We start from the raw sequence: 255,419 nt of genomic DNA on the forward strand, positions 1-255,419 counted from the left end.
TTGTATCCATCTGAGTGAAGTTGCACAAGTGCAGTATCTTGTAATGATTTTTCATGTGCGATTCATGGTAAGAGCTGCTGCTGAGTGAAATGAACTAAACCTTTGATGTTAAATGACCTCTTCATCCCCAATTACTCTTTCCTTTTGTACAGCTCTTCTGCTCTGTTTTTGTGACATTTGAACAAGTAAATGTTATTTAAGTTCACCTTTATGAAGTTTGTGTGGTCAATCAATTATGCACATCAATTATGCACATCAACTACACTAAACGAACTACATCAGGGTTGTCCAAACTCGGTCCTGCAGAATTTAGCTCTAAGATGCCCTTAAACACCTCCCTGGAAGTTTAGTATGCCTTGATTTGCTGAATCATGTGTTTAATTGGGGTTGGAGCTCAACTGTATAATTAAAAGCTCAATTTTTAATATTAAAAATCTGATTCTTGTTAGATGTTTAGCAATAAATGTTAAAACGGGTCAGGTTTTTGAACCACTAATCAAGTTCTGGAAAATTCCTGTTAAAAGTTTGGAACTGACACAACTGGACACAAGCATTTGATATCAATTGTCACAACTTATCCTTTAAGTTCACACAAACACAATAAGGCTAAAGACCAATAAAGGAAATCTGGCCTATCTTCCTGTTTTCTTAACTCCTCTAACAAGTTTTTACAGATTAAAAAAAAAAGACACATCCAACCTCTTGGACTACGGATCAAACTACATTTACAAAATGTCAAAGTGAATCGAAGCATACTGGAACAAACACACTTCTGTAAAGTGCCCACTTGGAAATTCTAAAAAAATTATTTCTGAAAAACACCCAAATGACTTTCAACAACAGCTCTACATCAGAGAAATGTTTCCATCACACATCCCTATATATATATATATATATATATATATATATATATATACTGATGGATCAAAATATGAGGACCATATATCATCTGCATTTTTGATCAACCATCAAAAAAAGAAACATCCATCACTAAACGGCTACATTTTTACAGCAGCAGCAAATGCTACCAATTTGGCATTGGACTACATAAAGATTATGCAACAGAGAAATTTGAATCTAATTCTAAGAGAATTTCTCTGTAAAAGTTGAGCTGTCATGTCTCTAAGCAATGTCAGCCTGTAAAAATGATCACCCAGCACTTGTAATGATTATTTATAAACTACTTGAACTAGAGGGGCGTCAATTTAATATCTGGGTTTGCTGGGTACCTGGACTCTGTGGAATCAAAGGAAATGAAGTAGTCTCTGCTGCTAAAGAGGCATTATCAGCAGACCTCAAAATTTGCACAGTATCTCCTATGGATCTAAAACCAATAATTAATTTCTATATTAAACACAATGGGATTTTTATGCTATGAACAAACTTCATGAAATCAGCCCCAATGTTGGAATAAGTTTCAGTTCCAGGATGACACACAAGTTTTTAATACTAGGAGAAGATCCACCAAAATGTTCTTTCTGTCATTTTGGGTTGCTGCTTTCTGTTTTATTAGATTGTGCTGGTTTTAACCCTGTGAGAAACCTTTTCTTATTCATCTTAACTCTTTTGAATAAGTTTTTAACAAAGTTAACCAAAATAAGAGTTTTTAGTAAAAAATAAATTGTAAACATTGTTTTACCATAAATTTTTCTCGACATGTAAATAGCCACAGAAGCTGGTATGGCGTTAAATACAAATCAAACAAGCATCAATGATTTTCAACCAGCTTTGTTTTGTTACAGTGCTGGTAGTGGCACAATTTAAATATTTATAAAGTAATATATTTGTGTTTTTCCCAGTCAAAAATGTCCGGCTTACAAAAAATACCGGTAGCTTATAAATCTCTTGTTATGCTGTATTATCACCAAATATTGGATTAAATATTTTTGTAAATTTTCAATTAGGACAGGCTTTCTTTTTCAGAGATGAACTTTATCCTCAGATAAATGAGGCCTCCAAAAAGAAATACAAAACCTGTCCTAGGAAAGACAAGAAGTTGACAAAAAGATTGAATCTAATATTTGGTGATAATATAGCAAGATTTACAAGCAATTTTTTAAAATTTAAATTGGAAAGCATTTTTTACCACCAAAGGCGTTACAGGGTTTTCATCACAGCGTAAGGGTTAAAACTACAGATCGAACCTCTGCATTTTTTGTATTCCTGCCCATTGACAAGTGGTTAAATAGTTTTTGGCAAAGGGGAACGCAACAGCATTTTTCTTTTAGTCATGTAGCACAGATTTCTTTTTGCATTGCCAAGTTTTAAAAGTCATTCTTGCTAGCAAATTCCACTTTTAATGTGACCTCACATTGATTCTTGAGTGAAAATCAGGGCTTAAAGAATATCATGGCTTTCCCACAGATAATTATGACATTGTGAAATGAAATGAAGGCTGCATAAACATCAGCTTTATGATGTGCATCTGTGCTAGAGTAAGCAAAAGCTTTGTCATAAAGAGACAATAGAGTATTGTCGCTATTTTGAGGATGGATGACTATCCACTATTATACGTCTGCATCAAGAGCTAACCACTGCTAAAGATACCTGTCAAACTTCATCTATCTTCTAACGCTTTTATTTATCTCTCCTGGAGGCCTTTGGTGCTGCTGATAGTCCGCTGTGAGTAATGTCGTATTGTTCTATGCCAAAACAATGTCTCTTCATGGGTCCGCTTTGAGTTGAATAAGCCCTAAAGACCACAATCTGTAACACTTCATCTGCAGACACTTTCTCTGATGACATCTTGGCTCAAACTGAAGTGATGCATTGTAATTTGTGGCCTTTTTTCTGCTTTTTTATTGACAAGGATAGTCAAGAAAAGAGCAAAGGAACGGGACTGGAAGATCATGCAAGACACTTAAAGTCCTTTTCTTCCGAATTTCTTCCATATATATTCTTCCTCAGTTGTCAAGCTAAAAAAAACACAAAAAAAACACACATATCATATGGACTACTTTCAAAGTCCTCTAATACCAAACAAGAGCTTTGCTGAAGGAACAGATCAAACTTGAATTTGCCTTGTGTCATCCATTTTCTGTTGCATTCGTTTTACATTTACAAGATGAATCTTGTTCATTTCAAACCTGTTGATACCACAAGAATCCATGAAGCCTGTGTGCAGTTTCTCCTCCTCCTTGTGTCAAGTAGCTGGAGTCAAGATCCAGTCAAAGAGCCAGACAGAGAAAATGCTGAATTTGTTGCAACATCTTTTCAAATGCTGAGCTGGACAAATACAACAGACATACAACATTTTTACAATACGCTTATGCAGCCAAAATGCCTAGCTACATAAATACACTGAACTAAATGGCTGGAGATGCTGACATAGCATTGGAAACTGGCTAAGTAGCCATGACTGTCCATCACAGCTGTATCCATGTTCTGAATTATGAAATGCTTTCTTGTTTTACTGTAGTTCATGGACGTAATTCAGTTCTTCAGAGTCGTGTTGTTCTCTGCGGTCCATAAGACGAGATTCAGTCCGAGGCTTGAAGTTTTGAGACTCAGGAAGGCAACATTTATGTTGTCTCCAGATTAAGACTGGTACTAAGCTATGCTGTTTCTGTCTGAACTATCCTTCAACCGTGTCAGAACATGAGCTCTAACCGCTAGACCGTGGATCTGTTCTTCTTATGCTACCGTAATGGAAATTCCCGAATTCCCCCCTTCCTGATCTCACCATTCAGTCTTTTGAAAGTCTGAGAATAGCTCACAATCATTTGGGCAAATATTCTGGATGCATTTTGTCTTGGTGATTGGAGTCATAGCTCCCAGCAGACCTTACATGTGTCCATTGACCTCCCTCTGGATGTTATAAAAACAACTTTATCCTGTCTTCAAGAAACCGAAATACACTACACCTGCCCCACTTCCAAATGTCTGGCGATTTATGTTATTCCTTTTTTCATTCCTCCTAGCCACCACCTCCTTTGCATTCAAGAGGACTCAACTGCTGAATCCAACTTGTGCGTTTTTCTGTGTGAGTGTTGTCCTCTGACCCAACAGGCGGATCCTCACCACGGGGCTTCTCAGGGATGAGTGCTTAGAGTCCGACTCTTCGACATCTAGAAGGGTCTGATCACATCTATTCTTCCGTCACATCTCACACTCATTTGGACATTTATTTGTTCAATGCACCTCTCTGACATTTCAAACTAGATGCTTACTTACCCTCAAGCTTAATCATGACTAGACTGAACTCCTCTTTCTCCCAGCCAAGACTTCTCTCACCAAATCTCTGCGTTGAAGGTCAAACCACTGTGGCCTCCAGCTTTGTCAAAGCACTCGGTGTCAAGTAGTCTCAGGCTCAGATGGACTCACAGACATGTTGTTTGCAGAGTTAGTAGAATGCAAGCATGTTAATTATCCCAAAGTTAGTATGCCTTTTCAATAATTTATTACAGTCACACTGCCAAAATTTATGTTCCTAAGATATAATTTTATGTATAACACATTTTGTGCCATTTTCAGTAAAACATTGGAGGGAACTGGCAATGCCAAAAGCGCTATTATCGCAAAGATTTGAAGAATTTGTTTTACACCTCATTTTAAACCTTCATCTTTTTCTTAATGTTAACACACACACTTTTAATTGTTCTCTTGGATCTCAACACATTTATTGAATAGTAATGCTCTTAATCATACGCTCATAATCATAAACAGATGTACAACTTTTAAATTTTCATTATAATTCATAGGCTTGTTGAGTGAAATCAATATGAATCAGTTACAGTATATTACTATTATGGCATTGCTTCAAATACAAAATGTAGGACTACAGTATCATTTATAGAATAAGTTTACCATTCAGGTGGATCTCTTTGGCTAGAGTTCTGTTATTGTATTTGTCTCTCATTAATTAACTAAATTGTCAAAATGCATAAATTTACTTGGAATATTTGTTTTTCTGTTTCTAAAACACTGTGATTAATTCAGTTGGCACAGTTTTCTAAACCATTCATTCAGTTCTCAAAACAAAGACACATTTCTCAAAACGTTTAACACATCTTACCTGTTTTCACACTCAAAACTATAGAAAAATGTCCTCGTTTTACACAGGTTTAACCATGTTCTCATTCATAAAATACAAACGCATAATATAATTAAGTCGCAAACTCAAATAGCACCAACAGTCTCCTCGACCAACAGTCCTGTGCTCTATAGCATTTGCCCTTGAGCACATCCTTGCTGCTGCACAACTTGTTTTTTTAACCTTCTCTTGTTACACCTCTGCTCAGATCTCTACACTGCCACTGTAATATCTGCTTAAATTCAATTCAAGTCACACATCAAGGGCTTGCGACTGTGCGTGCTCTTGTGGTGCCTCGTTTAAATTCTAGTGTCCCTGATAGACAATTGACAAAAGGCAGAACCTACTGGATTACAGAAAGTGTTTTCTGTGCTAATTTACCGTGTCTAAGCATTCAGGAATGAAAACGAAATACACTTTTTGTCCTGAAATATTTCTGTCCTCTACCAAATCTAGTAGAAAAATACATCCAGAAAGAAAACGGAAATGTATATTTGATTATACGTCATTATTTTTGCACGCGCAGGGCAAGTGTGTCTGAATTATAGTGTTGTTTTTCACTAATGCATGAGGGGAACGAATGTAGAGTTAATAATTTAATGCTACGCATGTTGATATGGAATGTTATGTTGCGTGCTTCGCAGAATTCCTCCACTGACGTGAGTGAAAGCCCCATGGAGTTATACAGTCGGATTTGGCTGCCGAAAAAGGCCGTCCCTGTTGGACCTGGCTGCCTGAAAAAGTCACTCTGCACCCACTCTGTCAGCCCCAAAGGTTAAGATTTGAAGATTAGGATTACTCATCAATAAACACAAACAATCTGTGAGTTATATCTCCATAGAGTACAGAAATGTCAATACAGGCCTCACACTGCTTTACCGGGAGACATTAAATTGACTTTTCGGAGGTGGAGATACTCATAGGGTGGCTTGGCATTATCATTTAGAAATAAGAAAATGAAAATGTCAACATTTTCCACTCCCTTTTGTCGGGGGTTAATGTCAAGGTTCCTATCTCAAATTCTGTTTAGGTTTGGAATGTTCGGCACAATGACTTTTGCGTTGAGGAGGTGATGGGAAGATATTTCGGTAACACTTTACAATAAGGTTCATTAGTTAACTACCTTTGTTAACGTGAACTAAGAATGAACAATACTTCTACATCATTTATAAATCTTAGTTAATATTAATTTCAACATTTACTAATACATTATTCAAATCAAAGGTTGTATTTGTTAACATTAATTAATGCACTGTGAACTAACATGAACAAACAATGAACAGCTGTGTTTTCATTAACTAACATTAACAAAGATTAACAAATACAGTAACAAATGTGTTGCTCATGCTTAGTTCATGTTAGTTAATACATTAGCTAATGAACCTTATTGTAAAGTGTTACCGATATTTCCTTCTTCATTGCACACTGCTTTGAGCCACATTTACCTGTCTCTCCATTTTCAAAAGACCTGTTTGTACGTTCATTCTTTGTTTCTGTGCCCTTCAACCCCTAAGATCACTGCAGAAGGACAAGAGCCTCTCCCAGAGACTCAGCCTGTCCCAGTAATTAGGTTAAAAGGCTGCTGTGATTGGCTGACCAGTGCTAAGCCTATTTGTCCCTGCCCACTTGGTACTAAGCTGAAGATTGGGAGATGCCAAACCTAACTAAATAAACAGAATACACTCAAGAAACCAAAGGGCATCCAAATTATACACTGCAAACCCTAATAAGAAAGCAGAACTCAAAACTTGAGGTAATCAGCTTATAAATGTACCAGCTTACCAGTGTTGGGTGTAACGCATTACTAAATATTTAATTACTGAAACTTAATTACTTTTCCCTTGAAAAAGTAAAGTAAGGGATTACACTTATTTTTCTGTAATTTAATTACAGTTGCTTTTGATGTAATTTCATTATAGACTATAGAAAACTTCTATATAAAACAGTGGATTTAACATCAAACGTTTAATGTTAAAATGCATGTTTTAATGCAGCCTTCTCCCTTTAAATACTTCGGTCAGTTCAAGAATAATTGGAAAGAATTAAAAAGAGCAGTTTCATGTCTATCCTTGTATTGTTCAACTGGCCGAGGTTGATATGGGATTTAGAAAGTAATATGTAATGCAATTCCTTTTAGAGAGAGTAATTGGTACAGTAATCTAATTACACTGTTGAAGATGTAATTAGTTAAAATCCAGACCTAAATCTGAAAGATTAATGGTCTGGCATCGACTAATGAAAATCGGCTCGAGGGGCGGCACCAGGCATGCATTTGAAAATCTCACTACATGCAATTATGATAACACTATGACCAATCACAACAAGTTATCGCTTACCTACCAGCAGAGCTAACTGGTAGATTAGACTCTAACCGTATCTGGTCAGCAAAACAGCAAAAACGCCCCTCTTGCAAAGGAACGATTTGAGTGCCGTCTTCTTCTCCTCTTTTAGATAAAAAGCCAAGTCTAACTCGTTCATTGTTGCGGCCAAAGCCGTTTCAAACAACTGGTGTTCATCCATAGCCATCTTGCAATGTTTACTAATGACTTCGACGTCACAGCGCTGTCATCATTTGTTTAGCTCGACTCTGGCCCGCCTATATCAGATAACCCGATGTGATTGGTGCAGCTCGGATACAAGGGCATATTTTAATGAGCATCATTACTCGACACCAGAGTAACTCGCTGAGTAAATTCAACTTGTGCTCTCGCGAGAACTCTGGATTTCCAGGGTAGTAATTAGTAGCTAGTAATACCTACTTTTTAGAGTAACTTACCCAACACTGAACTACAACGTGTTAGTTACAATTAAATTGAAATATTGGCTAAGTGACCTCATACAATTTTATTTCAAATATTAACTAAAATCTTTTGCATTGAACTGCTGCCAGCTAGCAATAGTACACTTCCATGTTAATGTAACTAGCAAAGAGACTGTTTCTTTATACTTGTATGGACACAGATATACAACATGGTAATCACAATGGTAACCTTATCCATCCATCCATCTTCTTCCGCTTATCCGGGGCCGGGTTGTGGGGGCAGCAGTCTAAGCAGAGATGCCCAGACTTCCCTCTCCCTAGACACTTCCTCCAGCTTTTCCGGGGGGATACCGAGGCGTTCCCAGGCCAGCCCGGAGACATAATCCCTCCAACGAGTCTTAGGTCTTCCCCAGCTGGCCCCTCTCGATGTGGAGGAGCAGCGGCTCTACTCTGAGCTCCTCCCGAGTGACCGAGCTCCTCAACCTATCTCTAAGGGAGTGCCCAGCCACCCTGCGGAGAAAGCTAATTTCGGCCGCCTGTATCAAGGATCTTATCCTTTCGGTCATGACCCAAAGCTCATGACCATAGGTGAGAGTAGGAATGTAGATTGACCGGTAAATCGAGAGCTTCACCTTGCAGCTCAGCTCCTTCTTCACCACGACAGACCGGTACATCGACCACGTTACTGCAGAAGCTGCACCGATCCATCTGTCCGTTCCAGCCTTCCCTCACTCGTGAACAAGACCCCAAGATACTTGAACTCCTCCACTTGAGGCAGGAACTCTCCACCAACCTGACAGAACCATGGCCTCGGACTTGGAGGTGCTGATTCTCATCCCAGCCGCTTCACACTCGGCTGCAAACCGTCCCAGTGCATGCTGAAGGTCCTGGTCTGATGGGGCCAACATGACAACATCATCCGCAAAAAGCAGGTAACCCCTATAAATCCCAACATAACAGAACATTTAACGCCAACACATCTCTACCTTGTGCAGAAACAGAAAGTAACTCTTAATTTTAACATCCATACACTCAGACACAAAGCATCTGCTGTGAAATAGAAATCTGCTCCAACTCATTCAGTTTAAGTCTGGCTTAATATAAGTTATTGAGTTCACATTTTTTTCTCATTTGAACTCTCATTTGAATTGATTTCATTTAGTTAATTTCGCTGCTGGGTTTTGCAGTCTATCTATAATGGTGAATCTAAAGCAAACAATGACATGCTGTTATGGAACATGTGCAGATCAAAAAGAAAAATGGACCGCTGAGTGTTCTAATAAGCTCGGTCTAACTGGATGTCTTTGAATGCCGCCGCAGATGTTAATAGAGAACGGCACTACAACTGATCCCTGTTATTATGTTCTGACGTACATGCACTCGTGCTCTGATTTCCATTTTCTATAAAGGTCTGTAATTCTTTCTGGACGGACAAGCTCTGCTTGTTACCTTCGAGCGCTCTAAAGGGAAGCATAGCGGCGGAGTGGACGATATGTCAGACGCATTTAGAATTCTGCCTTTCATTTTTCCACCCACACAGTCCCCCTGCACTGTTGGTGTTGACTCTGCTGTAGAAACCTGTGATTTCCCAAAATGCTGAACAGAAGAAAGGCGAGGATAATAAAACATGCAGGAGGTGATTTAGCATTAACTCTCACTGCGCCAGAATATTCTGGAACATCTCGGTTCTCGGGGGGGTAAGCAGTGTCTGGTTCATGTATGAATCATCGTCTAGTGGGGCTTGACATGTCATCGTCTTCCTCCAACAGCTGGAATGGAAATCACATCTTGCGGGTAACGGAAATGCTGCCGATATTGCTGGCATCTGAGATAATGGGTGCTTGGAAATGAGAGAGGATGGTAATGGTGCATGGTGAACTACAAGCGTGAGGTCACCCTGGCCGGCCGTGTGCTCTAAATGACACTCAACCCTGTCTCCGGGCCCATCTTGACACTCCCCATCCTCTGCTTTCACAAGTTATGCAACTCACTTAAAGTGCAATTATGCGGTTGGAGAGTACTTAGTTGATTCTTCCAGAAAACCACATTGTTCTCATGTGTTCGCCTTTTCCAGAAACTAATCATTAATGTCTTTGAATTATCAGCGGCTGAGTGCTTAGACTTCTCAATAATTTCTTTATGTCAGTGTTATTTTTACACAGTTGGTAAAAAGTGATCAGTTGACTTAACTTAAATTTTTTTAGGAAGCCTGTTGCCTTAAAATTATAAAGTAAAATTATTAAGTAAATAAACGTCATGCTTAATCGAAAAAATTATGTGGAATTGTCAAGTTCACATAGGCCTAATTGTTTTTTTGTTTTTTTTAATTAAGCATTAAGTTTATTTACAATTTTAAGCCAATGGGTTTACTAAAAAAACAATTAAGTAAGTGAACTGAACACTTTTTACAGTGTGCAGTCATAGTTTTTGTCTTTAAGAAAAAAATATCTGTAACATATGTATTACATAATGTATTAACTAACATGAACTAACAATGAGCAGTAAATTTGTTACTTTTTTAACATTTTGTTAGTTAATGTTAGTTAATAAAAATATAGGGTAACACTTTATTTTGATGGTCCCTTTTGAACATTCTGTTGACTATAAGTAGCTTTGCAACTACATGTCAACTAACTTTCATTAGAGTATTAGTAGAGTGTCTGCTTAATATCTGCTAACTCTTTATTGTGATGGTCCTCCAACCGACATTCTGCTGACTATAAGTAACTTTGCAACTACATGTCAACTTAATCTAACCCTAACCCTACCAGTCTACTAATACTCTACTAACACTCTAATGAGAGTTAGTAGACATGTAGGTGCAACACTACTTATAGTCAACTGAATGTGTTAAAGGGACCATCAAAATAAAGTGAAACCAAATATAGCTATTCATTGTTTGTTGTTAGTTCACAGTGCATTAACTAATGTTAACAAATACAACCTTTGATTTTAATAATGCATTAGTAAATGTTGAAATTAACATTAAGATTAATAAATGCTGTAGAAGTATTGTACATTCTTAGTTCATGTTAACTAAGGTAGTAACGATTTTTTTACAAAATAAATGCAGCATAAGAGACTTTTAAAAAACATCTTACCAACCCCAAACTTCTGAATGGTAGTGCATCTTCTCAAAAACTGTTAACAACTTGTGGTAATTTGTTTCGAAAAAAATTTCGACAACTTTAATTATCATCAAGATACACATCATTTATTGTTGTCAAAACGTGGACATTTTGTTAATGACCGTGTTCAGCACTAATTTTGCCGATGAGATTAACACTGTTCTCTGCCCCTCACACCATGCACAAGCAGTCGATCTATTAGTGTTTAAGGAAGTGGACAGTACAAGGTAATAGACTAGTAAACAAGATGAACAAATTGCTCCTTCCAATTGGGCAGAGCTGCAGAAGAGCTGAAAATAGGCATGCCTCGTTCTAGACTAATATTCGGATTCTTCAGTAGCCAAGCGACAAAACATACCACATATCCTAGTGTAGGAGGCGGATACACATCATTTAAGCCCAAGTGCTTTTCATATTTTCTGTTCTGTGATACAGGTGCTGGATGCATGACCGCACTTACAGAACTGCACTTACATTGCCTTCATTAGTCCATTCCTCAGAGGATCAAATTAATATTTAATGGCCTTCTCCCAAAAGCAACGAGGTTCCTATATACCCTCATGCTAAGACTATGTTTGGGACATCGGCCAGACGAAAAGCTTCTCTTGGCATTACATTGAGAAATCGCCTTTCATGTTTCAGCGCTCGTCTATACATGTGTTCTTCTGAGTGGGCTGAGAAGTAGCATGCGCTCATAAAGTGAAAAGTGAAAATAGGAGCAGACAAACTGCTCGCTGAAAAGCTCCATAGTGGATGCACTCTGCACACTGGCCTTATTATTTTAACTAAGATACATTTCTGCCCCTGTATCAGAGTGTGAGCCGTGATATTTCAGTCTAACTTATGGGGTGAAAGGGATAAGATGAGAAAGTGAGCTGTGAATTTGTCTAGTCTGATCCAGAATATGCAGCATAAATTGAAAGTGCTTGACATTTCCATTAAGGTGCACACTGGGAATGTAAATGCCTGGAGCCTTTTGTTTAAGCTATCCGGAGTCATTCAGTTTTCAGCAGTGTTTATCATCAATGGTGAAGTCAGTGTGATGAAAACCAATATTCTGTCCATTTAAAAGTCCAACAGACACTCTCACACACTCACTTGCATATTTCGCCGTCTGGATACGCTAACATATACATACAACTAATGCTGTGCTTCGTGTACCCATGCGGTGCGGAGATACGTGACCTTTAAAGAAGCCCAACTGAAAGAAACCTCCATTATCACAGCAGTGAGTTAATGTAAATGGGATCAATGCAGACAAACGCAAAAGGCTTTCGTCACAGCGATACATGAGTGAGTGCAATCTAATTATGAGTGAAGTATCAATATCGCCGCTGTCAAGTATAGGCCTACAGCGGAAATGGGAGACAGATGAGACAGGCGCATGAGATATCTAGAAGAGCGACATATATTTAAGAGCATTTGATTATTGTGTGAATACAGTCAAAGGGTGCTCAGTAAAATAACTTGAGATTAACTCAACCCAACCCTGTTCCTGTACGTTTTATGCCTGCTACAGACTGTGCGATTTCAGCAATCCTATAAGATCATTATAAATCACACTGTATCTAATATAAACTTGGGTACGACATGTATGTAGACTGTACGATGATGAAACCTATTGAATCAGACGCTACGACACAAGTTAGGATAGAAGAATAAAACATCATCCAACCGCATGCGCTAGTGGTAAACGAGCATTTTGCCAATTATGGTTTTTATGTGTGCTGAAAAAAAGAGGAGGAAGCGAATAAGGAGAATATGGATGTGGTCATTGCTAGGGAAAAGAGGCCAAATTGGCATGCCAATTTTACAAATGGAGCTTGAGATAAGTAGTTTTAAGTTTTAGCGTATTGTCGCGTTGATCAACACGCCATTTCATGCTGCATTTTTATTGGCTAGTCAGACGTAGGTCGTAGCAGCAAAAACACAGTGAGATGATCATGCTAAATTTCTGACACTGTCAGAAAATGATCACTGCTATCTTTGGTCGCAAGACCGCAACAATGGCCGTCTTTGAACCTCTCTCACTGTACAATGTATGACCACCGTTTAGGAGCCACAATAGTCTTTTTGTTTTTTGTGTGGGACAGCCCAAAATCATACAAAGTGTACCAGGCATTAGATGTTTCCCTAAACCTGATTCAACTAATTCATTTATACTCACTTCTGACTCATCTGAATGTGTTTTGTAGGGTGGCCTCCAGGACTCGGGATAGGAATCACTGGATTAACTAAATATTAACTAGAGATTCTGTCTTTAGGCCAGAAAATGTGACTTTGATTTGAAACCCAAAGGGTGGGCATGAAAGCGAAGGTTAAATATATAATCACGAAAAATTGCCCTGCAACAAGAGGATTAAAGAGGATGCAACATGTTGCAACAATCCTGGTATTATAATTTGCAATTTTAAAAAACAACAACTCCTTCCTCCTAAATATTGCTATGCCATTAGCCTGATGTTTTAACAAACTGAAAATATGAATTCAGTCATTTAATTGCGCTAATGAGGAAGCTGAGCATTTGTGGTTTCATGAGAATGTGAATGCTGATAGATAGATTTCTACAGGTATGTAGTCCTCTTAGGGGTTTTAGCAGACATCCTTTGAGAACAATGTGCTCTGCAGGATTTGACCAATGTTGATGAAAACATCAAAAGAAATATTGCCACAAGTAACTGATACAAAAATGCTCATATAAATGGTTGTCACTTTGCATAAGACTTCAGTCCTATTATACCAATCCTACTCTGTTCAATGCTGTTCTAATCATTAGCCAACCACAGCATTATACATTTATTTCATGTAAAATGGATGAGCATAATTATGGTGATTTGTCCTTTCCAAATGCAGTGCACATTGCTGGTAAATCGATATGTTTACTTAATGGAATTACACGCAAAATCAATTCATAGGGGAAAACTAGTGACGACTGGAGCGGTTTGGGTCCATCTCGCCTAATTGAACGAGAAAACTGCATCGAGGCGCGGGCTCTTAAATGGAGAGAGAGAGAGAGAGAGAGAGAGAGAGAGAGAGAGAGAGAGTATAGCGGTAGTGTTCCTCAAATGCCATTTAACATCTGTCGACAACTGAATGACACGAGCGAGATAAGACGGCAAAACTAACTAAAGTACAGCACGAATATCGGTGAACTTTGATTTACAATCATGATTTCGCAGAATTGAACGAATGCTTCAAGAAAGAAAAAAGCGGGGACGAGAAAAAGCCGCGTGCATGGATCTCACATAGGCTACATCCATCATCCCACGCGCGCTGTTCTCCAGGCAAAATCCAACATGATTCGCGTAATGAAACTGTTCGCGGCGAGGTTTTAATGGAGGTGGAAGGTGAATCTCCTGACAGCGAGCTTGAGTTTTAGTCGCCGTTAGTTACAGATGTACAACATTGCTCCTCATCGCAGAGTTCGCATGGCTCCAGTTGGAGACACCAGAGCTTGGAGAGACATGTGCGGTCTTTAGCAGCAATAATCGCGGGCAGGAAACCAGTCTGGAGGGCTGATAAAAGCAATAAATCCACACTGAACATAAGTGACCCGTCGCGCTATGAGAAACTTCAGGGAAAGCGCTTCACCGGCGACCGCGCGGATAATACGACGTCTCGTAATGTTTTAAAGTGGAGCCTTTCTGATAAACAGGAACTTTTTTGGGATTTAACATCGACACAGTCGCGGAGATGACAAGAAAACAGGACGACACTGCGCCATCACCTGTTATCTGAACACTGTGATTAGTTCTCACAAAAGCACTGAATCTTTATTGCCTTTGGACCTGCTTTCAATACATTCCGGCGTTGGACATGGAGACTAGTCAGTTACGGACAGTAGAGGGGTTGATTTCTTAATGTGCAAGAATACATAGCCATATCGTTTTTATTCCTCTTAACACATTGCGTTCGGTACATCTATTAATTTTGCACTATGATGGAACCGCCACCGTGCTCTAAAAAGAGCCTGTCTCTTTCGCTGCCGGTTCCCCGGGAGGGACAGGCGACCCTCAAGCCTCCCCAGCATCTGTGGAGACAGCCACGGACCCCCATCAAAATCAAACATCGCGGTTACTCTGACACCGACCGACATCACCACCGACAGATAGAGCGCTCGAATGCCATGGACACGAGTGACCGGCCGGGGCTCAAGAAGTCCCGCATGTCCTGGCCATCGTCGTTCCACGGAACCACCAGCGCGTCCATAAGCAACTGCGCTGGGAGTAAGCGGTAAGAAAGCCGAGTGACTAATTACGTGTGAACAAACGAGCTATTTCTGTGTGATGGACGCCCAAAACTGATAATAATGATGCTGGAAGGGTTAATAGTGCTTTGTGTGGAGACTGGAGAGGCGGGACGCGTGGGCATCCTTGATGATGCGTTGTGCGTAACGGCTCCAGCAGCTCTCAGAGAGCGTGAGTTTGAAATGCCTCGAACGTGACCCCCAGAAGTAACCTCAAACCAGTTATGAGCAGCTGATGGCATACTTACTAATAATGCTAATGAGCTGGATAAAAAACTGTGGAAGACGAGCATATAATGGGGTTTTGGAGAGCCCTAGCCCCCCATGATGTGGATGCCACAAGTCTAGAGGGACTGATCTTAAAGTATTACAATCATTTAGGATCATGGCATATGCTCTTTCACTCTTGGCACATGCAGACACCATATGCACACGCCAAAAACAATTAGCATGATCTTATCAAGCTCTCAGTATCATGTTAGTGACATAATTGGGTTTTAAGACGCATAACATGTTCATTTGTGTACAGGTTTGTGATACAGTCTCTTCTGGCTTTTATGATAATAGATTTTTATTACATAATACAATACAATTAAAATTATTATTGGCATCCACTGTTTCTATGAAGAAACTTTAACATCTATCAGACCGTTTCCTTTCCAAGGTTCTTTATAGAGGATAAAGGATTAAAATGTTCGCCACATCAAGGAAAAAATAGTTATTTTAAGAACTGTTCAAGGTTCTATGAGGAAACAAAAGTGGTTCTTCTATGTCATCATAGAAATGGAAACGGTTATAGTGGAAAAAGGTGCTTTAGCCCAGCAAACATTTGGACGTTTAATGACCATTGAAAAGACGTCCCTCCGACACATCCCGTGATGGTTGAAAAACAGTTCCAAAATGAAATTTGAACTGGCCATCTATTTGTCGTTATTCGATTTATGCCGTCCTACGTGACTATTTTTGCCGTTACTGCAGTCGGACCAATGTTTGCTCGGAGATTATTACAATGTTCTTCACACTAAGAAAAAAAAATGGTTCTTTTCAGAACTGTTAACTGAATCCCTGCGAAACCCCCCTTTTGGAGCCTTTATTTTTAAGAGTAAATAGAGTTCAACTTTTATTTATATAGCACAATAAAAGCAACAGTAGTTGGCCATTGTGCTATACAACAGGATAAATACCCCCCCCCCCCCCCCCCAAAAAAAAACAACAACAACAACAACAACAACAACAAGAAAGACCGCAAAACATACAATAAAGGGAGTTTACATCAAAAACACCAATCAGAAAAATCCAACATTAAAAATCAAGGACAGTTGTAAAACCTGTGAAAAGAGGTAGGTTTTTTTAACTTAGATTTAAAAACAGAATCTGTGGATGCTAGTTTTAGGGATAGAGGAAGACTATTCCACAATTTTGGACCAACAATAGAAAAAGCATGGTCACCCTTAGTCTTAAGTCTAGATCTCAGAGTTGAATATAGTGTTTGCCAAAATGCCAACGCATGCACACAGAAGCACTGTAGAATTTTGACTTGCACTGCCACAGCACTGACTGTGTAGCGCTGTTGTAAATAATCAACTTGAATCAGTTTTATACAGAGAAACACATTTGTCAGCCTGAAATTCATGTCGATTTTGTGGGTTTGCATGATTCGGTGTAGCATACAATACACTGCTTTTACCCTCAAGGATGAGTGTGGGTGTTGCTTGCTGTGCTTGTACGTGGATGCACATACAGACTGATGTTAGTGCTGGAAGAGGTGAAATGTGGTGTCCCTTTGAGTGGTGCCTTACCAAATTGGGTGATTATTACAGTAATAATCTGCTTCTTTGAGGGCTGTGAGCCCCAGGGGAGGCCGAGAACCGAAGGCCTGGTTTCCTTCCTGTCAACGTTTTTGCCTAGGCCACAGACGGTCTGCACGGTAGGCTCCTGGGAGACAGGCCAGCTCGGCCTGACTGTATAGTAAAGCCTGATTTGTATTCCCTTCCCCAGGACACGCTCACAGCCAGTCCATGAATTAGTGCAGCAGCACTGGCTCGGACTGTCCTGTTTCTACTGTGGGCGGGCGGTACAGTGCAAGAAATAGAGAGCGAGAGACAGAGAAAGCTGCCTGTGTGTACGTGTGGCTCTGGTGATGTCACAAGATGCAGAGTGAGATGTCCATGCCTATCTGGTCACTTTCTCCTCCTACTCATCACAGTTTGTAACATGATCTGCTATGCAAAGGCATAAGTCTTAATAGGTCTTCCAGTATGTGTTGTGGAAATGAGTGTTTAAATGGATTATGCTTAAAGGGATGGTTCGGAGTAATTTCAACCTAGGGTCCTTTGCACCATGACCTCGAGCCAAACATATTAGTGCATTCCTGAAACTGGGCATCATTACACTACATCCTTATGCATCGCTTTCTGCCAGGACTTTTACGTGCTTTTCCCAAATAACGGAAGTGACCTTGAAGTCCGGGTTAGCGGTAGCATAAGCCATCAGGCAAGTGTTATTTAAATAAACTCCTGATGTACTTACACATTTTCCAATGCCTCGTTTTATGAGTACAGAACCTATTTGTACTACTGTAGAAGTTTGGTACCATTCTGGGCATTATTAGTGGGGTAATTTACGAGATAAAACCTTGGATCCATTAGCGCCTGCACTAAGCCATTCGGCTGATATCTCTAAATAAGATCTAACTTATAATGTTCGACCAAGGGAAAAAAAATCTTCTGGGAGGGTGTTTGGCTCGAGGTCATGGTGCAAAGGACCCTAGGTTGATTTTACTCCGAACCTTAAAAATTTGGAGTAATTTTTTACTCCAAACTTTAATAATTTGACAAAGAACAGTGTTATTTTATTGCGTAAAGGTCATAGTCAGTGTAAACAAAACAGCAATTTTATTTGTATGTAAATACATTTACTGACATTTAGTTGGCTTATTCTTGCCCGCGTTTCTGTTTATGTATTGATGTCAAAACCAATGAAAAACCTGTGGTTTCCAAAATGTCACGTAAACGTGTTTTCTTATGTTGTATGGTTTTTATAATAAGTCCATTTTACCTTTTCACTTGGATGGATACGATAATGTATATGTGCTTGTGCGCGGGTGTGTTGGGGCATGTGTTGCTGCAGGCTTTAGAGAAAAACATGGATGATAATTAGCAATTTGCATGTATGGTCACATCACAGAGGTGGTGGTGGTGGGAGTCATCACATGGACACATTTTTATTTTCATTCTTTTTATTGAGATGTCTCTGGCAGTCCTTTAATGGGAGCTCTAAGTATGGTGTCTTGCCTCCAAAGCACATTTATTGAGCTTAAGTAATATACTGCCCAGAGGACCCCCTCCATGTCATCTGTTCCTCTGAGCCTGCGGCTAAACTCAGATCAACCTCATACACAGCTGCATGCCCAATGATACACTGATGCCTCATGTTTTGCCGTGTGATGCTCTTGAGAAAGATGAAGTTCACTTACAGATTGGCTGCAAAAGACTGCTATTTAAATGTGATGTCTGCGTGTCTCTGTGTGAATGAGCGGTGCAGTTCCGTCTGCTACGCAAAGACAAGAACGCATGATGTTTTTAGCATCTGCCATCTGAACACATGCACTTCACCTCCAGAGCTGCTCTGAGAGTCACTTCACCAGCATTTCACTATTTCATAAAAAAAAAAAAAAAACTATTGTCATATCATATTCACAGGGCTGGACATTAACACCCGCCAACCGATCAACCCGCCCATTGGGCGGGGTGGATTTCAGCGGTGGCGTGTAGCACATATAATATAAATTTTTCAATTGTAGTCTTTTAAAAAGGCATCTGAAATAATAAACTAAGTGCAATTTAGTGTTGTCAAAAATATAGATTTTTCAATACATATCGATTCTGAAATATCTGAAACTCTTCCACTGGATACACAATACCAGCTGTGCATTCTCACTCTCTAATCTCTCCGACAGCGAGTTGACACACAAACCCGCATCCCTTTTACTCACCTGTTTCATTTGCTCTGGATGAATATTGTTGGTGTTACAGGGTTTGAATTTTGGCTAGGGATTGCGCGTATTCAGCAAAATTTTACTCATTCCCGCATATTTTGTGCTCACACCCAAAATGCATGCACATAAAGACAAATATATTGGCTATATAAAACAGTATAATGGGTCCGTGTGTCAGGTCTTAAAGTGACAGCAGCCTAATATACCGGCTGCCAAATTATGAGATATTAAAAATATCTACAGTATATGGCAAATTTTCCCCATGGTATCAATGTCAAAATTGTGGCCAGGGAAAATGCTGAGTGGCTAGTTTCTTTGGAAAACCACTAGCCACAGTGGCTGTTGAGCAAAAAAGTTAATGTCAAGCCCTGCATATACACATAGAAACTCAAAGGTCTTCATGACAACATATGATGTTTTGTTAACAATGTTTGGGAGGAACACAATTGGAACAAATTTACTTATCCAATCAGTACAAGAGGAGGCCTATATATATATACACAGCTGACTCACCTATGTTCCTCAACAGTTTTCTGCATCCCTCCACCACCCCGTCTACTCACACTCGACTGGTTACTATCCTAACCAGAGATAAGGGGGGAGTACTCTGGGTTCAGGCCAAATTCCGAGCCCGGAGCCTTTGGACATTTAATTTTGTATGCATTTGGCAGACGCTTTTATCCAAAGCGACTTACATTTCAAGGTACACATTTTTACAATCTTAAATCTGTTGGACAGCACACCAAATATGCCAAAATCTGATTATTTGAACTTGTGAAGTCAAAATAAAAGTTTGGTTTAACTTGAAGAATTTGTGACAGAAATATATTACTATTGTACAGTTGTCACGGCTTAGCTCACACAGGGAGAGTGGAGGAACTAATTGCAAGCAGTACTTTTATTAAAGGGGTCCTTGATTATGATTTCACTTTTTTAACTTTAGTTAGTGTGTAATGTTAGCCTGGATGCCAGCCGGACTTAGCCCCGCCCACAAAATTTGTAGGTCGGGAAGTTCGGTCTGGACTCGATCCGTTGAGGAGCTATTATGCCCGAACAAAAATTGTTCGGACAAATCAAATTGTCAGGGCGGGCTTTATACGATGATGGACAGATGAGCAACGGTAACGTAATCATCCACGTCACCAACGAGCGCTTGGGTTGAATTCGTTTACAACAAAGATGACTGCCGCTGGAGAATTGAGATTTCACAAGTTCACACTTACAAATAAGTCAGATAGAATAAATGCATATTTGGCGTGCTGTCCGAGGAGAGGCTCCGGGCTTAGTATTCGGCCCGAACCCAAAGTACTCCCCCGTATTCCAGGCTGTGGAAGGACAAGCCGAGAGTGAGTGGAGGGATGCTGAAAACTGTCAAGGAATGTAGGTGAGTTGACGGAGTGAATAAATATATGCTTCCTCTCATGCTGATAGGGTAGACATGGTAATTGTCTGATGACAAGTTGATTGGATTGATTATTTGAACGTGCTCCTCCTGAACTTTGTTTATGAAAATCATGTGTAGATTCCGCCATCAAATAGAATGTTATAGAAGATATCGACAGAACATTAATTTTAAAAGAGGAACAGAGGCACAGAGAACCGCGATCAAGGCATTTGTCAATCAGAAACATGAATGAAGAACATACGTCACTTACTCCGTTGCTCTGGTTGTAGGTCTATCCAATTGAGTGCAGAGGCCTTTTCCTTTCTGGTTCGGTTGAAACACGCCCCATAATCACAGCCCAATGGAGCAGTATCAGACTCACATTCTGACTAGAATCTGAGTATGACGACGTCAGGCTAGTGTAATGTTGCTGTTTGAGCATAAACAACATCTGCAAAGTTACGACGCTCAAAGTTCAATGCAAAGGGAGATATTTTCTTTTACAGAAATCGATTTTTAAGGACTACAACAAACGGCTGGTAGGGACTACAACAAGCTTCTTCCTGGGTTGGTGACATCATGAACCCTAAAGTTCAGTAGCCCCGCCCACTGACTCGAGCACGACAAGTAGTAGTAGGTAAATAACAGACGTGACGCTAACAGTGTGGATCGAGCGACTAATCGATAAACATGCCTTTGAAGAGTGCAAAATGTTGTGCAGTGCCAGGTTTTGGAAAAACACAGTAGATGCATTGAATTTGCAGAGACTATGTTAAGAAGAGACTAATTAAAAAAACTATGCTGTGCTGTGCCTTCTGTATTGGATCCGACAGGAACGGCGCAACACACTTACGTGAGTAAAAAAGTTTTTACTGTGTCACTATTGCTTTGTTACAGATCGTTTGATATGTATGGATTATGTGTACATTTGTCTAACCAAAATAACGTGACCAGTGATTTCTAGGATTCATGTAGGCCTAAAGTCAGATGTTTTTGTCTCAAAATCTTTTATTGTCAGTAAATCAAACCTGTGACTAAGCGGTCAACTTCACATTGCTTCTCTTAGTAGGATGAAAATAATCTGTTGTTTAAACTGTGATTAAATTATATAGAAAGCGATCAAAGAACGCTCCCTTTACAATTGCTGGAACTGTCAATCAAACAGCGCAGAGTGTTCTGGACTCTCGCCAAAACTCCCGTAATAATCAACAAATCCCTTATTTACATCATGTTTGCACTGTTAGTTATGATGAAAGCATTCTTTATTGTGCAGAAATCAAATTACAATGACGTGATCGCTGCATTCATGAGCTCAACATGTCTGTGATCGGCTACATGTGCATCACTGCAACCTTTCATGCCACCATCTAAATATAATGCTATAGATTTAAATATAATCCTATAATCAACACTTTTCACGATTAGTAAACCTTGAGAGCTGTAATAGTAAAAACATGTTAAAAGTTTTCGAGAGAATTCCACACAATGTAATACTTATCTATTTCATATGCAAAGCTGTCAGCCAATCACAGCAGTGGGCGTTTACACTGAAATCTCACAGCAGACACACCCCTTAAAACAGAGCATTCAAATCAGAGGGCTAAAAAGTGTATTTCAGAGGACTCTAATTATGCCACAAGTGCTGTCAACTGAGCTCAAATTATATTAAACCTTGAATTTTCCTGTAAATAAACACTGTTGGAGCATATGGTCCAAACCATTTCCTGGTAGATGTTTGTAGGAACAGTTTTATCTTAAATGAGTTTCCAGGAGACATTAAGTAAAATGGAAAGTAGCCCCATAGGGGCATATCTGCTCTCCGTTCAATCATCAGAGGCGATGTGACTGAGCACACCAACTAGAGAAGTAAGCAGGATCTTCAAGCTCTCAGACCCTTTGGGCCAAAAGAAGCCAATTGTTCTCTGGTGCTGGTATTTTTTAGACCTATATACACTTTTTTTATACACCAGTTTTTAGAGGAAGCATGGTGGGTGATTTATTAGAAACTCCATAACTACAAATAGAGTTTCAAACACACTCTTTGGTGTTGATGATTGATCATTCAGCTTTACTCACGTTTCCTTTTTTGTCGGTGGCAGTATTTTTGATTTACTATCCAGTGTAATCACATCCTTCAATTTACTCCCTCCAAACCGTAGCTTGTTGTACTTTTTTTTACTTTTTTTTTTATTTTTTTAGCCTTTTAACCATAACTCCCACTGAAATATTCAACTGTCACTCGTATTCCCAAATTCACCACCCCTGCTTTCAGTCATTAAAACTTGATAGGACGCCGTGGAGTACCGTTTCTCAGATGACTAGTAGCTTTTATTTCTTTCACATAAAATGAATTTGTGAAACTTACTGCAGCCTTACTTTGGGAGGAAAGTGGCATTATTGAACGTGCCCCCTACCCCAGTGCACTCTGGGAAGTTACCACTGAGGAAAGAATGACCGACACTGAACAGAATAACAGCTTATCCTGCAGTTCTGTTGCCATGGTTACGTTTTGTGCTTGTGTAAAATAGATACATTTTGCCCAAAAAGGCAAAAGAAAGTTTCATTCCCAGATGCACAGTATGTCATTTTAATATTCTAAGGCAAATATGCTGCTAAATGTGTACTTACTTACAGAGGCCCATCGCTCCTCCTGGAGCATAGGCCATCGACAACAGTTCTCCAGCGGGCATGGTCTTGGGCTGTCTTTTCTATTTGAGTCCAGGTGATACCACTCTTCTTCAGTTCTGTCTCAATAGCCGCGTTTCCGATAACACTTTTGCGAAATGACGGCGTTTCCATTAACCGATGTTATGCGACTAAAACGTCCTTTTTTCTCTCGCGATAAGTCATTCCAAAAATCACGGCAACGGACGTTGATTTATATAATATCACAGCCACCGCATTAGACATTATTATTATTAATGGAAGGAGACGTGGCATGTTATCCAAGCATTAATGGCAGGGAAAGACCCCCGAACGACACATATAAGGAGTTTCTGGGTGTTTCGCCCTCATTTCTGCTCCGAGGATTTGATTGTGGCATTTCTTTGAGATTTAGAATCCAGTATTCCTATAGGCTAATTATTGTTTCTTTTATGAATTTAATAAAGAACTCTGTCTCGTATTCTGTCCAAACGATCCATGTAGGCTACTTTTGTGTCCATTTGTTTTTCCTTTTTTAACCCCTAATTGAAAAACGAAAAATGAACGGTTGTTGTCTTTTTAAAACGCAAAGTTGAACACCAAAATTTTAATTTGAACTGGCTACACCAACTGCTGCGCTAAAAAGTAAATATCGACGAATTTTCAGATTTTTGTCGAATTTTATGACTTTTTGCCCCTTTATTAAACATTTAAAATATTCACAAATTAATATGGAAAACATGTCGTTTTGACTGGTTTTCTAAGGCCATATTAGAAACTGGAATTGATGTCTTTCCCACAGTGCTGAATGAGAAGAGCCATTAATATTATTAATAAATGAATATATTGTTTTCTAAGTGTCGGCTAAAATCACATCTCCATCTCCGCTGTTAAGCAGATGCACTTTTAGAGAGAAATGCACCTTTCATACGGATTACATAATCAGAAGATATTATCTTTCGATTCGAATTTGTTCGTTTTAAAGTAGACATTTCAAGCTTTAGCCAACATAGGCTATATTTTGTTTCAGTTCTCGCGCTCCAGTTTACGGAGATCAAGTGCGTCTGATTGTTTCTTTTATTTTACAAAAGCACAACGTTTTCTTGTTATTGTGAGTTTACTCAAATAAAAGTAGTTGAGAATAATGCATTATTATTTTCTGTATGACCAGAAATGATAGAGTATTTTAAGTTGTTTCCACTGTTGATAGGAAAATGCAAGTGTTCGCGCCCGCGCCTCCGTGCCATGCAGTGCGCGCTCCACACTCAGCTTTGTTCCTTTTTTGCATAAAAGCGTCTTCTAAATATAGCCTATTAAATGTTATAATAAAATAATATAAAATTATTATTATTTGTGTAGCTATACATGGACCTCAAACACACCAAGTCAGGTGACTGTAAATGCGCAAAAACTGTTTCCATTGCTGTTTTGCGATAAATGGGAGTTTTTGCGAAATTGACGTGTTTCCATTAAGCGTATTTTCAATTCGCAATTTCAATTTGCGCAATTTGAAGGGTAATGGAAACGCGGCTAGTGTCTTGCCTCCAGCTGTTCTTGGGCCATCCCCTCTTCCGTCTTCCTTGAGGGTTTCAAGTGAGGGACTGGCGTCACATTACTCGTTGGTTTACGTAATGTGTGTCCAATCCAGCCCCACTTTCTCCTCCCTGTCTGCTGGGTGATGGCTTCTTGATTGGCTCTTTGCCAGAGCTCCTCATTGTTGGTACGGTCAGGCCACCAGATCTTGAATATGCACCTTAGGCATGCATTGGTCAAAGTCTGGATCTTCTGCAGTGTGCGCTTGGTCATTCTCCATGTCTCCGACCCATATAGGAGAACAGACTTCACGTTGGAGTTGAAAATCCTCATTTTGGTTGCTTCTCCTATATCTCTTTGGAGGCCCAGATGTTTTTAAGCATGATGAATGTTTTTAAGTTGCTTTGCCAACCCTGGCGACCACATCACTCTCTTTGCCACCCTGTTTGTCCACTACACTCCCAAGGTAGACAAAGGAGTCCACTTACTCAAGAGGCTGTCCATCTAGCATGACATGACTGTTGTTTACTGTGTTGATCTTCATCACCTGCTAAATGTGTAGTGGATACTATATACTATATACTTTCAGTAAGCTGCTATCTCTCAGAACCCACCGGTGATATGTCACAGATTTCCCGTAAGTCACATTGTTCCTAGTTGTTGTTTATTATTTTTAGTCACTGGTTTTTGATTATTCCCTCTTATCTGCCGTTGCCTCTAGTCTGCACTGTTGCACCTAGCATTAAATCTGTAGACAAACTACACAATAGCTGGGTTTTCATCTAAACATGAAGCGAATATTTTCTAAGTTCACAAAAAAACAAACAACTGCGAATTAAGTCCATTTCCATCGAGTTGTTTGAGCGGATGACGGTGATATTGGTAACCTAGTAACCAACAATAAATAAAACACCATCAGCAGAAACAGCCGATTAGACACGTGGGTTTGATGTTCGCTACATCAGAATTTATTCGGCAGATGCATTTACATCTCCCATTATTCGCATGAACTCTTTTTCATCAAAAACCACCTCAAGTGAGCGTAGTTTTTTTTTTGCGAATTAAGGGATAATTTATTTTCGAAATTTGCCGTTTCCATCACTTGTTTATGATGCGATACTTCAAAATGCGCATAAAAACAGGTTGATGGAAACTAAGGCTACTGTTTAATTGACAGTCTGTTTGAGAGCTGCCAAGCTTGTTAAGTGCTTAATTAGATACACCTGCAATTAATTACCTCAACAATTGCATTGGTGTTTCAGATGTTACACATTGTGTAAATTTGTACCAGTCCACAGGTACATACTAAGTGCTGTTATGATTGTTCATCTCAAGGCATGTTCTTTTCCTTCCTTGTCGCAAATTCGTTGTTGAAATTCAGTCTTCCCTCCCATCTATTGCGTACCTAGGCTCCACATTTATTTGTCTTTGCTCTCCTCTTGATTCTCTGAATTTCCATACTTCAAAGCACTCAACATGCTCCGCATCCTGTGTTTGAGTGTTTTCAAATGTCATCTTTGTTGCCCCGACGATCTCTCGCTGATTTATTGAAACCCACCGACACCGTCTCTGATATCGTCTGGTGTCTCTGGCCCCTCCTTCCTCTTTTGACAGATGAGTGTCTCTCACTCATATCTCTGGCTCTGAGCATATGTGTATGATCACCAGCCTGTGTTTCCTCGTTTTTCAATGTCCTCCCTCCACATCACGCAGTCCGTATGATTCTTTGTGCGTGGTAATTACTGACTTCGAACTCAGCCGTTCGCTCGCTCACTGCTTTTCTCTCTCTCTCTCTCTCTCTCCTCCTTATCATCTTATTTGTCTGGTTTTCGCTCTGTATCCCTTGCTTTCTCTTTTCTCCAGTCGCCTTTTGTGCTCCCTATTGTGCTTCTCTCTTCTCAGGGCCTCGTATGCCACTTACGTTGTCTCTCACGCACTTTGCTCATGCTCACCGCTGAGTTAATCACACTGCTGTCCTATCTTTAAATCTATCATTTCTTCCCACTCCCGTGCATGTCCGCAAAGATCATCAACTCATCTAATTCTCCCTCTCTCTCCCATTTCCTCAGTGTCTGAAAGAACTGCTCACCATTAGACTTTCTGCCGTCACTTATTACTTCTCCCATTCCCCGCGGGTACAGCCCCGTAAATGATACTGCTGCCTTTCACAAAGCCCTTGCATTCTCGGTGCCATCCATCACTTCCCTACAACACTTTTACAGTAGAGCACCAGCCTTTTATTTCACACCCAGACATGTCCGCCTGCTCTCAAGATACCAGCGGTTTCCCTCTGCTTCATCTCTGCTCTGTGCAATTAGTGTGGCTGAAATCTGAAACCTGAAATCTACACGATCATTAACAAGTTAAAGCCCCTGAAAATGTGTAATGGCATTATTACATGCCTGCAGCATGAGACCCTCTTCAAATGTCCCTGCTCCACTCCAGATGTGGAGTAATGGGGCAAAACCAAGAAGATAATAAGGCCTATAATACCTGGAGGAAACTATCCATTTGCATTGCTATTTATCTCACATCTGACACTGGTAAAAAGTCTACTATTATAGAATATTGCTTGCAATTTTGGAAAATTTGTTTGAATATGTTGCTACTTTTAAATCCCTCTGTCTGAGAGAAAAAATGCATGTTTGGAAATCTATGTGGAAATCATACTTGAGGGTATGAAGTTAGAGGTTTTTTGTTTTACAAGAAGTTTGCTGCATGTAAACAGTGCTTTATAGATGGTCACATCCCTTTCTGGTGTCCTTGTCTGGATATAATTCGAAAGTTATCTCTGGCTTTACATGATTTATGATTATGGTTATGACTGTATACTGAAGTGTCAAGCTAATGTATAAACTTTCGAAAGGGTGTGACTATTATATAATTTTCATGCTTATTTTGGCACTGTAGAATTTCATCATTTGCATTTTTTCAGGGACAATTCAATATTATTTCCTGTGGAAACCAATTTGATGCCACATATGCTGTAGGTTAATGCTAATAGTTGAGCAAAAATTAAATTTCATTTACTCACCCTCGTGTGGTTCCAAATCCGTATGAATTCCTTCCATGGATGGAACATACAATTTTGAAATCTCCAGTCCACGTTAATTTGAATTATAATCAGCAGAAATGGTTTGGAATGACATGAGGGTGAGTGGCAGGATTTTAATTTTTGGGTGAACTCCCTTCATGTTGCATTCAGCCTGGAGTGTTCCTTTAAGGCTTTTGTTTCCCATATGAGAGACATGACGTGCTCCCAGCTCGTCTAACCTTCACATTACTGTAGCTTAGTCGAGTGCTTCAATGAGCAAGCATTAAGCATCCAGCTTCACGGATAACGTTGGCCCTCATGTTTGGGCACGTGATCTCATGGTTAGCGACATCTGTTTTTCTTTGTGCACCAACAGGCTAAGCTGCACCATGCTCACCCTTTTTTGACCTGCCCATACCTCTCCTCCTAAAGGCTGGAGGAGTGAAACCAGGAGCTTTTCCACAGTACACAGCAGCAACTGTAACAGATATGATTAGAGGATTGAATTCAGCATTATTTAGGTCTGAAGTAAATGTGCTAGATGCTGATGGGGTAAATTCACACAGCTGCTGAACACCTGCTTTTGCATTGAGGCAGATTGACTTTATTTACATACAGTAAGTATACTTATACTTATAAGTATACTACTTATATATATATTTATACATACATTATACATACATACATAATTTATGCTTAAGGATCAGTGCAAAAAAAGCGGCTTTAAATTAATGACACTTGGGTAAAAAAAACGAAAAATATAAAAATAACGCAAATCGTATCGCAAACCTTGGCAAAAGATTAACTGCTATCTCTGATGGAGACAGTGGGTCCTATTTTAATGATCTAAGCGCATGGTCTAAAGCACATGGCGTAAGTGCACTTAGGGCATGTTCGAGACGGGAAAAATAGTCTGCACGCCCAGCACATGGTCTAAAAGGGTTGTCCCTATTCTCTTAATGAATGTGTTTTGGGTATAACGTGCAATAGACCAATCAGAGTGTCATTTCCCATTCCATTTAAAAGCCAGTTGTGGTATCTCCATGGCGGATTGCTATTTACATGGCGAAATTTGCAAGCGGAAAAACTGAACGCTTCTCCAGAGAGGAAACGGATCTGGATCCGGATTCCACCATATCTGTATGTACCAGAGCATGTGAGCGGAGTGGACCGGGAGCGAGCGGGGAGCGGGAGTGGGCGGATCTTGGACAGAGCGCAGAGCGGCATTTTTAAAAGGACGGAGCGTCGCCTTATTTCCGGCTCCAATTTCGCTCTAATTTCGCTCCGCTCACACCACGAGTCTGAAGCATGCTCAGTCAAACCTAAACCAGGATCCATCTGTCTTGCACAGTCATCGACAGTAGACTATTTTCAGTCAAAACTCGGCTCAATAATGGAGTTCAAAAAGTAGGCTACTTCAAAAAGGTAAATGAGAAGTCTTACAGGTCAGGTGTACTATTAATATAACTAACTAACTAACAATGATAATGTGGTACAAGAAAACGAATGTGGAGACATCGTTTCATTCAGCAAAGATTCATTTTGGAATCTCAAAAGACACATCTCTCGAAAACATGAACGTGAGCTACGCGAACACGCTGGGAAGAAATCAAAAGGTTAGCAAATTGAATAAGGTAACTTGTAGCCTAACAAAGTGTAAATTAAATATAGCGTAATATTCAAACAAATTCGTTTTTTCATTCAAGTAGACCTAATGGTTCGTTTTATTTAGCCGAATTTGTGTCGTCCGTAATAATATTTATATTATTAGGCCCATTTATTCGTTTAATTTTACAGCTATTTGTGTGTATGGAAGCCAATTTAAATTTTAATCGTGCGCGTTGCGCAAAAGTTCACTTATCAAAATTCTGGCCTTATAGTTAATTTACTTTTAAAAAATGTATCATATTTTTGTTTATATAATTTTTATTTATATTATTAGGCCCATTTATTCGTTTAATTTTACAGGACTTTTTGTGTAGGCTATATTCCTTCTTACATAGGCCTGTAATTTGAAATAAAACATTTCTATTTGAAAAATGTTGTTGTTACTTGTTAGTTCTTTAGGAGGTAAGGCTGTGGTCTAAGCTAAAAGTGATATACATGTAGATTTTTTTCCTTTTTTGGAGCGAGCGGGGGGCGATTTGAGTGGAGCGCGAAGCAAACCTCGTTGAGCGCTGAGCGATAATGAGCGGAGCGGCCTGATGTAGCTTTGAGCGGGGGAGCGGAGGGGTGAACAGTTCCGTGAGATTCTCACCGCTCCACTCCGCTCACATGCTCTGGTATGTACACAATATTAATCTTGTACTCCTTTATGTAATCCTTTTATTTTTTATATTTGGCTCGTTTGTGTGCTGCTGCGCGTCCCTGTGTGTGTGATATAAGCAGAGTGTACATGCATTGTGCACCCGCCTATAGGCGCATATTACTAAGGCACCCTTTAAATAACAAAAAACATAATTGCGAGACCAGGTTTCAGTTGGTCAATGGCGCAGTCTATTTCAGTTGCCTCAAAATAGCAACGTGCCAACAATGCGCTTGAACACACCTCGTTTTCAGACCAGCACGCCCATGGGCGCACAAATTGGCGCAAATGCATTTGCTATTTAAACAACGTGGCGCAGGACGTGTAAAAGATAACAAAGATTTCTGTCTGAAACTAGCAAAAAACACTTGCCACCACATTGCGTCGGGTGTATGGTATGGCCCAGTGACGTTATTTTGGGCATTTTTGCTCTGTTAAATACTTTTCTCTTTATTTATCCTAGTCTGTGCTGAAATATTTCCCGTTCTTCTTTCTAGATTGCTTAGAAAACAAATCCGGAGGGCTTCAGGAGGTTTACAACGAGTTAGCGCTGGTCAGTAAAATGTTATTGTCATATAAATAAATAAAAAAACAATTGGATCTCTATTCTTCGACTGTGATAGTTGTGCAAATACATTTGCATGTGTGTACATTTTTATATCCTATATTTGCCTCTGTCATACAGCTTCAATGCCAAGTCGTCTAACCATAATATAATTGGCTCAAAAACGCCCCCTCCCCCATCCTCACATTCATATGCTAATATGAACAAAAAACATGATGCCACAATGTTTCTCTGACAGAGTAATTTAAAGAGCCATTTTAGATTCCCATGGTTGTTTGCAATGGGGTCAGTTCTCACATCCCTCTTTGCGTCTGCTGTTTGGCATTATCGCGTCAGTATTCCACGAGGAGCGTGTCGGTGGAGGTGTGAGGAGTCCTGAATTTCGCCTGTTATCAGACAGACAACCTGAACCAACCTGCTCCACAGCGGCAGCCTTCATTCCCATTCTCACATTTTGATGATAAGCTCTGTAGTGACATCCGTCAAGGGATCTTGGACCCTCTCTGAGTATGTGAGCATGTCTGAATGTGTGTGCGTGAGCACTGTGGACTCTCGTCTCAACGGGTGGCAGTTCTGAGAGAGACCGACATACTTGTGTCACTGAGGTGTCAGCCCCACAGATCCTCGCATATGCATTTACACACTCTCTCGTTCGCATGCGCACACACAACTACAGCAGAGACATCAAAAGACAGTTGTCAGAGCAATAGACGAGTGAGATAATGTAGGTTGGGCAGCAGAAAGCACACTGGGGAGAGACTAGTTCAAATTGAGGATAGCAAACAAATCAAAGCCAAGCCGAGTGCATTACCACACCTGGTGTTTGAGAGATATGAAGAGCGTCCCTCGGTTAATATGTATTCAATCCACCTGTTATGTTTGAGGCAGGGTTTCCTGTTGTCCTACCTGATGTACGATGTCACCAGGGATTTGTAACCCATAGATAGTCTGGCTTCAACCCACTGGATAATTATGAGAAAGTGGCAATCCTACTCACTGGGGAAGGACAGATGGCTGCGGTATCAGCAGAATATGGCTCTGACTGTCACACTGAACCATGATCCAAGACAATATTGCGTTCGCTTGTACTAACCTATAATGAATTAGCTTGCAAATACATGCTAAACATTAGTCATTTAGACAACATTATCGCCTGGTCCAACGAATCAACTCACAGATAAACATAATTAATGCTTCCTCCTCTGTGAATTTATTATGCAGTTTTCATGTTTGCTGGTTTGGCATGTCGTGATTGTGAGGATGCACACGGTTTCGCTTACAACATGAATATCCTTTGAGAGAAAGAAAGAGCAGGAGGATGCGTCGGCCTGCTCGGCTGGAGTCGGCTGTGGTCTGGTCATGTGTGAACTGGACTGGAAACTGCTGTTTCTGAGTCACTCGCATTATGTAACCTGCAGACAACCAACATTTTGTTCCAAAAAATATAGATTCAGGGTGGTACCAGGGATCCTAAAAGTGGTACTGGCTGGGATTGTTTAAAATGTCTCTCAGCTTCAGTCAAAACACTTTTGTGCTGTGGAGCATCAGCGCTCAGCTGTGTTTCTTACGGAAACCGCAGCAGGTAATTTACGGCAAACTTAGAACGGGCTCTTGCATTATTGATGCCAGTCCACTGCAGCTATTGACAAATGTCCGACTGATATGGATATTACATCACAGTGCTGAGTTACTGTAATGGACACTGCTTTGGTCCTTTGGGACCATCTTTTGACCTCCGTGAGACTGATTCAGGAATGCAGCTCGTCTGATCAGGAAGCATTTAAAGGCCTGAGATTCCCCATGTGCCCCGGGACTCCCTTCCATGCTGGGCCTGAATCTATTATCCTCAGATCCGAGACCACAGTGTGTCGATTCTGAATGGGCTCTAGGGTTAGAGATTTCCCCCGGCAGCGCCACGCTCTGCTGCTCTGAGATTGGCAGCAGGGGTCTGGACATCTGTAAAGGAGCAGGAATTGAAATGTCCTGTGAGGCAGGGAGCGGGCCAAGAGCCAGTGATAACTCCAACGAGGGTAATTCATTAACATCAACACTGAGCACAGCGAGACCTTGTTTCTCCCTCTTAAATTCAGATTATCGCAGTTGGCTCTTTCACTTGCCCTACTTTTCCAGCTTCTCCTGTCCCCTCTACACTTGTTTACGTGTCTGCCTCTGTGTGTGTGTGATCCGATTGCTAAGATAGGCCTTATGCGGTCTGCAAAGGCTATCGGACAATGTTTTTCAGCTGTATTTTTCTGTATCCCATGTTGTTCTCGCACAAAACACGGAACGCCATGCAAATGGTAAACACTGTAAATGAACGAAACGCAGTGGAATGTGATGTTGACACACACACATCGCTGGCTCACCCCACCCCCTCTCCTTCTGCTCTTGAGATGCTTATCGCCCGTGACAGATTAGGGCACTTGTCGTCGTCTATGTTTAAATCCAGTCGTCGTGATGGGAGTCGACGCTGAAGTCTAGGCATTCTGTGGAGAGAGACAGGTATACCGAGGACATGAAAGAAACAGGGAAAGTGCACAGAGGGAGAGAAAGATGGGGCGAGAATAGAAGAGAGAGACGAGGGAAAGAGTGAAGGGGAAGGATAGATGAGAGGAAGCAGTGGTGCCAGTGATGGCCGCTGTCATAAAGAATTCACGGCAATCTTCCATTTAGCCAAATCAAATTCTTGGCTGGCTCCAGCTGTGATTGGCCCATGTTGTATCACTCATGAGGCCACAGCAGCATGACCTCGTGGGTCCAGCCCGCCTCTTTGTGAGTGCTATAAATAGGATAGGAGGCCTCAGGCTCCCATTTTAATGAGATTAAATCAAACCAGCCTCAACATTGAGTGTGAATTGAGCATAACTTCTGTATCTTGCTTTGGAAAAAAAGAGTAGTTTGCATGGGTAAGTGCAAGTTTTTGCGTTCAGTTCATCTGTTTTTTTAAGGTTAGATTTTAGGTGTTTTGAGTTAACTTAAAATGGCAAATCAGTTACTTAAAAGTTGCAACCATTGTAGCAATTACCTATTTAGATCAAGTTAATTTTAACACAATTTCTTAGGTTTTATCAACTTTAAAAAAAGGAGTTTTCTGAAAATTATTCCAATTATTAATATGGTTTTAAATTATTTCATATTATCTATTAAACTAATCATAAATGCATTAATATAATTATCTGGTACATTGTGTATTTACTGTATTTGTTTGTTTTCCTTAAAAACGGCATGAAAATTCATTTAATTGCATATCGTTTTGAGCTCGTAATTTTCAACAAAATCCTTGCCCTTTTTTTTGTTCGAAAATCCATTTCACTTGAATTAACGCCAAAATACAGAAGGAAAGATCTGTCACTACTTTCTTTACATCGTAACTTTATAGTAAGTTGCTGGAATTTCAGAATAGTAAGTAAACTAAATAAAGCATTTTTTTTCCATTATTTTTTCAGTAATATTTTCGTACAGAGAACACAAGCCACGTGCACTCCACACACCTGCATGCCACCTATATTGTTTTTGTAGTATTGATGTTTATGGATTTGATAAGGTGTTTTACTTCTCCTGCAATCTCACCACACCTCCACTCAGGGTGTGCCGTTTTTTCCTTGTGATCTGTCCGTTATCTGGGCAATGTGCTTTACACCACAGCACCATAAAAATTTATTCAGCAACCTGCATTTTACTCTAATGGCTCCAATTAGCTTGTCAGGCTATGTTTTATGCCAGACGTTGTTTTTTTTGTAGTTAGATGGCTTTCTTCATGTTAAAAGGTCCAACCAAAATGAGCCAGGTCTCATGACATGAGCAAGACGAATTCTGTTGCTGCAAGCATGTGTTAGCGTATGTGTTTGTGAGTATGTGCCTGTATGTGCGAGTGTCATTGACTATTTGCATGTGTCTGGGGACAGAGTGGGAGACGACCAGTCTGTTTGGCCATACTGCTGGTCGGCAGCCCATACATGCTCTCTGCCATACGCTGTAAGAGCCTCCAAGAGCAGACGCTCTTAAACCACGGCTGCAGCTCACTGGGGGTGCTCGCTGTTGGTGCTCTGCAGGCTTTTAACCCTTTTACTGCTTAGGGCTAGGCGATATGAACAAAATCTTATAACATGATTAACAGAAAAGGAATGTATATATATATATATATATATATATATATATATATATATATATATTCTCACTGTATGAGTTTTTGTCTCATGTTTAGGCCTATATGATATGATATAGTTAAGCAACATCACACGAGTGCTGTCTTTATCCTGAATAGCACGAGTGCACATGTGATATTGATTTTATACAACAGTTCAATAAATAAGAAGTTAATATTGTGATATATTTTACACACAATATTGTCTGTTTTTGCTAAGTTTTTCCAACAAAAATATACATACATCAGTGTTTAGTTTCTGAATGAATAAACGTTTTGACAGAATCAATCAGGCGAACCAATGATTCAATGGTCCCTTCATAAGGAGATTCATAAAGAGAGCCATTAAGTGTGTTCGACTTGAAGCTTCGCTGCGCAAAACCGATCAAAGTATAGCATGATTGATTAGACTGCACGGCTCCTTATGCTTTCAAAACGTTCTCGCGGTACGTGCCCCCTCAGATTTTTGAGCTAGGCCTAAATAATATTTTATGCAAAAAGCATTTATAGTTTGTAAAATACGAAAGCTGCAATAATAATCCTTTCAAATATAATTTGACGAAGTGTTTTATTGATATCCGATAGTCTACACATTGAGTAGATGACAAAAAAGTTTACTCTTTATTCTTGCAGGTACAAAATTAATAGTGCCCTAAATTTTTCGTCTTTTGGTGAATTTCTTTGGTTTGGAGCTAAAATATGTCACACAACCTAGTCGATTTGTGCAAAACCATTCAGTTATCGCGTGTGGGTGGTTGGGGGTATCCGTCCAAAATTTTACAGAATATACATTTTTAACCTTCTGTTAAAATGATTTTTACTGATCGACCGAAAGGTAATAGGATTTCAAAGAACAGCCTCTTATTCACAAAATGTGTTGTACAACGCTGAGATAAGGTACAGTTTGCCTTGTGGTGTCAGTGCTTATGCTTTAAATTTGTTTGTTTCTATAATCTACAAAATATGTGATGGACTAAATCAATGCAGGACTTATAGGCCTAATATTCTTAATATGGAATTGGAATAGCAACAGTATTAATATCATATGTTCTCACTTTGATAATTCAATCAGATATGGGATATGATGACATTGCAGTAATTATTACAGTGAAAGCTTAAGTAAAGTTTTATTATAAATATAGTTAGTTACTTTATTTGGGTTGTTTTGTTTGAGCCGCCCAACTGGTGCCCCCTCAGAAATACTAAGTGCATGACGCCCTGCACCCATTTACTTTATTCCTGAATGAATCAGTCATTTGAATGAGTCGAATGAATAAATGACTCAATGACTTACTCATTTACACGTTTACCACCACCTGGCAATTTTAGATTATTATTTAAAGTATCATTTCATTAAAAAATAATTTCATATTTTGGGAATAGTTTGCCCAAAATTTTTTATTCTGTTTATTTACATTTACTCACCCTTGTGTCGTTTCAAACCTGTATGGCTTTCTTTCTTTTTCAGAACAAAAAAGAAGATATTTAGAATGTTGGTAGCCAAACTTTTGTCTGTAAATATAGCTAAATACCAATTCAGCTTCTGAAAAAAAAAATCATGGCCCTTGTAGCATAAAAGTTTGTGTAATAAATTCTATGTTGAATCGAATAAAATATTTATTTCTAAAACTACTTTTTGTAATGTGTATTTGATGCTTTTCTCAGTCAACACAATATTGACTTTAAATTATCTTTTGGGGGTAATTTCTCAGCCAAATTTGATGTGCGATTAAGACTAGATTAAAATTTTTAATCGCTTGACATAATCGCTAACACACACACACACACACACACACACACACACACACACACACACACACACACATATATATATATATATATATATATATATATATATATATATGTCTTAAAATATAAAAATGGCTTAAATTTCAATAATAATTTTTTCTTGGCTGTCTAGTGAATTAAATAATGTATTTAACAAATGATACTTCATCTCATTTCATTATTTTCTCTTTTTATTTGGAACTTGATTGATGCAATCCAAAATCTGGCATCAGTGCCAAAACAGCTTTATGTAACATGAGTTAAAAACAAAAATAAAGTAAAAGTACAAAAGTACAAAAGTACAATGAGCCACTTTCAAAGCCACTTGCACATCAGCTGAATTTTATATGAATGCATTAAGTTATTATGCTAAAAGCAATTAGGCACACTTCTTAATAACACGTTTCTGATTTTGATTAGTTTGGGAATCATTCTGCTTGTTTTTTTTGTGTGTTTTTTTTTGCTTTCAGATTTAAATAGTGTAAAGTGTTTCTTCCATTGCATGTAAAGCTTTTCTACTGGCCTATTTTTCTGCCCTTTTATTATCTCTGTCTACCAATAACAGCTTCCTCTGCCCTATCCACTCAATCCACCGCCAATAACGACTCCCAGTGCGCAGTCAGTAACCACAATGCTTCCTATATGTCTCGCCTCCAATTACTGTCATAAATATCAGTTGAAACATGATGTCTACGTGCATTAATATATCGCTTGAGTGAGTACTGATTGAAGTCCATTCATCAGAGGGTGATCAGATGTGGACAGAGAGAGAGAGAGAGAGATTTACTTTCTGTGTACTGAGGAGTGACAGAATAGATTGTGAAAGATGGAGTGCTAAGAGATACACATGAGAAGAGGCAAGAGAAGCTGAAAGAGAATGATTTTGCTCATGAGTGAGCGATAGAGAGAGGGAGAGAGAGAGAGAGGACCAGATAAGACAAATGCAGCTGCAGAAACAAAGAAGCTGTCTATGAATAGCCCATTTTTTTAGTGCAAAAGTCTAGATGCACAACCTAAATGGATCGTTCAGCATTACCAGCCTTGGACCCAAGTGTCTAAAATAATCCAGGCACTTTTCTTATTGAAGATAAAATGACAAACTCTCACATAAATCTCTTTCTCACAGTGATGCAGGCCATTGCCTTTAAGTAGCCCGATGTCAAGCAAAATCAAATCACATGAACTATAGAAGTGTATGAAAACACTATAAATAAAAGCCAGTGGGATTCGATAAAAAAACATAACGTCTCTGAGCCAGAGTCTGAGTTGTTCTTTCTAGTAAAAGCAAGTCAGTGTCAACCACGGTTGATGCCCGTTTGCTGATATAGGTCAAGGCTGCAAACTTTCAGAGAAAATTGATTTTAGAGGGGCTTCACAGCTGGAGTGACACGGCATATTCATAGACAGACAGATGTCAGACGCCATCTCGGCATTGTGAAAAAGAGCCTGACACTTCATCCAGTCTAACCTAATATATTATTTTTCTGTCTCAAATCTTTTAAACTTTTTAGCTTTGACAGTCTCCAAAAAACGACACAATGCGAGTAGCGTGCAGCCTCAGGGTGAATGCGGTTCATGTGGTTTAAAAAAATGCTCCATGGAATAGATTTCTCCTCTCTCCCACTAATGACTGTTTTTGCCTTTTCTATCAATGAGCATAATTATTATCCTCTCAGGATAACTTAATTAATCCAAAGAAATATAGGTGTAATACCTTTGTTGGAGTGAATGTACCCTCATAAGCTTTTGTTTGAATCTTTTATCGCTTTCCACTGTTGGTAATTCAGTTCCACTCATCTGTCTATCAGGGCTGTTCTGCAAGGTCAACCACTGTAACCTGAAGATTGATTTTAAAAATGCATCAGTGACTAATCAAACACAATTACCAAATGAAAACAATGCTTGCATTCTTATCCTGTTTCGTACAATTAAACTTGTCACTTAATTTTCCCTCATTATACCAGTCAGCATTCATGACATGTTTTTCATACATATCATATCAGTGTGTCTTTATAAATTTTGTGTGACAAATCGATTGTGAAGGTTGCCATATAAAATAAAATCTCATTAATAAATTGCCTGGAAAAAGAGGGAAGAGGTGAACTTTAGATTTACACCTAGGAAAGAACACAAAGCGAAATCAGATGGATGGATGGATGGATGGATGGATGGATGGAAATGAAAATTACCATACTCAGAGTTGTATTTTCTAAAAGTATAAAAGGAAATATGCAAGAAATAAGGTTATGAACTTAAGTAAATGCCACATGTGTCCATCCATTAGTACTCAGCAGTGGTTACAAATGAGTTGAATTTGGTGTGACTGATTAGGGAGGCATCCAAATTGTGCAGTCATTCCTCACCATTTCAATTAGTGCCCATGTGTTGCATGCGAGAAGCAGAGCTTTTAGGCAAGATAAAAATACAGTGATTGAAAGCCCAGTGTCCAATGAAAACTCGTTTTTTCCCCCCAATGCAAACAGCGCTCGTGATGCTCTCGTAGACACCTACAGACGCACGATGTCCTGGAAGGAACCAAAATGACGTGTTTAGAGCCTCTTGTCCAATGAACAGCGATCTTTGCTCCATTAATATCAATATAACAGGTATCTGCCATAGACTCCCAACGAAGCATGGCTTCAATGGGGTTCTCCGAGCCATCTGTTCATGAAATCCTGTGCACAGATTCAATTAGATTAAAGTGGATCGCCAAAAAGGCAAATTATATTATCCCCTTTTATTTAGTACAATGTGATGCGTGATAGATAGATAGCAATGATATGAATCTGAAATGTAACAGATAGATTGGTGCAGATGGAGAGATGAGGGTGGCGTAGAAGACAACTCTACAGTGACACAAAGGTAGCTCTTGATGACTCACTCCCTCCTTCTTTTTCTGTATCTCTCTTTCTCTCTCTCCAGTCTGGATTAAAATAACAGAACCCCAGCAGCCCCAGCCTGCAGAGGGGGAGTTATGCTTTCCATCTCAGAGACAGGGTGATACGCTAAAAATACCCCTCTGTGTGTGGGCTGCACTAGGAGATCAGGGCGGGGGTGCAGCTCTGGAAGCTGGTTTGTACATTACAGTTTTGGTGTATGCAGAAGAGTCTATGTGCCGTCTAAACGCACAGGATAGATGCTCTTACTGGATCCGAGTCAGTGTCAATATCCCTGATTGGCTCGTTACATGGATTAGGGTGTTAATTGTATTCCCAGTTTAGTTGCGATGTCTCTGATGGTGTCTCTCAAGGGCCTTTGTTAGACAGCCAACTGACCACTGGTCTCTTGATTATGGAACTTCTTCCCTCGGTAACTTCTTTGTTTTGATCATTACACCTGGTAATTATGTTGCATTGGTGCTATTAACAAATCAATATGTCGTCATGCAGTGAAATGGAGCATCGCAGGGTCTATTTTTGTTGGCATAAGATGTAAACAAAGCTCAGGACAACATATTTTTCAGATCAGCTGTTGTGTCTCAGAATGAAACCGTTTCGATTGTAAATTGTCGATTGTCCTTCGCATATCTTCCTCCCAGTCCATTCATATATTCAGCCTATGATGTGCTATGAAGCAAGGCATCCTCCACCTGAAACCAGTGAGGATGGAAGTGCTCAAGTATTGAAAGCAGATGCTGATTGGAAGCAACCCTCATTAAACCAAACACTTGTTTGGGGCTTCCCCCTGACATTTCAGCTCACTAAAGCTTGTTAAAAGATGTGCATGATTTTTAATAGTTTCCCATTACTCCACATGGCCCCTAGATTCACAGGGACAATTTCCATATAAAAGGTTATCGAGTTGAGCCGCTCTAGGGAATGAGAGGAGTGAACGTAGCGGGGGGAGAGAGAGCCTTTGGGGTGCTGATGGCTGTACTCAGTAGGAATTAGTCAGAGTTGAGTATTTGAGCAGGTTGCTGGCAGGCTTGGCCAGTGCCAACACCACTGAGTAATGTTGGTCAATGCTGGTTACTGTGGCATGGCAGTGGGGTTCACTGGGTGAATTTTGCTGTTATGAGGTCACAGCTGGGTGACAATTCAGGATGGGATTGAAAGGAGAGTGCTGCAGGGTGGCGAACAGAATAATTTATTGCGCACATGACATGAACGCTGTTCACAACAAGGATTAGGCATAATTTTCGAAAGATTTAAAGATTTAAAGGAAACTTGTATGACTTTCTTTGTTCCTAGAGCACAAATATGAAATTGCGGGACTTCAAAAAAATATGCAAAATCGCCGTAAAAGTAATGAGAAGTTGTGTGAGATACAGTTTTACAATTCAATACAGAGATACAGATACAATTTACATTGTTATTCGCTAATAATCTTCAGTAAAGTAAATAAATAATGCAGACTGTTTTTTTGAACCAGATCAACCGATTCATTTAAAGTCCCCTGTGTTGAAAATCAAGCTTTTACTGTTGTTTATATGTCTATTTGGTGTTTTTAGTGTGCTTTAAGACAAACCATGTGCAAAGTCAACACCATTGCTGAGTATTTTCTCCTTAAAACTGCAGTGAACTCAAAAACGCGGTTTGAAATCACTGGTGTTTCTGACATCACAAACTACATTGTAACCAATCAGGTCAACGTGTGATCATCAACGAGTGGATCTCTGAGCTGGTGTGAGTGAGTGGAGGCTGGTCCAATTTGCGTATTCATAGAAACTGCATATACTAAATGAGGCAAGGGTGTAGAGTGACATTCAAGCTATTTTAAGGCATGAAGAAATTTGTTTTCAAAGATTTTTTTTTTTTTTTAAATATGTAATTTTGGTGATCAAAGATTCATTTTAAGGGATACAATTATTGACTACAGGAGGACTTTAAAAGGTCTGACTCAAACAATTAGTTTATGAATCAGACATCACTTCTTTTCTCATGAACGCACCAAGGTGAGTTGGGGGGATGTCAGGATTTTCAGTGGACCCAATTAAGTAAATTAATACTTTTGTTTATTACACAAAGCTACCTCAGAAGCCTTGGACTATAGTGTACAACTGTTATGATACTTTAATGGTTTTGTGTCCTTTTTAAAGCTTCAAAGCTTCAGTCTTTAAGCACTATCTTCTCTTTTTGTTTTCTGTGGAAGAAAGAAAGTGACACTTGGAATGACATGAGGGTGTGTAAATGTTGACAGATTTTTCTGGGGTGTATTTATAGCAAAGACGGGGTACTATTCTTGAAGCTAGGAGTGTGCTGATATCATTTGGCTAATATGAACTGATAGGTATCCCATGAGGATTTGCATGAAAATAGAGAAATCAAGCAAAAGACAAATAAGAGCATGAATAACTGATGCAGTGTTGCTCAGGGAAATCAGAAATAGACACTGAGCAGGATAGTAGTAAAACTAGTTTTGGCAGCCTATCATGTCTGTACAGGACTCTGACTTAGCGCACCACAGAAGAGTCACTCCATGCGCAAAGCTGAGGTTTATATGGAATTTGGAAAGGCATCCAGGCATAATATAGATAGTAAAAGCAATCTTCTCAATGGCTCTCACAGAAATGACTGTACAGTTGAATCAATGGTATCAAGGCTTTAAAGCCTCTTCCTGAGGGCAGATGCCTGGCTTGTCTGTAATGGTTGAGCTCTCACTGTTGGGACACTTTCAATAGGGTGCTTCTGATCCTGTCTGTCAGATAATCTGCTGTAATCCCCAGCTCTCTTATCTGACTGGAGCACGGTGTCCTGCAAGATGACTTCACGCCAGGAAGCGCAGCGTGGCCAGCCTGCCTCTTTCAGCCCTGCCTGCGTGTTTGTGCGGGACTGTGACACAGGACACAGCCTCCGGTGCAGATCACAGCTGGATTTCAGCTTCCATGTTTACCTGCCGTCAGGGAGACGGTCACTCGCCTGTCTCGAGGGAAGAGGTGGAATGTCGCGCAGGGGAACATCAGGAGCCTTGCAGGTTTCACCAAGACTCTAGCGGCTGGAAGAGAGTGTTCCACACACTCCCTTAAATACCTCTGTGAGTCAGCGTGGGGACTGATGAGACACAGTTTGCTGTAATGCACTGCCAAAGGGACAGAGCGCCACAATAAAAGCTCTATCACACGGCATCAGCTGCTGATTAAAGAGCCAGCGAAGTGACAGCATCATATACAGTCACCACTGATTTTATGATTGCCCCCCACTCCCCAACATCTCACCCCTCCTCTGACCCCCCTCCTGCATGCAGCAATCAACCAGGTGCTAAATGCCCGGGCACGGATAGGGGGAGGCAGTCATCGGGGGTGTTGGTGTGCACATGGTTCGCTTGGCAGCAGAGAAAGTGGAGGCAGGAAATAACTGTCACTCTCCATTCAGGCTGGGAACGGGCGAGTGGTGGTGGTTGGGGGTCGGAGGAGGCGTTAATCATTAACTGAAAGGGAGAGAATTAAGTTTTTTTTTTTTTGGCGAGAAGTCTTTTTTTAAATGGCTCTTCATACTTAAAGAATTCACTCCACTGATGGACTGTAGCGGTGTGTGCTGGGAGCTTGTAGATCAGAGTTTCCAAGGCCCCCAGGTTTTGTGTTTACTGGTAGTAAGGAATCAATAAGAGGGCCATTGGATGGAATGAGCCTGTAAATCCTCCATGATATCCCTTACATATTTTACAGCAAGTTTTAATTAATTCAATCAGCTTCTTAACTCAAACTTCAAAGCCTTTTAAAACCCAGAGTATTAATGGAACATAATCAAATTCCTTTATTATTGCGGCGTAAGTGAGAATGTTCAGAATCAGCTACCGGAACACTTTGTATCAGCAAATGGGGAGTAAGTGCTACAGTTTGTACTCGAGGCAAGCTCTTCAAATGAAGGGTTGATGGTTCACATATGAATTTGTGATTAAGTTACGATTATGCTTACTATTGTGATCTTAGGATGGAAAATGGGGGTAGTTTTAGTGTATGCGTTTATTTTGTAAGTCGTCTTTTAGTCCTTGTGACTCAAAGCTACTTCTTTTAGAGCATTACACACTCCATTACTCATAGGCCCAGATTTATTTTCAATTAATTTCAAATCTGCCACCCTGAAAAGCTGTGAATAGGAAGAATCATGCCTCCACTCATACTATCCTGGACCGCATAGAGGACGGTACAACATTTATCAAATTACTTTAATTGTGCTGTCATGTTCAGGCAGCCTCTTGGACGTTAGTAAGACATCCTCATTGTGTGAAGCCTTCGGGGGGCACACGTGTGAGCTATTATGAATTTTAATTCTTCCCTCTGGACTTTTACAATATAACCATTTCCTTTATTTTTAGACTTTAGGTCCACATCAGTTTGAGCATCTTTGTATCTGAAAGCAGTAATTGCTTTTCTTGTCTCCTGGAATTATTGTCAGGTTGCAGCTTGTTACAGTTACTCCAATGTCATTTAGCAGATACATGAACAGCCCAACCAATGCGCTAGGGTTGGTTTTCAGAAGCACGGGGATGTGCTGACATTAATGTGTTATCTTTTATAGGAAAGACTCACTCAGCTGGCACAAATCCTTTCCTCTGTGCCCCCTATGATCATCATGTTGTCCAGAGTGCTACTCTTCAGGGGTTCTGTTATCACTGAATGAAAGTGAGAGCTGCCAATGGCATTTCCTGCAATGCAAAGAAAAAAAGGAAAAAATTGTGTTGTGTGTGTATTTTGCGAGTGCATTATCTATGATGAAAGTTTAATACATTTCTACCCTTATTGATTACTGAAGCAAGATAATTGCGGCTGCTTCATCCACAATTAATTTATGCACATTAATACACTGCATTTGCACATTTTCACACTTACTTGCGCAGCTCAATGTAAGTGCTATTTATAATAATTATTTAAAAAGACAAATATCTGATTCCTTCAATTCTTGGAGCTCAGTTTTGACGAGGTTTAGCGACGAGGTGTTTGACACAACAGTTCCAGACACACACACACACACACACACACACAAAAACGGCCTTTGATTGTGTGTCTATGAGGGTATAGTGAGTGTGTTTCTTGTGCCTTATAAACAAATGAGAACTCCAATATCCCAGCATGCATTCTGCTTGCTTTTTTATTCTGGGCTGAGTCACAGCCATAGACACAAATTACAGAGAAGGAGGCAGTGAAAGGCAGAGATCTTTGAGAGACAGAAGACAGAGACTGGTAAAAAGCCAGAGAAGCAGAGAAGGAGAGAAGGAGATAGAATGAGGGTGAAGGAGAAATAGAAGGGCTCGAATCACAACACAAGAAAGGGGAGGAGAAGGGGAAACTGGTTGACAAGGCTTCTCATTTTTTATTGTTCACTCCTTTGTGGATAGTCTCTGAGTAGCACAAATGTCACATGACTACAGGAGGCATTAAAGTGAAGCACAGACAGAAAAGCAGGAGCATTCGTGTGCGCCCACACATTCACTCTCTCTCGCACACACACACACACACACACACACACACACACACACACACACACACACACACACACACACACACACACACACACACACACACACACACACTACCTTCTACAGGCATGAATACAGTGCAAGAAAAGCAACACACTCTGAGCGAAAGGCGCCGTGTTAATGCTGAAAAAAAAAGAGAGCTTGTTCTCCATATAAATAGGAAATGGGTTTACAGAGAGCTGCTATTTCTACTGCACAGTAAAGCCAGACTGCTGTAGTTATGCAGATAGTGACAGAACTCTTTAAGGTCAACCGTGTGTTATCAACTGTAAATAGTGTTGCAGTTGTTGCTGGACAAATAAAATGCTTTTGGAAGAAGCTGTACATGCACCTAGGGCAAGTAAATATTTAGATAGGCCATGAGTCACCTCCCTCCCTCTTGCTCTTCCTCTTCTCCTTTATGTTTTTGCTCTCCTCGCTCCCTTTTTCAAGTACTCGTGCACTCCATTTTCTCCAGTCGCTCACGTCGCTTGGTCTTCCCATCACTGCGCGAGAGGAATTCTGTGTGCTGCGAGATAAGGAGTGTGAGAACAGGAAACAACTTAACAAGGAAGGATTTAGATGGAAAGCAGACTGATGGGAGAAAGAGAGAGAGATGTAGAGGAAAGATGAGGTGTAGGTCAAGAGCCCGAGGCGGTGTTTGTCTCGAGGGACATGTAGAGAGGACAGGTAGGGCCTGTTTACTGTGGATTCACATCACTCAGGATCTCTAGAGAGAGGGGACAGCAGCTGCTAGAAAGAAGCGTTTCAAGTGCTGTTGCACTGGACGTCTGTGTGATAAAGAAAAGTAAACAACCGGAACAAAGGACCTAGCCGTAGTCCAGATCCAGCTCACCAACAGCAGCACAGAAACAGGAGCCCTTCATAGCCACAGGCTAAAACTACCTTCAGTTCTGCAGTTAGGGGCAGGAGATGAGCTTGGATGCCTTATGCGCTGTGTGTGGGAAGAGGGGTTTTAGTATTTTGTCTGTGAGAAGCGAGGGAGTGAGGGGGAGGAAGAGTGACTGACAGCGCGCGAGAGAGACTGAAGTCTTGGCAGGCACCGAGTTCTGACGCTTCACTTCTGAAGTGTAGGCTTTGGTTTGAGGTTTCTCTGGTGTGGTGTACCCATAATTCCTGGCATGACTCAGAGGAGGCTGAAACCAGAGGAATTAGGAACCATGCAAAAACCTTCCCTTTTTTCTGCTTGGTTCCTATCGCACCATGCCCATGACCCCTGTTGCTTTTTTAGACGTTTAAGGCTCCATCGCAGAGTACAGGAGCACAGGTGATCCCAGTCAAATGGCTCCTGGCCTCCAGCTCAGGGATGAGCTGTTCTTGGCATTCTCCCTGTGATTTGGTGACATTAGATGTCTCGTTTGCAACTGGTGAATGACCTGCAATAGGTTCCATGCTCACTTTCAGCTCTGCAGTCATTAGGCTCTCCAGATGACTAGTTTTCATTCGTTATCACTGAGCCATGATAACTGAACAAATACAGTACGTATTATAACCCCAGATGGGGTCAGACACCGTATCCGGTACTTTTCCACTAGTCACGTTTAATGCCAAAAACTGCGGATTAGTCCGTCCACAGATGTCGACTTTTAATGATAAGCTTAAAGGAGTGGTTTGCCCAGAATTAAAATGATAGATTTATTTACTCACCCTCATGTTGTTGTTGTTGTTGTTGTTGATTTTTGTGAAACATAAAGGACAAAAAAGCCATTAAAGAAGTCCACATCACCATTTTCATATGAATCGAAACATATGAACTCTCGAATTTCTCAATTTTGCATATTTGAACTGACATATCACAATAAGTTACCAGAACCAACTTATGTATTATCCAATACCACTTATATATTTTTTATCAGTTCATTCACTCCCTGGGAATCAAACCCATGAGCTCGGCGTTGCTCTACTGTTTGAGCGACAGGAATGCAATTTTGGTTTTGTGTCAGTGATATTAAACCTTCTGTGAAGGGGAAGATTAGAATTTAAAAATTTTTGTTCCCAAGATTTGGAATAAACACCCAAGTCCTTTGGGCTATTTTTATGGTGTTTTTGTCCTTTTTGGAGCTTGACAGCTTAACCTTCTCCTTGTATGGAAAAAGATGTGAGTAGGGTGAGCAGGTAATAACAGAACAGTTCCTTTAAACCACAAAGTGCCTATAGAATATAAATTGTAAAGTGGCGGCTGAAGATTCTCCTCTGATTAGGCTGGTGATTTCCTTTAATGGTTCTTCAGGGTGACAGTCTTCATCAGCTTTTTATACATTCAGAGAGCGTTTGCTTTCTCTGGAGTAAGAGGCAATCATGATTGTTTGTGTTCCACATCTCTATTTGTGCTTTGTTGGCTAGAGACTGGAAATCTAATGCAGCCACATGCAAATCATTATTCGAGCTAAATGACAAGACATTTCTTTTTGGTTTCTCTATCTCCACAGCTATGATGGGGAGAATGGGCCCTCTCCTGGCCGCAGCCCTATGGATTCGCAGGCGAGTCCTGGGCTGGTGCTCCATCCCCCCTTCCCTCAAAGTCAGAGAAGGGAATCTTTTCTCTACCGCTCTGACTCTGACTACGACATGTCCCCCAAGACCATGTCACGAAACTCCTCCATCAACAGCGAGGGGTAAGCCGTCTCTCCCTCAACAAATAGCACACTTTCACCGTTTACTGTCTTCACGTTTCATTTCTAAAAGGCCTCAGAGAAAGTTGTTTTATCCCAGAATCACCATGCAGCATTAAGCACATCAACTAAATCCCTCTTTACCTGTCTCACTATAATGCTGTTACACCCTCAGAAATGCTCACGCTCTCTGTGACCACCGTGTCTGGATGGCTTTTTTTAAATCAATTTCCTCACACCTGGGGATGATTCCTTGCCTCATCTCAATACTATAAAAGACCATTTGTAAACATTTACCAAAATGTATAGTATTTTTCCTCCCCATTTACTGGGACTGCTCTTTCCTCTTTCTGCAGTCATGCTGAAGATCTCATAGTCACCCCTTTTGCTCAGGTAAGCCTCTATTGTGTCTGGCAAACAGTATATAATGAGTGCTAATTGCTTGTCATGACTTGCTGAGTTGGAGTTGAGTGATATCCTGCTGTTCACTTGCTCTCTCTCGTTTTTTCTTCTCTCTGCCTCTTTAATGCAGGTGTTGGCTAGTCTACGAACTGTCAGAAGCAACTTCACCATTCTCGCCAACGTCACGACTCCCACTAACAAGTCAGTTTTTAGCTTTGATGCAACAATTTCTATATTTCTGCTCTGCCCCCTTATGGCCACCAGTGTTTCCTTTCCAATACAGAATTTTATTTTATTCATAATGAATAAATAAAAACAATGTACAAAAATAATGCATATTCACACAGCTTAACTCTAAATCTTAACATCATTTTTTTTTAATCTTATTTCATGTGAAAATAAATTTTAAAATTTGACATTTATATAGGCTAAATATGTATTATATAATAAATGTAATTATATATAAATGTATAATATCGTCACCTTCCTAAAATAATTGCTCAAGTAATTTTTTCAGGTTTCTCAGAAAACATAATATATATTGACGGTCGCCTTTCAGAGGTTGAGTAGATCTTCGTTCTTCTTGATGCAGCTGCCATCTTGAAAAGCTTGTAAAATTGCCTAAGTCTCATTGTCTTTTGACTTAGGCAAAATAAAACGGCCTAGTCACTCTTGACATAGGCCATTATACTACAGGGGTAGAATTGCATGATCTGTTCAACTGAGGGCGATTTTACCAGAGGTGGCCAGCATCATGAGGAGATGACTTATGCAAAAAAATTATTTTTGTCAAAAAATTACATAGGCAATTATTTTAGGAAGATGACGATATATATTTTGAATATTTTTTTGTGTGTAATATTTTACTTTATTTGCTCGGTTCATAACAAGTGCAGCTTTCCTCCCAGTGAGCAATTCTAAATTAATTTACACCAGTAGAGGGCGACCTCTACCACTATCACTAATGTAATGATCTTTTTGTCCACAGGAGGTCACCAGTGACCAGCCAACCAACGGTTCCCCCAGCAACGCTCTCAGGTATGTTTATTGTACTGTAACTTAGTCACTGGTGAGCTTTCTATCTCCCACACTAGCACTCTCCCACACAGTGTCTCTCACATTACGCATACACTTCCTCTTGTAGACACTGTTGCCAGTAAAATACATTACGGCATCAGAAATAGTGGAGCCATATGGGAAACAGGGGCTGGAATCTAACCAGATGCTTCAACTAGCCAAATAAGAGCCCTCAGCCGCTAGTTTAAATAAGAAACTCTGAGGCATATAAGATGCTGCACATGTTGAGAAAATTAAATTTGAATTATTTAGAATATAACTTTTATCAGATATTTTAATGTACATTAGATGACTAAAAGTATGTGGACACTCTTCTAAATTGCTCGCTTTGAACTCTTTTTGCAGCAGCAGCAGCAATCAACATCATCCAAATGTCCATAGAAATGGTTTAATAAGTCTGTGTAGAAGTTAAATGCACAAATCCCAGATTTGAATGTTTTTTTAATAATTTGGGGATCAAGTGGAATTGTAATGGCAATCCAGGCCTCATTACCTGGAGCTAGTCACATAAACAAAGCCTATATATGCTAAGAATGTGTCTTAAAGGGATGGTTCGGAGTAAAATCAACCTAGGGTCCTTTGAACCATGACCTCGAGCCAAACACACACACACACACACACACACACACACACACACACACACACACACACACCCCCCAGAAGGTCGAACATTATTAAAGTTAGAGCTTATTTAGAGATATCAGCCGAATGGCTAAGTGCAGGCGCTAATGGATCCAAGGTTTTATCTCGTAAATTACCCCACTAATAATGCCCAGAATGGTACCAAACTTCTACAGTAGTACTAATAGGTTCTGTACTCATAAAACGAGGCATTGGAAAGTTTGTTAGTACATCAGGAGTTTATTTAAATAACACTTGCCTGATGGCTCATGCTACTGCTTCTGTGATTTGGGAAAAGCATGTAAAAGTCCTGGTAGAAAGCGATGCATAAGGATGTAGTGTAATGACGAATTATTATTTTTTATGAAGTGTTGACAACTTAGTGTAAACATATAATTGTTGCAAACTGGTACTACCAACACAATATTAGTGCATTCCTGGAAATGGGCGTCGTTATACTACATCCTTATGCATCGCTTTCTGCCAGGACTTTTACGGGCTTTTCCCAAATAACAGAAGTGACCTCGACGTCCAGGTTAGCGGTAACATGAGCCATCAGGCAAGAGTACAGAACCTATTACTCCGAACCATCCCTTTAAGACCTCGTTTGACCAACTAGCATTTAGATAAGAAATCAGTCTTGCTTTTCCGATTGCAGACCAATGCACCTTTTTATGCAACTGACTTCAAAAAGTTAGGACCAGCAGTGGCCGGTTGCATAAACTGCTAGTCATTTAATTGTTTTCTTCAAGACTTGTATAACTTTTTTAAAGTCAATTACATAAAAAGGTAGATTGGTCTAATTTGAATCCAAAAAGAATGATTACCCCTCGGTGATGCAGATTCATACATCTATAGGCGAACAACTTCTTAGAAGAGCTGATATAGCAGCAAAAGGAGGGGTTAATGCTTTTGAAATTAATGTTCAACAAAAGCATTAATGAGGTCAGACACTGAAGTTGGGTGATGTAGCCTGCCTTGGCTTTGTGCAGGCCAGTCCAGTTCCTCCATGCCAGACTTCATAAAAAAATATTTTTATTTATAAAGGGGTGTCCACATACTTCTTGCCTTATATTTTAGTTATTGGAATTAGACCCATCAGTTTAGTGCGACTTCTGCTTTATTATCTGTCTATGAGCAATGACTATACTTATTTTTCTACACACTGAATACACTTGTTGTATTTGTAGTGTTAAACAACATGGTTCCTCAGTATATAACTGATGTAACTTCATTTGTTGTGCTTTCTTTGATATTTTTATATGTTTATAAATTGGTTTGTCACTTGATTCCAGAAATTTAGCCGCTGTAAAAAAAAAAAAAAAGACTATTCATTCTTACGAGTAAAAAGATTCATTATTTATGAGGCATTTGATCTCTCCATATGAAGCTCTTGAAATATTCATGCTTGGATGCTTTTTTTTTTGAAGACATCACTCAGACAATTCTTTATGTCCTCCTGTCAGGAAAGAACATCCCCACTGTTCACAAACGAAGTTCTCACAGCGAGTGTTAAATGTATGCGACAGTGCTGTTGTGATGTGATGCTGATGGCTGTCTTATGTCCTGTGCAGATGAGACATACCAGCAGCTGGCTCGGGAGACTCTGGAGGAACTTGACTGGTGTTTGGACCAGCTGGAGACCATTCAGACCCACCGCTCTGTTAGCGAGATGGCTTCCAACAAGGTGTTTCTACAATCACTTACTGTTGCATGTGCTGCCTAGTTTGGTTACCGTATTGTCCTACCTTCTCAAAGACCAATTTTGTCTACATACAGTCTACCATAAGTTTGTGGCCTATCACACTAGGTATTTTTTTCCATTTCAAGTATCCATTCATGGTTTATAATTTCCACCCTGTACATTTTACGAAACATGTAACATGATTGCCTCAAGAAGAGGTTTCAAGATCTGCCATTCTGTGAATTATCACACATGAAGGACTACATCTATGCGTATGCGGAGAAATATTCTTGAGCAGGTTGTGTGTGCCGGATCTGATATGGTCCCGTCTGAGTGATGTTCCTTTCTTTAATGTATTTTTAATCATCATCCGTAAACACGGAAGCAAATAGCTTTTGTGTGCAACTCTGCCAGCCTTGTCATACACGCTGCTCTGGTTTGAGAATTGTAGAAGAGAAGGAGAGAGAGGGAGAAAAAAGAGGGTTTGTGGATGGGGAGGACATGAAGGAGGGAGGAGGGGGCTGCAGTTTGGTCCTGATGCCAGTGTTTCTGCTGTAACCTTCGTTGCTATCGAGCTGCAGCAAGGTCTACCCTGCCAGTTTATCCATTGGCTCTTCGCTGTGGCCATGAGACATGTGATTTAGATGCTGGCCAATGAAAAATCGGTTGCTCTCTTCCATACCTTGCCTGTTTAAAGAAACAGTACCATGACTTTGGATGTGCAGCTTTTTGTATGGTTGTTTCCATGTACCATATTACTGGTGCTTCATGTGTTTTGCTATATACCTCATAAGATGAACATCAGTATGAGAAGTAAGCAGTGTTTGTGTGTGTATATTACAACATGTGTGAATTGAAGATCTGTCATATATCTCTCACATTAACACACACACATTCACTCCCATATGCATATTGGCAGAATCATTCATGCAGAGATAAGCGGAAACACTGAAGCCTAGATTCGTTCCCCTTCTCTTTGTCAGACTATTAAATACATCTCACACACATACAGACGTTTGTCCATTTTCTACGCTCTTACATGCCGTCTGCCGCACATGCGCTCTTAGGGTGCGTGTACACGCACACACACCCAAGCACGCGCCTCCTGCCACAGCGGCTGATTAGCTTGCGAGATCTGTCTACAGCATCCAGGGAAACAGAGCGAGAGGCAGAGCATCGGCTGAGCTGCATCGGCGAGGCTGACACAGTGTGTGGATTAAACAGTGGGGCTGCTGAAGAGAGCTGCTTTGTGCTGACAGGACTGGCATTGTGCTTCATGGACTGTGCGCTCTGAACACAACTCGCTGGGAACGCTGGGCCCGGGTCCTGGAGCTCTGCGGTGGGGGAGGGGCGTCGACGCAGGGAGAGAGAAAAAGGATGTTTTTCCAGACCACCGCTCTCTTGTGTAGTTTGGCTTTTGACTGAAGGCCCCGTCTTTTCTTGTGTTTCTGTCTGCTTGTTTCAGTTGTCCTCTCTGTCTCCTCTTAACCGTTTTCTCCGACTGCTACCTGTGTGTTGTTGTTGTTTTCCTTCCTCGTCCTGTCACCCCTCAGTCAGTCTCCATTAGCTATTTGCTCCATCTCCATCTTTCTCCTTACCTCCTATAATTCCTCTGTTCTCCTTCCCTCCGCATCCTCTCTGTGTCCTTCAGACGGTTCCGTCTCTTTGACTCTCCATCTTTGTCCATTCCACCCCTCGTCACTTTCTCCCCCTCCTGTTTGATCATTGGGTCAGCTCTACTCAGCTGCTGGGATGAGATGTAGTTCCTTCGCCCTGTGGATTTGGGCGGCTCCTGGCGGGCCGTTTGCAGGGGACACTCGCCTGCAGATCGCCGTGGGGCCCACTCAGTGGTTTTCAGGAGGGCCTGGTTCTCACACTGCTTGCTGCATGTAGAGAGACAGCCTTAGCGAGCGCTTGCCGCTAGACTTTTACCCCCTTGCTCCCCGCCTCTTGGGGGCAGCCGTCACTCTGGAGCACCCTGGCCGGCTAGGCTGCGGCCTCTCTGCCCACACCCTGACCGCACCCACATGCCGCTGGGGCACCCGCCGCGCTTCGGCCCCCGTGCACTTCCGCGCCTCTTGCCTTTGCCAACGGTCCACGCCATCCGTCACCCTCAGCATGGGCGTGGTGGAGGCCATTGACCCAACGCCCTCTTCCTGCCCCTCACCTGTGCCCGGAGGCTACCGGCTGGCCCACTCCTCCAGCTACAGCCCCCTGCAGGGGAGAAGAGGGTCAGAGCTGGAGCTTGAGGCAGCTGCAGATGGGGTGCTGGATGGGGGTGGTCAGGCCACCGAGCGTAGGGCCCCCTTCATGGATCTGTTCTGCGATACCTGCTCCAAACCCTGGCTGATTGGTTGGTGGGACCAGGTAGGGTCAGCATGAATTGAAAAAGGTTGCTAAATATCTGTTAACAAACTTCAGGTCCAGAAAAGGAGAAAGGATGTTTGCTCAGCAGGATGATAAACAGAAATGTGCGGGGAAATAAAAGTTGCTTAAGTGATTGAACTGTAATGCTTCTGGAACAGACAACATGTGATAAGACCGATGTTCGTTGTATGCTGGTGTATCCACATTTGTATCAGTCTCCAGAACTCAAGTGTGATTTTAAACCTGAGCTCTAACTTAGGCACTTATTTTCAGTGACACTTTTGAGAGCTAGGGAGAAAATGGCTGCCGCCAAAGCACTTGGCTTACGTTGTTTTAGTGCCTTGTTTTAGAGTTGGACAGAACCTGTACGGTTCTCAGGATACCTCAACTGCACTCTTCCCATTTCCTCTATCTTTCCCTCTATCTCTGGTTTGGGAACAGGCTTTATCTGCTCAATATTTGGTAGCTTTTTTCTGCATAGTTCTTTCATCCAAGACTTGTTTACTGTTGAGATGTTTGCCACCGATAACGATGATGTTGAAATGTGGCAGAATCAGTGTTTGTGTTTTAATTCTATCCAGCAACAACACACCTTAAATCTATCACAGGTAAAACTTAAGGTTTGTTCTTGCCAGATAGAATTAAAAACATTGGGACATAATCTGTGACTCTGTGCCACATTTCAACATGGAAAGGGATGCTCTCTGTGGTTTCAGGGAACTTTTTTCTATTTCTTTGTTCTTAATTGTTGAATGACAGATGTGTTTTATCTATGTTGCTGAATAGACCTGTAGAAATTAGCTCATTGAAATGCAGAAGCACAGCATCAAACTCAACTATCAAGCTTAGTCTTAATAAATAATAAAGGCAACAGATAGTATCAGACTCCCCTAGTAACACATATTTGTATTAATTTGGTCTGATTTCCTTTCCACATGATCTGGTATCATCTTGGTCCTCTAGAGGATGCATGCATGCTAAAAACAGTTGGCACTCTGTGAATGTTTAAATAATGACTCAGCACAGTACAAACAGATCTTTGGTACAGTATGTAATATGCACTTGCACAGGGAAGAGAGTTTTGTACATGAAGCTTTATATAAACTCTGTGTGAGATAGACATTGTGCACTGATCCCTAAGAGAACATTCAGGAAGATTCAGGTTTACAGTGAGGGAGTTTATACTGTGATTGTGAAAGGAAAATGACTTGGAATCAATTAAAAATTAGATTTAACATCGATTGTTATTTCCCCTATTGTGTGTTGTTGATTAGATATTGTGAATTATTTTATGGCATTCTCACATTGTCTTCAAACCTGATGTCAGGGACACTGTCATCAAAACACTTTATATTTTGCTAGCTATAGAAGATTTAAAAACAACGATAATGATGCATGTAATATAAATTATACATTTGCATATATCTAATACACACATGTCCATTTCATCTAGGAAGGGAATTAGATGCACACCATGAAAGAGAATGAATAGAAACACAATCAATGGAAAAATATGACTGCAGAGGAAAAAGGATAGAATGTGGAGGACAAAGATGAAAAGAGACAGGAAACAAAAAGGAGGGCTTAAAGAGAGAGATAAAGACAGAATGGAGGAGAGCAGAATAGATAGAGAGTGATACAGAGAGTGTTGACCTTGGAGGAGGTCAGAGACAGACACCTGCCTACTCTCTCAGATTGTCACCCAACCCATCGCCTCACTCCCATCATGCTGCAGGAGGGACTGTGAGGAGGCAGTTGCTAAGGAAACCTGCTGGTTTCCATGGAGATTGTAATGTGTGAAGGACCAGTCAGTGGGACAGACCAGGGGTCTTATCGGAGTCGTGCTGTGCGACTGTGTAGTTGTCTTGTGTTATCTGCTGAAGTTGCACAATTTCAGTCATTTGAGGCACATACGTATTTTGTTTCTTATAAACAACTAATTTTGCTACAAATCTGTTTTCTTTTTTTGTTAAGCAGTGGTTTGCGGAGATGTAAGATCATTCAACAATGTTCTCCCCTCATGGCAATTACTTAATTTGATTTTAATTAAAGACAGGCCCTTCCTCTAACCCCACAATGTTACAGCTAAAACATTAGAAATGCCTTAGGTTTATTTGCATGTATATATCTGCATGCTTTATAAGCACAAGCTCTATATAACCTGGCAGTACCACATACACGGCATGTTTGGGTAACATAATTTAGATATTTTCAACATATGTCTTATGCCTATATGCTTTGCAGTAAAGCAAAAGTAACAATCTGAATAATAGAGAAGAATATAAAGCCGTAATGGGATAGTTCACCCAAATAATTTCAATTCTGTCATCATTTACTCAACCACCTGTCGTTCTAAACCTGTATGACTATTTCTTCCATGTTTTTGTCCATACAATAAAAGTCAGTAATTTGAGTCATGATGTTTGAAACCCCCAACATTCTTGATGATTTTTTTATTCCATTTTGGGATGAATTATGCCTTTTGACATGTATTTGACATGTGATAATAAAGTCCATTTCTTTTCAAATGGACAAAAACTTTCCATTTTCTGTATACTTATAACTCTCCTCTCTTCCCTGTCTATCTATCTCCATATTTCCCTTTTCCTATCTCTAGTTCAAGAGGATGTTAAACAGGGAACTGTCTCATCTGTCTGAGATGAGCCGCTCTGGTAATCAGGTGTCCGAATACATCTCCACTACGTTCCTAGGTAAGCGAGTCCACTCACGCTCTGCTTTGTACATCTCAGCCCTTTGCTTCTATTTTCAAAAGTGCAGAACAAGTTCCAGCATTGCAGTGGGTTATAGTAGAGTACATGCACTACTCTGAAACACTCAATGCTTAATGATTTGAAATGAGCTGTCATCTGTTAAAAGTCCATGCATTTGTTGTGTCCCAGACAAGCAGAATGAGGTGGAGATTCCCTCTCCTACGCTCCGGGAGCGAGAGAAACCAATGTCTCACATCAGCGGAGTCAAGAAGCTTACACATAGCTCGAGCCTCACTAGTGCAGCCCTGCCCCGCTTCGGGGTCAAAACCGAGCAGGAGGACGCACTGGCTAGGGTACAGACACAATGCATACACACAGTACTCTATTTTACCATTATCAGTATTAAAAAGTCTGTTTGTCGAATGGATTTGTTATAATTGAATTTATCTTTACAGGAGCTGAATGATTTAAACAAGTGGGGCCTTAATATTTTCCATGTGGCTGAGTACTCCAATAACAGACCTCTAAGTTGCATGATGTTTGCTATCTTCCAGGTGTGTGGTCCCTGGTTTTTGCTATAAATGCTTCTGTGCTATGCTTATGAAAAATGTCAGATGCAAAGATGTCGGTGTGGTTTTGCATGCTCATTATTAGGAATGGGTAAAAATATTGATTTTCAATTATCTCCATTTGAACAATCGATATAATGATTCCTTAAAATCCCTAAATCAATATTTTACTCAATGCCTATTTTCAGAGGCTATGTGGAAATATGTTTTTACTTCCCGTCTTGCACGTCACAGCATTCTGCTGAACTAACTCGTTACCTAGTCTGTTTTGAATGTGATGCAATAAAAAAATGTGTAATGTGGAAAACACTGCACTGTATAAGCATTAGCATATATGTAAGCATAGTAGACATTACAACTGAAATATACCCAACTGAATTACCCAGTCCTACTAGTAACAATAGCAAACCTCTTCATCCTTTTTATTGACCATTCACTATGTCCTGTCTACGTTCTGCAATGCATTAAAGGAAAGGGATCTACTGAAGACATTTGGGATACCAGTGGATACGTTTATCACCTATGTAATGACACTGGAAGACCACTACCATGCCAACGTGGCCTATCACAACAGCCTGCATGCTGCAGATGTCACACAGTCAACACATGTGCTGCTCTCCACACCGGCACTGGACGTGAGTTAACATGGGAGAGCCAGTGCTCATTCAGAAGCAAAAAGTTTCATAATCTGAAATCAAGATTTCAAAGTCAGCACCGACACTATACATAATGACCATTGTACTCCTGTATCTTCCCACCAGGCTGTTTTCACTGATCTTGAAATCCTGGCTGCATTGTTCGCTGCTGCCATTCATGATGTAGACCACCCTGGAGTTTCCAACCAGTTCCTCATCAACACCAGTAAGTTTACATTGTAAAAAATTATGATGTTGATGAATCATCCATGGCTGCGTTTACCAAAAGCATCTTAAGCCTAGGCAGATTGTAGAACTATTGACACCAATGGTCTCTACGATCAACTTACCTCAAGATGGTTTTAAGAAATGCAGCCCTGATCATTTGACAAGTATTATATGACAAAAACATGCATGTCAAATGAATATGATGTTAATTTTGGTGAGTTGGACATCTAAGAACTGGTTAGGGGCAGCACAGATTTACAGAGCTCAATGATACTTAATGATGCTCTGCTTTTTCAATGGGCTATAAAATAAACATTCATTTTTATTTTAACAATGTATTTTAATATTTGCTAGAAATAATATTAAATAAAATGTAATAAAATGCTTCCAAGACCATCACAAGTCATTTTTGCAATTTTGTCTAAATCTAATCTGTGTTAGTCAGCTACAACCCCATTTCCAGAAAAGTTGGGACATTTTGTAAAATGCAATAAAACCAAGAATCTGTGATTTTTTTTAAATTCTCTTGAACCTTTATTTAACTGAAAAAAGTACAAAGAAAAGATTTCCAATGGTGTCACTGACCAACTTAATTGTATTTTGTAAATATAAACAAATTTTTGATTGTGATGGCTGCAACACACTCCAAAAAATTTGGAACAGTGTACCACTGTGTCATATCTCCTTTCCTTTTAATCACACTTTTTAATAATTCGGGAATCGAGGATACTAATTGTTGCACTTTTGCAAGTGTAATTTTTGCCCAGTCTCGCCTGATACAAGACATCTGCTCAACAGTCCGTGATCATCGATGTATGATTCTCCTTTTCATGATGGGTCACACGTTTCAATAGGAGACAGATCTGGACTGCAGGCGTGGAGTGTCTACGAAACCACTCTGTTGTAGCACATGCAGAATGAGGCTTCCCAAGAAAGATGTCATCTTGATGCCATTAAAGGCACACTTTGCAGTTTCCGTTTTTCTCAAACAGCGACCCCTAGAGTCATATGGAGTACTTGTATTTAACGTTTCTGTCATAAATACGCTCTATGCACGAACGCTGCTGACGCATTTCCGGTAGAATCTCAGTCAGCGTCTTTACTTCCACATAGCGCGTTCTATAGCGAAGTGTAAGAGCGGTAAAACTTTCATAAAATTCATTTTCTCAAAAACGGAGACAACGATTTTAGAAACCGATTCGCTAGTCAGATTTCGCATGATATGAGAGAATACTCACCCTCATAAGTTGTCGATGTAGCTCGAAATATATAATTTAAAGCCCTTCTCTTTCTTACTCTTAGGTGTGACAGCTAACTGCCTCACAATATTGTTAACATCATTCGCGTTAACCGCTGGAAGTTCTTGTAAACAGCGAGTGTAATTTACCATTATCTCAACCGAATGCAAAAACGGCTTCCGACGCAGCACCGGATGTAACTGGGCGGGCTGAGACAAAACGCAGAAGCGATCATGCATAGAGCCTATACCATTCACGCAGAGCCGTCGTTTTCTTTTCCTCGACTCTTCCGACCGCGCTTTCTTCATCGACTCTGCCATGATTCACGTCTGAAATGCATGCTAGTGTCTTCCATAGAGGCTGCTTCATATGTTGTTGATGTATGTGACGCCGTGCCGTAAAGCAAGTCGTGATTCTCGCGCCACCACTCAAACCTGTATTGCTGGTTTTGCCAGCAGCACCCCCCCCCCCCCCCCCCCCCCCCACTCTCTGCTATCGGGATGATTCCCCCTAGTACGAGTTCGTTTACCATCGAAATTATTTCGAAGCTGTTATATTAAGGTGCAAATCTTGCATAGTGTGCCTTTAAATGTCTCTGTACAATCCCACTATACGTCTCCACTTCAGTGGTACCTTCACACACATGCAAGTCACTCGTACTGTTTGCACTGATGCACTCCCATTCCATGGCAGATGTTTGCTTTTGCACCTGTCGCCGTTCAAAGTCTAGATTGTCCCTTTCGACTTTGGGACTAAGAGCTCAAAGTTCGTTTTTTTGTAAAAACAAGCTGAAACTCATCTGACCACAGCACACAAGTGACAACAGTTTTCCCAAGCCAATGTGATTATATTTAACACAGTAAAAGTTTCTCATGCAATGGTCACACACATTTAACAGAGGTTTCCGGCCTTGCCCCACATGGACTGGGATTTCTCTGAATTCCCTGAATCTTCTCACAATATTATGCCCTTATGAAAATTAAGTATACGAGTTCAAGTTCATTTTATTAAGAATACTTTAGTGAAGTTCAAATTTATTTTTATGTAGTAAGTATACTAATATCAATGTAATAGAAGTATACTTGTAAGTAGGGATGGGAACCGAGAACCGGTTCTTCTTCAGAACCGGTGCCCAGTGAATCGATTCCTTGGAACCGTTAGTATGCCTGCTTAACGATTCCGCTTATCGGTTCCGCTCGTTCAAATGTGACACGACGTCACACACGTGCTGCGTTGTTTTGGTTCAGAACGTAGCAAACACTATGAGCAAACATGGCATCGAGGCAGAAGCGCTCTGACCGCGTCCTAACTACATGCGACGCGACGGCGCGACACGCGATAAAAAGTATAATTTTCTATGTTAATCAAAGTTTAACCAGCCGCGACACGCGACGATTCTATTTGAAACGGATCCTATTTTACTGCGACGTCGCGCTGGAACAACAATCTCAAAGTGTGGCAATGATAATATCAGGTACTATTTTTGTGCTTTATTTAATGTTAAAAGCGTGTATAAAGTGACTGAATATCATTTAGTGCTCCCAGCTTTGTAGCTGTAAAAACAACAATGGATAAGTCACATCAGATCTTGAAATTAAACAAATGGAAACAAAAACGTTCAAAATGTGAAGAAAACCCATGTATTATTTGACAAAGATTGTTTTAGTAACTCAATAGCCTAATCCAAATGAGCACTGCTAATATTCCAAAAGACACAAGCTCTTCCTAAACTGTTTTCAGTCTGTGTTTTTAGTTTTTATGGCACATAAATGGCAGTTTTATTTATTTTTTTGTCCGGACCAATGAATGTGAAAATTGTCAATTTCCTAATCCTAAGGCACTCTTCTTGATAAACTTTCAAGGCACACACTAGTGTGCCATGGCATACTGGTTGAGAAACACTGCCCTAGGCTATAGGTCCCTGGACTTTACTTTGAGAAGTAGCTCACCTACTTTTAGGTTTGTTCTGAGGTTGCTACACATAATTTGTGTATACTCTGTGCTGTGTCTTCTGATCAGATATTAAAGCGAGTTAATACAAACAAATTTGTACTTATTCCCTCACCCAATAAGAATCGATAAGAGAATCGATAAGGAATCGGATCGATAAGCAATATCGATAATGGAATCGGAATCGTTAAATTCTTATCAATTCCCATCCCTACTTGTAAGTGTACTGTTTCAATACTACTTGGGACTAAATTGGCCCACTTTTTAGTATATAAAAGTATACTTGTAAGTGTACTATAAGTGTAACAGTACTAGTAAACTTTAAGTACACAACTAGTTTACAACTAAGTTTTTTTTAATGTGATTTTCAAATTGTTTGACAATCCTCTCATGCAATTTGGCACAAAGTGGTGAACCATGACCCATCTTTGCTTGCAAAGAATGAGCCTTTGGTGGATGCTCCTTTTATACCCAATCACAATACCCTCACCCATTACAAATTCACATGCTTATTGTGGACTGTCAAAACAGTTGGATATTCTAGTCTTTTCACTTTTATTTTGCCTCTTTCCCAACTTTTTTGGAGTGTGTTCCAGCCATCAAAATCAAAATTTGTTTATATTTACAAAAATACAATTAAGTTAGTCAGTGAAAACTTTAGAAATATTTTCTTCATACTTTTGTCAGTTAAATAAAGGTTCAAGATAATTAACTAATTAAATCAAATATTTTGGAAATGGGGTTATAGATAATTATATGGATAACTTGGCTTGCCATGGTATACGGGAAGATGCCGGAGAAAAATATCCTGTATCTGAGAACAAAATGAGGAAAATCAGCAACCACACATATTGTATTGCTCTATATGTTTTCTAAAACGCTTGTTTTTTTGAAGTACTGTACCCAACAGAGGACATATGTGCAGTTCCTCAACCTTTCTATACAGGGTCTACTCTGCCACCCCACTTTTCATGTGTCCTTTATTTTAGTCTGAACTAATTAATAAAGCTTGTAAATCAATTCCCATATTTTCCCAAGTTTCATTTAAATGTTTTGTTAAAATAAAATAAAAATTAATTCAGTGTTTAGATTAAAATAATTGAGCAATAAGACAACACCTTGTGTCCAACTAGCGACAACAGCAGAATACATTTCCAGGGCATAAAAATGTATGTAGAAGATCAACAAATCAAAGTATGCTTTTCAGTATTCAGTATTGGCCAGAACAACTCTTTCACACTGGCCATGGGCCCAGTGGGCAATCCTTGCTGGTGAACCATGAAATCCACTGATAGCCTGGTCTGCTCTGTTTCACAGACTCAGAATTGGCATTAATGTACAACGATGAATCTGTACTGGAGAACCACCACCTGGCTGTAGGCTTCAAGCTTCTGCATGAGGAGAACTGTGACATCTTTCAGAACCTTACCAAACGGCAACGGCAGAGTCTGCGCAAGCTGGTCATTGACATGGTTAGATGCTCATTGCACTGCACTAAACATTAGATTATTTTTGAATTTCTGAGGGTCTACACTTTTATTTCTTGTGTAAATGGTGCTGCTCGTCTTCTTAGGTTCTGGCAACAGACATGTCAAAGCATATGAGCTTGCTGGCAGATCTCAAGACAATGGTGGAGACCAAGAAAGTGACCAGTTCAGGAGTGCTGATGCTGGACCATTATAATGACCGAATACAGGTGATTACCAACGAACGTGTTTCTTTATAATGCAACAAAACAGTTTAAAACTAGAATGTCAAAAATGACATGTGTCTGTAAGTGCAGACCAGAAAAGAGAAAAGAGAAACGTCTTAGTCACAAGTGTGTGTGTGTGTGTGTGTGTGTGTGTAGGTCCTGAGGAACATGGTGCACTGTGCTGACCTTAGTAACCCAACGAAGCCCCTGGCAGTGTACAGGCAGTGGACTGAGCGCATTATGGAGGAGTTCTTCCGGCAGGGCGATAAAGAGCGAGAGCGTGGGATGGAAATCAGCCCCATGTGTGACAAACACACTGCGTCTGTGGAGAAGAGTCAGGTACACATATAAACACCCACACAAACATAAATTCTTAACCTTCTCTGGCATAAGCTGCTCCTAAAGAGTCTATATGTTGGGTTTCCTGATTTAGGTGGGCTTTATCGATTATATTGTGCATCCTCTGTGGGAGACCTGGGGGGACCTGGTCCACCCTGATGCTCAGGAAATTTTGGACACCCTTGAGGACAACCGGGACTGGTACCAAAGCACCATTCCCCAGAGCCCGTCACCGCCGCCTGACGGCCCAGATAACGAGCTTGAATCCTGCACGAGCAAATTCCAGTTTCAGCTCACCCTGGAGGGAGAAACAGGACAGGTCGGTTCTCCCAGTCATAACCACATAGGCAACCATGGTCAGGAGGCAAACAAAGAAGACGAGGAGGCGGTGGAAGCTGAGGAGGACGAGGCAGAAGAAAAAATGGAGGACGGGGAGGAGGTGACAGAGGTAGTGGTCGAGAGGTCGGGACGGAGGAGACTGCAGGTTCAGTCAGTAGTCGAGGAGGAGGACGAGAGACAGTCTGATGAGAGCCCTGTGGAGGAGACGGAGGAGGAGAAGTCGTCCTCTCCTACCGATGACACGTAATACGTGCGACTCAAGGAACAGCTGTCTGGCCCAGAGGGCTAAGTAGGGGCCATCCTTCAGAAACTCTGTCCCTACGCTTTACCGTTCACATAGGACTCTTCTGTTTCTGATAGCTAGACCATAAACAGATTAAGTCTTGTGTACAAATCCAATAAGACATTTAATTTTATTTTTCAAAAAGGGAACAAAATAATATTGATATCAGAGAAGTATTTAACACAGCAACTGTAGATTACGAGTGTCAGCTGGAGTCCATCCAGCAGTGAGGGTGAATTTGGATGGAGAAACAGAATTATGGTGGGGTTTGTAAAGGGCCATTACGTCAGTGTAGCACTCTGGAATTTCCACACATACGCATACACACATTCACAGACGTACGTGAATTTCGATCGAAAATAACGATACCACATAGTACATGCAAACACGCGGCTGTGTGTCTGTGTATGTGTTCAGGGGGCCTGGATCTGAAAGGAATCTCTTTGGGAAAAAGCCATCTCAAGAAGGAGCATCGGTGTCAATAATCAGCGTTTAAAGCATTCCAACAGGGACTTAAATCCTCAGATTCACGTGTTGAGAGAAATCTGAGAGACTTTTTTTCTATTTCTGTCATAGCGAGAACACAGTTGCATCTGCTGGGAAAATGAGAGAAAGTCTGCAGTCCAAAAAACTGTGGAGGGATGAGGATGTCGGAAATGATTCGTTACGTTGGTCCCACCCCCTCTTACCCTTTACCCAGGAGTGCTACCAGTGCAAGATGGCTGTGTGCCTTTCTGAACCACCAGCTTCAACTCTGGAGCTGTTGTGAAGCAATGCATCATGGGACAGGAGTGTCTGCTTTTGTCTTCATCTTTGATTGTCTTTTTCTCTTTTTAAGCAATCTATCTCCATCGATTATGGTTTGTGCCCGCACGGAGCGTTCGCATCGTCTCTGTGATAATTCCTGCTTTCATCCGTCAGTCTTCCTCGGTCGCTTTCAAGCCAACCGAGCATTAGGATTTATCACCGTCACTGCTCATGGACTGCCCTCACTTTCCATGCGAATAATAAATGATAGTCACTTTCCGAGAATAAGCCATGTGACGCTTTGAAACATATGTTTTGCCTTCTTTTTGTTTTGTTTTGTTATATCCATTCCTGCCAAATTTGTAAAAGTAACAGTCTCTCAATTGCAGCGCAAATTCGCACAGACTCTCTCTCACCTTCACCCACTCACACTGGTAATACATTCTCTGTCTACACCACAACACACTACATTATGTTTTGCCAAAGGAATGAGTGCTTAGCTGATAAGTTGGAGAAGCATTGATCGAGGATGGTGAGAGAAGGATGAGAGAAAGACGTTGGTGGTTAGATGCTGGAAAGCGATAAACGGAGTCACATGCAGCCATATTGAGTTTGATGCTTTTTGCCTTAATGTCAACTGCAGGGTTTCTACCCGTCACATTGTGGAATAATAAGATGTTGGCATTATATCCCAGACTACTTGTTTCATGTCTATATGCCTTGCTAAATGTCTGTGCGTACACAATAGCTCCATCTGGAGGTGTAGGGTAGTTTTTTTCTGCATGGCAAAGTTACAATAGCAGACGGTTCAGACAGAGGAAGCAGGTCATGCCACTAAAATAAACTGTTGCTCTAATGTATTTCATGTCCGGCATCTTTTCGTGATGTCTATTCGACTTTTCACCATCTTTTAAAGGCAGAAAGAAAGAGAGAGACAGAAAGTAAGAGAATGAGAGAGTTCTCAGGTTGATGTTTGATTTGCAATATTGCCTCTCTCTCATCTCAGAACTTTTTAGGTTTTTTGGTTTTAGTTCAGTTTAATAAACCAATTGTTGCTATATTGAGAGGCAGCGTTTGCAAGCATTCCTCTTGAAATATGATAACAAGCTAGTTTCTGCTGGTCAGTAGCTTAGCTTTCCTCAAGCCTGTGTCTGTCAGAGCAGTGACTTGAGGTCATGCTAGTACATATATGAAAAGTGTACTTGTCTGTGACGGGATTAGAGGATGTCATGGAACTAATACATTTTCATTTGGCGGACCACAGGAGAAAGCCAGAGGTTAGGCTACACGATTGGTTTGTGCAAACTAACGTCATTCCCATTCCATTTGCCTGTCTTACCTTAAAATGCTTTGTTGTGTGGCTTTTCGTTAATGTTGTGAGCACTACGCTAACAAATAATATTTGCCATTTTAACACGACACTGTAGCAATTGTTTCTTATTAAGAAATTATTAAAATTAATTCCTTGCTGCCATTCTTTTTGGATATCAAAAGGAAAAAACAAGTGTTTTCTTTGAACAGTTTGTGTACAGTTTTTATTTTTGTATCATTCTGGTTTGATGGTTTAAAAATCAAAACTACTAATATAAATAGTAGACGAAATCACTGCTTGTTTTGTATATACTGTAATGTTGAATTGTAAATTTGAGATCTCTCAGAATCAGTCACTGTCACAATGAGTCACTTTTAGTTGTAATGAACTGTAGTTGAATTGTGGAATTTCATAAGCGACCCCCGCCTTCCCCTTTCTTTCCCCTGCCATTCATTTGGGGGAATTTAGTCAACCTCCCATCACCTTTAAATGTGAATATTTGAACTGTATTGGAAAACAGACTAATCATCAGTTATTTCTAAAACTTGTCTTTACCAGCACTTTATTTTGTCTGTAGAACGGTGTTGTGAGATGGCTGATATCAAGGGGAATGGTATGGCATGGCACAGGGTGAGCACTTTAAATGGCTTGGCCCAAATGTCGTCTTTTTGGTCCTCAATGCCATTTCCTGCTAAAGCTCTGAGCAACATCAGCTACTCTGTGTCAATAATCTGCACTGTAAAGGCTTTTAATAGGGGTTTTAAATACTTCTGTGAGGTTAATGACCAAGAGACAGTCAGAAAGATGACGTGGCTTAATCAGAGAATAGTTTTTCTTAGTACTTTAAAGTCATGCCTCATGAGACTCTCCAATGAAATTATTCTCTGGGCTTTAAATAATATGTTACTTGTTCACAGGTTATGGTAATAATATAAATGAAAAAGAAAACACAGGAAAATGATTGTAATATTTGTACATTATATTGCTGTAATGTGTATAATGTGTCCAAGTTATTTTATATTATATTATTTTTATGAAAGGTTTTCCTCTGAGAGAACTGAGTTGTCATTTTGTGAATAAAATGCATTTAATAAGCAAACGGCTATATATAAAAACACAAATATATAAATATATACCAGTATATTTTTTTCTTTCACTGTTCAGTACTGTAAAGTGTGTTGAAAATACAAATAAAGGACGATTTTTCTAATAAATGCAATATCTGGATTTTTCTGTTTTCTTTTTTTCCATGTCCAGCCTCATATTACAGTAATGGCAGCATGCAATGAGGCTGATTTGTGTGTATCATCATTATACAACTCATGACAGTGAACACTAAAATATTTAGCAACCATCTGAAATGGTACTCAGCAAAAATGGCAGTTTGATATAAATGCTGCTTTGCTCAACAGTGACACTTTACTGACCCCTACAGACTGCCATTATTTAGAGACAAACATTCTTATTAATACGCAGTTGTCAAATTACTGTAGGCCTATATTATTGTTAAAAATAGACGTAGTAGTTTTATTATTTATATTAGCTTATTATTGTATACACTCTGAACCTGTATATGGCCTGTGACTTTTTTCATTTCAAATAAAACAATATTAGATTTATCTATAGGCTATTATAGAATATTAATGTAAGAGTAATGGCACATTTAATACACGTAATTTCACTATTTATTTATTTAACTATTTTAAAAGATAAGTGTGTGTGTGTGTGTGTGTGTGTGTGTGTGTGTGTGTGTGTGTGTGTGTGTGTGTGAGTAAACCCTAATCGTTATGTAATGGGTATGCTATACTGTAACTTACATATACAATCCAATATTTCCTCTTACCGTAAATATCACTCACCTGCATGTAACTGTTCCTGTTCCATTTTCATGACCTTCTCTTTTCTACCTGTGACTTACTATTATCAGGCCACAGCCAACTGGTCAAATTTAACTAATTAGGCTGTAAGTCCTGAAACTGTGGGAGAAACTTCCACAGATATGAATCACCCAAACATTACAAACTTAAATCTAAACGTTATTCTTCAACGTTAACCGTCTCTGTCTCACTGCGAAAACCGCGCGCCTTTCTCAAGTTTCTCACGTCACGTGAACACACTTGTTTTCAACCACGCTTTTTAATGAATTATAACATTCCTGTTTTATCACACCATATATTTTAGCATGATAATGTTTAAAATTGCGTGATGGGATTAATTCCTGTCAGTATTGGAAGCATAATTTGTCTGTATTTAAATACTGGTGGGACGCTTTTACCTAAATGTATGCATATTGATATATTATACCATATTATCGATGTTTTACACACACACACACACACACACACACACACACACACACACACACACACACACACACACACACACACAAAGAGAAATCTTGGAAATCGGTTGTGTGTGTTTTTCAATGACTGCATTACCCACAATGCTGTACTCCGTCACATGAATCCAGTCCACCAATCATATGAGAACACCGCTTATCTTGGTGACGTAACACACTGGGTGCAGGAGCGCTCTACGGAAGTAAGTAATGAGTTACTGTTGTACAATTATTATTCTTTTTTATTTCTTTGACTAATTCTACAATCGCATATTTAATGTACGCGATGTTTATTAAAACATATCACTTGCTATCGTGATACTGTATTGTTTATCGTTTCAGATAAGTGAGAATTTCAGTATGATCAGTTGGCCGTGTGTGCGGAAGCCATTTCAAATTGAATTAACTAATGTTAACGTTAGGATGATGCGAATAAGACATTTTAAAGACGGACTTATATCATATAAATGTTAATTTGTTTAGTCTTTTTTGCAAACTATTTGTATGAGAATTATATTTATGATGGGATTAGAAGCTCTGTGTTTATTTGAACAATACATTGTGTATTCTTTGCTCCAAGGTCACGCGCCTCTAGTGGGAGTTTGCATTTATCCCTCATTTCCCAAGGCATCATGACCTGCATACACCTGCTGTTGACTTTGGTCTTTGCTGTCAGCTTGGGGACACCTGTAGAGATTCAACGGCCACGAGGAGTACCACTGACAAGTAAAGTCATATCATATATTGCAGATTCTCTATTAAACGTGCACTGGTTTTGGCTTCACTGGCTTAACTTGTTTAACTCTTACTTTCTTTTGTTTAAATACATAAAGAGAAACAGTTTTATGAGGAGAACAAGCCTTTCACCTGTCTCGATGGATCACGGACCATTCCTTTTGACCGCGTGAATGATGACTACTGTGACTGCAAAGATGGTTCAGATGAGCCAGGTACTGACAGCGCTCATTTTTAAAATTTAGTTTATAATTTAAGACACATTGAACTCAAACATGCTTTGCATGACACTCAAAAACAAACCTCATTGGTTAAAAAAAGTGTGCTAAAAAGCATAACCAAAGTATCTGTACATTTATACATTAATAAATACATTTACAACGCTAGTGTATGTGGATAAAGTGTGCAAAGTGATAAGTCGTAGGGTGCACCAAATAATGAAAATTCGGACCCTCTCTTTCTTGCACAGAACACAAACTTTATCAAACAGGATACACAAGCTGTTCTTTTTCATACAATAAAAGTAAATGTAGACCATGGCTGCTTCTGGTCCCCATTCGCTTTCATTGTGTGGGGGAAAAAACAGTTTGGACATTCTGCTAAGTATCTTCTTTCTGTGCAAGCCTATGAGAAAAGAAAGCCTATGGGACATGAGGGCAAGTACATCACAGTTCATCAGATGTGAGAAATGTCTATCCTTCTTAAGTCTATGCCGGTTAGAAAGTGGTGATAAATTATATTTTGATGGTGTCATGGAGATGATGTGCATGACAGTTGTTCATGTCTGTCATCAGGCACTGCTGCTTGTCCGAATGGCAGCTTCCATTGCACCAATGCTGGTTACAGGCCCACCTTTATCCCATCCTCCCGTATTAATGATGGCATCTGTGGTAAGATGACTCTGCATCTAGATATGTCTCCTCAGCAGTCTTTCGCCGAATGGAATTAAATGGCATTGCATTTAACATTTTTGCTCTCCGCAGATTGCTGCGATACTACTGATGAGTACAACAGCGGAGCCAAATGTGAAAATACCTGCAAGTGAGTTTTGATCCAAATGTAATTGTTTTCCAGGCAGAATCACATTAGGAGTGGTTCACACAGGACACGTTCTTGCACTCCAATGCATACTCATGCACCAGACGAATGTCCTTGGCCACTGTGCCGCAATATTAAAATAGTCCAACTTTTCATAGCAGCAGCTCATTTTCAAGTTAAGTGAATATATTAGCAGTATATGGTAAATAACACGCCTTCTAGCAGTTTAAACATGAAAATGTGTCCTATGTGAACAGGCCCTTATAGTTTCCTCTTAAATGGTTAGTTCACCCAAAAATTAAATTTATCCCTACTCACCCTCAAGCCATCCTAGGTGTATATGAGTTTCTTCTTTCAGCCAAACACAATTAGAGTTATATTAAAAAATATCCTGGCTCTTCAATCTTTATAATGGCAGTGAATGATTCCTTAGATTTTGAGGCCCAAAAAAGCACATCCATCCTTCATAAAAGTACTCCATACGACTTCAGAAGGTTAAATAAAGGCCTTCTGAAGCGAAGCGATGCGTTTTTCTAAGAAAAATATCCATATTTATAACTTTATAAACTATAATCACTGGTTTCCGGTAACGGCACGTAGAGTTGAGTGACCTCTGACCTGACACATGACGTAGGAGTAACATAAGCTTATGTGAGAGTTGATGCCTCTCGCAGTTCAAACAAATAGGACTGGGCAACAAACTCAAGCTCTTCTTCTCTTGTATCGATATTTTTGACTTTTAATTTGTGACCGGCATTTTTGTTTTGCTCTACCCTCCCTTCCGCATTCGTCAGTGCGTCGGGTCAGAGGTCACTCTTCGACCGGAACTCGACTCTCATACGGCCATTACTGGAAGCCAGTTATTATTAGTCTATCAAGTTATAAATATGGATATTTTTAATTGACATTTAATATGGACATTATATTTAATTATGGACATCGCTTCGCTTCAGAAGGCCTTTATTAACCCTCTGAAGTCGTATGGTGTACTTTTATGATGAATGGATGTGCTTTTTTGGTCTTCAAAATCTAAGCTACCATTCACTCCCATTATAAGGCTTGGAAGAGCCAGGATATTTGTTTGATATAACTCCCACTGTATTTGCCTGAAAGAAGAAAGTCATATACACCTAGGATGATCATTTACATTTTTGGGTGAACTAACCTTTTAAGAAGGGGTTTTGCAAACAATGTTTTTGACAATAGAAATGTTTTGTATAAATAAATACATAGCACAATTAGTTTTTTTATGAGAACATGGGTTACATAACCACACATTACATTGCTTTACTTTCCCTTTTTTCTTATGATTCAATACAGTGACTATATAAACAAACACATTTAAATATTTGATTGGTTTTCAGGGAACTGGGACGTAAAGAGAGGGAGGTACTGCAGAAGATGGCTGAGATCACCAAAGAGGGCTTTCTCCTGAAACAGCAGCTCATTGAGGAAGCCAAGAAGGGGCAACAAGAAAAGCAGGTAACATTTGCTTTGTATGAACAAAAATATAAGTCCAGGATTTCAAAATGCTTTGCCCACATATTTGCTTTTTTGGCTCTTGCATCCAACAGGAATCATCCAGTTCCAGCATTGAATTATTTCTTGTATATACTGCAGTTTTTTAAAAAGCCGTATTGTGTCAGTGAATTTTGGCCAATGTAAAATGCTGTGTCTCTTCTGTAGGTTAAAGTGACTGATATGCAGGAAAATAAGAAACAGCTTGAGGAGAAAGTTGAAGCGCTGAGGACAGTGAAAGAGACTGCAGAGCAGCCTGAGAAGGAAGCTAAAGAGCGCCACCTTAAGGCCTGGGAAGGTGAGTGCAGCTGTTTAATAGTCAAATCAAATGCATATCTCTTTAAACCAGACAGTGTCTGCCCACTACGAAAAAAGTTCTCGTAGTTTTTACGATATTTAATGACTTTATGGTGTTTTGTTTGCAAGCTCATTTAATCTAAGATTCCTCATTAATGTAAGTCTAATCTGCGTTTTAACTTCATTCCAGAGCAAAAGGCAGCTATTCGCTTGGAGAAGGACAAAGCCAAAATGGCAGAAGCACTTTTGGAGCTGGATGACAATGCAGATGGCTTGTAAGTGCCAATGAGTATGGTTATTCTCTCTGATTGTGTGTATAGAGAATGGATGTAAAATAACATGTTGTCTCTGTGTGTCAGTGTGTCTGTCTCTGAGCTTCAGTCCCACGCTGAATTGGACCCAGATGCTGATGGCACATTTACTGAAACTGAGGCCCAGGTATTTTTGCATTTCTCAGTCAAAATGCACCAGCCATTAAATCTCGGTTCCTACGCAGTTTAGAAAAGTCCAGGTCTGGAGAAGTATGGAAAAAAGAAAACAGAGTATGGAAATACATTTGTGTTTCCAAACTATTGCTCTATTCATTTTTTCTGAAATATAACATTAAGAATTTCTAAAAATAAATGTAGCATACAAGCAGAGTGCTTTCATGGCAAAAGTTTAGTGATTTTAGTAACACGAATTAATTCAAGGCACACATTTTCATTGCGCAAAACTAAATTTGTGTTCCAATTAAATTAAATTTGTGTGTGTAAATTTGTGTGTGTTCCAATCAAACCAGCAACAGATAAAGGAAAAAACTATTATTTAAATTAGACTGTACTTTGATGTTTTCTGACCATGCAACATCCAACCGCATTTACAGTATCAAACTGATGTGCCAGATGTAAATATATGCAGTTTATAATGCATTTTAGGTTTCTTCTCATCATATAAGTGCATGTTATCACTTTGAGAAAACCAATGAAAAAAAGAGAAAATAAAAATATTTACAGATGACTTTACCATGCACCAAAAATAATGCTCTATGAACCATTTATGTTAAATATGATTAATGCATTGTTCTTCTTATGTAAGTCGGTTTGAATTTAAGCATCTGCTAAATTCATAAATGACATGTAAATGAAATATGGTCTGAAAAAGGTTGGGAAATTGGAGTGTGGAAAAGTACAGAATTTTTAATTGGAAAATGTGTAGAAACCCTGTTGAATGCAGTGCGATGGGTTGACTCATTCGCCACTAGTTCTGATTTATGCTTTGTGATTTGTTCAGGGACTGCTGGGAGGAAGTGAGCAGGTGGACACATCAACATTTGAGAGTGTTTGGACCAATATTAAAGAAAAGTACCACTCAGAGGTCAGTAGAGAAGAAGCAGGCATGTCATGTTAAGTGTCTTCTGTTAGATAAAGTAAGCTAGTTATTTACACTACCATTCATAAATTTGTTATCATAAGATTCAAATTTATTATCATCATCAATGTTGAAAACAGTTGTGCTGCTTAATATTTGTGTCGAGATCTTGATAAATGTTTATTTGAAGAATAGAAAATTCAAAAGAACAGCATTTATTTGAAATAGAAATCCTTTGCAACAATGTTTACTGTCACTTTTAATCAATTGAATGTGTCCTTGCTGAATAAAAGTATTGATTTCTTTCCAAACAATATAACCAACCCCAAATGTTTAAACAGTTGTTACTTAGACTAGTTATTTTGTAGTTTTGTCTTTTAATTTGATAAATTGTATTTCTTTTTTGTTTAATTAATTGCTTGATTATAATAAAATCACCCAAATTTGAGTAAAAGAAAAAATCAGTTCTGAAAAAAAACCACTGATCTTGAACATAACGCATTTTGAATGTCTGTTCCTCCATTCTCTCTCAGTCCCAGTCTGAGGAACCTGCTCCAGTCGAAACACCTCCAGAAGAAGTGAGGGAGCCAGTTGTAGACAATGAGCCATACCCGGAAGAAGACGTCTCTGAGGAAGAGGACGAGGATGAGGATGAAGAAGATGATTATCATGAAGAGGATGATAAGGTGAGAGGGTATATCACACAGAAAACCTGTGCAAGCATTAACCTCAGTGATGTTTACATCCGCAGTGACATTTTGAGTTTTCTATTAACACTTCGCTGCCTGACATTTAACGTCCTTAACCTTTAACTCACGTCCTAAGGCACAATGGCAAAGGTCTTACAACATAGCGTGTCATAACTCATGCTCACCGTACTGTGCAGGTGTAAAAATACATGTCTTCATTTGAGCGTGGCTGTGTGTTGTGCAGGCGCCGCCCACCGTTAGGACTCCAGAAAAAAGTCAAGACGACGAGGAAGCCATGCCACCCTATGATGCGGAAACCCAGGTCCTCATCGATGGTTGGTTCCAACGGCCAATCCGGAGGCTATTTGTTGATGCGTTTCGGAGAAATACGACTGTGCTCGATCCATTTTAGTCAGTTGTTCTTTGTTTCCTTCTGTTGACCAACTGTTCTCTGGTTCACAGCTGCTCAGAAGACCAGAGATGACTTTGAGGAGGCTGAGAAAGCTCTTCGGGAGATGGAAGATCAAATCAGGTTTGTTCAATACTACAGTCTTCCAGGAAACGGCTAAAAGAAGTGTGAAATCAAGTGGGAGTGTAGCGAACTGATTTTTCGTATGCACCTGGAATTCTCATTGGTCATTGTATGCGTTTTCTCAACTTGTGGTAGCATCACTTTCGCAAAACCTTGCGTTTGTCTCCTACGTTCCTGTGCCCTTGAATTCGATGCATTTGCAGTGTTCTCTGATGCTGGTGGTTGAATTGTCCTTTGATTGTGTTGCAGAAATATTGAAAAAGAGCTGTCCTTTGATTTCGGACCTAATGCTGAGTTCACTTACATGTACAGCCAGTGCTACGAACTTCCCACAAGCGAGTAAGTGAAACTAGCGTTTGTTGTTTTGTAATCATATTTTTGTGCCTTGATTAGGGCTGCACGATATTGAAAAAAAAAAAATGACATGTTGCAATATTTTGTTTTTCTGCTATATATATTGTTATATGAAAGCTGTTTCACCAGATGATTTGATTAGCTCTATTTGGAAAGAATTAATCATTCTAGAATGATTGAGGTGATTTTAGGGAGTGAATCTGCATAGGAAAAAAAAAAAACAAATTACAAGCATTAGATTAAAAAAAACAATACAGCAAAGATACAAATGAAATAAACAGTACTTTAGCCAATGTTTTTCAAGTAAATCTAACTATTCATGTACAGATATTGAATATAATCAAGTGTAAAACACTGCTTAGTCTTCTTCACTGTATAAATTAAATATAATTAATCTTTGTTAAAGCCACAAAAGTGATATTTTCTTTGTATTTTGTTGTTTGATTAACATTTGATTGATTGAGCAGGTATAATAGGCTGCTGTTACTTTAAGAGCTAAAACACGGATCCAATACAATGATACGCATCTATTTTCTTCGTCTATTGTTTACTGTGTTTACGAGGACACTCTCCAAGATGGGTATTTTAATATCATTTTGTGTGTATGTGTCTGTTCAAGCACAAATAGAGGCGGAAGTGAACGGAATTCAGCGTTCAGAACAGAAAACAAAACAGAAATCAGTTCTCTTTCGCGTCTTATTGCACTCGAATGGCTTAAAATCACTTGAATGTTTAAACTGACAGGACCTAAAACACATGCAAATGCTAAACTTTCACTCTATGATGGTTAAACTTCGCAATTAATCCAAAAATCACATGCGTACGTCCTCCAATGCGATTATCTTGGATGCGCACATCGCAATATCGATGCTAAAATTATTTATTGTGCAGCCCTAGCTGTGATTGATTTTTTTTATTTTTTATGTTGACTTATGTGTTTGGTTTGCCTTCAGGTACATCTACAGACTCTGTCCTTTTAATCGGGTTTCACAGAAACCCAAGTATGGAGGCTCAGAGACCAACCTTGGGTAAGCGACATTGGGGGGAAAAGACGACTAAAAAAAGACGAGGTAGTTTTACAAGGTTTTGGCTGGTATAAAAGAATGAAAAATGAATAGTTTTATAGCAAAGATGCATTAAATTGATCAAAAGTAACAGTAAAGATTTTTTTATAATGTTACAAAAGATTTCAAATAAATGCTGTTCTTTTGAACTTTATATTCATCAAAGAATCCTGAATAAAAAACCTGAAAGTTTCCACAAAAATATTAAGCAGTTTCAACATTGATAGTAATTAAAAATGTTTCTTGAGCAGCAAATGGGTATATTATAATGATTTCTGAAGAGTCATGTGACTAAGTGAAGATTAGAGTAATGATGCTGAAAATTCAGCTTTGATCACTGGAATAAATGACATTTTTAAATATATTAAAATAGAAAACAGGTGTTTTAAATTGTAATAATATTTCACAATATTACTCTTTCTTTTTTTCTTTCTTTTTCACTGTATTTTTGGTCAAATAAATGCATCCTTGGTGAGACTTTTGAGAACATTCTTTCGAGAGCATTAAAAAGTCTTACAGACCCCAAACGGTTGAATGCTAGTAAATGTGCCATATCGGTTATTGGTTGATATTAGCAATGTTTTCTTATTGGTATCGATGGATATTTAAGTGTTCATGCTCTTTTCCTTTACCACTATCTAACACTCATTTAAAATTAATCTAAATGTTAAATCGCAATAATTGAATAACACTGTTAAATGTAATCTGTTAAATCATACTGTATATTATGTTGTGATACATCAGTAGGGGCTTTAGCACCAGGTAGTTGTTATAGGAAGTCAGTTCTGGGAACTAGCCACCAGGAAGGTCCCCTGAGAACAGAATTTTCCCCTAGGGCCATTTCCCTAGTTGCATTCGCACCACCGATAGGAAATCTGAAGTGATGCAAGTCACTCTGCGGCATTCAGCAACTGGATGATGGAGGACGGTGTGACCAGAGCTGTGTTTTTGTTGTGTTTCGTGATGACGGATATGTATGTTATGCGACTGAAAAAGCAAAAAGCAGGGCTAAGAGGCTAAATCTCCTACGACATCTTGCAATGCTACATAGCATTTGCCTGTCGCCTTTGTCTGACGTCCAGAAGACGACAGAAATCTTTTAGACAACAGTATAGAGCTTTTAATATTGCCCATTTTACTGGTGTAAGCTCTAATTTAAAATGTAACATCTTTACTAAGCAGCTAAACACCTGATTGGTAAGGCTTGGAAACCAGCTTGAACCCACTGAGATCAGCAAACCACCTTATAACAGTTTTTGCATGACATGAGCGTTTTTGACCGTCTTTAATGAGCTCATGTTTGCAGGTCATGGGGAAGCTGGTCAGGGCCTGAAAATAATAAGTACTTGGTGATGAAATACGAGCACGGCACGGGGTGCTGGCAAGGTCCAAACAGATCAACTACAGTAAGTACTAGTTCTTTCATTGCTTCCACCGTGCCATTCATACTGGGAGATTTTCTGCTAAGTGTACCTTTGTGTGGTAGGTGAAGCTGACTTGCGGGAAGGAGACGGTGGTGACCTCGACGTCGGAGCCGAGTCGCTGCGAATATCTGATGGAGTTCACCACTCCTGCAGTGTGCCAGGAGCCAACCAACATTAACCTCTCGCCTCATGGCCACGAGGAGCTCTAGACTCTACGCTCTGCTTGTTGATGCATGGTGCGCCTCGTACTTACAGTATGCATACTTTTATTTTAGCTGTTTAAAACTGTGTTTTTAAAAAGGCCTGGTTTTTCAAGAGACCTAAGTTATCAAAGTCGTTTTGATGTATTTTTGAGGTCTTGGTGATGACAGTTTGCTGCCTGCTTTAAAAGATTCAGTTAGCCTTTGTTTGGGCTGAGTGCAACATCTTGGAGTGAATGTATTAAAACAACTGATTTAATTCTGCCGACAATTCAGTATAAAATGTAGTTGTAATATTGCCTTGTTCCACTAAAGATTGCACCAACCCTGTCATCAACAACATTGTTTTTATGAAAACCTCTAACTATCTGGAACAAGTGTGGATGTCTTGGGTATTATATACAAAAGATTATCTTGTTTTGTTCTTAAATGCCTGTGATCTTCTCCAGAATACAATTACCCTAGCTTGCAAATGTCCTGAAGTCAGCCTTTCCATCCACACAGTGCATTATTATCAATTTATGAGCACAAAGTGCCGTGCATTGTATTTTTGTTTGTGTGTTGTCACAAATCAATATTAACTTTTTTTTTTCTCTCTCTTTCCTGTTCTGTAGGTCGTTGCTTTGTGGGAAGTTCTGGGAACTAATGAAGCTTCATTTCCTGTTCAAGCTGTTTAAGAACCTCTTCCATTAGTTTTGGATCAGCTAAAAGAGGCTGGACGTTGGGAGAGCTTTAAGTTTGGTAAACTGTAATGTTTTTTGTTGTCGTATGTAATGGATTAATATCTGATCTCTTCACATTCCATGGATAATGTTGAAATAAATTCAACTTCATATCTGAAAAATTGTTGTGACTTGTTTAGTTGTGTCCCAAATGACTCGCTAAACACTATATTCTATGCAATATGTACTCTACTGTGTAAGGTACGGATTTTTTCAGATTTTGAAGTGCCCATCATTCCACACACATTTTTGTCTGTGAATTAGAGGCCCGTTCACACCAAGATTGATAATTACAGTGCTATGCATAAGTTTAGACACCCATGCTAAAGTTGACTAAAAAAAGGAATAAAAAATCATCTTTTGGAAATTGAACTTAATGCCTTAATTTAAAAAATTAGGAAAAATCCAACCTTTAAGGACACCAATTTTCTTTGTGAATGAATAATGTATCGTAAATAAATAAATGTTCTTCCTTAAAATACAGGGTGCATAAGTGTGTACACCCCTATGTTAAATTCCCATAGAGGCAGGCAGATTTTTATTTTTAAAGGCCAGTTACTTCATGGATCCAGGATACTATGCATCCTGATAAAGTTCCCTTGGCCTTTGGAATTAAAATAGCCCCACATCATCACATAGCCTTCACCATACCTAGAGATTGGCATGGGGTACTTTCCATAAGATCATCTCTCAGTGCAAATCAAACTAGCTTTTAGGCTAATTGAAATAAAACCATGCCAATCTCTAGGTATGGTGAAGGCTATGTGATGATGTGGGGCTATTTTAATAAAGGGAACTTTATCAGGATGCGTAGTATCCTGGATTTTGTGATTGGCTGTCATTGTTTTTATCGTTCAACAGCTGGAAAAAATATTGTTTCTCTGTTCCGTTATCATTATAGCTGTGGTTTTCTTTTATATTTAGAACTATATCTTTATCGTTATAGTTATCATCCTTGGTGTGAACGGGCCTTAAGTGCATCATCCAGGTATTTAAATTACATTTTTCTTGTTGGAATTGTCCGTGTGAACACACTACTCACACTACAAAATGGTATCGAATAGGACAAAAGTACTTGTCTTTACTGTAGGAAATGGACAACCAGTTGACTAACTGGGGTTAATGTTTTACACACTCGACTATGATCTTTAGCATTATCTGTTGCTTATTGAAGTTGTTAAATATCAAGCTGTTTATTAACTTTACAGACAATGAAAAAACTGGATAAAGGAATTTCATTTTGAAAAAAAAAAAAAAGCACGCACAAAGAAAACAGAGATTCATATCGTTTATTTTTTTCTGGCATGTAAAGTACAAATAATTAAACAATTCCATGAAAAAGTCCTCAAGCGTCTTCAGCTGAAATCCCAGTAATAAATATCCTAAACTAAACTGAAAGGTTTATTTATTTATTTTCCCCTTTGTTGTGTGTTTGTTCGTTTGTTCATGTTTGGAAGTATGAGATTTTTATTCGTGACACACAGACACTGAGATCAGGAGTTCTGCTTTTGATCGTTTTTTTTTTTATTATTGTTGTTCGTTTGTTTTATTCTGTTATTCCTGGAAAATGGTTTCAGAAGAACGTTGCTAAGTAACTCTGTGTCCCTCCTAAATCAACTGACACAAAATACAACTGGTTGAGAAACAGAGTGACCACTGACCCCTTTATCTAGCTCAGCGCCAATCGCCCGTCCCATCTCCCCCGCTGCGCCTTCTTAGCCACGTCTGCTAATCTTCGAGCCCCCCCCCCAACCCCCCAACCCCCCAAACGACTCTATTATTTCCTAGACAGCTCTCTTAGTCGCTTCCACGGCTCTGTATGGCAGCGGGGTGAGGGGTGTTTGGCGAGGGACGCTGAGCCTAAGGCCTGGCTGCGGGACCAGAGCGTAGACCCGCCCCGGGCCCCGATTCACTATGGGGTTCTGAACGTGGCTGGAAAAACAAGACTGTGATTAGATTAAATAATCAAAACGTTTTCATTTAACAAGACAAACAAAACACAGGCATTAAAGGCATAACATCTAGCACACAGCATGTATGTTTATACACTTCAATTAGTTTAATATAGCAGTGCATTCTTTGCCTATGGAGAACTTTTCCCAAATTGTAATTCTAAAGCAGTTTTTTTTTGTTTTGTTTTTTTTATTTTTATTTTTTTAATCTATTTGTTCCCTTTAAAGAAAAACAAAAAAAGGTGTAACCACATTTTGGCAAAATGAAAAGTATTTAAACTTGCAAATATAATGAAATAAACCATAAATATACACAAAACATACTTTCATACGAGGCAATAATAATAATCATAATAATGATAATAAATAGTTTTTAAGTTAACAATAAGTTAAAACTACAAGCTTAAAGTCGCCCAAATAATACAAGTTCATTGGCGCTATATTGATTTTTTTTTTTTCAGTTTAAATTATTTATGTTGCAACAAAAGCTACCACAGACTTTTACAAACACAATTAAACACATTTTGATTGAAAAGAAATAATTCTAACTAATTCTAAAACCTGCATACACTGTAAGAACGGCAACTAATTATAAATAATGGAAACAAATATAAGAAATCGTACCCAATAAAAGGAAACAAAACAAAATATTCGACCCACGTGTGTGTCCTCTATGGCAACATCAACAACACAAATACGCTAAGTTAACGTGTGATTCTGATATGTAAAGGAAATCAATAAATTACAGGGAAAATGATATTCTGAAATCAACATGGGCTAAAACCGATGATATTTTAGACGGTATTCCTTTCACGGTCTTTTAGATTTGCTCTTTTCGGTACCATAGACGGCTGTTTGTTTTAGCTTGCATGGTCAGAGCACTAATAAGGGGGCGGAGGAAGGGATAATGGACATTTTTAGAGACCAGAGCTCTTGGTGCTTGTTTGATTCTTCTAATGAATCTGTTAATTAACACTTTTTTTTTTTTGCATTTTGTTGTTGTTCATTACATTTGATCCTTTCACTATTCTGCAAACCATTTCAGTGTGACGTTTAATTTCTTTTTTAAAAAATATATATATCTTTTGTTCTCAGTCAATATAAAAACGAAGCACATTGCACTTACTGTTCCATAGGAAAGTTTTTTTGTCTTTTTTTAAAATGATTATTATTGAAGTTGCTCAAGCGGTGCAGTATGTTTGTTTCCTGCCATTGTCCTTGGCTCTCAGAGGGAATGGGGTAAGTGGTGTAGCTAAAGGGTTTGTTGGGACACTTAGCCAGAAGGACGACGCTAAAGACCCCCCCCCCCACCCCCACCCCAACCCCTTTCGGACACCAGGCACACTAATGGGTTGCGCTGGTCACTGTATCTATCCCGTTGCTCATTTTAGAGGGTGGACGAATCTTTACATTTAGGATTTTTGTCTCCTCTAGGGCACACCACCGATGAGTTCCAGGATGAGTTGCGTTAGCGAAAGAAAAATGTGTTGCGATGTTAATGTGGCGTTGTAAGCTGAGAGAGGTTCAAGGTATATCACAGTTTTTATACAATGGGAATGGAAAGAGTTTAGAGACACTTTGATATGTTATAATATGTGTGTGCGCGTGTAAGTGTGTGTGTGCGTGTGCGGTCACACTCTTGCTAAATGTTTCGGACTGACTTTTTTTTCCCCTTCATCAGTGACAAAGCTAAAATCCCTTGGTTGGTTAGTGCTTGTGCATAGGAGCAAAATCAGGTGTTGACGATATGATGGTGGAATAGGGAAGATATGTGTTGCAGAAATTAAATAAACAAGAAAAAAAGTACAATGGTAGACATTTGCCTTGTGTGGTGACATACTGGCGAATATAATTCACTATGGATTATTGTGTGAGATTTGATTACATTGATAAGTGCAGCTACATTGTATTATGTCAATTTCTTAACTTTATCTGGTGCACTGAAAATGCTGAAGCGTTAAGGTGATTCTTCCTTTTCGTCTTTTTGCCGATACGAGATGAAATGCTCTGGGTGTTCATGGTGTTCGATGTGACGCCATTTTGAGCTTCACTGCACCGTCATTGAAGCAACATTTTTCACTTTAGAGAAACCATAGCGTCTTTTTTTTTCTTGCGTAATGCATACATTTGCCTGTCTGCTGATTCTTTTTTTTGTTTTTGAATGTTTCGTAGTTCTCTTCTTTTTTTTTTTGTATTTTTGTATTTTTGAAAATGAAATGGTTTCACTGCATGTAAGTCTTAGTCCCCAACCCTTCGATCCCCTCCCTTTACACCGCAGACTGGTCCTCTCTCCCCAAAGTTGAAAACTCTGAAAATAAAAGCCATGCGGTGTGTCCAAAGATTTCCACGATTTAAGAATCTGTAAAAATGTCGCACAAGGTCTTGTTTTTTCCGTAGATATAAAAATATATTAATCTCTAATGTAATCCTTTCAAAGAGATCATTGTCCTCTTTGGCTAACACAGCGTTATTTAGAAAAGCAAAATGTCACTTGATTTGAACACATTTACATCTTTCAGTTCTTTTCTTCATATAATGTGAAGTTTTGCTATTTTTTTTTTTTACAGCAATGTCTCTCCCCATGGAACGGTTTAGTTTGTTTTATCACAGGGCTGTGGACAGCTTGGGCATTGTCGTTATTGTATCTAAGGAATTTTCCATTTCTCAAAATACTCAAACTATGAGTATTTTGAGAAAAGATTATCTTTTTTTTTTTTTTAAAAAAGGGCCTTGAGGACACAAAATTAGACATTATGTTTGATATGTAGCTGTTTAGATATGCTGGGGCTGCTAAAACCGGTTTGGGAAAAGCGAATTATAATGGGATTCCTTTTAGTGAATAGAGCTAAATGTATCTGAGAGGTTATGAAGAGCGAGGGCGACCAATCCCAGTGGCCCCTGACCTCCATAACGGCTCACATGTACGTCTCAAAGAGCTGACGCAGAGCCTTTCCTACTCTCAAGCCATTCAAAGCTGTTTAAAATGATCTAATACAGTTCTGGATTTTGCGGCTGGACTTCATAAATGGTTTGAAGGACTTTCAAAAGATTTCCAAATACCATCGCCATGGGAACACTGTCGAAATGCCCCTAGTTACACAGACAACTGCATATGTGGTGCAATCGATTCTAAATTCTAACTATAAAACTCAGAGTGGAAAGAAACGAGGAGATTCTAGGTCGCTATGTTTTGTGAAGTTTCACTATGCCCTCCGGTGGAGCTACGTGTGTGTGTGTGTGTGTGTTGATGTGCGAGTGTCTCTGTGATGAAAGTTGTCTTTCGGCGTGCTGAGGTGATTGTGATGACCCCCGGGTGACCTCTCGATTTGTGATTACCATCCACACAGTTTGTTCAGTTGCTGTTGGGTTTTGAACCTCGAGTAAGGTGTGTGTTTGGTGCCATAAGGCAAGGTTGCAACCTAATGTAGAGCCAGGAAACCGTATTCAAAGTTCTAGAAAATGCTTACATTTTTGGCTATTATAACCACCTTAAATGTTGAATATATAGTTATATCATAATATATATGAGAACACTGTTTTTAATCATTTTTCTCTTTAAAAAAAATCACTGATTCAAAATGCCCAAGTGTAAAAAAGTGACTACATCCTCTGAAGCCAGACAGGAGAGTTACCGGGGCAATATTTTGGGTAAATTGCACATATTTGATTTACTTTTTCTTTTTCTTTGACCAGTTCTTACTTTGCCTGAATTAAATTAAATCTCTGCAGACATTCTCTGTCACATTCATTAGACTGTCCCTCCTCATGGATTTCCCCAGCCTCGCCTCGCACCTCTGCTAATTCAATACAGGCAAACATTGGGAAGGACTAGCATGTTGTGTTAAGAGAAAAGAAAAACAACTCTACTTGTGTATTTTTGTTCGAAACAACTAAACGTGTGTGTGTGTGTGTGTGTATGTGTGTTAGAGAGAGACTCAGTCCAGGCCCATGTAGAGTGAATGTACAGGGAGCTCAGTAGCTCCCCCTACATGTTAAAGAGCAGTAGTGACTAGGCCTTCCTTCAAGCCTTGTGCTGCTTGCTGGTCTTGAAGGAGACCTGCAGGACACGGTCGCCCAAGCGGTAGCCGTTCAGGCTGGCGATAGCCATGGCTGCCTCGTCGTAGTTGGTCATGGTGACAAAGCCAAAGCCCTTACATTTGTTGGTGGTGAAGTCACGGATGACCTTGACGTTTGTGACGGCGCCGAACGGGCCGAAGAGCTGCCACAGGACGCTTTCGTCAGCTTCCGGGGACAGGTTGTAGACGAAGATGCACCAGCCAGCTCCAGTGGGCCCGGTCAGGTTGACGCCGGCTAGACTGGTCATGCTGTCAATGGTTATTGGGGAGAATCTGGGGAGGAAAGAAGGAGAGCTACCATGGGTGTCATTCTGAAGTTCAGCACAGCGTGCTTCTCATTACCACATGCTCCTGCCATTTTTGTCTCTTTGAGAAGCGGACGCTCGATCTCCACAGCCTATGTAAGAAAATGGCCAGCTATCATATTATCTAGTCATATTATCTGGTGACCAAACCAAACTAGTCATATTCCCTGTTAGAAATAGTACACAGAATTCACAATGTTCAACAAAATCACGATACTAAGCAAAACAGAAACCTAGAGAGGGATGAAGGCAAATCAGAAACAAATCAACAGAAAATTGGAACTAACAGAGGAGACGCAAACGGAACCTTGTATGTCCATGCTGGTGGAAAAAAAGAACATTAAAGCAACCAAAACTGAAAAAAAATAATAATGTTAGTTCAATACAGAAATACAGTTTGATCAAGGAATCAACCAAAAGAACAAAAAGGTTCAACAAAGCCATGCCAGAATGTCCTGCTGTGATATCAGCTAAGTCAATCTAGTCTACTGAAATGGTGTTTTCTCAAATCAATCTCTAGTGTTAATCCTAAAGTCAGCAGGTGGTATTCCGGGCACTTTGTTTGAGCTTGTTTAGGCATGGATGCTTTTGAAAGCACACCTTTTGTTTTTAAATTACCTCTTGACTCCGTAGCTGGCGTTTAGTAAATTGTCGAGTCTGCAATGCAAGAGGGAGAGTGACGGAGGTGAAGATATTAGTTGCAAGATCCAACAACCAGAGCAAAGCGTTTTCATGGAGCCACTTCAGCCACCAGGGGGAGCTCTTTACCGGGCACCGCATCCACCAATCAACAGGCGCGAGCGGCTCGCCCATCGCACTGACGCAGTGCTTACAGAGCCCTCAGGCGATGGATCGAGAGTACTGCGCGCATGTTTGTGCTTCTGAATGCATCCGTGCCATGACTGATTCACGCACACTGTTTTATCTCTTAAGCAGGGCAGTTCTTTTAAAAATGTACACACTGCCTCAGTTAGACCCATTGTGATTTGTCAATCCCCCTGATGGCGTGAACGTGCTGCGGTTTAAAGGAAAACCGTCAGAGGGAGAGTAGGCAGCGGTAGGGGTGTGGGCTGAGGGTGGAGGCAGTACCTGAAGCGTTGAGTCTGGTGGTGCAGAGGGCCGGTGTAGCGGCGAGCTGCTGTCTGGTAAAGCTGGGTGAGCAGGGCCTGTCCCGTCTTCTGACTGGGGTTGTTGGCGAACTTCACGGTGATGGGCTCGGCGGCACCCAGCGGCTTTTGACCGTTCAGGCCTTTGATGGCCTCCTCTGCCTCATTTCGTTTATCGAACCGAATGAAACCTACTCCGCGCGATATACCTGCTCCGGACAGAAAGCGACGTAATGTAAGCACCGTGAATTTAAAATGGCAGATAGATGAGTCATGTGGACACAGGGCTAAACCAGACTTTATACTGTAGTGATTTATGATCTACTCTATAAAGCAGACAAAGAAAAATGTTAACATGAAAAAAAAAAAAAACACATTATAGTACCGTATAGTTAAAGAGAAAAAATATGGGCTGGACTTCCATAGGAATTTGGCTTTTGGTTAACATAACATTTATTCAAAATATATAGCCATTTAGAAAAGACAAAAAATGACTACAAAAAATAATTCAAAATATTATTAAAAACTACAATACTATTTCAATGATACTAAATTAACACTGCCAAGAACGTGCATTAAAAATGTAAATGGGGTCAATTCTGAGTTCATGTTGACTGTGAAGCATATAGCCTACCCTATTTATTTATTTTTGCGTCACATCCAGAGCTTTAATTAGACTTGTAATCCTCCCCCAGGGTGCGTACGCTGTTTGTGGAAGTGAGGTAACGTTTACCTGTGACCTGGTCTACCAGGATGCGTGAGGTGATGATCCTTCCATACTGGGAAAACAACTGCTCCATGTCTTTCTGACTCATGGTTTTAGGCAGCCCGCTCACATACAGGTTGGCATCACGTATGGAAGCTGAGCTGGGTCTGGCGTAGGACACCTACACACACACACAAAAAAAAAATTGGAGCTGCAGTTTAGGATTTGTAATATTATTAAGAAGCATGCATCAAGACAGCTGTGACAGTCCTAAAACTCCCAGCAGTGCAAAACTTTCAAGTGTAGTCGAGGCAGATATGTCACAGCAGTGCCACGCTCAAAGGCGAGACATCCGCCCACTCTCTCTCATCCCTCCTTCCGTTAAAATCCACGTCTCTTATCCGCACTTCACTCGAACCAAACCCGGTTCCCTTATTAAACACTACTTCAGCTTCGCAGTGCTCCTGACAGCAGAAACACGAACCCACTCTGACATTCACACTCCCCCACCCCCCAAGACACTTCGACACCCTCTGAGCTGATTTGAGACCAGCTCCCTCTAGGGAGTCGTGAGGAAAATTTGATATCATGGGCTGTTTTTCTAGCCGGTGATTTTCCACAAGACAGCAGCATTTAGAACCTGTTCCACTTGGGGATGTGTCATTTAATATAAACTCCAATTAGGCATTTATTTTGACGTTCAAATATTCATCTCATTTTTATATTCCCCTCTATATTTCCTAAAAATCCCCCACCGAGCCGTCTTAGTCGTATTTGAGATGCGAACAGATTTTTCTCATAAAATATGTATATTTATGAGTTTCTGGTGGAAAGGGGCTGACTTTGATTGATGGTGTCAGTGTGTGCGCATGTGGTTTTTTGAGATAAAGAGATTGGCCCCCTCCTTCTTCTCCATCTCTCCTTTGTCTTCTCTCTCAAGGGGAAACTGCTCCTCTGGCAACCGGCAAACCAAGTAAACAGATTACAAGATGTCCAGCGTCCCTGACAACTCCCTAACACGCCCTCACTAAATACCCAACGAAAAAAAAAAAGCAAATCAAATAAAAAGCTCAATATCAATTCATGCTAATGGAAAAGCACCATCCTCACTTTCCAAAAACTCTCGATTGTTTTTATTCAGCAGTATTACACATACAATTTACACTTATTTACTTATATTATTATACAAAAACTGTACTACCTTTACTCCATTTAAAAAAAATCTTGTTACTCATTATATCTCTTTCTTTCTTTTTTTTCTACTTATTTTTCTATAATATCTCTTTTTACTTATACTTTTTATTATCTTTCAAAATATGTCATAGTCTTATAGTCTTTGTTCCAATGGTATTTTTCATCTAAATTAATTTAACATAACATAATGTAATTTTATATATTTAATATATATATAATATATTTACTTTTTATTATTTTTCTAAACATTTATATTGCCTTAAAGCCTTACACTCTTTTTACTACCCCCCCCCCCCCACACACACTTATTTACTAAATTTTTTTTAAACTAACTTATTTAACTTTATATTGAATATAATTTAATATAAAACGTTTTTTGTCTTAAAATTTATATTGCCTTAAAGCTTTATAAAGCTTAACCCTTTATAACCCTAACCCTATCCTGTTTCCAGTGCTCTTTTTACTTATTTACTAATATAATTTATTTCTGTCTTTAACCATTTTCTTCAATGGCGGGCTCTAGAACAAAGCATTTCATTTCACAGATTTGATTCTGTTGACCTTTTTATGTGTGCGATTACAGCAACAACAAAAAAATGTTAAGCGAGTAAACTTGTTTTTATAATAAATAGGAGTCTATTTTAAACGTGTTCAAGACATTTTACAACGCCCAGTCAAGTTATAGCATGCTTCGCCATCAGACCTTGGCAGAATGATGTGTTTTTCCACCATATGCGTGTTTGAGTCTTGCAGGCCAGTATGACTAAGCAGCGGTATTGTTGAGGTAGGGGTGTAATTGTGCAGTGAGTGGGTGAGTATACAGCAGAGACTGGAGGGGGGGGGGGGATCTATTGGAGGGATGGGATGCTGCCCCATAATTAACCCTCTCCCTCTCTCTCCCACAGTACAGATGGTGCCTGCAGCCCATATGGCTCCTAATCCTGTCATTGGCATTCGGCTCCCTCCTAGCCTTTGCTACTGCGCCCCGTCACCCTCCCTTCCTCCCTCGTTCCCTCCCATCCTCGCTATCGTCTCTACCTTTCTAACAATGGCGTATTGACATGGAAAATATGACATTTGCCTGGCTTAAGGATTTGAGGGCAGTGGGCACACGAACGTTGAATGTCAGAGAACGATGCTGGATGAATGCACTGAACAAACAAGACAATTAGGACAATGGCAATCGGTTTAAACAACTACGCCAATAATGTTCGCCCATGGCCTGCAGTCATTATTCACTGGAATAACAGTGCTTTGCTTAAGACTATAAGGAATGAAACTGCTCTGTATGCATGCCTATATCATACAATTCACATCTATATCTCCAATATGAATGCATGCAAGCACACGCTGAGTCCACAGAAGCTGCTTAACTGCGGATTCTTGCGGATTTGTTGCGATCTTTGATGTGTGGTGATCAGGTGGAGAAGCGGACCGACTGTTTAATCTCTTACTTTCAGAAGCCCAAGCAGACCTTTCCCCACCCCAAAACCCAGCTGAATTGGGGACAAAGAAGGCTCTAATTAGCCAAGATTGGAGGCAGATGGGGCTCTCCTCGCTGACCTCCAAGCCTCACATTGCGTCTCCCTAATTACATTTCCATCACAATCACCCCTGCACACAACCCTTTGCTTTCTGACCTCCACTTTCTCTTTTCTTCTGCTCCTTTTGTCCCCGCCACGATTCCTCCCACCGCCCCTCCCTTTCACCTCCCCTCCTGCTGTCACGTCTGTCTTGGGCTCTGCTTCATTCCCTACTTCCTCCCCATCGAGCGATTTGAGGAGCTTGGGCTCGGCGAGGACGGTTCTCTTACTTTGATTGTTTTGGTCTGCAGTTTGAGACCATTGAGCGTGTTGATGGCCTTGTCGGCATCATTGGGATCCACGTAGTTTACGAAGCCGTAACCCAAACTCTGGCCTGCATTAAGACAAACAAGAATGCACTTGAAAACCACCCTTTAATGCAAAACATTTCCTACCGAATCAAGATATGCCGCATTGTTACCTGTGATCTTGTCTCGGACTAGTTTGCAGGACTCGATTTCTCCGATACTGCCGAACAGGCTCTTGAACTCCTCCTGGGTCATGTTCTGAGGCAGGTAGTTGACAATCAGGTTGGTTTTGCTGTCGTCCGCGGCACCGTTAGTGCTAATGACGGGGCCGTTTGGCAGGCTGGTTCCGCTCGGACCATTGGACACCTGAGTTTCCATGGTGCTAATTATCTGCAGGTGGAAAAATTACAAATTAAGACTAAGACAGTGCAGTTTGGGTGAAAACGCATAATTTCAGGGGCGTCCTCGTTGAGAGGTTAAAAATCAATGTGTTTGAGGGGTAGAGGGCTGGAGGAGAACAATATCCCACCTCCCCTCCTCCTATGACCTCCTCCCTCACTTCAACTCTCTCCATCAGCCCCTGGCCCTGCAGATGTCACAGTCCTTTCGCTCTTTCCCAGCCCCCCTTTATGCTACCCAGGGTCAAACAGCGTTACATCACAAGCCTCTGAGAGGATGACGGTGTGGGCATGAGAATAGTTGTCATTTCAGCTTTGCTAACAGATTTTTTTTTTTATAATTTCTTTCAAAAAGTGGGAGTCTAGACAAATAAAGATGAGATGGCGTTGGCACCTTGTTTATGTGAAAAGCGAGAGTGTGTGTGTGCTGGGTCTTTGGTTCATCCGTGTTGCTGTGGAGCACATGATGTTTAATTTGGCCTATAGGGGATTTTCAAAGAACAGATGTGTGCAGGTTGTAGACGCTACTTCTGTCTTTAACGGTCCCTTTCTGTCACAACGCACGACTGGATTTCTCCTCATCGTACCGCAAGCGATCCGTCCTTTTTTATTTCTTTTGTGACTTATGTTGATTTTTTTTTAAACATTTTCCCGAAGGCTGGTACTCTCCAGAATTTACAAATCGGCATGTGTAATGTATGTTCATATATTAGTCATCGTAAGTTGACTGAAAGCACTCTTCCCTCGGAACGGCCCCTGGGGTGGAACAGGGTGTCTTAATTAACAATGCATCCGTGATTTTTTTTTTTTTTTTGGGATCCCCACAATCAACAGGCACAATCATATGCCACAAGTGTCCCTTTATGTTTTTACACTCTCAGGAAGAAAAAAAAGGTACAAAAGCTGTCACTGAGCTGGTACCTTTTCAAAAGGTACTAATTTATACCTTTAAGCTACCAATATGAACCCTTTATATGTTCCTTTTGAAAAGGTACCAGCCCAGTGATAGCTTTTGTACCTTTTTTTCTGAAAGTGGATGATGCAAATAATTAATAATAGGAATGTAATTGGAAATAAATGAAATGATATCTAATTAAGCATTTACGATCAGATGCGCAAACAGGTGAATTCCTAATAGTGTGGGTAGTCAGTTCTTTTGTTCTCCCTTCAGTATTGCCTCTCTGTAACGCTCTCTGTCTCTTCAGTGGAATGAATTTATTCTTGCCTTGAGCCTTACCTCTAACCAGGTTGCCCAGGTAACAGCAGCTTGACGACTGTTGCTATTGGCTGGCTTCTTGACTTTTAGCAAACCTCGCACATATGTGTGCATGTCGTATGTGCACTTGGAGTTGTGTGTTCGAGAACTAGTGCTCGGTTAAACTCACTTTTTGTCTTGCATTAATAAAATAAGCTTTCAGGGCCGCCAGAATTTATATCTCAGGCAAATTGACACTGACAAGGAGAAAGCTCAGGGAGTCGAGTTATTAAAGCGCTGCAAACACGGATCTAGGCAAAACTGACAATTTCACTGCCACCCGAGCAGGAATTTCCAAGAAAAGGTCGTTCGTTTGATCAATCAAATAGTGATAAAATGGCATCTTTTGTGGCAGTAGCCCATAGCCTGTATATTTCAGGAAATATCTCGGGTTCAGAATGTAAACCTACTCAAACAGGCTCTGTCTAAGCGTTGACACAAACAGAGCGAGTCTTGACACAATGTGACAGGATCAGGGCAAATGTGATTCGTGAACTGAAGTAAACCTCCCTATGGCAAGCACCATCCTCAGCGACGAATGTAGTGAGTTACACAACGCACAGGCTCTTCGGCCACACAGACTGACACGTACACTGTCTTACAGCCCAGATACTGTCGCCAGCACAGCAGAGGTAGAGGTGGAGGAGCGCTTCATCCCAAAATACATGACTCGCAGAGACAGGCGAGAGACTCCTTCCACTGTGCTCCTTAAGCATTACACACCTTATCAACTGTCCCTGAATTTTACGCTATTAAAAATAGGGCTTTCGAAACAAAACGTGGCCATGGAAGCAGGCTTTGACGTTCCTGTCCCAGCCTGTACTTTTCTATTTCTGGGAGAGTTCTCCCTCAATATTTAATGCACTGCATCAGCATCGCCTACACAAGGACCCAGACTCACACGCAAACAAGAGCCCTGCATCTCGTATACGCAAAACCTATTACCTTCCCACCAGCGCGCTGATCAGGATAAATGACTGCAAAGATTCCTCTTAGTGAGTTTGTAATTAGAGTCTGCTGAAATGACTGTCAAGCCTTGACAGTCAGACAGAAGGGAAAATTTCATTCGATTTTTCCCTGAAAAATGTCCTGTTGAATGTCACAATACACAAATGTAAGAAGCCACTTGGTTTAACTGCTGCCATATTTGTTAGATGAAATACAAACATAGAAATTATAAGTTAAAATACATTTCCATTATCTACAGTCATAAACGCATCATGCCAGAGAACGCTATTTACAAGCAGGCCTGAAAGCAGCATGAGATAAAGAGCAATCTGACTGTGAAGACTATTGGCTCACGTCACTTCCTTAATGTCCCTGTGCAGTGAGTGAGGAAGCCATTTTCTTAAAATAAACACAGTCTTGCACAAGATCCGGTGAGGTAAACAAATAAAGCATAAGGCTGATCTAATCTGTAGCTGTATGTATCATGTCAACGTTAATTTTCAGACTGCCAGGGTCAGCCAGCCATTCCCAGCATTGTCTGTTAACGTAAGGCTGTGGAAAATGAATCTGTATTCGTGACATTTCTGGTGCCTAATGCAGACCTTAATTTTTATCATTTGTATTTCATAAGCGTACGTGTCTGGACGAGCCTCCTGACTGAAATGTGAACGCTGGATTGCCAATAGGCTGTTTCAGTAACAGATTACAGGATTATCTTAAACAAAAGGCATTAGCCACACTCTCACTGCAGCTTAAGGGATCACAGTGGCAGCTGTAAAACAACAGGACACAAGTCAAAACTGAACGGATAAACCATTATCTTTGTTTTTTAATTTTTTACCGGTGAATTGGGTTAATTTAGCTCGTGAAATTTGCAGCGCGAAAGATCATCGACTTATCGCGCGAATGCACAATTATTGCTTATATTTTCCCTAATAGCGTTATTTTTTTTCCCATTTTTTTTTTTACTATTTTAAATTATTAGTAGGCCTAATTTTGCAAAAACGTTTAACGTTAGGGAAAAGGCGCTAGCAGTGTTCATGTTACTCTTTGGTCGCTATCCAGAGTGCTGAATTCGGGAGTGGCTCGACATGGACAACAACCTTCAAAATATCATTGGTGCCGCGGACTTCATTTTATCAAGTGGACATTAAGCTCTTGATGTCGTCTTTATAAATAAACACCTCTACGAATCGTTTAAAATCGTTATCCTCTCGTCCTTTGATTGGACAAGTGCGCGTGTGCTCTGTGGGCATTCACAAATCCGAGCTCCTTTTTGCTGAATAAACGTATTGACACAAGCGAACAAAAGAGCCACCCGTTCCTCCTCTACAGAGACCATGGCAGCACTATGAATATTAATGTAAACAGTAGCGCTTTGTGTCGAGGCCAGAGGCTGCGGGACTCTCCGGGAACAATGAACATTGCAACTGCCTTCACTTTGACTTATTCTACAATACAATTTATTATCAATAATAATAATAATAATAATAATAATACAGCAAACATAATACAAATAGCTCATATACATGTAAAAATCAATAATGTCATTCAATAAATGCCTATAGCTATAGCTTTCCATATATATATATATATATATATATATATATATATATATATATGTATGTATGTGTGTGTATATATATATATATATATATGTATGTATGTGTGTATGTGTGTGTGTGTATTTAATTAATGCCAATTAATTAATGAAGTTAATGTCATTATTTTGCCTATAAAATCAGTGTATGTACTGTATAATGAGCGGTTCGATTCACAATAGACGAAGCCTGTGATCCTGTGCGTAACGCCCCTGACAGTTTAAACTGTCCAGCATAACGGGGTTTTTTTTTAAACGCCGTCTTTTTCTTTGATTGACAACCCTCTTGATTAACGGTTAGTGAGAACCTCGTATGTTTATACCGTTGTGTTGTGTTGTGTATCGTTGTGATGTCCTTGTCCTTGAATTGTGTACGCGCCTGGAGAAGGTTATCTGACTCAACGGTTTTATGTGCTTGGCACTGCGGTAGAGGCTCGTGCTCACGGAGGACTGCGGAACAACAAGCCGAAGGATCCGTCGTTCATTCATCACACCATCTATTGAGAATTTAAATGAAAGGGAAGCGCGTCGTTTCGTATCGCCTTTTGTTTGAGGTCACTATAAAACAAGGCAGGCTGTCCTTCACAGCAGACAATTTGTCAAGAACAGAGGCCTCTAACCTCAAACGCAAAATGACAGTAGGTTTGTGTAATTTTTAATAGTAGCCTATTAAATTAATAATTACAAATTAAGTCTTCATTGTAACGAATCTAGCGTTTAGTATTAGCTATCACGTCTTCTGGCAAGAAACAAAGACGATTAACCTGACAATACGCTTCATGTAGAGCAGGCCTGAAGAGTTAAACGTCATAAATGAATCCTAACATTTTAATCGCTCATTCATGGATACGTTTCAAACACCTGTTCGTATTTACATGAGCTGTTGTTATTGTTTTCACAGAAAATCTACGTGAAGATGGTGACTCTGAGCTCGTGCCATCGCTGTCTTCTTTTCGAGAAGACACGCCCAAAACGCTTTCCCTCAGGCCTTTGTATTCCCCTCATATTGCTTATTTACACTCTCGGTGTCGTTATATTTTTGGAGAGAAAAGGACGGAAACGCAACTCGAGAAGAAAACACAAGAAATCGATTACATTTGGCCGTTTCCATACGTGACATTTGGCCGTTTCCTCTCTCGCTATCTCTTATGTAGCATCGCAAGCCTTAGGAATTTTGTCCTGCCTGATTCAATCCAAACCAGTGGATGCATAATGTCTCCCCTCCCCCTCTGAGTGACTCGACCTTTTTCTTTGCCTTTGCTCTCGATGGGCTCTCAGCCTCCGAGGCATCGTGTTTTGTCTCAGAGATTCAGTCTCGAGCATCCTTTCTGAACGAGGCATCTGCCCTCTTACGCCCTTCTGCCTCCGCCGCACCTCAGCTATTTCTGAGGAATTCCTCAGCGCTCTATGTTAATAATGGCTAATTATCGCTTGAATGCGTTTAATTAACGGATGTAGAAATAAATGCATGTTGCGAAGGGTTTCGCGTATTACGCATTACGATGCAAGGCGAATGGTTCGTACGGCTGGAGAAAGCAATGTTTTGATTCCCCTCAGAAAACGAAGCGAGCTCGGCTATAGCGATGCTCGCGCGTGCCTGTATCACATTACTTAAATCCTGGGCTAATCGTTAATCTTGTTCACGGAATCCGCGATTAGATGTGCTAGTATGTTTGCGTTTTTGACCAAATGCTGTGTATAGCCTATTATTTGATTCGCTTGTATTTAAATAGCCTATATTTTAAGATGCATTTTAATGTCTAATTAGCCTATATTTTTGCTTTCTCAATTTGAATGTCTTGCAGGCACATGCTGTGTGGCTGATAAAATTGATTTTCTGGTGGTGCTGTTATTGTTTTGTTATGAGACCGACCAAAAAAAGAAGAAGAAGAAGAGAGAAGGTATACGTACAGTAACCATTCTTGATGTACAAAGATGATAGTGATCTAGGTCCTTCGATTTGCAGGTCTTCAGGCCGACTCGCAGATATTACGCCGTGGTGGGAAATGCAGATGTCAGTTTTCCAAACGAAAAGAAAAAAAAAAGAAAAAGGAAAAAGGACAGTCTTCGCCCAGGAAATCTCAGCCCGTGCGATTGTAGGTTTCCTCAGTAGTGTGAAAATGAGGAGAAGGGGGTTTTCTTCAGGATGATGATGAGAGAGAGATTTCTCTCCGTGTGGCGTGGGCGATGGTTCAGAAAAAAAGAGAAGCAGTGATCCCCAGTAGGGTGTGTCCAGGGGAGGGTGTTGTGGATCTGCTGTTGTGTGTGTATTTCCCAGCTCCTCGCAGGCTCCTTCTGTGCCTCTGCTGCAATGTTCTTCTTTTATGTGTCCTTCTGGCTGGCAGAGCTTGCTGCTGATTGGCTAATTGCGCAGGGAGGGTACTACATGGCAGCCATTGCAATGCGCTCCTCTCCCATTATCCCCTTCAGGAGAGATCACCGAGAGCCCCCTGTCCCTCCACCCCCCCCACCATCTCTCCACTCTTTCCTTTTGCCCTCCCTTTCTTCCTGCCCCCCAACACGCATGCAGAGCTGAGTGAATAGAGCTCCACCTGCACTCTGAACAGATGGGTGCAGAAAAAGACAGGAGCCATGCTTTCTCCTTCTCTTTGCCCCTCTCTCTCTTTCTCTCTCTCTCATCCCCTTACTCATGCCTCAGTTTTTTTTTTTTCCTTTCTTGATTTCACATTATTTGTCCTTGTAGCTCCTCAGATTCCATCCTGTAGGCTGGCGCGCTGCATTTTCTAAGAAAGCTGAGTAAATGGCGTGAGCAAGTCTTGCCGTTTGTTCAAAAACGAGAATGCAGAACAGCCGTGCGAAGGCATAACTGTGTGAAGGTCATTTCTGGACATAACACGGCCCACTGTTTAAATACCCGCCGGTGCTTATTTAACCATTTATATATTATCATGTCAGGTGCGTGTTGAATGCATAGATTACATAATGACACAAAGGCCAATGCCTACAATGAGAAAAATCTTCTTATTTATCATACAGTATGGATTAAGACATCATCTTGGGTGTCAGTGTCATATAGACGTCACACATTATTAATTGTTGTATAATCGCATGCAAAAACAATGAACTCAGAGATTTGAGAATGAATGCACACGTCTCCTTATTGTCCCTCATTGGTGCTGATATTAAACATCGACACACTGATTGCAGCAGTTGTTATCTCAAGCTCCCTTCCCCCCCATTTCCAGTCTAGGGAGTGTGTAGAGCTCACTGAGACAGGCTGTTTGGTCTCATCTATAATGCATCTCCTGCCCCAGGACTTGATGTGTGACAAATGACCTATTTCTGCACAGACCCCCACAGGGCCTTGACCTGAGGAAGCATGCTCGGTATATCTCTGTTATGCGGATGATGCTGGCAGTTTCATAGGAGTCTCCGCTGTGTCTGTATGGGTGAAGTTGGAGGAGATGGTTGCAGAGCATGTAGGCTTATGGAAATATGGAGGTGTGAGGGGGTTGTCATTCCCACTAGAGGATGGTGTTTATTTTCGTCTGTTTATATGCGCGCCGGAGAGACCACGGGTCGCTGGAACTCACCTACATCTGCATCGGCCTTGGGTGACCTTGTGGAAATGGTTGTGTGTGCGCGTCTTCGGCTGGAGTTCTCTGTATTTATGCAGATTGTAGACAGTCACAGCACAGGTATCAGGAGTCAGAGAGGTACCGAGTGGGTGGTATTGTCGTTGGCGGGCAAATGCGCTGTAATGCAGATCAGAAAAACAGCATTTTCTCGTTGTGTCTACTGTGAGTAATATACACAATTATATATATTTTGGCTGATGAGTTCTTAGGTTCATCTGAGATGGGCTGAGTGGGCAGATGCGTTCAAACTCGTTAACCTTTCGATGATCTCGGAGGCGCCGAACGTTGTGCATTTCTGGGTTAGGGGTTAACCGTTAAGGCCAAGCATTCTCCAGTAATCTTGACTCAATCGGGCGCTCTGGCATGGATTGCGATTCCTCGCTCTGCTGCCTTTCGTCCTCCTCTCTCTCATGCTCCCCTTCACTTTCAGTTCTTCTTCCTCTCGGTTCTTGTCCCGCATCTCTACCCCAGTCAGATTCTGAGTGTGGGCCCTGTCTGATATTTACATAATTGCCTTACATAAGTAGCCAGCTCAGCTCAGAGCTTGGATGATATTAGTGGCGATGAATATTGCATGAGGAAAGCACTCGTTAAGCGTTAATAAGAGGATCGAGATGGGCCCCGCTGTCAGTCTGTCTTAACCCCGCCCACTCTCCTCTGTCAAGTCGCGACTTTCCTCAGAGTGGCGACCGAGTGAGGGGAAAGATTGCGCCATTATAGATGCGGGTGTTGTTTTCTGCTTTGTGAGCTGAATAAAGGCAGCACTTGTGGCACAAAGAGAACAGGTCTGTTAGCTGCCTACGGTTCTGCACACACCCCGTTCACACTTAACGTGAATAAACCAGCTTAATTGCAGAGGCTCATTAGAGGTCTTTGCTGGCAGTGGGGCGACTGAATCCACCCCGTGGGTAAGAGGGCATCTGAAGCACCTATTCACAACCCTGATTCAGAGGATCAAGCATGGCAGTTGCTTGAAGCTCTTTCAGTAATTTCACTGATGATTTTTAATGTTGAGGAGTCCCATCCAGAAGAGCCGATTAAGAGACTGGTGCTTTTGTCCCCCGTGTCATTACAGCATAAGAGATTCTAAGGCTCTCTTTTGCTCTCTCAAATATCATTGATTTTCATCACTTTTTATGGCCATCCAAATGTGGTTGTTGGTGATATCACTGGTGGAGGAAACAAGGAACTACAGTATACACTTGTTTTTTGCATTTGCAAATTGTGGATTTACATTCATGGGAAGAAAGCATGTTATGATCGCGCTGAATCTACTTAGCACCAGCGCAGGAGATATGATTGTGTGAAACAGATGTGTTCCATTGCTACAGCTAGTGTTATCCCCCTTATTATGTTCTGAGGCAATGGATTAGAATGGCTCAAATGTCTGTGCTAAAGAAGATTTCTCATGGATTTGTATTGCCAATTGGCAGTCTTTTAAAACGGCTTAATTTGTATAAAGCTATGATGTTATTCCTTACTTTAAAATGTGCTATGTGCATGTATTTAATGTTTGCATAAAATACATGCAAATGAAACCAAACATGGTTCAGATGATTAATTAATCAGTTTAATGATTATTTCAATATCATCCATATGACCACTGCAAAATACTCTTGAATATTCTCTCCAGTGCTTTTTTCCAGTGCTTCAATATTAGTTCTACCTCTTTTACAGACATCTTATGAATTAACAATCTTGAATTTGGACTTCTGCTCACATACTGAAAGCGGTAGCACAGGATGTAAGAACATATAATGAAGAGGAATCTCATTACCCAGCTATGCTGAGCGTGACGGCTCATATAATAATAGTCAATACACTGTTTGGCATTTGTTATGACAGTATATCATAAAGGGTCCTGACTCATATGATGTTGAGTTTTGTTATGTTGAGTTTACATGTAACTTGGTGACACCTACAGAAATATGTGCAAGCTGTAAATCGCACTAGTCAAAATGCACCTTAAATATACATACAGTGGGGTCCAAAAGTATGAGACCACTTGAAAATATGAGATTGTTTTCAATTAAACTTCTAATGGATTTAAACCAAAGAAATGTTATGACGTTAAATGTATAATAAATTCAGATTCTGAAGTAAATTTGTGACATTCATCATGACTCTTTGTACAGATGGTCAGATGTTCTTCTGATGAAGCTCAAGAAGGTCTTCGGATCATCTTAAATCATGCTGGGGAACATGATTATCAGGTTTGACATAGGCTACTGTGCAGTTCATGCAGCTTTAGTGCTAATGCCATTAAGGCAAAAACAGAAAAGACTTCCTAATAAAAAAATTCTCACTTACATAAATGTTATGCATTAGGATTAGGGTGTAACGATATTCAAACCCACACCACGATGCGTCTCGCGATATGCCGAACGCACCCTGCCCCCTGCTGCCCTGGGCAAGCCCTGGCCCAGCCCTGGCCCATTGTTGAGGTTGACCTCACTTTACCTTATTATGGCATAAAAGTAAGTGTTCTTGCTTGAAATTGTTATTTGCTATTTGATGAAATAGAATGGGGAGTAACGGGACACAAATTCGTCCTTTAGCCTACCACCAATAATCGCAATAAACTTTCGATAAGAAACAAAGGGTCATCTTTCAATTTCTGTCCATTTTATCACGAAATTCAAACAGGAAAATACAGTTTTAACGCTCTTTTATGTGGCGTGGCAGATCACTGTTCTAGGTGCCTCAGTTTAAGTGGCAGCGCAGAACGCGAGTGAACGCAAGTTCCTCATACTAGTTACAGAATAAACATGAATGAACATCTGAAGGTATGCTGAAAGATACAGTTCAACTTACTAAAGCTTATTATATTCAATGGCGGAAAGACATCAGCAAACTCTTGTAAACAATGTCACGTAGCATTACATTTACCTCAGGCAAGTCAATCATTGTCCACAGCTTGTTGGTTCACCAGAGAAATTAACTCTTTCTCTAAATATACAGTCGTGCTCAGAATTTATCATACCCCTGGTAAATATGATCAAAAATGGCTGTAAAAAATAAATCTGCATCGTTTATCCTTTTGATCTTTCATTAAAAAAACTGGCAAAATCCTAACCTTTCATTGAAGTAATAGAATTGAAAGTGGGGGGAAAATCACATTATGAAATAAATGTTTTTCTTCAAAACACGCTGGCCACAATTATTTATACCCTTTTATTAAATACTTTTTGCAACCTCCTTTTGCCAAGATAACAGATCTGAGTTTTCTATAATGCCTGATGAGTTTGGAGAATAACTGACAAGAGATCAGAGACCATTCCTTCATACAGAATCTCTCCAGATCCTGCAGATTCACAAGTTCATGTTGGTGCTTCTTCACTTCAGTTCACTCCACTCATCAGGTCAGGGAACTGGGACGGTCATGGCAGAAGCTTCATTTTGTGCTCCCTAACACATTTTTTGTGTTGATTTTGATGTTTGTTTTGGATCGTTGTCCTGATGGAAGATCCAACCACGGCCCATTATAAGATTTCTAGCAGAAGGCGTCAGGTTTTGATTTTTTATCTGTTGATATTTGATAGAATCCACGATGCCATGTATCTGAATAAGAAGTCCATGACCTCCAGCAGAAAAATATGCCCACAACATTAAAGATCCAATGGTATATTAAATTGTACACATGGGGTACTTTTTATCCTTGTGTGCACCAAACCCATCTAGTGTGTTTGCTGCCAAAAAGCTCTTTTTTTAGTTTCATCTGACCACAGAACCCTGTGTTGTTTGAAGTTCCAGTCGTGTCTGACAACTGAATATGCTTTGGAGGAAGTTTGTTTTTGGAGGAGCGAGGAGCATTTTTCTTGAAAACCTCCCAAACAACATGTGGTGATGTAGGGGTTGTTTGATTATTATTATTTTTTTAATAGGCTTTCTGACCCCAAGACTCAACTAATCTCTGCAATTCTCCATCAATGATCCTTGGAGAGTCTTTGGCCACTCAAACTTTCATCCTCACGGTGCATTAAGACACTATAGACACACGTCCTCTTCCTGGCAGATTCGTAACATCTTTAGTTGATTATAACTTCTTAATTATTGCCCTGATGGTCAAAATGGGGATTTTCAATTCTTTAGATATTTTCTTACAGCCACTTTCTATTTTGTGATGCTCAACAATCTTTTGCTGCACATCAGAACTATATTCTTTGGTTTTACTCATTGTGATGGATGATTCAGGGAATTTGGCCTTTGTGTTTCCTCATATTTAAACTCCTGTGAAACAAGAAGTCATAGCTGGACAATTTCATGTTCCTAGTCACCCTGGTGTGCCAAAAAAAGGTAAATATTAATGGGAATATACTTCAGAGATATTTTATTCATAAAACATTCTAGGGGTATCAATAATTGTGGCCAACGTGTTTTGGAGAAAAGCATTTATTTCATAATGTGATTTCCCCCCCACTTTCAATTCTTTTACTTCAATGAAAGTTAGATTTTTGCCAATTTTTTGAATGAAAGATCAAAAGGATAAACGATGCAGATTTATTTTTTACAGCCATTTTTGATCATATTTTTGAGCATGACTGTATGCACTATATTAGCATATATATTTATGAAATTTTACTTAACCTGTTTGTGATGTCTTATATCTGTCATGAAATTGACAGCCACTGTGTAAATGATTGAATTACATAATATAACGAATATAATAACGAATTGGAGTAAAAACAGAATTTTATAATTAGATTTAGAAGTTAAACTGCCTTATGTCCAGTTTACATGTTTGCATACAATTTGTTATTTGAGTGTTGATTATTATATCTAAAAATAAATAGCAACTGAATAGTCTGGGCTCTGTTAGTAATGTGCAGGTAAGGGCTCCCTATATAGTTTACAGCATTAGCAGATATCTATATTTTTTTATCCTTAAGAAACTTTTAATTATAATTGAATTCATTTCATGACAGACAACTTGTTCATTAAACGAGTTTAATAAATAAAGCAATTTTGTGTTTAGTTTTCTCCCCCCTGCTGTACGGAACCATACCGAACCGAACTTCAAAACCGAGGTATGGACGGAAACATCAGTTTTGTGTACCGTTACACCCCTATTATGCATACTAAGAAATTGTAAAATTCATGAACACTCTTACAAATAAAGGTTACATGAAGAACCTTTCCATTACACAAAAGGTTCTTTTAGATCTTTAAAATGTTCTTCTGAAAAGTTCTTTGAGAAACCAAAAATGGTTCTTCAAGGTTCTTCAATTTTAAGTGCACAAGTCACCCAAATTATGAAATGCGCTAAATGCTGTGAATATAATTTTTATATAAAAAAAACAGTTTGGAAGGAAATTATAAAGTAAAAATAATTTTTCACGAGCATTATCTCAGACGTTTGGAACTGATTATCAACTGTCATAATTCATCCAACACTTTGAGGCACACAGACAGTGTTCTGTAATACTTTTCTGTGAAATTTTAAATAATAACCAAAGCTCGATTAGATTAAATGTAGTTGGTTATCCAGTTTCACAAGTAACAACTTGCAAAATGAAGGAGGGATTTGGACATGTTTGTTGGCTTTCTCTTTAGCACTTCAGCGCATTCATGAGAAGGTGTGATAAGAATGCTTACAAGATTAGGCAGTCATAATAAACACCCATAATTAATAAAGAATACTTCACATGTCCACAATCTCCCCTCATTTTGTCTACAACCTCATTTTCATGTACCACACATAACCTACTAACATTCATGCATTACAAACAACACGACGGCTTTCATGTAGTGGAGTGTTTTTGCGTTTTCAGAGGCTGATGTGATTTTTGCTGGGCTTTTAGGAGAGAGTCAGAGCTGCTGAGTCTGATTGGATTAGAGCAGTGAGAGATGGGCGCTCTGGGCCTGTGCTTCCACCGTTTAGTGGGCTCCGAGCCCCAGGGTAACACTCCCAGCCCCTCGAGTGGTAAGGGCTTGTGGGAGCAGAAGGGTGGGGGTCGCAGTTGGGTTGGTATGGCGGTTCCTACAGCCTCTCCACATAGTTCTGGGCCATTTTTGAGTAATGGATATTGGCCTAATTTGGCCCTGCATGCATTATTTGGCATTTTCTCCCCCTCACTTTGTTTTTCCTCTTCTGCCTTTCTGTGTTTTCTCCGGGCTATTATTAGAGCAGACAGGCTTGTGGGAGGAAGAATCTGACATAGACATTGCTTGTCATCTTTTTACTTATTGATTCTCCTCAGCTTGCCATACGCCGCATTCATGTGTTGGCACGCACATGTTATCGCGTGAGGCGCAACAAACACATGCATAAACATTGAAGATATTTCCCAGTTCCTCGCCTGTACATTTGCTCATATGACAGTGGCTGTGGTTGGGAGTGAAGGCCTCATGTCTTCTAGGGAGCATGTTTTACACCCGATCTTGTTAAATATAGAGATTCTGTTATTAATCTTTCATCTCGACTCATCTGCGTTGGTATCCAGGGAGAAAACCTTAAATACACAAAGCACCAGAATGCCCTCTTTCTTTTTCTTTCTCTCGCTTTTCCGTCTCTTCCACTTGCACAAGCATTCAGACTCTCTCTCATAACACATAAATGAGCACATCTAGATGCAGCTTGCACTAAAGAAAGCAAAGCAAAGCCCCTCTCTAGCATGTCAGTGTACTCTGACTGTACCTTTAATTACACTTAAATGCATTCGCACGCTTTTGCCGCTGACGGACTCCGGACTTAATGGAATTCGGGTTCCTTGAAAATGTTTCGGGCCTAAAAATAATTGTGTGTGAGGATTTGAGAGAGGAAAAACTCCACAACACTGCACATAATCCACCCAATTTTCTATTTATTAAAAGAACGGTCATATTTCTTAAATGTCAGATCACTCGCTACCCCCGCTCGTGTCTGATTTATGGTCAGTCTCAAACCACCTCATCTTTCTCTTTCCTGCCTGCTCGTGTTCGGTCTTCAGTATTCTTTTCCTTTCTCTTTCCCTTCCCGTTTTCCTCTCGCCCTACTGTAATGGGAGACTTGCAATCAATAGCGCATTAGTCTGGCCGGAAACTCTGCTGGAATTAAATATGAATGACTGAGATTGCAGCTCTACCTGCCACTGAGAGCGCAGGATGAGGCCACAGAGGGGGAGGGGAGGCAGTAAATATCCCACTTATGAGACGAACCATCAGGCTGGGGTGTGTTGCATGCTGTCGAGGTTTTATCCGAAGATGCAGAGTTTTTATCAAGTAACAGTAGAGGAAAAACACTAACATGCTTCAGATTTTAGAGCGCATATATATATTTATATCTGTGGCCTTGTGTTGCTGTTTTGCGTGACCCTGATAGACAAACATTTAAGTGGATTGGTCAGCGCAGGGCGCTCAGTAAATTGAACACTGTGCGACTTTGATCGGTTTTATGGCTTAAGCCATCAATAATGCATAAATGTGCTGAAGTAACATGTTGTTTGATTTACTTTGCAGCTACATTTCATCGTAGCGGAGATGAGGCTGTTTGTGACAGATGGACTGATATTGTTCCCTTCCCCATCCCACGAGTGAACCCCTCCCTCTACTGCTTCTTGACAGATGCAGAGGGAGGAACAGGGCCCACTTCTCTTTCTTCTCATTGATTTGGCTGCTTGAACTCGCGTGGATGGCGAGCATGGCTGTGGGGGTTGGTGTTTCCTGCAGGTCAGGGGGGAAAAATCAGAGTCATGCAAATCAGAGTAATGCTTAGTGGCTTAATGCTTATTGTCTTACAGTCAAACAGTTACACACAAAAGCTTTCTAAACACAATGTCTTGGAATGAAGGCAAGAGAAGGCACTTATGGTGGCTTAATTGCAAAGGAACCCATTACTTAAATACTTGCACTAGCCTGTCATGCATGGACAAATGCATTGTCTTTATTTCTTTATTTATGAGTTTCAGGCTCTATTTTATAAAATCATACATGTCATAGTTTTTAAATAATTGGTTGAACTGATGTTAAATTAATTGTTTCAAAAACTATTTTTAATACTTTCTCTTTAAAGTTTATGAATAATTACAAATCACTTGGCCCCAAACTAGCTTAATTTAGACTACATTTACAAATCTGTACCCAATCTGGCAAAATTCTTTTTCCCTTTATTTTTATTTTTTTTTAGTAATATGTGACCCTGGATCACAGAACCAGTCACATGTCGCACGGGTATATTTGTGCCAATAGCCAACAATACATTGTATGGGTCAAAATGATCCATTTTTCTTTTATGCCAAAAATCATTAGGATATTAAGTAAAGATCATGATCCATGAAGATATTTTGTAAATTTCCTACCTTAAATATATCAAAAAATTTTGTGAGTGGATGCAGCAAAAGCGCGAACATAAATGGACAACTTTAAAAGCGATTTTCTCAATATTTAGATTTTTTTTGCACCCTCAGATTCCAGATTTTCAAATAGTTGCATCTCGGCAAATATTGTCCTATCCTAACAAACCATGCATCAATCTCAGTTAAAAGAATTGACCCATAAGACTGGTTTTGTGATCCAGGGTCACATATTTCATTAAGTTTTGATGTGTAGGCCTACTGAATCTTTATTTTTGACAACTGTTTTGAAGAAAAACCACTGCAAATTTAATTTAAAATAAAACAGCACATATTTATTTATTTATAGACTATCCTTTTTATTAAACCTTAAAATTTTTACAATACTACTTATAAATGTTACGTCTATGAATATGTATATGTATGAATATGAGTATGTCTGGTTCTAGATATTACCTATATATATATATATATATATATATATATAAATGGCTGTAAATTGCATATTCACTAACCAAACACTCAGTATATTTTATACCTATAGCGGAACAAAATCAGGGCTTTTCATACTGTGCGGTTATCGTCGTTCTGATGCCGTGTTCACACCATGTTGTAATTACAGTAAATAAAGCCCCATATGTCCTTATTTGCGGTATCATTGTCACTGATTGGACGAATGCGGCACATGATATGTTTACATAAAGGCTTGAGTATTGAGCATCCTCATATTATATATTGCCAACAGTTTATCCTGAATGGACTTTTCGGACTATAAAGGTGACAATAAAATGGTCCATTCTTTACTTCAATTATCATCATATATTATCATATATTATTATGTGACATTTTTCAGCTCAAATGCTGAAACTACGAAACGTCTATGAACTATTTAGACTATGAAATGTCTAAATTGCTAGTGTGAAATGTTCCCCGGGGTTAAATGTGGGGTTTAAGGAGCGTTCACACCATGTCGTAATTACCGCAACGATTCTGAACTATAAAAAGCCTTCACATGATTGTAGAACTTCTAATAATAATAATAAACTCCTTATTTTCTGAGAGCTATGACTTGCAACATGTGGACGCTGTACCATCTGACCACTGCAGAAGGTGTGTTCGATTTGAAGTGGCACAGTGCATGACTTCAAAGTAAACATATGGGGCTTTATTTACTGTAATTACAACATGGTGTGAACGCGGCATCAGGGGTTAACGTACAGTGTGAAATGTCAGCTTATGAATACCCAGGATTAATTGTTAACCCCGGGTATAGTATGAGCAGTGTGAATAAAGATAACCCAGGATTCCTTTTACCCAGGGTTTAGAATGACCCAGTGTTAACTATTTCAAGTGTGAAAAGCCCTATGATATACACAGACAAGATTTTGGAATATACAATAACATTGTTTAGTAAATAAATAGACTATAGCTAAATAAATAAATGTGTCCATCTACATAAATTCCTATTTATTTAGTCTTTGAAGCTATTGGATATAGGCTTCATCCAATTTCTGGATCTTGCACTTACATTGAAAAACTCAAGCTCTGCCAGTTATTAGCACACATCCAAAGTTTGAATATGGTCTTTTTTGCAGTGAAGCTACAAAATTCAGAGAATTCAGAAGAATCATAATTCAGTAGGCAAGGGCAGGGGTCCATAAAAAATCTGAATCCGAAATTAATTTAGAGCAAAAAATGATTGAATGTTGTGCAAGTTAAATGCAGGAATGTGTGATTGCAGTGGACATACCATAAACATTATCAGTCATGGTTTATCACTAATCAGCTCTTAAGAAGAGTGTGACAGTAGAAGGTAAAATGGCAGTATAGATTTCACTATCTCTGAGTAATTGGCAAGGTTTTAACAGATTTGGGAGTCATTAGCCCAACCTCCCACTGCCCCTGGCCCATCAGCAACAGGACAAATTCCATTAAGTGACCAACAGCTGCCCCGTAACAGATGCGGGCCAGTGCCACTCCTCTCCACCGTTCCCTTGGGGGCTCAGGAGGGCGCTGTGGGGGGAAGGCATAAGCAAATATGGCTCGAAGGATGCAATGTGTCAAAGCTTTCAGAGAAACACAATCAAATAAGCATCTGCCCCCTCTTCGCGTGAGCCGGCATCAGCGCTTACCGCTGCAGAACTTAAGAAGCAAACCGTGATCTTACTGCAGACTTAGTGACTCATTCTGAAATCATTCGCCACAAAAATAAGTGTGCTGATTATGTCAAACATTTCTCGTGATGTTCTGATCTCACTACATCTACGAGCACCCTTTGCAGTTAGTCATATTATCCTGTCCTTCACTGCAGTAGTGGGTAACAATGCAAAAGCGGGACACAGGTCTGATACAGTGACGGACATTAAGGGAAAACTATGCTATTTCAAATAATACGATGCAACTGTAAGTGTATATTATTATTTTTTGCTTCCCTTCGTGCTTGAATGAAATACGCGTATTTTAATGTGTTGACTAACATGCTAAAGCATGCGCAAAGTACTTGATTACAATTTTGCCTGTAGTTTGTTATTTTAATAACACTTTAAGTTAATATATTTTAAATGCATTCAATTTAATCTTCATTATTATAAATGAAACACATATTTTATAATTTTCAATAGAAATTACATTAAAGTATATTTTAGTTTACCATAAATGATTATCAGTACATTCATCAGTACACTTAACCTTATTTCAAAGACAATAGAAGTAATTATGAAATTACATATAAAAATGCACTTGGGGTCTATATAGTTAAGTATCAAAAAAGCACTCTAAAGTTCAACTATTTGCATTTAATATAGATTTAAACTATACATTTTCTACTATTTACACTATATTTTTATCTCATTGTAAACAACATCCAATTGAGTGTCTGAAAACATTACATTCAGTTCACACTTAAAGGGGTGGTTGATTATGATTTCACTTTTCTAACTTTAGTTAGTGTGTAATGTTGCTGTTTGTTTTACTTATTTTACACACTGTAAAAAGGGGCATTATGCCACCCCTTTAAAGGGTTAGCTCACCAAAAAATTCTGTCATCATTTACTCACCCTCACGTTGTTCCAACCCACTAAGACTTCCATTCATCTTTGAAACACGAATGAAGATATTTTAATGAAATCTGAGATATTTCTGTCCCTCCATTGACAGTCGAAGCAACTATCACACTGATTTTTCAAAAAGTTCCTAAAAATAAAATAAAACCAATCCATATGAATTGAGCAGTTTAATTCAAATTTTCTGAAGAGACAAAATTGCTTTATATGATGAATGAACAGAATTAATTTAGGCTTTTATTCACATATAAACATTCATCAACTCACACGTCATTTGTGGTAAACAGAAGCTCAAGCATGTTCGCTTCACTTGCATGAACCAATGAGGTTTGTTCTTGCACGTAAATTAAGTATGGTTGAGCTTCTGTTTATGTTTGCTGATCAATGTTCATATGTGAATAAAAGCCTAAATTCAATCAGTTCATCAGATAAAGCAATCGAGTCTCTTCAGAAAATTTGGACTAAATCGCTCAATTCATATAGATTAGTTTGAGCTTCAGCAGGAACCAATGAGGTTCATGTGTTACGCAGCACGTTTGAGCTTCAGCAAGAACCAATGAGGTTCATTCTCATGTGTTACGCAGCACGTTTGAGCTTCAGCAGGAACCAATGAGGTTCATTCTCGTATTACGCAGCACGTTTGAGCTTCCACAAGGACAAGTGAGGTTCATTCTCATGTGTTACGCAGCACGTTTGAGCTTCCGCAGGAACCAATGAGGTTCATTCTCATGTGTTACGCAGCACGTTTGAGCTTCAGCAGGAACCAATGAGGTTCATTCTCGTATTACGCAGCACGTTTGAGCTTCCACAAGGACAAGTGAGGTTCATTCTCATGTGTTACGCAGCACGTTTGAGCTTCCGCAGGAACCAATGAGGTTCATTCTCATGTGTTACGCAGCACGTTTGAGCTTCAGCAGGAACCAATGAGGTTCATTCTCGTATTACGCAGCACGTTTGAGCTTCCACAAGGACAAGTGAGGTTCATTCTCATGTGTTACGCAGCACGTTTGAGCTTCCGCAGGAACCAATGAGGTTCATTCTCATGTGTTACGCAGCACCTTTGAGCTTCAGCAGGAACCAATGAGGTTCATGTGTTACGCAGCACGTTTGAGCTTCAGCAAGAACCAATGAGGTTCATGTGTTACGCAGCACGTTTGAGCTTCAGCAAGAACCAATGAGGTTCATTCTCATGTGTTACGCAGCACGTTTGAGCTTCAGCAGGAACCAATGAGGTTCATTCTCGTATTACGCAGCACGTTTGAGCTTCCACAAGGACAAGTGAGGTTCATTCTCATGTGTTAAGCAGCACGTTTGAGCTTCCGCAGGAACCAATGAGGTTCATTCTCATGTGTTACGCAGCACGTTTGAGCTTCAGCAGGAACCAATGAGGTTCATTCTCGTATTACGCAGCACGTTTGAGCTTCCACAAGGACAAGTGAGGTTCATTCTCATGTGTTAAGCAGCACGTTTGAGCTTCCGCAGGAACCAATGAGGTTCATTCTCATGTGTTACGCAGCACCTTTGAGCTTCAGCAGGAACCAATGAGGTTCATGTGTTACGCAGCACGTTTGAGCTTCAGCAAGAACCGATGAGGTTCATGTGTTACGCAGCACGTTTGAGCTTCAACAGGAACCAATGAGGTTCATTCTCGTATTACGCAGCACGTTTGAGCTTCAGCAAGAACCAATGAGGTTCATTCTCATGTGTTACGCAGCACCTTTGGGCTTCAGCAGGAACCAATGAGGTTCATGTGTTACGCAGCACGTTTGAGCTTCAGCAGGAACCAATGAGGTTCATTCTCGTATTACACAGCACGTTTGAGCTTCAGCAAGAACCAATGAGGTTCATTCTCGTGTTACGGAGCACGTTTGAGCTTCAGCAAGAACCGATGAGGTTCATGTGTTACGCAGCACGTTTGAGCTTCAGCAAGAACCAATGAGGTTCATTCTCATGTGTTACGCAGCACGTTTGAGCTTCAGCAGGAACCAATGAGGTTCATGTGTTACGCAGCACGTTTGAGCTTCCGCAGGAACCAATGAGGTTCATTCTCGTATTACACAGCACGTTTGAGCTTCCACAAGGACAAGTGAGGTTCATTCTCATGTGTTACGCAGCACGTTTGAGCTTCAGCAAGAACCAATGAGGTTCATTCTCATGTGTTACGCAGCACCTTTGAGCTTCAGCAGGAACCAATGAGGTTCATGTGTTACGCAGCACGTTTGAGCTTCAGCAGGAACCAATGAGGTTCATTCTCGTATTACACAGCACGTTTGAGCTTCAGCAGGAACCAATGAGGTTCATTTTCGTATTACACAGCACGTTTGAGCTTCCACAAGAACCAATGAGGTTCATTCTCATGTGTTACGCAGCACGTTTGAGCTTCAGCAAGAACCAATGAGGTTCATGTGTTACGCAGCACGTTTGAGCTTCAGCAAGAACCAATGAGGTTCATGTGTTACGCAGCACGTTTGAGCTTCAGCAAGAACCAATGAGGTTCATGTGTTATGCAGCACGTTTGAGCTTCCGCAGGAACCAATGAGGTTCATTCTCGTATTACGCAGCACGTTTGAGCTTCCACAAGGACAAGTGAGGTTCATTCTCATGTGTTACGCAGCACGTTTGAGCTTCAGCAAGAACCAATGAGGTTCATTCTCATGTGTTACGGAGCACGTTTGAGCTTCAGCAAGAACCAATGAGGTTCATGTGTTACGCAGCACGTTTGAGCTTCCGCAGGAACCAATGAGGTTCATTCTCATGTGTTACGGAGCACGTTTGAGCTTCAGAAAGAACCAATGAGGTTCATGTGTTACGCAGCATGTTTGAGCTTCTGCAAGAACCAATGAGGTTCATGTGTTACGCAGCACGTTTGAGCTTCAGCAAGAACCAATGAGGTTCATGTGTTACGCAGCACGTTTGAGCTTCAGCAGGAACCAATGAGGTTCATTCTCGTATTACGCAGCACGTTTGAGCTTCCACAAGGACAAGTGAGGTTCATTCTCATGTGTTACGCACAGAGCCGGACAGTAATGGAGTACATTTACTTGAGTACAGTACTTAAGTACAATTTTGAGGGATCTATACTTTACTCGAGTATCATTTTTGGGGAGTACTCATGACTTTACTCAAGTACATTTGAGAGCCAAATATTGTACTCTTTACTCCACTACATTTCTATCCATAACTGTGAGTACCTGTTACTTCTTCTAAAAAAAAAATTTTAAAAAAGGAAAAAAGAAACATCTCGGAAACCCTCAATTTGTTGTTTCCCTCTCAAATGTGATTGGATTGTGCAGGCGCTACTGATTGGGACAGCCTATTAGCAATCACCTTCAGCTTTCCGCCAAAGTCAACTCCATTGTCAGATTTAGATAAGAGACGAAACCATGGACGAAACAATGGATGAAGACGCAGCAGGTCCATCCCGGGAGTATTTTTTTCCCCAGGATGGTAGGGGAAGACTCATGAATATTCATTAGGGAAGTCATCCCTGATTGGTCTTAACCCCAGTGACGGGTAGGTTTAGGGGCGGGGTTAGGGGTAGGTCATCAGACCAATCAGGGATGACTTCCCTAATGAATATTCATGAGTCTTCCCCTACCATCCTGGGAAAAAAAATATCGCTTTGATAGTTTTCGCTTCAAGTGTTTGCTGTGTTTACCAATGTAAGCACTGTGCAGTAGTAATGCAATATTTAGAAAATTTACTCTTGTACTCTTGATACTCAAGTACTTTTAAAAACAAGTACTTTAGTACTTTTACTTAAGTAGACATCTGACTGTAGTACTTTTACTTGTACTTGAGTGAAATTTAGCAAGGGGTATCTGTACTTTTACTCAAGTAATGAAGCTGTGTACTCTGTCCGCCTCTGGTTACGCAGCACGTTTGAGCTTCAGCAAGAACCAATGAGGTTCATTCTCATGTGTTACGGAGCACGTTTGAGCTTCAGCAAGAACCAATGAGTAGGGCTGGGGCGGTTACCGCATTACCGCAATACCGCGGTCACATGATGCCTACCGCGGGTCTGAGCTTGTCACCGTCATCACCGAAAAAAAAAAAAAAAAAAAAAAAAAAGCATTGGCCTGCACTTGTGTGCACGTTGTGTCTAATTACATTGATTCTAATGACATGGATTGTGTCTAATGACATTGTGTCTTACATAAGTTTTGTTTAGAAAACCTTGAATCCATCAAAAGATGGAGCATATCCGACCTTTTGCGAGTTGGGGAGCGCAATGTTCCATGACACATAATAACATTCCATTCGTATTGACTATTAGGCCTATATGCGAGAGTACCTACAGACATCCCAAGTCTCCCAGAAGTTCCGGGAGTCTCCCGCATATTAATAGCGGCTCCATGATGCCCGCAAATTAGTTAAAATCTCCCGGAATCTAGAGCGAGCGAGCAAGAGTGCGCATGCGAGACAGAGACTGTGTTCCAGGTTCCAAACCGTGTAGCGCGCGCACGGCAGAGAGGGAGAGGGAGCAAGAGAGAGCATCCTGATTGGCCCGTTTCGGTAAGTCAACCAATCAGTTGTCAGTGTGGGTGGGCTTTTATCTCTTCTTCTCTGACTGCGCGCGCGACTCGTCCTCTAAACCATCAGGAATCAGCAGTGAGAAGAAGTAATAAGGTACACTCGTGAATGTTGATTTAAAGCGGTTTACCGCTATACCGCGGGAATTTCTTGCTCTTCAACCGCGGTAAGAAAAAATCCATACCGTCCCAGCCCTACCAATGAGGTTCATGTGTTACGCAGCACGTTTGAGCTTCCGCAGGAACCAATGAGGTTCATTCTCATGTGTTACGGAGCACGTTTGAGCTTCAGCAAGAACCAATGAGGTTCATGTGTTACGCAGCACGTTTGAGCTTCAGCAAGAACCAGTGAGGTTTGTTCTTACACATCAAGGGAGTACGGTTGAGCTTGTTTGTTTTCTGATCAATGTTTAAATGTGAATAAAAGCAATCAGTTAACCTAAATTCAATCAGTTCATCAGATAAAGCAATCGAGTCTCTTCAGAAAATTGACTAAATCGCTTGATTCATATAGATTGGTTTTACGATCTCTTTCAGAACTTTTTAAAGCGACAAAGTGGTAGTTGCTTGGACTGTCAATGGAGGGACAGTAATCTCTCAGATTTCATTAAAAAAACATAAGGGTGAGTAATTGATGATACGTTTTTCATTTTTGGGTGAACTAACCCTTTAAGTATATTCTTTAAAAAAAAAAAGTATTTACGTAATAAGTACTCTATAGTGTGCTAAAGTGTACTTCTTTTTCTCCAGGGTGAAGGTGAAGCAATATTGGCGATCAGAGCCGTTGCTAGAGACTTCAACCGAGAGGGACCCAAAACACCCCCCAACACACACATACACAACAACAACCTGCACTGGGGTCCTGGATACCCCCAGCTTTTAACAGTGTTGTGCAATAAAATCTTACGATTACTTTTTTTTGATACTTTATCTGAACCAATTATTATTGCCTCATTGTTATTATACCTATGTATTTTAAGTAATTTTACTGGCTACCAAAATAATCGTAAATGACAGCCCTTAATAATGTTATTGTGAAGTTATTTTTGCTATAACAACTGTTAAATTAAAATCTGATACTGTGACAGCCTTATTTTGGACCCCATTGAACCTCATTGTATGGACAAAAATAGTTTTTTTTTAAACATATCTTGTGTTTTGAGTGAACTATCTCTTTAATATTGTATATTGTTGGGTCTATGAAGTCCATGGTGATATTAATACATGTCATTTTTGTTGGAGATTTTTGTTACTTTGGTGGTATATTTTGGTATTGCATTGGGACATCACTTGATATCCGATGTAAATTCTGCTCTGTGAAGTAAAACCAGTTGAGTAGCACAGCTTCATCGCACACCGTTTTCACATTATATGCAAACATTATGTCCCCTCCCCCCTCTGCAGGCCTCAAAGGAGCGCATATCATAAAAAGAAGGTTTACAGCTGCAAAAGTAATGTCCTAGAGCTAGGCCATAGAAAGCAAGTGGTTAAAGATTTGAAAGGAGCTGGCTGCAAGGGTGGGATGAGGAAGGGGGCGTGCTCTGGGCACGGGCGCGTGGCAGAGAGAGCAGGTGGATGACGGGCAGCTGAAGAGTGGGGAGGGGGGAGGGGCACGTCCATTTTGGAGGACTCTTGGGGTTCAGAGAGACCCTGGAAAAAAGGCAGCCCCATCTGGAAGCAGGGTGGGGGCTGGGGCGTGAAAGAGATCTAGAGGGTGGTGTCTGACACTCTCTCTTTTGTTCTTCAGTAATGCAGCAGGGATGAGGGGTGCTCTCCTGCCCGTGGGGGGAGGGGCAGCCAAACAATAGTGCTGGTCGAGGAACTGAAAGCCTTCGACGTGGAGAGGCAGAGGGAAAGGGAAGAAAAGAAAGACATGATGGAAACGCCGCCTGCCTACAGTAAATACAATCAATTTACGACGCAAAACTATTTTTAATTCTCCATCTGGATGTCACATGTTGCATCACTGCCATCAGACTGCCATAGAGTTCAAGAATGCATGTGTTCAGTGCACACGCCATGGATGTATGTACTGGGTTTGTATGACAGTCGCAATGCGGTAATTCTCTTAATGTAATTGCTCGAATGATGGTCCATTACATCTCTGAGCCAGTCCACTCCCATCGGTACAGACAGTTCATCCTTCAAAACCAGTGTAACACACACTTCCTAACAAATGACACGAAAATCCCCAGCAAGTCTGCGGCAGAAAAATCCCTAAAGCTTCACAACACCGATCTATATTTATTCCTTGTGATACCAAGCATCAGCTTTTAGTACTGCATGGTGTCTAAAGCCAAAGAGAGGAGAGAGATTCATTAATCTTCATTAGCATGGTATCAGCCCTGGAGTACAGACTGCTGTGAGGGGAATAGACTGCACAAACACACATAAAGCACACTACATACATGGCAGAAGTGTCTCCTGAAACGCCCTTGTTCACTCTGAACACATTCCTTAGGTCAGTGCTGGCTTGTTGTACCTGCACTAGCAGCTCTCCTTGGTGCTGAATTAATGGGGCATGGTGCTGAGCTGAGCTATAGGGAGGAGGCAGCCAGCACTGTATGGTCATACCTCACTGACCGTGGGGGATGGGGAGAGGTTACAGCGGGGAGAAGGAGAGAGGAATGATGGCTTCGCTCTAAACTGATAAATGTGTGTCCTTGGGCGAAGGAAAACGTCAATAAATGCCTCCTGGTAATCCGCTTTTGCGTGTGGAACTTGATTCATGAGAAATAAACATAGACGTCTTGCTATCTGAAGTATTATTAGGAGATATGTAGCGCTGCTGCAACTATCTCCATTCAACTGACAGGGGAAGAAGTGAGAAATTGAAAGAAACCTGGCATGCAACAATGACTTTTAGATGTATTCTTATCAGACCTATTGTTAAACAAAAGGATACTGAACTCTATATTATTGCAGTAATTGGTTATTTGTGCAATTACTCAACTCATGTGAAAAATTTATCAATTCTGGCTACGTGATATTTTATTTCTGGGCAATGCTGCATCTAGACAATAAGGTGGAGGGTTGAGTCATTATTTCCTGGCCACCGCCTTTTCATGCTCCAGCACTTGTGGAGTACATCGCTCTCTGGTGGCCATACAACAATATAACATACAGGCACATAAATGTGTGGGCCGATAGAAAAGATAAGGTAATATAACTTCAGTGATCCCCTGAGGCACTGCTGCATTAAACATGAAACACAGGGAAAGAATAATATGGGTCTCTGAGTAAATACAATATAGAAAAGGAGTACATAAATACAATTCTTTGAGAGAAAAAAAGGCAGAGATACAAAGTACTGTAAATTGTGCAAAAGGCTGAGGGAAGACAAGCAATGTGCAAAATAGGTAGATACATGTGTGTATATATAGAGTGGGTGTAACTCTTAATATATGGATATGTATACATGTGCTATGAACACAAATAAGAGGGTTATCATAGGGTTTCGCATTAATTAAAGATATGTACATAAATAAATAAATAAATACACTGCCTGGCCAAAAAGTCGCTGTTTGGATTTAAATAGGCAAATGCTTAAGAGTCTATGACTGGATCATTATTGCAGTGATTATGTTTCTATCATGTTATATGTTTGGCATCAGTTCTTCTAACCCTACAGTAATTGATGGAATGTGTAGCTTTCATTTCTTAAACAACCATGTTCCTATAGGAAGACACATCATGGCCATATTCCAGGATGACAATGATTCATCAGGCTTAGATTGTGAAAGAATGGTTGGGAGGGAGCTTGAAGAATAATTTTCACACATGAATTGGCTCTTCTGAGTCCAGACCTTAAATTCATTGAAAGTCTTTGGGATGTGCTGGAGGAGACTTTACAGAGTGCTGTGACAATACATGACCAGAAATTGATGCACCTCTTGATGGAAATACATGTTGTGATGCAATGTGTCTTGTCTTCCTACATGGTTGTTTAAGAAATGAAAAGCTACACACTCCATCAATTAGGGTTAGAAGAATTGTTGCCAGACATATTACATGCTAGAAACATAATAAACACTGCAATAATGATCCAACCATAGACTCTTAAGCATTTGCCTATTTAATTCCAAACAGCAACTTATTTTTTTGGCCGGGCGGTGTAGCTGTGATAAATAGATTTAGATCTACATCCCACTAATTGCATTATGATAAAGTGCACCAGCAGCATTCTAATGCCTAATGCTGTTTTGTTAGGGATTATATCTCTAGATATAGATTTTCAAAATATTTAAGGGAAAAATCCATGACTATGGAAATCAGTAATTCGTGCCATAAGATTAGAAAATGTTTTTTTTTCTCTCCTGTGCTCAAAAATTACAATGATTGTATCTAGATTAATATATTTCTAAAAATGTATATGGTGAAATATTTGTGAAATATTGAAATGGTAATGATTATACTTAATATACAAAATCTAATCTCAATTCTGTTTAGATAAACCACATTCCCATGCTGAAATAAAAATAGAATCCATCACAGAAGTTCTAATGATTTACACTACAAATACCCTATACAAACAATACAAACCATCAACTGTTAACCATTAAAAGTTAAAACAATTACATAATGGTTTCCAGTGGGAGCGCTGCCAAGTTCATGGTTTTCCCGCGGTTTGAAATATTGCATAAATTGTAAAAAAAAAAAAAAAAAAATGTAATGCATCTATTGAGATATTATAATTATTATTTTTGTTTATATATTATACAGAGTTTTGTGAGGTTGTGGGCCTTTAAGCTCATTTATGAAAACTGTTTATGATTATTACTACAAGTGATTTTCAAGTTGCAATTGTGTACAAAGCCTAACAGTGGCTGTGAAATATGTGGTATGGGGGTGGAATATTATGAGTGAGATATTTGGATTGTGAGTGAGTTATTGGGCTTTCTTTGGGCTATATTTGATGGGAGTTTGGGCTGGTTTTGTTAGACAGACCTGGCAACCCTGTCCAGTAGTGTGTTTCTGGCCATATTCCATTAATATTCCATTAGTGCTTTTAACATGCCACCAAATAATAGAAGGCAACAAATTGCCAGCAGAGACCCACAGGGACCATTACAGTTTCCATTAAAACCAATACAATTCCCATTATAACAATTAAAGCCATTACAAATTCTATGCGGGTTTCAATTGTTTGTTTTTTTCAGCAGACAGTATGGTTGTGTGTAAATTTTATATTTGGTTTTACACAACAGTTCTTTAACTAAGTAATTCATCGAGGAACTTACGTTTCAGACAAACAGGTAGTTATTTCGTATGTCTTGGTAGTTATTTTCTTCTCAGTGAGACGAAACCAAAACGTCAAGATTCGCTTGTTAGAAAGCAACACACAGACTGAAAGCCGGTCTGGATTAGCGTGTATGAGAGTGGAGCGGATCGACAGAGATTTCCATTCCCACTCAAAGCGTTCAGTAATCACTCCGCCTCAGCTCTACTCCGGGTTTTACATTTCCCCATGCGAGAAATATCCACCTTTGCCCAAAACAACTAACGGCTGGATTCTAACGGTTAAAGAAACTCAATGGTGAACTATAGCCTTCTACTTAACAGTAAACATAATTTATTCTGATTGCTGCTATAAATAAATAAATGTATATTCTTTAATATGCTGTGCTTGTCGTTTTATTAAAATGAAAAGCCTTACTAACACCGTAACACGTATGATAACAGATTGGCTTGTGGTGTCCTTGCATGGTAATCTGCAAAGTTAGCATTATTACTTTATAAGTAGGAAAACATTTATTTGCATTATCTATTCTAGAAATGATAAACATCGCAGATACCCAAAGATAAAGACAGGTGCGTCATTGTAAACCGGTTTGGTGAGCTCGTCAACGGCGCCATTCGCCCCCAGACCGCGAGGAGGCGCTATTATGCGCCAAAGTGACACAAGGAAGCTAATGACTCCACTCCACAATAATATTACCAAAGTACAGGGAAACTGGAAAGGAGCTCTCCCTGTTTATATGGGATGGCAAGTCTAGCCAGCGAACGGAGGGCTTTTGCGCACAAGATTAACAGGTAGGGGAACTTCAGCGACTGTTGGACAGTAGAGGTGTTGTGCAGTAGTTGTCCCGCGCATCGGGATTCACGAGAATGGAGAGATAAAGAGATCCGCCACGAGTTACACAGGGATGAACCTATTGTTTAGTTCAACTCGCCGCACTTCGCAACAGTGTGACACTGCAACTTACTTCAGTTTTACTCTTTTAACGGATGAAGTACTTTGCAATGAATACACGGGGGTTTCAAATCTGAAATAATTAAACTCCGTGGGGATGAAAATATGATGCATTAAAACTCCATGGACTGTAACGCGATGACTGTGAAATCGGAACTAGCTGCTACTCTTTTTATCTATTCAAACAGATGTATCACTTGGCGGTTCGGGAATGCGCTTAAGGCTGTCCCTTTTAAAACTTTAAAGTCAACACGTGTAATTTACACCTTGGATAGCGCTATGAAAGTTGAATGAAAGTTTTTTTTTTCTTTCAATTGTTATTATAACAGTAAACAGTGGGAAACTGCCGAGCAAAAATGTATCAGTAGTTCATTATAAGACCCAATACAAAGGATGCAACAATAAAGTAACAAATTTTTTTTTGTAATAAGAAGGGGATTATAATCCAGAAATAATTTTTGATTTTAATTGTTACATGTAAAACTTTTGAAATCTACATTTTATATTGTAAATCTGTCTGTTCAAAATATATTAATGAATGTAATATTATATAAATATTGTAGCAATTAATATATAATACTTTATAAATCAGTCAAAAATGGTGTTCTGTGTTTTCCTTCTGGTCACAGATGATACCACTGACATGTTTTATGATCATAAGTTATATGAGACTAGGCCTAGGGCAATTGTAGTATATTAATATTAGACCTTTCTAACATTATATTAATTATGGTAGCTCTATCTGTATTGTGACATGTCTACATAATCTGTTAGAAGGGCAAACCGAAATGAAACAGTTAAAAATACACATAAAAGTTTGTATACACAAACTTTTATGATAGATTGCAATTAATCGATTTGACAGCTGTAGTTTTTGCCTGCTCATCAAGAGTTGATGGGAATCGACTCACTTTTTGCTGAGGAAGCATCTCTAGATCTTTCTCGATGGGTTGATAAAAACAGAGAGAAACAGCAGTGTGTCTATGATGGATGTATTCAGGTGTTTATTCATGTTTGTGTATTTGTTGAGAGTGGTGTTCATTCATTGACGTAGACTAGAGCAACACTGATAATTTGATAAGGAGATTAAAATCACTCCAAATCAATGTGGCTTATGGGACCTAAGTGAAATCTTGCAGTGCGGATGGAAGTAGACGAGCCTGCAGAGAGTGTCTTCAGGAGTCTTCCCTTACAAAAGCACTTTACCGAGATTGTAATACCATGGTACTTTCGTATGAACTCAGTTCTTACTATATTGATTCATATGGTACTGCTGGACAATGCCTTACATTTGTAAATGGATGCCATTTCTGCTCAAAAGGCATGAAACCCGCGCATAGGTTTATGTTTCTTATAGTTATTATCTTTCTCTGTCTTCACCTCTGTGAGAGTGGACTCATTGTTTCCCTGCAGGATGTAGGAAAGGGTGGTGCGCTTCATTCCGCCCGTTGCTTTTGAGAGCAGACTAGTTTTCCTCTTTCCTTCTGAAGCAGGAAATAGGAAGCCACGGTGCGATGCTCTGATTTTTTTTTGTCTTTAAGAAGTGTGCAACGCCTAAAGGTCGCACATTAGCATGCACTTATGAACGCTCTTAATTCTCATTGCAGTGCACTGTAAAACAAACAGCAGCATGTTATTATTACTCTCAGCTCACTCTTTTCCTTCAGTCACAGCTTTATAATTTCAGGAAATGGATAGGTAGTGAAGTGGCTTAACCCCTGGGCGGAGGCCACGTCCGTTCTTTGCACCACATCGGGGTCGGGTGAATGACAGGGCCTGATGCTGTAGCCGGCAGAGTTTTGTTAGCAGTGCAAAGTCTGGGTTCGTGCTTAGAGAACGGCAGCGGTGGTTAAGGCTAGAAAATGTGAAAGTGTTTGCTCATGCAGTACTCGCCATCACATCGTGGACTTATTGAACCACAGTTATTACACTGTTCCTATTACACAGTTACTGAACCGAAATTAATCCACACTGAACTGATTTCAAGTGAATAATGACTGTGTACCATTGTCTTTACAGCAGGATTGAATTCTGTTTGCGTCCTTGAATTGTTATTTTTTCTGTTTATTCCTGCACACCAGCTTATAAATGAGCGCGTAAATGCTGCCTTCAGTAACCTCCGTGTTTACTTCTCTATGACCGTGTGTCATCTTTGTTATTGTTGTTTTGCGCATACGGGCCAGTTCAGGATCATAACCAGTTCACGCTCGAATCTGAAATTGGCCACATTTAAAAATAATGTGAACAAAACAAAAAACAGATCTGAGCAATATATCAGAATTAAGCATTAAGGCTTGCAGTGTGAATGTAGTCATATATTTCTTTTATGTCTGTACCACAAACAGTGAAGAATAAACTGCTGAAATACATGCAATTACTTACAGTTAGGTCTGACACTAAATCAGATATGAGTACACGATTATTGTACACGACAAATTTACAGTATCAATATTATTGTGATGTCTAAAAGAATAAAAAAGCAATAACAATGCTATCAGTCAAATTCCTCTTTAGCTTGGTTTATTTTGTGTTTTTCTTTTTTTTAGCCTATGAATTGCACTCAAAATATTGTATAGTATGAAAAACAGTGCGCCAAAAGAGTGTCAGAATTATTCAGGGGAAAAAAAAGTAGGCAAAAAGCATCCAGATGACCTGCTATTTACTGCCTGTGGCGGGATTCTGAAGTGTGCATGTTGCTGCTATCCCATGAGGCCACGGGAGAAGATTTATAAATGGGAGTGAAGCGACACAACTGACGCTGTAGGTCTCATGACAGTGACAACCCTGACAGATTCACTACGTCTAGATAACATTCATTTTTTTAATCGACCGGGAAGCAATTACTTATTCAAAAAGAAGCTGCTCAGAGAGACTACAAGATTTCAGATGCAGCCACTGCATCAGCATGATTTAAAAATAAAAATGTATTTATGATGAGTGAAAACCAGCTTTAATGTGTGCAATATCACCAGCTTCTATGGTTGCATACCGTATCACATGCATACTGAAATTTGCTTTAAATCCTTAACTCTTGAGCTATAGTGATATGGATAGGCTTCTTGCCCTAGCAAGCTTCACTAATGATGGGGCGTGTGTGTTTTGAAGGGAACTGGAGCATCTGCAGCTGTGTGTGTGTGTGTGTATATTTGTCTGTGAGAGCGAGGCAGTTTGAGTTTGTTAGAGAGCAGCTGCAGGCTATCTCTGAGAGGATGAGGGGTTACTGGGTTATTGGGCTTTGTTGGGCATTAAAGCCTCACATTTGCTTTTAGTTCTCAAATTGGCAGAGCTGTGGCGTCCTGCCTGCTCTCTGCCAGCGGCTCAGCATCTCTTCAAACGTTCAGAGTTTGACCGTCGCCATCTAAGCAGCTGCCGGCTCTGGCCGCAGCAATATCTGATATCAACTCGTCTCGCTGTCTGTGTCTGATTCGTCATGATCTTCTTGATGATTTGGTCATTGCATATGAGCTGCTGATGTGGTTATATAAAATCATGTAAATATAATAAATGTCCATTTCCTGTCTTGTTTTGTGTCTCTCATAGGACAGTAGCGTCTGAGGTCAGGAAGCAGGTTTCCCGGGAATATGGCTCACCACAGCTGTCCAAAAAACGAGCTGGAGCTCATCAACCGGTTAGTGTGTATTTGTGTTTATGTATTTCTGCTTGTCTGCACATAGTCCTGTGGGCTCCTGTCAGGTCTTGAGTAAGACTGAGGGCGTAATTGAACAGTTTGCAGAATATTTGCTTTGAAAACAAACCTGGGGCGCAAGTCTTTAATGTGAAATTGGGTTTTCTTGTTTTTCTGGAATTCAGCAAGATTAAGTTTAATATATAAATATTTACAATGTCACATGCGTTTGCATTGGTGAGGTTTCACTTGAGTGTATGAATGTGTTTGCAATGCATTATATACTACCGTTTTAACGTTAGGAGTCAATACGATTTTTGTAAAGACATAGCCTAGATGTAAAAGTACATTTATGATGTTACAAAAGATTTCAATTTCAAAGGTATTATTTACTCACAGAAATTATTTACTTTTTAAAATATATTAAATTAGAACAGTTATTTTAAATTCTAATAATATTTCATTATATTAATATTTGTTCACTATATTTGTGATCAAATCAATGCAGCCTTGATAAGCGTAAGGGAAATCTTTCAAAAACATTTAAAAAATCTTACCGAATCCAAAGTTTTGAATGGGAGTGTATGTTAAAAAAAAACCCAAGTGGCATCTATAGCACAACACAAGTACAGTTTCAAATAAAAACGTCACAAAAACCAGATAAAACAATAGATATACTATTCAAAATGAGAAGAAAAAAAATGATTTGGTATTGGAAAATCTGTATACCATGTTTCGAAGATGAACGAAAGGCTTGTGGGTTTGGAACGATAACAGAGTGAGTAAATAATGACAATTATCATTTCTGGGTGAACTATACCTTTAATACTATAATACGAAATACCAAATTGGTATTATGGTATTATCCAATAATCCTGTGTTTTCCATTCTGTGACAGTTGAGCTAAAAAATGAAGATGGCATCTGAAAGTTAAGGTTTGTGTGTAAATGTATGTTTTTGACCAACGTTTTCCACTTGATGTCATTTCTAGCAAGAAGTTACTATTGTAGTAATTAAATATTCACTTAGTTATCGCCAAAGTTCTCTCTATTTTGTTATAGATCATTAAACCGTTACGCTGCCTCAGTAGAGCTGCATGATTAATCGTTAAATCATTATTTTAAGAGATTTGTTGAAAAATGAACAAAGTGAGGTCTTAATGAGTGAGTCATTGAATTATTCACTCACTCAGATTTAATTAAATATATTTTTAAGATAGATGGCAGCAATTCATATTTTGTCAGAACCTATATTTTATTTGTTATTCTGTTCAGTTGTCTATTTAGTATTGCGGGAGAATCGTGATCTCTATTTACAAACATAAAAAAAATAAAAAATCATGATTCTCAATTTATCCAGAATCGCGCAGTACTGTTCAGAATTCTGTCCGAAGTCAGTTTCGTGAGGTGCCATCATGTGCAAACGCTGCCTGCGAAGTCACTGCCTTTGCTTTCGTAAGCAGCCTTTAAAGTCAAAAATGGATCTGAAAAGTTAGTTCTGAGAAAAGGGATTGCATAATTTGTTTGTAGATGCCACACGGTTTCAATGTGTTGTATCTAATGCAATGCAGTTCAGGCAGTTTAAGAGTGACCTAATGTCAAATTATGTTTGGCACCTTTGTATACAGTATATGTAATTGTCGAAGGGAATATAAAGGGGAAGTTGAATTGGCCACAAGCCACAATCACTTCCTCATGTTTTCCCCCAACACAAGGTTATTTTGAAGTTTTCTCTGTACTTTTTTAATGCATTGTTGGTAATTCTGAAACTACCCTGAGAAGCTTTAAGTGTCTCATTATTTAGTCAAGCCTCCATTTAAAAAAATAAATAGATACACTATGTTACAACAGCAAGTATATTACTGCACTGAAGCTATTTAAATGGGTCATATTACACAGAATACAATTTTTGAAGATATAAAGAGTTCATTGTACTATGAAAACATTCTGAAACTTTAACTCATAACTTCTGCCCTAGTGAAAAAAAGACCATTTATTGAAACTAAGCTGCAAAAACGTATTTTTTATATTAGATTAATACATTAACACATGAACAAGCAGAAAAAAGTTTGCCAGTTTATTTTTTGAGTCTGCGAGATGGATGAGAGAGAAAAAAAACCTAAAAGTTTGGCACTAAAACTTTACTGTAAGTGAACATAAAATAAATTATTAAAAAACTGAAAGAAATAAGAAATTTAGCACTTCTATTGAGAAAGGATGCATTAAATTATATTTGTATGTGAATTACTGTTCTTTTGAACTTTCTATTCATCAAAGAATCCTGAAAAAAAAAAATGTCATGGTTTCCACAAAAAAATATTAAGCAGCACAACTGCTTTCAACGTTGGTAATAATAAGAAACATTTCTTGAATAGAAATTTAGAAGGATCATGTGACTGAAGCTTTGACATTACAGAAATAAATTACATTTTAAAATATATTGCAATAGAACACAGTTATTTTAAATTGCAATCATCATTTCTTAATCTAACTGTTTTTACTGTAGTTTTTGATTGAATAAATGCAGCTTTGATGAACATTAAAAAAAAACTTTGAATGGTAATGTACATAAATACATACAAACATATGTAGATATACGTACATAAAGAAAATACGGTTGCCCCATAAAGTATTTGGACAGTTAAGCAATGCTTGTATGTGAATGAATTTGATCAAAATGTAATTCAGTCGTTTTGCTGGAGTGTTCAGAGTGAGTCAGGTCCGGGGGTGATGTTTTTTTGTTGTTTTTTTGATGATGATGATTTTGTTTGATCTTGTCAAACATATTCTTTGTCTAGGTGCCTCTGACGGAGGCGGTGGAGCCAGTGGACTATGAGGAGTACGTTAGCAGCCATCCACCCGGAGCAGAGGCCGGACCCCTCAGACAGCTCCTGGAGTTCCCCAGCGATGACCTGGAGCTGCTGCTGCAGGAGAGAGAGTGTGCTACCATAGAGCCGCCAGTCCCTGAGGAGGAGTGAGTCACACACACACACACACGGCTCACTATAATGAGCCTTGCCCTTCCTCACTGCTAATCAGGTAATCTCATCATCTTGGGTAAGCCATGCTGTGCTGCCCGCGAGTGCACTAATACCCCTTTCCACCGACACCGTTCCTGTACGGGTTCCCAGCCTTTGTCCGTTCTCGAACTGCTCAGTGCATTTCCACTGCAGATCGGTTCAACCCTAAAAACTTGCTGGTCTTCTTGAATGGAGCGAGGGATGGAGAAAGGCTGTCAATGTCTCATTGAGCAATGTAAGAATGTTGCACTACATTGCTCTTTATATCTAAATATATAAACCTGTGCAAAAGTGAGAGGGACTCAGCATGTGAGAGAGCGAGTGAACGGTTTTAGTTTCAGTTTATCTCCAAAGAGGACACATGAGAGTACCAGGAGTTTATTCGAGCTAGTATCACTCCCGGGACTGTGAGCAGCAAAACAGAGGTGCTGCACTGCCTGCACAAACACCGGGATTTTAGGTGTTTGATTTTAGCCTGTTTATAGTCGGGTAGTATCGTTATGTCAACGTTCGTTCCTCAACACACTGCAGGCTTGCCTTGCCGAGAACAGGCTGTGGCTCCAGAACGTGAGCCATTCTGGTTTAAAGGGGTGTGAGGGTATCTGGGGGTTTGACGATCTCTTTTTGCACTCACTGTTGATAGCTCTCTGGACCCCAGAGTGAGGGATGCCTTGGGGGTCTATACCGACGACTGGCTCATCATCCAGAGGAAGTGAGTATTCTTCTTCATGCATGAGACTGGCCTGTAGAATATACACAGTACCTGTCAAACGTTTGGACATACCAGCTTTTTCAGAAGAATAGTGACCAAAAAACGTTCAACAAATCTACATTTTCAAACAACTACATGTAGCGCATCCTGGGATGCTTTTTAATCACTATTGAAGGAATTTCGATGTGTACTCTAATGTTAAAAAACTTTTTTTTCTCATGTTCACCAAGGGTGCATGTATTTGAGCAAAAATACAGTAAAACAGTAATATTGTGAAAATTATTACAATTTCTTTAATAATATTTGTGAAATATTTATTACAAATTCTTTGATGAATAGAAAAACAGCATTTATTTTAAATATAAATCTTTTGTAACATTATAAATGCCTTTACCGTCACTTTTGATCAATTTAATGCTTCCTTTCTGAAGAAAGTTATTAATTTCTTTAAAAAAAACAAAAAACTTACTGACCCCAAACTTTTGAATGGTAGTGTATCTATGGAGTTAGAATTGTTGCATTATTCCAAAAAAAAAGATTGAGATTCACAAATAAATGTTAAGAGATTCTCCAAAAAATAATCAAATTCATTAATTAAGATCCACAAATACATATGAAGAGTTTCACAAAAATTTGCAAAATTCACAGCAACAACAAAAAAAAGATTTTCAAATAAAAATATTTTTTTTACCAATGTGTTTTATGTCAGAAAGCGATTCACAAATGCATAGAAAGCGATTCCTGGCAGAGTTGTGTTTTTGTCATAAAACACACTTGCAAATTTCATTTTATTTATTTGTATTAATATTTGTGGATCTCAATCTATTTATCTGGAATAATGCAACAATTCTAACCCCTTATGTATGCTGGGCACGTCTTGTTGAACTTTTTTCTTTTCTTCATCAGTCCAAGTCAAAATTTAGTTTTGTTGAGATGTTCACACATAGGTACAGTTTATTTTCTCTACAAAACTAAATTAAATAATAATAATGATTTTGCTTAAAAGCCTTTAAACCAAAAGATTTCAAGATCATAAACATTTAGTTTGTTTATACTTTGACCGGTAGTGTATGACATTGATGCTTATGCTGCGTTGTGGTCTCTCAGGTATCAACGATACAGCACGACACAGACGCCTCATAACTCTGAGCGACAGCGGGAGAAGCAGAAAGGACTCATCAAACAGACCTTTGAGCTGGATGAGGCAGCCATTGACCGTCAGGATGAGCAGGTGACTGTCTGTTACAGTGGCCTATAAGGGCCCTTTCACACCTACCTTGTTTGGTCCGGATTTTCTGACTTTTTGATCCGAATCAAAATGACAGGTGTGAAACCTCCCCTGGACCACGGTCCACGAAAATTGGTCTGACGAAAAGAGGTAGTCTCGGTCCGGGTCAAACTGAACAAAGGTTTGGTTCGTTTCTAGTGTGAAAGCATTTTCTGTACGGTTCGGACTTTCAGACCATTTACAGGAAGTTCTGGTGGTTCTCGCAGGATTGCTTGCAGTCTTCTCCTCCTTTCCTGCCGGCGACGATTAAATGTTCGCACAACGAGGAGGACGTTCATTTGGCGAATTTGAACTTGCCTCGAGTATAGTTGGTGCTGCAGGGAGTAATGCCATAATAATAACAGTATAGTGGCAACGATATGCGTCTGTTCGTTCATTCTTGTCAATTCGGCGGGTAACTTTGACAACACACTGATGTCAGACGCACGTCCGTTTACAAACCAATCAATGTCAAGATGCAGCCCACATAGATGATGACATCAGGACGCAAGTATGTCATGTAAAGCTCTTTAGTGCGCTCGCATAATTGCAATGTGAAGCCAAAACTTACCGAATATCTAAAATGTATCAAAACATGAACTTTGGTTCGGACTTTCAAGTAAAAGTGCGTGTGGTTTACAGACTTGACACGAGATTTTCCAGTCTTATTCCTCTTTCTTCTCCCAATAATTTACTAAGTTTACTTTTAGAAAGTACAAAAAAGGCATGAAATAGTAATGATAAATGATCTCCCAAACGATTATTTACTTTATTTATTTGTCTTAAGTAAAAATAATAAAAAGTGAAACTGAGAAATTGCCTGGATGAATGATCAAATTGTTGTACAGTATTTTCTTTTCTTTCTTTTTTTGTGTTATTTTATTATTATTATTAAATTAAAGAATGTTGTAAGTGAAACTGAAAAATAAGGATCATTATAGTCTTTGTAAAATAATGATTGGTTTTAAATCCAATTAACATGTTAAACTAAGAAATTGCCCGGATAAACTGTTATTTTTATGGTTCTAATAAATGGGTAATGACAGGTTTGTGTCTGTGACAGGATGACTCCAAGAGGAACTCCGTGTCGCTAGAAGAGACGCCGCGGGGGAGCTGGGCCTCCAGTATATTTGACCTGAAAAACTCCACGCCTGATGCGCTGCTGCCGTCTGTGCTGGAGCGCACGGCTCCGGAGGACATGGACCGCCGCAACTCCGAGAACCGCCAGCACAGCCGCCACACTGATCTGCTGGGACTTTACCCTGCACCGGATGAGGTCTGAAATCATTCAAGTCAGTGTGAGACTGTGTGTGAAAGAAAGTAGAGTCTTCTGTGTAGGAGACGATGAGTGACACTCGACACTTTTATGTAGGAGAGCTGTCAAACGCTGAAGTTCAAAAGCAGAGACGTCTCTCTGATGATCCATCTGCGATTTTGTTTGATCTTGTCAAACATATTCTTTGTCTTTCCTCCGTCTCTTGCTCCTCCGCATCGTCGCTGCTCATCCTCTCGCTTTATGTCTGTGTACACATTGTTTCTGATGACTGAGCAAACGTTGCCATGGTGCTGAGTGAGCCGTAGTCATGATGACGGTTCTTTGTGTTCGACAGGACGAGGCCGTCGAGAGGTGTGCCGTCCCTGAGGTGCCCAAAGAGCACACCGGCCAGAGGATCATGGTCAAGTGTTTGTCGCTCAAGTAAGGCTCTCAAGCAGCCCATCCAATCATTCAGTCATTTTATTGCTGAGGTCAACAAGTGGCTGTTGACTGACCATTTTACACAGACAAATCAAACATTTGTTTTCAAAATCCAAATTTGTTGCTTATACTCTTTGATGTCCTCTTGATATTCCAGCAATCTAATGTTAAATGACCGTTCAGTGTTGTTCTTTTTAGTCTGTGCTAACTCAGATTAGTTTCACTAATAAAAACTCTGGACTATCAGTCTTGTTCAGTTCTTTTGGAGTTCTTGCTCAGAAAGCTGAATTAATTTGTTTCAAATTAGTCCCATAGACAATATACTTCCGATCTATCTATGCTATCTTCTTCTACCCTAGTTAATACATGTATTTAAAAACAAAAATAGTGGCTACTGACTTAACACCCAGTCAAGAATTCACAATTATTGCGGCAACATCAGTCCCAACTCTTCCTACAGTTTCTACAGTCTCTGGACGAACAGACATTCTTTATCAATTCCTACAGACTCCAGAGAAAGGACCAAACCTTATGCTAAATGTTTATGGCTCCTACAGTCTTGGAAGTGTTTCAGATATTTTCTATTTCAATCGATATTTTTGACAACACTACTTTGCACTTCGTTTATTATTCAGATGCCTTTTTAAAAGACTACAATTTACAATCTACAGAATGTAGATATTATATATAACATTGTAGTAGTGACTACGTTACACTGCACTGCTGAAATCTGCTGGGTGTTAAATAATGTCAAGCCCTGACTGTATTCGTTGATTGAGATTTAACACACCTTCTGATTACACATTCACCCTGAAGAGTTAAGCCAACTGCAGTGTGGTCTGACTCACTATGGTTGTTCTTCCAGATTTGAGATTGAAATCGAGCCAATATTTGGATCACTGGCTCTGTATGATGTCAGAGAAAAAAAAAAGGTATGACTAAATGTTCATAACCTTTTAAATGTTTGTTACTGAAAGGGTTGTGGGTTCAAATCCTGTGACGGGTTCATGATCATTCATATGCTGCATCCCTTTCATCCATGCTCCTTTCCTCCCTTAGATTTCTGAGGATTTTCACTTTGACCTGAATTCGGATCAGATAAAAGGCTTGCTCCGACCCCACACCCCCAATGTAGCCATCTCCACCCTGGCCCGATCTGCTATCTTCTCCATCACATACCCATCTCCTGACATCTTTCTAGTCATTAAGGTATGTCCAGCAGGGGGCGCAGTGCCACATGTCCTATAGAGGGTGCAGGAGGAACTCTAGGACAGGGGTCGTAACCAATGGCATGCATAGCTAAAGAGGTGTATGTATTCAGTTTAAAGTCCCTCTTTAAGTCCTTCAAACTTGCATACAGACGTACATTATGAGGTAACAGTCGCACAGCCTCTTTTATTTAGTTAGGAATTATAAATACTAAAACATTTTCACTGCAAATAAATATGCATTTTATGCATTATTTATATATACACTAACTTAATATTCAGCAAGAATGCATTAAATTGATCAAACATAACATTAAAGACATTTACATGTCTTATGTTACTAAAGATTTCTATTTGAAATGAATGCTGTTCTTTTGAACTTTCTATTCATTAAAGAAAAGATATTGAATCAGTTTCCACTAAAATAAGCAGCACAAATGTTTTCAAAAAGGAATTCTATGCATCAAGATATTTTTCATGAGAATGTCAGGACTTTAAGCTTTAGAGAGGTTGGATGAGGCAACAAGACAAGGAACTATATCAAGCAAGTTTTTACCAACTATTCTTTAGTTCTTTAGTCTTGTTGGCTGAAAAAGACAAAGGAAATGCTTGTTTTCCTGAGTCCTGACATTTAAGCTGGTCACTGTGGATATATGTGTGTGACAGTTCTGTCACCTGGCCTCAGGCCTTTGGGACATCCTTATTGTTGAGCTCTGCTGTGTTTGTGTTTCAGCTGGAGAAAGTCCTTCAACAGGGAGATATTGGCGAATGCTGTGAGCCATACATGGTCATGAAGGAATCCGACTCCACTAAGGTATGAGTGTACCATGGGTTTTTGCATGAGTATTTCATCAGACACATCTGGCATGATTATGGTATCCTCTGAGCGTTTCTCAACTTGATCTGGACTACTGCAATATTTGTCATTCTTTTTCAATATGAGCAAGGTCCAGTAGATGCTGGAGCCCTTTACTGTCACTGTATAATTCTGCTGCCAAGTTGCTTTTTTTGGTTGTTTGAAATGGCATGATAAATGCTGCCTATCCATGACCTTTACATGCGGACTGTGTAACCCAGATGGTGGTTCTGAATTGATTCACTGTTTTTCACGTGTGTGTGTGTGTGTGTGTGTGTGTGTGTGTGTGTGTGTGTGTGTGTGTGTGTGTGTGTGTGTGTGTGTGTGTGTGTGTGTGTGTGTGTGTGTGTGTGTGTGTGTGTGTGTGTGTGTGTGTGTGTGTGCAGCATAAGGAAAAGCTGGAGAAGTTGAGGACTCAGGCCGAGCAGATGTGCACTAGGCTGGGACGTTTCCGGATGCCGTTTGCCTGGACCGCAATTCATCTGCTGAACATCGTCAGCAGCGCTGGAGGGATAGACCGCTCAGATTCAGACTCAGACACAGGTATAAACCAGAGTCAACACACTTTTTGTTTTAAAGTTTACTTTTTATTGATTTCTTATAAGTAGTCACCTTGGAGATGTCCCTGAAATTAACACACACAAGGGATAGGCATTATGTTTACAACCAGGGCCTAAAATGTACTTTTTGCCACACCTGCCAATGGCCAGTGACTTAAGAAAATTAACAGATTAATCCTTATTAAAGTAACAGATTAATCCGTATTAAAGTTACAAAAGTTATTCAGTCAAGAGAAATGAGTGATTGTTCTTTGTCTTCTGTTGATTGATTAACATTAAAAACTCAGACATCAGCAGGAAAATTAGGCTGCTGTCACTTTAAGACAGGGTTCACCAATCTCGGTCCTGGAGGGCCGCTGTCCTGCAGAGTTTAGCTCCAACCCCAATTAAACACACCTGAACCAGCTAATCAAGGTCTCAACAGGCATACTAGAAACTTTCAAACAGGTGTGTTGGAGCTGGTTGGAGCTAAACTCTGCAGGGACAGCGGCCCTCCAGGACCGAGATTGGTGAACCCTGCTTTAAGAGCTAATGCATGGATTCAATATACTGTTACACGTGCGTTTTATTTCTCAACTGTTTACGTCACTTAAGACATAACTGACTATGTTATGTGTACTAGGATACTTGCCAAAACTGGAAGTTTGAATATGTCTTTTCAAGTGCAAGACGTGAAAGATAACTCTATTCACTATCCACTATATTTTTGGGTGCGTGCTTCAGATGTTTAAACTTCCCACACGCGCGAGTAACGAATTGAGTTCTCTTTCGTGTCTTTTTGTGCTTCAGTAATTCAATTGGCAAGGCTTAAACTTTTGTGACGATGCAAGCACAGCCCCTTCAAATGTCCCGAGCGTCGTTCATGTTTGTTCATATTTTTAAGATTTTGCATTGTTAAAATGTATAAAAATGTACCAGCCAACTGCCGATTGACACCATATCATATACTCGCAACTTATATCTGTATATTTGTTAGCATTTTTCCAATATTCGACAAATGTGCTCCATCATTTTGATCCAGAAATACATTAGCTGTGTCTCATTTCCAAGGGTGCGTTCTCCAGAGGTCCCATTTGTCTGCCGCAATATGTACTAACATTTAAATGAATCATTTGACCATTGTTCTTACAGCTGTAATTAATTTCTGTAATTACATCTATATTCACACTGTTGACCCACCCTTAAACTTACCCACACCAACAAACCTGTCATAACCGTAGCCGGATCCCACCTCAACAGCAGCACAAGTGTTTTACAATTTAACGTCAAAAACAAATAATTGTTAGGTACAATGTACTTATTGTGTTTATAAGTACATAGTAATTGAAGACTCTTAATATAACGTGTGACTGTTATATTGAATATATATATTCTATATTAAATATGTCACCCAGCCCTAGTAGCATGACTCAATTATATAACAAACAGCATTTTGTCATTCCTTACAGAGCGTAAGGGGACATGGAATGAGAGGAAGAAGAAAGGTTTTGAGAGGATGAGTGTAGGAGAGGACATGTGCAACTTCACAAACTTCCGGCCAGCCACTCTCACCGTCACCAATTTCTTCAAACAGGTCAGATCTCGATTTTTTTTGTGCGTGTCTTGTGTTCTGCTGATGGTAGTGTATTAGCATGATGTATTGTTTCCCTCACTAAATGAATGCTGGGTGTTTCTGTGGCGCTACAGGAGGGGGACAGACTGAGTGATGAAGACTTATATAAGTTCTTGGCAGACATGAGGAGGCCGTCATCTGTCCTGCGTCGACTCAGACCTGTGACGGGTACCTGGCTGCACTTATTTTTTACCTCCGTTATATTATTTAAGCATTTTATCACACTCCGTTGGTCTCTTTCTCCATCTAGCTCAGTTGAAGATAGACATCTCCCCGGCTCCAGAAGCCCCTCACTACTGTCTGTCTTCAGAGCTGCTTCACGTGAAGCCTTATCCTGACCCACGCGTGCGCCCCACCAAAGAGGTGCTGGAGTTTCCCGCTCGCTACGTCTACACCCCACACACTACCTACAGGTAATATAGCAGAAAAGAGCAGATAATATATCTGAAAGTGTCATCTAAGTATATTAATGTATCATAAAACTACATTCTGAGTGTGGACTCATATGATAGGTGAAAACAAAAGTCGCTTTAAGGCAAGTCATTTCACTCGTGGCTATCTTTGAAACGCCTCTTGGCAGCTCCTATTTCTTTGAATGGGGAACCATTAAATTCTCCAAAGCTGTTCAAGCTTTTGATTCAATTTCATATTTGAAATCACCACTGAAATCTGATAACAACTGTCTCATAATTTCCATAGCAACTAGAGCTTCTAAGGGCAGCGTATGCAATGACTTTACGAATTGGCGATTGGTTATTTTATTTAGAAGGTGGGACTTATTCTGCCATATTGCACTTTCTCCCATTTATAGTAATATGCGTGTACGTCTTTGTATATCTAAAGTCTTTGGTGAGAAACTCTTGTGTGACTAACAGACATAAATGTAAGCTATTATCATTTGATCATCCTCCCCTCTGCCAGAGTTCACAAATCTCATTCATGTTTGTGTTAAAACATTGTGTATTTTTCTCATTGACACCAAATCACTCATTATACTTTTATTAAATAAGTTACAAACCACAAATACATATACAGAAATATATTATGATAATTATGTTTTGTGCTATTATAAACATATTATCCATATTATAACATTAAGAAAATAGTAAAATATTTGTTTCTGTGGCTAGGAATTGCATACAAATATTTTACACAGAAATTCGCTCTGCTCGTGTTTCCTGAGGCCCAAAGTGCGTATAAAGTGATTGGCAAAGTGGACATCTGTGTCATTAACGAACATGTAATAGGTGAAAACGTTTGCCGTGCCATGAATGGAGTGTTGATGAGGATTGCAGTTCCTCCTCGTAGGTGATATTAGCGGTTACACCATATTCTGAAATGAGAAGCAAGTACTGACATGAGCCGATGATCTACTGATGATCACATGTTTACTAGTAAGTCAGCACTCAGGCTTACCTGTTTCTGTAAATCAGCCAGCTGCTGGTTTTGATTCTCCAATTTCAGTTTCTGTTCTTGGGTCCACTTCATCAGATCCTTCAGGATAGGGATGTTTTTAAGTGTTGTGCCCTGTCATAAGGATATAGTCGGTTATTTACAGATAAAACTGTAAGTGTGTTCATTGAAAGGCAGCTCTGCATCTTAGCTACCTTAATCTTGTCTGGGATGGAGTTGTTTAGGTTTTCCTCCAGGCTGGTTAGTTTTTTCTTTAGCTCTTCCTCCTCCTGCTCCACCCTGGTGACTGTTCCTCTGTTCTCTTGGACCTGAATCTGCAGTGCTTTCATCTGAGCCTGCAAACAGACCAGCTTGTTGAGCACACCGACCCAACTCCATTTGGACCAACAGATGTCTGCACATTAGCTGAGACTTAAGTTGAAATCATTATTTGTTGTCACTGGCCAATGCTGATATCTACAGTATTGTTATTCCAGTGTACAAGTAATATACTTTAATATAGTGTACGTCCCATTTTCCCTCATGTAGTGAATTTAATTTACACAATTCTAATATTTACTCAATTCTCTCTCTCTCTCTCTCTCTCTCTCTCTCTCTCTCTCTCTCTCTCTCTCTCTCTCTCTCTCTCTCTCTCTCTCTCTCTCTCTCTCTCTCTCTTATATATTTATTTATTACAGTGTATATATATATATATATATAATCTAAACTGAATTATAAACTATTAAATAAATATATGAGAGAGAGAGAGAGAGATTATATCATTAATAAATATCAGCCAAAATGAAATGAAACCGTTTTGCCAGAATGGTAGCTGTGGGGTAAAGTGTGTCAGATAATTTGGGGTAAACTATGACAGTGGCTCAACTAAAAATGATATACATATCAATAATGACAACATTCAAATGTTCTTGAATCAAATAAAATGGAAAATATAATGAAATACTAATACTATTACATGTATATAATTGGGCAAATTAGATTTACTCCTCCTTGCCTAGAGGATCACTTAAGTGAAAAGTGGCACAGCTTACCCTACTCTCTTCTGCTTAATATTCATAGACGAAGCTGTTAGTACATTTTGGAACGAACACTAATGGGAACTAGCACTTCTGTTAATTGGGGCAGTAATTTCCAAATGCCCGATTGAACAGTCTGGCTAGTATTTCAGTCTGTCATGAATGCATGTCATTGATCAAGTGACTCATAGGCTTACCTGAATGAGCTGAAGTTTCTCTTTGATCTGTCGCTCGGTTTGAGCAGCCTCCTCGGTGTCGTGCCCCAGTCTCTTAACCTCGCTCTCGGTTCGGCTGATGGCTTTCATGACGCGGGCCATCCTGGCCTCTGTGCTCTGGTATATGTGGTGCAGGGACTCGCTGAACTGCACCACACCATACATAAGGATGTTCACGTCATCCATGGAGGCTGGGTTTCCCCCCATTTGGAAAGTTCTCAACGGAGATGTGGAGACCCTGTTCACACACAGAGTCAGAAACAGCACGCATAAAGCTGCCTGCATCCTGTTCTCTCCTTAAAAACAAACTGTGACCGCCACAGGTGCAAGGAAACGGGCTGTTTTAATGTGCATGCATTGCAACATGGTGCTGCTTTTATAAGCTGTGACTATGTTGGACATTGGGAAATCAGCTGAGACACGGGCCTATCAGAGCTGGGCTTACAGCTGTGTGTGTGAGAGAGAGAGACAGAGAGACCTTGACTTATGTTGGCCAGACATATTTTTAGTGGTATTTAACCAGAGACGTGCTTTGCAGCCTGTATACCAATGCACTCTTCTCCTTTAACCTCAGAGGTGCACAGATCATCCAGTGAACCCTTTGTCACACACTGCCATTTTACTATATAACTATATAAATAAGACATTGTAAAGGATTGCTGCATTATTTATTGAAAGATCATATTTAGCGTCACAGGAAGAGATACAGTAGGGGTTCCGTATGTTCATGCTGCTGCCACATGTTCAGTGTTTGATTTGGGGTAAAGTCAAGTGATTTGTAGTGCCTTTCATGTCTATTTCTGTCCCTGTTCCTCAAACATGCAGATGAAAGAGTGTCACAGTGCTCACCTTGGTTAGAATAGTGTGGTCAGAAAATTTTACTAGAATTAATTGCATGAAATGCTGATTCATTGATAGAATTAATCTCATATATAATATTTGCTGAGAAAAGCCTCCAAATGAAGATAATTGAAATACATGATTGTTACAGATGGAAGCATTGACCTTTCTCTCCATATATTTTTCTCTTGACTGTTTACAATAGGAATTGAAGCTTAACCATTTATATTAGTAGTTGTAAACTTTACCGTTTACATTAAGAGTTGAAACAACCATTTATATTAGTAATTGTAAACTTCACCATTTACAATAAAAATGTAATCTTAACAATTTTTATTTGTAATTGTAAACTTGAACGTTTACATTAAGAGTTGAAACTTAACTGCTTACGTTAGTAGTTGAAACTGTACTATTATAACCGTTAATAATAGTAGTTGTAAATTTGACTGTTTACATTAGGAAATGAAGTTTAACCATTACATTAGAAGTTAAAACTTAACCGCAAATAGCAGTTGTGGACTTGACCTTTTACATGAGCTGAAACTTAACCTTAAAGGGTTAGTTCACCCAAAAATGAAAATTCTGTCAGTAATTTCTCACCCTCATGTTGTTCCAACCCCGTAAGACCTTCGTTCATCTTCGGAACACAAATTAAGATATTTTTGATGAAATCTGAGAGCTGTCTCACTCCTCCATAGGCTTCTAAGACATTATAACTTGCTGGCCCAAAAAATGCATTAAATACATCGTTAATATAGTCCAAGTGACTACAGTGGCTCAATCTTAAGTTTATAACGCGACGAGAATACTTTTTGTGCGCAAAACCCCCCAAAAATAACGACTTTATTCCACTTTTCATTTCCTTCTCTCTGGGCCTCGAGTTAGTTGACGTAGTGTAAGCGCAGCGCGTCTGTGTTGTACGTCACACGTAGGCTCACTATTGGCCGACGCTGGTCATGTGTGTGATGCGTGTGACGTACAACACAGACGCGCTGCGCTTACACTATGTGAAAAAACTCGAGGCCCAGTGAGAAGGAAATGAATAGTGGAATAAAGTCGTTATTTTTGTGGTTTTTTTGCGCACAAAACGCATTCTCGTCGCTTTATAAACTTAAGATTGAGCCACTGTAGTCACTTGGACTATATTAACGATGTCTTTAATGCATTTTCTGGGCCAGCAAGTTATAATGTCTTAGAAGCCTATGGAGGAGTGAGACAGCTCTCAGATTTAATCAAAAATATCTTAATTTGTGTTCCGAAGATGAACGAAGGTCTTACGGGGTTGGAACAACATGAGGGTGAGTAATTACTGACAGAATTTTCATTTTTGGGTGAACTAACCCTTTAAGTAACTTTACATTAGGAATTGATGCCTAAACATTTAAATCAGTAGTTGACGTTAGTATCTGAGGTGTAACCATCTATATTAGTAGTTGTAATCTTAACCATTTTCAAAAGTAGCTGTAAGCTTGACCATTTACTCTGCCGTTCAAAAGTTTGAAATCACTAAGACATGGTTTTGAAAGAAATGTGTGAATCTCTTGGAATTAACATGATAGAACATTATTAAAGGGATAGTTCGCCCAAAAATGATATTTAAGCCATGATTTACTCACCCTCAAGCCGTTCGAGATGCATATGTCAATCTTTTTTCAGACGAACACACTTTCAGTTATTTTAGAAAATGTCTTAGACCTTTCAGTGGTTATAATGTGAAGCAATGGGGTCCAGCTGATTCAAGTCGCAAAATGTGCATGCAAAAATAATCCATCCGGCTCCAGGGGGATAAACGAAGGCCTTCTGAGGGTAATCCGTGCAGTTTTGTCGTAAAAATATACAAATTTAAAACTTTATAAACGAAAATAACTGGCTTCCGGTGGCGGTCGGCGCGCGTTCATGGAGATGGTTGCTGGCATATGACGTAGAACGTAGCGCAGGAAGCGTCGTGACGTAGAACGTGCGTGACAGCGCAGCCAGAGAGCAGAGCAAAACAAAACTCTACGTTCGCTCTACGTCACAACGTCATTCATCTCCATGAACGCGCGCCGACCGCCACCGGAAGCCAGTTATTTTCGTTTAGTTTTAAATATGTATATTTTTACGACAAAACTGCACGGATTACCCTCAGAAGGCCTTCGTTTATCCCCCTGGAGCCGGATGGATTATTTTTGCATGCACATTTTGCGACTTGAATCAGCTGGACCCCATTGCTTCACATTATAACCACTGAAAGGTCTAAGACATTTTCTAAAATAACTGAAAATGTGTTCGTCTGAAAAAAGATTGACATATGCATCTCGAATGGCTTGAGGGTGAGTAAATCATGGCTTAAATATCATTTTTGGGCGAACTATCCCTTTAATGTTGCAAAAAATTATTGCTGTTTGAATGACTGTTTAATAAATAAGTTTTACAGTGATTGTAAAGCCTCATTTTCAGTCCCCAGATCATTCTAATATCCTTGTTTGGTACTCAAGAAACCTTTCTCTTTATCTCAGTATAGTTGAAAATGGTTGTGCTGCTCAAGGAAGGCAATGCAGTGTCTTTTTCAGTTGCCAAATTGAGGACCCTTGCATTGCTGAAGTCCAGATTTGCTTTCAGACAAGGAAGCACCTTTCTCAAGAAACTTGTTTTAGTGACTCAATCTCTTGTTCTTAGTGGTGCACACTCAAGCATGGCCTTCATTTTGGTGTTGAATACAAGGAAGCAAACTGTGTCTGTGTCAAACTTTAATGGGAGTGTACATAATAGATCTGAACTTTGAGTTTTATGTCATCTACAGGCCTCTCATAAACCATTGCTGGTTTGATTTAAAAGGGTTCATTATTTAATGTATTTCCATCTCTCTCCCCCTCAGGAACCTGTTGTACATTTACCCTCAGACTGTCAACTTCAATAGCCGGCAGGGTTCAGTAAGGAACATTGCAGTGAAGGTGCAGTTCATGGCAGGAGAAGATCCCAGCCAGGCCATGCCTGTGAGTCACCGATCACACCCACACCCTGTACTCCCTCACGGCTTTAGTCACACTGTCAAATCATATTCTCATGGAAAGACAAAAACGAAAAAACATTTGGAATTATGCAAGTACATCTGATACGATGATCTCATCGCCTAGATAAACCTAATTGTGCACATAAAAGCTCTCCAGATCTGTGCCAAGAATATGACAGCGCCTCCTTAAAACACATCGATCCACCTCACAGTATTTTAGCTCCAACTAAACACACAGGTTACATTAGTCACTCCAACCAATTCTCCAGATGGATTAAGAAGCGCTCTGGGAAATTTTGGAGATTTCAGTGAACTCAAGACACAGGACCTTTTACATTGGGTTAATCTAATCAAGGATTTTAGAAACTCCCTAATAGTGTTAGTGCTGAATTCGCACACCGGTTGCTCACTCTGAAACATCCGTAATTTATTTAAAGCTCAGTGTGAGGCCAGTGCAGTGCAGGTACATTAGAGGCTAAATTCACTTTGTGATAATTAGAAAATCCATCCACGGCTTCATGATTAGCGAGGGCAACATCATGGCTGAAATGAAACACCCCAGTGACATCTAGTGGAGCCGTTGAGCTGTGATTCACCAATGTAATGTGATTTCCACCCACTGAACAGGTCATCTTTGGAAAGTCAAGCTGTGCAGAGTTTTACAAGGAGGCGTACACCCCAGTAATCTACCATAACAAGTACGAACCCATGTCTCATTCACTATTCATTACAGAATCATCACTTTTTATGTCCAGAATTGCATTTAATTTAATTACAACAGTGGTTCATTTTTGACTCAAAGGCCTCCAGCACTATATATAGTAAAAAATAGTGAAGTATTATTTAAAATAACTGTTTTCTCTTTTAATATATTTTAAAATGTAATTTATTCCTGTGATCAAAGCTGAATTTTCCGCATCATTACTCAAGTCTTCAGTGTCACATGATCCTTCTGAAATAATTTTAATATGCTAATTTGCTGCCCAAAAAACATTTCTTATTATTAGCAATTTTGAAAACAGTTGCACTGCTTAATATTTTCCCCAAGGATTATTTGATGAATAGCAAATTGGAAGAACTGCATTTATTTGAAATATACATTTTTGTAGGTAACACTTTATTTTAAGGTGACGTAGTTACGCGTTTCTACATGTACTTACTATAGTAATAACAGTAAATTATGCATAATTACAAGCAACTAACCCTAAACCTAATCGTAACACTATAGTAAGTACATGTAGTTAATTAATATTTCTCAGTACTTATTTGAGTTAGTACAATGTTACCGTCACCTTAAAATTAAGTGTAACCTTTTTGTATTATAAATGTCTTTACTGTCACTTTTGATTATTTTAATGCTTTCATTTTGTGAGTCTAGAAGTTTTAAAAACTGTTCTTCAATAAAAAAAAAATAACTCTTGATTTGTATGGGGTTTTTTTGTTGTTTTTTTTGTTTTTTAGCATTTTAATGAAGTTAGATTTGTTTTAATATATTAATAGCATCAAATATATTAAATATATTATTATTATTAATTCTGATATTCATTTAGATAATTTTAGGCGACCCAGTTTAGTTTGCTGAGGCCCCCTAGTGGGTCCCAGCTCCTTGTTTGAGAAGCACTACTTCAGTCTCCTCTCTCCATCTCTGCAGGTCCCCGGAGTTCTACGAGGAGGTAAAGATGAAGATTCCTGCCAACCTCACCGACAACCACCACCTGCTCTTCACCTTCTATCACATCAGCTGCCAGCCCAAGCAGAACACCCCCTTGGAGACGCCCGTGGGCTACACGGTGAGAAAAGGACCCCCCTCTCTTCTCCTCTTCCTCTCTTCCGTCTCCTCACAGTCACGCTCCCACAGTGCTGGAGAAGCACTCCAGGCTACCTGATGAAACGCTCACCTCTGTGTGACCCTGTCTCCCCTCAGAGACACCTGAAGCATATCCTTATACGTCACCATAGTAGCACCCTTCCCAAGTTGCAGCGTCATGTGATTTGTAGGCCACCTATAGCATGCTAATGTAAATATTTTGGGGTTAATCAGAGTTCATGTTGCCCCCCACAGTGGATCCCCCTCATGCAGCACGGCCGCCTGCGCACCGGATCCTTCAGTCTGCCCGTCTCTGTGGAGAAACCTCCACCCAGCTACTCAGTCCTCACTCCTGATGTAAGACATTTATCCTGCACTGGGTGTTTGTTTATGCATGTGAGAATGAATGTGGAAGTGAAGGATGGCAGACCGATTTCTTAATTTCTCATAATTCACAGACTACTACTACCTGCCGCCTTATTGTATTATAAGACACTTTCAAGGAAATTGATGTCTCTCAAGACCTTTTTTAAAGCACTAGAGACAAAATTCCACAATTAATTAGAAATAATTGACATAAATGAATAATAAATAATTCTTACAATTATTATAATTTTTTTTATTGTATTGATGATTATTATTATTTATTTATTTTTTTAATATATATATATATATATATATATATATATATATATATATATATATATATATATATATATATATATTCCAAATAATGCTATTATCAATATTTAACTGTGCCAAAAGCAACTATCACTTAAAATGAGAATAGAAATGGTAATTTATTGGACTAATATTTTACATAATATCAAATTTAATACAAGAAGTCATTGTTACAATCACCCCTGTAATCATCTTTCCAACAACCAAGATAAAATATGTATTCATTTAATTCAAAGGCATCAATAATCTAGACAGCATCAAAATAATATTTTTTCTCAAAATCATTTGTTTTCTCAAAGTACAATGTGTCATCACTCTTGCGTATTTGTGACTGAATAAATTTAGCCCATGGTCTCCCCTACACCAAGTCTTAAAATTGAAAATAATAATAATAATTACTTTAGGTGCCTATGCACCTTCAGTGTGTGGCCCCTAATAATGCCCTTTTTTCCCCTTTTTTTTGCAAATAACAAGTAATATTGCAAGTAACAACTCCATTTTCTCATGTTGATGCTTCATAACATTCCTGGTGTTTCTAGTCGAATGTGCTAATTAATATTCATAAGTCTGCCTTTTAGCAATTTAGTAAAGCCTACTGGGCAAGCTTCGCATTATGTAATGAATAATATTCATGAGCCAAGAATAAGCCTTGGTGACAATCATGACAATGATTTTTCATGTATGGAAAAAGAGCTGCTCTGACATTTTTAATAATCACTCCTTTTGTGTTCCACATGACAAAAGTCATACAAGTTTGGAGCCACATAACAGATAATAACAGAATTTTGGTTAAAATCAAATGAAACACCTGCAAATGTGAGGGAATTTTAAAACTGTTATTTCCAGGCTTGGAAAAGTCGTGAAAAATTCATAAAATGATGAAAAATCATGGTAATTTCCATAGTGAATTTATAGTTAAGCTCTAAATTCTAAAAATGATTTATTTATTTTTTAGCGTTTTTCATCCATTTTGAAAGACTGGAAAAGACATGGTAAAGTGATAGAGAAGTCATGAAGATGTGGGGACGATTGAGCAAATTTAAGTGTGAATGGGAAATTTATGGCAAAGCGTTTTAGGCAAACAAAGTTTTACCAACAGAAATAATCATGCGACCTAATTATCATATGTTGTGGCCTGTGTGTGTTTCAGGTACAGCTACCAGGAATGAAATGGGTGGACAACCACAAAGGAGTCTTTAATGTAGAAGTGACCGCAGCCTCCTCAGTTCACACACAGGTAATGAAATAAAAGGAAAAAAATCAAAAAAAAAAAAAAAAATGCACAAGTCTGTTTACATGCTTATTTCACCTTCTGTATGTAGGATCCACACCTGGATAAGTTCTTCACACTTGTGTATGTTCTGGAGGAATACTCGTTCCCTTTTCGGCTGAAGGATGTTATAATCACAGAGGCGAATATAGAGGCGGAGCTGAAGGCCAGCATGGCCGCTCTTAAGGGCGCGCTGCTGGACACTTGCGTGCGCTTCCTGCACCAACTGATGAGCAAGCTCATACTGCTAATTGTACACCCTCCTGTTATAGCAGGACAGATCGGTTAGTAACACTGGATCTGGTCACTACTAATATTACCTTTTTTTATACACATATTTTGGTGTAATCTATTTCCTCTCCTTCCTCCAAATGCAGTGAATCTTGGCCGCGCTGCCTTTGAAGCCATGGCCCTGCTGGTAAACCAGATCCATAAGAACTTGGAGGGAAACCAGGACCATCACGGTCGTAACAATCTGCTGTCCTCCTACATCCACTACTGCTTCCACCTGCCCACAACAGAGCCTTTATCTCCCCCTGCTGGTGAGTGAGAAATACAGCTCGCAAACCAAAAAAATGGTTTACATGTCATGTTCACATGTGAGATTTGAGAGATGTGTTATGCAAAACATCTTTCTTGAAAGAAATAGTGTGGGTTTCAAACAACTGTTAATTTTGGCTGAACTTTTAAGTCTTGAAAATGCCCTAAGTTGGCTAAAACTGTAAACGATATCTAACCTTTAAGGCATGCTGATTCATTTCACTAGGGCTCACTGTTTATGTATTGTAAGTAAAGGCTGATTTATACTTCTGCGTCGGACCTACGCCGGAGCCTCTACGCTATAGACTACGCGTTGGTTTTCATTTATACTTTTGCATTGTTGTCTGCATTGACGCGCAATTGCACATGCAGAGGGAGCATGTGAAACCCGAGGGAGGGGTTCTGGCAGACCAATCACAGCGCTTGCGTCCACGTAGAATCGACGTGTTGTTACATTTTTGGGGAGGTGCACGTCAGGGTACGCCGAAGGGTACACGCGCTACACACAACCTACGACGTAGCTACGCCGTGAGTTTGTTGCAGAAGTATAAATTGGGCTTAACTATCTGCTAGTAATAATCGGCTAGCATCATACTCGCACTCGTTTGACCTTAAAAGCAGGATGCTTTTTTAAGTGAATTCATTGAGAGCGTCGCTCTTCCTCTTTCAGTGGGAGGCGCATCATTTGAGCTCCCCATCCAGTATGCCACGCTCTCTAGGGCGATGGCAAGACCCAGCAGCCTGCTACTGTCCCGCTCCAAGAGCATTAGTAACTCGAACCCTGACCTGGCCTCCACACCAGCCACCCCTGATGAGGAGGTGCAGAGAATCATTGCCAGCAAGGTAGGCGGCTCTTCCTCTGGCTTCTGATTGGTTGTTCAAGTTACTGCAGTTTGCCCCGCTCTGTCCTGTGTTTTTTCTACCTTGACATACAAAGAACTGAGTGTTTACAAAAAAAAATGTTAATTGATTGTTTTCTCTCTTTTCTTGATTTCAATCTTTGGGAAAAATTAAAGCTAATCACTAAAAATTAATAGTAAAGATATTTAACAACAAATTTGATTAATTAATCAGTGTCACCACTTTATAAAACAAAGCTATTTCTGTGGAAAAAGGGTCATAAGCATATACTTGTAACATTAAAAATGTGTAAAAAGAAATTGCCATTTTATTTGATTAATTGAGAAAATAACTGATCGATTAATATTTGCATCCCTACTCTTTGTCATGTGCTGGAGCTAGAGGCTTAGAGATTGACTGTGACATGTTTACTGTGGCATCTGTTGATCGCTCTGCTAATAATTGTGTTTTTTGCTGTGGTACCCTCCTTCACTGTGCCCCCTGACTTTTTCCCACCCTCCTCTAAATTAAATCTGGTCCTGCACTTCGTCCCCTCCCTGTGACGCCTCTATGTGGCTGTTCTGCCTCCCCTGTGTGGCACTGTGGTTTGTGTTTGTGTCGTCGGCGGATAAGCAGGGAATAGACCGCTCACATTCCTGGGTAAACTCTGCTTACGCTCCAGGGGGCTCGAGGGCTGTCCTCCGTCGGAACCCCAACTCCAGCTGTGAGCTCAAGCAGGTGCCAATCAAACCCTATACCCTTAACGTCCTTCCCTACTGCCTCTAACCATACACCCTAATATAACCTGTAACCCCTTCAAATCACTTAACCCCACATATAACCATAACATTACTCATTACCATCTCAAACCCTACAACCTAATATGTCCTTTTACCCTCTTAAATCAAACAACCTAACTTTACCTATTACTTTCTCAATACAGCTTTTTACAGTCTCAAACCTTTAACCCTAACATTAGTTATTACTATGTAAAATGTTTAACCCTAACATTAATTGTTAGTCTAAAACGTTTAACCCTATCATTTTTACTTGTTACTGTCACAAACTTTGAACTCTATTATAACCCTATCATTACTTTCACTCTCTCAAACCCTTAACCCTAACAATACTTGGTACTGTCTCAAACTCTTTACCGAACATTACTTGTTTGCTATCTCAAACCCTTAACCCTAACCTTACTTGTTATTGTCTAAAACTTTTAACCCTATCATTATTTGTTACTCTCTCAAACCCATAACCCTATCATTACTTGGTACTGTCTCAAACTCTTAACCCTAACATTACTTGTTGCTGTCTCAAACCCTTAACCCTAACATTAACATTGTTACTAACTCAAACTCTTAACTTAACTTGTTGTTACTTGTTGTTCATTCTCAACTTTTACATGCTAACAAGTCTTCCAGCACTACACCATATCATCCTGCACTCTCTCATTGCCTTCACTCTGGTATTACTTCTGTAATCGTACTCCGTAATCTTGTGCCAGCTCCTCTGCTGCTGTCCATTTGGCTCTGTCTTTGTAAATGTGTGTCTATGTCTGAGGGTGTGTAAGCATTTGTCTAGAAGGTTGTGTGTCCATGCCTCCTCCTCCTCTTCTTCAATCCACTCATCTCTCTTTCCTTTGTCTGCTGTGCTTCTCCTGCCTTGGTAGAAGTCTAGTTACCAACGATACCAACATATATATTTAGTGTAACCCAATGCAATTAACTACTACACTGAAGCATCTCTTCTAGATGCTCATATCCACCCGTACATTATTTATGTGTTTTTTAAAGAATTATTTATTACTATTATTATTATTATGGAGTGCTTGATTCTGATGTTTTATTCAAATGTTTTATGCCATTGCAAAATTGTGTATTTGAAAACCAGCTTGCTACATGGATGATGATAGTTTCTTGTCTCTTGTAGCACTCTGCCATCTTTTTCTTCTCGCATATTAAAATAATTTCAAATGATCAACCAATATTTAATATCCATTTATATAATTGTATACTATCTGGCTTATTACACAGCTATGCACCAGTCTACTTGTTATCAGTCAGTTAACCATAAAATAAAACCCTTCAGGATTATACAAGTCCTCAATCACCCTGTCAGGGTTTATTTAGCATTAATGACCAGCTGACTGTACGTTATCTTTAACATAGCATGAATTAAGTTTGATGGTTTTGAGTTTGTAAAATGATCTGGGTTTGTGCATCCAGCAGGCATTTTTATCTCTCTTCCCTCCTTCTCTTGTATCTTTCTGTCTTCCATTCTTGATCATCATCTTCATTGTTATCCTCATCACCACCACCACCATTCTTCTGTTCACCCACTGGTCTACAGGCCAGTGAGCGTGCCTGTAATCGCATGTCTGCCTTCATCGAGACTTCCTCCATTCTCTGTCCTCCCTCCAGGCAGATCGCCAAGAAGGTAGAGCACATATTCATTTACTCACCCGTGCACTCTCCAGTTTATTCATTCCTTCATTTGTTCATTTACGTACTCATCCATTCATTGAGCCACTTTATCTTGTACTCAATGTTGTGATCCTGCCTTTATTGTGTGTGTGGTTCAGAAAACCTTCATGGGGTCGTGTTTTGTAATAATGCTCTCTGCGTTCAGTTACTTCATGAAGAGTTGGCTCTCCAGTGGGTGGTGAGCACCAGTACCGTGAGAGAGGCGTCTCTGCAGCAGGCCTGGTTTTTCTTCCAGCTCATGGTCAGTCAACCTCCAACCTTGCACATTATTTACATCAATAACTAAAGTCAAGTCACGTTTATTTAAATAGTGCTTTATACAATACAGATTGTTTCAAAGTAGCTTCACAGCAGTGAACAGGAAAATGACAGTTAATGTTGCAAAATTCGTCATTTATGTTGCAAAATTTGTCAATTATAAAACAAATTTCATCATCTCTACAGAAGATAATTAAAAGTTGTCACATTCCGAAGGCTGCGTCCTCCGGAGGTCGCATTTGTCGGCATTGAGGCTGCCTCATTTCAGTAAAGTAACCATATTTCAAAGTCATAAAGAAATTGCAACAATTTACACTTCACAAGGGTAAACAACAGTCAATTTTATAATGGTTACTTTTCTGAAATAAGACACCCTTGAAGACGTATTCGACTTCTGGAGAACGCAGCCTTCGAAACGAGACACAGCTTGTCATTATTCAGCTAATTTAGTTCAATGCTTTTCCATTTTATGTTGATGCAGACTTCATCAATTTTGAAACAAGTTCAGTTCAGCTCTACAGAAGACAGTAGTGTCATCATTCAGTTCAAGTCAGTTCAGTTGATTCAGTTCAGTTCCATAACAATGTTGATGTTCCCAAGTTAATGTCATTTTCCTGCTCCGTTCATTTCATATTTTGTTCTCATCTGATAGTGTCAGTGCAGTTAAATCGAAAATGAATACTTAGTCATTTACTCACCATCATGTTGTTTAAAAATGAATAATGACAGAATATTTTTTGGGGGGGTAAACTATCCCTTTTATAGTTCCAGTGAATTATTTCAACTGAATTATTTCAGTGGGTTTTGAAAAACCTAGTGTTTGGATTGGCTTATATACAGCAGAATCAAAGTTTAAAATGCTATCAGTATCACTCATTCTTCTATGTGTGATAACAGGTGAAGAGCATGTCCCATCATCTGTTCCTGTCCTCACGCCTGGACATGCCCCGCCGCCAGCGCTTCCCAGACCGCTTTGTGGATGACATTGCTGCTTTAGTATGTGCCATCAGCGCAGACATAGCCAGCAGATATCAAAAGGTAAAAGAGCAGCGGATCTCATTTTACTGCTGGAGGAACACAGACCCTTATGTAGATAAGAGGAGGTTTGAGACTTTATGATGGTTTGTACTCTGTTTTATGACTGTTTACTTTTGTTATGAATCAACAGGAAGCTTGCTTATCTCTGTCTGAGCCAATATTCGTGTGTGTTTCAGGATGTTGAGCTTGTGGAGAGGTTAAACAGCAGCTTGGCCTTTTTCCTCAATGACCTGCTGTCTCTCATGGACAGAGGCTTTATTTTCAACCTTATCCGCTCATATTATAAACAGGTACTTGCACAGACACACAAGCATGCATCCTTTGCGTAGTTTACAACGTAGCTTCACCATAATGGTCGATGCACCTGAATTAGCTTTTAAAGTGCCCCTATTATGTTATTTTGGGTTCCTCATTTTGTTTTGGAGGTCTCCTACAATATATTTACATGCATCCAAAGTCAAAAACCACTTTCATTTTTTCATAATACACATCACCTCATTTCTCAAAGAGTCTGAAAACGGTTCGTTCGAAGATTCAGTCGCTCTAAACCCCTCCGTGAGCCTACTCTGCTCTGATTGGTCAGATGGCCCAGTCTGTTGTGATTTGTCTAACGCTTTCAGCACGTGTCAGAAACAAAGAGCCTATTATCACATCTGAATTTTAGCTCGGGAGGCTTCCTCAGCACTTGAAACATAGTGAATTACGAACAGTAATGACGGCATCACTTTTACCATATCAATTCCAGCGCGAGTCCTCATCCTTTAGTAGTGCATGCAAAGTGGATTTGCAGTGCAGAAAACAGCGTCTTCTCGACATGTTGACAACACAAACCAAACTCTTCAAGGCCTCAGCTACAGCTACAGTGTTTGAGGGCGGCGCAAAGTGGATACTCTTCGTGGGCAGCCAATGAGGACCATACCATATGCTGGCATTATGCAAATTTGTTGCATTGTTACGTATTTTGAAACCGGAAGTGAGACTGGAATTGCTGACGACTCGTATTGGCTGTTCAGAATCAGTTCTTTTTTTAGGAGAAAATAACTTCATTTGTCGCCCACTTTGATCTGTAAAACTCTGTAGACCTTTTACATTAATAAACAGCTATTACACCTTTACATACTGCATGAAAGGTTATATTCGAAAAAGCATAGTAGGGGCACTTTAAAATGCTGACTACCTCATAGTCTGAATGTATGCTTAGATATGATGCTCTTCCCCATCATTTTGCCATGATCACTATATCATGTACGCAAAAATATTTTTTTAATAAAACTCAGTTTATCGTCTGCTTTCTGTGGCACAATGTTAGTTTGGTTAGACAAATATTGCTGAATTTTATGAACAATACTCCTCTATAAAAAGCCTTATTTACATAAAAAGCTGTATTTGCACTGAAAAGAATTGACTTAAAAGAATGAGATCAAAATTGAAGTTTTTTGGCTGTTAGTATGAATATGTTAGTCTTACTGTCTATCTATAAGCTAGTGTGCTCCAAAACAATGGCAAAATTCGCATTTAGAAGATATAAGCATTCAAAACTTACAGACTCTCTCTTCTGCCAACTGGATCAATGATTTTGATGACATCACTCTGCACTTCAGCTTCTCATCAGAATTTCTGTCCAATCAAATTCTCTCTAGAATCTAAAGTGTCCTGCCCCCAAATAGACGCTGAAGCTGCGGCTAAAATCAGTCACTTGTTCACACATTTACTACTTTCTACATGGTGAATGGCACATAGTGCACTATACAGGGGATGGGCAACGATTCAGACAGTGTACATATGCTTTCCATTGGGGTGAATGAAGTCTGGTTTCACGTTAGTGTCATGCAAACCGCTATATTTTAAAGCGAAATGGAGGAGAAACAGTTAGCGATTAGAAGGAAACTGCGGCTTTACCGAGCTTGACGGCCCTGGGTGAGTTGTGATATAAATGAAACGCTATTGGCTATTTTAAAAAAGGGGAGGAGCTGTTCAAATGTCCCACCCTGTCTTCCTGTTTCAGTGGAAATTACATCAAAACATTGAATAATAATGCGCTTTTCAAGGCACTTCAGTGGCTGTTTAATTTAAGTCCTTATACTAGCACACATAATACCTGGTTAAAATAGATTGCTGGTGGTTTAGTGAACAAGACATAAAACAGTACATGTGTCACAGCTGTTCATGATTTTGCCCTAGAACATTTCAGATAACAGTGTGGTGCATTTGTGTCTGCAGATTAATAATAAGCTCCACACAGCGCAGAACCCCAGCTCTCTGACAGCGCTGAGGATGGACTTCATTCGGATCGTCTGCAGTCATGAGCACTACGTCACCCTGAACCTGCCCTGTGCCACCCTCAGTCCCCCCGCGTCCCCCTCACCCTCCACATCCTCCACTACCTCTCAGGTACACACACACTCTAACACAGTTGGAAAAAAACAGCAATTGCTCTTATCGTAAATGTGCGGCTTTTTCCGCGTACGGTGCAGATTCTATTTAGACCCATTTATATGCAGTCTTTCATGTCATGACCACAAAAATCCTGTAAAACCTGGTAACATTCACACAATACATGGAAGTGTATCAGACAGGGAAATTACGTAACTATCTGTAAAGCAGTGTTTTTGTCCTCCTCCTTCATAGTAATACTCTACCATCCAAAAGGGGTCAGTAAGATTTTAAAAATGTGTTTATAAGTTTCTTAAGCTCAGCAAGGCTTTATTTATTCAAAAATAGGCTTAATTTGATCAAAAATACAGTGACATTTTGAATTTATTAATTTATTCCTGTGATGGTAAGGCTGAATTTTCAGCATCATTAATAATTCAGCACATGATCCTTCAGAAATCATTCTAATATGCTGATTTGATGCTCAAGAAACATTTATTATTATCAATGTTGAAAACTGTTGATAATTGAAAATTGTGAAACTGTGATAATTTTGTTCATGATTCTTTGATGAATGGAACAGCATTTATTTGAAAAAGATTTTGTGTAACATTATAGATGACTGTACTGTCACGTTTGTTCAATTTAATATGCCCATGCTGAATAAAAAGGATTAAAAAAATCTTACTGACCCCAAACTTTTGAAGGGTAGTGTACCTTTTAGTACTTTAAACAAAAATATGAGCTTCATGTTTCTGTGTTAACATTTGTGCCATGTTTACTTAAATTTTAAGTGCATTACTGTACACTACCACAATTTAGATTTTTTTAATAAACAAAAATTATGAAGAGAGATGAAACAGATTATGCCACAAATGCAGTTATACGAACTGCGTATAACATGAACATTCCTTTAATTCCTTCATCTCAGACTGATTATAAGAAATGATACATGATAAAGTGTGAGGGATGTTATTAGACCCTGCAGGCAGATTTACTTCACTTTACAGTTTTGTGGGATGTAGCTAAAATTGAATCCACTCTCGAGAGCTGGGCGTTCATGTTCTCTTGCGTGGTTTAGGGAGAGTGCTCTTTCTTCTACAAATCAGTATATAAACTGACCACATTCACATAATCCTCAGAATTCTAGTGTCAGTGCTGTAGAGTTTCCTGATTTGTTTGTAATTGTGTGGTAAAGTGTTTCTCACTGTGGAAAATAAATCCTCTCATGATGGATGTTATTTTGCTGTCTGCCACATTATATCAAGCTGGACACACTCAAAGGAGTTCCCTTAGGAAATAAAGTGCACTTCACTATAGTATGACATTTTCTGTGTCTTCTCTCGTAGAGCTCTGCGTTCTCCTGTCATGTTCAGGATCAGGGTGTGGTCAGCATGTTCGAACTGTCGGTGCCGTTCCGCCAGCAGCATTTTCTGTCTGGCCTTCTGTTGGCTGAACTGTCACTCATCCTTGAGCCAGACGGAGAGGGGTGAGAAACGTCCTACACAAGTATTTTACTAGGGATACACATTTAGACATCTTCATGACAATAGCTGATTACTTTCATCTCATGGTCAATAAAATTTGGCTACAATTTATTTTAAATTTTTTTTATAATATGCACAAATTAACACAATTTTGTTGTAACAATGTCACAATAAAAAAAAAAATCAGGTTCACTCAAAGTTCACATTCCCAATGCCAATTTCGATTCCTTAGCTAAAGGCTGGAATACACTACATGACTTCTGTCCCACTTTGCAGACTGGAGGAGTCGACGCTAGTTGTCGAAAGTCATAGGCTGTGTCTGAAATCGCCCCCTATACCCTCAGCTCCGGAAGGGCTGCCACTGTTTAATAATCATTTGAAACTTACCGTATTTAAAAGTTTACAAACTGGCAGCTCCAGTAGTAAGATGAAATGATTTATCTTCGAGCGCCAACTTCTGGTCAGACGTGGGAATTCATTCGGCACTCACAGTGCATTATGGGTATTCTCTAGCTGTTGAGAATACATCGGTTGTACACTCGATATTGCGGTGTGTTATGGGATTGATAACATCCACTCGATAACATCCACTATGGTTTCGGACACCTCTACAAATGGCTGTCCCCTCAAATAGTGCCCCATTTAAGGGTATAGGCGGCGATTTCGGACACAGCCATCGTCATTTTGATGTCGGAGTTGACAGATATAGCAAAGTCACGTAGTGTATGATGGGCACAGACTTTGAATTTTTTCACCTTCATATTATGGTTCCATCTAGCCGGAGATCAAACATGTTTGATAATTTGAGCCAATTTTAGAAAACAAATTCGCGTCCGAAATCGAATACTTCCCTATATTTATACTTATCAAATACTTATTGTATGCGAAAAACAGTATGCCAACAGAGTAGTATGTCCGAGTACATAGTGTTCGAAAAACAGTAGGCAAGATGTACCCGGATAACCTACTACTTCCACAGAGAATCTGAAGTGCGCACTCGATGGACACTTTACTATCCCATGAGGCTACGGGAGAGAATTTATGAATGGCATTCCATCAACACAACTGACGCTTGTCACATGACAATAACAACAACATGGCGGATGTAGTTCGTCTGATCTTCATTCATACTACACACATTCATACTATATAGAATGTAGTACCTATTGGGACAGTATGCGATTTCAGACACAGCGATTGTTTTCATTTGTCACCCATCTCTTAGCATCAAGGCACCTGTTTTTGCAGTTTGTTGTATTCAGAATGATTTGAAAGTCTGGTTATTATGTGTGATCCTCAGTTGTTTAGTGCTGTTTAAGTGATTCCTAGTGTTTAAAAATCTGTTTATTTAAAAGCTTTGTAGTGTATTCCAGCCTTCAAAGAAATATGCTGATGACTTTTATTGCTTTAACTTTGTCAAAGTCAATTATTCAAGTAAACAGTCAAGCATGCATGAAAAAAAGAAGCAAAGAACAAGCTATGGAACAAATAAATGTTATCCAATTATTAGCATGTTTGTGAAAAATCGTCGTCATTTACTCACCCTCAAGATGTTCCAAACCTGAAAGAGTTTATTTCTTCTGTTGAACACAAAAGAAGATATTAAGAATGTTGGTAATCAAACAGTTGATGGACCCCATTGACTTCCAAAAAATGCTATGGAAGTCAATGGATGTCGTCACTTGTCTGGTTACCAACATTTTCTTTTGTGTTCAGCAGAAGAAAGAAACTCATACAGGTTTGGAACAACTTGAGGGTGAGTAAATGATGACAGAATTTAAATTTTTTGGCTGAACTCTCCCTTAGACACTCTTATAAACAGGACTCTCTAATACTGTAATCACACAGCTCACGCCTCTCTCTCGTTCTCAGTGTGTTCTTCCTCCACAAGAAGGCCATTAGTGCCCTGCACTCTCTGCTGTGCAGTCACGATGCGGACCCCCGCTACACAGACCCCCAGGTGCGCTCGCACATCGCCCAGCTCTACCTGCCACTCATCCCCATCGTCATGGAGACGCTGCCCCTTCTCCACGACTTCACCGGTTAGTGAGACCCTTTGGGCCGAGTGCCCACAATAGAGCAGTCGGCTTATCTCTTCTTCGGTTATTTATATGAACACTTTGTTTATGACTTGAATAGTTTTCCAAAGGTCAGAGCTCTGGAGAGTCATTAAAAACTGAACAAAAGTCCCATTTCAGCCAAGATCTGTATCTCTCCACCTTTGTATGTCCCAGACACGTCCCCACAGCGGGTACGTCACGCCTCGGCGCTCGTCGACGATAACGACCCAGACAACGGCACCATCAGCCAGTCTGTTGCCATGGCGATAGCTGGCTCACCCCTCCCCCATTCCAAGGCCAACCCCTTCACTCTGCCGTCAGTGGTGAGTACCTGCTCGCTGAACACCATTAATAAGTCATGTTATGATTATGAATGAAGACTGTGAACATACACTACTGTTCAGAATTTTTTGTTTTTAATAGAAGTCTTTTAGAAGTGAAATATTTTGAAATTTAATTTATTCCTGTGATCAAAGCTGAATTTTCAGCATCATAACTCCAGTCTTCAGCGTCACATGATCCTTCAGAAATCATTCTAATATGACGATTTGCTGCTCAAGAAACATTTTTGATGTTGAAAACAGTTATGCTGCCTGATATCTTTGTGCTTTTTTTTGCTTTTTTTTTTTTTAACTTTTTGATTCTTTGATAATAGAAATAGAAATGTTTTGTAACATAATAATGTCACTTTTGACTAATTGAATGAGTCCTTGCTGAATAGAAGTATTAATGTCTTTTAAAAAATGTTACTGACCCGTAACATTTTGAACAGTAATGTATTTTTCAGAACTGTGGTTTAGCAGTTCACCTGGTTCTGGTCATATTCCCCAATTTCACATCACTCTCCTCTTTTCTTTTTTTTTATAAATCAAGAAATCCCCAAAATATGAAAATACCTTTTAGAAATAAGCTATATTTATGCACATATGCACACAGTTTATTTTTTTGAGTCCACATCTTTTACCCATGCTGCTGCTCTAGTAGAATAAATAGAAAAGACAAACAACAGAAATATAATTACTTGTGATAGTTCATGGTCTTCTGGAATTTTCCCTCAAGTTCAACTGAATGAGGTCATAGCTGCAGTGTCTTAATATCACCACTAGAGGAGTCCTTCACTAACACACACACACACACACACACACACACACACACACACACACACACACACTCCTGCTCATTCTGTCTGCTACAGTACCGCCCTCCTCCACAAGAGGGGGAATTATTATATACTCCTTCCCCTGAAGGTGTACAACACTGTTTCCTGTCCATTAGTGAATATTAATGGCAAGCGTATGGCTGAGAAAATGAGCGTCATGTGTGTCTGAGTGTTTATTATACACATGGGTGTGTAAGGAGTGGACATCCTCTGTATATGCCTGTCCCAAACAGGCTGCCGGATGTGATGTCTAATCAAGCCCGGCTTTGTTGTGTTTTTCTGTGTGAGTGTATTGGTGTGTTGTAAATGTGTTTGTGTTTGTTTCTCGGTCAGGCGGGCCGTCAGTGTAGCGCCCTCTCTGCGGAGTGCAGCAAGACGCTGCTGGTTTGTTTCCTGTGGGTGTTGAAGAATGCAGACGCAGGGCTGTTGGAGCGATGGGTGTCAGACCTGTCTGTGCCACAAATCAACCGCTTGCTTGATCTTCTTCACCTCTGTCTGTCCTGTTTCGAATACAAGGTACATCCACATTCCCCTCTCATCTTTTTAAGTAAGTGGGTTAACATGGATTTGTCAATGTCAGTGAATGTCAATACATTTATAATATTTAAAGGGTTAATACACCCCAAAAATGAAAATTATTCCATAATTTACTCACCCTCAAGCCATCCTATGTGTATATGACTTTCTTCTTTTACCAATTTGTAATTCTTACAAATTATCCTGGATCTTCCAAGCTTCATAATGGGAGTGAATGGTACCTTAGATTCTGACGTCCAAAAAAAGCACATCCGTCCATCATAAAAGTACTCCATAAGGATCCAGGGGTGTAATAATGGCCTTCTGAAAAATATCCATATTTATAACTTTATAAACTTTAATCACTGGCTTCCGGTAACAGCCGTACACGAGTCTAGTTTCGGCAGAAGATTTCAAGGCAGCAATCCTAACTATGTCCCTTTAGGGGCTCCGTAGAATGCCTTTCCAAATAAGATATTCAGCTTCAGGCACATCCTTAGTCTCAATAATGACTATTTGGTGTTTATTAACATGGCCCGTCTAGTCAAAGTGAGTCAAAATAGGATTGATACTGATTTTTTTTTTTTTCTTTAATACCAAAGGAACAAATCTGAACAAAGTCAATCAAACATTGTGCTGTTTCTGGCTACGTAGCACATCCCCCAACTTTCTGCTTGTTTTTTTTTTTTTGTTTTTTTTTTTTTATGAATGCCATGTACTGGTTTACAGAGATGCTGGTATTAAGGCTGGGCCAGTTTAAAACTATAATTGTCTGAACGTCCTGTTTAATTCCAAGGGCTAAAAAAAGGTAGTAAATGATCAGGAAAACTATTTTTGGTGCAAAATCATTGTAAACGGACCACAGAGGATAAACAAGTCACATATTAGATAAACATATGACATGACCCCTTTAAAATTCACAAAAATAAGTTTCACCAGAATTTTGACTAGATTTTTTGTGTGTTGGATGTTAACATGTTTTGATCGTCCTGTTCACTGTGCCTCTTCTCAGGGGAAGAAGACCCTGGAGAGGATCAACAGTCTGACCTTTAAGAAGTCTCAGGACATGAAGGCCCGTCTGGAGGAGGCCATACTCGGCACCATCGGAGCAAGACAGGAGATGGTCCGCCGCTGCAGAGGTACGACAGATGCTCTGGTGGTATTTGTGCCCAAGTAAATGTTGAAGCATTACATTTGTCATTCATCACTGGTCCTGTGCGTTCCTCAGAGCGGAGTCCTTATGGAGGTCAGGAGAATGTCCGCTGGAGGAAAAACGTCACTCACTGGAGACAGAACGCAGACAGAGTGGATAAGTGTGTCTTTTTTCCCCCTTCTCTCTTTTGAACATCTTTCCATTGCTGATTTGCTTCATTGGTCATCTGAATGCCGTTGCTGTAACTGTCAGTCGACTTAATGAAGCACATAATCACAGGGTACATGTGCAGTTGTGTGTGTGTGTGTGTGTGTGTGTGTGTCAGATGGGCACTATGAATAGCTTACAGTAAACACTGTCTCTGCGCAGAACCAAGGCAGAGATGGAGCAGGAGACGGTAGTGGATGGAAACTTGGCAACAGAAGCTGCCCTCATAGCCCTGGACACACTGGAGATCATTGTCAAAGTAAAGGAGACATTGTTGCTCACATTTGAATGCAGTTGCAACAGATACCATGCGTTACAACTGTGTGTCATAGATTAAAGGTGTTTTTGTGTGTGTTTGCATCAGACGGTGGTGATGTCAGAGCTGAAGGAGAGTGTGTTGAGTGGTGTGCTGAGAGTCCTCCTTCACAGTATGGCAGGAAACCAGAGCGCCCTCTTCCTGCAGCACTGCTTCAGCACACAGAGAGCTTTGGTCTATAAGGTTCGTGTCTGGCTAACCCTAAACCTGAGTTTTGAACATTGGTGCAAAAGCCTTCCTGCACCAGGGGTATTAGACAAAATACTATAGCATTTGTGTATCAGCCATTTATCGGTTATAGCTCATTTGATGAATATAGTTATCAGCTTATTGGTATCAGCCAAAACTTTCAATGCAAAACTCACTGTAAAAAATGATCGTGATTTTAACGGTAAAAGTGGAAAAACTGTTAATTGGTTATAACACAGTTTCCGTACTATATCGGGTAAATGACTGTGATAGATCTAGCAGTAAATTTAATAATACTGTTAAATTTAGTTTTTGGAAGTGAAAAAGAACAAGTCATTGTATAATTTACAGTGAAAAACCCTTCACACTTCACATTTGATGTATTTTTGTTGAAATAACTGTTTCTTCATAGTTTTTCTTATTTTTTTTCTAATCAGTTATGTACATTAGGGTTTTATGTTGATGTTTTTAATGTTTATAGCATTTTTTAAATTTCATGTGTGTTACCATGATGGTGTTTAGTGTTTGTGTGAACGAAACTGAGCTTCTATATAATATTAACTTTCTTGTGAAAAAGCTGCTAGTGATGAGCTTTGATTCATCGTGTGACTCTCATCACCACTATGATTAGTGGTTATCAGTGTAGTACAATGGAACAAAACAGATATTGGTACTTCAATACGTTGCTAAATCAACATTATATCAGATAATGAAATTCGTTTTTTACTGTAAATTGAAGTCTGTAAAGCCTAAAATGTCGCTACCGTAATTTTTACGGTAAATTTCTGGCAACCACAGCTGCCGTTTTTTTACCGTAAATTTGTGTGTCTTTGAAAATCATTGTTGTGAAATAAAACTTAAGACTTTTCTTAGTTGTTGAGGTCAGCTCTGTGTACATGACCTGTTAAGGAAACTGTAGAAGAAGCTAAGCTTTGCACGTGTTCCTGTAGTTCCCAGAGATGTTGTTTGAGGAGGACACCGAGCTCTGTGCAGATCTGTGTTTGCGGTTACTGCGTCACTGCAGCAGCAGCGTGAACTCCGTCCGCAGCCACGCCAGCGCCTCCCTCTACCTGCTCATGAGACAGAACTTTGAGATCGGAAACGTAAGGCGCAGTGTCGCACTAAACTCTGATGCTTGATTCAGCTTTCCCTATAAAGACATGAACCAAATCAAATCCTGTGTCTTTCCTCCCGATCTGTAGAATTTTGCCCGTGTGAAGATGCAGGTCACCATGTCTCTGTCTTCGCTCGTGGGAACCTCTCAGACCTTCAACGAAGAGCATTTGCGGCGCTCTTTAAAAACTATTCTCACGTATGCTGAGGATGACCTGGAGCTCAGAGATTCAACCTTCCCTGAGCAGGTATCAAACACTTGAATCTGGGTGGCCAGCTAAAAGGTTGTAGGTTCGAATCCCACAGGAGACCCAACCGCCACCACTAATGTGCCCTTTAACCCTAAAAACCCTATAGACCTTAGTCAGGGCAGCGCCATATTTAATTTTTGACAGGGAACTCTGAGGGATAGAATTAGAGTACATTGGATCGTGTTACAGTAAGGGATCGTACTCTTGTTTAACAACATGCCAATTGTTCAGTTGATGAAGCGCGTCTTTCCGAAAAAACTTTCAGTTGATAGTTGAAAACTGGATGAACACGTCTTAAAAGTTGTGAGTTATGAAAATGCTGTGATCCAGGACCTTTACTCAGTGCGTGCTGTTGTAAAGACTGTCTGTCCCTCACAGCCTCGTTTTCTGCTGTGTTAAATTCAATACAGCGTCTAACCTGACTAAGGCCTATACTGTATCATATTTAATACATGAACTTCTAAGGCCTCTAAATTATAAACACGAATTAAACTTTGTTGGAAAACTTGTTAATCTAACGTAATCTACTACATGCCTTTTGTTACTCCCCTTCAGGTCCTGATACACATGTATTAATTCTGTGAAATCTTTAATGCATTTTTTTAATTGATGATCTTTATTGAAGTCTTTAATATTGTTATTAATATTTCAACATGAACATCGACTGGACTAAAGCAAATTAGGTTTACTTGGTTATTCATATCCATACGCTTTGCTCCCCACAGTAAAAACTACAGAGATTTGATCATAAAATTAAGCATTTAAATGTCATCTTACTGAGACATATTATTGGGACTTTGTGAGATATATAGAGTGACAATTGATATCTTTATGCACATTGAATTATGCATCATTGAATTACATTACAAGCTATTACAATTTCATCTGACTTTTTTGGCCATATAAATATCAATAACCCGATGTATCAAATATGACAAAACATAGAACATATACGTACGTGTGTGTGTGTAGCAGCCCTTGGATCCAAAAGAGAGAGTCTCAACTGATGCATAAGGTGTTTCTTTATTTAGTTTGCCAAACCAGCATGACGTTCAACTTTCAATCCATCATCACCTTAGCACCGTGAAAACTGTATTGAAAACATACATACAACAAACATTTCACACACTTGTTTTCACGGCTACAAACGTCATTACGTAAACAAACATTTAGGGTGACAAACATTAATTACACAACAAAAGAAACCATACATATGTGCAAACAATTTTCTGAATTATATGAAATATAATTTATATATATATATATATATATATATATATATAAATAAATAAATAATTTTTGGGGGGGATTTTTAATTTTTATTTTGTCTAAAGGTTTAATAAACTATTCCATTAAAGAAAAAATGATTTGTCTGATGATTATTATTTTAAATGTCAGGCTTTAAGGATATATTTTTCTACACTTTATATCTGCTATAAAATGATGCTTTCTAGGAGAGTCACTAATATGATGCTAATGTTCTGCTGTCGTCTCTGTAGGTTCAGGATCTCGTCTTCAACCTCCACATGATTCTCACTGACACTGTGAAAATGAAGGAGCACCAGCAGGACCCAGAGATGCTCTTAGACCTCATGTACAGGTCAGTGCTCTCTCTTCATGAAACCCAAAGGACGTCTAATGTGGCTCCTGTGCTGAATGTGAAGGTGGCTCTTCTCTTTGTGTAGGATTGCTAAGGGCTATCAGAACTCTCCAGATCTGAGACTCACCTGGCTGCAGAACATGGCAGGGAAGCACTCGGAGAGAGGCAACCACGCGGAGGCAGCACACTGCCTGGTGCATAGCGCCGCCCTGGTGGCCGAGTACCTCAACATGCTTGAAGATTGCCGCTACCTCCCTATCGGCTGTGTGACCTTCCAGGTAAATCAGTAGCACCTCACTGCAGTACATGAGATCCAGGGGGCGGAGTTGGATCCAGATCTAAGGGGTGGATATTGGTAGGTTTAGGGGTGGGTTTAGGGATTAGGGGGTGGAGATGGTAGGTTTAGGGGTGGGTTTAGGGATCAGGGGGTGGAGATGGGTAGGTTTACTGTGCGTTCACACCGCCGGCGGCGAAGCCATTCATTTTCAATGAGAGCCGGCGGCGAGCTCTGGCGAGGGCGGCGCGGCGCGTCTTGGACGGCGAGAGCGGCGAGAGGAGTTGAAATCAAGTCAACTTTATGGTAATAAGCTATGACACGGTTCGGCGGCAACCAATCGGAATGTAGAGGAAAAAAATCACGCATTCTAATCTACGTCAGAGCGTCCCTGAATCTTTCTACGGCGTCGGTGGCAGGGCGGCAAGAGCGAATTTTGCCGCTCTTGCCGGCGGCGGTGTGAACGTATATGTAAGGTGGGAGGAGTTGGATCTGGATCCAACTCCTCCCCCTGGATTTCGTGTTCTGCAGTGAGGACCATCTCAGGTAAATGCTTGGTGTGTGTGTGTGTGTGTGTGCGTGTGTGTGTGTTTAGGCTTGATAAAAATAAAATAAAAAGCTTGAAAAATTTAATTATCTGGGCCAGTGTTGTTATTGTTAACTAAAACTGTTAAAATTACAGGTGAAACTCGAAAAATTATAATATTGTGCAAAAGTTAATTTATTTCAGTAATTCAACTTAAAAGGTGAAACTAATATAATATATAGACTCATTACAGGCAAAGTTAGATATTTCAAGCCTTTATTTGTTATAATTTTGATGATTATGGTTTACAGCTTATGAAAATTTGAGAGATTTTGAATTTAGGGTTTGCATAAGCTGTGAGCCATAATCATCAAAATTATAAGAAATAAAGGCTTAAAATATCTAACTTTGCATGTAATGAGTCTATATAATATATTAGTTTCACCTTTTAAGTTGAATTACTGAAATAAATTAACTTTTGCACAATATTATAATTTTTTCAATAATTGAAATAAAGCTTTATATTACAAATGTTGCCTGTGCAACTAACCAAAATAAGTTGGAGTACTAAAATTACTAAATCTGAAATAAAAATATATTAAAGCTATATAGAAATATATTAAAAAAAATTGAAAAATGACAAAAGCACATAACCAAATTACTAAAATTATTATTTTTTTTACTAAATATGGTGAAAAAAAATAATACTATAGTAGTATATTAATTATACAAAATTATTATTATTTAATTTTTTTTCTATGTCATAAAAATTAGCGAAATCCGGTATCCGTAGCAAATATACATTTTTATAGTTAAGGTTTGCTCTTTAATGTTTAATTTGGTAGAACTCTTTAGTATTTATACTAATCATACCATATTTATTTGCAAACATTATATTTTGTCAAATAAAAATGTCAATTTATTAAAATAATGTTTTATAAATTAATAATATTTTAATACAAATGTTTTAAATATATTGAGAGGAATAAATTGAACAAAAATCGATCATAGATTTTTAGTCTCTGACACTTGAATTGCATTTCACAGAGTATTTCGTCCAATGTGCTGGAGGAGTCTGCGGTGTCTGATGATATCCTGTCCCCAGAAGAGGAGGGCATCTGTTCAGGGAAGTACTTCAGTGAGTCAGGGCTCGTGGGACTTCTGGAGCAAGCAGCTGCTTCGTTCAACATGGTGAGAGCTCACGTCACAGTCGCGGAACCTGAGAGCATCCAAGGGAATCAAAGGGATTTGGGATTTAGACACATTTTTGTGGGATTATTAGCGCAGTGAAGGCTGACTGTAGTTTCTGTCTCTCCTCCAGGCTGCCATGTACGAGGCCATAAATGAGGTTTATAAGATCCTCTGTCCCATTCACGAGGCCAACAGAGACTTTAAGAAGCTCGCCTCCGTCCACGGCAAACTGCAGGACGCCTTCAACAAAGTATACAATCAGGTTTGTTGACACAGGAAGTCATGTCTGCAACAAGGTCCAAACAATCTTACATTTGTACATTCTTAAATAGGCAGCTGTGATTTCTTGTAAATAAATATATCCTTTTATAGTTCATTTGTCTGCTGCTTCGTTCAGTATTAGAACCACAGTAGTAAATGATAATAAATTAATTGGTATTATTTATTAGTAATAAAATTGCAATGCACTTCACTTGTTTAGATTATGTGAACAACGTTGGCAGTAACTGCTGACCTAGTTGCATTAGGTGAAATTGGTAGTTGGACAGAAATCATTGTGCTGATGTTTTATTTAAAATGTCATTTTAATTAAATTTATCGATTTTATCTACATGATATCCTGATCTTATCAGAAACTTGAATTTGCTCAGATGATGGGAAAATTCTGTACTCCAGATTTTACATATGAGATCATAAATTTTTCATTTGAATATTCATTTAATCATTCCAGCAAACTTCACTTTTGACAAAATTCTCCTTTCTGATATTGAACGTAGTTATTATATTGAGAAGGGGTGGGGGGGATACAGGAGTAACCATGGTAACCACAGTATTCTGCTTTTCCATAAGCACTACCTACTGTCACAGTTAATTTGCATGAATCAGCATCTGCTGTTTTTGTTCTGACTAATTATATAAAACATGCATAATCATTTATTGAGGCTGAAATGTGAGGTTTATCATCTTATACATCTTAATTTTATACAATTATTTATCATCTGAGCTGTAAACTAGTAGTTTTTATGGTCATTTTAAAGTTTAGAATGTTATGCAGGTATGTTTATATTTTAATTGTAATAATTATTAGCAATTTATCGTACCAAACTAACAATAGTAATTGACAGCTTTAAAAGTTATATAACGAGAATGTGTGCTCTGGATGGAACCGGTCTTTGTGCCGAGATCTGGACCACAAACTCTCTGTTATTGTAATGTGTGTGTGGTTTAGAGGTGTGATTGATGTCTTCTCTGTCTTGTCGGTGATGATGTGTCTCCTGCTGTGTCCGCACGCAGAGTTCAGGATGGGAGGTAAGGCTGTTCGATCACACTGTGCTCCTGTATTTATCAGTACCATATGTTGCAGTTTATGTTAAAAATTATTATCTCCTCCACAGAAACTAACTGTCTCTGTTCTTTATCTCTTTTTATTTCTCCATCCGTCTCCCCCTGTGCGGTCTGGATGTTTTCCTGGTGAGTGAACATGAACTTTGTTACCCAACATAAAATTCAAGCCGTTCCATCTCACTCTAAGGTTCACCATCTCTGACACACTTATGTAAGGCCATTTCACAAGAATGGCAGCAGTCAGTGCCTCGGGCACATGTGTACGCATTCAGATCCAGACTCCATGCCATCAGTGTTGTGTCCTCGGGCATGTAGCAGACTAAAGTGATGTTATTTTGGCTTTTATGTGACACACAATGCTCTTCTCTCTCTTTACATGTCTCTCCATTGTTCCTGTCCTCAATGTTCAGGTCACAGAGGATGTTTGGCACCTACTTTCGTGTGGGCTTCTATGGATGCCGCTTTGGAGATCTGGATGAGCAGGAGTTTGTTTATAAAGAGCCTTCTATCACCAAACTGGCCGAGATCTCACATAGACTGGAGGTTCGTTTCTGGTCTAGAGAAATGATGATGGCTGTTGTTACTTTGTTGATGATAATACCAATATTTTACTATTACTTTTTATTATTTTATTATTACTAATAACTAAATATTAATGTTTATTAATATTAGTAGTAATTTAAATAAAGGATTGTGTTAAATGACGATTATTTTCGACAGTTGCAGCTTGGTAGGTCTAACATTCTGCCTGCCTAAAATCAGGCACAGAGATAAAGTAGTGTGTAAGATTACATTAATTTCAGTGAATGAATTATAGCATTTATTTGAATTAATTATCGAGAGAGATGAGAGATGCTTACCTGGGTAATTTCAGAGTCTCTCTCTATTAACAACGAAGCTGTGAGTTTAATTACTTCAAAAACAGCGCTGTTACTATTTTGGCCAGGACACTCCTGTAAAAGAGATTTTAATCTCAGTGAGGTTTTCTCCTGGTTAAATAAAGGTTAAATAAAATAAATAAATAAGTCACACCCTCGTTGCTGAGAAATATAATGTAGTGATTCATTAGCAAAGCTTTTTTATTAATAAAAGTTGCAGGGCAGCATTGATACGTTTCTGTGCGTGCTCAACGCGATCTCCAATCTCTGTGTGTGTGTGTCTTTGTGTTTGTCTCTCTGTCTTTGTGTTTGTCTGTCTGTCTCTACATGTGCATTAAACGTTTTGCACACATTCCAGCCAATCAGAATCGAGTATTCAGACAGACCATGGTATAATGATTTACAATTATAATACAATATTTAATAATTAATTATAAATATAATTATGAACAGTTATTTTTCTCAACATGAAAATTTTTACTTTATTTATTTTAATTTTTTTACTTTATTTATTTTACATTGTTTCTAAAAATTTTAATTTTGTTTTTTTATGTTTAAAAGTGTCCTACATTTTGAAAGAAGAAAGAAAGAAACACACTTTTTAGAATTTATATTAATTTATGAGAAATAGTTTGTAGTCCAGGGGGGCAAATCGTGGACAAATCAATATCAGGACCGTGGTCCACCAATTTGTTTTTTGCATCTCAAATGATGCTTTTAATAAAGTTTGTAAGGAATATCCATATTTCCTTTATAGGAATTTTACTCTGAGCGATTTGGTGACGACGTGGTATCGATCATCAAGGACTCCAGCCCAGTTGACAAGACCAAACTGGACCCCAATAAGGTTAGAAATGAACGCTAGTGCAGGTCTGAAGGACCTTTATAGCATTAATTTATATAGCATTAATATATATATATATATATATATATATATATATATATATATATATATATATATATATATATATATATATATATATATATATATATATATATAGGTCTTTTTGACCACTATAACTGCAGTTTTGAACATATGGTCTCCATATTGAAGAGTGCTGTGTATGTTTATGTTACCCAGGCATACCTTCAGATCACATATGTGGAGCCTTTCTTTGACACTTACGAGCTGAAGGAGCGCATCACATACTTTGACAAGAACTATAACCTGCGTACGTTCATGTACTGTACCCCCTTCACGCTGGACGGTCGGGCCCACGGCGACCTGCATGAGCAGTACAAACGCAAGACCATCCTCACCACCTCCCACGCCTTCCCCTACATCAAGACCCGCATCAATGTCATCCACAAAGAGGAGGTGTGGGACGCTTCTGTTTTGGAGATTTGTACATTGCTACAAGAAACAGGCTTTTCTAACTACATTTCCTCCTCGCTACAGATCATTCTGATGCCGATGGAGGTGGCGATTGAGGATATGCAGAAGAAAACTCAGGAACTGGCCTTCGCCACCCATCAGGACCCTGCAGACCCAAAGATGCTCCAGATGGTGCTTCAGGGAAGTGTTGGCACCACTGTTAATCAGGTAAGCTTTGGATTAAATGTTTTGTTTTCTGTTTTTCCAGTATGTCGGCTTGTTTGTGGATGTGAACTTGTACATGTTGTCGCACAGGGTCCGCTGGAGGTGGCTCAGGTCTTCCTGTCTGAAATTCCCGAGGACCCCAAACTCTTCCGCCATCACAATAAACTGCGCCTCTGCTTCAAAGACTTCACTAAAAGGTGGAGTGACTTTCCAGCACACTTTCCAGCACACAAGCACGCTCACTTTTTAGCAGAGTTGGAAATGTTTAGATAGTGATTAAAAATCCTGCCAATGCAACCACATCAACCTTCATATGTGATTTTTAACAAATCAATTTAATTACTTTTAGCGTTTAAAATTATTCACCAGAAAAAGTAATTTTAATGAAATTACAATGTTTAAATAAATCAGTTTACGACCAGCTCTGCCGCACTAAGGCCAAAGGTCGTAACTTCAATTTTTTGCCAAAATGAGTTATTGTAATTTTTAGGACAATAAACATAAGTTTTATCATATAGACAAACATCAAGTTTCAATTCGATTGTTTTTTGGGAGGAATAAGATTATGTTTTTGGCGTAACTTCAAAAAGCCAAGGGGAAACTATGCTAGAAGCCCGTAACGTCAGTTACGGCTTTATGCCTTCGTTTCTTGCTGCTCCTGAACACTCGAATGAAGTTACGGGTACGCTGCTGTGAAGTTACGGCACTCTGCCTTGTTCTAACCGACCATCAAAGTATTGCCGCGCTGGAGTTACGGGATGTAGCAATTAAATAACCTCAGACACACACGTACATTTTTCACAATGATTGCTTTTGTTAGATTATTGACATCTAGGTTTGAAGAATGGCATATACTCTCGGGGGAAAATGATGGTGGAGATGGCTTTGAATCATAGCCTTACACAAACACTTTTCGAGCCATAATCAACAATTTATCCAGTAACAAGCGCTGCATAGAGCAGGCTTGTATGATATCTTAATTCACAGCCCGTAATACAAGTCTACATGTACAACTGAAATAAAATGCTTCTCATAGGCTAGCTCTCGCCTGCCAGTCCACTGACTGAAAACTACGCAAGTTGGTTGGTTGGAGCCGCAACGACACACCCATTATACACCAGCAGCAGGAATAATTTAGAGCCTACCTTTTGTTGAACCCTGGTTAAAATCCATGTCAAACAACCGACGAGAAAGCAAATCCATTACATCCACCACAAGTTTTTAAAACTTCCAGGTTGTTACAGGCTGTCAGGTTGTTACAGGCTGGGTTCTTTAGGGACACCTAATCTGTAGCCCCGCCTTAGCTCTGATGCTCTGCGATGTCAAGATTGCATTGCTGGTATATGTTGTGTGTGTGTGTGTGTGTGCGTGCGTGAGAGAGAGAGAGGCGCGGGCGCGATCCCACTGTTCGATCGCGCCCGCGCCTCTCTCTCTCACACGCACACGCACACACACACACACACACACACACGCACACACACTTCAGTTTTAGAATCAGTTTTTCAAAAAACTTTTAAATGTTCCACATCTTTTATACTTTAGTGATGTTAATCAACTTTGTTTTATGAAATTCATGTTAATTAAAACCATTCATACTTTTCCAACTATTCTCACTAGGCTACTTTAACTTCATGTTGATACATGTGAAGCCATTTTTATCATAGAGAGTCCAATAGGGTTAATATTGCTTACATTTTAAGTGTTATCATAACATTGTGCTATAAAATAAAAGTTAAGGTATTTTGCCTTGGTATGACCGATTGTCATTTTATGGGCAATGCTAAGGCAGAATACAGTAACTTCTGAAAAAGGGTCAAAGGTCAAATTTGAGTTCAACATTTTTTTGTAGATAGGTTAATACAGGTATACACTACAACATGTGAAAATTACAATATTATACCTATAACTCAATTGTCAGGACATTTAAGATAACTTTAAAGTAATTTTTCTCAGTTTCACACTCTGGTGAGTTATGGTCTTTTGCCTTAGTAGGGCATAGCTGGTGACATGTTTTTTCAAGTATTACTCTTGTAACTTCTTTTTCCTGCTAAAGATGCATATTAAGGAGAAGTATTTTGAGATTTGTCTAAAAGCATTTGAAGATGATACTAAAGCGAATCGCTTTTCAGTGTATCAAGTCCAATTGAATCTATCTGAATTTAGAAAATTTGCTTTTGAATTAAAGGAGCTGTATGTAAGAAATGTATTTCCATTAATCATGAAATGGCCCTGATGTGTCACTAGACATTAAGAAATCATGTTCATTTCAAATACTTATATCACTGACAACAGTAGTACGGCCAGGATATTATCATTTAAAAGTGAAGTTGCAGCCCTCAACTGATGTTGATGTTGTCATGTTGTGTTTTGGCCTGAAGCGCCACCCTCCACCTATCTACCAATCACGAAGTCAGTTGTGTTTCAGCATCCGGGTTGCCAGCTCTGCTCTAGTTAGCACAGCTGCAGCTACAAACGTGTCAGCCTACGTTCCTGCTGGATCCTGCAGCCTATCTGGCAACCTCGAGTCAGGGGGGAGGGGGAGGGGATACACTGCTCTACAGTAATTTGAAAGTGATTGCAGTACCAGTTTTGGCCACAATCTTACATACAGTTCCTTTAAGTAAAAAAGCAGTGAATCAAAAATTGATTTGTTTTGGCCTTGGTTTGGATGTTTATGGTCCTAGACATGACAACAGTCTATTTCCATATAAAGCTGACAATTACTTGAACCACACATCAGCATGGTATCTGAACGAATGAAATTAATGCTAAAATAAAATGTTCTACATTTTAGTTCATACAAATGGACAGCTTGGTTTTTTAGCCTACTAACTTGCAGTATTCTTGACTCAGGTGTGAGGATGCTCTGAGGAAGAACAAGTCTCTGATCGGTTCAGATCAGAAGGAATACCATCGAGAGATGGAGCGGAACTACACTAAACTGAGAGAAGCTCTGTTTCCCCTTATCAACCGGAAAATTCCTCAACTCTATAGACCGCTGCCTCTGCCGACCACACCAACACAGAGGTAACGCCACACACTCCTCACTCACCCGAACACCAGCCCCTTAAGCATGTACATTTATTTGTTACGTTTTGCGGTTTTATCTGAAATTGATGATAGCACAATAATAGAACAGGTCATCGCGGCCTGGTTACTTGTCAACTAAACCCATCAGACTAATTCAAAATCTGTGCACCCTGACTCATGCTAGTTTTATAGCAGCCAATTACTTTAAAAAAAAAAACTGTGTGCATTGAGACAGTCTGCGAACATGCTGTTTAAGGCTAAGACAGTGTAATAATAAAAAAATGAATCTGCATTCAATAAATAAATGTTTATAAAATGTTTAATAAATTTCATGTATCATAAATATTAATGTTTGTAGTTAAATATAATTATATATTAAATAATTAGTTAAATAATAAATAACAAAAATAATAGTATTAAAGTCAGCATGAAACGGAAGTTGCACTAGTCTTTTCTTTCCTATTGTGTGAATCGGCTTCTGGAATGGCGGGACTTGATTTTGTCCATCGGGAATTGGGCGTTGCTTACTAAATGGCAGCAGATCTGGATGGCAGTTTGCAGTCAGTTGTGGAGGATATTTAGTCCCAGACACGTGTCATGAAGAAAACTGACGTCGTTTTGAGAGGGAGGGAGTGTACATGAATTAAAAAAATATATAATAATTATGCACACAGAAAAATCATTCATAATAAACACTGCAACATTCTGTGAAAAAAATGTAAAAATTGTCCATTTTGATTTCACGGTGACTCGTATAATTATATTATATTTTATAATTATTATGTTATGAATATTAATAATAATAATACAGTAAAACAACATTGTGTAATAAATTAAAGTAAAATGAGTGAAAGCAGTTGTCTGTTTACCTTTTAAGACAATTAAATAATATACAGTTGCATCTACAGAAATAAATATGAATAAATATCAAGTAAACTTATGTAATGACAATAATAATATAAACATAAATAATAATATTATTAACATAATAAAATTTAAATAACAGAAACACACTGTTGAGGCAACATACTAATATACAGTTCTACATTCAATAAATTAATATTAATGTGTATAAGTAGTTAAATGCATATATAATAATAATAATAATAATAATAATAATAAATTAAGAGTAAATAATAGGCAGTTCTGTTAGGTGTCTTTTGTTTTTCCCCCATCCAAACCACATATCCTGTAGTGAATATTTACTGACTGTCAGAGCCATGACCACCGTGAGTCACCAGAGGGGATTTGTTCAAATCATGGATCTGTTCTTGCTCATCTTTACAGGAATTCTCTCAGTCGGTCCAGTTTTCGGCGGGTGGAGTGCTGAGGTGTGGCGGAGCTGAGCGCGGGTGGATGTAAAACCAGATGTGATCTGCCGCTCCATCATTTAAACACCCATACCCCCCCCAAACGCACACTAACACACTGCACATTCCTCTCTCTCTCTCTCTCTCTCTCTCTCTCTCTCTCTCTCTCTCTCTCTCTCTCTCTCTCTCTCTCTCTCTTCAGTCTGTTTACTCTGAGAGGTTATCTGCTGTAAACAGAGTCATTATGATCTTCATGGGCACAGCAGCATAACTGCTCAAACTAGTCATCAGTAGAGAAAAATGAGCTTCTCAACTGCAGAGGTAATTTTAGGTTATACCCAGCACACAGCATTCAGATGCTCCCCTGCACTTCCTCCTTTTGTTTGTTTGTGCTGTCTTTCTCGTCTCGTGCGCTTGTGCGAGTGTGAGAAAGAGGGCAGCAATACAAGCCACAGTCCTTCCAGACATTTGTGAGTGAGTGAGTGAGTGTGTGTGTGTGTGTGTGTGTGTGAGAGAACGTGTTGCCACATAAAGCCTTGTGGCGCTGTCTGATTTGTCTGCTTGCACTCAGTGGATTAAAGTGTTTGTGAAAGCTCTATGTCATGTCTTTTCCAAGACTAACGGCTGACAGGCTGAGGCCAGAGACCGGCTCAAGACGCGTTAAATCTATCACATCCTTTACGCAAACTGTTTTTAAAACTAATTCTGCTGTTGGCTCAAGCACTGATGTTGATGAGCAAAGAAAGACTGGGTTTTTTTCAAGACTGTCGAGTGTATAGTGGAGATCCCTTGATCATTCTTTGGATGTGTGTCCCTTTAGGTAACAGAAGAAGAGGAGGGAAGCGTAAGGCATTAATATAGTCATTTACTGTGGAAAAAGTTCCACACCGCACTAACAAAAGAGCACACTAACGTTCTGCACTGACTGCTCTGAATTTTGACTGCCACTTCTGCACCGAATCCTACTTTCAGACACGAAGGCGTTTTAATGTTCATGTTATTGTAAATGCACATTAATGTAATGTATACTCTCCATGTTATGCACAAGTATGTAAACTGGAAAAAAAAGGAGAACTATTTAGATGTTACCATTTTGTGATGATACCAGATTAAATGTTTTTTGAATGTAGCTATTGTCCTGAATTAGCAATACTTTCACCTTCCTACCATAGTTGGACTGCTGTAATATCCGTCTTGCACTATTCTAATGTTTGTTTGACCTCTACTGCCTGTCTCGACACTATACTGTGCAAACTGCTGGTCTAAATACTGTATTTTTAATTACCAAAATGTTTTTTTTATTTATTTGTATTCTTGTCTTTTTTTTCTTTTCCAATTTTACTTTTTATATTAAAAGAAATTTCTCCTAAATTTTTCGTAGCAGCTTTTTTTTTATCTCACAACACAGATATAGACACACACATTAAAGGTAAATAATAAATGTGTATTATATATACATAAATATAAATCATATAATTTACTATATATGCTCTATACAGTAAATATATTTTAAATATTTAATGTTCTTTTAAAATATTCATTCATATATTTTTTGGATGCTTGAAGGTTCGAAGCCTCTTCTTTTTACATGCAGCTCTTAATCTCATCACAGCTTGATTGTCTGCTTCTCAAAACGACCACCATATGGTCAACGTGTCATTGACATGTAACGAGACAAAGAAAAAACGGGCCTGTCCATCTGTGACCTAATAGCAAATTAATATTGTTAATAATGCGGCTTTCCAGCCCATACGGACGATGAATGAGCTCGTCATCGCCGTCTGCACATGACGTGAGGTCATTATGACGTCATGCCCCAGCATATAATCAGTAGCGTTATTTAATTACAGATTTCAATGCAGCGATTCGGTGTAACCGCATTCAAAATTAATTAAATGCTGATGAATGATTTTCAATATGTTTCCTGAAGTCTATTGTATTTAATAAGCATGATCAATCATGTTGTCTCTAATGATATACTGAAACAATTAGCTCAATATTGCGAGGTTTTTTGAAGTGAAAAATAAAAAGAGAAAATTTGAGGAAGAAAATATGGGGTATGAATTTTGAGGTATGAACGCGTTGGCTCTTTAAGAGCAGAGGGAGGGGTTCGCTTCATGGTTTGGCTGCGGTGTTTTTGTCTCTGTCAGTGAGACTGCTGGCCTTATCGACTGAGGGGACTGGAAGGGGGTAGGTGACAATACACACATGCTGTCTGCTCAACCTTGTGCTTTTTATGAGAAAAAAATCATGCAATTATACAGTATACGGGTACACTGTCATTTTCCATTTGCTTTCTTGGTTGTGATGCTTCAGTCTTTGTGCTGCTCGATTTTACTTTGAGTTTCAAAGTAACGGTACCATGATGGGGATTCACATTCACCATTTAAAACTGGCTACCCTTGCTATTATAGGCTATGAATTATTTAGGTTGCGTTCATTTAAAAAGAAGCAACGTTCGTTTTTATTGGTTGATTTCTATTATTATAGGCATAAGGAAATTAAACCGCATGCATCTTTCGTGGGAAGTGCGCACAATGCCTTTAATAGTGTGAGTTCAGATACACTCGTGTAGAATTGTTCAATTCATTGTGAATATGGTAAACTGATTGAAGTGTTTAAGAAAGCATTTGTTTTGAATAAAAAGCAGAGTTCGTTTGCGGGCGCGCGCTTTTTTTGTTAGTCAAATCTGGACATAAAACACCTTTTATGCGTTTTTTCTGAATATTGCTCTCGTAATCGTATCATTTAAATGGACTCGACGGAGATGATGGTTAAACGAGTGCTGATGGCGGTTTGGGGTAAATTCTTCATTAAATAAAAGCCCCGTGACTGCTGTGACTCTGGGGAGAGGGTGGGACTGCTGAGTTTTCATGACTTCCAGATGTTCATCACTTTGGCTTTGAATTCATGGGCCTTGATTTGCTTGGTTTATTTAACACGTGCGTTTTAATGTTTGCACAAGTCTGTATTCTAATTTAAATTAGAATGTTACTGATCGTGGAACACCTCTTGGAATGTAGAACTTGTGAAAAAGAATGGAATGACACATTTTCAACCCGGTTTAAGTTTTAGTTGTAGTTTGCAAAGTAATTTCTTTAGTCCGTATTTGAAACTGCCATTGAGGGTTTTTAGTGTTGGCTATTGTTTCAGTCACGCCACGCGACTTTTTGTTTTTGTTTTGGGGGTTACTTTCATTCTTTCTCGTCGGTCGTATGTTTAACTAACACCTCGTTTAGGTTGTGAAGTGATTACAACACGCGCTCGTATAGTCGTGTCGTAGTGCGCAGTCTCTGGAGTTCTTGAGACGCGCGCGCCGCGCCGCTTCTGCGCGTCGTTTGGCGCGCGGGGTGAAGTCGTGGAATTCCTCGCGCAGGAATGCGCGGTTATAAACCCCATTTGCACGGTGGACCACATGCTGGGCGTCTTAATATTGTTTGCAAGACTAATGAAATTAAGCCACAGGACTACGCGAATGTGTCTCGAGCGCTTTTAATTTCCATTAATTGTTGATGTTTCTCAGCATGTCACTCAATTGTTGACAATGACATCCTCCCAGGACACCGCGCCTCCCCATAGGAAAGAAAAATCACAAATGGGATCTCATTGGTTTCTCTTTGACAGTATTGATACTTTTTTTTTTCTTAAGTAAAGACAGTAATCTCAGACAAATATCCACCAAGTAACTAGACCATGTCTCTAACTGTGCTCAGATTTGCCAGACACCCGTCTTTGCTCTCCACATTCATTTTATAGCCTTTATAGCCACTATATGGCAGCAATTGTCTTCTCATTTATGTCTATTTGTAGTTTTCCTGAGGTATTTTAGGACATGCTTCCGATGCTTTGAAGCAAAACTCCATTATTTCTATACACGGATCTTTGCGAAAGTGGGCAGCCTTTTGTATCTAAAAATGATCCTCAGCAATTTTATGGCTTGTCACATTCACTTTAACTTCCCCTCAACAAGCGTTATTCTGCTTGATAGCTGTGTAAATATGTCTGTCACTTTAAATGTGACGTTAAATTCATTGTAGACAATGGCAACAATAATCAAGCATGCAAACAGTCACCATCATTCTGTTTGCTGAATGTTTATTTTTTATTGTATTTCTTTATTTGCACATTAATCAACAGAAACATAACTATAAATGAGCTAGAGGTAACCCTATAGGCAAATTTGTATCTTTTGTCCCTGTTCTAAAATGAAAATAAAACAATTTATCACAAATATCTCATTCAGACCAATACCAAATACAATCCACATCCACCAAACGAATGCGGCACAAACCATAGCTGTGTCAAGGCTCACAGAATTTCTAACCATACTAAAATGATTCAAATTAAACCTGCTTGTTGGCATAGGACATGAAAAATCATACTAATTTGCAACTTTTGTCCAGATATCATAGTGTCTGCTGTGGAGTAATACATGGCCTTTAAAAAAAAAAAAGCCCCAGTTTTGTTTACATTTAGCTTAAAGTCACCATTATATCAAAATGTTGTTTGTTTTTTTCATGGAATATTGCAGTGTTTATTATAAATATTTTTTACGTGCACATCATTATTATTTTTTTATTAATTTGCCCTCGCAATCTTCAAAAATAACTTCCCCTCCATCTTGCAGCTCATCTCTTCTCTTCTCTGATGATGTGTTTACTGGCGCGAGGGCGGGACAACCTGTCACTCACATGACATCGTAGTAATGGCAAACCACAACCATCCAATCGATTCCCTGATGATGAAGTCCCGCCCTCATTTTTTTTTCTTGTTCAAGGTTTCATACATATCAATAGGGAAGAAAAGACAATCGCAACTTCCATTGCATCCCGACTTTAAGGCATAATCGATTTAGAACATGTTGTAATATGGCGGATTGCACAAGTAATTTTGGAAGCAACTTGCTCCTTTGTGCAATGTATGCGTCTCATTTTTTTGCCCACCAGAAAGTGAAGCATTCTCATCCAGAGAAGACATTAATCTGAAGGGGAGGATGGAAATTTTAGAACAGACTTTCGTCCCTAGAGTGAAGGTGTGTCTCAGTGTTTGTCTGCTGCATGTGTGGGGCATGTGTTCTGGGGTGTGTGCTACTGCTCGTCTAACCTAGAAAAGCTCAATGAACTCTCTAGCAAAGGTTCTGCACAAACTTCGACACTTTCAAAGCACACTCGTCGTTTCATAGTAACGTTATATTCAGCTCTGTCAGGATGTATTCCACAGTTGCACTCTGGAAAAGTGCACACACGAGAGAGCTTGATCCTGGAAATGGCAGAGGCTGTGAATGTTCCCCGTGAAATCTGCTTCCCTTACTCTTTGTTTACATTAGCGAGTAGAGTCTGACTAACCCCTAAATTCTCCCCACCACAGCTGTCCCGACCACAGTGATGAATCGCCACTCCTAACATACTCATGACCTGATTGCTTCTGCATGACACTATACACTTACAAAGTGTCTCTCTTGTTTGTCTCTTTCTTCTTTTAAGCATTTATATTTCCCCAGCTTCTCCATAACCCGTAATCCTGGATCTCGCAGGAATTTGCCGTTAATTCTCATTTGGAGGGGTAAATTTGGATGTCTGTGGTGATTCCTGTTGCCCAGCTCCACCCCGCAGGCCGTTTCCTGTCAGAGGTCAGCACAATGACCAATGGCGTCGCGGCGTGTGTTTGTTCTGCTCCTGCTCCGGCGGTAACGTGAGCGGGGAGAAGCCCCTCCCTGGACCTTGAGCTTTGGCTTCAGGCTGTGGTGTTTCTGTAGATGCCGTCGTTTTCTCCATACCACTCCCTAATGTAAAAAACAGCCCTGTATGTGCAGGGCATGTGGACGCTTTCCAGCATTGGTCATAATTCTTCATAAGGTTCTGGTTGGAGCATTGATACACCCCATATATACATGGATAGCAGGTCCGTTACATAACACCTAACCCAGCGAAAACGTCCTCAAAACAAGAGTGCAGCGATTCACAGAGTTCTGCATGTTATTCTTCTATCAACAGGATCTCTTCGCACAACAACAGCTTTGGACCACCAATTGAGAAGTATTCCTCACAGAACAGCTTAGACTTACAAGGCCTCAGAAATTAACAGGGGCCACCAAAATGAACAAAAATGCCTCCCAAATTCAAGATAAGAGGGCAAAAATTGGCCCTGTGCAATTAAACTAATTAAACCAAGTCGTGATTAATGTGAAATTTGAAAATGAATGAAAAGTGTTGATTGTGGCATTACAATTAGATCTGCTCATGTTGCATCAGATTTCTTTTTGTGTTATTTTTTAAGTCTGCCTTTAGTCGACAATTGTATCCCTTAAAACTCATCTTTGATCACCAAAATTACATATTTAAATGTTTTTTCCTTGAAAACATTCTTCATGCCTTAAAATAGCTTGAATGTAACTCTACACCCTTGCCTCATTTAGTATACGTGGTTCTATGAATATGCAAATGAGCCCCGCCTCCACTCACTCACACCAGCTCAGAGATCCACTCGTTGACGATCACACGTTGACCTGATTGGTCAGAAACACCAGCGATTTCAAACCGCGTTTTTGAGTTCACTGCAGTTTTAAGGAGAAAATAATCAGCAATGGTGTTGACTTGTGAATTTGCCACATGGTTTGTCTTAAAGCGTATTAAAAACATATAAATAACATTAAAAGCTTGATTTTCACCACAGGGGGACTTGACGCTAATATAATTATCATTATAGTTAACATTATAGTTCTTGTTCTTGGTGTAAACGGGCATTAAGAGTTGTTGAAAGACTAGTTCAAAGACACGGCACAGTTCCCTCTATGTCTCGTATGTTTTCTTGACTGGTCAGAGGAATGCACTGAATACAATCGCGATTGGAACAGACTCGAGACTCTGTTCTGATCGCAACATTTTCACCCCCTGTCTGAGACTTAGTTAAGTTTTCCTTAAGCCTCATTTTGTCCTGCTGTGCTTCTTTTTTTCTTTTTTTTGCCGCATATGGTCAGCAAAGAGCACAAAACGTAAAGCCAATGGAATTTTAAATGACTCACACTGGCTTTCTTAGTCTCAAAGCTGCCTTTGCCTAAAGTATTTTTGCTCTAGACATTTCCATTTAAATATCACCCTTTGCTGTTTTAGCCTCTCCTGGTGTCCATCCTGGACCTACTCCCTTTGTGTCTTTCTGCTCTCCTTCCTGCTAAATTTTCTGTACTCTGTTACTTTTGTAATCTTTTCTCTTTTTCTCTCCCTCCCTAATTTTTACGTCTCCCCTTCTCCTCGGCTGGGAGGAAGTGACCGACTAGTTTCTGGGTCTTTGGGGAACTGCAGCTCCCTTTCCTGTAACTCTTTCTGAACTTGAACTCATGTGCTGTTCGTACACATATGCAACGCTTCTCAATGGACCGTTACCCTTATAACTACCCTCAAGTAGTTCAGTGCACAGTATCATCTTCCTCTATCTAAAGGTTGTGAACTTTTGTTGAGTATGTGCTTGACATTGTATGGCTTCATGTGTGGTTGGAAGGGGACATTTGTATTGTTGGCCCTAGACATAATTGTGTAGTTTTTAGGTGTCAATCTTTTGAGCGTCACTACAAAGTAAGCTATTGTTGCATGTGCATGATTAGCCTATTCAAAATAACACTAAAAATCACTTTAGAGTATGTTTTATGGCATTAAATATGTACATGATTTACAGCATGGTCTACTGTATTTACAGTACAGTCTGAGACCACTTGTAAAAATGCAGTATATTTAGATTTTTTTCTGATTTAGTTTTGCTAATTACACTACCATTCCAAAGTTTGTGGTCAGTAAGATTTTTAATTTTTTTTTATGAAAGAAATTTAAAACTTTTATTCCACAAGGATGCATTAAATTGATCAAAAGTGAGTAAAGACATTTATAATGTTACAAAAGATGCTGTAACAAATGCTGTTCTTTTGAACGTTATATTTATCAAAAAGTCCTGAAAAAAATCAACTGTTTGACAATAATAAGAAATGTTTCTTGAGCACGAAAAATCCAGCTTTGCCATTACAGAAATACTTTACATTTTATATATCAAAAATGGAAGACATAGTTATTTAAATTGTAATAGTATTTCAATGAATATTTAAGTATTTTATTATTACTGTTTTTACTGTATTTTGGATCAAATAAATGCAGCCTTGGTAAGCATAAGAGAATTTTCAGTCTTACCAACCCCAATCTTTTGGATGATTGTGTATATCATTTTACAATTACAATGTTATGTAACAATTACAGTGAAAAGTTGAACTGAGTTGTTTCTTTGCTTCCTCTTGGCGCCTTTTTTATTGCCTATATATCACACATTTTAGCAATCATCATAAATTAGGTATCATTCGAAAGCTTAACTCAAAATTTCAAACTCAAAAAACATTTTGAAATCTGACATTGCGTTACCATGGAAATTGTACTTTAAATTATTTTAGCATGCTCCTCCCAATAGTGGCCGTTTCATGTTTCATATTAAAAAATATATTTAAACTATTTTATATTCAACATTTTTTCTAATCTTGACAAAACACATATTGTCGGAAAGTTCTGAGACTCAAGGTTCCATATTTGGCAACTGTTTTGTGATAGAAGTGATATTGTGACAGATATTTATTAATTTGTTACAGGAGAACGCATAAACCAATTCAATGGAATATAGGTGTCACCCAGTGGCTATTTTTGGTACAGCGCCTAAACAAAATCTTATAGGAATGTCAAACTTGGAACATAACTTTGTTAGACATATGGCATTGATTTTATATCAGTTTTATAGAGTAAAATTATTTTGTAAAATAGCCTACATATTTTGTGTATAATAAAAGATTATACACAAATAAAAACTACTATAACATTTTTGCTTTGACAATAATCTGCTGAGTGTCTTCCTTAAAAAGAGACCAACCTTAGGTCTGTATTCCACAGCATTCATGCATTACAACCATTCTCAAAAAGTGGGTTACTTTTTTGTTTCATTACTTTACATAGACTTTGTTTATTTCCAGATGTAATTTAGATTTTGAATTAAAAAAAATTAACTGTTTTGACCACAAAAAAAAAAAAAAAAAAAATATATATATATATATATATATATATAATGTAACAAAGACAAATAAAATATGTCCATAAATTCACTACATATTTACTCGTAAACCAGTAGTGAGAACATCCAGGAAAAGAAACCGCACGCTAAACCAGTTTATGATTACAGTAAGATTCTCTCTTTGTTTTCCAGAAAGAATGGGACTTTCTCAGCAGTGGGCAAATGAGAAGCATTACGTGTGTTTTAAAGGCAATCTCTCTCTTCCCCATGCTCCTCCCAGCACTATATTAGAACCAGCTGTGGAGTTTGAGGCTGAATGAATGGCTCTTTGTGATTTGGCTGTCACTCCTGTATAAAGCTCTGTTTCTTTCCCCCTCTAGATACTGGCATGACAAAAGTGTTGGAACAATGTAACCTAATGTTCCCACTTTGACATTGTTACTCTATAAAAACATATCAATTCACCACTAAGACTGCAGAAATGCATTTTGGTCATTGTTGAGCTTTAGAAGAACCTGCACTTGACACTTCTGTATGAGATTTTGAGGATAATTTTCCAGTCATGTAGATTTTTAACCACAAAGTTATTGAGCCCCGCCATTGAGGAAGTCTTTAAGGTGTAGGAGTGTTTGTGAAGGTCCACGATGTTCTGGAATGTTTCTGGGTGCCGTCTGGTGTCCGGCAGGGGTGTGTCTGTCTCTCTGGGTTTGACTCGGTAGTACTCCGGACCAAAAAACTTCACTCACAGCGCAAAGCTTTCCCAGGCTCAGGACGGTATGCCAAGTAACATGTTGTTGTGGTTAAGGGATATGAAGGGTGTGTTGTGGTGGTAGGCAACAGAGCCAAGCCGAATTAGTCTCTCACAGAAGAGGCATTTTTGGATCAGCAGTCGTCATGAGGAGTGGCTTCTCTGGTGCTCGAGATGACATTGAGGGTCTGAAACGAAGGGTGCGACCGAAATCATACAAAGAATCTGCCCATGTTAGTCACAATTTGAGTTGTTTTTTAAATAAATCTTTTTTTCCCCTTCAGGATTTTGGTGGCACCCATAAGAGCGTCGCAGGAATCGAAAGAGGAGAGCGAGGAGGTCGGGGAAGAGAGACCATCATTGCAGCACAGTGAGTTAGAGGTCCTGCATTCTTGCATTCATGTTTTTCCGTTGTATGCAAGAGCAAGGACAAGAATAAAGGACAAAACACTGTAAAATCACCATAGATCTCTACCTGATGGATTTTGCCAGCAGGATCCGGACAAAATGCAAAAGTTGCAGGCAGGAATTGGGCCGGAATATCGCACAGACCTCTACAGTGAATTATTTAACTCTAACTGCTGTCTTTAGACAAGATACAAATTACTCAGGCGGCTCCCTTGAATTTAAGGAGTCAGTTTATTCCTGGTTTGTAGATAAGGATCCCAAATTCCACGTCATAGCCAAGAAAAATTAAGCAGCTTGTTGCGAACTGACCTTGAAATTCACACAGTGATAAAGGGACCTTTGAAGCATCAAACCCAAAAAACCCTCAATGTTTATCCGTTCCTCAGAAAGCTTGCTTGAGTGAAACTGATGACCAGACATTCTCCTTGACATGTTTTCATAATATTAAACGGGCTTTGAGGAATTCTGTTTTCCCGACTCCACGAACATGGTGAAATTACTCCTCCTAGCCACCAATTGTGGGCCGATATAAGATTTCCCTACTTTCCCTCGATTGCTAATCTTAATAATGTGGCGGTGGGTGTGGGAGACCCTGGTGGCAGGAGATGTCAACTTCCGCTGCTCTGGAATGTAAAACGAGGGAAGTTGGGAGAGAGGTATGGAGTGAAGGGCATGGGTTTAGGGCAACACATTCCTTCTGGAGGAGGGTAGAGATCAGCATGCCACTGAGAAATGGCAGGGCGCTGCCGGGGAGGGGGGCACACTGTGTTCTGTTCACCGTCATCTCAATGGGACAGTGTTTATGTGCAGACAGAGGAGGAGGAAGGTCACCGCCACACTTGCACGCATGCCTCTGCGCAGTAGTAGCCGGTGAAGCCCTGTTCTTCGGCAGCAGAGGGTGAACGTGGTGGGCTGGAGACGGGGATTGTTTGGGAGCATGAGGCACAGCACTAAAATGAGTCAGGAACACTAGGTTTCGACATTGACTGACTTAATGCAATATGAATGGCCCTTTGTAAAATGTGCCTTCATAATGTTCATTCTTTCCCCTGCTATTGACGGAAATTTCCGTAATTTATGGGAGAATGAAAGTCCCCCTGTGGTTAAAATCAAGTTGTTTATAGGTCTATGTGGTGTTTTTAATATGTTTTAAGACAAACCATGTACAAATTTATAAGTCTACACCATTGCTGAGTATTTTCTCCTTAAAACTGCAGTGAACCAAAGATAGTCTCAAAAACGCGGGTTGAAATCGCTGGTGAGCAGAGAAATAAGAGTGAGAGACTGGTTGGAGGAGAGCAAGGGTGTTTCTGACTTAGCGAAAGAGACAGAGAAGTTTGTACGTCATTGCTGAGGGCTGGATGTTTGTCATGCTGTGTGCCTTTACTGGAGTCTCTAATTATGGCTCATCAACTGTCAGCACTCACCATAGCACTGACACTCACTTTTCACACGTACACACACAAATCTGTGTGTTAGCGCTCACATTCACACACACCCTAACATTTTCTCAAGCGTACTCAACATTCATCTGTGGCTGTGGCAGGGGAATAAAAAACCCACTAATTAAGATGCTATTGACTTGAGGTCTGTGTACCTTCGGATAATTTGTTTTCTCGTTTTTGTCTTCAAAACGGGAAAATAAGAGACAGCTCATTTATCACATATTCCGACCCTTCTCATTAATATAAACTGTTTTTTTTTCTTTCCCCGCTTTCATCACACTTTGTTTTAATTCACCAAATGGAAACACAATAAAACTAAAATGTATAAACGGCTTGAATATTCGACCTCCGCATGGGTGGGAATTAAACGCCTCTTTCCACTGATTGGTCAACCAAACATAAAACCATGTTTCAGCTGTTCCTCATCAGTTGTTCCTCAGTTTTGCGAACAGAATAATAATCACAAAAACGAGAAACAAAATTATCAGAAGGTACACGGACCACTTAAGCATCTCTGCATGTTTTAATAAAATCTTAATGAACTGTTTTTCTTCAAGACAGAAATATGATTAAACATCACTGAATAAAACCAACAAACCATAAAACTAATTTCATTGGCTAAATCAGGTGGAAATAGCTCTTTGAGATGTTCATTAACAGTAAAAGTGCCGTTTTTTTAAACATTCTGCATTGACCCCTGTCATTTACATTAAATGAAGGGACCTTTCTCCCCAAAAGTTTAATAAAAGTATGTGATGTGTTAAACATGATAAATATATATAATCTATAATAGTCTATAAATAATAAATATAGTCTATAATATAAAGAGGAAAATATGAAATTATTTATTTAAAAATTTTAGTACAAAATTGATATTAATATTACTTTTGCCTTTTAATGGACTGTTTGGTTAAACATGTTTTCCAACTGTTCATCAATCGTTCAAACCTTTGAAACTATACTTCACTGAAAATGCATGGTTGCAATGGAAAAATTCACTGAAATGATCCCACATGACTATTACATGCTGATACATTTTAAAATGAAGCAGGTGAAACTGCAGTGAAAACTAGTATATTTGTTGTTCTTAACATATTAACCCTGGATGGTAGAGATACCTCAATATAATTAAGAGAAAACAAATACAACAGCTGAAGCAGCTGAGAGGCCTGTTAAATTAGTGAGTTTTCAAGTGTAAGAAAGTGAGCAAAAGCACACAGGATGGATAGTGGGCAAGAGAGCTCATTTTGTCGACTTAAGATCTACAAAATACCAAATCAGTTCAGTCAGTCTTGTATGCCCTACTTTTCCCCTGAAGCAGGCAAGAACATAAACAGACTGAGAGGGTCACGAGATTAGAAAGAGGGGAAAGATTTGTGTGAGGCAGCAAGGGTGAAGCAATTTCCCATTATGAACCGAAATGACTGGAGCAGTCAGCAGTTCTCTATATGTATGCGAAGCCCAATTGTGGTCTAATATGTTGTTAATGTTGGGAACAGAGATAGCTCATGGCACTGCCGCCCCCTACACACACACACACACACACACACTAACTAATGACCTAGAAAGTTAATCTTTGGCAAAAAGGCACATTAGCTGAGAAAGATGCAATACTGAGTGGACATAAAAAAAACAGATGAAGATAGTGAAAAAACAGTTATAGAAAGGCCTATACATGTAATGCATCAGTTTCATTTTATCTAATTGATTTAAGGCTGACTTCCTTTCTTCTGGTGCAATAGGCAACTTAGAGAGCGGAAGAAGAAAGAGCCGGCAGAGGTCAGCTGCTATCTCCTGATCATCAGCTGACAGAGTAAGGAAAAATAGGCAGAGAAAGGGAGATAAAAATCATGGAAAAAGTGTGGGAGAGAAAGGCAGAGCAATAGTGCCTGTTTCTGTGTTTTTTTACATTACCTCAATTCTGAGAATCACAGAGAGCGTATTCAGATGATTCCTAATAAGGCTGTAACTAGACACTCTTTCTTCTCTTGTCGCCTGCCAGAAAACTTTCCCCTCTTTCTCCCCTCTCCGCCAAACAAGAGAACTAGGAACAAACAGAAACCGAACAGTCTAAAGCCCAAAGTATACTTAGTTTGTTTTACGAGAACGCTATAGCATATGTGTACAGTCGAACGTGCAACCTTTCAAAGTATAGCCTACTCCATTTGATAGCGTGCGCAAATGCAGGTGGTCGACACATGCGCTCTAGAAAGTTTCATCTTTGTCCAGCATGTATGGCATTTTTCTCTAGAAGTTATGACCGTAAAAATGTCTTTGTATTATTTTAAATATCTCATAGCGCCCTCACACAAGCGCTTGTCACTGCAGCCGTCTGTTGTTTTTGCAGTGTCCGGTATAAAGTATTTTCTTCCCTATTGTGACCAGTGTCTGGGAAAGTTACTTTCAAATGTAATGCATTACAATATTGCGTTACTCTCTAGAAAAGTAACTACTGTAATTGCAATACTTAGTTACTTTTTATGGAAATTAATGCATCACATACTTTTGCGTTACTTTTCCTTATCTAAGCTGTGCTTGCTTGTTTGATTTTTTAATAACAAAAAAGTTATATTTTTGGCTCTTTCACACCAAAAGTGTCTGAATAAACCTCAAATTCATATGGTTCTGAATAAGCCTCGGGCTGAAGGAAATGCAAAATTGCAGCTCAAACAAACCTTTCAGCTCTGCTGCTGAGGAAAGTTCAACACTATTACTTCAGAAATAAAAAAAATAAAAATGTAAACACAAATGTGATGTTTATCTGAAGTCATTTTTGCTTATTAGTATGGCTGAATTGGACCATCGAAGGTCAGCAGCAAAGACATTGGTTAATAAAGTGAGATTAAATCCATAAAGTATATTTGTGTAAGTTAACACTTAATTATTGCAGGTTTGCATAATATTCTGAGTTTGCATTTTACTGGTTTTACTCATTTTGAGAAATACAGAATGTTTTTGTGCAAGTGAGATGAGTAAATACTCACATTTAGTCTAGAATTACAATAACCATCATGTTTGACCAGCACACACAACATCTCTGCACTTACAATTCTCTCATCATGAGGACAGAAGAACTGTCAGTCAGTACATGGGAAAACAAAGTAACTTGTGTTACTTATTTGAAAAAGTAACTCAGATATTTTGTTGTGCATTTAGTTACTTGAAAAGTAATCTGATTATGTAACTTGCATTACTTGCAATGCTTTACCCCCAACACTAAATGTGAAATAACTTTCAAATGAAATGACCGAAATGAAAAAAATTCAGGTGGGACTTGATTTTGTCCATTGGGAATTGATTGGATTGTTGGATTGTTGCTGTTGGGTATTACTCATGTGAGTGACAGGTTGCTGGAGGGGAAATGTTATTGTTCCACTCTTGCACCGGTGAACACGTGATAATCAAGTTCACGAGGGCACGAGGTGCATGGATAGATCATTTATAATAAATACTGCAATATCCCATTAAAAATGGGTCAATAGTGATTTCATTGTGACCTGAATTTTGAGTGAGGTCTGGTAGCTGGCCATAAATCTCATGAGTTCAATGGGAAAATACTTATGATATCTCTCTTATGCAGGAGAGATTGGCTGGTGAATGACAATCATGGCTCAGGTGCTTCATATGGACTCCAGTTTTCCTGGTAAGATCCCATTTTGAAGTCGTATACTGCACATAATGTAATGTTTATATATTGTGATTCCATTATCCTTTCCCTTGTTCATCCGCACTTAAGAGACTAACTAGTAAAGTAAATCCTTGATCTGATCATAGAGTAAAGTTTATTCTTTTTCCTGTTGTCTGATTCTGAGATTAGACTAAGATTTCCTGCAGTTTAAATTTGTTTCCTCTGTCCTTAGGGAAGATTAACCCCCCAGCGCCCCCCTCCTTGCATGGAAAGGAACAAGAGGCTCCATACTCAGTAGAGACCCCCTACGGCTACCGTCTGGACCTGGACTTCCTCAAGTATGTCAATGATATTGAGAAAGGAAACACTATTAAGAAGGTGCCAGTGCAGCGGCGCCCACGTTACGGCTCTCTTCCACGTGGCTACGGCTACACAGGCTCCTGGTGGACCTCCACTGAGTCGCTGTGCTCCAACGCCAGCATGGACAGCCGCCACTCGTCATACTCCTATTGTGCGCCGGGCTTCCACAGTACACAGCGGCCCAACTTCAGTACGGCACGCGTGGAGAAGACCTTGCTGGATGCTCGCCGCAAGCTGGAGGAGGAGAAGGACGGCCGTCGTTTCTCAAACCTGGGCAGCATGCATAACAGCGTTGCCGGCTCCAACACCTCCCTGTCCAGTGCGCACAGCTTCAATCGTGCCCAGGGAGGTGGCTCCTATACGCCAATGAGCTCTGGCTTGTCCACACCCGTCTCACCGACACCTGCCCATCTGCAGCACGTACGGGAGCAGATGGCCGTCGCCCTGCGGAAGATCCGGGAGCTGGAGGAGCAGGTAAAGACCATCCCAGTGCTGCAAGTGAAGATATCTGTGCTTCAGGAGGAGAAGAGGCAGCTCAGTGTGCAACTAAAGAGCCAGAAGTTCCTGGGCCACACGCTGGGGTTCAGTCGAAGCCGTCCAAGAGGAGACCTTTACATCGACATACCCGAGGAGGAGGCGGGAAACGGGGCAGGAGCCTCGAACAGAGCTACAGGGAGTCTTTCACCTAGCACTCCGGGCTCCCTCCAGGACTCAGGATGTGAAATCGAGGAGACAGTAATTGTCGGTGGAGCTCGTCCGGGTGCAAGGCGGGAGGTGCGAACTGTCGGTGTGGGGCCTGAGGCGGAAGAAAGGAGTTATCGTCAAGTAGGAGTAGGGGTGCGAGAGGAAGACTTGGGGCTTCTGCCTGAAACTGAAGCCCTCAAGACTAAGGTGGGGGTTTTAGAAGTTCAGCTGAGGGAAACGATGCAGGAGCTACAGAGCGCTCAGCAGCAAGTCGAGAGGCAGGCTCTTTCCCCTCAGGTAGACCATGCAGTGAGAGCCACTAGTCTCGGCTGGCAGGAGCAGCAGGGTCAGGCTGGTGCCGGCCTGCACACTGTTGTCAGTTTTACCCAGCAACCTCGTCAGCAGAGGACCGTGGGGATCCAAGTGTACACATTGGAGCAGCCCACAGTGGTGGGTGTGGGGAAGCTGCTAAGAGCCCAGAGTTGCACTTCTCCCGCTCAGCCTGTGTCTGCACCGGAGGGGTCCCACAGAAGACATGCAGAGTCCCCAGCAGCAGAGGGTGTGTATGAAATGATACACTACTGAAAACAACATAAACACTACAAATGTAATTACAAACTTTTGGGTGCCATTTTAACTATTTAAGGGATTGTTCACCATTTACTCACCTTCATGTCATTCTAAACCGATTGACTGATCGATTTCTTCAATGGAACACGAAGAGATGCAGAATATTTTTGTTGCTCTTTCTTTTACAATGAAAGTAAATTGGGACAGATACTGTTTAGCTCCTGAAATTACAAAGAAAGCATCATAAAAGCCTATATTAGTGTTCTGACACCATACCTATATTCAGATATGATTGAAAGTAATAAGGGTTAAACATCATTGGTTGATGCATGTCGTAGCCATTTTCTGTGCCAGTTTGAAAATGCAAAAGAATTTGGTCTAATGCTTACTTAAAGTAGTTGTATGGATTTAGAAGGCATCAGAATAGCACATAAAGGGGCAGTCATACTACACTTTTCATTACTTTGACTTTCATCCACACACAAGTAAATTTGGGACAGCGGAAACACAAGCTTATGTGAATTTCAAAGCATTGCAAAGTTCAAGTTAGGTGAACTCTGACTAATTCTTATCATGTGAAGACGTGTAACCAATAGAAGATTGAAAGTCTAGTGTCAAAAATATCTTCATTTTTGTTCCGAAGATGAACGAAAGTGTTAAGGGTTTGGAAAAACATGAGGGTGAGTTATTAATGACAGGATTTCATTTTTGGGTGACCTAACCCTTTAAGTCAGTTGGACTACTTTTATAGTGCTTTTTTTGGCACTTTTGGAGTTAGACCCATGTTCTTTTTCACGTTCACAGTATTGAAAATAGGAGCATGGATATTCTGCCTTTTTTCTTCTTTTTATGTTCCACAGATCAAACAATCATTCCTTAAATTATTTTAGCAGTTGTGCTAATTTAGACTGTTTCTGTTTTGTCCTCAGAATTACCACGCGAGTTTCCCATTGCAATAAGCTCTAAGCAGGTGCGGGAGGTCTTGAGAAGCGAAGTGTCCAAATCAGTGCCAGTGACCAACCAGGCAACCGCTATGGAGACCAAGTGCAGCCAAGTGTCTGCTGTCTGCCAACGGCTAAATGAAGGAGATATTTACCAGCAACCAGCAGAAGAAGCCATCCAAATCGATCCATCAAAACCAGGTTCGCTTTGAGTAACTGGTGATAACAATGAATCAGACATTTTCCATATATTTAAAGTAGTGATTCTCACGATGTCCACTTTGTTTGTACTGTCCAGCCTCCCCTCAGTCCACACTGAGGTCAATCATGAAGAGAAAGGCTGATGGGGAACCTGGCTCTCCGTCCACTAAAAAGAACCTGCAGTTCATAGGAGTCAATGGGGGGTAAATACAAAATTATGTTTATTAAATAAACAATAAGATATGTTGCAGACTTGCAGTTGTTTGTGTTTTAACAGTATTAGCATTGAACTATCTTTTGCTCTACCTCACATTTTGTGACAATCAGAAGAACGAAATGGCTCTGTAAAATGAAAAGAACAACCACTTTCCCCCTTTAATAATAAACATAACGAGTGATATCGTTGTTTTCATTTATGTGCAACCTATACATATCTATTAACATCTCAAGTAATGTGTTTTAGGGTTTCATGACCCTTTAAGGAGAATATTTCTCAAACATTTTGGTTAAGGTTTTTTTTTTTCTCTCCGGATTCAGACTTTTTGTGGATAATTTAATGTGGATGTGCTAATTACTCATGGTTTTTGGAAAACTTTAAACTTTTTAAGAAGTTTTAGATTAAACTAAAAAACAAAAATGTGTCATTTGCAAAGTACTTAGAATCTATTATGTTGCTGCCTTGCAACACTTTTGCTTCAATCAGGAACTACACATCTAGTTTAGATTATCCATTTAGGATCCATTTCATAAGATCAGAGGGTTTTACGTGAGTATTTTGCCGCAATCTAGTAAAAAAACATCACTATTGTACTCTGCAGGTACGAATCGACATCCTCTGAAGAGAGTAGCTCGGAAAGTTCAGAAGATGAGAGTGATGCAAGCGAATACCACGAGGCTACAGAGAAACTGCCGGATTCTGTGGCACCGCCATCTCAGGTGACCTCCTGCATCCTGCAGCCCACCTCTCAGACAGCAGATGCCCAAACACCTCAGCAAAACACTGCCCAGCCACCAGCCAATCACACTGCAGCACAGCAAAGCACCAGCCAATCACATGCCACGGATGCAGCTACCCAGCAACAGGTCACCCAGTCACCAGCAGCAGAGGCAGACATACAGCATTGTGTGAGCCAATCGCCAGTGACCGCCATGGTCTCAGACCACACCCTGGCTTACGGCCAGGGTGTCGTTCAGTCCACAGAGTTCAAATGCGTTTTTCAAGCGCATACCTCTGAAAGCACTGCCGTTTCTCTTGAACAAAACTCTGTCCAGTTATCATCCACCAGCATTGCAGTGCAGCAATCCAAAGCCACTGATTCAAATGTCCAGCCAGAGGTTTCAGACCTCGCTGCTCAACAGACGACAACTCAGTCACAATCCACCGGTGCCAAACCTCAGCAAGATGTTAGCCAATCAGAAACTGCTGACCTCACCTCCCAACAAGGAGCAACGCATTCACAATCTACTGATGCCTCAGCAAAACAGGACATAGCCATATCCTCCGCCACTGATACAGCAGCAAACGCAAGCACCACCCCCACTAATAAACAAGCAAGCAGGTAGTTTGACTCAAATCAGTGACACAAGCTATTATGAGATTCACTGTTGATTTATATAAGTTGGCAAGCATTTTCTCCTTGTTTTCAGGCTGGAATTGAGTGGCAGTCTCATGACGGCTCTCCACACCTTGCAGAAGGCCCTCAGCGAACCAAATGCATTTAGCCATCAAGACGCGGTATGTTCGTCAGTTGTGTTTTTATGATTATAAATGACGGATGCCATAGTTCATATCTTCAAGATATATTTTAAGATGTTTTAAACGTTTGGAAGTAAAGTATGTAATTATGTTGCTTAGAAACTTTCTGATTTCTACAATGTGGAAAAACGTGGACGGAATCGCAGAATCCAGTCATAAAACGGAATTTACAGTATAACGTGGAATGTCACAGGATATGGCAAATTTAGGGCTGTACACTTAAATCGAGATATTGTCATGTCATATATACACACAGAAGCTCAAAGGTCTTCACGACAACCCCCTCAAAATCTAAATTTGGTTTAACTTGAAGAGAATGTGGCAGAAGTACATTACTACTGTACAGTAGAATGTGCTAATCAGTGTAATAATAATAATAATACTTCTTTTTTTAAATGTTATTTTTTAAGGAATATCACACAGTTATAGTCCCTGTTTTCATTTGAACAGTAAAGCTCTTTTATGCAGCACTTTGTTTGGCAAAAAGGAATTAAGTTTTCAATTAATTAAAATTTTAAAAGATTAATTGAATTATGCCTTCATTTAATTACTACCTTTTTCTGCTAATACATTTGTATTAAATATAAATCCAGAAAAATTTAAATCAATTCAATTGATTAGACTTGCTTTTTGTTTATTAAAATGTAATGAAACCAGAAAAATATAGAAATAAGAATTTTGGAAAAAATCATAAAGAAATCATTTCATAGGGCCCTAGTATTTGCCGTATCTCCAACAGCATCATTTCCATTGTGCTCTGTGATGCTTTTAAAATATTAGGCAAACATCACTATTGTTATTGCTCATTTTACAGTACTTCCCACCTAAAGCCTTGCCATGGACCACGTCCCACACTCTTTGTGCGACAGGCATAAATAATATCTTAAAAATAAACTTGGGATCAGAATATCATACAGACTTGAGGCAATACCTGGGCAGTTGTAATTCCAGCTCCGACATTGTGGTGGCAAAGTGTGCATGGACAAGCACCACCACAATTTCTAAAGAAAATCCCAAAAAATCTAGTTATTTTTGCAATTCCATTTGGGTGCAGCAGAAATGACACACTTCACCTTAGTTATTCAATTCCATTGATTGAACATGACCTGTTTATGGCAAGACAGGGCATTAAAAGCCGTTTGTGTCTTGTCTTGTGTTGACAGAGGACGGCCTACACCAGCGTGCTGCAGGAGTGGCTCAGAGTGTCCTGTCATAAGGCTGCTGACACTGCAGTTGTCAAGGCATACATGGACACCTTTGCCTCCATTTCCCCGCAGCTACTGGAGTTTGTCATCAACATGGCTGACGGCAACGGAAACACAGCTCTGCACTACACTGTCTCTCACTCCAACTTCCCTGTAGTTAATCTGCTGCTGGGAACTGGTGAGTGACGCTCCTCACATCTCCGAGCAATGCTCACTGCTGCTGACACACTGTTTTCGTACGTGCTTTGTCACATTACGTCTTTTCTCTCCTTAAGCAGTGGATCTGTAGTTCCCAGCATGCTTTGCTAGGGACTTCATTAGGAGAGAGAATTTAGGGATTAGGTGTCATTTTAGTGTGTTTTTCAGTAAAGGAAAAGACATGTTAGTGTTCAATGTCAGTTATGTTGGACGTTTAGCAGAGTTCCTGTAATGTGCTGAAGAGTGGCTCTTGTGCTGAGACTGTGGGCAGCTTTATGATTGTTGTGGGCTGAGCTTAATTGCTTCACTCATTGAGTAATATTTGACAGTAATTAAACCTCAGTAAATTAAGAAAAATAATTAAGTTGGATCAACATAAAAAAAAATGCAGTTTGACAAATGTAATAGTTAAGTTAAACATACTACAGTAAATTAATTTGACCTAAACCACCAAGTCTCTTATGCTCATCAAAGCTGCATTTAGTTGATAAAAAAAAAATACAGTAAAAACAGTAATATTGTGAAATATTTTTACAATTTAAAATAACTGTTTTCTATTTTAATGTATTTTAAAATGTAATTTATTCCGCTGATGCAAAGCTGAATTTTCAGCATCATTCCTCCAGTCTTCAGTGTCACATGATCCTTCAGAAATCATTCTAATATGATGATTTGATGCTCAGGAAACATTTCTTATTAAGTTCAAAAGAACAATATTTATTTGAAACTGAATTTTGATCAATTTAATGCATCCTTGCGGAATAAAAGTAATACAAAAATGTTTTTTTAAATCCTTCTGACTCCATAATTTTGAACAGTAGTGTACTTGTGGCCAAAAATATGTCCGTACCTTTTATTCACCATGTGACAGAGCTATATCTGTACCTCTTATTTATCAGCTGTCCTTGTTTTTGTAGGCCTCTGTAATGCTGACAAGCAGAACAAGGCTGGTTACACGGCTATCATGTTGACAGCTCTGGCTGCCTTCAACTCTGACAGTGACCTTCAAACCGTCCTCCAGCTGCTCTGCACAGGCGACGTCAATGCCAAAGCCAGCCAGGTGCGCCCTCTTCTGGTCAATCACTACACTTCAACATGTGTCAGTCACCGTGTGCTCTGTAATGTACTGATGCATGTGTGTGTGGTAGGCAGGGCAGACGGCACTGATGCTGGCGGTCAGTCATGGCAGAGGGGACATGGTGAAAGCTCTGCTGTCCTGTGGAGCCCAGGTGAACCTGCGTGATGATGACGGCTCCACAGCGCTCATGTGTGCCTGTGAACACGGTCACGTGGATATCGTGCGGCAGCTGCTGTCTGTGCCAGGCTGTGATGCCACGCTCACTGATAATGTGATTAGTTCTTTGTTTTATCAAGCATAATACCATCATTTATTAAATTCTGTCTTTCTTCTTTATCTTTTATCATTATATCATTTTTTTGCCAATTTTGCTACTTAAGTGTGGTATGCTATCAAGCATAATCCTTTATTATTTCTTAGAAAAAAATAAACAATGAAGTAATTTGAATAAAATTATATTATAAATGTATATGTTTATCTGCCAAATCAAAGTGCAAAGTACAATATATAAAAAGAAAGTATAGGGCTTCTGATTTTAAATAAATAAATAAAAATTCTAGCTCCATGCATTCTTTCTTTTTTTTAGCAACACTTGAATGTTTTTTTGTTTTGTTTTTTAAAAAAACAACAACAACAACAACAACATTTAGAACAAAAAACAAAAGGCTGAGAAAATTGCGTTTTTGTCAAAGACTACATCCAGATTTGATTCAGAACGATGATCAGATGGAGTAGATCGAGTCCATGAACACTCCCGAAGCTTCACAGTCCCATAACTCGTCCTGGGTCGACATTTTATTCAGTAACATTTGGCAGTTTTGATTTATATGCTGTTTAATGTTTGATAATCACGTTATCTTTCATGTGCGTAAGCAAGCAATCTTCTATCACTTGTTTCTGCTTCATCTTCGCTTGTTTTTGGATCTAGACTGGAGACTCTATACTCTTTCAGAAGATGTGTAATAGCGCCCCCTACCGTATAACAGTGAAAACATGGATAGCTGGGAAATTCAGTCAATGGCAGGGAAAGAGTTATTATATCAGATAGTTAGTTGTGTTTTTTTGTTTTGTTTTGTTTTGTTTTGTTTTGTTTTGTTTTTTACGACAAGGCAAGGTTTGTTAAGGTTGTAAAAATTCACATGTACAACCCCCCCAAAAAACCTAATGATTTTTATGAATTAATAATTTGAAAAAAAAAAAGCTTATTTTTTATTTTAAAACTAAAATAAATTCTATATTTTAAAATATATTTTAAAACTTTTAACTTATTCAAAGCGGAAGGAAAGTATGTTATTTTCTTTAGCTTGATGGTATAAATTTTTTTTATAATAATAATAATTAAACCAACATGAATTCATCTCTAAGAACTTGCCACGTGTTGCCAAAACAAGAGTTTTAAAAGATTTTTACTTTTTCGGAAAAACTTTACAATGAGGTTCCATTCGTTAACATTAATTAACTGCACTAACAATGACGGATACTTCTAAAACAGTTATTAATCTTAGTTTGTCTTAATTTCATCATTTACTAATACATTATTTAAGTCAGTGGCAGCTGGTGGGTTTTAAAATAGAGGCGACACACTAAATTGTAGCGGTCTGGAGATCCCCTCCTAAGGATTTTTTTTCTGAACTGCTTTAAAATTGGTACTTTAAGTCACTTTTAGTGAAATTACATAAACAGCCAAACCTAGCCTATATCACCTCCAAATATATACTATATCAAAATCCATCTTTCTAATTGTCATTTAGTGAAGTGGATTGCTGTAGCCTCTGTCCAACTTAGGCATGTGGTCTTCCTTCATTTTTAATTTGCAGCTGCTGTTGAACTATCTATGATTTTGTTGTATTTTTATTAATTTAATGTTAACAAAGATAAATAAATACTTTAACAAATCTATTGCTAATCATTAGTTAGTTTTAGGTAATGCCTTAACTAATAGGACCTTATTGTAAAGTGCTACCCCTTTTACTTTATTGCAGACACTCATATTTGTTCATTAAACTTTCTATTTAGCTTGTACTAAATGTTGTGTATTTTCTGCTGCTGGTTTACAGGATGGCAGCTCGGCTCTCTCCATTGCGCTGGAGGCCAGTCAGAATGACATCGCTGTGCTTCTGTATGCGCACCTCAATTTCGCTAAGCCACCTTCCCCTGTAAGTGTGCATGCTCTGTTTTCACAGTTAATCTGCCCTGTGAGTGAGTTGAGTTACAAAGTTTTTCCTTTTCAACAGGTGTCACCAAAGTCTCCTATTCTGGGATCTTCTCCTCCCTCCTCTTAACTGAAGTAAATGGATGCCATGAATTTGATGTCAACTCTTCCAGCTAACGTTCCTCGTCCATTCCACTGTCTCTCTGTGTGTATGTGTGTGTGTGTGTTTGAGAGTTTTTGTGTGTTTGTGTACAGTATGTGTACCCACAATTTAGCATGTACAACTTTTATAGATATAAAAATTGTGCACTCTTAAAAAGGAAGTAGCACTTGGCACCGTCGGTCCTTATCTGTTGTTTTCTGTTCCTTTTTGTAGCTCATTTAAATAGGTGCCACTCAAATAAGAATAACAACGAGCGTTTAATAGCAATATCATTTATCTAGCTGTCCATTTGTTGACATGAAACGAGTGTTACCATGTACAGTCAAATTATAAAAGTGCATTTACTTTTACAACCATCCAGTCATAGTCAAACAACAACTGATTACATTTATAAGAGCATTGTGCAAACAACTAAAAAAAAAACGTTTATCTTAATCAAGTGTCCTTTCACGGTTTTTACTATTGCGAAAAACACATTTTGAGTTTCCACAGCAGCTGTTTTCAGCATGACGTTTGATAGATTTTACATGGTGATTTTCAATATTTGATTATACAGTGCAGTTGTCTCACCCCACAATGGGAAACCACTTACTTCTCTAGGAGATTTGTAATACTATATTTTACAGGTAATACACTTGTGATGATATTTTAGCATTTTTACTGAATTAATTCACATGGTGAGATGTCATCCTGTTTTTAGGCTTGTGTAAATCATCTGGATGTACATGTTCCCAGTAGGTGAACATGATTTCACCAAGTACAACATTCCAATCAGCCAATCAGATTTGAGGGATATATAGGTAATGTCAAGTTTAGGCTTACAACCAGGGTTAAGGGCTTATACATCATTCTTAGTCACATATCATGACCCTCTGATTTTAGGGATAAGTTATGGATAGGTTTAGGGGTAGGGATAGGGGTAGGACTATGTTTTTGGACAGAGAAAGGAAGACATGTTCCTGGATCAACATTCCTGTCTGAAAATTTAGTCCTAACCATATCCTTACCCCTAAACCTAACCCTACCCATAATTTATCACTAAAATCAGAGGGAAATTATGGTGAATAACACTGATGTAGAAACACCTAACCCTGGTTGTAAGCCTGAACTTGACATTAACTGTAAACTTTTATTGCAAATCTGACTGGTTGATTGGAATGTTGTTCCAGGATCAACAAAGATGTTGATCCAGGAACGTGTCTTACTTGGGAAAATCACAGTGACCCGTTCTCATTACCACCCCAGGTTTGTTCACAGCTGATGCAGTATTATGGTCTATTGAGGTTGTACTTTGTTTACTCTGATTTGTGGAGGACTGCATGGTTTTGTCATTTTGTTAATGTAAAAAAAATATTGAAGGTTTATTGAACAAGGGCTCTCCAAAAACAATACTGATGAATACAAAATAATGTTGCGGAGCTAATACAATCTTCTTCTTTTTTTAAATATCTGTTTTCTTGCAAATTACCAGTTGCAATGATACATAGCCAGTGAAGGAAATATGAAGGTACATGTATGTGAGTTTTTTTTTTTTTTTTAGTGAATGAGACCAGATGTTGTGCACATTATATATGCACATATTGGTCCTGGCTGAGCACAGATTGATTTGGCTCGGTATTGTCTACAACGAATGTAAGATGTTTTCCAAAATGAAAATAATATATATCGTCTCCAAAGTTTTAGTGCAAAGACTATAGAATTTTTTTTTAACCACACAAGTTGTTGGATTTTAATATTTTAAATGGAAGAGCTTTGTTTAATTTGAAAGACAGATTGAACCTTTTGGTTTACCCACACATGCTTTCATATAACTAGTTTAGTACGTAATTAGTTTTATACTCTTTTGTATTTGTTTTATTTAACACTCTTTGAATATCTTTCAAAATTTGTAATATCTGTTCACAGTTTTGTATATCTTTTGCCACATTTGCTGGTCATGTACCTTTATGAAAAGTGCTCACACATTTACATTTTTTTGTTTGTTTGTTTCCCTAGTTTTGAGGGGAAATAAATTTAGATAGAAGGACGTGTGTCGCTTGGAATGGAGTATTTATTTAATGTTATAAGCGTTATGCAGCTACAGGACAATGCAGCCATTTTAAAAGAGAAATGTGTCCGTTGTACAGACTTTCCTTTTTTTGCACGCCAGAGGGCGCAATAATACAGCGATGGTGAAACGGCTCTCAGTCCATCTGTGGGAGATGTAGCGCAGGCCTTGACACTTTAGCATGTCCTATCAGTGCCAGTATAAGAGTTATTTATCGGAATTAACACCTTTTATTAACATGGTAACTGTTTCATTATGTTCTGACACCTGCACAGTCCTGTCCAACACAATTTGATTGACCTTTCTTGAACAGAATGGAACCCTTTACCAAAAAACACATTTGTAAAACATAATCCCCCGGTTTCCAGACAAGGTTTAAGATAGTCCCAGACTAAAATGCATGTTTGATGCAAGTTTTTTTTAATCTGAAGGCAATTTGCACTGGAATATCTTAAAATAGGTCAGTGCCATTGTTTTGTCCAACACTATCTCACGACCAATTCGTACGAATTCGTACGAATGATAAAAAAAATGGCTAATTCGTACGAATTCGTACGACCTCACTCGTACGAATTTGTACGATTTGTCTAAACCCACGTGATGGGTAGGTTTAGGGGCGGGATCAGGGGTAAGTCATTCGTATGAATTCATACGAATTGGGCAATTCGTAAAATATGTACGATTTTGCAAAAATCGTACAAATTTGTACGATTTTTTTTTTTTTTTTTTTTTTTTAATCTAAGGCACGTTTATAAAAGCTACTTAAATGTCCTAATTGAACTAAGTCCTAATCCTGGCTTAATCTAAACCCTGTCTGTGAAGCAATGCTCATTAGTGTAGTCTAGACTTTTAACTTTTACATGGCATAATCGAACAGAATTGTCTTCTCGCTATGTTTAGTCGACCAACTTATAAGTAAATGCTATGTACTTTATTCATGGATAGTACAAAAACACCCCAATTGAAAATAACATATATGGCAACTACAATATTCCCAATAGTGACTCCATGCAACATCATTGGACTGAGCTGTAGGCCTATCTATTGAAGTCCAGTGAACAATTAATACAAAATATGCACGATACCAGAAGAAAAATATGAAAATGACCAAAAAGCCATAGTGTGACCAAGAAAAAGTCTCTAATAGCCTATAGTTTATTGCCATTTCTTTATTAGAAAATGTATACCATTTTTTATATTGTATTTTCTATTAGTAACAATTAACAATTAATGAAAATTATACATGCAAATGAGTAGACTAGTTGCATGCCTCTTGTATTACTCCGCCTGTTTTATTTCATGAAAAATAAACATTCATGTTTCAGCTGTAAACAACAATAACCATATATTAACTGTAATGTAGGCCTGCATGTGCATTTTGCAGATGAACCAAAGTATCATTTTGTTACCGGCCGATTAATCGGGTCTGCCGCCTTTTGCACACCTTCAGCGCCCGAGTAACAGCATTCATCGTGAAACATCTTGCTTTCTCAGAAGTAGCATTTGCAACATGCTTCAGCAGGAAGATTATCCACGCGTGAACAAATTCATTGTAATCAAGATCAGTGCCAACCAAGGGTGGACCTCCTGCTGAACCTACTGATAAAATGTGAGTATGTTTCCAGAAGATAAGACTTGAAATCCAACCTTACCCTTTCTCTACAGCAATAGTAGCCTAGTTTGGTCAAACATTAATTCCAGTGGTTTTATCACTCCCAGACAGTATTTAATTCAATGCCAGTATTGGCAACGTGAACACAAATCAATGCGCTATTCTAGAAATAAGTCATTTATGTGCCATCAGCACTCTTAACCCCAAAAAAACACAAGCTCATAGTGGCTCAAAACATGCTTCAGCGTAGAGAAAGTTATGACTATTTCTTTATTTCATGAAAACGCGTTTCAAAAACTTAACTTGTATATTTTATCTTAGAAACCTCATATGCAAAAAAATAACCATGACCACAAACTCTCTTGTGCAAAATAACTATGCTTGCTTGTATAGAATGTGCACTTCAGATTCTAAAAGTATATATTTTTTAAAAAACTACTTGCAAATATAATATTAAATAATTGTACTTAAATGGAGTACACTCTCATTGTGACTATTTCTTATAAAGTCCACGGTATAGTTGTCAAAATGTTTTAAACTACAAAATATGGGAAAATAACACAAATAACACTCTTTTTAATAGTTATTTTCAACACTTTAAAAGTGTTTCATGGGGTCCACTCCCAGTTGAGTTTGAACACTTTTGAAAGTGTAATCGAGTTCGTATTGACGTATTGTAATTATACTCAACAAACTCTAAACAGAGTAAAATACATTTTATATTGGTGTTTTATACTCTAATAGTGTTCTTTGTTTCAACACTGTATAGGGTGCAAATATGGTCAATTTAAAGACGACAACCTATTACTTGTAGCGGAAAAAAAACGTTTTATTTTCAAACGTGCACCGTTTTCAGAAAGTCATTCAGTTTTTAAGATGCAACAATATGGTAGCCTACTAAGTATGGTCTATCATTCTCATGAGACAATGTTTTATCAAAGGGTTTAAAATATAAATATATCAGCTGATCAATGCATAAATGACAGAAAATGTGTCAATGTGAGCATTTTGTTTATCAGTGTACATCAAAATACAATGTATTAACACCACAGGCAATAAAAAGCTAATCAAGATGTTTTGATAATCTTTTGTCATGCTTTAAAGAAGTACACTTATTTTGATAGCATACTAAAGCACATGTAAAGTATTAGATTTGGTGTTATTTGACATGAAGTTAATATATTTTAAATGTAATATATTGCAACTTTGTCATTACAAATATAGGCCTATTAATAATATATATGAATAATTATACATTTTAATACATGCCATATAAGTTTCCATAAAATGGCATTAGAGTAAATTACTTGTCAGTACACTTTAACCATATATCAAAGACAATATAATTTTGAAATTGCGAAGGCTATAATAATGTAAAATAATATAAAAATCATTTTAAATAATAGTTTAAGTCAAGCCTTCAGTTCACAAGAATGTCCTTGTTAATGAAGCCCTTGTGGGGCTCCTATAGAGTTTGAATTATAAAAACACGAAATGCTCACTTGATTCACACTAAAACAGCTGTGTCTTGTTTATCAAGATTCAAGAGATGTTTTCCCATTGGTCTGCTTGGTAGGTGGAGTCAAAAACTGCGTTCAAAACAATGCCCTTCTCTTCTTTAAAAAGCCCTGCCAAGAACCACAGATTGCAATTGAGTTGTTGTTGTTTTTGGCAGCCTGATCACAGCTAATCGAGTAACCATGAGTCTTTCTGCAAAGGACAAACTGGCGGTCAAGACCTTCTTTGACAAAGTTGCCCCTAAGGCTGAGGAGATTGGCAACGAGACTCTGTCCAGGTAATGTGAAATGTGCATGAGCGGACATTTATAGCATAAGCTGCTATTATAGACAATCTATCTCATTATTATTATTATTTTTTAATCCTTTCAGGACCCTGTTCGTTTACCCTCAAACGAAGACGTACTTTTCCCACTGGGCAGACCTGAGCCCTGGCTCTCCTCAGGTGAAGAAACATGGACTGACCGTAGTGAATGGTGTTCTGAACGCTGTGGGGCTGATAGATGATCTCAAGGGTGGTCTGCTCACCCTCAGCGAGCTCCATGCCTTCATGCTTCGCGTGGACCCCGCTAACTTTAAGGTTCGTTCTGCTGAAAACATTTGTCCCGGGATCTCATTTAATTTCAAATTTCAATAAAACACAGTCTACATTTGTTATATGTTTTTATGTTTTATTTTATGCCCCCAGATCATTAATCACAATCTCCTTGTGGCGCTCGCGCTGATGTTTCCTGAGGACTTCACTCCTGAGGTGCATGTTTCTGTGGATAAGTTCCTCGCTCAGGTCAGCCTGGCTCTGTCCGAGAAGTACCGCTAAAGTCGACGCTGCTTTCATCTCCGACGCGACACTTTATTCGCCTTAATGAGAATGAAAAAATAATAAAAATGAAATGTATGAAATCAAGCTCTCTCTTTTCATTTTTGCACACAAAACATACCACTGATCTGATGTGTGTAGGCCTACACTGTGAAAGTGTATTTTCATGATTTATCACAACTTTTTCTTTTGTCAAATCATCTTAGAAAAAAAATGAATCATCTTCATTTTTATTTTATTTCAATGAAATGTTTAAGATAACCAAGTTACTTTTTTTCATGTTAAACCAACAATTAGTTTTACAGTGCCACTTGGATTTAAAAAAATAATAATAATAATTGCCTTGACAACTTTATAACAGTTTTAAAATAAGAACTAAGGTGTTTGTTTTTAACTGCAGTTATGTATACTTGCAAATCAAATCAGTAGTATAGTGAAGTTAGGCTATATTTATTTGATTATTTGTGACAAAACACTGATAATCCATCTAAACCCAAAATACATTTTTGCAGTTCAAGACGCTTATCTTATTTTATTTTATGAAGATGTTTCAGAAACTTTATATTTGAGAACTTCATATAAAACATGAATAAATGAAAAGAATAACCACACATATTATTAATTATTGGTGTACTGATGGGATATTTGTTTGTAACGACCCTAAAAGTTCGATGAAACCATCAAAACATGAGGAAAATATTTATACTTTTTAAATATGACGGAAGAACAAAACTCTAAACTCCTTTAAGGTATTTATCTGACAAGATTATTTGGGGAAAAAGAGGCTACAGCTACAGGTTTTATTTTATATGTAAAAAAAAGTGCATAGAAAAACGTTCACATGAAAACAATGACATAATCAGTTATTAATATTTCGTTGGGTCTCTCTTGTTTTTGCATGTGTTCATAATTTATTTGAATGACAGAAGGTCAAAAAGTGGCCAGAAAATTAAGAGATGATTAAATTACAACCAGTTTATATCAAACAATGTTCTTAATGAAGGCCTGGGATTGTTCTGTAGTTTCCTGTATCTTGAGTTTGAATAATGAAAATAGGCCTACTGTACATGAATAGTGTGTTTTATGTACATTTTGAGCACAAATGGCCCATAAACAATAAATAAACGCATGACACGTGTAACTTTTGAGATTATGGCGCCTTGTTGCCTTTTTAGTATTACGAAGGGGCGGGGGAACGGTTTCTTTACTAAATTAGACACGCAGGCTATACTGTGCCGGGACTGTAAGATATTCAAGCATTGTTATCAGATAGCTAAGCCATTCTAAAAGTCTTACATCTGCAACAGCCGCTGACACACGCCAAATGCACAGTTCTGGAACCAACGACAGGTAAAATTTGATAACTTTCTCTTTTTTTGAAAACAGGATGCTACATGTGATTACACAGAGTATCCAATATTGCGTTTGATTTAATTCTAGCTTTTCTTTCTAGAAAATATGGTCGAGACTGTGAAGGTGAATTGTATTATTTAATTTAAATAAATTTAAATAAATTATTCAGGCCTATGTGTTTTCAAGTCAATTTCAATGATTGAGTCGGATTTATAAACATAGCCAATCTTTTTAGGAGCTCAGCTCAATAAAATGAATACGCATTTACCTCTGAGCTCTTCACAGTGTCTCAGTATAGTCTCGGCAGTATTTGGCCTGGCTGTATATTATTATGGCAGTAGCTGAGAGTGACTGCTAGGATCAGACAGGTTGTGTGTGGCGCTGTCCAGTGCTGAAACAAGCAGGTCGGAGATAAATGGACGTCAATCACTATGGTCATCATTGTCAAGTGAAATATATTTCCCTCTGTGAGATAGCCTTCCAAACAGATGCTCATAATCAACAAAATGAACACACAACTAAGAATATGGACAACAAAATACTAGTAGCAAACTAGGAAAGTTTACTGCTGCCTTCACCACATGAGTTTAGAATTAATATTATTATGCTACCATACATTTCGGCAAACCTATACGCTTTGACTCTCATGTTAAAAACAGAAACATAACAAAAATAGGATGTTAAACGATAATTGGTTCACTATTCGTTTAACGCTGAAACGGCTAATTATCTTTAGTAAGCCGAGGAGCCGTGTGCTAATATTTTTTTAACACAAAACAAGAGTTTCGAAACTCGTGGATATTAATATAGCCAAGCTCCGCCCAGTGTCACTGAAAATCTCAGACACCAAATAATACAGAACAAAGCCTGCTCATTATTGGCCAGCTCCTGCGTCAGCATTACAGGCATGCGTTGTGGTGCTCACATGACTAGCGTAGGCCACTATGAGCCGGCTTTCTAGAACACAGAATGCACTGTGTTTACTACGTCAACAGCGTAGGTGACTGCATAGAAGAGAAGAAATGTTTTGTTTGTTTGTTTTTTGTTTGTTTGTTTATTCTCGTTGCTTCATAACATCTAGTTCTGGCATGGAACTATAGATGGTGCAGGCTGATAAGTCTTTAACTTATTCGGTTGCAATCACATATAGCACAGCTGATTGGTTGCTGTTGCATCAGCGGCCAATGAGGTGCGGGTCAACATTCAAACAAATACCCGTGTGTTGCTATTAGCGCATGCAGTATGCAGTGCACTTTTAGAACGCATCTGGAACCAACATCTAAGATAAGTGATTGGTGTTTTATTCCACATCTCTGCACAAATTGTGTGGTCCGGGTATTAACTAGTGGTGGGCAGATCGAGGCTTCGTGGAACACTGAAACAGTTGAAGCAAGCAAATGTGCAGTATTGTGTGGAGGCTTCGAAACAATCCGACACCCGTCTCCACAGTGAACCCTAGTGGTCAGAACAGTGTAAATGCAACAAAAACCCGGCCAAACATGCACAAAAACACGTTTTTACAAATCTATAGCAATTTTTTTATTAAAAGTAAAATCTTTCAAATGCAATTATCTAATAATTTAATAAGATTATCAAGTGTCTATGTTCTTTTATAAATTGTCTGGCTTTGTTTTGTTTGTTAGAGATAGAGAGACTATTAACTACCATTATTCATTTTAATTATACTAATGTCTAATTAAAACGTCTACAAATGTATAAAACAGAACAGAGATCAGGTAAAACCCACAGACATTCCTTTATTGGATCTCAGTCACTCCTCGTGATTCATGGGTTGACAGAGATCATTGCTCCAAGCGGTGAACCACTGAAATTTTGAAGTGTTTCGAAACGTTTAGAAACAGTTATGACGTAATGAAACCTCGTTTACGGAAATCACATGACTCTGGCAGTGTGATACATGCTCCGAACCATTGATTCAGAACAGAAGATTCATAAAGGTTTTGAAGCTTCATGAAGCAGTGTTTTGAAATTGCCATCACTACTGTTAGCAAATGTTAAAGTGTTATAAGCAAGGCATATTTAGCGGTATAAATGGCGCCTCATTTTATTTCCAAGAGCAATGTTTTCATTAGCTATGCTACATGTGTGAGGTTGTTTCAGATGCTCATTGTGTCTGAGTCACGCAAAAAGAACAATCAATACAGTTAAACTAAGCCTCATGTTTATAGTATTGTGGAGGGATTTATTAAGGATAAGTTGAAGTGCTATGCAGTTGTGTCTATGCAGCAGAAAATGGTCTATTGTTTGTATCTGTGAGTATATGCTGTCTAAGCTATGGATGAGATGGTTAAAGTAAAATTAGCATTCACATTCAATGGGATTACATTTTTGGCTGCAAATTTAAAAAAAGAAAATCGTATATTTCAGGGATAATGTTTCATTAGCTAGGTTAACATGTTGATGCAGTGTCAGAGCACGCTGTCATTCATTATCTCTCCTAATGACTTACATTTATCAAATACGAGTATAAGGATTATGTAATCATTATCAAATGACTTATTGATGATACTTGCTCAGATGGTTGCTGGGTTCCTATCTCTATTAGCTTGCAAAGTTATATCTGTTGTTCACAAGAACACATAGCATGCATTCTAGTGTTAAGCCGGTCGCCAAGGTAGCCAAGGCACACATAGCCTTAGGTCACTAGTTTTAAGCCGGTCGGCAAGGTAGCCAAGGCCCACATAGCCTAGGTTGCTAGTGTTAAGCCGGTCAGCAAGGTAGGCAAGGTGCACATAGCCTTAGGTCACTAGTGTTAGGCCAGTCAGCAAGGTAGCCAAGGCGCACATAGCCTTATGTCACTAGTGTTAAGCCGGTCGGCAAGGTAGCCAAGGCCCACATAGCCTAGGTTGCTAGTGTTAAGCCGGTCAGCAAGGTAGGCAAGGTGCACATAGCCTTAGGTCACTAGTGTTAGGCCAGTCAGCAAGGTAGCCAAGGCGCACATAGCCTTATGTCACTAGTGTTAAGCCGGTCGGCAAGGTAGGCAAGGCGCACATAGCCTTATGTCACTAGTGTTAAGCCGGTCGGCAAGGTAGGCAAGGCGCACATAGCCTTAGGTCACTTGTGTTAAGCCTGTCGGCAAGGTAGGCAAGGTGCACATAGCCTAGGTCACTAGTGTTAAGCCAGTTGGCAAGGTAGCCAAGGTGCACAGCGCCGGTCAGCAAGGTAGCCAAGGCGCACATAGCCTTAGGTCACTAGTGTTAAACCGGTCAGCAAGTTAGGCAAGGCGCACAAAGCCTTAGGTCACTAGTGTTAATCCGTTCGGCAAGGTAGGCAAAGTGCACATAGCCGTAGGTCACTAGTGTTAAGCCGGTCGGCAAGGCAGGCAAGGCGCACAAAGCCTTAGGTCACTAGTGTTAAGTCGGTCGACAAGGTAGCCAAGGTGCACATAGCCTAGGTCACTAGTGTTAAGACGGTCGACAAGGTAGCCAAGGCGCACATAGCCTAGGTCACTAGTGTTAAGCCGGTCGGCAAGGTAGCCAAGGCCCACATAGCCTTAGGTCACTAGTGTTAGGCCGGTCAGCAAGGTAGCCAAGGCACACATAGCCTAGGTCACTAGTGTTAAGCCGGTCGACAAGGTAGCCAAGGTGCACATAGCCTAGGTCACTAGGGTTAAGATGGTCGACAAGGTAGCCAAGGTGCACATAGCCTTAGGTCACTAGTGTTAATCCGTTCGGCAAGGTAGCCAAGGTGCACATAGCCTAGGTCACTAGTGTTAAGACGGTCGACAAGGTAGCCAAGGTGCACATAGCCTAGGTCACTAGTGTTAATCCGTTATTAGCCAAGGTGCACATAGCCTAGGTCACTAGTGTTAAGCCGGTCGGCAAGGTAGCCAAGGTGCACATAGCCTAGGTCACTAGTGTTAAGCCGGTCGGCAAGGTAGCCAAGGTGCACATAGCCTTAGGTCACTAGTGTTAAGAAGGCCGACAAGGTAGCCAAGGTGCACATAGCCTAGGTCACTAGTGTTAAGCCGGTCGGCAAGGTAGCCAAGGTGCACATAGCCTTAGGTCACTAGTGTTAAGAAGGCCGACAAGGTAGCCAAGGTGCACATAGCCTAGGTCACTAGTGTTAAGACGGCCGACAAGGTAGCCAAGGTGCACATAGCCTAGGTCACTAGTGTTAAGCCGGTCGGCAAGGTAGCCAAGGTGCACATAGCCTAGGTCACTAGTGTTAAGCCGGTCGGCAAGGTAGCCAAGGTGCACATAGCCTTAGGTCACTAGTGTTAAGAAGGCCGACAAGGTAGCCAAGGTGCACATAGCCTAGGTCACTAGTGTTAAGACGGCCGACAAGGTAGCCAAGGTGCACATAGCCTAGGTCACTAGTGTTAAGCCGGTCGGCAAGGTAGCCAAGGTGCACATAGCCGTAGGTCACTAGTGTTAAGCCGGTCGGCAAGGCAGGCAAGGTGCACATAGCCTAGGTCACTAGTGTTAGGCCGGTCAGCAAGGTAGCCAAGGCACACATAGCCTAGGTCACTAGTGTTAAGCCGGTCGACAAGGTAGCCAAGGTGCACATAGCCTAGGTCACTAGGGTTAAGATGGTCGACAAGGTAGCCAAGGTGCACATAGCCTTAGGTCACTAGTGTTAATCCGTTCGGCAAGGTAGCCAAGGTGCACATAGCCTAGGTCACTAGTGTTAAGACGGTCGACAAGGTAGCCAAGGTGCACATAGCCTAGGTCACTAGTGTTAATCCGTTCAGCAAGGTAGCCAAGGTGCACATAGCCTAGGTCACTAGTGTTAAGCCGGTCGGCAAGGTAGCCAAGGTGCACATAGCCTTAGGTCACTAGTGTTAAGAAGGCCGACAAGGTAGCCAAGGTGCACATAGCCTAGGTCACTAGTGTTAAGACGGCCGACAAGGTAGCCAAGGTGCACATAGCCTAGGTCACTAGTGTTAAGCCGGTCGGCAAGGTAGCCAAGGTGCACATAGCCTTAGGTCACTAGTGTTAAGAAGGCCGACAAGGTAGCCAAGGTGCACATAGCCTAGGTCACTAGTGTTAAGACGGCCGACAAGGTAGCCAAGGTGCACATAGCCTAGGTCACTAGTGTTAATCCGTTATTAGCCAAGGTGCACATAGCCTAGGTCACTAGTGTTAAGCCGGTCGGCAAGGTAGCCAAGGTGCACATAGCCTAGGTCACTAGTGTTAAGCCGGTCGGCAAGGTAGCCAAGGTGCACATAGCCTTAGGTCACTAGTGTTAGGCCGGTCAGCAAGGTAGCCAAGGCACACATAGCCTAGGTCACTAGTGTTAAGCCGGTCGGCAAGGTAGCCAAGGTGCACATAGCCTTAGGTCACTAGTGTTAAGAAGGCCGACAAGGTAGCCAAGGTGCACATAGCCTAGGTCACTAGTGTTAAGACGGCCGACAAGGTAGCCAAGGTGCACATAGCCTAGGTCACTAGTGTTAAGCCGGTCGGCAAGGTAGCCAAGGTGCACATAGCCTAGGTCACTAGTGTTAGGCCGGTCAGCAAGGTAGCCAAGGCACACATAGCCTAGGTCACTAGTGTTAAGCAGGTCGGCAAGGTAGGGAAGGTGCACATAGCCTTATGTCATTGTGCAGATATGCCTCCCATGCTGGCGACCCGAGTTACCCAAAAAGAATGCAACAACACTTTTGGAGCCAAAGGAGCCAAATTAGCATCTGACGAGGAACACTTGTAGATGTAAAAGCAGGTAACCACACTGCATTCAGATCAACAGACTGGGTACACTGACCTTGCCAAAACCTGGGGCCCAATCACATATAAATTAATTTTCACTTCGTACTTATCAGCGCCACAACACGAGCAGCTTTAATGAGCCAAAATTAACTTAAACTGAAGCAGAACTGATATGATATGACTTGATATCTGTGTCCCGTAAACAGTTAAATAGCGCGAGGCAGTAAGATGAGTATCCGGACAAAAATGTCCCCACAAAGATGGAAAATTGGCAATATCTGAGATCCTTTTGGCCCCCATGAGGTAAACAGCTTATAAATCATACTGAATTATGTTTTTTGAAAATGTAAAAATGCAGACATTTTTATTTGAGGGTTGTGTGTAGGGGTAAGGGTAGTGTAGGGGGAGAGAATATGAAGTCTGTACAGAATAAACGTGTGTGTATGTGGGTGTGTGTGTGTGAGAGAGAGAGAGAGAGAGAGAGAGAGAGAGAGAGAGAGAGAGAGAGAGAGAGAGAGAGAGAGAGAGAGAGAGAGAGAGAGAGAGAGAGAACATAAAAATATGCAGAGACCTATATTTAAAGAAAAACGATCATTTGGCAAATGTCAAAAATATATCTTTTGACAACTAGTGATACGATAGTATTTAAGAGTAGCCTATACACATTTATGGCAAGCGTCCCCACTGGTCATTTAAGGTAATCTGCATTCAAATCATCATTTGATGACTCCAAACATTTATTTATTTATTTGTTTATTAGGTTGATGGAATTACAGAATAAAGTATAGGCTAACTAAACATGTCAGGTGTATATTTCTATTTTTATAGTTTACAAAGTCCTGTTGCAAGTCTTAAAAAGCTGTTGAACTGTGAGCTCCATAATTATCTACACTTAAGTGAGACGCCCACAGACAAGAACTTTGTTTGATAACAGGCCATTTCAAAGATAGCACACATTTCTCAGCAAGGCGTGGCAAGAATTACACAATGTTTAATTGACAAAGTTCATTTGGAATAATTTGATAAAATCAAGTCATTTTATCATATTATACAAAATATAAAAATACAAGGTAATCGAAAGAAAGAAGGAAAGAACAAGAAAAATAACAGCGTGCTATCACAAAAAAAGTGTAATATTTAAATTGCTTGTATGTGGAAAGTTATATGTTTTGCAGTGGAGCTCCTCAAAATGTAAAACAAAACAAAATAAAAGAGTTTATAGAAGTATTGCCTTATGTAAGCCTATTCATTAACATATGGATAAGTATTAATTTAATTAACTTCAATTTAATTAATTGCTAACTGATTAAAAAAAATAAATGGACGAAAATACAGCTTTACAAAGTATATAGTAAAATTATAGTGTGGCATTCAAAAGTTGATAAGTCTACCAAAGCTTGATAAGTCATCTTTGGGGGGGTGAGGAGGGTCTTGGGTGTTTCTTTCTGATGGCAGTATAAAACAGCCAGTCCTCTTGTCAGCAGTCTACAGAAGTTTTCTGCAAACTAAAGTCATCCTTCCACGATGAGTCTCACTGCCAAAGACAAAGCTGCCGTCACAGCCCTTTGGGCCAAGATCTCAGGAAAAGCCGACGATATCGGACATGATGCTCTTTCTAGGTAAGGTTTATTATTGTGTGCTGCAATATGCTAATAGTCATAACTTATTGTTTTCTCCTGGTGTGTATCTGAAATTCAAATCAACGTGTCTGCTTATAGGATGCTGGCGGTCTACCCACAGACCAAAACCTATTTCTCTCACTGGAAAGACCTGAGTCCCGGCTCTGCTCCAGTGAGGAAGCACGGGAAGACTGTGATGGGTGGCGTTGGTGAGGCTGTCAGCAAAATCGATGACCTTACTTCTGGACTTCTGAACCTCAGCGAGCTTCATGCTTTCCAGCTGCGAGTTGATCCCGCCAATTTCAAGGTAAAAGCATGAAAGTTCGTCTTAATTTTGTCATATACTCTCGAAGTCGCGGTAACCTGAATTCGCTGTCTGTGTTTTCCCATAGATTCTGTCCCACAACATACTCGTGGTTCTGGCCATTCTGTTCCCCACCGATTTCACTCCCGAGGCCCATGTTGCCATGGACAAGTTCCTCTCTGCTTTGTCTCTGGCTCTGGCCGAGAAGTACAGATGAGCGCGCGTGGTTGTTCAAGACCAGACGGATGCCTGTATAAACATTCTGTCTTATTATGATGCAATAAACGAGTATGAAAAACTTTAAATAAATGTCTTTGCTGCATATTTTATCAAGTCATAAACCTTCCGCATTTGCATATTTAAACGACATTTCAGTGTTTGCAATTTGTGATGTAATCAACTGGGGATGTATGGTGATATATATTGCCTATTAGGTTTATTTATTTATTTATTTTTAACCCTATTCACCTGCCTTTACCTCTCAGTGTCTGCTTGTCAGTAAATTAATGTTTTAAAACATCGCTTTGTTGTCATGAAATGAAGACAATTAGTGAAAGGAGAGAGACGAGATACTGCGCAGTCTCACATCAGAACACCAATAATGTTTATAACTGTTTAATACATTATCTGATTTATCATGATAACCATTGTAAACAGTTTTACTGCAAAGTTTAAAATAAAATAAAACATGAAACAATCAACAACTTTAAACTTTAAAACCTTTAAATGACCAAGCATTGCAAAATAATTGCTCAACCTTGTGTAACATCTCTACTCGGTCTATAATTTTGGGGGGTTATATAATTGTTACAGTTTATTTTATTTTAATTGTTACAATCTATTTATTAATATTTATTTAATAATTTATATTTAATCATATTGATAGATAGATAGATAGATAGATAGATAGATGAACGTATTATGCAGTTTATTTGAATTAAAACATATCCATCATTGAAACCTGATTCAATTTTAATTTGAATGTGAACACGGTCGAACAATTTACAACAGTGTTTAGTATCAAACTAAATCAGCCTTTGCTGAAATTAATATGCACATACAACAATAGCTTACTAAAATCTCTCACACATTTACTATATTTGAATATTTCTGTAAAAAGTTTCATAGGCTTTGGTTTAATGGTGTGTCCTGAATCTATACATATTCAACATTGAGAGAACTCTGACCAAAGTAGAATATTAAATAATACAAAAATACAAAAATATTTTTGTATATTTTAATACTTTTTCTCTTTTGAATACTTTAAAAACAAATAAACTAATCATCTTTAAGTACAAAATTAAATGAGTCTTATTTGTTTGAGATACTTTGACATTTAATTAAAGAAATTATATTGACCAAAACTAATTGATAAACGTAAAAACAATTTCTCGTTTGTTTGTTTTTTTACACAATTTGTACGAGACGGATGGACTTTCAACTTAAAAAGAAGATCTAATTATTATTTTAATTGTAATTATTCTATTTTATGAAAATAACATCATATCATTAGTGAACTCTGCAACGACGAGTAAATTGTATTTGGTTATGTTTGTAGCGTAGACGATTAAAACATCAAATATTGCAACATGTATAAACATTGAAAAGCTGAAAAAATGTCATTTATCTTCATGAATTTGTGTTAATATTTGTATATATTTCTAATAAGCTCCTTGGACTTTAGACCAAAGGCTAAATTAACTGTAAACTCTCAAACTCTATTATATCTCTGAAATATATTTCAGCGTAATTACAAATTAATTTTAGTTTGAGATGACACAATGCAATTTTGAGGACATTATTCTTTGACAGAATGTATATTACATCCTGTGCCTAAAATGTTTCATTTTATTTCGTCTGTTTGTTGAAATGGAACTTGAAATATAGCCTGGACCTAATCTGCATTTATTAAAGTTATTTCAAGTATTATTATGAGAGATGTTCGGATTAGGTTATGCACGAATTTGCTGCCTATTTTAATATAAGTTTATCTGTTAGAAACAGTTGTTACCAAGGTTTGTTTTATTTTCATGTCAAAGGTTGTCTGCAGCAGAAACAATCCCAAACACACAAAGAGTGAATTCATGTGAATAAAGAAAACATAATGCACTGAATATTGCATTCTGAAATATTTATTTGCTTAAACTCAGAAATCATATTCTAAACATCAGATGATCCTCTGTGCACAAGCAGGTTTAGTATCTAGTGATACTGTCTTCCAAGGGCGGAGACCGCGACGGCGATGAATTTCTGAAAAGCGGCCTGGACTGCAGGTGTGAATCCAGCACCCAGTTGTGCAGCAACAACGATGGTTAAGCAGTCAGCCAAAAGCTGTGGGAGGACAGAGAGCAGTGATATATACACAGACGAGATACGTGAACAATGAAGCCAGAACAAGACAGCCTATTAATGAACGTTAGGCTACTTGAGCGTCAAACTTACCCTGAAGTTATCAGGATCTACGTGGAGCTTCTCGGAGTGCAGCACACTTAGTTCAGCATAGGTGCCTTTGATGTTGTCCATGTTCTTCACAGCCCTGTCCAGACCACCGAGCACAGTTTTACCGTGAGCAGCAACCATGGGGTTTCCCATGATGGCAGCGGCGTTGTAGAGGTTTCCAAAATTGCCGAAGTACCGCTGGGTCCAGGGGTACACGATAAGACATCTACGAAACACAATGAAAAGAAATCATTTTATCAGAGCACAGTTTCGAAACTAGTTGCCTGCCTTAAAGTATTGCTAAGACTCAATACCTTGCCAGGGCTTGGGGACCAACGACGTCGTAGTTAATCTTGGAGAAGACGTCCTGGATGGTGGCCCTCTCAAATTCTGTCCACTCAACCATGTTTCCGACTTTAGATGTTCAGACTAACGCCTTTAACAGAAGCTGAAGAATCCTGTGAAGAGAGAGTTTCAGAGATGCACTTTTAAATGCGGTTCGTCACCACACCCCCTGCAGGCTATTGGGTGATAAGTTTGTGGGTTGTTTCAACCACGTCCATCCAAGAGATGCATATCATAGCCTACTTACTTTTCTAATATCTACAAAGACTATACTTAAAACAGTTAATTTTAGCAATAGTTTGCAAGGAAAAAACTGAAACAACAATAGGCCAACTGACACTGAATTCTGTTAATAACTTAATTTAATAAGTCAACATTTTTTAAAGAACAATTATTGTAATCGGAGGATAGACTATCGATTGCATATAGATAAATGCATAGCCTTTGAAAGAATATTTTTGTACATCTCTGCCTCTTCATTTTCGCTGACATTTTTGTTTATAGTAGGCTATAGAAGTAGTGTGACAACTAATAATAACATCAAATCGTTTTAACTGTAGAATAACAGTCAATAAAATTAGTAACTAAAATAGTGAGCATTACAATAATATACTATAGGCCTAAGTAAAATACAGAAGGGAAATTCAGAGAACAGTTCAATGTCAGGCTCTCTTCCCTTCCTCGATGTTAATGTTGTCCTGGCTCCCACTGGATAAAGACAAATATAAATGGAAGAAAAATATAAATGAGCCACCATTTGATGACAAGCTATAAAATCGCCTATTCTTTTGAGATTAGTTGGGTAACTGAAGACATGGTTTAGCCAACATGATATCGGGCTGGGTTTAGCTCTGTCTCTAATTCTGAAAGCCTGACATGTCCTGTCAAAGTCACGTGCTCACTGCACTGCACGCAAGACTCACTTGAGATTTAGTTTAGTTTATAACATTATATAAGCTGAGACTTCATAAGAATCATGCGAACTTGTAAAGTCTTACCTTTATAGCATTATCGCTATAGTATGACTGTGGTGGTCAACAGCTGCCAACATAATGTTATGACCAAATACATAATAGGCCTACAACCAGAAATAATTAGACTATTCAGTCTTACCTGTGAAAGGTTATTCCCCGAAATATGTTTTGGATTGTGCCACGATTTGTATAAATTCAAGGCCTATTTCCTTCAGTCCTCTAATCCCTGCTTGTGTGTGTTTTTCTAGATTGTGGCTGAATTAATGGTTTTATTCAACACACCAAACTCCTGAACAGTGATATGTATGTCCACATAAGAATGTGTGTTTTAGTGTGAGTGTCTATTTTACACTCTTGATTTTTTTTTAAAGTCTTAAACCACCGGGTGTTGGTGGCGCCAGTGCTTGCATGGGCACGTCATGTCGGCATGCAGCTATATTGTAATATTGTAATTAATTACATGATGGTAAATTATTAAATTAACTTCAATTAAATTAATTGCTAGTTAATTCAATGAAGGTGAATAAAAAATACAGCTTTACAAAGTATATAGTAAAATTATAGTGTGGCATTCAAAAGTTGATAAATCTACCAAAGCTTGATAAGTCATCTTTGGGGGTGTGAGGAGGGTCTTGGGTGTTTCTTTCTGATGGCAGTATAAAACAGCCAGTCCTCTTGTCAGCAGTCTACAGAAGTTTTCTGCAAACTAAAGTCATCCTTCCACGATGAGTCTCACTGCCAAAGACAAAGCTGCCGTCACAGCCCTTTGGGCCAAGATCTCAGGAAAAGCCGACGATATCGGACATGATGCTCTTTCTAGGTAAGGTTTATTATGGTGTATCTATAGCACGAATGATAATTCTCGTATAATTTATGATACGCACTGCAAACCCCTTGGGTAGGATTAGGGGTGAGGAGGACGTGCATATTACACGCCATAAAGTGCGTATCATATACACGCGAAAACTGCGTACCATATTTACGCTAAAACTCGTTTTGGCGTATAAATGATACGAGATATTATCATTCGTGCTATAGATACGCACTTTAATGAGATCGGGCTCGTTTTGTCATATGCTAATAGTAATAGCTTAATGTTTTCTCTTGGCGTCTATCTGGAATTCAAATCAACGTGTCTGCTTATAGGATGCTGGCGGTCTACCCACAGACCAAAACCTATTTCTCTCACTGGAAAGACCTGAGTCCCGGCTCTGCTCCAGTGAGGAAGCACGGGAAGACTGTGATGGGTGGCGTTGGTGAGGCTGTCAGCAAAATCGATGACCTTACTTCTGGACTTCTGAACCTCAGCGAGCTTCATGCTTTCCAGCTGCGAGTTGATCCCGCCAATTTCAAGGTAAAAGCATGAAAGTTCGTCTTAATTTTGTCATATACTCTCGAAGTCGCGGTAACCTGAATTCGCTGTCTGTGTTTTCCCATAGATTCTGTCCCACAACATACTCGTGGTTCTGGCCATTCTGTTCCCCACCGATTTCACTCCCGAGGCCCATGTTGCCATGGACAAGTTCCTCTCTGCTTTGTCTCTGGCTCTGGCCGAGAAGTACAGATGAGCGCGCGTGGTTGTTCAAGACCAGACGGATGCCTGTATAAACATTCTGTCTTATTATGATGCAATAAAGTATGAAAAACCTTAACGAAACGTCTTTGCTGCATATTTTTAAGTCATTAACCTGTCAGTGTCAGTATCGCTTGTTGTCATAACAAGAAGACAATCAGCAAATGAAGAGAGACGAAATATAATATCAGAACACAAATATTGTTTATAACTGTTTAATACATTCTATAAGACTGCCATCATGAACATGAAAGTGATGTTGTTTTTCCTCACATAGCTAGGCTACTCAGTATGAACAGTTTTGGTTACAAATCTGGCATTTAAAATACAATAAAACATAAAATAACCAACCACAAAAATAAACAAGCAAATACATTTAAACAACTTTAAACTTTAAAACCTTAACATGAGACCAGACATTGCTTCATAATTTATCAGCCTTAAGCATAGCTTGTGTATTTTAACATAGCCTAATATTGATCATTACAACATAAATCTATTCTCTTATTAAAAAAATATTTTGCCTGTTGGTCTGAGCTCTTGTCGTTAAACTTTTATTAAAAATAAATTATGAAATCAATATCAGTTTAAAATATAGTCACAGATATGGACGTCTCATGCAGTTTATTTTAATTATAACTTATTTATAAGTTATAAATTATATTATAATAAATAATTATAATATTTATTATATTATAAATATAATACATTTAATATTTATAAATTAAATGTATAAATTTAATTATATTATAAATATAATAAATATATGTATTTATTATACGTTTATTATTCATTATAATAAATAATATTATAAGTTTAATTATAACTTATTTAATTTAAATTATGGTCACGACCGAACGATTAGTATTACAACAGTATTCGAAATTTGAATATCAAATAAAATCAGCTATTGCTGAAATTAATATGCACATATAACAATAGCTTACTCAGATATTTTCTTTTGAATACTTCAAGAACAAATAAACTAGTCAACCTGAAGTCCAAATGATAATTCTAATTACCAGTCTTATTATATATATATATATATATAAATATATATATATATATATATATATATATATATATATATATATATATATATATATATATATATATATATACATATATATAATTTTTTTTGATACTTCCTAGACAGCAACATGTCATCCCAAATCCGGCACACATCTGGTACACGTGGATTCCACAGGCTCCAGATGTGGGCCGGATCTGGGCCGACACGTTGCTGTCTGGGTGACTTTTAATGGAGTAAATTATATTGATTAAATTTAATTGATAAACAATTTCTCGGTACTTTTTACACCATTTGTACAAGACAGATGGACTTTTAAACTAAGCTGAAAACTAAATTCGTGTTTAATAAACCCATAACAAATCTGCTCTGTTTTGCGTCAATGGTAAACAATTTTTATATTTAACAAATGAGGCGTCTCTCGCTCGGAAAGAACATTTAAAGTTATTTTTCAACGTGCAATATGTAAACCTAATATTACTAGGGTTAAACCCCATCGAAACTGTTCATTTGGTGCATTCTATTATTTAATTTCCATTATAATACATTCAAATTTCTTCTTCTTCTATTATTATTATTATTATTATTATTATTATTATTATCATTATTATTATTACTTTGGCCATTAGGTTATGAATCAGCACTTTTACCATCATAACCCTCATTATTAAAATAACGGACTTTTCCTGAAATCAAATTATTATCATTCGTATTATTCTATTTGATCAAAATAACATCATCAGTGAACTCTGAAACAACGAGCAAATTGTATTTGGTTATGTTTGTATCGTAGACGATTAAAACATCTAATATTATCATGATTTTTCAATGAACATTGAAAAGCTGATATTTGTCTTTGTGTTAAATTTGTATCTATTTCTAATGAGCTCCTTGGACTAGTAAAGGCTAAATGAACGGTGAAACTCTTACCTCTCTGAAAATATATTTCAACACCCTGTATAAATATAAATGAATTTTAGTTTGGAATGGCACAATGCAATGTTGAGGACATTATTTGACAGAATGTGTATTATATCCTGTAGGGCCTACATAAAGTGGTTCATTTTCTTTTGTGCGTTTGTTTAATTAAAACTTGAAATAGGACTAATCTGAATTTATTTAGCTATTTAGTTCCACTTTATTTCGATAGTCCACTTAAGACATTCTATGAACTATAAGTAACTTTGCAACAACATGTCAACTAACTCTCATTAGTATTAGTAGACTGTCAGTAGACTGTTAGGTTATGGTTAGGTGTTAGTAGAATAAGTTGAATTGTTGTTGCCAAGTTACTTATAGTCAGAATATCTGTTGGTGGACTATCAAAATAAAGTGTTACCGGTTATTTCACCAATATTATTATGAGAGGTGTTCGTATGCACGAACTTGCTGCCTATTTTAATATATGATTATCTGTTAGAGACAGTTTTTACCAAGGTTTGTTTTATTTTCATGTCAAAGGTTGTCTGCAGCAGGAGCAATCCCAAAGACACAAAGAGTGAATTCATGCGAATATGAAAGAACACATAATGCACTGAATATTGAATATTTAAATATTTATTTGCTTAAACTCAGAAATCATATTCTAAACATCAGATGATCCTCTGTGCACAAGCAGGTTTAGTATCTAGTGATACTGTCTTCCAAGGGCGGAGACCGCGACGGCGATGAATTTCTGAAAAGCGGCCTGGACTGCAGGTGTGAATCCAGCACCCAGTTGTGCAGCAACAACGATGGTTAAGCAGTCAGCCAAAAGCTGTGGGAGGACAGAGAGCAGTGATATATACACAGACGAGATACGTGAACAATGAAGCCAGAACAAGACAGCCTATTAATGAACGTTACTTGAGCGTCAAACTTACCCTGAAGTTATCAGGATCTACGTGGAGCTTCTCGGAGTGCAGCACACTTAGTTCAGCATAGGTGCCTTTGATGTTGTCCATGTTCTTCACAGCCCTGTCCAGACCACCGAGCACAGTTTTACCGTGAGCAGCAACCATGGGGTTTCCCATGATGGCAGCGGCGTTGTAGAGGTTTCCAAAATTGCCGAAGTACCGCTGGGTCCAGGGGTACACGATAAGACATCTACGAAACACAATGAAAAGAAATCATTTTATCAGAGCACAGTTTCGAAACTAGTTGCCTGCCTTAAAGTATTGCTAAGACTCAATACCTTGCCAGGGCTTGGGGACCAACGACGTCGTAGTTAATCTTGGAGAAGACGTCCTGGATGGTGGCCCTCTCAAATTCTGTCCACTCAACCATGTTTCCGACTTTAGATGTTCAGACTAAACGCCTTTAACAGAAGCTGAAGAATCCTGTGAAGAGAGAGTTTCAGAGATGTACTTTTAAATGCGGTTCGTCACCACACCCCCTGCAGGCTATTGGGTGATAAGTTTGTGGGTTGTTTCAACCACGTCCATTCAAGAGATTCATATCATAGCCTACTTACTTTTCTAATATCTACAAAAACTAAACTTAAACAGTTAATTCTAACAGTTTGTCGAGAAATAAACTGAAACAACAAAAGGCCAAACGAGACTGGATTTTGTTCAAAACTTAATTTAAAAGTCATTGGTTTTTAATGTCGGATGATTAGGATTGGATATACTGTAGCCTGAAAGAATAAATTCTGAACAGAATGTAACCTGAAAAGAGAGTATGTTTTCTCAGATCTCTGCCTCTTCATTTTCCGCTGACGTGTTTATTAGACAAATCATTTGGTTCTGTCTTAGAGATCCATAAGACGCCTCGTTTTCCACTTTTTGCCGTCAAGGACTCCGCCATATCGGACGGGTAAGTCTGTGCATAGCCTATAACTGTAGAACAGGGTTCACCAATCTCGGTCCTGGAGGGCCGCTGTCCCTGCAGAGTTTAGCTCCAACCAGCTCCAACACACCTGTTTGAAAGTTTCTAGTATGCCTGTTGAGACCTTGATTAGCTGGTTCAGGTGTGTTTAATTGGGGTTGGAGCTAAACTCTGCAGGACAGCGCGGCCCTCCAGGACCGAGATTGGTGAACCCTGCTGTAGAATAACACATCAATAAAATAGTTACTGAAGTAGTGAGTAGTGAGTATTACAATAACATAGGCTATAGGCCTAAGTAAAATACAGGAGGTACGTCCACGGACTGGCTCTCTTCAGCCTTCCTTGAGGTTCGAGTTGTCCTGCTTGCCACTGGGTGAAGACAAATATAAATGGAAGAAAAATATAAACGAGCCACGATTATGACAAGCTTAAAAAATAAAATAAAATAAAAAACACCTATTCTTTGGACATGAGTTGGGTAACTGAAGACATGAGCCAACATGAGATCGGGCTGGGTTTAGCTCTGTCTCTAATTCTGACAGCCTGACATGTCCTGTCAAAGTCACGTGCTCACTGCACTGCACGCAAGACTCACTTGCGATTTAGTTTAGTTTATAACATTATAAGCTGAGACTTCATTAGAATCATATAAACTCCATTTCTTTTAAAGTCTCAGCTTACTAACTAGCATTATCGCTAGCTATTAATAGTCTGACTGTGGTGGTCAACTAGCTGCCAACATGATGTTAGGACCAACAATCAGAAACGACTATTCAGTCTTACCTATGAAAGGTAATTCCCCGAAATATGTTTTGGATTGTGCCAAGGTTTGTAAAAACCCAAGGCTGCAAGGCATAGGCTATCTTCAGTCCTCTAATCCCTGCCGTGTGGGTTTTTCTGAATTGTGTCTGAATTTTTGGTTTTATAAACACATCGAACTCCTGATCTGTGTTATGTCCACATAAGAATATGTTTTAGTGTGCGTCTATTTTACACTCTTGTTTTTTTCTTGACCGGGTGGTTGGTGGCGCCAGTGATTGATGGTATTCAATTGACTTCAATTGAATGAATTGCTAGATAATTGAATAAAAATGAATAAAAAATACAGCTATACAAAGTATATTGTAAAATAAAGTGGGGCATTCAAAAGTTGATAAGTCTTCCAAAGCTTGATAAGTCATCTTTGGGGGTGTGAGGAGGGTCTTGGGTGTTTCTTTCTGATGGCAGTATAAAACAGCCAGTCCTCTTGTCAGCAGTCTACAGAAGTTTTCTGCAAACTAAAGTCATCCTTCCACGATGAGTCTCACTGCCAAAGACAAAGCTGCCGTCACAGCCCTTTGGGCCAAGATCTCAGGAAAAGCCGACGATATCGGACATGATGCTCTTTCTAGGTAAGGTTTATTATTGTGTGCTGCAATATGCTAATAGTCATAGCTTATTGTTTTCTCTTGGTGTGTATCTGAAATTCAAATCAACGTGTCTGCTTATAGGATGCTGGCGGTCTACCCACAGACCAAAACCTATTTCTCTCACTGGAAAGACCTGAGTCCCGGCTCTGCTCCAGTGAGGAAGCACGGGAAGACTGTGATGGGTGGCGTTGGTGAGGCTGTCAGCAAAATCGATGACCTTACTTCTGGACTTCTGAACCTCAGCGAGCTTCATGCTTTCCAGCTGCGAGTTGATCCCGCCAATTTCAAGGTAAAAGCATGAAAGTTCGTCTTAATTTTGTCATATACTCTCGAAGTCGCGGTAACCTGAATTCGCTGTCTGTGTTTTCCCATAGATTCTGTCCCACAACATACTCGTGGTTCTGGCCATTCTGTTCCCCACCGATTTCACTCCCGAGGCCCATGTTGCCATGGACAAGTTCCTCTCTGCTTTGTCTCTGGCTCTGGCCGAGAAGTACAGATGAGCGCGCGTGGTTGTTCAAGACCAGACGGATGCCTGTAACATTCTGTCTTATTATGATGCAATAAACGAGTATGCAAAACCTTAACTAAATGTCTTTGCTGCATATTTTTTCAAGCCATAAACCTGTTTCATTTGCATATTTAAACAACATTTCAGAAATGTTTGCAATTTTGAATGTAATCAATCAACTGGGGAAGTATGGTGATATCTATTGCCTATTAGTTTTTAGTTTTTTTTTTTAGCCTATTCACCTGGGCCTTTACCTGTCAGTGTCTGCTTTTCAGTAAATTATGTTTTAAAACTTCGCTTTGTTGTCATAAAGTGAAGACAATTAGGCTGGCAAATGGAGAGAGATACGGCGCAGTCTCACATAAGAACACAAATTATTTATGACTATTTAATAAATTAGAACTGCCATCCAATGAACATGGATTTCTTAATACAAGCATTATCAGCTGAATTTGGGGAAACCAATTTAAAAATTTGTTGTGTTGCCTTATTTCAATTACTTTTGTTTGATTTGTTCATTGCAAAGAGCTGAAAGTCAGAATTTTTTGCCAATAAACCTGATTTGCAATGGGGGTTGAATTGCGATTATACAACTGTATATATTGAGAGGACTCTGATCAAAATAAATAAAAAATTATGAAATCTACTTTTTTTCTTTTTTAAGAACAAATATACACAACTATAAGTAGGCTACAAACGATTATACACTTTTACTTAAAGTATTTGTTTGAGATTCTTTGACTTTTATTGGAATAAATTATAGTTACTAAATTTAACTGATAAATGTAAAAACAAATTCTCTATAGGCCTACTTTTTACAGCATTTGTACAAGACAGATGGACTTCCATTTTAAAAAGAGGATGAAAGACGTTTGCAAATCTAAATCTGTCTTTAATATGATTTCAAACCCATGGAACAAATGATCTCTGTTTTGCGTCAAGTATGAAGTATAATTTTTATTATTCTATTTGATCAAAATAACATCATCAGTGAACTCTCTAACAACGAGCAAATTGTATTTGGTTATGTTTGTTAGTTATGCTAACATCAAATGTTATCATGATTTTTTCGCATTATCATTGAAAAGCTGATATTTGTCTTCTGTATTTGTGTTAATATTTGTATGGCTCCATGGACTAGGTACTAAATGAACTGTAAAACTCTAAAACTCTGAAAAAGTGTAGGGTAGGCTATACTTGCATTTCAACATCCTGTATATTAAATATAATCAGGCCTACTTTTAGTTTGAGATGGCAAAATGCAATGTTGAGGACATTCTTTGACATATATATATATATATATATATATATATATATATATATATTTTTTTTTTTTTTTTTTTTTTAAATAGAAGTTGATCAACCGTTGGTATTATTATGAGAAGTATACGGATCAGGTCATGTACCCACTTGCTGCCTATTTTACTATAAGATGATCTGTTAGAAACAGTTTATATCAATATTTGATTTGTTTGATTTTTTACTCAACTGTTGTCTGCAGCAGAAGCAATCCCAAAAAGAGTGAATTCATGCGAATATAAAAGAACACATGATGCACGTAATATTGAATATTCACATATTTATTTGCTTCAACTCAAAAGAACATATTCTAAACATCAGATGATCCTCTGTGCACAAGCAGGTTTAGTATCTAGTGATACTGTCTTCCAAGGGCGGAGACCACGACGGCGATGAATTTCTGAAAAGCGGCCTGGACTGCAGGTGTGAATCCAGCACCCAGTTGTGCAGCAACAACGATGGTTAAGCAGTCAGCCAAAAGCTGTGGGAGGACAGAGAGCAGTGATATATACACAGACGAGATACGTGAACAATGAAGCCAGAACAAGACAGCCTATTAATGAACGTTACTTGAGTGTCAAACTTACCCTGAAGTTATCAGGATCTACGTGGAGCTTCTCGGAGTGCAGCACACTTAGTTCAGCATAGGTGCCTTTGATGTTGTCCATGTTCTTCACAGCCCTGTCCAGACCACCGAGCACAGTTTTACCGTGAGCAGCAACCATGGGGTTTCCCATGATGGCAGCGGCGTTGTAGAGGTTTCCAAAATTGCCGAAGTACCGCTGGGTCCAGGGGTACACGATAAGACATCTACGAAACACAATGAAAAGAAATAATTTTATCAGAGCACAGTTTCGAAACTAGTTGCCTGCCTTAAAGTATTGCTAAGACTCAATACCTTGCCAGGGCTTGGGGACCAACGACGTCGTAGTTAATCTTGGAGAAGACGTCCTGGATGGTGGCCCTCTCAAATTCTGTCCACTCAACCATGTTTCCGACTTTAGATGTTCAGACTAAACGCCTTTAACAGAAGCTGAAGAATCCTGTGAAGAGAGAGTTTCAGAGATGCACTTTTAAATGCGGTTCGTCACCACACCCCCTGCAGGCTATTGGGTGATAAGTTTGTGGGTTGTTTCAACCACGTCCATCCAAGAGATGCATATCATAGCCTACTTACTTTTCTAATATCTACAAAGACTATACTTAAAACAGTTAATTTTAGCAATAGTTTGCAAGGAAAAAACTGAAACAACAATAGGCCAACTGACACTGAATTCTGTTAATAACTTAATTTAATAAGTCAACATTTTTTAAAGAACAATTATTGTAATCGGAGGATAGGCTATCGATTGCATATAGATAAATGCATAGCCTTTGAAAGAATATTTTTGTACATTTCTGCCTCTTCATTTTCGCTGACATTTTTGTTTATAGTAGGCTATAGAAGTAGTGTGACAACTAATAATAACATCAAATCGTTTTAACTGTCGAATAACTGTCAATAAAATTAGTAACTAAAATAGTGAGCATTACAATAATATACTATAGGCCTAAGTAAAATACAGAAGGGAAATTCAGAGAACAGTCCAATGTCAGGCTCTCTTCCCTTCCTCGATGTTAGTGTTGTCCTGGCTCCCACTGGATAAAGACAAATATAAATGGAAGAAAAATATAAATGAGCCACCATTTGATGACAAGCTATAAAATCGCCTATTCTTTTGAGATTAGTTGGGTAACTGAAGACATGGTTTAGCCAACATGATATCGGGCTGGGTTTAGCTCTGTCTCTAATTCTGAAAGCCTGACATGTCCTGTCAAAGTCACGTGCTCACTGCACTGCACGCAAGACTCACTTGAGATTTAGTTTAGTTTATAACATTATATAAGCTGAGACTTCATAAGAATCATGCGAACTTGTAAAGTCTTACCTTTATAGCATTATCGCTATAGTATGACTGTGGTGGTCAACAGCTGCCAACATAATGTTATGACCAAATACATAATAGGCCTACAACCAGAAACAATTAGACTATTCAGTCTTACCTGTGAAAGGTTATTCCCCGAAATATGTTTTGGATTGTGCCACGATTTGTATAAATTCAAGGCCTATTTCCTTCAGTCCTCTAATCCCTGCTTGTGTGTGTTTTTCTAGATTGTGGCTGAATTAATGGTTTTATTCAACACACCAAACTCCTGAACAGTGATATGTATGTCCACATAAGAATGTGTGTTTTAGTGTGAGTGTCTATTTTACACTCTTGATTTTTTTTTAAAGTCTTAAACCACCGGGTGTTGGTGGCGCCAGTGCTTGCATGGGCACGTCATGTCGGCATGCAGCTATATTGTAATATTGTAATTAATTACATGATGGTAAATTATTAAATTAACTTCAATTAAATTAATTGCTAGTTAATTCAATGAAGGTGAATAAAAAATACAGCTTTACAAAGTATATAGTAAAATTATAGTGTGGCATTCAAAAGTTGATAAGTCTACCAAAGCTTGATAAGTCATCTTTGGGGGTGTGAGGAGGGTCTTGGGTGTTTCTTTCTGATGGCAGTATAAAACAGCCAGTCCTCTTGTCAGCAGTCTACAGAAGCTTTCTGCAAACTAAAGTCATCCTTCCACGATGAGTCTCACTGCCAAAGACAAAGCTGCCGTCACAGCCCTTTGGGCCAAGATCTCAGGAAAAGCCGACGATATCGGACATGATGCTCTTTCTAGGTAAGGTTTATTATTGTGTGCTGCAATATGCTAATAGTCATAGCTTATTGTTTTCTCTTGGTGTGTATCTGAAATTCAAATCAACGTGTCTGCTTATAGGATGCTGGCGGTCTACCCACAGACCAAAACCTATTTCTCTCACTGGAAAGACCTGAGTCCCGGCTCTGCTCCAGTGAGGAAGCACGGGAAGACTGTGATGGGTGGCGTTGGTGAGGCTGTCAGCAAAATCGATGACCTTACTTCTGGACTTCTGAACCTCAGCGAGCTTCATGCTTTCCAGCTGCGAGTTGATCCCGCCAATTTCAAGGTAAAAGCATGAAAGTTCGTCTTAATTTTGTCATATACTCTCGAAGTCGCGGTAACCTGAATTCGCTGTCTGTGTTTTCCCATAGATTCTGTCCCACAACATACTCGTGGTTCTGGCCATTCTGTTCCCCACCGATTTCACTCCCGAGGCCCATGTTGCCATGGACAAGTTCCTCTCTGCTTTGTCTCTGGCTCTGGCCGAGAAGTACAGATGAGCGCGCGTGGTTGTTCATGACCAGACGGATGCCTGTATAAACTTTCTGTCTTATTATGATGCAATAAAGTATGAAAAACCTTAACGAAACGTCTTTGCTGCATATTTTTAAGTCATTAACCTGTCAGTGTCAGTATCGCTTGTTGTCATAACAAGAAGACAATCAGCAAATGAAGAGAGACGAAATATAATATCAGAACACAAATATTGTTTATAACTGTTTAATACATTCTATAAGACTGCCATCATGAACATGAAAGTGATGTTGTTTTTCCTCACATAGCTAGGCTACTCAGTATGAACAGTTTTGGTTACAAATCTGGCATTTAAAATACAATAAAACATAAAATAACCAACCACAAAAATAAACAAGCAAATACATTTAAACAACTTTAAACTTTAAAACCTTAACATGAGACCAGACATTGCTTCATAATTTATCAGCCTTAAGCATAGCTTGTGTATTTTAACATAGCCTAATATTGATCATTACAACATAAATCTATTCTCTTATTAAAAAAATATTTTGCCTGTTGGTCTGAGCTCTTGTCGTTAAACTTTTATTAAAAATAAATTATGAAATCAATATCAGTTTAAAATATAGTCACAGATATGGACGTCTCATGCAGTTTATTTTAATTATAACTTATTTGTAAGTTATAAATTATATTATAATAAATAATTATAATATTTATTATATTATAAATATAATACATTTAATATTTATAAATTAAATGTATAAATTTAATTATATTATAAATATAATAAATATATTTATTTATTATACGTTTATTATTCATTATAATAAATAATATTATAAGTTTAATTATAACTTATTTAATTTAAATTATGGTCACGACCGAACGATTAGTATTACAACAGTATTCGAAATTTGAATATCAAATAAAATCAGCTATTGCTGAAATTAATATGCACATATAACAATAGCTTACTCAGATATTTTCTTTTGAATACTTCAAGAACAAATAAACTAGTCAACCTGAAGTCCAAATGATAATTCTAATTACCAGTCTTATTATATATATATATATATATATATATATATACATATATATAATTTTTTTTGATACTTCCTAGACAGCAACATGTCATCCCAAATCCGGCACACATCTGGTACACGTGGATTCCACAGGCTCCAGATGTGGGCCGGATCTGGGCCGACACGTTGCTGTCTGGGTGACTTTTAATGGAGTAAATTATATTGATTAAATTTAATTGATAAACAATTTCTCGGTACTTTTTACACCATTTGTACAAGACAGATGGACTTTTAAACTAAGCTGAAAACTAAATTCGTGTTTAATAAACCCATAACAAATCTGCTCTGTTTTGCGTCAATGGTAAACAATTTTTATATTTAACAAATGAGGCGTCTCTCGCTCGGAAAGAACATTTAAAGTTATTTTTCAACGTGCAATATGTAAACCTAATATTACTAGGGTTAAACCCCATCGAAACTGTTCATTTGGTGCATTCTATTATTTAATTTCCATTAAAATACATTCAAATTTCTTCTTCTTCTATTATTATTATTATTATTATTATTATCATTATTATTATTACTTTGGCCTTTAGGTTATGAATCAGCACTTTTACCATCATAACCCTCATTATTAAAATAACGGACTTTTCCTGAAATCAAATTATTATCATTCGTATTATTCTATTTGATCAAAATAACATCATCGGTGAACTCTGAAACAACGAGCAAATTGTATTTGGTTATGTTTGTATCGTAGACGATTAAAACATCTAATATTATCATGATTTTTCAATGAACATTGAAAAGCTGATATTTGTCTTTGTGTTAAATTTGTATCTATTTCTAATGAGCTCCTTGGACTAGTAAAGGCTAAATGAACGGTGAAACTCTTACCTCTCTGAAAATATATTTCAACACCCTGTATAAATATAAATTAATTTTAGTTTGGAATGGCACAATGCAATGTTGAGGACATTATTTGACAGAATGTGTATTATATCCTGTAGGGCCTACATAAAGTGGTTCATTTTCTTTTGTGCGTTTGTTTAATTAAAACTTGAAATAGGACTAATCTGAATTTATTTAGCTATTTGGTTCCACTTTATTTCGATAGTCCACTTAAGACATTCTATGAACTATAAGTAACTTTGCAACAACATGTCAACTAACTCTCATTAGTATTAGTAGACTGTCAGTAGACTGTTAGGTTATGGTTAGGTGTTAGTAGAATAAGTTGAATTGTTGTTGCCAAGTTACTTATAGTCAGAATATCTGTTGGTGGACTATCAAAATAAAGTGTTACCGGTTATTTCACCAATATTATTATGAGAGGTGTTCGTATGCACGAACTTGCTGCCTATTTTAATATATGATTATCTGTTAGAGACAGTTTTTACCAAGGTTTGTTTTATTTTCATGTCAAAGGTTGTCTGCAGCAGGAGCAATCCCAAAGACACAAAGAGTGAATTCATGCGAATATGAAAGAACACATAATGCACTGAATATTGAATATTTAAATATTTATTTGCTTAAACTCAGAAATCATATTCTAAACATCAGATGATCCTCTGTGCACAAGCAGGTTTAGTATCTAGTGATACTGTCTTCCAAGGGCGGAGACCGCGACGGCGATGAATTTCTGAAAAGCGGCCTGGACTGCAGGTGTGAATCCAGCACCCAGTTGTGCAGCAACAACGATGGTTAAGCAGTCAGCCAAAAGCTGTGGGAGGACAGAGAGCAGTGATATATACACAGACGAGATACGTGAACAATGAAGCCAGAACAAGACAGCCTATTAATGAACGTTACTTGAGCGTCAAACTTACCCTGAAGTTATCAGGATCTACGTGGAGCTTCTCGGAGTGCAGCACACTTAGTTCAGCATAGGTGCCTTTGATGTTGTCCATGTTCTTCACAGCCCTGTCCAGACCACCGAGCACAGTTTTACCGTGAGCAGCAACCATGGGGTTTCCCATGATGGCAGCGGCGTTGTAGAGGTTTCCAAAATTGCCGAAGTACCTCTGGGTCCAGGGGTACACGATAAGACATCTACGAAACACAATGAAAAGAAATCATTTTATCAGAGCACAGTTTCGAAACTAGTTGCCTGCCTTAAAGTATTGCTAAGACTCAATACCTTGCCAGGGCTTGGGGACCAACGACGTCGTAGTTAATCTTGGAGAAGACGTCCTGGATGGTGGCCCTCTCAAATTCTGTCCACTCAACCATGTTTCCGACTTTAGATGTTCAGACTAAACGCCTTTAACAGAAGCTGAAGAATCCTGTGAAGAGAGAGTTTCAGAGATGCACTTTTAAATGCGGTTCGTCACCACACCCCCTGCAGGCTATTGGGTGATAAGTTTGTGGGTTGTTTCAACCACGTCCATCCAACAGATGCATATCATAGTCTACTTTCTTTTCTAATATCTACAAAAACTAAACAATATTTTGCTGGAAAAAAAACTGAAACAACAATAGGCCGTATGAGACTACTGCATCATGTTTATAGCCTACCATATTTTAATATGTCAACGTTTTTTAAAGAACAATGTTATCGGATGTCATAGATTGTATATGATGGAAATAAATAATACATGCATATGAATTAATATTTTTTGTACATTGGACAATTCTGAACAGAATTTAGTATCTGAGAAGAAGTGATATTCTCTCATATCTCCACCACTTAGACAAATAACTGATCAATAACTGAATAACTGAACAGAGTTGCAAACTACAGAATGATTACGAAATCGAATAGCATATAGAGACGTATGTATTTGACATTACAGTTTCCTAAATAACAATTTTATTTGAATAACTGTTTATCAAACAATCAATATCAATAGACTGTCTCCTTAATTTACATTGAATATTATTTGCAACGTTCGTAAAAAAATTCTTCAGTATGCTAGGCTCAGTATGCTAGGCTTTGTATCTGAACATAGGCAACTTTTGCAATATCATATTCCCATAACCTCGCAGTAACTTTATATTGTACAAGCCTACAATAGAAATGTCTTGCATCACAGAACGAAGTCTTTTAGCGACCTCTGCTGTTCACGTCTATTAATTTTGCTAATATAATAAATATAAATTACACAGAATTAGTTAATCACTTTAACCAGCAGGGGACGCCAATCTCTCTCTCTCTCTCTCTCTCTCTCTCTCTCTCTCTCTCTCTCAATTCAATTTTTTCCAATATACCCCATAATTTGTATTATTATATATTCATAACCTTTGTACATGTTACTTTTTATATTATTACAAGTAGGCATATGCTACATGCAGAGGTGTAGTCCAGGGGTCAGAAAGTAAAAGTCCTGCCATATGTTTATTCCACCCATGACCTCAGACAGCTGATTTCACTAATTAGTTCTACCTACTGGCTGAAAAACTGCTAATTAGGTGGTGTAATTAGGCTAATTCAGGTGATTGGAACAAAATACTGAGGAGGACTTTTACTTTCTGAACCTGGACTTTACACCTCTGGCTACATGATAATATCATCATATTTGAAACCTTTGCTATTCAGTCCACTATGGGCAGTACATCCACTGATTCCTTTCGAGAACATTATTGCCTAATGCCCAAAGGCTTTACATGTGGTCTCAAATTAATAGGCCTAATTACTTATTTGTTTACTTGGCCACAGTCCGGCCACAATTGGCTTTTGAAATCTTGATAGAATAAAGTAATATACAATATATTGACAAAGAAAAAATGTTTGGGATGCCTGCCTTTTCAAGCACATGAACTTTAATGACATCCCATTCTTAATCCGTAGGGTTTAATATGGAGTTGGCTTCCACTTTGCTTTCACTTTGTTATAATGGACAAATAATGTTATAAATTTACTGTGAGAGACCAAGCTGGCAGGCATGAGGAGTCAGAAAATAGGTTTTCAAGAAAATATAGGTTTTTATTTACAAAAACAAACAAAAAACACTAATTTATAGAATAACAGAAAGTTCTGGGCCCATAAAAGAGGTCAACTAAACAGAACTTAACTCAGGTAACATAACCTTAACATAGGCTGAACAACCCAAACCTGGACAAACAAAACAGACCCTCTAGACCAGGGATGGGCAAACTCAGTCCTGAAGGGCCACTGTCCTGCAGAGTTTTGCTCCAACCCTGATAAACTCTCCTGTCTGTAGCTTTCTAGTAATCCTGAAGACATTGATTAGCTGGTTCAGGTGTGTTTGATTAGGGTCCCAGATAGACAGCAACCATCAAAATAATGTTAATGTGTCAATGTTAACTGTATTAAATCAACATCTCTTTTGCTCCAGCAATTAATGTTGAATTTTTGTTTTAAATTTCATCCATAAATCAATGGTGATGGCATTGAGTTAATGTTACAATGTGATGTTGGTTTAAAACAACATCTTTTAAATTCAAATGGAGAGCTTCTTTAAATGGGTTATTGTCTATGTGTGTTTTACCATAGCAGAAATGTTAATTTATAGCATCAAAGAAACAATGAACATCAGAAGAAATGTGGTTTCAACTGAGGAAATACATCAGTAGGCTACACACCGCTTTGTAAAAAGTAACGCTGGGAACATTTTAAGCAAAAATGGCTTGCCATATGTGAGCGAAGAACGACATGATCTGAATGTGAACGCACAAAGAAGAAATTCGTTAAAGCCATCGCACCACGGAAGGCTCCAGGAAATCTGTTCATCCGCATATTGCAGCGACAAGGGGATTTCAGGAATCACCGTTCAAGCTAGACCTATAATAGAAAATGTCTAGTATTTTAGAAAGCTTGACCAGCCAAGCTAAAAGTGTCGTGCAATAACGATTAACTTTTTCTAATAAAGTCTGTAATTATTATATCTAATTTGTGTAGTTCTTGGAAGGAAAGTTATTGGCAATAGCCTATGTCAGTTATTAGAAATATGGAATCAATTACATTTCAATTACCCTTCATATACGTATGAGTTCAGCCGAACAACTACACTATTTTCTTTTAGAGGCTGCTATACAGCCGAAATGATGCAAACTGTCCAGCATCACAGTTTGCATCATTTCGGCGGTATAGCAGCCTCTAAAAGAAAATAGTGTAGTTGTTCGGCTGAACTTTATTGAATCATTTTCCTGTTATCACTGTAAAGCTGCTTTGAATTTTGTAACAAGCTATAGGCTATATAGCTAAATAAAGGTCACTTGACATTTTAAGATTTAGAAGTCCGTGATAAATTGTTACACCGACCACGCTAATTTTGAATTTTAAAACAGAAAACAAAGAGTTGGAACATTACATTGTAGATATTTAGGCTACTGTCTGTTTAAATAGCTCACAAACTTTTGGTTGGTTTACTCTTAAATATATAGGCCTACCCAGCAAACACAGAACGTCAGCACACCCAACCTTCTAAAAACGTTTTAACAACATGGCCAAAAGGTTGCTATATTACTACACTGTTAGACCTTACCAGGTTTTTTTTTTTTTTTACAGTAAAATACTGGCAACACTGTTGCTAGTAATTTACTGTTAATTGTACAGTTCTTTACTGTAATCTACAGTATGTTACTGTAAAAATGCACTAAATTAAAACGCGAGTTAACTAATTTCACTTGCAGAACCAGACTGCCTTAAATTGACCAACTGTCATTTAAATGTATTAACTAAAATGTATAATGCATTAATAATGTGAGCAAAATATTACTGTGAACTTATTTCATTTGAGGCCACTAAAAAACTATTGTACATAAAAAGATTTCCACTGGACCAGCAACTACACAGTCACCGCCTGTTAAATAAAGCAACATGCAGCATATCATCAGTGTTTGTAGATCTTCTTCTGGACTGAAGCACAGGCTCTACTCTTCAGCACAATGGTGACCCAAAAAACTAAATTTTACAGTAAACTATATACCTCTTTTAGAAACTTAGAGTTTATTACTGTTAAAATACATTTTGTGGGTGTGTCTTTTTATCTTACACTATTAACCCTTTGAACCCCACAGGAAAATCCACACTACAAAGAGTAAAATTAACATTGACACAGTGTTGCAGTGAAATAATTAAGGGAATATGTAAGTGATTGTTGAGCATTAGTGATGAACACCTGCTGTTAACAAGCAGATTCACTGAAGGAAAGAGGAACACACGAACAGAAAATAGAGAAACACAAGAAATACAACTGCCTTCCAGCCATTACACATTATTACACTTATTATTAACCAGTATGACTTTATTTCTGTCATACATCTACAGAAGTTGTTATTGAGATGTTTAATTGAAAATGTTTTAAGTTACCATTATAGAGATCAGTGTTTGCTTTTAGTTGGGACTCTTGAATTTTTAACATTAGTTTTTTTCTTGCTGCTTGAATTGTGTTTTTGCAGGTCACACTTGTGCATACACACATGGTTAGTGAATGATTGCAGTTATATTGATTATGATGCCAAAATCATCATATAACCTGTTCAATCACTAACCTCATTCAGAGTTTAATCCTGTATCAAAAGTGTTACATTACTACCACTGTGAAACTACAGCAATGAGTTACAATGATGATTTATTTTAACACATCATGCACAACCAAAGCAACAGAGATACACTGTATTGTAGAAACACAGATATATCATAAATATTAAATTCCCATAATTCCAAAGCTTATATACTGGATGTGATCAGAGAATCAGACGTTCAGGATGATTATGGCATCATCTCAACAGCCTAAAACACCTGATCATCTTCCTCTTGGCTTTTTCTTGCCATAACATATACATAACATTTTATAAACACACAGTTAAAGCAGCCAGAGATAAACTAATGTTATAAAGTCAAGGGTCAAGAGACCAACTAAAACAAATACTGATCTCCATCATGGTGACAACAAACTTTATTATTTTCAATTAAATATCAACAATTAAATATCTGTTAATTCTCAACAAGAACTTTTGTACATGTATGAAAGAAATAATCGTAAACTGGTTTCACACTCGGTGGCTGGAAGTCAGCTAGTTCTTGTGTTTCTCTTTTTTCTGTTCTTGTTTCTCTGTCCTTCAGTGATTCTGCTTATCAGGTGTTCATCAGTTTCAATTCACTCACTTCTTTTCATTCACTCTGTCAAGGGGACTATATATATATAGTCCCCTTGACAGAGTGAATGAAAAGAAGTGAGTGAATAAAAGAAAGTGAAAGTGAGTGACATATTCCTTTACAGAACAACTCACAGAAATCAACTATGAGCCAGTTTTAGAAATTTTTGGATGAAATACTATTTATTCACAGTTCAATGTACTGTGTCCAAGTGATCTGAGGACGCGGGCGGGTATAGATATATACACTAGATGTCGCCTTGGCTACTGCAGTTCATTGGAACGAAACCGTAGCCAAGGCGACATCTAGTGTATATATCTATACCCGCCCGCGCCCTCAGATCACTTGGACGCGGCTGCGATATAAATACTGTTCGTTTTCTCATACAAACGCTTGTTTCGTGTCTTAGGCCATCAATGTGTACTTACGATGGGGAATTGTTTAATTTGGACGATGTGGAATTGTTTTAATTTGGATTGCATGCTCTTTGAGGTGGTGACCATAGACCTGCATTATATGACTGACAGACAAGAACGGTTTGACCTAAAAATATCAAAATTGAAACTTCTGCGGAAAAAAAGACACCTACATCTTGGATGCCCTTGAGGTAAGCTAAAACATACCAAAATGTTATTTCAAAGTGAACTATCCCTTTAAGTGAAATTATTGAACTTAAATATTCAAGCTTGATAAAAATGATCATTCTAGAAGAAAATTTCAGATGGCACTTAAAGGCTTTTGCATCTTAACTATAATAGTACTATTATATATATATATATATATATATATATATATATATATATATATATATATATATATATATATATATATATATATACATATATATAATAGTACTATTGTGATTCGCACATGTTCTTCATCTTTATTAGAATATCTCTGTAATTTCAACCTCCCAGTACTCTGGATTCTAGCTCGCTCAGTTGATGTCAACCATGAACATTATCTCTGAATTGAATGAACTTTTCCCGGCCGCATTTTTGTAACTGATAAAGGTAAGTTAACCCTGCTTTACCCCTAGATTTAGGTCATTTAAAAAGAAAAAGTCATAATTGATTGATTGATTGATTGATTGATTGATTGATTGATTGATGTCATATTGAGTAGGCCTATATCGTGTAGCGTTTACCCTTGAGAACACACGATCGACATGATAAAATACAGGTTAATGGATAAAAACAAGACTTGACTCATTCAGTTCTGTGCCTTTTATTGAGAAATGTTATTCAGACATCATGCATGAGTTGGTTAGGGGTGCCGCACAGTCTTGCCCATGGATGCCCACTGGAAGTTTAGCGGTACTTCTCAGCAAGAGCCAGGCCCAAGTTCTGAAAAAACTTGTCAACTGACACGTGAACATCTGGGGTGAAGTCTCCAGGGAAGAGCATGGCGATAACCACTATGATGTTGTGTGCGATGATCTAGAAAAGGAATAAAGAGAAACACATTACCATGATTAGGCTATTACTACATGTCAGTGTTGGGTAGACTTGTAGTGCTGTTGTTTTGGTGTACCTTGAAGTTGGACGGGTCGACACGCAGCTTGAAAGCATGAAGTTCGCTCAGGGCGGCCAGACCTCCCACAAGGTCGTCTATTTTTGAAACGGCATCGCCGACTGCACCCATGATAACCTTACCGTGCTTCCTCACTGGAGCAGAGCCGGGGCTCAGGTCAGCCCAGTGAGAGAAGTAGGTCTTGGTCTGAGGGTAGACGGTCAGCATTCTGAAGAAGAAATTAATAACAATAATCATTTAGGTAATCTAAACATTAGGCTTGAATGTAGAAGAGATAAAAACATTAACTTTTCATGTTGTTTAGCAAATTTATTTAACACGTTTCTATAAAAGTCCGTTAATAATCTTAACTTAAATAGAAAGACAATAGGTCAGTATTACCTGCCGAGGGCTTCAGCGCCGATCTCATCGGACTTAGGGCTGATCTTAGCCCAGATGCCCTTCACCGTAGCCTTGTCCTTATCAGAGAGACTCATCTTTTTTTTTCTCAAGTTAAATCGTCTTCAGAAAAAACGGTGTTGGCGAAAACGGGATTTTGTTCCACTTTTTATATAAAACTAAAGACGGGCACACCCATGCAATCGATCCAAACCACACCTCTTCAACGCTTTTCTGCTGATCTCTAACCTGTGGTGTCCAATCAAAAACGTGCCAATTTTGTGTTTCTTGTTTAATGAAGATAACGATTTTCTTTCTACGTATTCTATACGCATTTTTTTTCAAAGGTGTGTGTAAATTAAATGACAATTCAATGACAAATATGAAATTATTTTTTCATATTTTTTTTCAATTGATCATAAATAAATATTTAATTTCTTGTTTAAACTTATGAATCATAATTAACACGTTGTTTAAATGAACTGAACCTAAAATACCCGATTTTTTTTATAACGTTGAGAAATGGTTGCATTTCTAATAAAATGAATTCTAAATCATACAGTTTATTTCAAAATCATTATCAACTAAATATGCTTGCAAAATAGCTGCATTAATCTTTTTATACATTGTAATCAAAATACCAATTTGGAAAGGTGCTGTTCCCTACACTCAAAAAAATAAAAATAAATAAATAACCCTTTTTTTAAGATTTACGAAATTTTAATTGTATAGTAAAATTCCATCTAATTTAATTGAATAATGCTCACATATTATTAATATTATGGATTAAGAATTGTAAATGAGAAAAATAGAGATAGAGCTTAATAAAACATTTTGTATAAACTTAAATGGAACAAGGGAATGGATTTAGTTTATGTGATTCGTATTCATACATTTAAAAAAAAATAAAAAAAAATTGTTTTATGAATCTACGAATACGAATCACACTAAATGGTCCATTCCCTTGTTCCATTAAGATTTATACAAAATGTTTTATTAAGCTCGGTTTTTACTCATTTAAAATTCTTAATCCATAATATGAATAACATGTAGCCTAAGTATTATTCGATTTGATAAAATTTTACTATAGGCTACAATTGAAAATCGTAAATCATAAAAATGCATTTTTTTTTTTTTTTTTGTGAGTGTAGGTATTTCACCGAAAACAACCACATTTTATTTAAATGTATGAACATTTGTTTGTTTGTTTGTTTGTTTGTTTTGAAAACAAACTATTTATTTTAACCCTATAACAGTGGGGCATATTTGGGGAATAATGGCATGATCATTGTGGGCACAACCAAAATTCGTTATGCATATATTTGATGAAAAAAAAAAAAAAAAAAAATGCTTGTTCATGTTTACTTACTAACTTTTTGGACAGGGTCCGATCAGTGAGGTCCAGACACATATGCGTCACCTGCTTAGATAAATTATCCAATAAGACTTTTGCATATTTTAATGGGCGGAGACATCAGACATCAATAAATTGTACTTCGGTTTCTGAATTTCTGCTAGTGATTCCTATTGGACTTAAACAAGCACCTAAGGACATCCTAAAGCGTAAACATGGTTGAGTGGACAGACGCAGAGCGAGCTGCCATCGCAGGCCTGTGGGGAAAACTCAATGTCGATGAAATTGGACCTCAGGCCTTGTCCAGGTAAAATAACTGAACCAGATTATTAATAGACGCATTCTATCAGGACTCCCTCTGTTAGATGATATCAGCTACACAGTTTCTCTAATGCTTCTGTTCTTTTAAGGTGTCTGATCGTGTATCCCTGGACTCAGAGATATTTCTCGACCTTTGGCAACCTGTCAAGCCCCGCTGCAATCATGGGTAACGCCAAGGTGGCAGCTCACGGGAGGACTGTGATGGGAGGTTTGGAGAGAGCCATCAAGAACATGGACAACATCAAGGCCACCTATGCCGCGCTCAGTGTGATGCACTCTGAGAAACTGCATGTGGATCCAGACAACTTCAAGGTAGGTTTGCGCACGACATACAAAAACTGTTGTGCTGCATATTATGTTGAATACATTCATCACCGAAAAAAAGCAGCCACTTAATAGATCTCTTGCTCTACAGCTTCTCGCTGATTGTATCACCGTGTGCGCTGCCATGAAGTTCGGCCCCTCTGGTTTCAATGCTGACGTCCAGGAGGCTTGGCAGAAGTTCCTGAGCGTGGTCGTGTCCGCTCTGGGCAGACAGTACCACTAGAGTCTCATCACCAATGAACACCAGCTGTATTGCAGAAGATCGCACCCCACGGAGCTGTTCACACAAAGATCTAACTCTTATACAATAAGATCAATAAAATAATGCTAAAAGCACTTTAATGTTGTTTGCTCCCATTTATTCCACAAAACACACTGATCATAGTCTATGATCATAAATATAAACTAAAATAAATAAATCAATATATATATAAACTCTTAAAAAATAAATATATATATATATATATATATTGATGGCAAATTAAGAAAATAATCCTGTTCTTTAACAACATCATATTGGGGTTTTAACCATTTCTTAGTGAGTTTTTCTTCAAGACCTAATGAGTCAGAAACTTCTTACAAATAAGCCCTCTAAAAGACAGTTGTAATAGATTTGCAGACTGTGGGTGTTAACCGCTTGAATTCATTGATAAAAGAAATTAAATTTATCGCAGCCTCCATAAGCTGACACTCTTATCTATTTTAATAATATCATTATTTATTAGTCTGTCAGTTTCTCTGTTTGCAGATTTGTTTGCAACTTATTTTATCAAGAGAAAACAGTGAATTAGCTGCAATATTATGCTTGAACAATATTTTTGTATAGGGAACGTGAGGAAGAACCTTCTTATTATTATGAAATAGTAAAAACAACAATACAAGTTCCAGCAGGCCAAATTCTATTATGAGCTGTTTTGTCATAAGTTTTAAAAAAAAAAAGATAATTACAATATGCCAAATAACAAAGGTTATAGAATTAAGAAATTCAGAGATGGCCACATTTCAGTTAGATGAGTTAGAACCTTAGAGTTAAACGTGTTAACTCGAAGAGGTGTAAAGTTAAACTTATAGGTTATGCTGTAACTTTACACCTCTTCTTCGAGTTAACACGTTTAACTCTAAAGTTAAAACACATCTAACTCATCTAACTGAAATGTGGCCATCTCTGAATTTCTTAATTCTTTAAACTACTTTATAATATATTCCATTTAAAAGCATATGGCTGCACTTTTGCTGTTCCATATAGTCAAAACTGAAGAGTAAAACATTTTTTATATACCTTTGTTTCTGAATAAGTAGGCTAATTTATGTCATAAAATGACGACTCTGATTTTTTTTTATGGTCAGAATTTATCCTAAATGACGAATTAAAAAAAAAAAAAAAACTACAAACATTACATGTATACAAAAATGTATAATTTAATGATGAAATATTTGAATATAGGCCTACACATGCAGTTAATACCTGCAATGTGATTTCTAACGGATGGATGAGTTCTAAAATAATTTTAGAATCGTTAACTGAGGCTAAACGACGAACGAGGCGGACAGTATGTTTTATTTAATTAGTGTACATAGAAATATGTGAAATGCTTATTATCATTAAATGTTTTACTTTTATAGACCCAAATAAAACTATATTTTAAAAATGAAGAGTCTTAAATGTACACTATCTAGCGGTTTTATTCACAATTAACTAAATTTAAATGAGTCAATACATCCTTTCCAAAAGGTTTTTATTTTTATTTTATTTTTTATCTTATCCTGATTCAGTGTTTATTTGGACCTGATGGGATAGTTTTCGCGGGAGCATGAAAACTGGGCCCTGTTGATTGATAACGCTCACTCTTAGCGCGCTAAGAAGACTTGAAAGATATATCTTACCAAAGTTGTTTCCTAAGCGTGTTCCCCGAACCATACCTTAGGAAGCTGCTTAACCTTCTTACGTGCGACGTTACCGGGTGCTGTCCGTGGCGATGGTGCTGAATTTTTTTATATTGATGGCTCAGAATCAATTATTCTCTCGTGCAGGGGCTGTTTATGTGAGAAAGCAGTGATCTTTATAAAAGAAGCACTTCAGAAATAGTTGAAATTGCATTTAGTAGGACTCATGGGATATTATAAAAAATAATCCAAACTATAATAGCCAATAGCCTAGCCTACATATTTTTTAATTGTATCATATATTGCTACCATAATAACCATTTAAATTTTTTTTATGTGCTTTATTCTCTTTCCCATTTTTGTTCGCTGAGGTGGAGCTGTGATGAAATATTGTTCTTGGAAATACTTTCCAGCATTTCAGTAATAAAAGTGTACATCTTATGCCACGTTCCAGGCAACCTGTAACCCGTGTTTTTCCAACTTGTAACTGGGAGTACATCGATCTAGTAGGAGTTCACGGGTGGGAAGTCACGGGTTTGACTGCCGTTCCAGTGCACTTTCACGGGTAGGTTGGAAAAACACGGGTTACAGGTTGCCTAGAACGATGTACTCCCAGTTACGAGTTGGAAAAACACGGGTTACAGGTTGGAACGCGGCATTACATACGGTGCTCGGGAGTGATCAAAAAGGATTTAAACAGTAGATTTTGAATCTCTTATTGGAAACTCAGAGATGTTGATTCAAACGGAAATTACCACACGACCTGTTTGTCAAAAAAAAAAAAAACAGTAGACTAATTTGGCCAGGGATTTTTACGCGGGTTGGGTGAGAAAAAACACTGATATTATGGATTCGGACGGCACTAAAATCACCGACTTGCCCTGTAAATGTTTAAAATACCGTACGAGCCCACGAGAAACAATATTAGCGTCCAAACAGGACTTAACTGACAGTAGCCTATGCTTTCACTGGCCTTTAAAAGCGCTCTTTAATTAAATTAATAATATTGTATAATAATATAATTAAAAATCTAACAACAATCAGTGTAATGACAATTTTATTCTTTGCATGAAAACACTTGAATTAGCCTAATTGAATACTGTCTGGGTGTATTTAAACTTCAGAATTATATTCATAGACCTGCAACAGTGATAAGGTAAAGCTAAGAGTGGTCCAGACCAACCTTCCGAACGTATGACTTACAGAAGGTATACTTAACTAAGAACGTTTCGGGAAACAAGTATCAACGAAAAGGTACAACTTAAGGTGTAACTTAAGAACGACGGAGCGTTAAGAAGGTTTCGGGAAACCCAGCCCTGAGTATTGAAAGTGAAAATAAGGGGGAAGAGGACTCGTCACCTCTTTCCCCTGCATATGAGAAGCTGGTGGAGGTGATGACTCGTGCCATGGCTAAACTTAATATTGAATGGCCGGCCGAGAAACAAGGTGCTCGTCACAAAGGCAAATAAGAAGAGCACTTTTTGTCACAATGTGTCAAGCTAATGTGTCATCTCCATCACGGGGCCTTCCATTTTTTCCTGATCTGCATAGTGAGCTATCCAGATCATGGAATAAGCCGTATTCATCCCGACTTTTCAGCCCCCAAGTACATATTTATTCAGATACAAGGGGGTTGAAAGAATATGGCTATGGGACAATGCCCAGGGCTGAACAGACATTAGCCAGCTATCTGGCCCCTGGTTCAGCATCATCCCTGAAGGCCCCAGTGCTACCCACTAAGCCACTAAAAAGTATATCTAGCTTAGTGGGGAAAGCATATACGGCAGCAGGTCAGGCAGGAGCGTGCTTACACACCATGACAGTCCTGCAAGCATATCAGGCTGACCTGCTGGGGGATTTGGATGAGAGCGAGGGGGTAGGGCCCGATGCAGTTCGAGAGCTGTGTCGGGCAACAGATCTTTCTCTCAGGGCCACTAAGGAGACCGCCAGAGCAATAGGGTGGTCTATGGCAGCCTTGGTGGCCACTGAGAGGCATTTATGGCTCAATCTAGCTGAAATCAAAGACAAAGATAGAGCCTTTTTTCTGGATGCCCCACTAATACCACCCTCGCCGCTCCCAACCCCTGGGGCTGCGGGGCATGAGCAGCCCCAGCCATCTAGCTCCTCATACAGGGCGCAACAGAAGGAGAGTGTCACATCCCATGCTCTTCTACAAAAATCAGGGGGGCAGAGCCGACACTCTCAGCCGAAGCCTTTGAAGCAGAAGCCGGATCAGAGGACCGTTCTTCAAGCTAAGAAGGCTTCGGCTCAAAAAAGGTCCTGACGCCATTTGGGTTAGACCTCAGCCACAACCAGGTTGGAGTGGTGTACACCTCAGTATACGGTGCCCACTCCACCTCGGGGTCCTCAGGGGGCTGTTCTGCCAACCCCACCAACCTTGGTGCTTTAGGGTGCAGTGGTCTCCAGCGAGCACACAGAGCAATGTCAACTTGACGCTGCGTCAAACTCGCACTCTCTGGGGGGGGTTCAAAAACAGTCACTTTGGTTGTTATCTACCAGTATGCTTCAGGTCACCGAAGTGGCTGTTCCAGTTACACCAGAGGCCAGTCTCAAGAGACTGGTACCCTTAGTAGATTATCAGGAAGAATCTACAGAATATATCTCAGTGGGTCCTGCAGATCGTAGAGAAAGGCTACAGAACCCAGTTCGGTTCTCATCCGCCACGCTACAATGGGGTGTTGGTCACGTTAGTGCATCCCGAGCAGTCTCTGGTAATGGAGCAAGAGGTGAAAGCTCTGTTAGCGAAGGAAGCTATAGAGCTGGTGTACTCACCTGACAGAGAATCGGGTTTTTACAGCCAATACTTCATTGTTCCAAAAAAGGATGGGGGGTTGCGTCCTATACTAGATCTTCGTCAGTTGAATCATACAGTCAAGAAGCTCAGGTTCAAGATGCTGACACTCAAACAGATTGTGACTCAAATCAGGTCCGAGGACTGGTTTGTCATGATAGATCTAAAAGACGCAGTTCCTGAGGTTTTCTTTCGGGGGCAAAAAATTCCAATATCGGGTGCTTCCATTCGGGTCTAGCTCCATCACCCCGCACATTCACGAAGTGCATAGATGCAGCTCTGGCCCCGCTCAGGCTGCAGGGCATATACATTCTGAACTATATCGACGACTGGCTCATTCTAGTGGAGTCGTAGCATGTGGCAGTTCGGCATTGAGATGTCGTTGGAGCACACATGCAAAAATTGGGGTTGAGACTCAATGCCAAGAAGAGTGTGCTTTCTCCAGTACAGAGAACCACTTTCCTTGGTGTGGTCTGGGATTCGGTCATGATGTGGGCCGTCCTATCGCACGCTCGTGTAGCTGCTATCCTCACAGCCACGAAAGAGTTAAAGCTAGGCCAGCCATGCACTGTGAAACAGTTCGAGAAACTGTTAGGCCACATGGCAGCGGCGTCCAATGCGATACCCTTTGGCCTGCTGTACATGAGACCTTTGGAGTGGTGGCTCAGGACCAAAGGGTTCTCCCCGAGGAGAAACCCACTTTGTATGATCAAGATCACGCGGCGATGTCTCCACGCCTTGATTATATGGAGGAGACCTTGGCTCCTATCCCAGGGTCCAGTGTTTGGAGCTCTTTTCCATCGAGCTGCGCTCTCAACAGATGTTTCCTTCACTGGCTGGGGAGCAGTAATGGAAGGCCGCTCAGCTCAAAGTCTGTGGAGGAGTCATCATCTCTCTTGGCACATCAACTGGAGACGATGTCGGTATTCAATGCGTTGAGACACTTCCTCCCAGATCTGAGGGGACATCATGTGCTTGTCCGGTCAGACAACACATCGGTGGTCTCTTAAATAAATCACCAGGGGGGTCTGCGCTCGCGTCCACTATGCAAACTGGCGCACAAGATCCTCCTGTGGTCCCTAGGAAAGATACTCTCCCTGAGGGCAGTGTATATTCCGAGGTACCAAAATATAGGAGCAGACATCCTGTCGAGACAGGGGCTAAGACCAGGGGCCCATTCTTCGTACGTTGCTTAAAACACCCGAGATCAAATGAGACATCCAAGATGATATCATCGTGCTAATCATGATCCGGCTAATTGGGTTCTTCGAACACACCTGTTGTTTATGATTAGTATCGCTGGATTGAGTTATCTGAGATAATTGCGCGTTCATGCGCTGGTTGAAAAGGGGATATGTATCGATAGTAGAAACATTGATCAGCAACGCTGCTGTTGGCTGTTCAGCGTGGCCAAAGAGCGGGCTCAGTTTTTCTCCTCAGCAGAGCAAGAACTAATAGTCGAAGTTTATTCGGAATTTTAATGTTTAATCAAAACGCCAGGGAACACCTCAAAGTCTGCAAAAGCCAGGAGAGAGGGCTGGCAAAAAGTAGCAGACAATTTAAATCCGTTAGAAGTGGCCATGTTAGATGTTTTTATCACTTATTAGCCTATTTTTTGTATTTTAATAATTGGATAATTACTTTGTTCACTGTAATGTCAGAGTCACCACACTAGAACATGGGAACAAATAAAAGTGCAAAAATATTCTACATAATGGTAATTTTTTGTTATATTATAGTCTCTTTTATAAAAGACACTGTTAAATAAATGGTTGTCTGTTTATAAAAGCAACCAAGAAAAAGGCTGAGAAAAAAAAAAAAGATCTTAGTAGCCTACACTGTAAAATAATTTTTGCTGCATTAAATTAAGGCCGTATAGTCATTTCAACTGTTAAATCTTGAGTAATGATGAATTGCTTTGACTTGTGAAAGTGAAAACTGATAAACTTATGTTAATGTAAAAATAATTTGCCATGAGTGATCACATTTTTCCCGAGTGTAGTTCATTGTAATGACATTGTCTTCTCCTCTTTTGTGCACTTTTACATAATACACCAACACTTGTATCTGTTCCCAAGAAAGTGGTGGCTGAAATATGTGCAGTAAGTGGACATTTTCTAACTTTCCAAAGGAAAGAAAGTATAAGACTTTGTAATGTCCATTTGTTTCCATTCCATTCTTAAGTCATGCACAGATCCTGGCCATTTTGCTTTCACATTTGTGATATGGAAGATTTTAGTCAACTGCCTTTTTTATTTGATATAATATTACTAATCTGGAATATTAAGAATCACAATTGTAACTGGGCTGCACATTTACATTGTGAATCCCCTTTCTGTTCACATAATCCCCTTCATTGAGGCCTTGATGGCAGCCTATAGTCTATGGTACCAATCACGTTAGTGAAGCCTGAGTGACATATACTGTAATCGGCATTGGTCATGATTGTATGATCTTCATAAAAAATTATGATAGCCTAGAAAAAAAAAAATGCTTTAAAAAAAAATGCTTTACAACATTGGGTCTTAAGTGGCTTGGAAATGCCACAAAAAAAAACCTAAAACTAAACTCTGAATGACACGACAGACAGCACTTTCCATCAAGTTCTCCGCATCTCCAATATGTAAAGGAAAGAGGCACTCGCAAATAATCTTAGGGCAATGCAAACAGTTTGTGCTGTAGTTAAAGCCGACAAGTCGAAAATAAATGTGCATTTCCAACAAATTAATAATGTAAACGACAATCTCACGAGTCGCAAGAAAAAAAATATATCTCAGAAAGTGCACTATCGCGCTGCGCTGGACTTCCCGTATCAGCTCCGCTTATAAAGCCGGGATCTAATCCTTTTAACATGAAATAAACCTGCTCCCGCCAGGTTTAAGCTTGCGCACCTGTTGCTATGACAGCAAGTCTAGGATGAGCTTCGAAGAACCAAACAATCCAAGATCATGCCAAATCGTCAACAATCAAATCCAGCTAACTGAGTTAGCGACGTACGAAGAACGGGCGCCAGGGGATTGGAGTCTGTTTGCATCTCAGAACACAACGCACTGTTTGCGTCTCAGAACACAATGCACATATGTCCACAGAGCTGCCCCGTGGAGAAAATCAGATCAGCTGTTTGTCTGCTTTGGATCACCTAAGAAGGGGCTTCCAGCATCTAAGCAGACAATCAGCAAGTGGATAGTTGAGGCTGTTTCTCTTGCTTATAAGTCCTCTGGCCAACTGTCACCTTTGGTGGTCAGGACTCATTCTACTAGGAGTATGGCAGCCTCCAAAGCCTTACTCTCAGGGGTTTCCCTACAGGAGGTGAGTGAAGTGGCGTGCTGGTCTTCCCCGCTCACATTTGTGAGGTTTTATAGCCTGGACGTGGACGCTGCTCCAGAGTCTCAGGTCCTTATGACTTAGTGCCACAGTTTTCCATACAGGCATTTGTAAGTCTGGCGTTTGGGTATTGTTGTTCCCAAAGCGTCATCGACGAAGCGTGCGTTCTCTCAAAAGGGAGACTGCGTCACCCTGCCATACTTCCTGCATTCCTGTGATTGACATTGAAGCTAACGGCAGTCAGACCGGATGTGCTTTTATCCTTTCCTGGTCGTGACACCATCCACCCATGACATTCACTCTCCCCATTGGACTAGTTGACATACGTGCTTCAGATGCAAAACTGCAGGGGCGTTCCCAAAGCGTCATCGACGCAGCATGAGTTCCTTCTCATAACCTGAGACAGTCTGAGGATGTCCTAAAATGTACACTGTACTATGGGTAACGTCGCACGTAAGAAGGTATCCTAAGCTAAATTCAATTCAATTCACATTTATTTGTATAGCACTTTTCACAATACACATTTCAAAGCAGTCCACATTACAATTTAGAGTGATCTGTTATCAGAGGCAACTGTCTAAGTAATGTATTTCAGAAATGTACATATACAAAATCACAGTTAGCGAAAAAGGTATTAATTTGAACAATGTAATCATTTAATGCAGAAAACGTTACGTTTGAATAAACAGAGGATTCAATTGCAAGTGAAAATACACGTTTATTGTTAAGCACAAGTGAGAGTAGTGAAACAGGGTCAGATGTTGATGTGGTGTCTGGAACAGTCTGACCTTGGCAGCGCAGGGACTGAATGGGCAACCCAGATCCTCCGTGAAGATACGTGGAGCGAAAGGGAATCCAACTTTGTAACTTTGATTATATGCCTCAAACAAATGGTATAATATTCCCATATTTGTCTGCTACAAATTAGTTTGTCGCTACAAATTAAAGTATTTCAGAAATAATACAACCCCAAATCCAGAACAGTTTAGACATTTTGCAAAATGCGATAAAATCAAAAATCAAGATTTGTTAATTCTCTTGAACCTTTATTTAACTGGCAAAAGTACAAAGAAAAGATTTACAATGTTTTCACTGACCAACTTAATTGTATTTTGTAAATATAAGCATATTTTTATTTTGATGGCTGCAACACACTCCCAAAAAGTTGGGACAGAGGCATGTTTATCACTGTGTCACATCACCTAATCGTTTGGGAATTGAGGATACTAATTGTTGCAGTTTTGCAAGTGGAATTTTGCCCAATCTCGCCTGATACAAGACAGTAAATCGTTGTCTGATTCTCCTTTCCATGATGGGTCACACATTTCAATAGGAGACAGATCTGGAAAATATTTATCATTGTTCTGTCTATGCAAGACTCAGACACAGTAGATGTTCTACTGAAACCAATATCACAAAACCTGTTACCATTGAAAGTACAATTGAAAGTATTCTGGAAATAGTGTTACCTGAATACTTTCATCTAAAATTAGCAGCAAATGACTTGAATATAGTGATTTTTAGAATAATAAATATAAAAATATAAATTCTTATGAAGCATGTTCACACTTACTCATCACATCCACATTAATGATGGTCCAGTCTGGTCTCATTGTTATAGGTATTACGTAATTTTCAAAGATAGAAAACATACTTTTTTGTACGTTTGGATATATGCTGAAACATATAATATGGACGTATCTGCAACGTTTAAATGTAACATTATTACGATTTTACAGCTACAAAACATAAACTATTTACGAATATTCATATCATAAAGATATCTGTATAATTTCCCTTTTACCATTTTATAGATTATAAATGTAAGATCCCTTAACCCATACTCCCACACATACCCATTTTATAGACAATGTTAAAAGGATAAAACGTAATGGACAGATATGTGTAGGGAAATGGTAGTTTTATTAACAATATAGCATTAAAAGATAGTTTGAGCCACTAATCCTACCCCTACCCCTAAACCTAACAATTTCTTAAAACTACATAGGCTACAATTATAAAGAAAAACAACAGACAGACAATAATCACAATAATTTATTTATTGAGAAAATGTCAAAACCGGTACCAAAAGTCGTTCACATGACTATGTGTCGCAGTCCTCTCTGGAAGTATATAATAGTTTTGTATGAGGTAACATTACAGAGCAGAATTTAAGTTATTAATCCATGAAAATGTTAATCCAGTGTGGTGAACAACTTTTTTTTTTTTTTTTTTTTAGTTAAATTGCAAACATTTCAAGTACAATGCAACAAAAAACAAAATGAATACAAGGCATTGTAAATACAGTTCAATATATAAACCAAAGAATAACAACAACAACTAAAGTATAAATGTACATAATAATAATAATAAAATAAAAAATAAATACAGAAATAAAAGTTTATAATATCAGGGCAGTTATATGTATTTGAAAAGCTTTAAAATTTGTATTGTTTTTATAAACTTTTTGTTTTGTGATCTCATGTTTGAAAGAGTTTCTAAGTATATTGTGAGATCAGTGTTATAAAAGGTAATATAGGAGGGTTTCTTTTGAGTTATTTTTGTCTTGTGAATATAAAACTTCGCCAAAATAATTAAAAGATTAATGATATAATTTTGTTTTTCAGAAAAATATGGGTTTTTGAAACAAAGTAAAATGTCATGAGGTTCTAAATTAAGACATCTGTTTAATTTTTTTGTCATGTCTATTGTCTATGTCTATTAAAGTAAGTCCAAAAAGAAATATAAAAATGGCAATACAAAAATAAATGTTCGATATCTTCAAGTGATGTGTTACAAAAAGTGCATTTATCACAAACAGTATGAACATATCTACTAATGGTTGCATTTACAGGATAACATCTATGAATAATTTTGTACATTACTTCTTTTACTTTATTAGAAATAACATACTTATAGGGTAATGTCCAAATGCTGTGCCAAGATAAACAAGGTTTAAGCCATTTTGATTTACATGGAGGACTGGAACCGACATTAAAGTTTTTTTTAATAAAATTGTTATTAAAACCTTTATCAAATAAGGAGAGACCATTTACAAAAAGTTGAGGATTTTGTAAGGTTGTGTTATTAATATCTACGTCTGAGAATTTGGTTATTATTATTATGACATTAGGGATAGCTTTTATTACATTGTTAAATTCTTTTTCATTTACAAATAAACCATATTTTGAAATAAAATAAGGGTAGGTGTAAAATTGCCCATTCTTGTCAATAAGCTGGTTTACAATTAAAATGTTGTGTCGAACCCAATTCTCCATGTACAATGATCTCTTATTATGAATTATATTACCATTGTTCCATGTAAAACTCCTGCTAGGAGAAAAATTGTGTTTGTATAAAAGTGACCTGGGCCCGGTTTCCCAAAGCGTTCTTATCTCTAAGTAGTTCTTAACCTATTCCTTAACCTCTCTCTTAACCTTATGGGACGGTTCCCGAAACGTTCGTACGCTAAGTATATCTTCTGTAAGTCACACTTTCGTAAGGTTGGTCTGGACCATTCGTAGCTCTCTCTTAGCGTTGTTGCAGGTCTAAATGAATATAATTCTGAAGTTTTAATACACCCAGACAGTATTAAATTAGGCTAATTCAAGTGTTTTCATGCAAAGAATAAAATTGTCATTACACTGATTGTTGTTAGATTTTTAATTATATTATTATACAATATTATGAATTGAATTAAAACGCTCTTTTAAAGGCCAGTGAAAGCATAGGCTACTGTCAGTTAAGTCCTACTCGGACGCTAATATTGTTTCTCATGGGCTCGTCCGGTATTTTAAACATTTACAGGGGTAAATCGGTGATTTTATTGCCGTCCGAATCCATAATATCAGTGTTTTTCTCACCCAATCCGCGTAAAAATCCCTGGCCAAATTAGTACCTTCTGTTTTTTGACAAACAGGTCGTGTGGTAATTTAATTGCCGTCTGAATCCACATCTCTGAGTTTACAAGAGATTCAAAATTCACGGTTTAAATGCTTTTTGATCACTGCCGAGCACCTTACGCAAGATGTAAACTTTTATTACTGAAATGCTGTAAAGTATTTACACAAGAACAATATTTCATCGCAGCTCCACCTCAGCGAACAAAAATGGGAAAGAAAAGGCGGCATGTAAATTTTTGAAAAGGTTATTGTGGCAGCAATAGGCTATATGTTACAATTTTAAAATATGTAGGATAGGCTATTATAGGCTATTTATAGTTTGGATTATTTTTTATAATATCCAATAATCATAATAAATTGCAATTTCAACTATTTCTGAAGTGCTTCATTTATAAAGATGACCGCTTTTTCACATAAACAGCCCCTGCACGAGAGAATAATTGATCCTCGAGCCATCGATTTCAAACAATTCAGCACCATGGCCACGGACAGCGCCGGGTCACGTCGCACGTAAGAAGGTATATCTTAAGCAGCTTTCTAAGGTATAGTTCGGGGAACACACTTAGGAAAATAAACAAATTTGGTAAGATATATCTTTCGAGTCTTCTTAGCAGGCTAAGAGTGAGCGTTATCGGGAAACCGGGCCCAGAACAGTAAAGCTTGTTTGTGATAATTGGCCACTTAAGAAAAACAACAACTTCAATATACAAAAAAAAAAAAAAAAAAAAAAACTAAAAACAAACAATAACCTTAGATCTGAGGGTTGTTCCATAAAAGACGCTTAGAAAAGCGGGGATTAAACTCCAAAACCGGACTTGAATGAGCCTAACAAATAAGTTGGGGCTAAAGTGGTTCCATAAAAGGTACTGAAGTTCACGCAATCTCACTAATTTGATCCAGGTTTATCAAGTCTAGATAATTGCGTGTGCACGCGTTTTTGAAGCAGCCCTAAAGGTCGATCGTGGATCAAATCGATCCACCATCAAACAGCGTATGATGGTGGATCGTATGATGGTGGATCAAACAGCGTACATAATAACTTTTTTTTAGATTGTGTTCTAATGTTCTTCTAATAATCATAAACATGTACTACAGCTGCCAAACAAAACCAGAGAGAAATGTATTCATAAATCTTTAAAACAATGTAACTAAATCTTGGGCACAAAACATTCAGCCAGTAAAAAAAGAAAACCTCTAGTATATCTATCTATCTATCTATCTATCTATCTATCTATCTATCTATCTATCTGTCTATCTATCTATCTATCTATCTATCTATCTATCTATCTATCTATCTATCTATCTATCTATCTATCTGTCTGTCTATGTAGCCTTATTTAAGTTGATTTTCTGTATACTGTGTATTTATTTTTGGACTAATAGTGGTTAATAAAGTCCAATAATGGTATGAGAGAGCGTCAGTGGTAATATCATTGTGTTCTTGTCGGTCAGTGTTGGAGGATCTGTGTAACAGCTGAGGCTTAGCCTGACAGTTAGCCTGCCCTGGACCAGGCTAGTTTCCCAGCATAAGTTGCCAGGGTAACCGAGTTTGAACTATTTTAAGTTTGATTTATGAAACCGAATCCAACGACAATAAATCTGACTAACCAAAATAAGCCTGGCTTGTATTCTAATCTTGTTTTATGGAACAACCCTCAGATCCAAATATCCAGAGCAATCCAAATAATCTTATCTAATTAATATAACAAGACTATAATATAGCTACTATAATTAATAATAACAATATACTATAACTATTCTAACCTGACAATGTAATAATATACAGTCCGAACACATATATGACACAATAACGACAATGATAGTTATCTAACTCTCTGACACTACTACAACTGCTACTACTCCTGACAACACCCACAAGGTGGCGCAAGTTTCGAACCGCCTTTTATCCTGAAGCTACACTCGGACCGAACCGATGACGTATCCACACAAACCGAGGCCTCGTTTGTCATTAGTCACGTGATTTTCACGTTAACAACACAAGCCTCGAATCGCGGCTTCATCTGGCACGCCCATTTTTTCTCGACACAAGCTCCGACGCCTCGGTTCAAATGTCACATCACTAGCTGCCACCATGTATGCTGATCCAGGTGACAATCAACAGTTTGTGGAAAGCTTAAATGTCCTCCGGGTTATAGCCTGGCAAGCCAGACCTACATCAAGATGTTAGGTCTGGCAACTCACCATAGACACGGTTCAATCCGAGGGGCGGGATAAACGGCTGTCTTTCAAATTCCCTCTGCACGCAACAGGACAGCGCTTCAACCAACCAGGGGTGCGTTTCCCGAAAGCATCTTTAGCCAACTATGGTCGCAAGTTCTGTCGTTATCAGCATAGTTCAACGATTTGGTGTTTCCCGAAACCATCGTTCCAACGAACGTTCGCAAACAGCATTGCAAACTTATGTGGTTGGAACGACGGCTTTCGACCTGTAGTTAGAAGCATAGTTTCTAGTTTACATGAGATGTAGACTGAATAAATCCTTATCTTTAGCAAAATAAGCAAGCTGACATTCAGTACAACCCGTGTTATTTATTTAGAATACATACAAATGTAATTTACGTCTTTTAGTTTGTCAAGAGATTTAAAGCACCGTTTTTGAAGACTGCGCATGTGCGAACATGCTCTACTAAGAGCGAGCCAAATGTTGAGTCTGGTAATAAACCAAAATAACTGAGAAAAATTAGAAATGGTCTTCAGATGCCATGTCTGTAACTTATATGACAAAATCTAGCGTTAATTCGATCTCAAACAGATTAATTAAAATAAGTTATTAGTCCACCACGTGCGAGACGTTATAAACCAACGTGGTTGAACGATACTTTGCGACATACGGTTTCGGGAAACAGTCGTGACTAGCTAGTTGATTTCTCCAATGATGCATGGTACTATGGTAGTTAAGCAGCGAGCTATATAGTTGTACGGAAACGCACCCCAGGGGTGCGTTTCCGAAAGCATCGTTAGCCAACTATGGTCGCAAGTTCCGTCGTTATCAGCATAGTTCAACGATTTGGTGTTTCCCGAAACCATCGTTCCAACGTTCGCAAACAGCATCGCAAACTTGTGTGGTTGGAACGACAGCTCTCGAGCATAGTTTCTAGTTTCTTAATAAATCCTTATCTTTAGCAAAATAAGCAAGCTGACATTAAGTACAACCCGTGTTATTTATTTAGAATACATACAAATGTAATTTACGTCTTTTAGTTTGTCAAGAGATTTAAAGCACCGTTTTTGAAGACTGCGCATGTGCGAACGTGCTGTAGGCTACTATGTAAGAACGAGCCAAATAGTCTGGTAATAAAGCAAAATAACTGAGAAAAATTAGAAATGGTCTTCAGATGCCATGTCTGTAACTTGTATGACAAAATCTAGCGTTAATTCGATCTCAAACAGATTAATTAAATAAGTTATTAGTCCACCACGCGCGAGACGTCATAAACCAACGTGGTTGAACGATACTTTGCGACATACGGTTTCGGGAAACAGTCATAGTTAGTTGATTTCTCCAACGATGCATCGTACTATGGTAGTTAAGTAGCGAGCTGTATAGTTGTAGCCTTTGGCGTGCGCACGAGAAACTATCGCGTGCGCACGAGAATAGGCTTGTTTGAGATGAGCAAAATCTGCGCAGAACCGATCACCGGTGATCAGCGCGAGATGCATGCCGGTTAGAAATGTGTCCGAGTGCGGTCCGCCTTGCTCTGATGTCATGCTGACGTATGTCAAAAATCTCTTGCGAGCGCAAGTGGCACGTGTCGGATTCTGCAGTCGAGCGCAGTTGCTCTCCACCTACTGCGCTGATCAAAAGCACGATGGGAAACGACTTGCTGACGACACAGCTTAATGCTCATTGGTTTAAACAACTGTGATGTATTGTTCTCTTTTAAAATGTTTTGATTTTAAAACTCTAATATCATGTTTTATGTGTATATGTTATGTGTGAATATTCCCAAACTATCTGACAGTGCGATCTCTTTGGGTTATGCAATTTAATTTTTATAAAATAAATAAAATAAATAAAAACACATATGTCTGTAAAGAAAAAAAATATTGATAAACATGTATTTGGTATGGAATTAAATAACAAGTACTTTGGGTGTCTTGTTCATTTTATTTATTTTCATATAAAAGCAACAGAACTTGAATTACATCCAGTTTATTAGCAACACTGTGCACGAGCGTGAATCCCGCGATATCCATCTTTGATCTCAGAGGTGTCAGATCCACTGCGAGAAGAGAGATCTGTCCGGCTTGCCTGCGCTTTTTTCCACTGCAGCCGCCTACTCTCGCATACATTTCAGGCGAGGCAAGGCGCATCTCAAACAAGCCTAAACTTTCGCGTGGGCACTGGGCGCGAGAAACTATCGCGTGCGCACGCGAAACTTTCGGTTTGCGTTATAGCGTCATTAATACAAATGTGGAAATATGATGTATAGCCTATATCATTTATGTTGTTGTTTGACATGTTTTGAAGTGTCCATTTTAGCAAAAATCCCAAGCAAGGTGCTATTAAAGACAAGACTTAGAGACATATTTTAGTCACAATTCAAATAATTGTATTAACTTTGAATATACTTTTAATAAACTTTGTATTTTATGTGTATTGATAAAAAAATAAACAAGTAATAATCTTCTGCTATTGAGATGAAGGAAACATTTTTTTAAAGAAGTAAAGTTCACAAGATTGCTATTTATCTTGATCAAACTGTTCCGTCATCAGCTCTTCCTCAGTTCCGCACTGCAGAATAAAATAGTCATCCTCTGCTGCAGTTGTACGGATTCTTAACGCGTTTATTGCAACTACATTTCATCTTTTTCTCATCAAACAACC

At 39.0% G+C, this 255,419-nt stretch overlaps 18 protein-coding genes across 30 annotated transcripts in view; 11 read left to right on the forward strand and 7 right to left on the reverse strand.

Moving 5' to 3' along the window:
- Positions 1-205, forward strand: part of raver1 (ribonucleoprotein, PTB-binding 1) — an 18,879-nt gene extending 18,674 nt beyond the window's left edge. Inside the window, exon 14 of the mRNA XM_084113743.1 lies at positions 1-205. This exon is cut by the window's left edge and continues 1,744 nt beyond it. The gene's annotated coding sequence lies outside the window, so the exon portion shown is untranslated.
- A 13,727-nt stretch (positions 206-13,932) lies between these two features.
- Positions 13,933-67,001, forward strand: pde4a (phosphodiesterase 4A, cAMP-specific). Of its 2 annotated transcripts, XM_084113724.1 has the most exons (15): positions 13,933-15,154; positions 47,405-47,590; positions 47,944-47,980; positions 48,120-48,190; positions 48,978-49,027; positions 51,262-51,374; positions 56,356-56,449; positions 56,639-56,802; positions 56,905-57,003; positions 57,489-57,653; positions 57,780-57,879; positions 62,387-62,541; positions 62,643-62,765; positions 62,919-63,101; positions 63,196-67,001. In XM_084113724.1, the coding sequence occupies exons 1-15, from the start codon at positions 14,859-14,861 to the stop codon at positions 63,685-63,687; spliced, it is 2,328 nt and encodes a 775-aa protein (XP_083969850.1). In that variant the 5' UTR covers positions 13,933-14,858; the 3' UTR covers positions 63,688-67,001. The 2 variants fall into 2 exon arrangements, with proteins under 2 accessions (XP_083969850.1, XP_083969851.1); XM_084113725.1 differs by lacking the exons at positions 13,933-15,154; positions 47,405-47,590; positions 47,944-47,980; ... (1 more) ...; positions 48,978-49,027; positions 51,262-51,374 and adding an exon at positions 53,272-53,738.
- Positions 67,002-68,264: 1,263 nt separating this feature from the next.
- Positions 68,265-78,165, forward strand: prkcsh (PRKCSH beta subunit of glucosidase II). Of its 2 annotated transcripts, none has more exons than XM_084113879.1 (18): positions 68,265-68,323; positions 68,701-68,846; positions 68,954-69,070; positions 69,650-69,745; positions 69,839-69,896; positions 71,258-71,375; positions 71,580-71,709; positions 71,899-71,983; positions 72,068-72,146; positions 72,981-73,064; positions 73,592-73,744; positions 73,992-74,082; positions 74,210-74,279; positions 74,529-74,618; positions 75,587-75,661; positions 77,004-77,103; positions 77,184-77,375; positions 77,936-78,165. In XM_084113879.1, the coding sequence occupies exons 2-17, from the start codon at positions 68,753-68,755 to the stop codon at positions 77,328-77,330; spliced, it is 1,587 nt and encodes a 528-aa protein (XP_083970005.1). In that variant the 5' UTR covers positions 68,265-68,323; positions 68,701-68,752; the 3' UTR covers positions 77,331-77,375; positions 77,936-78,165. The 2 variants fall into 2 exon arrangements, with proteins under 2 accessions (XP_083970005.1, XP_083970004.1); XM_084113878.1 differs by having other exon boundaries at positions 77,184-77,357.
- A 4,002-nt stretch (positions 78,166-82,167) lies between these two features.
- Positions 82,168-95,713, reverse strand: elavl3 (ELAV like neuron-specific RNA binding protein 3). 8 transcript variants are annotated; one of them, XM_084113997.1, is made up of 7 exons: positions 95,326-95,713; positions 89,387-89,603; positions 89,196-89,299; positions 86,216-86,369; positions 85,466-85,691; positions 84,995-85,033; positions 82,168-84,344 (listed from the first exon to the last, which is right to left on the reverse strand). In XM_084113997.1, exons 1-7 carry the CDS (start codon positions 95,332-95,334, stop codon positions 84,017-84,019), a joined length of 1,077 nt encoding a protein of 358 aa, XP_083970123.1. In that variant the 5' UTR covers positions 95,335-95,713; the 3' UTR covers positions 82,168-84,016. The 8 variants fall into 8 exon arrangements, with proteins under 8 accessions (XP_083970123.1, XP_083970122.1, XP_083970120.1 ...); XM_084113996.1 differs by having other exon boundaries at positions 85,466-85,694; XM_084113994.1 differs by having other exon boundaries at positions 82,168-84,365; positions 85,466-85,694.
- Positions 95,714-118,771: 23,058 nt separating this feature from the next.
- Positions 118,772-172,909, forward strand: dock6 (dedicator of cytokinesis 6). 3 transcript variants are annotated; one of them, XM_084113486.1, is made up of 50 exons: positions 118,840-118,910; positions 122,611-122,698; positions 125,493-125,668; positions 126,358-126,426; positions 127,534-127,657; positions 128,757-128,969; positions 129,304-129,389; positions 130,255-130,321; positions 130,449-130,598; positions 131,331-131,411; positions 131,840-131,996; positions 133,462-133,586; positions 133,700-133,793; positions 133,876-134,038; positions 139,967-140,084; positions 140,729-140,799; positions 141,753-141,891; positions 142,164-142,265; positions 143,740-143,826; positions 143,912-144,143; positions 144,237-144,401; positions 145,070-145,242; positions 145,876-145,977; positions 147,592-147,678; positions 147,871-147,966; positions 148,881-149,021; positions 149,198-149,311; positions 151,242-151,412; positions 152,744-152,883; positions 154,754-154,923; positions 155,116-155,264; positions 156,434-156,616; positions 157,629-157,755; positions 157,845-157,929; positions 158,139-158,235; positions 158,341-158,475; positions 159,432-159,584; positions 159,684-159,842; positions 161,345-161,445; positions 161,531-161,723; positions 163,293-163,436; positions 163,567-163,698; positions 164,730-164,744; positions 165,198-165,323; positions 166,416-166,505; positions 166,740-166,976; positions 167,058-167,201; positions 167,289-167,395; positions 170,052-170,225; positions 171,516-172,909. In XM_084113486.1, exons 1-50 carry the CDS (start codon positions 118,861-118,863, stop codon positions 171,556-171,558), a joined length of 6,345 nt encoding a protein of 2,114 aa, XP_083969612.1. In that variant the 5' UTR covers positions 118,840-118,860; the 3' UTR covers positions 171,559-172,909. The 3 variants fall into 3 exon arrangements, with proteins under 3 accessions (XP_083969610.1, XP_083969611.1, XP_083969612.1); XM_084113484.1 differs by lacking the exon at positions 147,592-147,678 and having other exon boundaries at positions 118,772-118,910; XM_084113485.1 differs by lacking the exon at positions 145,876-145,977 and having other exon boundaries at positions 118,772-118,910.
- Positions 134,611-136,605, reverse strand: angptl8 (angiopoietin like 8). The gene is made up of 4 exons (XM_084114193.1): positions 136,252-136,605; positions 135,233-135,373; positions 135,042-135,152; positions 134,611-134,958 (listed from the first exon to the last, which is right to left on the reverse strand). Exons 1-4 carry the CDS (start codon positions 136,552-136,554, stop codon positions 134,947-134,949), a joined length of 567 nt encoding a protein of 188 aa, XP_083970319.1. The 5' UTR covers positions 136,555-136,605; the 3' UTR covers positions 134,611-134,946.
- Positions 172,910-173,632: 723 nt separating the features above from the next.
- Positions 173,633-198,135, forward strand: kank2 (KN motif and ankyrin repeat domains 2). Of its 2 annotated transcripts, none has more exons than XM_084113645.1 (13): positions 173,633-173,728; positions 181,601-181,686; positions 186,750-186,812; positions 187,030-188,400; positions 189,341-189,553; positions 189,651-189,756; positions 190,372-191,112; positions 191,201-191,288; positions 192,473-192,692; positions 193,630-193,772; positions 193,861-194,061; positions 195,848-195,946; positions 196,025-198,135. In XM_084113645.1, exons 3-13 carry the CDS (start codon positions 186,767-186,769, stop codon positions 196,070-196,072), a joined length of 3,276 nt encoding a protein of 1,091 aa, XP_083969771.1. In that variant the 5' UTR covers positions 173,633-173,728; positions 181,601-181,686; positions 186,750-186,766; the 3' UTR covers positions 196,073-198,135. The 2 variants fall into 2 exon arrangements, with proteins under 2 accessions (XP_083969771.1, XP_083969770.1); XM_084113644.1 differs by lacking the exon at positions 173,633-173,728 and adding an exon at positions 181,391-181,516.
- Positions 198,136-199,927: 1,792 nt separating this feature from the next.
- hbae3 (hemoglobin alpha embryonic-3) lies at positions 199,928-202,181 on the forward strand. Its single transcript, XM_084114340.1, has 3 exons — positions 199,928-201,559; positions 201,654-201,861; positions 201,970-202,181. The coding sequence occupies exons 1-3, from the start codon at positions 201,465-201,467 to the stop codon at positions 202,096-202,098; spliced, it is 432 nt and encodes a 143-aa protein (XP_083970466.1). The 5' UTR covers positions 199,928-201,464; the 3' UTR covers positions 202,099-202,181.
- An 8,407-nt stretch (positions 202,182-210,588) lies between these two features.
- Positions 210,589-211,346, forward strand: LOC311083095 (hemoglobin embryonic subunit alpha-like). The gene is made up of 3 exons (XM_084114365.1): positions 210,589-210,739; positions 210,839-211,046; positions 211,132-211,346. Exons 1-3 carry the CDS (start codon positions 210,645-210,647, stop codon positions 211,258-211,260), a joined length of 432 nt encoding a protein of 143 aa, XP_083970491.1. The 5' UTR covers positions 210,589-210,644; the 3' UTR covers positions 211,261-211,346.
- Positions 211,347-213,159: 1,813 nt separating this feature from the next.
- On the reverse strand, positions 213,160-213,915 carry hbbe1.3 (hemoglobin, beta embryonic 1.3). Its single transcript, XM_084114285.1, has 3 exons — positions 213,797-213,915; positions 213,486-213,708; positions 213,160-213,374 (listed from the first exon to the last, which is right to left on the reverse strand). The coding sequence occupies exons 1-3, from the start codon at positions 213,886-213,888 to the stop codon at positions 213,246-213,248; spliced, it is 444 nt and encodes a 147-aa protein (XP_083970411.1). The 5' UTR covers positions 213,889-213,915; the 3' UTR covers positions 213,160-213,245.
- A 1,571-nt stretch (positions 213,916-215,486) lies between these two features.
- On the forward strand, positions 215,487-216,451 carry hbae1.2 (hemoglobin, alpha embryonic 1.2). Its single transcript, XM_084114383.1, has 3 exons — positions 215,487-215,621; positions 215,948-216,155; positions 216,241-216,451. The coding sequence occupies exons 1-3, from the start codon at positions 215,527-215,529 to the stop codon at positions 216,367-216,369; spliced, it is 432 nt and encodes a 143-aa protein (XP_083970509.1). The 5' UTR covers positions 215,487-215,526; the 3' UTR covers positions 216,370-216,451.
- A 2,492-nt stretch (positions 216,452-218,943) lies between these two features.
- Positions 218,944-219,716, reverse strand: LOC311083021 (hemoglobin subunit beta-like). The gene is made up of 3 exons (XM_084114268.1): positions 219,578-219,716; positions 219,267-219,489; positions 218,944-219,160 (listed from the first exon to the last, which is right to left on the reverse strand). The coding sequence occupies exons 1-3, from the start codon at positions 219,667-219,669 to the stop codon at positions 219,032-219,034; spliced, it is 444 nt and encodes a 147-aa protein (XP_083970394.1). The 5' UTR covers positions 219,670-219,716; the 3' UTR covers positions 218,944-219,031.
- Positions 219,717-221,468: 1,752 nt separating this feature from the next.
- On the forward strand, positions 221,469-222,207 carry LOC311083107 (hemoglobin embryonic subunit alpha-like). The gene is made up of 3 exons (XM_084114392.1): positions 221,469-221,603; positions 221,703-221,910; positions 221,996-222,207. The coding sequence occupies exons 1-3, from the start codon at positions 221,509-221,511 to the stop codon at positions 222,122-222,124; spliced, it is 432 nt and encodes a 143-aa protein (XP_083970518.1). The 5' UTR covers positions 221,469-221,508; the 3' UTR covers positions 222,125-222,207.
- Positions 222,208-223,696: 1,489 nt separating this feature from the next.
- Positions 223,697-224,488, reverse strand: LOC311083045 (hemoglobin subunit beta-like). Its single transcript, XM_084114295.1, has 3 exons — positions 224,330-224,488; positions 224,019-224,241; positions 223,697-223,912 (listed from the first exon to the last, which is right to left on the reverse strand). Exons 1-3 carry the CDS (start codon positions 224,419-224,421, stop codon positions 223,784-223,786), a joined length of 444 nt encoding a protein of 147 aa, XP_083970421.1. The 5' UTR covers positions 224,422-224,488; the 3' UTR covers positions 223,697-223,783.
- A 1,544-nt stretch (positions 224,489-226,032) lies between these two features.
- hbae1.1 (hemoglobin, alpha embryonic 1.1) lies at positions 226,033-226,759 on the forward strand. Its single transcript, XM_084114404.1, has 3 exons — positions 226,033-226,155; positions 226,255-226,462; positions 226,548-226,759. Exons 1-3 carry the CDS (start codon positions 226,061-226,063, stop codon positions 226,674-226,676), a joined length of 432 nt encoding a protein of 143 aa, XP_083970530.1. The 5' UTR covers positions 226,033-226,060; the 3' UTR covers positions 226,677-226,759.
- A 2,424-nt stretch (positions 226,760-229,183) lies between these two features.
- Positions 229,184-229,974, reverse strand: LOC311083028 (hemoglobin subunit beta-like). The gene is made up of 3 exons (XM_084114277.1): positions 229,816-229,974; positions 229,505-229,727; positions 229,184-229,398 (listed from the first exon to the last, which is right to left on the reverse strand). The coding sequence occupies exons 1-3, from the start codon at positions 229,905-229,907 to the stop codon at positions 229,270-229,272; spliced, it is 444 nt and encodes a 147-aa protein (XP_083970403.1). The 5' UTR covers positions 229,908-229,974; the 3' UTR covers positions 229,184-229,269.
- Positions 229,975-235,949: 5,975 nt separating this feature from the next.
- Positions 235,950-236,853, reverse strand: LOC311083066 (hemoglobin subunit alpha-like). Its single transcript, XM_084114317.1, has 3 exons — positions 236,653-236,853; positions 236,272-236,479; positions 235,950-236,177 (listed from the first exon to the last, which is right to left on the reverse strand). The coding sequence occupies exons 1-3, from the start codon at positions 236,745-236,747 to the stop codon at positions 236,049-236,051; spliced, it is 432 nt and encodes a 143-aa protein (XP_083970443.1). The 5' UTR covers positions 236,748-236,853; the 3' UTR covers positions 235,950-236,048.
- A 1,267-nt stretch (positions 236,854-238,120) lies between these two features.
- Positions 238,121-238,984, forward strand: LOC311082993 (hemoglobin subunit beta-2). Its single transcript, XM_084114235.1, has 3 exons — positions 238,121-238,310; positions 238,414-238,636; positions 238,740-238,984. Exons 1-3 carry the CDS (start codon positions 238,219-238,221, stop codon positions 238,869-238,871), a joined length of 447 nt encoding a protein of 148 aa, XP_083970361.1. The 5' UTR covers positions 238,121-238,218; the 3' UTR covers positions 238,872-238,984.
- The last annotated feature ends 16,435 nt before the right edge of the window (positions 238,985-255,419 follow it).

Source organism: Abramis brama (assembly GCF_963993115.1).
Source record: "Abramis brama genome assembly, chromosome: 1".
In the NCBI taxonomy this organism is placed as follows: Eukaryota; Metazoa; Chordata; class Actinopteri; order Cypriniformes; family Leuciscidae; genus Abramis; species Abramis brama.

Excerpts from the sequence above, each read along its gene's own strand:
- hbae1.2 (XM_084114383.1), top strand. The coding sequence starts at position 215,527 with ATGAGTCTCACTGCCAAAGACAAAGCTGCCGTCACAGCCCTTTGGGCC. Across the intron at positions 215,622-215,947 it reads GGACATGATGCTCTTTCTAG|GATGCTGGCGGTCTACCCAC; the intron begins GTAAGGTTTATT and ends GTCTGCTTATAG. Across the intron at positions 216,156-216,240 it reads TTGATCCCGCCAATTTCAAG|ATTCTGTCCCACAACATACT; the intron begins GTAAAAGCATGA and ends GTTTTCCCATAG.
- dock6 (XM_084113486.1), top strand. The coding sequence starts at position 118,861 with ATGGCAAGTCTAGCCAGCGAACGGAGGGCTTTTGCGCACAAGATTAAC. Across the intron at positions 126,427-127,533 it reads TGGCTCATCATCCAGAGGAA|GTATCAACGATACAGCACGA; the intron begins GTGAGTATTCTT and ends GTGGTCTCTCAG. Across the intron at positions 140,085-140,728 it reads ATCCCAGCCAGGCCATGCCT|GTCATCTTTGGAAAGTCAAG; the intron begins GTGAGTCACCGA and ends CCCACTGAACAG.
- LOC311083028 (XM_084114277.1), bottom strand. The coding sequence starts at position 229,907 with ATGGTTGAGTGGACAGAATTTGAGAGGGCCACCATCCAGGACGTCTTC. Across the intron at positions 229,728-229,815 it reads GGTCCCCAAGCCCTGGCAAG|ATGTCTTATCGTGTACCCCT; the intron begins GTATTGAGTCTT and ends TGTGTTTCGTAG. Across the intron at positions 229,399-229,504 it reads TAGATCCTGATAACTTCAGG|CTTTTGGCTGACTGCTTAAC; the intron begins GTAAGTTTGACG and ends GTCCTCCCACAG.
- LOC311082993 (XM_084114235.1), top strand. The coding sequence starts at position 238,219 with ATGGTTGAGTGGACAGACGCAGAGCGAGCTGCCATCGCAGGCCTGTGG. Across the intron at positions 238,311-238,413 it reads GGACCTCAGGCCTTGTCCAG|GTGTCTGATCGTGTATCCCT; the intron begins GTAAAATAACTG and ends TGTTCTTTTAAG. Across the intron at positions 238,637-238,739 it reads TGGATCCAGACAACTTCAAG|CTTCTCGCTGATTGTATCAC; the intron begins GTAGGTTTGCGC and ends CTTGCTCTACAG.
- LOC311083107 (XM_084114392.1), top strand. The coding sequence starts at position 221,509 with ATGAGTCTCACTGCCAAAGACAAAGCTGCCGTCACAGCCCTTTGGGCC. Across the intron at positions 221,604-221,702 it reads GGACATGATGCTCTTTCTAG|GATGCTGGCGGTCTACCCAC; the intron begins GTAAGGTTTATT and ends GTCTGCTTATAG. Across the intron at positions 221,911-221,995 it reads TTGATCCCGCCAATTTCAAG|ATTCTGTCCCACAACATACT; the intron begins GTAAAAGCATGA and ends GTTTTCCCATAG.
- LOC311083021 (XM_084114268.1), bottom strand. The coding sequence starts at position 219,669 with ATGGTTGAGTGGACAGAATTTGAGAGGGCCACCATCCAGGACGTCTTC. Across the intron at positions 219,490-219,577 it reads GGTCCCCAAGCCCTGGCAAG|ATGTCTTATCGTGTACCCCT; the intron begins GTATTGAGTCTT and ends TGTGTTTCGTAG. Across the intron at positions 219,161-219,266 it reads TAGATCCTGATAACTTCAGG|CTTTTGGCTGACTGCTTAAC; the intron begins GTAAGTTTGACG and ends GTCCTCCCACAG.
- LOC311083095 (XM_084114365.1), top strand. The coding sequence starts at position 210,645 with ATGAGTCTCACTGCCAAAGACAAAGCTGCCGTCACAGCCCTTTGGGCC. Across the intron at positions 210,740-210,838 it reads GGACATGATGCTCTTTCTAG|GATGCTGGCGGTCTACCCAC; the intron begins GTAAGGTTTATT and ends GTCTGCTTATAG. Across the intron at positions 211,047-211,131 it reads TTGATCCCGCCAATTTCAAG|ATTCTGTCCCACAACATACT; the intron begins GTAAAAGCATGA and ends GTTTTCCCATAG.
- hbae3 (XM_084114340.1), top strand. The coding sequence starts at position 201,465 with ATGAGTCTTTCTGCAAAGGACAAACTGGCGGTCAAGACCTTCTTTGAC. Across the intron at positions 201,560-201,653 it reads GGCAACGAGACTCTGTCCAG|GACCCTGTTCGTTTACCCTC; the intron begins GTAATGTGAAAT and ends TAATCCTTTCAG. Across the intron at positions 201,862-201,969 it reads TGGACCCCGCTAACTTTAAG|ATCATTAATCACAATCTCCT; the intron begins GTTCGTTCTGCT and ends TTATGCCCCCAG.
- hbbe1.3 (XM_084114285.1), bottom strand. The coding sequence starts at position 213,888 with ATGGTTGAGTGGACAGAATTTGAGAGGGCCACCATCCAGGACGTCTTC. Across the intron at positions 213,709-213,796 it reads GGTCCCCAAGCCCTGGCAAG|ATGTCTTATCGTGTACCCCT; the intron begins GTATTGAGTCTT and ends TGTGTTTCGTAG. Across the intron at positions 213,375-213,485 it reads TAGATCCTGATAACTTCAGG|CTTTTGGCTGACTGCTTAAC; the intron begins GTAAGTTTGACG and ends GTCCTCCCACAG.
- LOC311083066 (XM_084114317.1), bottom strand. The coding sequence starts at position 236,747 with ATGAGTCTCTCTGATAAGGACAAGGCTACGGTGAAGGGCATCTGGGCT. Across the intron at positions 236,480-236,652 it reads GGCGCTGAAGCCCTCGGCAG|AATGCTGACCGTCTACCCTC; the intron begins GTAATACTGACC and ends TTTCTTCTTCAG. Across the intron at positions 236,178-236,271 it reads TCGACCCGTCCAACTTCAAG|ATCATCGCACACAACATCAT; the intron begins GTACACCAAAAC and ends TTCCTTTTCTAG.
- pde4a (XM_084113724.1), top strand. The coding sequence starts at position 14,859 with ATGATGGAACCGCCACCGTGCTCTAAAAAGAGCCTGTCTCTTTCGCTG. Across the intron at positions 48,191-48,977 it reads GTCACGACTCCCACTAACAA|GAGGTCACCAGTGACCAGCC; the intron begins GTCAGTTTTTAG and ends TTTTGTCCACAG. Across the intron at positions 49,028-51,261 it reads TCCCCCAGCAACGCTCTCAG|ATGAGACATACCAGCAGCTG; the intron begins GTATGTTTATTG and ends TGTCCTGTGCAG.
- LOC311083045 (XM_084114295.1), bottom strand. The coding sequence starts at position 224,421 with ATGGTTGAGTGGACAGAATTTGAGAGGGCCACCATCCAGGACGTCTTC. Across the intron at positions 224,242-224,329 it reads GGTCCCCAAGCCCTGGCAAG|ATGTCTTATCGTGTACCCCT; the intron begins GTATTGAGTCTT and ends TGTGTTTCGTAG. Across the intron at positions 223,913-224,018 it reads TAGATCCTGATAACTTCAGG|CTTTTGGCTGACTGCTTAAC; the intron begins GTAAGTTTGACA and ends GTCCTCCCACAG.
- prkcsh (XM_084113879.1), top strand. The coding sequence starts at position 68,753 with ATGACCTGCATACACCTGCTGTTGACTTTGGTCTTTGCTGTCAGCTTG. Across the intron at positions 68,847-68,953 it reads ACGAGGAGTACCACTGACAA|AGAAACAGTTTTATGAGGAG; the intron begins GTAAAGTCATAT and ends AAATACATAAAG. Across the intron at positions 73,745-73,991 it reads ATCATGAAGAGGATGATAAG|GCGCCGCCCACCGTTAGGAC; the intron begins GTGAGAGGGTAT and ends TGTGTTGTGCAG.
- kank2 (XM_084113645.1), top strand. The coding sequence starts at position 186,767 with ATGACAATCATGGCTCAGGTGCTTCATATGGACTCCAGTTTTCCTG. Across the intron at positions 193,773-193,860 it reads TCAATGCCAAAGCCAGCCAG|GCAGGGCAGACGGCACTGAT; the intron begins GTGCGCCCTCTT and ends TGTGTGTGGTAG. Across the intron at positions 195,947-196,024 it reads TCGCTAAGCCACCTTCCCCT|GTGTCACCAAAGTCTCCTAT; the intron begins GTAAGTGTGCAT and ends CCTTTTCAACAG.
- hbae1.1 (XM_084114404.1), top strand. The coding sequence starts at position 226,061 with ATGAGTCTCACTGCCAAAGACAAAGCTGCCGTCACAGCCCTTTGGGCC. Across the intron at positions 226,156-226,254 it reads GGACATGATGCTCTTTCTAG|GATGCTGGCGGTCTACCCAC; the intron begins GTAAGGTTTATT and ends GTCTGCTTATAG. Across the intron at positions 226,463-226,547 it reads TTGATCCCGCCAATTTCAAG|ATTCTGTCCCACAACATACT; the intron begins GTAAAAGCATGA and ends GTTTTCCCATAG.
- elavl3 (XM_084113994.1), bottom strand. Across the intron at positions 89,300-89,386 it reads AGTCCGAGACAAGATCACAG|GCCAGAGTTTGGGTTACGGC; the intron begins GTAACAATGCGG and ends GTCTTAATGCAG. Across the intron at positions 86,370-89,195 it reads TGCAGACCAAAACAATCAAA|GTGTCCTACGCCAGACCCAG; the intron begins GTAAGAGAACCG and ends GTGTGTGTGTAG.
- angptl8 (XM_084114193.1), bottom strand. The coding sequence starts at position 136,554 with ATGCAGGCAGCTTTATGCGTGCTGTTTCTGACTCTGTGTGTGAACAGG. Across the intron at positions 135,374-136,251 it reads AGAAACTTCAGCTCATTCAG|GCTCAGATGAAAGCACTGCA; the intron begins GTAAGCCTATGA and ends GTCTGTTTGCAG. Across the intron at positions 135,153-135,232 it reads CCATCCCAGACAAGATTAAG|GGCACAACACTTAAAAACAT; the intron begins GTAGCTAAGATG and ends TCCTTATGACAG.